The 288358-nt window shown below is 47.1% G+C and overlaps 1 protein-coding gene, 1 long non-coding RNA gene and 1 pseudogene across 2 annotated transcripts; 2 read left to right on the top strand and 1 right to left on the bottom strand.

Moving 5' to 3' along the window:
- Window positions 1-6488: 6488 nt before the first annotated feature.
- Window positions 6489-25998, bottom strand: LOC140430101 (uncharacterized). Its single transcript, XR_011949329.1, has 3 exons — window positions 25517-25998; window positions 17421-17492; window positions 6489-6921 (listed from the first exon to the last, which is right to left on the bottom strand). It is a non-coding gene; the product is annotated as an uncharacterized lncRNA (long non-coding RNA).
- On the top strand, window positions 13231-13614 carry LOC140430100 (large ribosomal subunit protein eL14 pseudogene; annotated as a pseudogene).
- Window positions 25999-159248: 133250 nt separating the features above from the next.
- On the top strand, window positions 159249-275148 carry ecpas (Ecm29 proteasome adaptor and scaffold). The gene is made up of 49 exons (XM_072517326.1): window positions 159249-159325; window positions 170036-170166; window positions 172063-172179; window positions 173616-173734; window positions 178196-178345; window positions 180135-180288; window positions 184934-185073; window positions 186670-186751; window positions 188398-188517; window positions 190535-190620; window positions 193141-193219; window positions 194134-194183; window positions 195990-196056; window positions 196150-196272; window positions 197136-197239; window positions 198236-198362; window positions 199035-199115; window positions 208310-208529; window positions 211269-211360; window positions 212656-212787; window positions 215797-215959; window positions 217322-217494; window positions 219331-219432; window positions 222336-222459; window positions 225443-225588; window positions 226003-226057; window positions 226717-226831; window positions 227631-227699; window positions 230323-230440; window positions 230621-230788; window positions 231472-231551; window positions 236147-236252; window positions 236791-236838; window positions 238873-238994; window positions 240717-240867; window positions 240965-241030; window positions 244806-244895; window positions 247653-247719; window positions 248969-249060; window positions 253560-253626; window positions 256212-256403; window positions 264753-264964; window positions 266730-266773; window positions 267632-267824; window positions 268620-268752; window positions 269595-269700; window positions 269821-269909; window positions 270008-270079; window positions 271969-275148. Exons 1-49 carry the CDS (start codon window positions 159304-159306, stop codon window positions 272106-272108), a joined length of 5499 nt encoding a protein of 1832 aa, XP_072373427.1. The 5' UTR covers window positions 159249-159303; the 3' UTR covers window positions 272109-275148.
- The last annotated feature ends 13210 nt before the right edge of the window (window positions 275149-288358 follow it).

Below are 288358 nucleotides of genomic sequence, written 5' to 3'. Positions count from 1 at the left end.
CAAGGCTGTGGGCGAGACTTTCCAGTCCTGCCCGTGGTGGGCATCGCCGCGGGGTGGGTTGGGAAAATTTGGAGAGCAGCCATTTTCCCATCCCGCCCGTTCCTGCCAGGACCAGCACTGGAAGATCCCATAATTCTACATATCACTCTGACCAGATTAGGCAATACTGGAGGTCATCCCAAGAACAGTATCCAACCGTTACAAGTTAGAACACCTGTCGGGAGATTTAGGAGAGGTTTAACACAGGCGTTCAAAGCCATGAAGGGTTTTCATAAGACATCACTGCAAGAGTTCCTCAGGTTGGTGTCCAAGACCCAACCATCTTCAGCTGCTTCCTCAATAACCTTCCTCAATAACCTTCCCGACTGTTGAGGGAACCTTGGTGAGTTGCTGAAGTGCATCTTGTAGATGGTAAACTGTTATCTGTTGTAACCAATGTCCTTCTGTATCGTATGTCACGTAATACGTGGCAACGTCACCAGAGGCACCTGGAGATTTCCTCTCTTTCACCTCGGACTGTAATGAAGCAACACCCGTGCAATAAACTCTGACAGCCGGTTGAGTTAAATACGGTGTGGCAACCTAGTTATCCTTTATCTTCTACTGTGAAGTAAAAGCGAAACCCTTAAAACAGAAGATCCACACTTCTGCCACTGTGTCGATAGTAGGGGGAGTGAATGTTTAAGGTGGTGGATAGGGTGCCGGTCATGTTAGAGGTGAGTAAGTTTACTGATGATCGCACAATGTTCAGCACGATTTGCGACTCCTCAGATAATGAAGCAGTTTGTGTCCATATATTCAGCAAGACCTGGTGTGGGGTGGCCACAATGGGAAACCCCATTGGCCGGCTGCAGGAATGGAGAATCCCGCTGTCGGCGGGGCGCACCGAGCTGGAAAACGGGGCCGGCGGCACAGAGAATCCCTCCAGGGAGTAACATTCACGCTACATGAGTGCCAGGTAATGACCACCCAGGAAGAGATAATCTAACCACCTCCCTTGACATTCAATGTCATTACCATCACTGACACTCCCACTATCAACATCCTGGGCGGCAACCATTAACCATGAGTGGACATAAATACTGGGCGGGATTCTCCGAGTCCGCGCCGGGTCGGAGAATCTCCGGGGATGCGGGAAATTCCCGCCACGTCGCTCCGACGCCGGGACGCGATTCTCCAGCGACCGGAGACTCGGTGCCAATCGCGCCCACGCGGTCGCCGCGGCACGGTCGGGGGCCGCTGAAAGAGGCCCTCACGGCGATTCTCCGCGGGAGACCGGCCGAACTCCCTTCGAGTCTCACCGGCGTGGTTCCAACCTGGTACCCACCCGGCGGGAGCTCGGACCCGCGGCCGCTGTGGGCGTCCTGGTTGGGGGGGGGGGGATCACAATCCGGGGGGGGGGGGGCCTCCACGGCATCCAGGCCCGTGATCAGGGGCTACCGATCAGTGGGCGCCCGTGATCTGGAGGGGGCCTACCTCCTTCCGCGCAGGCCCGCTGTAGGTCTCCGACATGTTGCTCCGCGCAGTGCGGAGACGGCCACCACGCGCATGCGCCGGCGTAGAAACGGCGACCAGGCGGACCCGCGTCAGCCATGCAGGGCCGCCTTTCAGCGCCGGAGCAGGGTGCAGCATTCCGGCACCGTGCCAGCCCCTAGTGCCGCTGAATCACTGGGCCAGGAGACCCATTGATGCCGGCGTACACCACTCCGGTGTTTACGCCAGCATCAACACGTGGCCGGGATTTCGGAGGATCACGGCCACTGCCTCCACAAGAGAATGCCGCATACTGGGAATTCTGTTGTGAGTATCTCACTTTTGGCCTCCCCAAAGCTTATCCACCATCTATAAGGAGTGTTATGGAACAATCTCCACTTGCCTGGTTGAGTGCAGCTCCAAAAAGGTTCAAGAAGCTTGACATCATCCAGGACAAAGCAGCCCGCTTTATTGGCACCCCATCCATCATTGATTCCCTCCACCACCGACTCACAGTAGACCAAGGCAGGCGAGCAGCACGGTTCAATTCCTGTACCAGCCTCCCCGAACAGGCGCCGGAATGTGGCGACTAGGGGCTTTTCACAGTAACTTCATTTGAAGCCTGCTTGTGACAATAAGCGATTTTCATTTCTTTCATTTCATTTCAGTAGCAGCCGTGTGTACCGTCTACAACAATGTTTTTCAAGCTTCATTTCCCGGGACCCATTTTAACCAACTGGTCGACCTTCAGAACCCAACCGAGCTTTGTGACCCACGCCGGCTGACCCTCATAACCCACCATCTTTGCTTACCTTCAATGCAACTTGATTGAATTATTCAAAGAGGTGGCTGGGTGAATAGATGAGGGAAATGCATCTGATGTGGTCTACTTGGACTTCAGCAAGGCTTTTGATAAGGTCCCACATGGGAGACTGAGGACGAAAGTAAGAGCCCACGGGGTCCAAGGAAATTTGGCAAATTGGATGCAGAATTGGCTGAGTGTCAGGAAGCAGAGGCTGATGGTCGAGGGGTGTTTTTCTGACTGGAAGCCTGTGTCCAGTGGGGTCCCGCGGGGATCAGTGTTGGGGCCCTTGCTGTTTGTGGTTCATATAAATGATTCAGATTTGAATGTCGGAGGGTTGATCAGTAAGTTTGCTAATTATTCGAAAATTTGTGGGGTGGTAAATAGTGAGGAGGATAGCCTTCGATTACAGGAGGATAGAGCCCGGTGGTCAGAGGGGCTGATCAGTGGCAAATGGAATCCGGATAAGTGTGAGGTGATGCACTTGGGCAGGACAAACAAGGCAAGGGAATACATGATAAACCTTAGGACACTGGGAAGCTTTGACGATCAGAGGCACCTTGGCGTGTATGTCCACCCATCCCTTAAGGTAGCAGAGCAGGGTGGATATAGTGGTTAAGAAAGCATATTGTATATTTGTCTTTATTAGCCGAGGCATAAAGTTTAAGGGCAGGGAGGTTATGCTGGAAGTGTATAAAACGTTGGTTAGGCCACAGCTCGAGTATTGTGTGCAGTTCTGGAATCCACATTGTAGGAGGGATGTGATCGCACTGGAAAGGGTGCAGAGGAGATTTACCAGGACGTTGCCTGGGCTGGAGAGTTTTAGCTATGAAGAGAGATTGGATAGACTGGGGTTGTTTTCCTTGGAGCAGAGGAGACTGAGGGGGGACATGATTGAGATGGGTAAAATTATGAGGGGCACAGATAGAGTAGACAGGAAGAAACCTTTCCCCTTGGCGGTGAGATCAATGGCCGGGGGGGGGGGGGGGCGGGCACAGATTTAAGGTGTGGGGCAGGAGGTTTAGAGGGGATGTGAGGAAAAACCTTTTCACCCAGAGGGGGGTGGGAGTCTGGAACTCGCTGCCTGAAAGGGTGATGGAGGCAGAGACCCTCGTAACATTTAAGAAGTATTTAGATGTGCACTTGCGGTGCTAAGGCAGCCAAGGCGATGGGCCAAGTGCTGGAAAAAGGGATTAGAATAGTTAGGTTGTTTTTGACCGGCGCAGACTCAATGGACCGAAGGTCCTTTTGTGTGCTGTAGGACCCGATGACACTATGACTCTATGACAGGTGAGCCTCCTCACGATCTCATTTGCTTTGTCATTCAGTGGTACAGGACTTCCGGTTGTGATTTAGGTTCTCACTGCACCTTTGAAAAAAATCAAGTGGTTTGACCTCAAACTCGCCATTTGTCTTCAAATGCCTTTGAAGTTTTGAGGGCTTTAATTTCTCACTTGCCAGTCTGCACGACCCTCTGAAAGAGCACCCCTACCTGGGCCCACTCCCCCACCCTATCTCCCAACCCTACCGAACCTCCACATCTTTGTACACTAAGGGGCAACTTTATCATGGCCAATCCACCTAACCTGCACACCCCTGGACTGTGGGTGGAAACTGGAGCACCCGGAGGAAACCCACGCACACACGGGGAGAACGTGCAGACTCCGCACAGACACCCAAGGCCGGAATTGAACCTGGGTCTCTGGCGCTCTGGGTGAGGCAGCAGTGCTAACCACCACCACTCTGCCGCCCCTGGTCTATAACATACATGGGCTTTGCATCCTGATTTGCAATGGCACAATAAACAAAGCCATACGTCAAGAGATCTTCTTTATACTGCGTGGTTCCCGATTTCATTTTTTCCTTAGGCTGTCCACCAGAGGCCCTGGAGCTCTGGATACAGCTCACACCAGCACTGCTTTGTCCTGTTGGGACTCTCCTGGGAAGCTCACACCAGCACTGCTTTGTCCTGTTGGGACTCTCCTGGGAAGCTCACACCAGCGCTGCTTTGTCCTGTCGTGGACTCTCCTGCGCAGCTCTCTCCAGCAGATTCAGTTGTGAGACCCTGGCCTGTTTGTGTCTCTGGCCCTTTCTTCCTTACAACAAAACGAGCCATCATCAACTCTTCACAGTCTTGTTGCCTTGCCTGCTCACAGCTAGGAAATGGAGGATTCCCTTCTCTGTGATTTTGCGCCAAAAGCACGGACATTCAGGGCGCGCACTTGTGATGTCAGTGTACGTGCTGGGCACGTGACCTGCTCTCTGCCGCCGCTTCTGGCAGAAAGATTGCACAGTTTGTATTTAAAAGCTGGTTGTGGCCGGCATTCTCAATTTCAAATCCGGTCAGGGCCATTGGGCACTTCTCCCATGATCGGGAATGGCGGAACCAATCGCTCTGTGACTCTCCCGACACCCGCCTGCGACCAACCCCCGGGTTGTGACCCGTAGTTTTAAAAACCCAATCTACAAGATGCACTGCACAAACTCACCAACGCTCCTTAGACAGCGCCTTCCAACCCTGTGAACTCCACCAGCTAGAAGGACAAGGGCAGCAGACACATGGGGCGGGGTTCTTCCCTACCCGGCGGGGCGGGGGGCCCCGGCAGAATGGAGTGGCGGGAACCACTCCGGCGTCGGGCCGCCCCAGAGGTGCGGATTTCTCCGCGCCTTTAGGGGCCAAACCTTCACCGTGAGGGGCTAGGCGTGCGCCGGAGTGGTTGGCACGGCGTCGACCGGCGGGAGAGGCCTCTGGCACCACGCCAGCCGGGGCTGAAAGGACTTCGCCAGGTGGCGGAAGTCCACGCACACGCGGGAGCGTCAGCGGCTGCTGACGTCATCCCCGCGCATGCGCAGGGGAGGGGGTGTCTCTTCCGCGTCGGCCATGGTGAAGACTGTGCCCCCACGGCACAGGCCCGCCCGCGGATCGGTGGGCCCCGATCGCGGGCCAGGCGACCGTGGGGGCACCCCCCGGGGACAGAGCGCCCCACGCACCCCCCCCCCCCAGGACCCCGGAGCCCGCCCACGCCACCTAGTCTCGCCGGTAAGAGAGGTGGTTTGATCTTCGCCGGCGGGACAGGCATTCCAGCAGCGGGATTTCGGCCCATCGCAGGCCGGAGAATCGCGGGGGGGGGGGTGGGGGGGGCTCGCCGACCGGCGCGGCGCGATATATACCGGCGCGCCGCCGAATATCCGGTGCCGGCGAATTCGGCAACCGGCGGGGGCGGGATTCAGGCCAGCCCCCGGCGATTCTCCGACCTGGCGGGGGGGTCGGAGAATCCCGCCCATGGGAACACCACCGCCTGCAAGTTCCCCTCCAAGCCACACAATCCTGACGTTATATATCGCTTGTCCTTCACTGTTGCTGGGTCAAAATTCTGGAGTTGCCATCCTAACAGCATCTGTGGACGCTGAACAGGAACACACTGAAACAGAATGTGTACGATTTGCTCTGTAATACAGGTACTATTAATCACTGAGCTAAGTAAGTGAGTTTACTATAGAAGGTAAAGGAAGTCCAGCTTGAATGACACAAGAGCTTCATTGATACTCCTAATCCCCAAAGAGATGACATGGACTTTGGGTCAAAGTAGCCTAAAATGAATCCAATTACAGCCCTTCTCCCTCCCCCTGTGTTTGCGCTGTACAGAGAGCTGCCCTCAGTCAGTTCCCCCGCGTAAGCAGCTAATTAATTACTGTTATCGAGTTACTTGCCTGATGCAGGTCTTAGTGCTTAATCCAGAGCTCATACCTGCGGGTAAGTCCTTGCCTGGGAGTCGAACAGCTTCGCTGCACTCAACAATTTCAGTATTGTCGCGCACAACACACAAGGAGGCCTCTGAGCCCATCATTCAGGGGCTGGTTTAGCACACTGGGCTAAATCGCTGGCTTTGAAAGCAGACCAAGGCAGGCCAGCAGGGCGGTTCAATTCCCGCACCAGCCTCCCCGAACAGGCGCCGGAATGCGGCGACTAGGGGCTTCTCACAGTAACTTCATTTGAAGCCGACTTGTGACAATAAGCGATTTTCATTTTTCATGTCTGGTTTTGCAGTGTAGACTGGTCAAATCTGCTCACTTCTCACTCAGGGACACTTTCAAAAGCAAAAACAAAAGGTTCATCAGTCCATATTGGTTGGGCCTGGCCAGTCCCTGCTCTGGCAATGACGTCTTTATTACATTCAAATGGCACAGGGAGCGGCGTTGCCAACTAGGATTACATGTATTCCTGGAGATTCCATCACATGACTTGCTCCCATGCTCCAGCCATTAGTTGACCAACACATCCATCCAGGTGTCCCCCTTCACCAATAGGAAGGCTCGTTACTCAATTGGATGATGCCTAACTGTCAGCCAAACAGCCTTTTTTTTGCCATTTTCAATGTTTTTATACCTGGTAAAGAGAATGATGAAAAATTACAACAAAAAAAAAGTATTTCTTAATGTCCCTCCAATTTTTCTTCAGTGTTACTGGAGTAGGGTGCTGGAGATTAATCCTCAATTCCTGGAGATTCCAGGCCAAACCTGGTAGGTTGACAACCCCAAGGGTGGGATTTTCCGTCCCCATCCCGTCAGCGACGCAGGAAGATCTTATCGACAGGAAGGTCCACAAAATCCCAGCCTAGGAGTCAGAAGTGTGGTGATATGCAGCACTGTAAATACACAAGGGGTTAATGTAAATACACTACAACTAAGTAAACACTAGAGGGAGCACCAGAGACATCATGACATGCAGACATACAGCTAATGAACACATTAAGGGTTAACGGAACTGCTGAAGACAATATAATATTAACACAACCGATTACATTTCTTCCTCTCTTTAGCTCTGCAGAGGAATCATACGGACTCGAAGCGCTGGGTGAGGTCGGCTCGGCCCCGCCTACTGTGCACCCCCACCGCGGGTTCCCATTGACAGCGGTGGGACCAAACTATCCCATCAGAGCCAATGGCGTGCCTCCTCCCGCTGCCACAAAACACTCGGCGGCAAGGCCAGAGAACCTCGCCCGTTAACTCTGTATCTCTCTCCAGAGATGCTGCCTGACCTGCTGAGTTTTTCCAGCGTTTTCTGTTTCAATTTCAGGTTTCCAGTGCCTGCAGTATTTTGCTTTTCTTCTCGAACATTAACCTTACCAAGCACCGAATACCCTGAGCAGTTAGGTAAATCAGTAGGACGTAACTCATCTCCGTTATCTTTCAGTGTCTGAATATCCCTCCAATTAGCAAGCTATCAAAATCAGGGGGCGGGAATCTCCCATCGGGCGGCTCTGTGTCGACGCCGGCGTAAAAACAGGAGTGTTTTACTCTGGTGTCAGCGCCCGTTCCGGGACCCCATCCTCCGGCCCACAGGGGACAGCACGGCGCTGGAGTGGCCCAAGCCGCTCCAGCTGCCGATCACAGCATGAACCCGGCGCCGCGGGGTCCGCGCACGCGCAGTTGGGCCGGCGCAAACTAACGCATGTGCAGTGGCCTCCCTCCCCTCGCCGGCCCCGACGCCAAATGGGCTACAGGAGCCGGCGCGGAGGAAGGGAGGCCCCCAGCCAGAAAGGCCGGCCCGCCGACTGGTGGGCCCCGATCGCAGGCCCGGCCACTATGGAGGCCCCCCCGCGGGGTCGGAACCCCCCCCCCCCCCCCCACCAACCCCCCCCCACAGGCCGCCCCCCGATCCTTCCACGGCGAGGTCCCGCCAGCTCAGAGGATGTTGGAACGGCGCCGGTTGGACCGGATTTTCTGCGACGGCCGCTCGGCCCATGCGGGCCGGAGAATCAGCGCGCTGGCTTGTGCCAGCCGGGCCGGAGAGTCGGTGCATACCCCAACCGGCGCAGCGCCGACCATGCCGGTGCCGATGGCGCCGATTCTCCGCTCTGCGGATAATCGCGTCCATGCGTCGGGGCGGCGTGACGCGATTCGCGCGACGCCTCACCAATTCTCCGACCCGGCGGGGAGTCGGAGAATTCCGCCCCGGATTTTCTCCCCCCTGTATTCATTCAGGGGATGTGGCCATCTCTGGCTGGGCCAACATATAGTGCCCATCATTAGTTGCCCTTGGACTGAGTTGCGTACGAGGCCATTTAAGAGCCAACCACATTGGTGGGGCAGACTAGGTAAAGAAGGAAGATTATCTTCCCGATAGGACATGAAAGAACCAGATGGGTTGTTAATGATAATTGATTTGTGGTCTTATTAGACCTTTCATTCCAGATGTTTTATTGAATTCAAATTTCACCATCTGCCGTGGTGGGATTTGAACCCTGATCCCCAGAGAATAACCATGTTTCTCTGGGTTACCACCTCCCCTAGTTTATGTGAACAATTCTCCCAAATGCGCGCGCAGTGCTTTTCATCGAATCACACAGCACTGGGCGAGGCCATTCTGCCCATCCTGCCTCTGCTGGGTCTTTGACAGAGTTACCCAATGAGCTCCTCTTCTCATTCCCCACCGCAGTGTAGATTTCCCCTTTCCAAGTATTTATCGAATTCCCTGTTGAAAATTCCTGTTGAATCTGCTTCCATCAAACCTGTCGGTCAAAACAGCAGGCAACCGTCAAAAGCATTCTCCTCATTTCTGCCCCGGATATTTTACAATGAATTTCCCTCCCCAGGTTAGGCAAGTTCCTCACACTGGCAGCAGTTTTCGCACTCTTCAGAATTCCATATCAGGATAGGTGGAGATCGACCGCGTGGCCTGTGGTAGTCACCACTGATGTGTATATTAGGTGATTTGTGGTAAGGCCCTGTACTACAGGTACGGGGGTAGTTCCCTGCCTGCTGGCTCCGCCCAGTAGGCGAAGTATAAATATGTGTGCTCCCCGTACAGCAGCCATTTTGCCAGCTGCTGTAGGAGGCCACACATCTTAGTGTAATAAAGCCTCAGTTGCATTCAACTCTCGTCTTTGTGTAATTGATCGTGCATCAATTTATTACACTAAAGTTTTCAGAAGATGGACCTCCGCATCAAGCCGGATCGCCTCCAGCTGGATCCGCAATCAGGCAACGCCAAAAAGGACTTTGAACATTGGCTAGCCTGTTTCGAAGCTTACATCAGGTCTGCACCAGACCCAATTCCGGAAGCTCAGGAGATTCAGATTCTCTACATGCGGCTGAGCTCCAACGTCTTTCCGCTTATCCAGGACTCGTCGAACTACGACGAAGCCATGGTGCTACTGAAAGAAAACTACGCTCAGCGGACTAACACACTCTACGCCAGACACATCCTCTCCACGCGCATTCAACTCCCAGGTGAGTCAGTAGAAGACTTCTGGCGTGCCCTAGTCAGAGAGTGTGACTGTCAGGCCTTCACGGCCACAGAACACTCAAACTTGCTTATGAGGGACACTTTTGTTACGGGGATGGGGTCAGATTACATCTTTGAGAAGGGGCCACGCTCGACCTCGAGGCAACCAAAAAGCTTGCGCTCTTGCTGACGGTCGCCTCGCGCAACATCCAGGCCTACGCCCCCAGCCTCGTGGCCCACCCCTCCTACGCATCGTGGACTCTGCAGATGGTCGCCCCATCGGGGACCCCACTCAGCCAACCCCACGCCTGTGCCGCGCAGCAGCCAACCAACCCCGGGGGCCCCAAATGTTACTTCTGTGGGCAACCAAAACACCCCCGACAACGCTGCCCGGCCCGGAGCGCCCTTTGCAAGGCCTGCAGCAAGAAGGTTCACTTCGCTTCAGTGTGCCAGGCCCATTCAGTCGCCGCTATTGTTCCAACCCCCCCCCCCCCCCCCCCCCCCCCCCCGGTACGGCCCGTGGGCACCGCCATCTTGTCTCCCCACGGCATGTGCAGCCTGTGGGCGCCGCCATCTTACCAGGACTCTTATCCCCCGGGCACCCCATCGTCTGCCACCGTCGACGATCAGCCGCATCTCGCCTCGGTCACGATTGACCAGTCTCGCCCACACAACCTAGCAACCGCCTCTACAAACGTGAAAATCGATGGGCACGAGAACTCCTGCCTGCTGGACTCCGGGAGCACCGAGAGCTTCATTCATCCCGATACGGTAAGGTGCTGCTCCTTCGCGGTACACCCCGCTAACCAGAGAATCTCCCTGGCCTCCAAGTCCCACTCCATGGCGATCCGGGGGTACTGCATAGCCACTCTCACTGTCCATTACGTGGAGTTTACCGGCTTCCGCCTCTACGTCCTCCTCAACCTCTGCGCTGCCTTACTACTCGGCCTGGACTTCCAGTGCAACCTCCAGAGCCTAACATTGAAATTCGGCGGGCCCCTACCACCCCTTACTGTGTGCGGCCTTGCTACCCTAAAGGTCGACCCACCTTCCCTATTTGCAAACTTAACCCCGGATTGCAAACCCGCTGCCACCAGGAGCAGACAGTACAGTGCCCAGGACAGGACCTTCATCAGGTCCGAAGTCCAGCGACTGCTTCGGGAAGGCATCATCGAGGCCAACAACAGCCCCTGGAGAGCCCAAATGGTAGTGGTGAAAACTGGGGAGAAACACAGGATGGTCGTGGACTACAGCCAGACCATCAATCGGTACACGCAGCTCGGCGCGTACCCCCTCCCACGCACATCTGATATGGTCAATCAGATTGCACAGTACCGGTTATTCTCAACTGTGGACCTTAAATCCGCCTACCACCAGCTCCCGATCCGCAAGGCGGATCGCCCATACACTGCTTTCGAGGCAGACGGCCGCCTTTACCACTTTCTCAGGGTTCCTTTCGGCGTCACCAACGGGGTCTCAGTTCTCCAACGGGAAATGGACCGAATGGTCGACCGGTACGGGCTGCGGGCCACTTTCCCGTACCTTGACAATGTCACCATCTGCGGCCACGATCAGCAGGACCACGACGCCAACCTTGTCAAATTTCTCTGCACCGCCACTCTCCTCAACCTCACTTACAACAAGGAGAAGTGTGTGTTCAGCACGAACCGCTTAGCCATCCTCGGCTACGTGGTCCAGAACGGAGTTCTGGGGCCCGATCCCGACCGCATGCGCCCCCTCATGGAACTCCCACTGCCCCAAGGCCCTCAAACGTTGCCTGTGGTTCTTTTCTTACTACGCCCAGTGGGTCCCAAATTATGCGGACAAGGCCCGCCCACTCATCCAATCCACTCTTCTTCCCCTAACGGCCGAGGCTCACCCGGCCTTCAACCTTCAACCGCACGCAGTCGACGAGACGCTCCCCTTCCCAGTCAAGAGCGATGCATCAGACATCGCTCTGGCCGCCACCCACAACCAGGCAGGCAAGCCCGTGGCATTCTTTTCACGAACCCTTCATGCCTCCGAAATTCGGCATTCCTCCGTCGAAAAAGAGGCCCAAGCCATCGTTGAAGCTGTGCGGCATTGGAGGCATTACCTGGCCAGCAGGACAGTCACTCTCCTCACTGACCAACAGTCGGTAGCCTTCATGTTTAACAACACACAGCGGGGCAAGATCAAAAACGATAAAATCTTGAGGTGGTGGATCGAACTCTCCACCTACAACTACGAGATTTTGTATCGCCCCGGTAAGCTTAACGAGCCCCCCGATGCCCTATACCGAGGTACATGTGCCAGCGCACAGGTGGACCGACTCCGGACTCTGCACGACAACCTTTGTCACCCGGGAGTCACACGTTTGTACCACTTCATCAAGGCCCGCAATCTGCCCTACTCCGTCGAGGAAGTCAGGGCTGTCACCAGAGACTGCCAGGTCTGTGCAGAGTGCAAACCACACTTCTACCAGCCAGGCCGTGCGCGCCTGGTGAAGGCCGCCCGCCCCCTTTGAACGCCTCTGCGTGGACTTCAAAGGGCCCCTCCCCTCCACCGACTGTAATACGTACTTCCATAGTGTGGTCGATGAGTACTCCAGATTCCCCTTCGCCATCCCATGCCCTGATTATGACGTCTACCACCGTCATCAAAGCCCTCAACACCATCTTCGCTCTGTTCGGCTTCCCCGCCTACGTCCACAGCGACAGGGGATCCTCATTCATGAGCGATGAGCTGCGCCAGTTCCTGCTCAACAAGGGTATCGCCTCAGGCAGGACGACCAGCTATAACCCCCGGGGAAACGGGCAGGTGGAGAGGGAGAATGGGACGGTCTGGAGGGCTGACCAGCTGGCCCTACGGTCCAGAAATCTCCCGGCCTCCCGCTGACAGGAGGTCCTCCCCGACGCACTGCACTCCATTTGGTCGCTCCTACGCAATGCGACGAATGACACACCCCACGAACAGCTCTTTGCCTTCCCCAGGAGGTCCACCTCCGGGGTGTCGCTCCCGACCTGGCTTGCAGCTCCAGGACCCGCACTCCTCCGTAAGCACGTACAACGCCACAAGGCGGACCCGTTGGTTGAAAGGGTACCTCTACTCCCGCCAACCCGCAGTACGCCTACGTAGCGTACCCCAACGGCCGCCAAGATACCGTCTCCCTATGGGACCTGGCACCAGCTGGTTCCCCACACACACACCCCTCCGACCCAGCGCCACCCTCCCCTTCCCCGGCAGGTCCCACCGCAGCCCCCGCCCCAGGACAATCCGTCCTCCCCCTGTCCACGCCCGAGGATGACGAGGATTTCGGCATGCTCCCGGTGTCACCGAGGACCAGACCGACACCGGAATCGCCGCCACCACTGCGGCGCTCCCAACGGCAGATCAAGGCTGCAGATCGACTGAACCTGTAACTTGATTGGGACTCAATTTTTTTCTCTATAGTTAAAACATGTACTTGTATATAGTTCACCACCACCCCCGCCGGACTCAATTTTAACAGGGGGTGAATGTGGTAGTCACCACTGATGTATATATTAGGTGATTTGTGGTAAGGCCCTGTACTACAGGTACGGGGGTAATTCCCTGCCTGCTGGCTCCGCCCAGTAGGCAGAGTATAAATGTGTGTGCTCCCCATACAGCAGCCATTTCGCCAGCTGTTGTAGGAGGCCACACATCTCAGTGTAATAAAGCCTCGATTGCATTCAACTCTCGTCTTTGTGTAATTGATCGTGCATCAATGGCCAACGTCGCCTTTGGCCACCACGCGGGCAAGCTGGTGGTGACCGTGGATGTGATTGACCAGAACCGGGCATTGGTGGATGGCCCTTGCAGTGGAGTGCGGAGACAAGCAATGCCATTTAAATGTATGCAGCTCACTGATTTCAAGATTCAAATACCCCACAGTGACCGCCACAGGTCTGTGAAAGCTGCTGGGGAAAAGGAGAAAATCAACGAGAAATGGGAAGCCACTCACTGGGCAAAGAAAATTGAAGCCCGCGCAAAGGCAGCCAAAATGACAGACATTGATCGCTACAAGGTCATGAGGGCCAAGCAATTGAGAAACAAAATCATCAAGCACGAGTTGTCAGAGCGGAAGAAGGAAGCCAGCAAGAAAGCGTAAATGTTTATTGCGTAAACAGAGAAAAAAATAAACTTCACAACAGAAAAAGAAAAGAATTCCATGTCAGATTTCTATTTCCGAATTGCATCATCAGGGAAATAGAGAGGTGAGTCACTTCAAATATTTTGTGTTGACCCAAGTTTATTTCCCTTTGCGAAGGGAAAGTCAAGCTGATTGTAAATATGGTAACGCAAATAACCTTCTCCTTTGAATGTTGCCACGTCCGGCGGTCTTTCTGGTGAAAGTGAAGGGGGAAGGCTTGCCTGAGCTGAGCAGCGAGTGGAACAGCCTGTGACAGCACGGGCCAGCGTGGATTCATCACACGACCTTTACAGATCCCAGCACAACCCCCCCCCCCCCCCCCCCGAGATACCCTTCCCCAGGAAACCAGCCTTTTCCCCTCTCTCTCCAACATTTTCTATCGTTAATAGATGGAAGTGATTCAAAGACGTGATTTGAGGGCCTGGGGGACAGAATGATCTACCCCTGTTCCTATGTGTGATGCTGATGACCTGAAGCACACTCTTAATGTTGCAGTGTGTTGCGATAAAAGGAGCCTGTAAGTTTTAAATATATTTTTGGGGCGGCACAGTGGTTGGCACTGTTGGTTCACAGCTCCAGGGTCCCAGGTTCGATTCCTGGCTTGGGTCACTGTCTGTGCGGAGTCTGTGTGCTCTCCCCGTGTCTGCGTGGGTTTCCTCCGGGTGCTCCGGTTTCCTCCCACAGTCCAAAGATGTGCAGGTTAGGTGGATTGGCCATGATAAATTGCCCTTAGTGTCCAAAAAAGATTAGGTAGGGTTACTGAGTTATGGGGATAGGTGGAGGCGTGGGCTTAAGTAGGGTGCTCTTTCCAAGGGCCGGTGCAGACTCAATGGGCTGAATGGCCTCCTTCTGCACTGTAGATTTGAGGATTCTATGATCCTTCAGATGGTGGTGGAGTTCCCATGTGTTTGCTGCCTTTGTCCATCTGGTTGCCAGCGGTCATGGGTTTGGTAGGTGCTGTCTCTGGACTCTTGGTGAGTTGCTGCAGTGCACCTTGCAGATGGTACACACGGCTGCCACTGTGCGTCGGCGATGGAGGGAGAGAATGTTGAAGGTGTTAGATGGGCTGCTTTGTCCTGAATGGTGTCGGGCTTCTGGAGTGTTGTTGGAGTTGCGCTCATCCAGGCAAGTGGAGAGCATTCCATCACACTCCTGACCTGTGCCTTGTAGATGGTGGACAGGCTTTGGGGAGTCAGGAGGTGCGTTATCCATCACAGAATTCCCAGCCTCCGAGCTGCTCTTCTTACCTTGTATTTATGTGGCTTGTCCAGTTCCATTTCCCAAGCAACATATGGCAACAGTTGGTGCGAGCAGTTATTGTACCCTTAACGACTCGTTTGCTTTCTGGATGGGAGGCTGGCACTTTCAAGGGTAAGTCTCTTTTCTGGGGATTGCCCCTGTGCCAGGTGAGCACATGGCCAACCAGTTCTCAGTCCGCTGCCAAGACACCTCCAAAATCAGCCCCAAAGAAACCAAAAGGAAAAGGAAGTCACAAGGAGGCCGGAATTCTCCGTGCATTGGCATTCTCTCTTGCCGCCGGCAGTGCATCCTCTTCCCGTGGGTTTCCCGACGGTGTGGGGGTGGCTTCAATGGGAAATCCCTTTGACAGATGACGGGCGGGAGGAGAACATCTCGCCGCCTGCGTACGGCGCGTGAGGAACACGCGGCTGCGAGCCCGGACAGTCCACCTCAAGGCACGTCTGATGCGTGACCGAGCCAGCACCACCCGTTTTTCACTGCATTTCTAAAGTTAAAATTACCCTCAAAACTGACAATATGGAGAAGGTGTTTGTGTGTCTCGGCTCGCCCCTTTGCTGAGTCGTGTGTATCTGCATTCATGAACCTCGAGCACAGATAGTCATTTCACAGGGGGATAAATCTGTCAATGCTCTATTGAAGCCCCCACGATGCCGGAGAATGGGCTCAATACTCTGCCTTGGCAGAAGTCCACAGCTACACACAAGTGGGCCTGTTTATAAAGTTCGCCTTTAAGTGTGACCTTATGGCAAATACCAGATGTGAATGTGACTCTCAGTGGTCTCTTCTGAGGAATGCACCACTTTATATCGAACCAGCGAAAATGACCAACACAAGCATCAGGGCCAGCTCTCCTCATTTTGAGTTTTATTGTCTTAAGGTTTATTTGCGACTTTTTAACAACACGCCTGTAGTGTTTGGTTGATAGATGCCCTTCCTCCCAAATGTAGGAGTGAATTTTCATAACTTTCTAAAATTCCTTTCTGTGGCTTTAACAGTACCCTTCACTGTGACTGCTTCTATCTGGTCCTGTGGGAAGGGTACAGTTCTTCAGAGGGACAGACACCGGCTCAGCCCAAATTCTGCCGACTGACCTTTCACCTGTCTGCCCCTCCCCCTCCCCGCCCTCAATGTAAAAGGGCAAGGCCTCAGTTGCTGCTTATTACGTAGAATGTGGAGCCCACAAATCCACCATTCAGCCCAAATGGTTTCTATCATCATTCGCGTAACACCAGCCTCCTCCCGCCTCGCTTCACCTATTGCTATCGAGTGAGAAATGCCTTCGCTATGACAAAGTGAATGCGCATTAAACGCTCTCGAGTAAGTGAGAGTACAAAAGGAACTCTCTGCTGCTTTATGAAGCAGGCCCTTCCATTGGAAGAGAGAATATTCGCTCATCGAACTAATGTCTGAAACTGGTGTCTGTGGGAGCTTGCCGTGCAGAATTACAGTTTGTGGGGCCCCGGGTCACCTTCATTTTTGACCCCCCCCCCCCCCCATAAACTCATGCCCCTCCCAGCCCCACCCACTCTCGTCCCACAGAACACAAAGGCAGAAGCTGCACAAATACACATATTGACCACTGCTTCTTAACTTGTAAAAGCACGCCTGCATCACACACTCTCCCTCCCTGCAAGTCCGCAACCCTGACTAACCCCCTTCTCCCCCCACACCTACACATTCTCTCCCTCCCCACCACCCCGCCGCAAAACCCCATCCCCTCACAGTCTCCCCCCACCCCTCACATTCTCCCACTCTCACAATCTGCCTCAGGAAGGCAGACAGCATTATCAGAGACCCCTCCCACCCGGGCATTGCCTTCTCCCAGACCCTTCCACCAGGCAGAAAGTACAGAAGTCTGAAGACCCGCACACGCAGACATAGGAACAACTTCTTCCCCACAGCTACAAGACTCCTCAACGACTCCCCCCTCGGACTGATCGGTTCCCTGCAAGAACACTATTCACGACGCCCTATGCTGCTCTTGCTCATGTATTTGCTTTGTTTCGCCCCTTGTTCCGCACTATAACCAATCACTGTTTGTCGGTGGACCATTGTCAATGTACTCTGTCGGTTAGCACAGTTGCTCACAGCTTCAGGGTCCCAGGTTTGATTCCCGGCTTGGGTCACTGTCTGTGAGGAGTCAACACGTTCTCCCCGTGTCTGCGTGGGTTTCCTCCGGGTGCTCCGGTTTCCTCCCACATTCCAAAGATGTGAAGGTTAGGCGTATTGGCCATTCTAAATTTCCCTTAGTGACCAAAAAGGTTAGGTGGGGTTACAGTGTTAAAGGGGATAGGGTGGAGGCATGGGGCTTAAGTAGGGTGCTATTTCCAAAGGCCGGTGCAGACTTGATGGGCCGAATGGCCTCCTTCTGCACTGTTAATTGTATGATTCTATGATTATTCTTTTGTCTACTATGTACGTACTGTGTACGTTCCCTCGGCCGCAGAAAAATACTTTTCACTGTACTTCGGTACACGTGACAATAAATATCAATCTCCACTCACCTCGCTCGCCTGGGGTCTTCAAGGCAGCATCTTGCCTCACCCGTTGTCTCCTCGTTGTTAGCTTTCTTGCTGCTGTTGAGTAAAGAGTCAAGAGGTCTGCTCCTTTTCACAAACACCTTTACTTTCCTTGAGCACACTCTGTACAAAACTCTATCACCACACCACACCAAACAAGTGCCACCTGTAGCCCCTTTACATATCAGTGTCAATTATTGGACACTTAACATCGATGAGACATCTAATTGGAATGTCTCTTAACCCATTCCTTAACACTCGTGGCTGAGCCTTGATTCGGGGCTCGAGTCGCAACCCTGCTTGCCTCGCCTGCCGTGCTCAGCACCCGACCTCGCCTCGTGGTGGTTTTCGGCGCCTCGCTCTTTGCTGTTGCCCTGGCTCGAGTCACAAACTGTTATGGGCCAGGGAATAGAGAACCCCAAAGTGTATCATGGAGTTCACCTGACCCACAACTTTTAATAGATTGTGGTATGGGGAGCACACGGCCCACTCTACAGGTGTGGTACAGCAGAAATGGAAAAGTATTTTTTAAAGCAAAACAATGTTTATTCTATGAACTCAAGTTAACGTTTTGAAAACATACAGTGGACATCTTAGCAACCATCAATTCAAATACAACCCCCAAAGAATGCAATACTAAGTAATCCTTAATAACTTCCCAAACAACATCCAGAAGATAAAACAAACACCTTTTAACAGAAGCACATTGGGATTACATTCACTACTGAGAACATTTATAATTCTGAATTCACCAAATGATCAAGAGATAGTCTTTTGATGGCAGAGAGAACAGCAGTACACCTGCTTGTCTGGCTTCAGCTCCAACACTGAAAATGAAACTAGAACACACCCTGCAGCCTGCTCAAAAACGAAAGTAAAAAGCTGACAGACAGCCCAGCTCCACCCACTCTCTGACATCACTGCAGTAATAAGCACCCATTTCTTAAAGGTATTCTCACTACAGATATTTATAAACACACCATTTATGAACACCCATTTCTTAAAGGTACTCTCACATGACAAAACCCACTCACATTGCTTGGACCAGCATTTTCCGTTCTTTTAGACTCACCAATCAGAGGCTTATTTTGCTCTGCATTGCCTGCTGATAGGCTCAACAAATACAAATTGAGCCTATCAGCAAATGCAGAGTAATCAGCCTCTGATTGGACGACCACTGCACCAGCCGGCACCGGGCCCTCCCATTGGTCGGTGGCCCACACTTAGGCACAATGTGTTTCGTTGTAAATCCGCCTCTGGCGATGCGCAAATTAGAATAATTGATTCTCTACAGTGCAGAAGGAGGCCATTCGGCCCATCGAGTCTACACCGACCCTCCAAAAGAACACACTACCTAGGACCACGTCCCCACCCTATCCCCGTAACCCCACTAACCTTTTGGACACTAAGGGACAATTTATCACGGCCAGTCCACCTAACCTGCACATCTTTGGACGGTGGGAGGAAACCGGAGCACCCGGAGGAAACCCGCGCACATACTGGGAGAACGAGCAAACTCCACACAGACAGTGACCCAAGGCAGAAATCGAACCTGGTTCCCTTGTGCTGTGAGGCAGCAGTGCTAACCACTGTGCCACTGTGCTGCCACATTGGTGTCACGTTCCTTACGTTCGAACAATCAAAAAATATTTAACTCACTTTGAAGTGCTTAGTGACACCCTGAGGTCTGAAAGACGCTGTAAGTGAAAGAGTTATTTTTCTTTTCACAGTGAGTGTCGTCTCAAATAATAAACACCACAGCTGACCCTCAATGATGTTAATGAACGGGTGGCACGGTGGCGCAGTGGGTTAGCACTGCTGCCTCACGGCGCCGAGGTCCCAGGTTCCATCCCGGCTCTGGGTCACTGTCCGTGTGGAGTTTGCACATTCTCCCCGTGTCTGCGTGGGTTTCACCCCCACAACCCAAAGATGTGCAGGGTAGGTGGATTGGCCACGATAAATTGCCCCTTAATTGGGAAAAAATAATTGAGTACTCTAAATTCTTTTTTCAAGTGATGTTAGTAAACATTGTCCAAGTGAGTGAAAGAGAGTTTTACACATTCTGTTTTGATACTCAATGCATGTAATTAAAGTGGAGTACCTTCAAAAGAAATGTCATCACCATCTCACGTCAGCGTCTCTGCATTTCACAATGCTTTTGCTCGCATGTTACGCCAAATCAGACAGATTGTTTTGTTTGCTTCCGCTGACCCCACCACCACTTATTTCCACCCCTTTATTCAGTTTTGGAGATGTCAGGGTTGACAGGAGCTACTGAAGCCACCTAAGGGATTCCACAGGAGGAAAAAGCAAACCTTGTGTACTGCTTACAAGCTCCAGGATAGTCCGGATTATGCCTCTGATATTACAAGAAATGACAAAGGATTGACAGCACAGAAACAGATCATTCAGCCCAATGTTTAACCTCCACACGAGCCTCCACCCACCTGACTTCAACTCTCCATCAGCATAAACCGTTCCCCCCTCATGTACTCAATACAGCTCCCCCGCTCCTGCCCAAAATGCACCTACTCTATTCCCCTCAATCATTCTCTGAGGGATTGAGCTCCACATTCCAACCACTCTCCAGGTAAAGATGTTTCTCCTGAATTTCTGATCGTTTTTATTAGTTTGGGATTTCCCGTCAAGCCCCTTCATAATTCTGGAGACCTCTACCAGACCTCTATCAGGTCACTCTGCATAAATGTTGATACTCGTCAGAAGACTGATGGATGGAATTAGAAAGTCTCTCCTTCAGGAACCACTCAGAGGGCAGCAGTTTTCCCCCATGTTTAGCTTCACGGATAAACCATGACACAAGAGTTGGCCAGTGTAAATATCACCTCTTCCGCAGCAGTCCCCGCCTACCCTAACCATCCTCTGCCTGGCTAAACCATTGGACACTTTCCCACTCTGTTCCTTCAGGAATCACTGGAGGTGCACACGTTCATCCAAACTATTCCTTACGTACGGTTGGACAAGAGGTTATCGATATCGTAATCGGCGATCAGTGGGGGATTCCTTCCAACGCCCAAATTGGGTTGACGCTGGTTTTCGAGTCTCCGCCCCCCTCCAAAATGGCGTCAACGCGTCGCGCGCCGCACACCGTTGCAAGCCGTTGGTGCATCATCGTCAGGCATTCCCATGAAGCTCTGCCTCCGATGGGTCGAGTTCTTGACCGCGCGGTTGACGTGTGGTCTGAGCGGTCAGGAACCCGGCAAGGCGGTCGCAGCCTATGTCCAGCATTGCCACACTCAGCCAGGATTCTTGCCACTGGCTGGGGGACATCCGCAAGGCCTGGGGCGGCAGGGGGGGGGGGTGGCCAGAGGGTGGCCTGCGAGGTCATATTTGGCGGGTCGGGTCCGCGCATGGCCGGCGCCATGCTGTACGGCGCAACCGCTGCAGGTCATCGCCATGCATATGCACGGCCACGGACCCGGCCATTCTCTGGCCGTTTTCGTCACGGGAGCCGGGAATTTTACCTGGTGCCGCTGCTAGCCCCTCACCGATCCCGGAATCGGTGAAGGGTCGGCGCTGATTCAGGCGTCATAAAACGCCGGCGAATTCTTCGTTTCAGCCGGCACTTCACCGCTGAAACAGAGAATCCTGCCCCGTAACTTTTCAAAGTTTGAATGAGGTGTGGAAAGATTGATTCATTCCAGGAGTGAAAATATAAGAAATATAGCTTGGTTATTTTATAACCAAGCTTTATTGGAACAAAAGAAAAGAAAACAATATTTAAACTTTTACTTCAGATTACGTGCAGTTTCTTAACCTTAACACACGAGTTCCCATGAAACCATACTGTACATGGACATGCAGCTCTTATTCCACTTACTGAAACAGGCAAAGGCAATACTTGCATTTATGGAGCACATTTCTTCTGTTAGAGACATTTATTCAGAACCTTTTTCCAAAATTTGCCTCAGTGGCAACTTTCATGACTTCCCTACTCAGTTTTCCCAGCCTTCTCTCTCTGTAACTGTCCAAAATGGCCTTTCAGGTCTCTCATTCTATAATCTCCGCCCAGCTCCTCAAACAAAGGTTCTCCCCTGAGATTTGAACCCATTCTCGTTATCTTGGCTGATTGCCCACTCCCATTTACACAAAAGAACAGAGCTATGCCATTTATATGCAACTAACCTTCCATTGACCAACAAATAGATCATTCGACTCTGTGATGGGCTGATGGCTGGTCAAACAAGGCTGTCCCAAATGACAATGGATCTTGAGTGAATCATCCTGGCTGAACGTATCCTGTGCATTCCCACTGACGAGATTAAGTCCGAATGGGACAAGGTAACTCAGGTTGTGAGCGTATCCCTCTGACTCTGCTGCTAGCAGTCTTTTTAACCCCTAAATTGCCTGCTACATCTTGCACCCCATTTCTGGACCCAAGTTCCTAACTTCTCCCTGTCATGGGCGGTGGGTGGGGGGCTTGGGCAGTGGCTGGCCTGACAAGTGCTCAGGGGCCTGAGCGCTACTTGACGTGGTGGGCCTTCTTCATAAGAGGGGGTCTCACTGGGTTTCCAGCTGCTGGCCAAGATTCCCATTCCCCATCCTCTCCACAAGATTCTGCCAATTCAGGGCATCAATTGACAGCAGGTGGGTAGACCACCCTTGGGCCTTCCTGTTCCGGACTTAATCAGGGTGGAGGTGCCCACTGGAAGGTCATTTAACTGCCTCCCTAATAATGTGCACATCACGCGGACTGCAGCGGTTCAAGGAGGCACCCCAACCCCACCTTCTCAACGGCAATCAGGGTTGGGCGAGGAATGCTGGACTAGCCAGCTACGTCCACATAAAAGGAAACTCACCGGGGAAGGATCCCGGCCTATCTCTTGCTTTCTTGTGTTTAAAAAAAAATTGTTCAAAAGTCCAGATCGTTTCACGAGATGGGGCCCTATTAGACCGTCCCACTTCCAGGGCCATGGCATGTAACGCTCAGGCACTTCTGCACTTGACAGGCCAGCTGCTGCCCCGCTACACCTCAGTGCACCAAACCTCTGCGATCCACTGCATTCTTACGAACAGTTGGACATAATAACTAGAGAAAGTCGCTTTGGTCAATCCAGCCTGACCCATGTATAGCTGGGATGGCTAGTGTATTGTCTCACAGACTTTCCCTGCCCTTTGCCTTGTGACCTCCAACTCAGCCAAACTGGCAAGTTCTCCAGCCTCGGCAGTCTTCACCAATTTCAAGAAGATTCCACCGGTTTTCTGCTGGAGTTACGAGAAAGAGCGGTGGAACTCCAAGAGGAGATTTGCACCCAACACTGCCAGGAAGACCAAGAGGGACCTAGTTGGGTCTAGAGGGATATTAACTCATTGGCTATATTAGTGATGCTGCTACCAAATGAGTCGACCATCAGCTCTTTCCTCTCTCAGTGACAGATCCGACACTAAAGAGATCATTGCTTCTTTGACAGCACCTCCCAAATCTCCGATCACTACCATTAGGAATGAGAAAGGCAGCAGGTGGATTGAGACACCAGCGCTTGCTTCTTTTCTTCAGGTTGCACAGCGCCCTGTCTTGGGACTATGTGGTGAAACGAAACAACATTCAGCAAGATACAGAGTAAGTATGTACCCCTGGGTTGCAAAAGGCTCTGCTTCACAAACAACAAAACAGCCATGGACAACTAAAGAGGTGAGGGACAGTGTAAAACTAAAAGAAAGGGCTTACAAAAATGCAGAACACAACACAGATCTGGATGAATGGGACCAACAAAGGGTCACAAAACAGGTTACATAGATACATAGAACAAACAGTGCAGAAGGAGGCCATTCGGCCCATCGAGTCTGCTCCGACCCACTTAAGACCTCACTTCCACCCTATCCCCATAATCCAGTAACCCCTCCGAAACCTTTTGGACACTAAGGGCAATTTTAGCACGGCCAATCCACCTAACCTGCACGTCTTTGGACTGTGGGAGGAAACCGGAGCACCCGGAGGCAGCCCGCGCAGACACGGGGAGAACGTGCAGACTCCGCACAGACAGTGACCCAAGCCGGGAATCGAACCTGAGACCCTGGCGCTGTGAAGCCACAGTGCTAGCCACGTGTCTCACCGTGCTGCCCACGTTTATAAGAGCTACCAAAAGGGATTATGAGAGGAAACATGCAAGGGACATCAAAAGCAAGAAGAGGAAATGTTATAGTTATACAAAGGGAAAGTGGGTGGTGAAGAGCAATGTAGGCCCAGTAAAAGCTGAAAATTGAGATATTGTCAGTGATAGTAGGGAAATGGCAGACAAATTTAACAATTACTTTGCCTCAGTATTATAGTGGAAAAGGAGGATAACTTGCCGGAAATCCCCAAAAGTTAATAGTCGACAGAGGACAGGCACAGCATCAGTAACTAGGTAATTAATGGAACTAAAGAGTGAGAAATCTCCAGAACCTGACGGTTTCCATCAGAGTGTGTTAAAGGAAGTAGGGGAGCACATTGTAGATGTGCTAACTATAATCTTCCAGAGTTCCCTAGATTAAGGAGTAGATCCTCTGGATTGGAAAACTGCACACACGTCACTCCACTTTTTAAAGAAGGGGGAAAGGGTGAAACCAGGGAATTACAGACCAGTTAGCCTAACGTCTGTGGTGGGGAAATTGCTGGAGTCTAGACTGAGGAAGGGGGTAACTGAACTTCTCGAAAATTGTTGATCAATCAGGGAGAGCCAGCATGGATTCGTGAAGGGAAGGTCATGCCTGACTAATCTTTTTGAAGTTTTTTGAAGAGGTGACTAAGGTAGTGGACAGGGGAATGTGTGTGGATGTTATTTATATGGACTTCTAGAAGGCATTTGATAAAGTTCCACACAAAAGGCTGTTCACTAAGATGGAATCCCACAGAGCTGAGGCCAAATTATTGACATGGCTGGGAAATTGGTTGAGTGGCAGGTGACAGAGAATGGGGATAATGAGTAATTACTCTATTGGCACAAGATGACTAGTGGTGAACCACAGGGAACTGTGTTGGGGCCTCAATTATTCGCTATTCATTAATGACTTGGATGATGGCATAGAAAGTCATATATCCAAATTTGCGGATGATACAAAGTTAGGTGGCATTGTAGACAGCCTAGATGATAGCATAAAATTACAAGGAGATATTGACAGACTAAGTGAATTGGCAAAATTGTGCCAGATGGAATTCAATGTAAGCAAGTATGAGGTTATCCATTTTGGACCCAACAAGGATATAGTAGAGTACTTTCTAAATGGAAAGAAGTTAGGTACAGTGGATGTCCAAAGAGACTTGGAGGTTCAGATGTAAAGGTCCTTAAAATGCCAGGAACAAGTGCAGAAAATAATCAGAAAGGCTAATGGAATGCTAGCATTTATATCTAGAGGATTGGAATATAAAGACACAGGGATTATGCTGCAGTTATACAAAACCCTGGTTAGATTCCACTTGGAGCCACTGTGAGCCGTTCTGGGCACCACACCTTAGGATGGATATTTTGGCCTTGGAGCGAGTGCAAGGTATGTTTACAAAATGATACCTTGGCTACAGGGCTTGACTTACGAGGAGAGATTACATAAATTAGACCTGTTTTCGCCAGAATTTAAAAGGTTAAGGGGTGTGTAGTGATCTGCATATCTGTATATACACAAGGGATTAATGTAAAGACATGAGAACTAAGTAATCACTAGAGGGCAGCACTAGAGATGTATAAATAGACAGACTGAAGCCAGGATCAGTCTCTTCACAGGAACAGGGTCTTGTGACCATAAGCATACAGAGACTGCTCAGCACAGGTGTAGATAGTCATAAGTACTCCTTAGTTAATCTTGTTCATGTAACATGTAATTTAAGCATTGGAGAGAGAATGAATTCACAGTTAATTCATCAATGTTACTCAATTAAGTAATTGCTCTAATTGGAAGACTACGAGTGTCAATCAATGTCGAGTTAAGGATCATTCTGGAAGATGCAAATGAGTAACTTATATTGCACAAAGCAATACATTACTATCAGAAATAGCAATATAATATGGTACCAGGAGTGACTTCAAGAAAACTTACCAGATAGATTACATTAAAAACAGAAAGAGAAAATGAAAAAAGAAAATTCGTACCAGACATTCGACTCTGGAAGGCTTCGCAGCACTCGGATCCCTCGAAGAACAATCGGCTCAATGGACCAAGTTCAAGCTCCACGTCCACTCAAAACTAACGGTAATCTTAAATCTAATTGGAAACTTTTTACACAGCAATTCCATATCTTTATGGAAGCACATAGTTTGAACACCGCTTCTGGAGCTAGGAAAATAGCTCTGTTTTTATCCTTTGCAGGACAGCAGGCTGTAGAAATATACAATTCTTTCACTTACTCTGAAAGAGAGGACAAAACCAAACAAATTTAAAAGGTTAAGGGGTGATCTGATTGAAATATTCAAGGTGGGGTGAGGTACAGCGGGAGAATGTTAAAATGCAGCGATGGAGATGAGGGCAAAGGTGGAGAGTTGGGAAAAGGAAGGGATCTTGTCCGCTGCCAAACAGAGTCCATCTGTAAATCTTAATGATTCACAAAGTGCTGGACTCACACAGCGAGTGTCCACTGATCGTGTCACATCCTGTTGTAAATCACACTTGAAGAGGTTTCTGTGTTAATATCCAGTCTCTGTCTGTCAGCAGCCTGCACTAATCTAAGAATGAGGTAGATCCGCATTATCTTTCAAATGTTTGCAAAGACGCAGATGCCCCTAAAGGCCCGGAATGCAAAAAGGTGTCTCCGCCGGAATCCAGTCTTTGAGCTGGGCTCCATTTTAGAGGTTAAAAGCGACTCTCGGAACTCCAGTCGGGGTCTGGGCAGAATCAAATTCAATTGTGAAGCAAAAAACGCAGGGTCTCTATAAAAGAAGGCCTGATGCCGGCCATGAGGTCGGCCTTGGAAGCCGCTCTGGCCCCCATTACAGAGGCTATGGGGGGGACGGAGAAGAGACTGGAGACCCAGGAAGCGGCGGTGCGGGACCTGGAGAAGGTGGACGAGAGCGAGCGGATCACCTCGCTCGAGGCCGAGGTGGCAATGTTGGCAACAACCCAGAAAATGCTCAAGGGGAATGTTGACAATCAGGAGAACAGGTCCTGCCACCAAAACCAGCGAGAGTTTGGGTAAACTACAACAACACAGGACTTTATTCTAACACGCCGGAGGAAGCGAATGTGTTAATCTGGACAAATGGGACAATCGAGAACACATAAACCAAACAGGCTGAAGGCAAAAAGTGTCACCATGCTGGCAAGTATACTCGTGCGTGAGGGTACGAGCAGGGGAGGGGGGGCTGCGGTGCAGCTCCCAAAAGGAGCTGTAAAATTATCCTGCAAAGAAGGAGGAATATGGGAGTCTGGCCCTTCCAAACCTCCTATTCTACCACTGGGAGAGCAATTCAGAAAGGGTATGGGGGGGGGATCAAAGAACCTGAGCGGAATGGGGGTGATCTCCTGCATGGGGACATCCCACTGGCCACGGCCCCACTCCCATTTCCCCCACTCAAATGCTCAAGAAACCCGGTGGTTGTGGCCACGCTGAGGATGTGGAATCAGCTCAGGCACCATTTGAACCTTGGTGCAACGTCCACCATGGGCCCCCATTTGCAGAAACCATAAATTCAGCCCCGCATCAATGGGCCCCTCCTTCAAAAGGTGGAGACAGGATGAAGGGGTACTGACAGTAGGGGACCTATATGAAGATGGCAGAGTAGCGACACTGGGGGAACTAACAGACAAACTCCAGCCCCCCAACGATTCCCTGGCCCGGCGGGGGGGTCATAGGATCCCACCCAAGACGTCACAGTGGTGGAAATGGGTGGTCTTCGTCACGGCACAAATCTGAAGTTGGAAGCTCATCGCGGGTTCATGTGTGACACCAGGGTTGCAAACGGACATGTGTGACACCAGGGTTGCAAACGGACATGTGTGACACCAGGGTTGCAAACGGACTGGCTTAACCTGGCTGCTGCCAGGGAGAGGGATAAAATTGGTAGCTGGGGAGTGGAGCGAGGAACGGAAACAGTGATGCTCCTTAAAGCCTGCCTCTTCGATCACCTGACCTACCACCTACCATGGTGTGGCTTGGCGTCACATTTGTTGTCCGATAATGCTCCTGTGAAGTGCCTTGGGCACATTTCCCTTTGTTGCTGGTGCGATGTCAATGGAATGGCATTGTTGTTGAAACACGGGGCAGAGAACTGAGCAAATATCGCGATCAAAAGGTATCTTGACAAACGCATGGAGAGGTATGGGTATAGAGGGACACGGCACAAGGAAGTGCTGAGGATTTTGGCTAAGGGTGGTATCATGACCGGCACAGGCTTGGAGGGCCGAAGGGCCTGTTCCTGCGCTGTATTGTTCTTCGTTCTTTGATGCCGCGAGCGGACCTCAAATGCAAAAAGACTCCGTTCCAGGAAAGTAAGCGAAATACTGTGGAACAGACTGAATGAACAGACAGGAATGAAGTTTCCTCAGCTACGAATCTTAAATAAAAAATAGTTAATTGATATGGGTTTTTTTTTTTTGTAATGAAGATCTCGTGATAGATGGCAACGCGAGTGAATTTTTCATCACTCTTTTCAACGCTGGGCCAAGATTACAGGATCAAAGTTTAACTGTGGAACTTATTATAAGTGGACGTTCAGGGCCGCAGTACATGATTAATATCAACAAGGTTTATTTTTATAAGCTGACACTTAAAGATCAGTGATGCTGACAGACGTTTGTGTATAAAGTTTCTCCTGCTGCACCTATGGTTAAGCAGTTGTCCTGAACATAAGAGAAGCAGACTGCGTGTTCTTTGAGAAAGAAAACAGCTGTGCTTAACCTTCTCAATCCAGACAGCAGCTTTAAACTAAATGGCTGCTTATGAGGGGACAGAATTGAAGGCTAACTTTACCATGGGATGTGGTGGGGGTTGTTATCGTTCATGGGTTTGTTACCCATCACAAGTGGCCAATGGATATTGGGATCAAGTTATAAGGATGCTTAATTAACTTGTTCCGGAATAATTTACGGTTTTGTGCGAGGGGGGGTGCGGAACGAATGTGCAAAGCAGCTTAGAGAGCTAAATGTTCCCAAAACACCCAGGGGTTGTCAGTATATGGGACAGCTGCAGTATTCCAATGATCACTCCTCTCATTCACCCCAGCAAGCATTCCCAATTACTCAGTTTAAAAAGGATGGATGAATCCAGAATTGTTCGGGTGCAGAAGGCGGCCGTTTGGCCCATCCCGACTGCGCCAGCTCTCCAAACGAGCATCGTGACTCAGTACCATTCCCCTGCCTTCCCCCCATACCCCCGCCTATTGTTGCCATTCAAATAACCACCTCATGCCCTCTTGGACGCCTCGATTGAACCTGCCTCTCTACCACACTCCCAGGCAGTGCATTCCAGACCCCAAACACCGGCTGGGTGAAAAGGTTTATTCTCACATCGCATTTGCTTTTTTGCAAATCGCTTTAAATCTGTGCCCCTCTCGTTTCTCGATCCTTTTACGAGTGGGAACAGCTCCCCGTTGGGAATAAATTATGAGAATAAGTTGTTAGCAGAGCGTCATACCCCAACCCAGCAGGGCTTGTTGGGGGGGGGGGGGGGGGGGGGAGTGATTTGCATTTCAAAGACGCTCTTACCTCATTCGCCTATTATTTCCCTGCAGCCTGCACTGCCTATCTCTCCCAGGAGCAAGTCATTTAATCTTCCTGCCAAACTGTTAGTAAGGAAACGAGTTGCATTTATACAGCCTGTGTCACAACCAAAGGGTATTCTTTTGAAGCATAGTCACAGTTGTAAGGTAGGAAACACGGCAGCCAATTTGCACACAGCAAGCTCCCACAAACAGCAGTGTGATATTGACCAGATTATCAACTTTTAGTAATGTTCAGTAAGAAGTCTTACAACACCAGGTTAAAGTCCAACAGGTTTGTTTCAAATCACTAGCTTTCGGAGCACTGCTCCTTCCTCAGGTGAATTTAGTAACGTTGGTTGAGGGATGAATATTGGCCCGGAATATTGTAGAGATATATATTCCCACTCATTTTGTTATATATAAATTTAGAGTACCCAATTCATTTTTTCCAATTAAGGGGCAATTTAGTGCGGCCAATCCACCTACCCTGCACATGTTTGGGTTGTGGGGGCGAAACCCACACAAACACGGGGAGAATGTGCAAACTCCACACGGACAGTGACCCAGAGCCGGGATCGAACGTTGGACCTCGGCGCCGTGAGGCAGCAGTGCGAACCACTGACCCAATGTGCTGCCCTATATTCCCACTCTTCTTTGAAATAGTGGCGACGAGATGTTTTCCGTGTAAGTCAGCACGCTCAGGAAAGTGCAACATTTGTTCAGGGCTGTACTAGGGTGTCAACCAAGTCCTTGCACTCCGGTTTCTAGAATGTTCTTAAGTACTTGCGAGTTCAGCCCTGAGCCACGGCTATCCACAATCTGCCTTCAGAACACAGCAGGCTAGTATTTCACCCTGCACCCCACTGCCGGGGTGTGAATAGGTTTCACAATGGCCTGTGGCGCGCATTCCGACCCGCCATGACAGGTGGTAGCAGAAGACCCTGCCATCATTTTACATCGGAAAGAAACCCATGTTTGCACCTCCCATCGGATTCTCCCCTTTGGCCGCCATTAAACTCACCACAGGGTGGGGGGGAGGGGTGCATGGAGAATTCTGCCCAGTACCCCGCTACCCCTCATGATTTTGAACATCTCCATCAAATCTCCTCTCAACCTCCTCCTCCCTCAGGAAAACAACCCCAGCTTCTCCAATATACCACTTGACTGAACCCTTCTCCTGAATCTTTTCTGCGCCCTCCCTAAATCCTTCACATCCTCCCTAAAGCGTGGTGCCTGGAACACGATACTCCAGCTGAAGCTGAATCGGTGTTTTATACACGTTTTACATAAACCTCTTTGCTTTTGTACTGTGTTACGAAGAAGTGGTATTTGGAATATTAATTTGTAATTTCATCAGCTGGTCATATGTATAGTGAGCCGTTTTTAAGGAAGAAAAGGCACTTTTGCTAAACAGAGGACACTGATTTGAGGTAGCTGTTCATTCCTATAAAGTCACATTCCATTCCATGAAGACGTAAGGGTCTTCAGAGACCCTGACAGAGACGGTGGCTCCAGTTGAGTTGTGGACAGCTCCTTCCTATCTCATTAGAGATGGAGGATAGGCCATGAAGCAATGCTAGGCAAGAGCGAGACATGAGCTAGTTCTTTGGAACATACAAATCAATGTGGGGAGTGGTCATGTGACGCAACTCTCTGTGTGGATACCCGAATTGGAATCTATCACAGTTGACCACAGGGAGCAAGGACGCCTCCCTCTCTGCATTGTGTTTTTGCTGCGAGAAATGTTTACTTCCCCGCGGTAAACAGAGACTCTAATAAAAAGCTGTTGGTTTTTCGACAACAGTGGGGAAAATCGTCAAACCAGCCAAAACGGCGAAGGACCAACATCTCTGGGTACGCTCAGTGAATTTTTATTGACTTGCCTTTTTTGGTAACATCAACATGGCAGTCTGCTATGGTAACCCGAATGTGAAATGCAAAAGTTTTTTTAAAAATCCATTTAAAGTACCCAATTCTTTTTTTCCCAATTAGGGGGCAAATTAGCGTGGCCAATCCACCTAGCCTGCACATCTTTGGGTTGTGGGGGCGAGACCCACGCAAACACGGGGAGAATATGCAAACTCAACACGGACAGTGACCCGGGGCCGGGATCGAACCTGGGACCTCGGCGCCATGAGGCAGCAGTGCTAACCACTGCGCCACCTTGCTGCCTTCAATGCAAAAGTAACCTGGCCAGAGTTGTCAACATTGCGAGTAAAATTACTGGTGGACAGCAGACACAGCTCGATAATTTATTCAACAAGGCAGTTAGGAGGCCATCATCGGTGATCTCTCTCAGTCTTTAGGTCATCAATTTGAAAGGCCCCCTTTGGGCCGGCACTTTAGAATGCCTGTTGCCAGGAAAAATCTGTTCAAGACGTCTTTTGTTCCCAGTGTCGTAAGCTGACTAATTAACGTCATGTAAATTTAAGTTGCTGTTTTTATATATTGTAACTGCAGTATGTGCTTTAATGGCAGAGTGAGATGTTTGTTTGTATGGGATGGATGTATATTATATAGGCACAAATGCATGAATGTGGGCAAATATTAAATATTTACAATTTTTAACTCATGACTGCATGATGATTATATGTTACACTGGAGGTGAAGCAAAAGGCAAATTTCCACTTTTACATGGACAATAAAGCTCTATTCTCCATAATTCTATCTTCACTTTAACTCGGCCAAGTCGAACATCTCATACTCTATGAAGCTGTATGTTTTCTGCATGTTTGAAGTTTGGGTGCTTGTTTGCTTGCGTTAGTGGAAAGTGAGACATATGTTTACATACCAACATATGAATTAGGAGCAGGAGTAGGCCACTCGGCCCCTCGAGCCTGTTCTGCCATTCAATAAGATCACAGCTGAGCTGATTGTAACCTCAACCCCACATTCCCACCTACCCCCGATAAACTTTCAGCCCCCCACCCTTGTTGATCAAGAATCGATCGTCCTCGGCCTTAAAAATATTGAAAGATTCTTTTGGAGGAAGAGAGTTGCAGAGACTCACGCCCCTCTGAGAGAAACAAATTCTCTTCATCTCCATCTTAAATGGACTAACCTTTGTTTTTGAACAGTGACCCCTGGTTCTGGGTTCTTCCACATGAGGAAACCTCCTCTCCACACCCACCCTGTGAAGACCCTTCAGGATCATAAAGGTTGCGATCAAGTCGCCTCTTACTCTCCCAAACCCGAGTGAATTCGAACCCAATGTCTGAAATCTTCCACCCTCGCCCGCGGCTGGGGATTTCCGGCTTCGCGGAGAGTTTGTACTGGAACGCCAAGTTATCCGTTCTCGCTCACAGCGGGTCCCGCCCCGGAAAAGACCGGAGAATCCCGCCCAATCTATCCATCCTTTCCTCATGACACAATCATTTTCCTCACAAGACATCGGGATGGGCTTCAGTGCACGGTAGCACAGTGGTTAGCACTGTTGCTTCACAGCGCCAGGGTGCCAGGCTCGATTCCCGGCTTGGGTCACTGTCTGTGCGGAGCCTGCACGTTCTCCCCGTGTCTGCGTGGGTTTCCTCCGGGCGCTCCGGTTTCCCCCCACAAGTCCCGAAAGACGTGCTTGTTAGGTGAATTGGACATTCTGTGTACCCGAACAGGCGCCGGAATGTGGCGACTAGGGTATTTTCACAGTAACTTCATTGCAGTGTTAACGTAAGTCGACTTGTGACACTAATAAATATTATTATTATTATTAATCCTTTCTGTGTGTTTAACTCAACATTACCTGGCTGACTTCATTCTTACAGACAGCAAAGTACACACTAAGTGGGCAATGTCACAACCTTTTTAAATTCAAACCTCTGGTAGAATCAACCGGGGGAGGGGGGTGGGGACTGGAATCAACTGATGGGTAACAACTGTCTGCCTCTCTAAGCCAGTATGTATTCTGAATGACTTTCTCAGCCTGTGCTGCTATACACCCCCCCGGTCTCCACTCCTGCACCCCCTTTAGGATCGCACCTCACAAAATCTCACATCATTGCAGGTAAGCTTTGAATTGAGGCCGACATGGGAGAAAAAATAGAAGGTGACGCAGAGGATAGCTCACAACGTTAAGCTATCAGCTTTAGCTCAACGTTGTTACTGTTACCTTTGAGTCAGATGGTTGAGTGTTCGATTCTTACAGCGCCTTGTTCCCCCTTGAAAATGTGCAGCCTGTTGCACGTTTGCTCTTATAAATATTAATTAAACATTCACATATGTGTTTTTCATTGAGATTTTATTTCACCCGTCAGTCTGACTTTTCACTTTTCAATTGCAAAACAAGGACAACGGACGTGTTGCACAGGGGCAGGAGGTTTCTATTCCCTCCCTAACAGCAGTGTGGGTGTACCTACACCACACGGACAGCAGCGGTTCAAGGTGGCGACTCACCACCACCACCTTCTCAAGGGCAATTAGGGATGGGTAGCAAATGCTGGCCTAGCCAGCGACATCCACATCCCATCAACGAATCAAAAAGGTATCAGGCCCTCGGTCGTGTTCCACAATTCAGTTAGATCGTGGCTTGATCTATATCTTAATCTGCAGAAAGTGCACCCAACTGGAGCTCCTCGCAGACCGCATGGTTCGGTTGGAGCAGCAGTTGGATGCACTTAGGAGCATGCAGGTGGCGGAAAGCGTCATAGATCGCAGTTATGTAAATGTGGTCACACCCAAGGTGCAGGCAGAGAAATGGGTGACCACCAGAAAGGGCAGGCAGTCAGTGCAGGAATCCCCTGTGGTTGTCTCCCTCTCGAACAGATATACCCCTTTGGATACTGTCGGGGGGGATAGCCTATCAGGGGAAAACAGCAGCAGCCAGAGCAGTGGCACCACGGCTGGCTCTGATGTTCAGAAGGGAGGGTCAAAGCGCAGAAGAGCAATAGTCATAGGGGACTCTATAGTCAAGGGCACAGATAGGTGCTTCTGTGGACATGAAAAAGACTCCAGGATGGGATGTTGCCTCCCTGGTGCCAGGGTCCAGGATGTCTCTGAACGGGTAGCAGGCATCCTGAAGGGGGAGGGCAAACAGGCAGAGGTCATTGTACATATTGGTACTAACGACATATGCAGGAAGAGGCATGAGTCCTGCAGCAGGAGTTCAGAGAGCTAGGCAGAAAGTTAAAAGACAGGACCTCTAGGGTTGTAATCTCGGGATTACTCCATGTGCCACGTGCCAGTGAGGCTAGAAATAGGAAGATAGAGCAGCTATACACGTGGCTAAACAGCTGGTGTAGGAGGGAGGGTTTCCGTTATCTGGACCACTGGGAGCTCTTCCGGGGCAGGTGTGACCTATATAAGAAGGACGGGTTGCATCTAAACTGGAGAGGCATAAATATCCTGGCCACAAGGTTTGCTAGTGTCACATGGGAGGGTTTAAACTAGTATGGCAGGGGGGGTGGGCACGGGAGCAATAGGTCAGAAGGTGAGAGCATTGAGGGAGAACTAGGGAATAGGGCCAGTATGGCTCTGAGGCAGAGCAGACAGGGAGAAGTTGCTGAACACAGCGGGTCTGGTGGCCTGAAGTGCATATGTTTTAATGCAAGAAGTATTACAGGTAAGGCAGATGAACTTAGAGCTTGGATTAGTACTTGGAACTATGATGTTGTTGCCATTACAGAGACCTGGTTGAGGTAAGGGCAGGATTGGCAGCTAAACGTTCCAGGATTTAGATGTTTCAGGCGGGATAGAGGGGGATGTAAAAGGGGTGGCGGAGTTGCGCTACTGGTTAGGGAGAATATCACAGCTGTACGACGGGAGGACACCTCAGAGGGCAGTGATGCTATATGGGTAGAGATCAGGAATAAGATGGGTGCAGTCACAATGTTGGGGGTTTACTACAGGCCTCCCAACAGCCAGCGGGAGATAAGGAGCAGATAGGTAGACAGATTTTGGAAAAGAGTAAAAGCAACAGGGATGTTGTGATGGGAGACTTCAACTTCCCCAATATTGACTGGGACTCACTTAGTGCCAGGGGCTTAGATGGGGCAGAGTTTGTAAGGAGCATCCAGGAGGGCTTCTTAAAACAATATGTAGACAGTCCAATTAGGGAAGGGGCTGTACTGGACCTGATATTGGGGAATGAGCCCGGCCAGGTGGTAGAAGTTTCAGTAGGGGAGCATTTCGGGAACAGTGACCACAATTCAGTAAGTTTTAAAGTGTTGGTGGACAAGGATAAGAGTGGTCCTAGGGTGAATGTGTTAAATTAGGGGAAGGCTAATTATAACAATATTAGGCAGGAACTGAAGAACCTAGATTGGGGACGGATGTTTGAGGGTAAATCAACATCTGACATGTGGGAGGCTTTCAAGTGTCAGTTGAAAGGAATTCAGGACTGGCATGTTCCTGTGAGGAAGAAGGATAAATATGGCAATTTTCAGGAACCTTGGATAATGAGAGATATTGTAGGCCTCGTCAAAAAGAAAAAGGAGGCATTTGTCAGGGCTAAAAGGCTGGGAACAGACGAAGCCTGTGTGGAATATAAGGAAAGTATGAAGGAACTTAAGCAAGGAGTCAGGAGGGCTAGAAGGGGTCACGAAAAGTAATTGGCAAATAGGGTTAAGGAAAATCCCAAGGCTTTTTACACGTACATAAAAAGCAAAAGGGTAGCCAGGGAAAGGGTTGGCCCACTGAAGGATAGGCAAGGGAATCTATGTGTGGAGCCAGAGGAAATTGGGAGGCCTGTAGTAAATTAATACTTTGCGTCAGTATTCACCAAAGAGAAGGAATTGGTGGATGTTGAGTCTGGAGAAGGGTGTGTAGATAGCCTGGGTCACATTGACATCCAAAAAGACGAGGTGTTGGGCGGCTTGAAAAATATTAAGGTAGATAAGTCCCAAGGGCCTGATGGGATCTACCCCAGAATACTGAAGGAGGCTAGAGAAGAAATTGCTGAGGCCTTGACAGAAATCTTTGGATCCTCACTGTCTTCAGGTGATGTCCCGGAGGACTGGAGAATAGCCAATGTTGTTCCTTTGTTTAAGAAGGGTAGCAAGGATAATCCAGGGAACTACAGGCCGGTGAGCCTTACGTCAGTGGTAGGGAAATTACTGGAGAGAATTCTCCATCGACCCTATCAATTCCTTCTCTCCATCGACCCTATCAGCTCGTTCTCTCTATCGACCCTATCACCTCGTTCTCTCCATCGACCCCATCAGCTCGTTCTCTCCATCGACCCTATCAGCTTGTTCTCTCCATCGACTCTATCAGCTCCTTCTCTCTATCGACCCGATCAGCTCCTTCACTCAATCATTTTGAAACACTTCAATCAGATGATCACCCCTCAAATCATCTAGACTTGAAATTCAGTGGTTTTACGGAGCTTGATTCTCCGGCCTCCCAGTTTCTCGGCAGCGGGAAGCGGCACGGCGTTCCCTAACAACGGGATTCTCTGTTCCCGCCACTGTCAATGGGAATTCCCCAGGCTGCCAGGAACCCTGTGCCTGCAATGCCGGGGAAAACAGAGAACCCCGTCGCCAGTGAACAGCTGGCGAATTCCGGCCATGGTCAACAGATTTACCCTTGGTTCAGATAGAGATAGAGAAGCTCGTAGAGTTTGCAAACGAGGGGAGAACAGTTCAAACGCCACACTGGCTCGACAGAGTGGAGTTGCATTCACGGCCTGGATCATCGCAAAGACCCTCCTGCTTTGTCTAACCAGCAGGTTGAGCTCCATCCCAGTTGTTGGTGTAGTGGGTGCTATGTGCGAATGAGTGCCAAATTCTAACTGAAATCCACTCCCCGTTTCAAATCGGCGATTAATGCAGCAACACTACACTGGGGCAAGGATAGACCTGCTTAACGTAAAGATTTGTGGTTAGTTTATTATTCCCATTGATGGGGCCAGAATCGCAGGAGGAAATGATTTTGACTGAATTAAATCAGCCAAACACATGTGGATTATATTAATGCTCGGCCCTGCCAAACACTGTCATTATTCGACAGTGTCTAGAAGAGCAGCTCACTTCATTCACAGTTAATCATTACTCACACAACTCTAACCTTCTTTAAAACAGGTTGACATTCTCTGTAAACTATCCTCGTCTCCGATAAAACCTGAACCTGGATGCAGCTGAGGCCTTGTGATATTGGGACCCTGTCTCAGTCTGGGGCCAAAGATCTGGGATCGAATCCCACTCAAGGACTTGATGTCCGTGTTTGTATCACAGCCAAACAGGTTGACTATCAACCTGCAGCTTTGTCCTATGAACCCATGGTAGGAGGTAAGAGTGGGAGAGCCTCCTGGTCGGTCATGTTTGCAGTAGTCCCCCTCAAACCATAGCCCCTGACAACAAGCTAGTAACCTGTTTCTGGAAAATCTAGCTAAGGAAACAGATGTAAGTGTGACCTGTGCGTGCCTCATGGACTCTAGGCATGGGAAGGGGGAAGAAAATGTATTTCATCTGCCTCATATATCATTTGATGTGGGAAGCTTCTGAGTTTATACTCGCTTGGCCTCTGTGTTGCTTTGCAAGTTTACAAGAATGTGGTTGCTTTCACTTTGCACCATTCCACCCCCCCCCCCCCCCCCCACCCCCCGCACCCTGATAGGGGCACCGAAGACAGGCCACCTGGTATTGTGCCCATGTCGGCTTCATTCATGGCTCAACCGTGGGGGGGGGGGGGGATAGTTCATTACAGATCATTCCCGATGCTGTTTTCCTGCATCACCCACACAGGAATCTTCAGTAAGGTGTGCTGATTAGTAATCAGGTGCAGCAACCTTGATGCATTTTGCTTCCCTTCTCAATCCACGTGACGCGGTCCAGTCATAGTGGCTCCTGCATTTCAAAAGTGCTCCTTGTCGTTTTGGAGATGTAGTGAAAGGCGGTTTATAAATGCAAGACATTTTTAATTTTGCTTTGGAACTCAAAGTGAGATAAAAACAATAGAGAAAGACCCATATACTTAAATTTACATCATATTTATTTTACAATATTGATATGTTAATGTTCTTTGTCAATGTCATGTCAATTCCATTGTTAAGATACGCAGGGGAAGGCATCAGTTAATTACGTACGGAGAGCACTTACAAAGAGGGAATTCTGGGACACTGGGCTGGTAGTAGGGTAGGAAATACCTACCTACGGTAGCATAGTGGTTAGCACAGTAGCATAGTGGTTAGCACAGTAGCACGGTGGTTAGCACAGTTGCTTCATAGCTCCAGGGTCCCAGGTTCGATTCCCGGCTAGGTCACTATCTGTGCGGAGTCTGCACGTTCTCCCCGTGTCTGCGTGGGTTTCCTCCGGGTGCTCCAGTTTCCTCACACAGTCCAAAGTGTGCGGGTTAGGTGGACTGACCATGCTAAATTGCCCTTAGTGTCCAAAAATGCTAAGTGGGGGTTACTGGGTTATGGGGATAGGGTAGATAGGTACTGGGTTACGGGGATAGGGTAGATAGGTACTGGGTTACGGGGATAAGGCTTCAGTGGGTGCTCTTTGTAAGGGCCGGTGCAGACTCGATGGGCTGAATGGCCTCCTGCTGCACTGTAAGTTCTATGATTCTATGAATAGATACAGGTTGAGCTGAAATGCTTGGGACCGAGTGTGTATCAGATTCCGGAATTTTTCTGATCTTGGAATATTATTTTCGAGGGGACGAACTGCGCACGTGCAGGACTTGCGCATGTGCGGTGCGTTGGGACCTGCACATGTTTGGTGCGTTGTAACCTGAGCATCGCCTGGGAACCATTCCAGAGCTTTGTGGGATTTCCCACTCGTGACATCACATTGGCGCTCGAAAAAAGGTCCGGATTTTGGAATTTTTCGGTTTTCGGAATTTCAGATAAGGGATGTTCAACCTGCATATGTGATGCCATATTCCGCCAATAAACCAACTGTATAGTTTCATACTTCGCCATCAGGTTTGGAATCCACTTAGCATTCTTGTGATATTCAGCTTCTTAATTTAGTAATGCATCATTTTTCAAATTGCTGAAAAATGACACATGTTGTCAAAGCTTTTCATCATGCACTGATCAAGAAAATCTGTCAGAATCTCGGAGAGACCATGCCTCTACCAACCAGAGTCCACTTGCAACCCAATCAGCATTCTCTTTTCATGCAGTATAGATTGTTGTTCCATTTCTATTCCTGTGAATTGTCCTGGTGAGTGCAAGATGAAAAGCTTCGACAACGTGACTGTTTTCAACAATACTCAAGTTCTATACTACCAAATGACTATTTTTAAAATATATTCATCATTATTTTCAAATCTCTTCAGGGCCTTACCTCTCTCTATCTCATGATCTCCTCCAGCCCTCCAAACGTCTGAGATCTCCGCGCTTCTTCAGTTCAGGCTACGTAGCTCAGAGGGGTCATTGGTGCCCATTCAAAGCAAGGAGGTGGCTGGACAATGCATCTGATTCAGCCCATAGCACATCGGCAAAGTTTTGGCCCCACCCCCATCTTCACAAATTCCTCATATTAATCTGCCAGTGGACGGCCCATCGAGTTTCAGACCTCGAATATCCATTTGAACTCGCTGGATTCATGCTAGAAAGTAAAAGGGCTGAGTCGGCCCACAGTCGTCCGTCGCTACCCCTCCCTCATTCCTTGCGATATTAGTCAGGCTTTGTGGATCCTGTTGGTTGGTGCTGCTGTGCAAGCATCAAATAAGGTTGGACTCATCTGCAATGTCTTTACCCTCTCAATATCCTGCTGCACTTCACTGGGCGAAGGGTATATAACTTGTACAAATAGGCATTGGGGGAGGCTGCTTTTGCCATTGGAATCATTCCTGGCCATGAATCAGGACATGGTGGGGGCAGGTTCGAGGATGAAAGCATTCAGAATCGGAACCACAGAATTGTTACAGTGCAGAAGGAGGCCATTCAGCTCCCCGTGTCTGTACTGGCTGCCCGAATGGGCAATGCAGCAAAAGCCATTCCCCTGCCTTCTCCCGTAACCCCGCACACTCTTCCTTTACGGATAGTGATACAATTCCCTCCTGAAAACCTCGAGTGAAGCTGCCTCCGCCACACTCTCAGACAGTGCATTCCCGACCCTAACCGCTCGCTGTGTGAAACGGTTTCTCCTCGTGTCTCCATCGCTCCTTTTGTCAATTTCCTTAAATCTGTGGCCTCTCGTTCGGATTGTGGGTTCACCCTTTCAATTCCTGCAATGCGTAGACATCTAGCGCCTGCTTAACTCTCGTCCAGTCTGAAGCGTCAAAGTACTTCCCAAATCTTGGTCAATCCTTCCGTTTCAAACAACAAGAAAAGAAAACCAAGATTCCACCATTAATTCTAAATAGGTTTTTGTGTTGGTAAGATTTTATTGGATGGTCGCCGAGCCCAGATCATAACAAAAGACCATCTCTGCTTCCTACCCTGAGAAACAGGATTAAAAAACAAAACGCCAGCCCGCTTCACAAAGCCACTTTTGTCCTGCCGGAGAGGGAAAGGGGATAGATTTATTTTCACAGAGGGATCGAGAGGAGAGTGAGCTCTCCGAGGGGCCGCAGGGTTTGTGGGATGCTGCTGCCTGTGGATAGAGAGGAGGGAGCTCAAGGTTTTAAACGAGGGGAGAGAAAATAAGCTATTCGGAGAAAGGGAATCGGAAATGGAACAAAAACAACCGCTGCGAAGTAACTCAGAGTTCTGAGCTGCCCTAACTTGGCTGAGAATGCTACAGTTGCCCCAACGGGACTTTCACCAAACCCCTAGTCATGTAAGTGGAGTGGGATCAACTCCGAGCAAATTGCTTGATTATTTGACCTAAGAAAGAAAAGAAGTAAAAGCTTGCATTTATATAGCGCCGTCCATAGCCTCAGGATGTCCCGAAGCTCCACTGCCAATCAGGTATTTTGTATTGAAGTGTAATAATCGGTGTTGTAGTGTAGGACACCAGAAGGCCGTAAGATGTTATAGCAGAAATGGGCCACTCGGCCCATCGAGTCTGCTCCGCCATTCAATGAGATCGTGGCTGATCTGATATGATAATCCTCACTTCCCCACCTTATCACCATAACCCTTGATTCCTTTACTGATTAAAAATCTGTCTGTCTCAGCCTTCAACATACTTAATGACCCAGCCTCTGCAGCCCTCTGTGGTAAAGAATTCCACAGATTTACTACCCACTGGGAGAAGAAATTCCTCATCTCTGCCTTAAATGGGTGACTCCTTATTCTGAGGTTCTGCCCTCTGGTCCTAGACTCTCCCACAAGGGGAAACAACCTCTCAGCATCTACCCTGTCAAGCCCCCTGGAGTGCTCTTTCGGAGGGTCGGTGCAAACTTTATTGACTGACTGGCCTCCTTTGTACTGTAGGGATTCTATGGTTCCTTATTTGTATACTCCATTCCTTTTGAAATAAAGGCCAACATTCAATTTGTGATGACCTGCTAACCTTGCATGCTAGTTTTTGTGATTTATGCATGAGGACCCCCAGATCCCTCTGTGCTGCAGCTTTCGGCAGTCTCTCTCCATTTAAATAATATTCAGCCCCTTTATTCTTCCTACCAAAGTGCATAATTCACATTTTCCTGCATTATATTCCATCTGCCACGGTTTTGCCCACTCAACCTGTCTATATCGCTCTGTCGACTCTTTGTGTCATCCTCACCATTTGCCTTCCCATCTATTTTTGTGTCAAACTTGGCAATAGTACATTCACTTCCCATGTCCAAATCATTGATATATATTGGGAATAATTGTGGCCCCAGCACTAATCCCTGTGACACTCCACGGGTTGCCATCCTGAAAATGCCCCTCTTATTCCACAGCAGCCAATTTGCTCACAGAGAGCTCCCACAGGCAGCAATGAGCTAATAAGCAGATAATCTGCTTTGTTGTGATGTTGCTTGAAGGGTCAATGTTGGTCAGTGAATCAGGGATAACTATTTTTCTGTGTCAATGTGGAGTGATGGTGAGGGAATGAAGGACTTACCCAGAGGCTTTCCCTGGTCAGAGAGGTGCCATCACATGAGAACACCACCCAGCACCCACCAGGTACGTGGTACATACTCGTGCGACTCGGCCAACGTTGCCTAACTCATACACTGGATGTCCCGAAGCGTGGTACATTGGCGAGACAATGAAGATGCTGCGACAACAGATGAACGGACATTGCGTGACAATCTCCAGGCAGGAATGTTCCCTTCCAGTCAGGGAACACTTCAGCAGTCAAGGGCATTCAGCCTCTGATCTTTGGGTAAACGTTCTCCAAGGCGGCCTTCAGGACGCGCGACAATGCAGAATCGCCGAGCAGAAACGTAGAGCCAAGTTCCGCACACATGAATAGGGCCTCAACCAGGACCTTGGATTTATGTCGCATTACATTCACCCCCCACCATCTGGCCTGGGCTTGCAAAATCCTACCAACTGTCCTGGCTTGAGACAATTCACACCTCTTTAACCTGTGATTATCCCTCTCTCCAGTCGCACCATCTGGACCTGTAAAGACTTAATTACCTGCAAAGACTAGCCTTCAAAATATCGTCTTGCATCATTGACTTTGTCGATATATATGTTTCTGGAATCCACCTCTACATTCACCTGAGGAAGGAGCTGCGCTCCGAAAGCTAGTGATTCGAAACAAACCTGTTGTACTTTAACCTGGTGTTGTAAGACTTCTTACTGTGCTCACCCCAGTCCAACGCCGGCATCTCCACATTATTATTAAGAATTGCAGCTCCAGCCTGCTTGCCTGCCTGCCTCACTCACTGATGTAAACATCGAGTAAATTATAGAATGATACATCACAAAAAGGAGGCCGTGTGACCCATCGTCCCTCTGCCAGCCCTTTGGAAGAATTTTCTAATTGAGCTTACACACTGCTAAAGATTCAAAAATGCAAAATATTCCTCTTCCACTGTTTTATTTTGAAAGTTGCTATTGAACCTGCACTTCAGGCTGTGCTTTCCAGATCAGCGTAACTCGCTGTGTAAAGAACATTGTGAAATAGGAATGGGAGTAGGCCATTCAGCCCTTCAAGCCCATTCTGCCATTTAATGAGTTCACGGCCGGCCTTCTACTTCAACACTATTCCCTGCACTATCCCCATATCACTTGATGGTTTTCACACGTTGAGCTTCTATCAATCTCAGGCCTGATCAGACTCGATGACTGAGCTTCCGCAGGCCCCTGGGGAGAGGATTCCAAAGATTCACAACCCTCTGAGTGAAGAAATCCCTCCTCATCTCAGTCCTAAACGATCAGCTGGTTCTAGCCCTTGCCCCCCCACGCCCCAGACAGAGGATACATCTTCACTCCATCTACCATGTCGAGCCCCGTAAGAAGAGTTTTGTATGTTTGAACCTCTCATTCTTCTAAACTCCAAAGAATAAAGGCCCAGCTTATTTAAACTTTCCTCATCGGACAAACCCTCCATCCCAGGAATTAATTCAGTAAACTTTCATTGCATTCCCTCTATGGCAAGTGCATCTTTCCTCAGGTAAGGAGATGTCACAAAAATAGACGACAGCTTCACTAACTACCTGCGGGTGTAGAGAGATCTGAGTTATTTTAAAGAAATACAAGGAAATTTTCTGATCAAAAGATGGGCGGTATTGTAAAGTGACCACTTTTTGGAAAATTCCTCTGTGGATTATACTGAGACCCGTCTGAGGGGACATGGAGTTTCACACCTGAAGGGGTGGCCAAGACCCACTTCAACCAGAAACCTTTGAAAGGAAGGTAAGGAAAATGCAAAATGCTGGCCTTTAATCTCCTGTGTTTGTGAAGACAGTGGGAACTGTTTCCTACATCTCATCGACATCCAAAAACCCGTCTCCTGAGGATTTATACCTCAGAACGTGTTACGAAAAAAATTAAGAGATGAAAGCAACATGGAAAGTGGATGCAAGACATGCTTAGCATCCCCCCCCCCCCTCCCCCCCCCCACCCCCGCACCCCCGGAATACACGGAGGCAGTTGGATAAAACTGGATGAAGACCAATGTAAGGTGTGACAGAGGCTAAAGCCACGAAGAAACGTCAGTCTTCAATCACCCTGCAGAGACACAGAGACAGACTGGTAACATCTCTCTCTTCCTCTTGCTGGAAGCAAGTTGTTTAGCAGGCGGGCAACAGGAAGAAACAGGGCAACCTCTTTAGTTATCCCTGCAGAGACAGCGAGGGTCATCTCTCCCTGTGGGGAAAAGCCAGCAAGTGTCTCCAACAGGCTGCAAAGCCAACAAAGCCAGCTCCAAGGTTCTACTGGAATCACCTAACTTAATGGCTGCAACATGTCACCATCTGCACCTCACGGACAAGCCAAGGACTGATTTCTATCTTCTTTTGAACTTTATTTGGACTCATAACTTTCTAATTTCGGACGTGTGAGTATGTACACGTGTTTCTGTGTGTGTGTGTGTCTCTGACGTGTAAGTATGCACGTGTGTTTCTGTGTGTGTGTGTTTCTGAAGTGTGACTGTGTTTCTGTGTGTGTGTTTGTTGAACCTTTTATTATTTTTCTTGGCTTTTAGTCATTAATAAACTTAATCTTTCATTGACTCAAGAAAACCTAGTTAAATTGGTTCCTTACTCAACAAAATAAATATATTTGGATTAGGAAAAGGTATCCACAGCAAAGAGTTTTAAATAAAACTTTATTGCAACAAGTGGGAGGTGCAGTGGGGTTGAATAAAAAGGGGAGTCAATTCATTCCTGCTCAACTGATCAAAACAGAGACCAAAATGATTTCTCCTCAGTTCCCGCTGACTGACTGCCTAATTTTCCCACCGGATCTTTTGCCGACTACCTTAAATCTCTGCCTTTCCATTCATGAACCTCCAGCCAATGGAAACAGTTTCTCCTTATTTACTCCTTCGAGACCTCTCATGGTTTTGAACACCTCTATTAAATCGCCCCTTAACCTTTCCGACTCTAAGGAGAACAATCCCAGCTTCTTGAGGTCCTCAACAAAAGATGAATTTCCCTCCTTTAGCTGCATGTGCATAATGTGAACTGAAATCTTCATGCCACCAATGAACAATTTATTCAATGCACTTTTTCGCTCCCGAACTTTTATTCCCATTGCCTTATCACGTTGGATAGATCATTGGTTTATTGAAAAAAATCATCAGAATCTTTTTTAAATAAATTTAGGCGACCCAATTCTTTTTCTTTCCAATTAAGGGGCAATTTAGCGTGGCCAATCCACCTACCCTGTACATCTTTGAGTTGTAGGGGTGAGACCCACTGTTATGGGTCAGGGTTTAGAGAATCCCAAAGTGTATCATGGAGTTCACCTGACCCACAACTTTTAATAGATTGTTTTATGGGGAGCACATGGCCCACTCTACAGGAGTGGGACAGCAGAAATGGAAAAGTATTTTTTTAAAACAAAACAATGTTTATTCTATGAACTCAAGTTAACCTTTTTAAAACAATCAGTGAATACCTTAGCAACCATTAACCCCCAAAGAATACAACACTAAGTAATCCTTTAAGCTGTCCTTTTAACATCCAAAAGACTTAACAAACCTTTAAACAGGAGCACATTAGGTTCACATTCACTATTGAGAACATTTATAATTCTGAATTCACCAAATGATCCAGAGATAGTCTTTGGATGCCAGAGATCAACAGGACAGCTCTTTGTTTAACTTCAGCTGCAGCTCACTGGAAAACCCAGGCACACCCAAGCTTTTTCTCAGAGCGAAACTAAAAAGCAGAGCCAGAGCTCAGCTCCGCCCACACTCTGACATCACTGCAGTAACATGAGCAGCTAACCATTTCTTAAAGCGACATTCTCATGACACCACGCAGACGGGGAGAATGCGCAAACTCCACGCGGACAGTGACCCGGGGCTGGGATCGAACCCAGGTACTCGGCGCCGTGAGGCAGCAGTGCTGCCACCGTGCTGTCCAAAAACCATCATAATCAGTAGTTAATCAATCAATGCACTTCTATCACCACAGTGGATATTCATGCTGGGTACAATTAGTTATGTAGAATCAAAATCAAATGGAGAATTACATCAGCAATACCACAAATCCCAAATGCTACGCCAACATCACAGCCAAAAATTAAAACAGACATGAAAATGGAGGAAGGTTCGAAGGTCGTTGTGCTCCCTCCTGGCACAGATGCCCCAATGAACATGAAAATGGATATGTCCAGCCGTCTCCTGGACTAGTTGTGGGTGGCGTGTTGGGAGTGGAGATGAGGCAGTTCGCAGAGTGTTGGCGAACTCTCTGATCCCGGGTAAATACTGTCTATCTGCAGACTCTCGGCCATCTTGAAGTCCCGTTATCCCTCTGCTCCCGAAAAGCTCCTGACCGAGAAGGCCGCCTGCTTTTGTTGGCCCAGCCCCAACCGCGTTCTGAGGTATTGCCCTGTTGAGTGGCACTGTCTCCAGCACAGCGACGCTCATCGGCCAAGCCACGGGATCTCGAGCGCCCGTGCCGACCGAAGAAGCGATCCATTGGAGTGAAGGGGGGGGGGGGATTGACCAATGCACTGGAAAGCCCCAACTTACAGCTGATATCGCCACACTGAGCCAGGCCACTCCCACGAGGCCAATTGCCGCTTCGAAGGCTTCATCTCCCTCATCACACGGAGCCCTGTCTCAAACCACCGCCATCTTAAAAACATTACAGAACTAAATAGATGTAGAAGTCAAAACGTGATGGCAATAGAAGTCTGTAGAGGTCAAATCACTGAGTGTCTATAAGACAGAGATAGATAGGTTCTTGATTAATAAGGGGATCAGGGGTTATGGGGAGAAGGCAGGAGAATGCGGATGAGAAAAATATCAGCTATGATTGAATGTCGGAGCAGACTCGATGGGCCGAGTGGCCTAATTCTGCTCCTACGTCTTATGGTCTTAAGACGCCCCTTAAACGTCACTATTGTCCCTGCTTCCACCACCTCCTCCGGCAGTGAGTTCCAGGCATCCACTACCCTCTGTGTAAAAATGTGGCCAAACAGGTTGATTATCGCTTTGTCAATCCTTCTAGCATGCCCACAGCAGGCAGGAAGATCAGGTGAGCTCCCTGGCCAGTTGTGCTGGATGTGAAGTGAAACCCCACAAACCGGGAGAAAAAGCAAATGTGCTTCATCTACCTCATGCATCACCAAGGAGGTGCAATGGACAACAATTTGCATTTGCTTGGTGCCTTTGACATAGTCCCAGTGTGTGCAGTTCCTGGGGGGAAAAAATACCCCAAATTAGATGCCAAGGCACATGAGGAAATATTTGAGCAGTGAGAGTTTAAAGGAAGAGAGAGAGGTCGAGAGATTAATGGAGAAAGTTGCAGGGATTAAGGTTTAGGCACTGAAAGCACAATCATCAGAGGTAGAACCATGACGTTCAGGGAATCGCAAGAGGCTAGAATGGGAGGAGGGCAGAGGGTTGTAGAGATGGAGGGGTTTATATAGATAGGGAGGGCTTCCGGGTGCGGCGATGACCAGCTGAGTCGCACGTTTCGGCAGCTCCCTGTGAAACGGACTTTTGGGCTCTTGATAGGAGCCCCAACGGCAATTTTAACGGCTGAAAACACCGTGCGGTAAACCAGAAGGGTGTTCCCCCTGGACACGGATGGAAAAAGGAGAGGAAAGTGGCCGGATTGCAGCGGATCCTTTGGAACAACGGCAAGGAAGGCAAGCAGAAACCAAGATGGCGTCGGAAGGTGGCAGTTTCATATGGGGCCCTGAACAACAAGAGTTTTTGAAACGCTGTGTGGAGGAGATAAAAAAGGAAATGAAGAAAGAGTTGTTGGCCCCGATATTACAGGCGATTGAAGGGCTGAAAGAGGAACAAAAGACCCAGGAGCAGGAGCTTCGGGTCGTGAAGGCGAAAGCAGCAGAGAATGAAAACGACATACAGGGCCTGGTGGTGAAGTCGGAGATACAGGAGGCACACCAGAAACGATCTGTGGAGAGGTTGGAGGCACTGGAAAATAACACAAGGAGGAACAACTTGAGGATTCTTGGCCTTCCTGAAGGTGTGGAGGGGGCGGACGTCGGGGCATATGTGAGCACGATGCTGCACTCGTTAATGGGAGTGGAGGCCCCGACGGGTCCGTTGGAGGTGGAGGGAGCATACCGAGTTATGGTGCGAGGATCGAGAGCAGGAGAAGCTCCCAGAGCCATAGTGGTGAGATTTCTCCGTTTTAAGGATAGAGAAATGGTCCTTAGATGGGCGAAGAAAACTCGGTGTAGTAAATGGGAGAACGCGGTGATCCGCGTCTATCAAGATTGGAGTGCGGAGGTGGCGAGAAGGAGGGCGAGCTTGAATCGGGCCAAAGCGGTACTTCACAAAAAAAAGATAAAGTTTGGAATGCTGCAACCGGCAAGACTGTGGGTCACATATCAAGGGAGGCACCACTACTTTGAGACGGCGGATGAAGCGTGGACTTTTATTGTAGAAGAAAAATTGGAATGATTGGACTACGAAAATGAACGTTTGGACAAAGTGGCGGGACGAGTGGGGGGGGGGGCGAAGAGGGATTGTATGATTAATCCTGCGGTATGGTAACTTTTCTTTCTCCCACAGGTGGTGATGGGGGGAGGTGGGGAAGGAGAGGAGATGGGGCGTTGGCCATGGGAGGCGGGGCCGAGGGAGAGGCGCGGGCTTGGTTCCCGCGCTATGATAATTATGGCGGGAATAGAGAAGCAGGAAGGAGGGGGCGCCGCACGGGGCGAGCCGTGATCACGGGGGGAAGCCGAGGTCAGCCAGAGTTTGCTGACTTCTGGGAGCAACATGGGGGGAGTAATTACGCTAGCGGGGGGTCTAGCGGGGGGGGGGGGGGGAGGGGGGAATTACTGGGTTGCTGCTGCTGGGGAAAGGGGGGAGTGGGTGCGGGAAAGGATGGGCGGGGGGGCACCGTCTGGGAGAAATACAGCCGCGTGGGAACTGGGCGAGAAGCTGGAAAAAGATGATGGCTAACCGGCAAGGGGGGGGGGTGGGAAGCCCCCCAACTCGGCTGATCACGTGGAACGTGAGGGGGCTTAACGGGCCGATAAAGAGGGCACGAGTACTCGCACACCTTAAGAAACTTAAAGCAGATGTGGTCATGTTACAGGAAACGCACCTGAAACTGATAGATCAGGTTAGGTTGCGCAAAGGATGGGTAGGGCAGGTGTTCCATTCGGGGCTGGATGCGAAAAACAGGGGGGTGGCTATATTAGTGGGGAAGCGGGTAATGTTCGAGGCAAAGACTATAGTGGCGGATAACGGGGGCAGATACGTGATGGTGAGTGGCAAATTGCAGGGAGAGATGGTGGTGTTGGTAAACGTGTATGCCCCGAATTGGGACGATGCCAATTTTATGAGGCGAATGCTAGGACGCATCCCAGACCTAGAGACCGGAAAGCTGATAATGGGGGGAGACTTTAACACGGTGTTGGAACCAAGGCTGGATAGGTCGAAGTCCAGGACTGGTAGGAGGCCGGCAGCAGCCAAGGTGCTTAAGGATTTTATGGAGCAGATGGGAGGGGTGGACCCGTGGAGATTCAGTAGACCTAGGAGTAAGGAGTTCTCGTTTTTCTCCTATGTCCATAAAGTCTATTCACGCATAGACTTTTTTGTGTTGGGTAGGGCATTGATCCCGAGGGTGAGGGGAACGGAATATACGGCTATAGCCATTTCGGATCATGCCCCACACTGGGTAGACTTGGAGATAGGGGAGGAAACAAGAGGGCGTCCACCCTGGAGAATGGACATGGGACTAATGGCGGATGAGGGGGTGTGCTTAAGGGTGAGGGGATGCATTGAAAAGTACTTGGAACTCAATGACAATGGGGAGGTTCAGGTGGGAGTGGTCTGGGAGGCGTTGAAGGCGGTGGTTAGGGGGGAGCTGATATCAATAAGGACACATAAAGGGAAGCAGGAGAGTAAGGAACGGGAGCGGTTGTTGCAAGAACTTTTGAGGGTGGACAGACAGTATGCGGAAGCACCGGAGGAGGGACTGTATAGGGAAAGGCAAAGGCTGCATGTGGAATTTGACTTGCTGACCACAGGCACTGCAGAGGCACAATGGAGGAAGGCGCAGGGTGTACAGTATGAATATGGAGAGAAGGCGAGCAGATTGCTGGCACACCAATTGAGGAAAAGGGGAGCAGCGAGGGAAATAGGGGGGGTGAGAGACGAAGATGGAGAGACGCAGCGGGGAGCGGAGAGAGTGAATGAAGTGTTTAAGACATTTTATAAAAAATTGTATGAAGCTCAACCCCCGGATGGGAGGGAGAGAATGATGGAGTTTTTGGATCGGCTGGAAATTCCCAAGGTGGAAGAGCAGGAAAGGATGGGATTGGGAGCACAGATCACGGTAGAAGAAGTGGTGAAAGGAATTAGGAACATGCAGACGGGAAAGGCCCCGGGACCGGACGGATTCCCAGTTGAATTTTACAGAAAATATTTGGACTTGCTCGCCCCGCTACTGACGAGGACCTTCAACGAGGCAAAGGAAAGGGGACAACTGCCCCCGACTATGTCAGAAGCAACGATATCGCTTCTTTTAAAGAAGGAAAAGGATCCGCTACAATGCGGGTCCTACAGACCAATCTCCCTCCTCAATGTAGATGCCAAGGTCTTGGCCAAGGTAATGGCAATGAGAATAGAGGAATGTGTCCCGGGGGTGGTTCATGAGGACCAAACTGGGTTTGTGAAGGGGAGACAGCTGAACACGAACATACGGAGGTTGTTAGGGGTAATGATGATGGCCCCACCAGAGGGTGAAACGGAGATAGTAGTGGCGATGGATGCCGAGAAAGCATTTGATAGAGTGGAGTGGGATTATCTGTGGGAGGTGTTGAGGAGATTTGGGTTCGGAGAGGGGTATGTTAGATGGGTGCAGCTGTTGTATAGGGCCCCAGTGGCGAGTGTGGTCACGAATGGACGGGGATCGGCATATTTTCGGCTCCATAGAGGGACAAGGCAGGGATGTCCTCTGTCCCCATTACTGTTTGTACTGGCGATTGAGCCCCTGGCGATAGCGCTGAGAGGTTCCAAGGGATGGAGGGGAATACTTAGGGGAGGAGAAGAACACCGGGTATCTTTATATGCGGATGATCTGCTACTATATGTGGCGGATCCAGCGGAGGGGATGCCAGAAATAATGCGGATACTTGGGGAGTTTGGGGATTTTTCAGGGTATAAATTGAACATGGGAAAGAGTGAGCTGTTTGTGGTGCATCCAGGGGAGCAGAGTAGAGAAATAGAAGACCTACCGTTGAGGAAGGTAACAAGAGACTTTCGTTACCTGGGGATCCAGATAGCTAAGAATTGGGGCACATTGCACAGGCTAAATTTGACGCGGTTGGTGGAACAGATGGAGGAAGATTTCAAGAGATGGGATATGGTAGCATTGTCAATGGCAGGGAGGGTGCAGGCGGTTAAGATGGTGGTCCTCCCGAGATTCCTTTTTGTGTTTCAGTGTCTCCCGGTGGTGATCACGAAGGCTTTTTTCAAAAGGATAGAAAAGAGTATCATGGGTTTTGTTTGGGCCGGGAAGACTCCGAGAGTGAGGAGGGGATTCTTACAGCGTAGTAGGGATAGGGGGGGGGCTGGCACTACCGAGCCTAAGTGAGTATTATTGGGCCGCTAATATTTCAATGGTGAGTAAGTGGATGGGAGAGGAGGAAGGAGCGGCGTGGAAGAGATTAGAGAGGGCGTCCTGTAGGGGGACCAGCCTGCAGGCTATGGTGACAGCCCCATTGCCGTTCTCACCAAGGAACTATACCACGAGTCCGGTGGTGGTAGCTACACTGAAGATTTGGGGACAGTGGAGACGACATAGGGGAAAGACCGGAGCACTGGGGGGGTCCCCGATAAGAAACAACCATAGGTTTGCCCCGGGGGGAATGGATGGGGGATATGGAATGTGGCAAAGAGCAGGTATAACGCAACTGAAAGATCTATTTGTGGATGGGAAGTTTGCGAGTCTGGGAGCGCTGACCGAGAAATATGGGTTGCCCCAAGGGAATGCATTCAGGTACATGCAATTGAGGGCTTTTGCGAGGCAACAGGTGAGGGAATTCCCGCAGCTCCCGACACAAGAGGTGCAGGACAGAGTCATCACAAAGAAATGGGTGGGGGACGGTAAGGTGTCGGATATATATAGGGAAATGAGAGACGAAGGGGAGACTATGATGGACGAACTAAAAGGGAAATGGGAAGAAGAGCTAGGGGAGGAGATTGAGGAGGGGATGTGGGCAGATGCCCTAAACAGGGTAAAGTCGTCGTCCTCGTGCGCCAGGCTAAGCCTGATTCAGTTTAAGGTATTACACAGGGCACATATGACTGGAACACGGCTCAGTAAATTTTTTGGGGTGGAGGATAGGTGTGCGAGGTGCTCGAGAAGCCCAGCGAATCATACCCATATGTTTTGGTCATGCCCGGCACTACAGGGGTTTTGGATGGGGGTGACAAAGGTGCTTTCGAAAGTAGTAGGAGTCCGGGTCGAACCAAGCTGGGGGTTGGCTATATTTGGGGTTGCACAAGAGCCGGGAGTGCAGGAGGCGAAAGAGGCCGATGTTTTGGCCTTTGCGTCCCTAGTAGCCCGGCGCAGAATATTGCTAATGTGGAAAGAAGCCAAGCCCCCGGGGGTGGAGACCTGGATAAATGATATGGCGGGGTTCATAAAGTTAGAGCGGATTAAGTTCGTCCTAAGGGGGTCGGCTCAAGGGTTTACTAGGCGGTGGCAACCGTTCGTCGAATATCTTGCGGAAAGATAGATAGGGGAGAACAAAGAAGGCAGCAGCAGCGGCCCAGGACTTCGGGGGGGGGGGGGGGATTGGGGGGGGGGTGTGGCCTGAGACAAGGCAGTTGCCAATTAGGGCTCGTTTTTTTTTTTTTTTTTTTTTTTGTTATTTAATATTTATTTATTTGTTGTTGTTTTTGTTTAAATTTAAAAAAGGTCATTATTATCTGTATTGTTACAATGTTGTGTAAAGGATGCACAATGTACTGTGTTGGTTGACCAAAAATTTTCAATAAAATATTATTTTTTAAAAAAATATATAGATAGGGAGGCCAAGGCGGAATTGGAAACAATCCAGGGAATTTTTAAATTGAGGCATTGCCAGACAAGGAATCTAACTAGATACAAAGTAGGAAATAGGAGCAGGAGAAGGCCATTCAGCCCCTCGAGCCTGATCCGCCATTCAATATAATCATGGCTGACCTGTTTGTGTTTCGACTTCCAAAATCCCATCTATCCCCGATAACGTTTGATTTCCTTGCTTAACAAGAATCTATCTCCCTATGCTGTAAAAATATTCAGTGACCCCTGCCTCGACCGATTTCTGAGGCAGAGACTTCCAAAGTCGCACAACCCTCGGAGAGAAAAACATTCTCAACTCTTCCCGGAAATGGGCGACCCCTATTTTGAAAAGTGCCCCCTGGTTCTGGACTCACCCACTAGAGGAAACATCCTTTCCGCATCCAGCTTGTCGAGACTGTTGCATTGCAATGATTGAGTCAATGCACCAGAGAACGTCTAGTTTGTGACTCGTTAAAGATTTATTAAATCACAATAACGTGGGAAGGCAAATAATACTAATACTACTAAACTATGAACAGTTAATAACTAGAATATGAGAGCTGACACTAAACACGACAATCCACAACGACTTCTAACCCCAGATTCCTTGAGGCTGCAAAATCCTGTGGTAGGTACATCTGCACTGCCACCTGCTGGCTGGAGGTCTGACATGTTAACATACAGAATTGCGTATGCATATCATTACAGAGGCCGTCCAGGCTCTTATACACTTAGATCAAGCCACCCTTGAACCGTCTAAACTCCAGTGGAAACAAGCCCAACCATGTCCAACCTCTCCTCATAAGGCAACTCCCTCATTCCAGGCGTCAGTCTAGTGAACCCTCTCTGAAGATGTAGGTGCTGATGAGAGAGTGAGAAGGCTGTAGTGTGGGGGAAGTGCCTGCACCACTTCAAATTGCTAATTCAATCGCCGAGCTAGTGAATGATGGAGCCACACAGTTGACTCGTGCCCTGCCCTGGGATCCTTACTCGAAAGGGTCACTGTTGCCGATACCTTGCAGAGTGTTTCATTCTGGCAGCGGAAGTGTAGAAACATCCAATCATTTATTGCCAGGAGGATTTTAAAGGAATCTGTGTTTGCCAATTCACACACACACGGCCTGGCATGAAGGACACAGCCTCTCCATCTCCGCGGTAAAATTGCCGTTCAATTAGCACGTCAAGCAAGGTTTTATATAGCCGTGTCTGGTGTAATTTCAGCATTCAGCTCTTGAAGCAGGGACAGGAAGCAATTCACAGAGCACTCGATTCCCACATCTGGAAACAACATGTCTCCAATCCTTTTCCAGACTGAAGAGGAAAGCGAGTCGGTGGGGGGAGGGGAGGGGGTGGGGGGGAGGAGCGAGGGTAGGGGGGATGGGAGGGTGGGGGGGAGGAGCGAGGATAGGGGGGAGGGGAGGAGAGAGAGACGGGGAAAACCGAGGGTCACTTTCACCAGTTGGTGTTGCATTTCTCTCCCTCCAATACGGCAGCTGGCAGGAGGACCCGTGTGCCCCCCCCCCCCCCCACCCCCACCCCCAGTATCCTGGTCATAAGCCCGCCTTTCACAGTTACAGAAAGAGTTGGCAGCACAGCCCCTATCGTGCAGCTCAATCCTCCGCACAGTCCTGCGCAAGACAAGTGTAGTTCCGTCGCAGCACCATCTTGTGCAGGATTCTCCCTCACTGGAAGCACTTCAGTTTGTTAAGACGTTCATTTGGGAGTGGTGCGCAATAAGTGGAAAAGCATGTGTGCCGTCCACTGAGATTCCTGTCAAATGGGCTGGTGAACTCAATCGCTTCATCAGCTGGAGCCCCTCTACAGAGGCCAAAGGATCTGTCACAGATCTGTCACAGGGGAACAGTTTACTGTCAACCGGTCTGCTCTTGCACAAGTTTGGCGACTGGTCACAAATGTACGGCATTGAGCGAAGCCTGGGTCCTAACCACTTGCCGGGCTTCATTCACCCAATTGCCATTCATGGGATCTTGCAGTGTACAAGATGGCTGCCACGTTTGCCTGCATAGCAGGAGCTGGGATAGTTTCTCCCCACCGATTAGGGTAGCGTTCAGATTCATTCTGGACTCTTGTGTCCCTTAGCTCTGAGTTCAGCAATTCAGAGTAATAGAGAATCAGTCCGAGGTCACGGGCCTACACGGACACAACTGCTGCTAAATGCCGCCGCAGCAGGCCTCAGGGCGGACGGCATGGTTATCGATGCAGTTCCTGGTCACGGTTGTTATGTCGGCAGACACAGCAGCCATCTTAGAAACTGCAAATCCCAAGGTTTGCTACTGATTGAGTGATGTAGATGGAAATCAGGTGAATGGACTTCCAGTTGTGACCATGGAGTGAGTGGTCACGTACAGGGCTGCTCCTGCTTAAAGTCACAGAAAAGGGCTCCTTTCACACAGATCCAGGTGGAGTTTTGATGAAGAGGCGTAGGCGAATGTTAGAGGAGTAGTTTACCCCTGGAATGGTATATCTCCTGATCGCCAGGCCCGGCAGAAAACAGTGAGAGGTTTGGCTGGAAAGCTGATAGAATCTAGTGCTGCAGCAACAGCCTCTTCCAGCATGCAGGCGGGAGAGGGGCAAGCTGGAAAGCCCCAGATACAGCAACTGATGACTTTTATCAAGGAGGAATTCCATAAACAGAGGAAAGAAATGCATGAGGACCATGCAAAGGCCATTGCAGAAGCTGCGGCACCCCTGAAGAGTACTTTGGGGCTGATGGAGAGATGTTTGGAGGTGCAGGGGTCACAGATTCGGGAGATTGAAGGAGTGATCCCGGACCACAGCGATCGTGTGGTGGCTCTGGAGGCGGAGGTGGGGCTCCTAGGGGACCTTTGTAAAACGTTGAGAGCAAAGGTTGAGGAGCAGGAGAATGCCTCGAGAAGACAGAACATGCGAATAGTGGGCCTGCCTGAAGGAGTGGACGGTGTGAGTGTCACGAGGTACGTCTCGAAGATGCTGGAGGGGCTGGTGGCAGAAGGGACAGCAGCCCGCTCCTCGGAGAATCGACTGCCGGCGTCGGACCGACGCCGCGGAGAAAAATGGCGCGAGCGCCAATTCTCCCATACGGCGCGGCATGGGAGAATTGCGCCCAAAGTATGAGTTAAGGGGCTCAACAGGGGAGTTTGAGAAACGGTGGCGGATGTTTGTGACCGTGTTTGAGGAGCTGTTCGTCGCAAGGGGGGGGGGAGAGGGGGGGGGGGCGTGAAAAAGGAGGAAAATCTGTACAAACTGTATAGTTGATTGTTGGGAAGAATGTTTCCCAAGATGTTTATTTGCTGGAACCTACTTTGATACAAGTTTGAATAAAATGCGTTTTAAAAAAAAAAGGAAATCAGGTGAGTGAGGGAGAGCTCGCCTGATGATGGAGCGGAGATGCGCCTCGCTGCTCACATTGAGGCCTGGGTTTTCAAACTGGGGGCAAGAAACGGATTGCGGGACAATTAATGGACCCTGATCCCGTGAAGTATCTGTGTCGTAAATGTAAAGGCCCTAATTCAGCAGGCAGCGAGCTCAGCTCTTAATAGTGGCATTGAGAATGTAACGTTCAATGGTTCAAGCATTCTGGGTTCAATTTGGTGTGTCTGTTAACTGTTCTATCAACTGTGCTTGATTGGTGAAGCCTGGGTGTGGACTCGGAGCTAAAGTAAACAGGAAAACCTGGAAGCTGAGCTGTCAGCATGAATAAAGACATTTTGTGACTGCAGAGATGTTTTAAAAATCTTGTAAATAAGCCTGTGGCACATTTGAAACCAGTGTCACCTCTGCATTGATTTTGGGCGTGATTTTTCAAGGCGTGCCCATTCCTATTGGGTGATTGAAATTCCTGACCCAAGTGTCTGGGGTGGGAGTTGTTCCATTCTCCTGCCTAACACAAGCTTCCCCAAAAAATAGAAATGGCCAAAAAAGACGACCGCCATTTCATTCGCTGTGAGGTGCTTTGAGACCTTTCCCGAGAACGGTAGCACACGTGGCTAGCTCTCTGGCTTCACAGCGCCAGGGACCCAGGTTCGATTCCCCACTGGGCCACTGTCTGTGCAGAGTCTGCACGTCCTCCCCGTGTCTGCGCGGGTTTCCTCCGGGTGCTCCGGTTTCCTCCCACAGTCCAAAGGCGTGCAGGTTAGGTGGATTGACCATGATAAATTGCCCTTAGTGTCCAAAAAGGTTAGGAGGGGTTATTGGGTTACGGGGATAGGGTGGACGTGAGGGCTTAAATGGGCCGGTGCAGACTCGATGGGCCGAATGGCCTCCTTCAGCACTATATGTTCTATGTAATGGTCGGTACGCATGGCAGTGATTCGATACAGGATACTGGCTGACATTAAACGGCGATGTTCGCGCACAAATCTGAAAGACGTTTTTCACTGCTGGAGAATGGAAGCATTTTCCAATCCAGGCAAGGCAGTATCGGCAGCAAGGAATCTGAGGCCTAACATCAGTCAGACGAGCTCCCCTGACCCAGACCAGCGTGCCCTTTTGCTCTCTCATTTCTATGCCAACCATGCTGAGGCCTGTCTCAATGGCATTGCCAAATTGTGTTCTTTAAGCCTGTGTCCCGGACTGAGTAATTACATCCAGTACATCCAGGGCAGCATGGTAGCATTGTGGATAGCACAATTGCTTCACAGCTCCAGGGTCCCAGGTTCGATTCCGGCTTGGGTCACTGTCTGTGTGGAGTCTGCACATCCTCCCCGTGTGTGCGTGGGTTTCCTCCGGGTGCCCCGGTTTCCTCCCACAGTCCAAAGATGTGCAGGTTAGGTGGATTGGCCATGCTAAAATTGCCCTTAGTGTCCAAAATTGCCCTTAGTGTTGGGTGGGGTTAGTGGGTTATGGGGATAGGGTGGAAGTGTGGACCTTGGGTAGGGAGCTCTTTCCAAGAACCGGTGCAGACTCAATGGGCCGAATGGCCTCCTTCTGCACTGTAAATTCTATGATGTTCAGTGAGGGTTTACCAACTCCCAGCATGGAAAGAGTACAAACAATGCTTTGTTCTTGGGAATGGGGACCTATGTCAAAAATAATGGCCCATGAACACCTTGGCTTCATACAAACAGAGGAGCAGTAATAGGCCATTTGGCCCATCGAGTCCAACACCATTTGTCCCACTCCCGCATTCCTTAATGTCATTCGCATCCCCCAGAGATCTATCGATTTCTTTTTTTTTTAAATTTCCAATTAAGGAGCAATTTAGCGTGGCCAATCCACCTACCCTGCACATCTTTTGATTGTGGGGGTGAGACCCCCGCAGACACAGGGACAATGTGCAAACTCCACACCGACAGTGACCGGGGATTGAACCCGGGTCCTCGGCGCCATGAGGCAGCAGTGCTAACCACCGTGCCCCCCTATTGATTTCTATTTTGGACTGAGCTTCCCTCGGGTGGAAAATTCCAAAGATTTCCCACCTTCTGAGTGAAGAAATTCCTCCTCCTCTCTGTCTTAAACGGCCTGCCCCTTATCCTGACTCTGTGTGCCCCCTGGTTCTGGACCCACCCGCCAGGGGAGATCAGTCCTATCGACACCTACCCCCTCGAGCCCTGCAGATACCTTGTAGCTTTCCATGAAATCACCTCTCAATCTTCAAAATGCTAAAGAATACAGGCCCAGTCTCCTCAATTTCTCCTCACAAGACAATCCCGCCGCCCCAGGGATTAGTCTGGTGAACCGCCGTTACGCTCCCTCTACGGCAAACATGTCTACCCTTCCTTAGCTGAGCAGATTGTACACAACAGTGCAACAAGTGCCCGAGCCTGTCTACGAGGGCCTTATTGCCCCGTTAATACCAGCTGTCGGGCAGGTAAAACCAATCCCCCCCCCCCCCCCCACGCCAATGTGGTCTGCAGGAAATAAGAACGTTGTGGAAAGGTTTAGATCAAGAGTCACTTTTAACAATTGCACAAATCATAGAACAGCTGCACCACATTTAAAAGTTAAAGGAGAAAAGGAGCGGGGGGGTGGGGGGGGAATCCTAGCCATCATTAACCTCAAAGGGTTCAGGGAACACATGTGAGACTGAAAGGCAATGCGGAAGAAAAGGGCTTTTTTTTTAAACCGGTGAATGCTTTTCCAATCCCATCCCATCAGTTAGGATGTGCTTTGAAAAAAGTAACGAGGCCAGGTGGATTAAAAGTTATCCAGCCTGGAGTGCTGCTGGGGACACGATACCGAGCGCCTCCAGACTGATAGTTACCAGAGTTGCTCATTGCTTCCACAGAGGCCCAGTGGAGTAGACAAGGGCCTCCTTTCTTCCAAAGGGCAGCCGTTCTCCTCTGGGCCTGTTGCAGCGTGGCGGGGGAAGTGCTCGCATGCCAAGGATCCCTGCAGTACTTGTACAGTTCAAAACTGTAAACTGAGTCGCTCCCCCCACAGCGGCCCAATAATAAATCAAAATCAAACAAAGCGCTCAGGCTGGATAGGTAGGGGGTGGTGGTGGGGGCGGGGGGGGGGGGCGGTGGGGGGGGGGGGGGGGGGGGGGGGGGGGGGGGGGGGGGGGGGGGGGGGGGGGGGGAGAAGAAAGAACGCAAACAGGCCAAAAGGTTAGGTGGAGGGGGAGGCGGGTGTGCTCGATAGAATATATGGCCGAGACTGGAAACAGTAAAGGCGCAATTCGACCGGCCACTGACTCTGTGGTTTGTCGTCTTTTCTCTCGAGCTAATATTTGTTTCTGTGCGGCCTCAAGCTGCCAGTTGCATCCACACCTTTTTTCAAAAGGAACAGATCTTTCATTTAAAGCCCCCAAACGTATTGGCAGACTTGTGGCGTTAACACTTTCGCCGGCCATACATCTGAGCAGGAGGCCTCCCGGAAAGCACTGACTCACACACACACACACACACACGGCCAGACAGTAACCCCCACCCCCACGCTGCCTGCTTTCCCCCTTCTCTGCATCTGCAGTCACTTCATGGTTTTTGTTGCTCGCGTTCGGCTGCAGGGAGCCAGGGACACAAAAAGACGGAGCATTGCAAAAAGAGACCCGCTTAAATTCACAGTGCAAGCCAGACCCGGGCTCAGCAGGATCCAGTGGCGAGGGTTGCCCCGTTAACGGCCAGTTGTTGGGGAGTTAAAACTGTCGGGGCTGCTGCCTTTCAGATGAAACTTCAACCCCAACCCGTCCCCGTCCCCCATCCCCGTCCCCTGTCCCCCGTATCCCCCGTATCCCCGTTTGTGGGATCTTGCCATGCACAGGTCGGCTGCCAACATTTTCTGCGTTACAACAGTAAATAAACTCCTAAAAGGACTCCATTGACTGTGCAGCCATTTGGAGGTGCCCTGAGAACATAAATGCAAAAAGAAACATTTTCCATGGAAGGGCAACTGTTGACCCCCCCCCCCCCACCACCCCCCCCCCCCCACCCCCCCCCACCACCCCCCACCCCCCGCCAATTCGGACAGGGTCAAGGCAACCAAGTTCCCTTTAACCTCCTTTCTCGTAACGTGTGACCGAGTGTAACATTTTCGGAGTCTCCTGTACCAGACTTTGTGCAAGGGAAACAGTACAACATTTGGTTTTGTATCAAGCTGTCTCGTGCAATCTTTCATCCTGTGAAATAGGGCATAAAACCTTCACAGCGCAGGATCATGATGAAGTGGGCCTCAATCAGGCATGGGAACAGGAACTACCTCCCCCAGTCTCCTTCATAGGTTATATTTCATAGGAGCATTGAGCACAGAAGGAGGCCATTCGCTCATTGTGCTGGCTTTTTGATAGAGCTATCTGACTGATCTCACTCCTCTTTGCTCTTTCCCCACTGCCCTGAAAATTTGTCCCTTTCAAGTATTTTTACATCCGTTCCTTATGACTGGAGAAAATAAAACATTTATTGTTGCGAGGTTAGTTGGGCTATTACCTTGCCATTGGCAGGAATGCAGGCAGACGCACTCGGTGCATGAGGCATAGGAACAGGAAGAGGCCCTTCAGCCTTCTTCCATCAATCAGTGAGGCCCTGGCTGTAACTTGCCTCCACCTCCTCACTTTGGCTCCCTTGCCTAGATCTCCCTAAATCTATTGATGTCAGGTTTAAAATTATTATTATTTTTTTAATTTAGAGTGTCCAATTCATTTTTCCAATTAAGGGGCAATTTAGCGTGGCCAATCCACCTAGCCTGCAGATATTTTGGGTTGTGGGGGCGAAACCCACGCAGACACGGGGAGAATGTGCAAACTCCACACGGACAGTGACCTAGAGCCGGGATCGAACCTGGGACCTCGGCGCCGTGAGACAGTTGTGCTAACCCACTGCGTCACCGTGCCGCCCATAGGTTTAAAAATTATTAACTGAGCTAGTATCTGTTACTTGGGAGGTCTTGTGATGCAGTGGGTAGTGTCCCTAGCTCTGGGCCAGACAATTCGGGTTGACTCCCACTTTAGGACTTGATGCAAAGGCAAGGTGTGTTCATAACATGGCCAAACATGTCGATTGTCAGCCTGTTAATCCTTCCAGTCCGCCTGAATGCCCGTGGTCGGGGCAGGAGATATTCTTGATCTACCACACTGCAGAAGGTGATGGGTGTACCACTGCCATACTTGGCCAAGGATAACCACGGACCAATCCAATGGATGTCCATGGTTACCAATGCCCTCTTAGGGCTTGCGAGGGAGGGAGGGGTCGGGAGGAGGAGAGGGTTAGGAAGGGAATTCCAGAGTTTGGGACCCAGGCAGCTCGAGGCACAACCGTCCAACGGCGGAGCGATTGGAAGTTGTGAATGTCCAAAAGGTCGGGCCTGGAGGTGTGCGGAGATCTCGGAAGGCCGTGGAGTGGGAGGGGATTTTTGAGATAGGGAGGTGCGAGGTCACGGAAGGATTTGAGAACAAGGAGGAGAATTTTAAAATCGAGGAGCCAAAATCTGTCGGTGAGCACTGAGGTGATAGGTAACAGAAACTTAGTGCGAGTGAGGAAACGTTGTGATGATATGCATAATAAGCTTGTACGTGATGTTATGCACGGCCTCCAACCACCATGTGGCATTGTGAAATGAAAATGAATGAAAATCGCTTCTTGTCACAAGTAGGCTTCAAATGAAGTTACTGTGAAAAGCCCCTGGTCGCCACATTCCGGCGCCTGTTCGGGGAGGCTGGTACCGGAAACCCATCACATCACCATGTGATCTGGGAGTTGGGAGTTGGTCGTGCTGGGATTTAGACGTATTTACAGTAGTTCCAAGAAAGTTGTTTCATGTTAGTTGTTTGTTAGTTAATTTATCCCAGTATTCTTACCCACAGTTTGTTGTATAATAAATTATTTCAAACTACATGTTCTGTAGTTCATCATTCACTTTGGACAGTCTACAGAACAACACAAACGTGCCATAAACCAACAAGCTTTATTTATGCAGCATCCTCAATGTGATGAATGCATTTACATAGCACCTTTAATTGTCAAACATCCCAAGCTGCTTCACAGGAGTGTTATCAAACAAAATGTGACACCGGGCCATATACGGACATCTTCGGACAGGTGAGATTGGTTGTGGATGTCGGTTCTTTTTAATTTTTTGTTAAAGAATCTTTATTGTCACAAGTAGACTTACATTAACACTGCAATGACGTTACTGTGAAGAGACCCTAGTCGCCACATTCCGGCGCCTGTTCGGGTACACAGAGGGAGAATTCAGAATGTCCAATTCACCTAACAAGCACGACTTTCGGGGCCTGTGGGAGGAAACCGGAGCACCCGGAGGAAACCCGCGCAGACACGGGGGAGAACGTGCAGACTCCGCACAGACAGTGACCCAAGCCAGGAATCGAACCCGGGACCCTGGAGTTGTGAAGCCACAGTGCTAGTGCTACTGTTCGAAGGGATATTTTGAAAGAGGAGGGGTGGGGAGAGGGGGGTGGGGTAGGAGGGTTAGGGAGGTATTTTCAGAGTTTAGGGCCCAGCCAGTTAAAAGCATCGCCACGTCAATCATGTCACGACTATAAAGAAAATTCTGACACCTGACCCCAAACCAGAAACATGTACAAGAACTCACTGGCCATATTTTAGATCACTGACACACGTTTTTGGAAGGCAGCTAATGATCTGTGGAAAACCACAATTTAAAAATAGCAAAACGGAATTAGAAACAGAGAAAAGTCACCATGTCTGCCTCAGCCAAAAAAGAACTGTCCAACGCAATCCCAGTTTTCAGTTCTTGGTCAATGGCCGAATAGGTTACCATAACTCAAACGGCAAGTGTTTGTTTTTTAAATGCAAAGGGGATTTCAGCCTCTTTCAAGCTGTGGGTTCCAGGCCCCACAAACACATGGTTGAAATAAAGTCTCCTCAACGTCCCTCTAACTCTTCTCACAGTTACTTTAAGTCACTGCCCCTCCCTTATTGTCCTCTCTGCCCAATCCACTCTACCCAGGCCCCTCGTAATTTTATATACCTCAACCTGTTCCAGGTAAAACAATCCTGGCCAATCCAATCTTTCCTCACCGCTAAAATTCGCCAGTCCAGTCAACATCCTCTGTAAATCTCGACCCCCCCCTCCCATGCCAGTGCAATATCAACCTTCCTGAAATGTGGTGACCAGTACTCTTAACACAGTTCCAGCATAACCTCCTTGCTCATCGATTCTATGGCTCAGCTAATCAATTCGAGGAATCTTTTATCCCTGTTAGCTTAACCATCTCATCTCTCTGCCCCTTTGAGACTTATGGACATACACGCCAAGGTCCTGTGGTGATGTGCATCAATGTAAATACATGTAGGCTAGCTAGACACGAGAGGGAGCACTAGAAACATCACACACACACTCAACCAATAGATCAAGTCGATAGGACACGACCAATAGACATTCACGATACACAAGGAGGTAACACGACCTCAGGGGGGCATTACACCAACCCACATATAAAGGACACCACACACATGATCTGCCTCTTTCCAGTGAAGACAGTCAGTGAGTACAGACACAGGGTTGATTCAATATTACACCCACCACGTGGATTGCAGCAACTGGTTAGTCAGTCTGGGTAGCTACAGTAGGATTAGCAGTAGTGTCGAACTCGAGTAATAGAAGTGTAAATAGTTTAATAGCGTGTTGAAGTTATCTCCACGTCTAAACCTTCCTTTGTCAAGTGCACCACAAGGAAGCCGCTTATGTTACACCTACAACATAACAAATCATGGTACCAGGAGTGGGGTGTTTCAATCCACATAGCCATACCTCAGCGTACAGTGACAACCAGCAACAATACCAGGCAAGATGTTCGAGATCCGGGTTCCGCAGCAGCTCCAATGCCAAGGCGACCTCCGCGAAAACTGGCGGGCATTCTGGCAAAGATTTGAAATCTTCCTGGTGGCAGCCGAACTAGAAGAAGTGGCCGATCCTGAAAAAACAGAGCCTCTCCTCACCATCGCCGGTGCCAGAGCAGAAGAAATCTTTCAAAAATTCATGTTCTCCAAGGGGCAAAACAGGAGCGACTTCCAGGCAGTCCTGGACAAATTCGGCAAATACTGTGAGGAAAACACACTCCAACCAGCAAGAAAAGGTAAGAGAAACGCCAGTAGTCACCACGAGGCCGAGATCCCGGAGCAGAGAACAGTTTGGATCGGCGGCCATCTTTCGAAAGGTACTGCACTTGCGCAGTTGCGCAATGCGCAAATGAGAACAAGGCCCAAAGTAAAGAAACAGTGATCTGCACATGATGTCAGAGGCCCCGGATCACGCCCATTTAAAGGGGAAACGTCCCAAATCAAAGAAAAAATATTTTAAAGCTGTAAAACAACCTTCCTTCACCTGGAATGACAGCACAATGCCTCAAATTGAACCAGGAAATGAAATTAACCTCCGAAGAACCCTGCAACAAGCAGTTACCTACGCCCAAACCGATGATTCCGACCTTGAATACTTCGATACCGACCTTTACATTTTCTCTGGACCTCGCGAGCCCAATGCCAGCTCCGACGCAAACAGTGATGATACGGTCCTAGAAGACGACGACTTGGACGAACCTTTCACCTTGGGAGGCTACCCCAGTACCAAATCCGAACCGCAACTAGACGTGTTGCACATTGGCGACCCCCGGATTGAATCCGACGCAGCCGCGGATTCGTTCTTCAGATTTGAGGATCTTCAGCCCAGCAGATATGACATCCCAACTCGTGAGTGCAGGATGATGCTGCAGCCTGAAACCAAGAGACAGAGAGCGGTACACGCCCACAGAGAGCGGCCTGCTGCCACACAGAGCGTGGTCCACGCACCGCTCAGATTTCCCGACTCTACGAAAGAAGACACGCAAGACTCCACACCGCAGTCCTTGCATGAACAAGATGTGACTCCAGTGTCACAAGCCTCCACAGCGAGCTCGTGGACAGACTCCACAATTGCAGAAACGCAAGACTCCAGAGCGCAGTCCTTGCACGAGCAAGAAGTGACTCCAGTGTCACAAGCCTCCACAGCGAGCTCGTGGACAGACTCCACGATAGAAGAAACGCAAGACTCCAGAGCGCAGTCCTTGCAGGTACAAGACCATGAGGGTCTAGCAACCTCCTCTGACCAACTAGCGGCAGACGATGCAAGTCTGCCGTGCTCAAGTAAACAGCAAGAAAACTATGACAGTCTACCACGCTCCAGTGCACAGCAGGACAACCATGACGGTCTATCATGCTACAGTGAAGAACAAAGCGACGATGACAGTCCAAGCCCAAATGAAGGACAACAGCAAGACAATGACAGTCCACCCACATTGTTTGCGTCACCAGATGAAGACTCTGACAATTTACCCAACCCAAATGAACAACAAGCAGCTACTGAGGCTCTACCCACGGTATGTGAGACAAACAAAGAACAAAGAACAAAGAAATGTACAGCACAGGAACAGGCCCTTCGGCCCTCCAAGCCCGTGCCGACCATACTGCCCGACTAAGCTACAATCTTCTACACTTCCTGGGTCCGTATCCTTCTATTCCCATCCTATTCATATATTTGTCAATATGCCCCTTAAATGTCCCTATCGTCCCTGCTTCCACTACCTCCTCCGGTAGTGAGTTCCAGGCACCCACTACCCTCTGCGTAAAAAACTTGCCTCGTACATCTACTCTAAACCTTGCCCCTCTCACCTTAAACCTATGCCCCCTAGTAATTGACCCCTCTACCCTGGGGAAAAGCCTCTGACTATCCACTCTGTCTATGCCCCTCATAATTTTGTATACCTCTATCAGGTCGCCCCTCAACCTCCTTCGTTCCAGTGAGAACAAACCGAGTTTATTCAATCGCTCCTCATAGCTTATGCCCTCCATACCAGGCAACATTCTGGTAAATCTCTTCTGCACCCTCTCTAAAGCCTCCACATCCTTCTGGTAGTGTGGCGACCAGAATTGAACACTATACTCCAAGTGTGGCCTAACTAAGGTTCTATACAGCTGCAACATGACTTGCCAATTCTTATACTCAATGCCCCGGCCAATGAAGGCAAGCATGTCGTATGCCTTCTTGACTACCTTCTCCACCTGTGTTGCCCCTTTCAATGACCTGTGGACCTGTACTCCTAGATCTCTTTGACTTTCAATACTCTTGAGGGTTCTACCATTCACTGTATATTCCCTACCTGCATTAGCCCTTCCAAAATGCATTACCTCACATTTGTCCGGATTAAACTCCATCTGCCATCTCTCCGCCCAAGTCTCCAAACAATCTAAATCCTGCTGTATGCTCCGACAGTCCTCATCGCTATCCGCAATTCCACCAACCTTTGTGTCGTCTGCAAACTTACTAATCAGACCAGTTACATTTTCCTCCAAATCATTTATATATACTACAAAGAGCAAAAGATCCCTGTGGAACACCACTGGTCACAGCCCTCCAATGAGAAAAGCATCCTTCCATTGCTACTCTCTGCCTTCTATGGCCTAGCCAGTTCTGTATCCACCTTGCCAGCTCACCCCTGATCCCGTGTGACTTCACCTTTTGTACTAGTCTACCATGAGGGACCTTGTCAAAGGCCTTACTGAAGTCCATATAGACAACATCCACTGCCCTACCTGCATCAATCATCTTAGTGACCTCCTCGAAAAACTCTATCAAGTTAGTGAGACACGACCTCCCCTTCACAAAACCGTGCTGCCTCTCACTAATACGTCCATTTGCTTCCAAATGGGAGTAGATCCTGTCTCGAAGAATTCTCTCCAGTAATTTCCCTACCACTGAAGTAAGGCTCACCGGCCTGTAGTTCCCGGGATTATCCTTGCTACCCTTCTTAAACAGAGGAACAACATTGGCTATTCTCCAGTCCTCCGGGACATCCCCTGAAGACAGCGAGGATCCAAAGATTTCTGTCAAGGCCTCAGCAATTTCCTCTCCAGCCTCCTTCAGTATTCTGGGGTAGATCCCATCAGGCCCTGGGGACTTATCTACCTTAATATTTTTTAAGACACCCAACACCTCGTCTTTTTGGATCACAATGTGACCCAGGCTATCTACACCCCCTTCTCCAGACTCAACATCTACCAATTCCTTCTCTTTGGTGAATACTGATGCAAAGTATTCATTCAGTACCTCGCCCATTTCCTCTGGCTCCACACATAGATTCCCTTGCCTATCCTTCAGTGGGCCAACCCTTTCCCTGGCTACCCTCTTGCTTTTTATGTACGTGTAAAAAGCCTTGGGATTTTCCTTAACCCTATTTGCCAATGACTTTTCATGATCCCTTCTAGCCCTCCTGACACCTTGCTTAAGTTCCTTCCTACTTTCCTTATATGCCACACAGGCTTCGTCTGTTCCCAGCCTTTTAGCCCTGACAAATGCCTCCTTTTTCTTTTTGACGAGGCCTACAATATCACTCGTCATCCAAGGTTCCCGAAAATTGCCGTATTTATCTTTCTTCCTCACAGGAACATGCCTGTCCTGTATTCCTTTCAACTGACACTTGAAAGCCTCCCACATGTCAGATGTTGATTTGCCCTCAAACATCCGAGACGAGTGACGACAGCATCCCACTTCCCATGCAAGATGTGCAAAGTGACAGACCTCAGCTAGTGTGTACAGAGGCACTCGACGATCACTGTGAGACCACTGGTGACTCCGGTGACACCATGATACTTCCACCCTCATTCGCTCGAACCTCTCCACAAGTCAATGCATTCCTGTATGTTCCAACTCCAGACGTGCAGCTTCAAGAAATCTCAGCTGACTCCAGTGAACCTGCTAAGACTCCGGACGGGGAGCATCAACAAACCAACACCGACTCAGTTAAAACAGACCAGACTCCAGATGGGGAGCAACCAAACACCGACTCTGATTCATGTAAGCCGGACTTTACTCCAGACAGGGAGTGCCGCAACCTCAGTGATGGCACGCTCAGGGTGACAGCAGATGCCACAACGACAGGAGATGGATCACTTAACAATTACACTGGGTCAGTAATAACAAGCAGCGGCTACAATCCAAGAGGAATACATCAATATTCACCACAGCTATATCCACACATTTTTTCCACACCGGTAGTGCAGCCAATGACAGCTCATGCTGGACAAACCCAGTATTCAGGCATGCAGCAGCCAGCAGTCTATGCAGCATATTCTCAAACAGGCCAGCACTACGGATTGCCCACTAATGGAATCAAGACCGAAGGAGGACTACCGCCAGCGCAATCTGCACTACAGACTGGATGCCTTAGTTACAGCCCAGGATTTGCTGCACCCCAGCCTGGCCAGATGGCATATTCCTATCAGATGCAAGGTTCTAGTTTCACACCATCACCAGGTATTTATGCGAGCAGCTATTCTGTCTCCAATTCGACAAGCTGCAGCGGTTCTCAGCAGAATCACCCTTCCAGCACAGCATGTGGCCAGAACCAGTATGCACAGTCTTATCCAACTTCAATATATGGCACATCCATGACCTCGAATGATACTGTTGAGGGTACCTCTTCAACATCAACATCTTATCAGCTACAAGATGCCATCCGACAGCATCATCGCAAACATCGGAAAAAGCAAGGGACTCCAAATCAGACAGCGAAGTGATTTGACCACTTCTTGGTTCCTGTGGCACAGGGACGTTGATGGCGTTCATAACCAAGAGAGACATTTGACCATGATGATTGATGGTTTATGGACTCACACAAATGATTTGGACTTATTGTTTAATCACTGTTCCCATGACTTGTATATACCTTACCTTATCTACCTGTTCTTTGTTCAATTTTCTTAAAGTGTACAGAAAATATGAACACATAAAAAAGGGGGGGATGTGGTGATGTGTAACAATGTAAATGCATGTAGGCTATCTAGACACTAGAGGGAGCACTAGAAACATCACACACACACACTCAAGCAATAAATCAAGTAGATAGGACACGACCAATAGACATTCACGATACACAAGGAGGTAACACGACCACAGGGGAGCATTACACCAACTCATATATAAAGGACACCACACACATGATCTGCCTCTTTCCAGTGGAGACAGTCAGTAAGTACAGACACAGGGTTGATTCAATATTACACCCACCACGTGGATTGCAGCAACTGATTAGTCAGTTTGGGTAACGAGAGTAGGACTAGCAGTAGTGTCGAACCCGAGTAATAGAAGTGTAAATAGTTTAATGAACGTGTTGAAGTTATCTCCACGTCTGAACCTTCCTTTGTCAAGTGCGGAGCACCCAGAGGAAACCCACGCACAGACGGGGAGAACATGCAGACTCCGCACAGACAGTGACCCAAGCCGGAATCGAACCTGGGACCCTGGTGCTGTGAAGCAATTGTGCTATCCACAATGCTACCGTGCTGACCCAAAATGTTACCAGATGCTGCAGTGGGATTTGAACCCACATTCCCAGAATATTACTCTGCACTCTGAAGAACTGTTCCAGCGACATTCCCACTATGCCACCACCTCCCCATTCCTGCAGTCTACAGCAATCCTCCTCCCTATCAACCAGAGGGCTAATTTTTATATAATCTGCAAACTTCCTAGTCATGCCCCCTGCATTGAAGTCTAAATCACTGATAAAAATATATTAAAAAACAAGGTGTCGAGGACTGAGCCTTGTGGAACCCCACTGGGTACAGCCTTCCACTCATAAAAACACCCATCAAACCCATTGCTTCCAGCCACTGAGCCAATGTTGGTTCCAATTGTCACTTGCCCTGGGATCCTCTGGGTTCTTAGTTTTACCACCAGTCTGCAACAGTCCAATAATGCGATCGCACTATCCAGTACATAGCTGAATGAGCAGTGTGTTGTAACTGGCCTTAACCCAGCTCCAATTGTAACCTAGAACCGGAATCTAGTGCAGGACGGAGATGTGTTGTCAGGGCTGTCGGGGAGATGGGCAAGAGCTGGGACGTGCAACACAAAAAAAACCACTGAAACCGATTGTTGGAACGTAGCATGTTGACAGGCTAGTAACACGCAATAGCCATGTCCCCAAGCATGCAATGCATGTGAAACGTTGGAGGCAGGCACACACATTACATGAATAGATGTATCTACCAGCATAGAATCCCTACAGTGCAGAAAGAGGCCATTCGGCCCATCGAGTCTGCACCGACTCTTTGAGAGAGCACCTTATCTAGGTCCACTCACCCACCCTATCCCAGTAACCCCACCAGACTTGTGCATCTTTGGACACTAAGGGGCAATTTGGCACGGCCAATCCACTTAACCTGCACATATTTGGATTGTGGGAGGGGAACGGAGCACCCGGAGGAAACCCACCCAGACACGGGGAGAAAGGGCAAACTCCACCCAGACAGTCACCCAAGGTCAGAATCAAGCCCAGGTCCCAGGTGCTGTGAGGTAACAATGCTAACCACCGCCACCATGCCACCCAGTATAAACCTGCTGGGCCGAATGGTCTGTTTCAGTGCTGTCAACGGTGTTCTCAGTCAATACTGGCCATGCGTGCAAACAATGAAACAATCAAAGCCGTCTAATGGGGAGAGCTTTCTTAATTAATTTCCCTGCTTCTGTGGGATCGCTGTCAATCATCAGCTGGCACTGGGATCTGCTTGGGACAGCAGTGTTCCTTCCAGGAAATTGTACCCAATGTCCCGGGAAATCTAACCAGGCTGACTTTAATCTTTTCTCTTTTCTGCAAACAGGCCAGAGTACAAATGTAACAGTTGCAGCCTTTTCAATGACACACCATGTATCATTTGGCAAGGATTAAAAGTGCTGAAGCTCGCAGCAGAAGCACAGAGAAACCGTTCCCAAAAAGCAGCAGAACTTTCATTGCGGAAGCAACAAGTCGAAAAATCCACATCCTGCCAAATGTACAGATCGTTTGATCCATTTGAGATGCGCTGGTTGCTCAGGGATCCTGTTGGGCATTCGCGTTGATGTACATCTTTTCTTTATTTATTCTTGGCGTGCAGACATCGCTGTCTCGGCCAGCATTTACTGCCCATCCTTAATTGCCCTTGAGAACGTGGTGGTGAGCCGCCTTCTTGCACCCGCTGCAGTCCATGTGGTGTAGGTACGTCCACAGTGCAGTTAGGGTGGGATTTGCAGGATGTGACTCAGCGGCAGTGAGGGGGGGGGGGCAGGCCGACACGCCATAGCAGGGCCTGATGACCATCAATTCAGTCGAGACAGCTTGTACCAAAGAACAGTGCCTTTAATCAACTAGATGTGTGCCAACCTGTAGCTTCTCCAGCACTGAGAGCCTGTCTCCGATCGGCCGGTTATATACCTCCTCAGAGGGGCGGAGCCAACAACAGCATCAACACAACAATTCAGCAGTAACAGCAACAGTATGTATATGCAATAGCGGATGTCGATGACAATAGCAATAATAGAACAACAGTGAGTATATACAATAGCCATACGTGGCTCGTCAAATTCATGGAATTATAAAGCTACTCTCACGTGAAACTATCGTCGATTGTCATAAAAATCCGTCCAATTGGCTAATGCCCGGGGGAAGGAAATCTGCCATCCTTACTTGACCTGGCCTGTTTATCACAGAATCACATCATTGCTACAGTGCAGAAGGAGGCCATTCGGCCCATCGTGTCTGCACTCGACCTCCAAACAAGGATTAAGACACGGTGCTGTTCCCCTGCCTTTTCCATGTACATTGTTTCAATTCAAACAATCATCTCACGCCCCTCTAGAACTCCTCGATTGAACCTGCCTCCACCACCCTTCCAGGCCGTGCAGCCCAGACCCCAACCACTCTCTGTGTGATTCGCTTCTTTTGAAAATCACTTCAAATCTGTGCCCCTCTCGTTCCCGATTCTTTTACGAGGGGGAACAGTTTCTCCCTGTCTATTCTGTCCATCCCCCTCATGATTTTGAGCACCCCTACCAAATCTCCTCTAAGCCTTCTTCGCTCCAAGCAGAACAGTCCCAACCTGGCCTCAGAACTGAAGTCTCTCGCTCCTGCGACCATTCTTGTAAATCTCCACTGCACCCTTTCCAATGAATTTGCATCCTTCCTACGGTGTGGATTCCTGAACTGTACACACTATTCCAGCTGAGGTCTAACTAGTGTCTTCAATAAGTTCAGCATAACCTCCTCGCTCTTGTACTCTGTACCCCTGTAATAAAGCCCAGAATTCCATACGCTTCATTGACTGCTCTCTCCACCTGTCCTGCCACCTTCAATGATCTCTGCACAGGTACACCCAGGTCCCTCTGCTCTTGTACCCCCCCTTAAGAATTGCACCCCATATTTTATATTGTCCCTCCACGTTCTTCCTACCAAACTGCATTACCTCACACTTCTCCACATTGACCTTCATCTGTCAACTATCTGCCCACTCCATCTACTTATCTATGTCCATTTGAGGTTCTGCGCTGTCCTCCTTGAAGTTTGCAATACTTCCAAGGTTTGTGTCATCTGCAAACTTTGAAATTGTCTCCAGGCCCATATATGTGATTGATTCTTAACTACCCTCTGAAATGATCAAGCAAACCGCTCGGTTCAAAGGGAATTAGGGACGGGTAACAAACGCTGGCCTTGCTAGAGGTGCCCACGTCCCAAGAAAGACTTTTAAAAGTTCCAAGTCAGGGTGGTGTGTAACTTCAAGGGGAACTCAAGAGTTGGTGGTGTTCCCCTGAACCTACTGCCCTTGTTCTTCTGAACGTTTATTGGTCGCGGGTTTGGAAGGTGTTGTCGAAGGAGCTTTTGAAAGTTACTGCAATGCATCTTGGGGATGGTACGCACTGCTGACACAGTGTGAAGGGTGTCTTGTTTTTATGATGCAACGTGGCCAACAACATTGCTGTAAACTAATTCTATTGCTAACTTTTGTGAGGGCCAAGAAGAATCCAGCATGAGTTGAAGGATAGAAAGAAATAACATTTATTTACAATAACGTATCTATATGCAACAGCAGCAGCAACTCCCTTGCTGCTCACTCTCCTCTAGCCGGTTCCAAACTGGCCAGCTTTATTTATGCAGGGAATCTGCTAATGATTTCTCCGCCCCCCCCCCCCTCATTGGGGAAGCTCATACTCCCAAAGGATTGTGGGATTGCCATTAATCCCCAGCCAGTGGTAAGAAGGCAGGTTATAATACTAACACATTTTCAGAACATGAACACACAACTGCAAGGCAACCTTGCTACAACCTACACTTACACGTGCTGTCTGCCCTCGACCCCCAGGTCAGGTGGCCTCATGAAATACAAAGTGTACCGTATTGTATCCAATACTGGAGTCCACTACCGCAATCGCCCTATTATCATTGCCAGAGAGAGCGAATGTTTAAGGTAATGGTGGGGGGGGGGGGGGTGGGGGGAGGAAAGGGGGGTTGGAGAAATGGGGCAGACAGGATTACTCCCTCGATCTCCCACATCTGCGACCCCTGTGATGTGCTATATGAGTTGGTTTAACACTGACTGCAACTGTATGCAGTAAGACGAGAAACAGGCTTCCGACACAGGAGATGGTTCAACACTGTTTTATTGAACTTGCTGGTTGCTGTACATAACCTGCTGTGGGTTGACACTCTATTAATCTAAACTGATAACCTCTGTCTGTCTTGACCAGACTGGCTCTCTGTCACATGGAGACGGTGCTCACTGCACTGTGCACCCTGACTATCTCTGTAGCTGTATCCAGTGAGAAGAGGCAGAGTCTTGATGCCTCATGTGTTTTATAGTGGTGGTGTCCCCTGCAGTGTCCTAACTGGTGATTGGTTGTTCTGTGTCCTGTGTGTTTATTGGTTATTCTGTGTGTCAGTCACTGCCTGTCTGTACCTCATTATATACATGAGTGGATATTATGACACCCTGCACCTCCAAACACGTCTCCACCCGTTCCAACGAACTACAGTTAGCAGCAAGGGGTAGACCACTCGGCCCCTCGAGACTGCTCCGCTATTCAACAAGATCACGGCAGATCAGATTTTAACCTCAGCTCCAATAATATGAAAAAGGAAATTGAAACCGTAACAAATTTGATGACCAGAGAACTGTATTGAAGAACATCTAGAAAACTACACTGCAACAAAGTTTTCTCCATCAGTCGCTGAATTATTTTCCCCTTTTCCTCTGGCCTGTCAGAATTCATGCACACGTAGACTTTTGGTGGGAGGGACTTCATAACTTTTCAAACCTTAAGCAACATTTAGATCAAAAATGAACCATGAGCCATGCCCTAAAAATGTGACATTGCAACATTCCCGGCGGGAGTGTGTAACGCAAACCAGGTGTTGGGAGGTTTTGTTGTTGAGCCAAAATGATATAGAATTCCTGCTTTGCTCTTATTCATCCTTCCCGATTGAAGCTGCCATCACCTAGAGTTCATTGTGTTAAATTTCAACTGCGAAGTGTTCGAAATGACTAATTAATCCAATTGGAGCATGAACAGGTCTGCTGGGTGTATTATTGGTGTGGAAGAGGTGCTTGTGGCTCTGGACGTGAGAAGCTCTTGTTTCCTGTTGGCCAATGCGGCTCTGATCCATCCATTGAGGCCTTGCTGATGAGGCTACACCATGTGAAGAGCGATCCTGTGGCAGGAGGCAGTGTTGAAATTCTTCAGCCTTCCTTCGGCCTCTACGTAATCTTCAATTAGGAAGGAGCTTTTTTGGGGCAATCACTTATCAGGCATTCCGGCAACATGTCCCGCCCACCTTAGCTCTCTTCAGCAGAGTGTCGACGTATCAAGTCAGGGAGAGAATCTCAGTATTAGAAACCTTGTGTCTTGCCACCTGATCTTGAGGAAGGCTCTGCAAGCAGGCCATGTGTAGGTAGTGCAGCTTGTTTGTGTCCCTGGAGCAAACTGTCCACATTTCACAAGAGGGAGGGACAACCATTCTGTACAGCTTCACTTCTTTGTGAGAATAGAGCAGCACGGTAGCACGGTGGTTAGCACAATTGATTCACAGCTCCAGGGTCCCAGGTTCGATTCCCGGCTTGGTTCAATGTCTGTGCGGAGTCTGCACGTTCTCCCCATGTGTGCGTGGGTTTCCTCCGGGTGCTCCGGTTTCCTCCCACAGTCCAAAGATGTGCAGGTTAGGTGGATTGGCCATGCTAAATTGCCCTTAGTGTCCAAAATTGTCCTTAGTGTTGGGTGGGGTTACTGGGTTATGGGGGTCGGATAGAGGTATGGGCTTGGGTAGGGTGCTCTTTCAAAGAGCCGGTGCAGACTCGATGGGCCGAATGGCCTCCTTCTGCACTGTAAATTCTATGATTCTATGAATAATTCCTCTTTAGTAGCTCGTCAAAGGCAAGGCAACCTTAGTTATTCTGCATTTGGCTTTGTTGTCAATGTGGACTGCTCTGGAGAATGTACTGCTGAGGTAAGCAAATTTGTCGAATTTACAGGACCTAAACAGGCCATTCGGCCCCACTGATCAATGCCAGTGTATTTGCTTCACACGAGCCTCCTCTCACCCTATTTCCCCTCACTCTGTCATCACACCCTTCTATTCCCTTCCTCATCAAGCATTGATCTAGATTCCTCTTACATACATCTATACTATTCCCCACAACTACTCACTCTGGTGGCGACTTCCACTATCTAACCGCTCTCTGGGTAAAGAAGTTTCTCCTGAATTATTTATTCGATTTGTTAGAGACCATCTTATACTTATGACTTATGGTTTTGGACTTCTCTACACGAGGAAACATTCTCTCTGTGTCTGACAGTGAGGTAAACTTGCCAATTATGAGAACGGTGTGTACAGTTCTGATGGTCACAATACAGAAAGGACAGTCCAACTATTGAAAGGATACAATCGAGAGCAATCAAAATGTTTGAGGAGTTGGAAGAATTAGATTATGAGGAACAACAATATAGATTGACCCTGCTCTCATTGGTAATGAGGAGGCGCGCAAGTGAAGTATTTGGTGGGTTTTTTTAGGATTCCAAGGGGATCAGGTAATGTCCAACTTTTTCACCTTGTCCATCATTTGCACTTTGTCAGGAACAGTAGAATCAGTGGACGTGGGGTACCGATTCAAAACAGTGAACGGGTGAACACGGGGCAGCGCGGTAGCACAAGTGGATAGCACTGTGGCTTCACAGTGCCAGGGTCCCAGGTTCGATTCCCCGCTGGGTCACTGTCTGTGCAGAGTCTGCACGTTCTCCCCGTGTCTGCGTGGGTTTCCTCCGGGTGCTCCGGTTTCCTCCCACAGTCCAAAGACGTGCAGGTTAGGTGGGTTGACCATGCTAAATTGCCCATGGTGACCAAAAAAGGTTAGGAGGGGTTATTGGGTTACGGGGATAAGGTGGAAGTGAGGGCTTAAGTGGGTCGGCGCCGACTCGATGGGCCGAATGGCCTCCTTCCGCACTGTATGTTCTATGTTCTATTTGTGGACCTGACTGCCTTGGGAAATGGTGGAAGCAGATTGTAGTTAGCTCGGAGAGCTATGGTACCCTGGGGGATGGTATCTGTGGTTGCAGTGCGAGATAGCGCCTCGGCAAGCCAATGTTGGATCAGGGATCTCAAGCAAGTTTTAGACCACTTCTTTGCAGAGAAAATAAATAAATAAAACACTTATATTTTCGTCACCTCTGAATGTTTTAAAGTGTTTTACAACCAACAAAATAGGTTTGGAAGTGCAGTCACTATGTGTAGTCAAATTGGGCACAATAAACTCCTCTCGACAGCAATGGCCAGGTGATTTGTTTTTGGTTTTTGTGATGTTGACTCAGGGATGAATATTGTCGAGGACACAGCGGGCGAATGCCCTGACCCCTTCTTCGAAATTGTGCCATAGTCTTTCTTCTATTTTCACCCGCGGAGGCAAGACCTCAATTTAGCATCTCATCCACAAGCCAGCACCTCAGGCAGTGCAGTCCTCCCTCAGCACTGCACTGGAGTGGCAGCCTAGACATTGACGCTCAAGCCTCTGCAGTGGCACTGAAACCCGCCATCTTGTGTGAGTGAGACCCACCGAGCTTTGGCTGTCAGCGATGAAGGAATCCATTTTGATAGATTTGGGCAAATGAAGAGAAAAGAGCTAATGTAGAAAACCTAGATCAACACACCTTTGGAAAAAAATGCCTTTGGGGTTCACCTGACCCACAACTTTTAATAGATTGTGGTATGGGGAGCACACAGCCCACTCTACAGGTGTGGTACAGCAGAAATGAAAATGTATTTTTTAAAGCAAAACAATGTTTATTCTATGAACTCAAGTTAACCTTTTTAAAACATACAGTGAACATCTTAGCAACCATTAATTCAAGTACAACCCCCAAAGAATACAACACTAAATAATCCTTAAGCTGTCCTTTTAACATCCATGAGACTTAAAAAAGAACTTTTAACAGAAGCACTTCAGGTTAAAGTCACTACTGAGAGCAGTTATTAGTTTTAAATCACCAAAGGATCGATTTACAGTTTTTAGATTACAGAGAGAGAGACTAATACCCCTTCTGGTTGTGACTGCAGCTGTGCAGCTCTGAAAACGAAACTAAAACACACCCTGCAGCAAACAGCCTAAAACGAAAGTAAAAAGCTGACAGACAGCCCAGCTCCACCCACACTCTGACATCACTGATAAACACCCATTTCTTAAAGGTACATTTCTTAAACACCCATTTCTTAAAGGTACATTTCTTAAACACCCATTTCTTAAAGGTACTCTCACATGACAATGGGTGACGTACCAGAATCCATTTAACGAGGTGTTCAAGACTTCACTAGGAGCTGCACGATGATAGAATTTCTCAGCAACAGTGACCCATGACTGAACATATTATACATGGTCGTTGGAGGAGTAGCCGTAATAAGCTCAATGATATATTTTGATGTTGCACACTTCCTTAAATTAGTGTTACTGGATATGTCGGAGCTGTGGAAGTGCTGTCACCCATCCTAGCTGTTGAGATAGCCTATATTCCTGCTAACAATATTTGCAAATGAAGGCTCAATGTGCTTGTACAACATTCCTGCCAATTATAATTTTTTTTAAAAATCAGGCAGCAGAGTATCACGTATGTATTAAGCACTTTGCCCACCGATATCTCTGTTAATAATTTCTATCCTTGTGGCTTCAAGAAAAAGACACACCTGCATTTATATAGCGCCTTTCACTACCTCAGGATGTCCCAAGCTGCTTCACAACTAGGAAAGTGTTTCCTGAAATGTAGTCCCTGTTGTCTAGAAAGAATCCTGGAATCATCGAGTGGTGGCAGTGCACGAGGCCATTCAGCCCAATTAGTCCATGCCAGCTCTCTGCGAAAACAACTCAGCCGGTTCCATTCATCAGCAACCATCTCTCACCCCACCTCACCCCACCCCGCCCCGTGACCCAGCCCTCGCTTTAATAGAACACATGACGTGAATCCTCGTTCTATTCTTTTCACTGCCTTTGTCTAAGATTTTCTTCATACTGGAAATGTAGAGGGAAAAACTGGATTTCAGAAACCTCTTATTTAGCTTCCAGAATTTGTTTTTTGATATAAATTTAAAGTACCCAATTTTTGTTTCCAATTAAGGGGCAATTTGGCGTGGCCAATCCACCTACCCTGCACGTCTTTGGGTTGTGGGGGTCCCAGCTCTGGGTCACTGTCCGTGTGGAGTTTGCACATTCTCCCCGTGTTCGCGTGGGTTTTGTCCCCACAACCCAAAGATGTGCAGGCTAGGTGGATTGGCCACGCTAAATTACCCCTTAATTGGACAAAATGAATTGGGTACTCTAAATTTATTAAAAAACATTTCTGATTGATGGACATTTTGTCAGAACTCATAGAACTCATCGACCGGAAACATTTAACACGGTTTCTGTCTGGCCTCTCCCTTATTTTGAAATTGGGCCCTTGGTTCTAGACTCTCCAATGAATGGAAACATCTCACCTGCATCTACCCTGTCCATTCCTTTCAATATTTTGTAGATTTCAATGAGACCACCTCTCATTCTTCAAACCTCTAGAGAATACTGGCCCAGTTTGCCCAGTCTCTCTTCATAAGACAGTCCCACCATTCTTGGAACAAGTCTAGTGAACCTTTGTTGCACTCCCTCAATGGCAATGATACCCTTCCTGAGGTAAGGGGACCAAACTGCATGCAGTACTGTAGACAGTATCTCCACCTCCATAGCTTCGCCCAACATCAGCCTTGTCTTCGCCTATCCGTTGCTGTGACCCTCATTCATGCCTTCATTACCTCCAGACCTGACTTGTACCAACTTCCCCTGGCTGATCTGCTCACAGTAAATCTGAGCTCATCTAAAACTCTGCTGCCCATGTGTTAACCCACAGCAAGCCCCACTCCCCTATCATGCTGGCTGGCTGGCTCTGCACGGTGGCATAGTGGTTAGCACAGCGCCAAGGATCCAGGTTCGCTTCTGATCTCGGGCGACTGTCTGTGTGGAGTTTGCACTTTATTCCCGTGGGTTTTCTCCGGGTGCTCCGGTTTCCTCCCACCGTCCAAAGATGTGCAGGTTGGGTGGATTGGCCTTGCTAAATTGCCCCAAAGATTGGGTGGGGTTAGGCGGGGATAGGTCGGGGGATTGGGCCTAGGTGGGGTGTTCTTCCGGAGGGTCAATGCAAACTCAATGGGCCACCTTCTACACTGTAGGGATTCCATAACCTCATCCTTGCTTTCAAATCCCTCCATGGCCTCGTCCTTCAGGCCCACCACCCTCTGAGATCTCTGCACTCCTCCAATTTTGACCCCTTGAACATTCCTAATTTTAAATTTAGTCGCTCGGTCCCTCAGCTCTGAAATGCCCTTCCCAAATCTCTCTACCTCACTGTCTTCCTTTAGGACAGACATTAAAGCTGCCTCTTTGACAAAGCTTTTGGTCATCTGTGTTAGATAACTCACTGCTCCTTCACTGAACAAAGAGGAATTTGGAGCCTATCTTTACTTAAAATAGGTTTATCCACACAACACACCCAACACAGGGAGAGACTCCCTTTTTCCTTTCCCATTCCCCCACTCCTCCTGGTGAAAAATGGATCTTATATTACTTACAAATAATACCCTATCCTTTCCCCAGTTGGCAACAGTTGCTCAGATTTACAACGAGAGCCTGCGCTTCATTCTGGGAGGATTACAACAGTAACAATCGCCCTAAAGTGAGGTTCGGTGTCATATTTTGTTTTATAAAGCACCTTAGAGTGTTTTATTACATTACAGGTGCAATATAAATAAATATTGCTGTCATTAAAACCCATCTCTTTCATCAATATTTTTGGTTATGACCCAAATATATTATTGTTTGGGCTGGCACAGGGCTAAATCGCTGGCTTTGAAAGCAGACCAAGGCAGGCCAGCAGCACGGTTCAATTCCCGTACCAGCCTCCCCGAACAGGCGCCGGAATGTGGCAACTAGGGGCTTTTCACAGTAACTTCATTTGAAGCCTACTTGTGACAATAAGCGATTTTCATTTCATTTCATTTTTTTTCAGTATCAAGTTGTGATTAATTAGTTTTCCAAAGTCCTTGGGTTTTCTACTCTGTTAAAGGTGCTATATAAATGCATGTTTGTGTTGTTGGGGTCAGTGGAATCCTGGACGAATGTTTATTATTTTGGGCTCTTGCCGTACATCGACGACCCTGGAGATGGAGTGACAAGAATTGCTGGAAGTGAGCAAGTCACAGTCTTGTGTTTAGTGAGCAGTCAGTACCTTTGCGTGTGATCTGAATCGCCAACCTTTGAGGACCTCCGTCTTCAGGATGGTCATCGGTCTGGTAACTATGTCAGTGACCCGCTTACTGGCCTTGCTCAACGCCTAAACGGGCGACACAGTAGCACAGTGGTTAGCACTGTTGCTTCATAGCGGCAGGATCCTGGGTTCTATTCCCGGCTTGGGTCACTGTCTGTGCGGAGTCTGCACGTTCTCCCCGCGTCTGCGTGAGTTTCCTCCGGGTGCTCCGGTTTCCTCCCACAAGTCCCGAAAGACGTGCTGTGAGGTGAATTGGACATTCTGAATTCTCCCTCTGTGTACCCGAACAGGCACCGGAGTGTGGCGACGAGGGGATTTTCACAGTAACTTCATTGCAGTGTAATGTAAGCCTACCTGTGACACGAATAAAGATTATTCTAAATGGGGTGAAGGCCACCATGTAAGGCATACTGACCTCAGAACAGGATCTGAGGACAATCCAAGACCACTGAGATAAAAAGAACAAATTGTACAGCCTGTGTTTCTATTCTTGCTGTTGATCAAATCCAAACACGCACAGGCAATGAGTCAAGAATCTTAGTATGGCATGCAGAACTGCAAGCACTGCATTTATGTAGCGCCTTTAATGTAGTGAGATGTTCCTTGGCACTTCACATGTGTGTTATCAATCAGTATTTCATACCAAGCCTCATATTTGGATTGGATTTTGTTTATTGTCACGTGTACCGAGGTACAGCGAAAAGTATTTTTCTGCGAGCAGCACAAACAGATCATTAAGTACATGAAAAGAAAATGAAAATACATAATAGGGCAACACAAGGTACACAATGTAAATACCTAAACACCGGCATCGGGTGAAGCATACAGGAGTGTGGTATTAATCAGGTCAGTCAGGAGGGTCGTTTAGGTGTCTGGTGACGGTGGGGAAGAAGCTGTTTCTGAGCCTGTTCGTGCGTGTTCTCAGACGTCTGTATCTCCTGCCCGATGGAAGAAGTTGGAAGAGTGGGTAAGCCGGGTGGGAGGGGTCTTTGATTATGCTGCCCCACTTTCCCCAGGCAGCGGGAGGTGTGGATGGAGTCAATGGATGGGAGGCAGAGTTCGCGTGATGGACTGGGTGGTGTTCACGACTCTCTGAAGTTTCTTGCGCTCTTGCGCAGTTGCCATACCAGGCTGTGATGCAGCCCGATAGGATTCTTTCTATGGGGCCCCTGTAAAAGTTGGTAAGCGTCAGTGTGGACATGCTGAATTTCCTTAGTTTCCTGAGGACGTATAGGCGTTTTCTTGGTGGTAGCGTTGACGTGGGTGGACCAGGACAGATTTTTGGTGATGTGCACACCGAGGAATTTGAAGCTGTCAACCATCTTCACCTCGGCCCCGTTGATGCAGATAGGGGTTGTAAGGCCAAAAAGCTGGTCAAAAAAGTAGCTTTAAGGAACGTCACAAAATAAGAGAGAGGGAGAAAGATGCAGCGAAGGTTCACCAGACTGATTCCTGGGACGGCAGGATTGTTGTATGAGGAGAAATTGGGACGACTGGGCCTGCATTCACTGGAGTTTAGAAGCCTGAAAGGGGATCTCATTGAATTTCTTTTTGAAGAATATTTTTATTCAACATTTTAAACATTTTAACACCTTTAAATAAACAAAACAAAACTCACCGCCCCGTCTCCCACACCCCTAACTCCCCCCCACCCGTCCCTTGGTAGCAACTAGGTCTCCAAAGTGAAAAATGAACAACCCCCATCTCTGGTGGAACTCACCCATCCGCCGCTCTCAGAGCAAATTTCCCCTTTTCCAAGGCCAAAAACACCAGCAGGTCCCCTGAGGCACTGGGGGGAGAAGCTGACCTCCACCCCTAATAGGACCCGCCTCAAGGCATCTGGCCCCCGCTCCCGCCTGCAACTCCGACATGTTCGACACCCCGAATATGGGCCTCCAGGGGACCCGACTGCAATTCCATATGCAGAACCTTGGACATGGTGGGGAACTCTGACCCCCACAATACCTGCCCGATGCACGATCAATGACTACTAAAGCGAGGTTGTAGTCCAACTGAAGGCTTTAATAAGCTAGATGTTTCCCCCAGCAGCTCAGGTACAGAAAGAAAGCTGCTGGGGCGGCACGGGCTCTTATACCCCACCTTGCAGGGCGGAGCTACCATACAGCTTGACCAATGGGAAACATACATTGTCTACCAATGGTGTTCCAGCATTACTAGGTACCGTAATACTTCTACACAGACTACCACACTGCCCAACCTTGGGCAGGACCAGAACATAGGGACATGATTTGCTGGGCCCCTCTCACACCTATTCTCCACCCCCTCAAACAGCCGGCTCATCCTCGCCCTTGTTAAGTGTGCACTATACACCACTTTTAGCTAAATCAGCCCCAGCCTCACACACGGGGTCGAGGCATTGACCCTTCGCAGCACTTCACACCATAATCCTTCCTCCAGCCCCATCGACGACTCTTCCTCCCACTTAGCCTTAATCCCCTCCACCGACAGCACCTCTGCCCACAACGAGGAGGGTGGCGCCACCGGGAAACTTAAAAAGGTCTTTCTCTCGAAATTCCGCGCCTGCATAAACCTGCAGCCTTCCTCGCGTTGCTGCCCACACCTCACCCCCCAACTCCCCCAAACTTCGAATCTCCCCTTCAGAAACAGGTCCTCCATCTCTTTCACCCCTTTCTCTTCCCATCCCCGGAACCTGGCATCCATCGTCCCTGGCTCAAACCCGTGACTCCCCCTAAATGGCATCATCCTTAACCCTGGCCGCAACTTGAAGTGCTGTCGGAATTGCCCCCAAATCCTCAGCGTGGTTACCACTACCGGATTCCCGGAATACTTCCCTGGGGCTAGCGGCAGCGACACCATTGCCAGCTCCGGCAATCCTGACCCCTTAAAGGCCCCGCCTCGATCTGCACCCACTTTCTCCCTATTCGCCGCCCAATACTAATGCAACAGATTCGGGAGAGCCAAGCCCCCCCCCCCCCATTCTTTATCTTTGCAACCTTCCCTGCCCACACAAACGACAAGGTCAGCCTATCCAGCCACCAGCACCTTCGCCAATATCTTGGCATCCACTCTCAGCAGCGAAATGGGCCTATGCGGCCCACACTCTACCGGGTCCTTCTCCTTTTTCAGTAACAATGAAATAGATGCCTGCCTCAGTCTCCAGCAGCCCTCCTTCACCATCGCATCCTCAAACATTTCCACCATCAGCGGCACCAACTTGTCCTTGATCTTTTTATAAAACTCCACTGGGAACCGTTCCGGCCCCCGTGCCTTACCTGACTACATCTACCCTTCTCCAACCCTAACGGTTCCTCTAACCCAGCCCTCTCCTCCTCTCCCAGCTCCAGCCACTCCAAAATCTCCCTGATCCCCGACTCATCGTCTGGTGGCTCCGACTTATGTAACCCCCTGTAAAAGTCCTCAAACACCCTGTTCACCTGCTCCGGAGCCGTCACCACCCCTCCTGTCTCATCCCGAATCCACACAATCTCCCTTGCCGCTGCCTGCTGGCGGAGCTGGTGCTAACAACCGACCGGTCTTCTCGCCATACTCATTCATAACCCCTCGCGCTCGCCTCAGCTGCCGAACCACCCAACCTCAGACAGAAGGTCAAACTTCACCTGCAACTTCTTCCTCCTCACCAATAGCCCCAGCTCCAGATCCTGTGCGTATCTTCCATCCACCGCCAAGATCTCCTCTATCAGCTGCTGTCGCTCCTCCCTATCCACCTTCGCCTTCAATGCGATGACCTCGCCCCTCTCTACCGCCTTCAATGCCTGCCAAGCCACCGATGACGAGACCTCCCCATTTCGGCTCAATTCCACATACTCCTCCAACACTCACCTCATCGGTCAACGAGCCCACATCCAGCCTCCGTGCCGGCCTCCGACCCAAACCCTTCTCCAAGACCACATCCACCCAGTGCTGCGCATGATCCGATGTCACGATCGCCAAGTCCTCTGCCTCCTTCACCCCAGCGAGCAGTGCCTTCCCTCCCACAAAAAAGTTGATCCTCAAATGCATCTTGTGTACCGGGGGGAAGAACAAATACTCCCTCCCTGTCACATGGGTGCAGAAACCTCCATGGATCCACCCCTCCCAAATCCTTCATAAAACCCCCTAACACCTTCAACCCCCCCCCCCCCTCCCGCCGAGGGGGCCAGCGAGGTGGCCTTGACCTGTCCACCCTCAGGTCCAGCACCAAATTCCAATCCCCCCCCCATTATCAGCTGGTGGGTGTCCAGGTCTGGAATGGCCGCTAAAGTCTTCCTCACAAACCCAGCATCGTCACAATTCGGGGTATGCACGCAAACCAACACCACTAACCTCCCCTCCAACTCACCCGTCACTATCTCGTACCTGCCCCTCTGATCCACCACCACCTTCTCCCTTTGGAACCTCACCCATTTACCCACCAGTGCAGCCACCCCCCGCGCCCTGCTATCGAAGTCAGAATGGAACACCTGGCTCACGCAGCCCTTCCTCAGCCTCATCTGGTCCTTTACCCTCAGATGGGTGTCCTGTAACCACGTCCCGCTCTCAGGCCCTTTAGATGAGGGAAAACCCGCATCGCTTCACCGGATCCCCCTAATCCTCGCACGCTGCACGCCATCACACTGACCGGGCCTCTTCACAAACGCCTCTGCCTCCACCGCTGTCTCGATGTGATAATCTCTGCCATTGTACGTGACCCTCAACCTCGCTGGGCCGACCACACCAAACCGCACGTTGCGTTTCTACAACGCCGCCTTAGCCCGTCCGAAGGCCGCTCGACTCCTTGGCAACTCCGTCGCCAAGCCCTGGTATATAAGTATACCCTTGCCTTCCCACTCCACCTCGTGCCTCTGCTTCGCCCATCCCAGCACACTCTCCTTCACCTGGAAATTGTGGAAGCAGACAATCACTGCCGTCGGTGACTCATTCATCCCTGGCTTCGGCCAGAGCGACCGGTGGGGCCCTGTCCAACTCGTACTGGAAGGGCTCCTCTCCCTCCCCCATCAGCTTCGCTGCCATAGCAACGAGATATTCAGTAGGCCTCTGACCCTCCACCTCAGGTTGTGCCTTCGCGACTTGCTCTCCTGGTCGTCAACCTTGGCTCTCAGCCCTCAGTTCACCTCCGCCGGCCCTCATCCATCAAGGTGAAATGGTCACTATGCCGTGACAAGGCCTCCTCCATCCCTTTCATTTCCTCCCGCTGCTCCCGCACCGTTGAAGTCCTCACCAACTCCTCTCTCACCGGGGGCAAGGGTCTCTCCCACCCACGCCTTAAGCGAGGCCATCATCCCCATCTGATGCTTCAAGAACAGCCTTTTGAACTCACCAGCCATCACCTCCGCCACCTTCTCCACCGTAATTGGCACGGCCCCAACCGACGGGCTCTCTCCCGCCATCTTTCCTCCCGCTGCATCCCTCGACACTGTCGGTGACGGACTCTCGCTCGCTGTCTTCTCCCCGATATTCTTCTTGCCGGCTTTTGCCAATCTATAAGTGCCCTAAGACACCCCACAACTCCTCACGAGCAAACCTTCACCGAAAACTGGGCTAATTGAAACATTTAAATTCTGACAGGACCGGACGTACTGGATTCAGGGATGTTGTTTCCTCTGGCTGGGGTGGGGGGGTCTAGAACAAGGGGTCACAGTCTCAGGATACGAGGTGGGCTATTTAAGATTGAGGTGAGGAGAAGTTTCTTTACTTCAGAGGGTGGTGAACCTGTAGAATTCTCTACCGCAGAAGTCCGTGGAGGTCAAGTCATTGAATATATTTAAGCAGGAAATAGATTTCTAGACTCTAAAGGTGTCGAGGGGTATGAGGAGAGTGCGGGAATAAAGTGTTGAGACAGAGGGTTGGCTACGATCATATTAAATAGTGGAGCAGGCTCGACAATCTGAAAGGCCTACTCCTGCTCCTGGTTTTTATGCAAAGGTTTACGGAGTGAATTTCAGAGCCCAAGGCCAATAGCATGGCCAGCAATGATAAAAATCAGGGATGTACAGGAGACCACGACTGAGAGAGCAGGGATTTGTCTTGCTGACGGGAGTAACAGGCCTGGGGAGATCGAGCATGCAATGTGCGTGTTGAACTCACGGATGTGATTTCCAGACATCTTCGAACCTCATTTGCGGTAACGTTCGAGATAATTTCCTCCATGTCAGGAGGGAATCGTTTTTTTTTTAAATTTTCCCAAAAAAATCAAATCCCAAGAATTTATCCGGAAAAATCAGCAGAGAAAATGATTCGATCAGTCCCTGAAGGTATGTTAGCATTTAGGATGTGAACTATTAAAACACAGTAACCATCTCAAGAAGCTGAGGCTGAACAAAATAAAAGCAGAACGTTCTGGAAACACTCAGCAGGTTTGGCAGTGTCCATGAGAGAGAAACGGAGCTCACACTAAAACTCTGTGACCTTATCAACCACAGGTCGAAAACCATAACAATGGCTCGTAAGTTGGTGGTTCCCCAGCATCATATTTGGGGGGTACTCCAAAGGTGCCTTGGGGAATGCCTCCCGGAGCTTCCCAGGCCAGGGTAATTTCCCTGGACAATCGTGCTGGGTAACTCAACATAAATCGCTAACTTCAAATGGTTCTGCCAATCTTGCTCTGATAGAATTAAACTAAAATAAATAAAACCACTTCTAACTTTAGCGCGACTCTTTAAACACCAGGGCCACTCCCTGAATGGATGCCCCCCCCACGCACCCCCCAGAGCACCTCATATACACCCCCCGAAATAAGCATCCCACCCACCATGTTATGTCCTACCTCCCATCCCCTCCACCCGCACGGAATTACCCACCCCCTTGGCCTGACCCCCTGACCGGACACGACCCCCACACCCCCGATCCGACCTGACCCCAAACTCCCCGGGCCAACCCAGCCCAACTCTCCACCAACCCCTAACCCCCCCCCCCCCGACCCGACCCGCCCCAACTCCCCCCTGACCCCCACCCCTCCTGACCCGACCTGACTCACCCCAGCCCCACTGACCCAAACCGCACACACACACCTCCGATGTCCAAACCCCCCCGGCCCGCCAAGTCTGAACCCTAACCCCATCCACTTACCTTAGACACTTACCTTATCCATGGCCTCGTAGTTTCATTGGGACCTTTAAACTCAGCTGCTTAAGATAATAATAATGATCTCAGGTCCCGTTGTGAGGTCAGTATGCCTTCCACCACGGCCTTCCTCCCATTTATAACAATCTTTATTATTCTCACAAGTAGGCTTACATTAACACTGCAGTGAAGTTGCTGTGAAAAGCCCCTAGTCGCCACACTCCGGCGCCTGTTCGGGTACACAGAGGGAGAATTCAGAATGTCCAATTCACCTAACCAGCACTTCTTTCTGGACTTGTAGGAGGAAACCGGAGCACCCGGAGGAAAGCCACGCAGACACGGGGAGAACGTGCAGACGCCGCACAGACAGTGACCCAAGCCGGGAATCGAACCTGGGTCCCTGGAGCTGTAAAGCAACTGTGCTAACCACTGTGCTGCCGTGCCGCCCACAACTGGTGCCCTCCTTCGCTCCACTTCCTTTACACTTTGGCCCTGGACCCAGGGACCGACTGCGTTGCCTGAATCTTACCCGGCCTGAGTCAGGAAGTTCATGGGAGACAGGCGCTTAAGAATGTTAGTGCAGGTAAGTGGGCACGAGCTGATGACCATTCCAAAGAAGTTCTAGCCCAATGCCTTCCACCTTTTGTGTCATCCACGGATTTTGAAATTGTGCCCAAGTCATTAATATGCGTCGGAAGAGCAAGGGTCCTAACACCAATTCCCCTGGGAAGTCCTTCCTCCTGCCCGAAAAATGACCGTTCACCACCACTCCCCGTTTCCTGTCAGTCAGCCAACTTTGTATCCATCCCTCTTATTCTGTGAACACTAACTTTGCTCCCGAGTCTCAGATCGGCAGTATTTCGCTTATCTTTTTGCTCGCGCTTAACGCGACAGATGGTTTCTTTCCGAGCATCAGTGTTTTCGAAGTAAGTGTCCCTTGCTGTTCAAGTTGGCAATTAAATCTCCTTTCAAACTGGACTAAATGGGCCCTGATTGCAAGGTTGGTCCTTCATTTTGTTACAGAGAGACATGTTTGCGAGAGGTTTAAACAGCAATGTCTTTGTAGAGTGGCCTTGCAACATCAGCACAGCTGAGAAAGGTTTCACAATGATCATGAAAACAAGGCTGTTAGAACGCAGCAAATGCATGGTAATTATCAGCATTTCCTACCAAGCATCATTGTGTGATTTTTCACCTATTAGTTTAGTGCTGATGGAAGTTAAATGACCCATTAAAGCAATTGACAAAATCCTGCAAATTCGGTTATTTAACCAGATGCAAAGAAATTGGATCACTGCATCTGTATAATGAGGGCCAAGGGCAGGATTATGGGAAATCGTTCCGCCACGGGCGGCACAGTGGTTAGCACAGTTTCTTCACAGCTCCAGGGTCCCAGGTTCGATTCCCAGCTTGGGTCACTATCTGTGTGGAGACTGCACGTTCTCCCCGTGTCTGCGTGGGTTTCCTCCGGGCGCTCCGGTTTCCTCCCCCAGTCCAAAGATGTACAGGTCAGGAGGATTGGTCATGCTAAATTGCCCCTTGCTAAAGTGTCCACAAATGTTAGGCGAGGTTACTGGGCTACGGGTATAGGGTGGAGGTGTGGGCATAGGTAGGGTGAACGTTCCACGGGCCGGTGCAGACTCGATGGGCCGAATGGCCTCCTTCTGCACTGTAAATTCTATGACCTATGATCTAATCTCATTGGCTGACTACCAATAAACTGGTCCTGGAGTGGTACTGTCACTAGAATCATAATCCAGGGGCCTAGGCTAATACTCCGGGAACATTAGTACAAAACCCACATTGTTTGTTGGCGGAATTTAAATTCTGTCGAAAAATCTGGACTATAATCCCAGTCATGGTGACCATTGATTGTTGTAGAAGCCCATCTGGTTCACCAATGCCCTTTAGAAATGGAAATCTGCCGTCATTACCTGTGACGCCAGACCCGCAGCCGCATGGTCGACCTTTAACTGACCTCAGCCTAGCAAGCCATTCCGTTTCTCGGGTCTCAAAGACGGGCGACAAATTCCGGCCTTGTCATTGGTGCCCATCTTTCCAAAAAAGGAGGCAGAAAATAAAAAGCGATCAAGGTCTCCCTCTGCACTGTAAATTCTATGATTCTCTGATAAGGTCCCAAAGGCGGTTAAGGTTAAAAACTGGCCTGTTTCTAAAGCGGGGCGAGGGGAGGGGCTGCAAGTGGTGACCGCACCCGTGAGTAAACTTAACATGGAGTTGGGAGGGGTGTTCCTGGAGTTGAGCTCACTTAACTCAGCCCGATTTCACACTGGAAAGCTCTACCTCGCTGGGTAGCACTCTCTCCTCATAGTCAGGTGATTTTGGGTTCAAGACCCCCTCCCTTAATGCCACGAGCTCCTAATTCCAAGCCCAACAAGCTTGCGCTGTCGGAGCTGCTGCTGACGGTTGGATGCAACATCTAAAACGGGATCCTTCCGGCAGATGCAAGACATTCCGTGGCACGATTCCGTGGACTCCTTGCGCACTTGTTTCTGATTTTATCCTTGGTTCAATTGCTCTGTTTTATTACCTATGCTCTCGAGTCACCAGGTATCTTTATGATACCGCCACGAGGTTCAAGTCCGAGTAATGATCAATAATCCAATACACCGATTAGTAAGATTTAAATCAAAGCACATTTATTATACACAGTAATCGCTACTCGTGCACAAATTCTACGTCTAAGCTACTTCTACAACTAACAGGCCTATGCTTAACTTCGGACTTGCCCTCCAGGTCAGGGGAACAAATGGCCTTTCGTTCGGGTTCTGAGCCGGCGGGATTCGAAGTTGGTACGGATTGGTAGCTAGGAGCGCCTATCTCGTAGCGAGCGTTGAATTAAGACTTACGATTGTCAGTCTTCACTGCACCGGTCACGGTCAATGCTGGTTCGTGCTGCTGGGTGACCCGGGCAGGAAGAAGAGCTGAAGAGGAGCTGCTGAAGAGTGAAGAGAGAGCGATTTGAACTTGGCGCTCAACACTTATAGTCCCCAGGAGCTTCCCGCCTTTCGGGGCGGACCCTGTACCTGGTCCCAAGTGATTGGACTTTGTCCCAATCGCTTGGTTCGATTTTCTCCAATACTGGAGCGGTTCCCTGATCGATGGGCGGTCTTGAGGTGCTCGTTCACCCCCTTTGTGTAGGCTCCTGCTGGCGCCGAGGAGTCTGGCTTTGCTTTGTGTGTCCAAAATGTTACTTATTGTTCCCGGGGATTGCTCATCAGTATTCAGATGGCTGTTACTTTGTTATGCTGATGGTTGCTGGTATCGATGTTGTCTGGTTTTTTGCAGAGGTAAATACACGGCAAACCTGCAGCCGCTGGTTTCTGTCTTGTTGGCTGACTTTCCCATCAGCCTTTGCCGTTCGCCTTTTTAAATCGGGAGTTGGCCAATTTAGGTGGCTACACACTGTAGGGATTCTATTTTGGGAATGGGTAGGGGAGCTCACGCCTGTGTCCTGGACCAATATTAATCTCCTAGCCAACATCACTGAAGCAGAAGACCTGGCCTTGATCTCATGGCTGCTTCTGGGACCTTGCTGTGCACAAATCTGCTGCTGTCTTTCCTACAATACAAAGGGACATAACATCATTGGCTGTGAAGAGCTTTGGGACATTATGGGGGAGTGAACGAAGATAACAGCATAAGAGATAGGGATAGTGGGCCATTCGGCCCCCTCAAGCTTGCTCCCCCATTCAATAAGATCATGGCTGATCTGGTTGTGGATTCAACTCCACTTTCCTATCTGCCCCGCATAACCCCCGACTCCCTTGTCAATAAAAATCAGCCTGGAATAAATCCAATGACCCAGCTCCCACTGTTCACTGAGGAAGAGAATGCCAAAGCCTAACGGCCCTCTGGGAGAAAAGAATGCTCCTCCTTTTCATTTAAGATGCATACTACTGTCAACTCAGCAATGGCAATGGGGCAGAATTATGAATTAAATCCATTGTTGTTGGACCTGAACTGGGCCTGGCCACTTGCAGCATCTGAACCGCTTTCTGTGCCAAATTACTCTTCACATTGTCTATCAAAAGGTTCAATGGCCTTCCTCAGTTTCTTGTCCCATGTGTAATCTATGTACAGGGCCGTACCAGCTCGCCCCATTAAGGGGGCATATAGTGGAAGGGTCATGTGACCCGATCGGCCAATGGGAAACGAGCTTGGGGATCTTGGTGCAGAGCGCGGGCTTTTGTAGACAATAGTGATGCTCGTGCTGAGAATGAAGACGTTGTCTATTGTACTCTGCACATGGTTTCTTGTTCATTAACCACCTGGTGGTGGTCAAACATTGTATTTACTACAAGGGCCATGGCAGATAGTCCAGCTGTTCCCAAACTTGAACGGTGCTTCAAACCATTGCAATCTTCTGTCTTGGATCTTCAACGTAAGAATTTCTCATCCAAGCCATGTCCTAATTGTATGCGGGTAACTGCTATTAATTTGCACTCTCACCACACATCTTCCCCCATTGGTTCCATTCACCATTGTCATTAGGTTTGTTCTGTTTTTTCTTTGGAGTAGTTAGTCTTAGAATCATAGAATTTACAGTGCAGAAGGAGGCCATTCGGCCCAGCGAGTCTGCACCAGCCCTTGGAAAGAGCACCCCACATCTCCACCCTATTCCCGTTACCCAGTAACCCCACCTAACCTTTTTTGGACACTAAGGGGCAATTTAGCAAGGCCAATCCACCTAACCGGCACATCTTTGGACTGTGGGAATAAGCCGGAGCACCCGGAGGAAACCCACGCGCACACGGGGGGGAGAACGTGCAGTCTCCGCACAGACAGTCACCCAAGCCGGGAATCGAACCTGGGACCCTGGAGCTGTGAAGCAACTGTGCTAACCACTGCGCTACCGGGCTGCCCACGTGTCTTGGTTACAAAGGACAGCCTTAGTCTCCCAGAAGTGATGCATTCAAACTGTCTGTACTTTCGTGCAAGGCAGGCTCCATGGACTGACCCAGAGTGAAAGCATCATCAGCATTGCCTGGGTAATCGGCATTTATTGGCATCACACCGATGCTGCGGTTAACCACCGGCTGGGCATTAATGGAATGGACGTCGATATGTGGAGCCCTGATGGATTCATAGATGCCATGTAGCTGAACTCTAGGCTTGACAGTAACCCCAAAACAAAGTGGCCTGTCTAGCCTATTCCTCTTTTACGCAGGAGAGGTAATGGAAGGAGGGCCTGTTGCTCTGATCTGCTTGTGAAAGCTGGTCTGTGCCTCTGCCGTCTGAATGGAATCAGCAATCAGAGAAATCTCATACCACAGAGAGAGCTGTCCCTCTGTTAGACATTGGCTGGTGGTCAGCCTGAAGCATTTGTTATTCTGCGCTTCAAGAGAAGTCAAGCTCGTGGGTCACTGTCCGTGCGGAGTCTGCACGTTCTCCCCGTGTCTGCGTGGGTTTCCTCCGGGTGCTCCGGTTTCCTCCCACAGTCCAAAGACGTGCAGCTTAGGTGGATTGGCCGTGATAAATTCCCCTTCGTGACCAAAAAGGTTGGGAGGGGTTATTGGGTTATGGGGATAGGGTGGAAGTGAGGGCTTAAGTGGGTCGGTGCAGACTGGATGGGCCGAATGGCCTCCTTCTGCACTGTATGTTCCAGTGAGGCCAAGCTGGCGAAGACGCACCAGCCACATCTTTTTTTTTTGTGGTGTGTGCAGTAATCGACAAGCCAGAGCATAGCTTCCGCAGCGGGTAAATGAAGCTCTGAGCCCTCCCCTGAATATTGTCAGGGGGCAGTCTTCTGTGATGTGAATCATCTAAACGCTCGTGACACCAGCCACATAAACACCCATGACTACAAGGGCAGGTCAGAGGCTGGGAATTCTGCAGCAAGTAACTCACCCTCCTGAACCCCCCCCCCCCGCCCCCCTAAAGCTTGTCCGCCATCTATGAGGCATAGGTCAGGAGTGTAATGGAATATTCTTCACTTGCCCAAATAACGGCTGCTCAGACAACACTTAGGAAGCTCGACGCTGTCCAGATCAATGCGGCCCGCTTGATTAGCACCCCATCAGACACCTCAAACGTTCACTCCCTCCACCACCGACGCACAGTGGCAGCCGTGTGTGCCATTGATGCACTGCAGCAACTCGCCAAGGCTCCTTCGACAGCACCTTCCAAAACAGAAGGACAAGGGCAACAAGATTCATGGGAACACCCCCTCGCTTCCAAGTTGCCCTGCAAATCACAAAACATTCTAGCTCGGGGGCTACATCAGAGTTCTTCCACAAGTGTGTCCGCTTCGTTCAAACTGTGCAAAGCTGTGCCAGTGAATCGGTAAGGGAATTCCAATTCAGACCTAGGTGACCCAGTCATCTTTGCTGTAAGTCCGTAAGGCGTGGGAGCAGGAGTGGGCCACTCGGCCCATCGAGTCTGTTCCGCCATTCAATGAGATCATGGCTGATCTGATATAATCCTCAACTCCACTTTCCCGCCTTATCCCCATACCCCTTGATTCCCACACTGAATAAAAATCTGTCTTTCTCAGCTTTGAACATACTTAGTGACCCAGCCTCTACAGCTCTCTGCGGTAAAGAATTCTACCGATTCACCACCCTCTGAGAGAACAAATTCCTCCTCTTCTCGGTCTTAAGTGGGCCGCCCCTTACTCTGCGGCCAATACAGGTCATCGGAGAATTAGTGCTGCTCATGTCTTTATTTTCAGTAATCTTGCTTTCTACCACAACAATGTCGAGGATAAAGTTGATTAATGATTTGTGGTGTGGTATCAGGTAAATTCCTATACTGCAGAATGCAAAACCCGAATCATTCATCAGATCGCCGTGTGCAACTTAACCTAAAAACACTCTGTGGTTTATTTTAAGGTAAACCTCAGTTTAACGTTTATGCTACACACTCTGACACACACACGCACACAGACACAGGCACACACAGACAAACACACACACGCACACACACAGACACAGGCACACACAGACAAACACACACACACAGACACAGGCACACACAGACAAACACACACACACAGACACAGGCACACACAGACAAACACACACACAGACACAGGCACACACAGACAAACACACACAGACACACACACACACACAGGCACACACAGACACACACACAGACACAGGCACACACAGACAAACAGACACAGGCAAGCACAGACACAGGCACACACAGACAAACACACACACACACAGACACAGGCACACACAGACAAACACACACACAGACACAGGCACACACAGACTAACACACACACACACAGACATACACACACACATACACACCCTGTACCTTCTGGGGATTTGCTTTTTGGTAAATGGCTGCTCATGAAGCTGTAGATCACAAATAATTATTTTAAATCACTGTCACATAGCCCGCCAAAACCAAACCCAGTGACTGAGCCTAGGAGACATTATCAGGACCAATTTCCCACACGTCACAAGTGAACCCGAAACCACTTTCGCACACAGACCAGGAGCTTCATGGGCCCTGAGGATGCTACTGACTGTGAGCTGAACTCTATCCCGACGGTCGTGGGCCTCAACTCCACCCTGGGCCCAGCCAGAGACATGAGCATAAAAAGTCTGATGCTCCCAATGTAATACAGGGGGAGTGCTGCACTCTTACCAATACTGGGCTGAATTACACAGCAGGGCGCGGGGGGGGGGGGGGGGTATTGCTCACACGACCCCACACCCCTCGGCAGTCTAACTACACAGTGGGACTTCCACCCCTCATTGGGAGGAAATTCCACCCTCAAGAGCTGCCAGCCAATCTGATTGGCCTACAGCTCCAGCAGTCCCAGCAGCACCAGGACTGAGTAGTGGACACAGCTGGGACTGCAGGTAGGCCCCAGGAGGATGAAGGCCGCCATGGCACCGGGGCCATGTGACTTCTGGGTCTTGGTTGGGATGGGATGGGGGAGCTGAGGGAGTGGGAAAGGGGGGGGGGGGTTTGGAGGCAACCGGAGCACCCGGAGGAAACCCACGCACACACGGGGAGAACGTGCAGACTCCGCACAGACAGCGACCCAAGCCGGGAATCGAACCTGGGACCCTGGAGCTGTGAAACAATTGTGCTAACCACCATACTTCACTTGTGGTTAGCACAAATGCTTCACAGCTCCAGGGTCCCAGGTTCGATTCCGGCTTGGGTCACTGTCTGTGCGGAGTCTGCACATCCTCCCCGTGTGTGCGTGGGTTTCCTCCGGGTGCTCCGGTTTCCTCCCACAGTCCAAAGATGTGCAGGTTAGGTGGATTGGCCATGATAAACTGCCCATAGTGTCCAAAATTGCCCTTAGTGTAGGGTGGGGTTACTGGGTTATGGGGATAGGGTGGAGGTGTGGACCTTGGGTAGGGTGCTCTTTCCAAGAGCTGGTGCAGACTCGATGGGCCGAATGGCCTCCTTCTGCACTGTAAATTCTGTTCTGTAAAAATACTACCATGCTGCCCCTGCAACTTCATTGCAGTAAGCCTACTTGTGACAATAAAAGATTATTTTTTTATTTTAGTTTATGTAATTCGGGGGGGTGCTTGACATCACTGTGGGCAGGGGCTTGATGTCATAGGGGTGGGGATCGACACCACTGGGGACGGGACCCGATGCCATTGGGGGCGAGCCAGCACATCACCAGGAGTGGGGCGAGATGTGGTGCCCCCACATCGAGGGGAAGGGCGGGGCCCCTGAAAGTGTAAGAGCTCTTCTGCTTGACTCGATGGGCCGAGTGGCCTCCATCTGTGTCGTATTATTCTATGGTAAGAAGTCTTACAACACCAGGTTTAAGTCCAAAAGGTTTGTTTCAAATCACTAGCTTTCGGAGCGCAGCTCCTTCCCCAGGTGGTTTTACTCTATTATTATTCTATATCTCTATGCTGCCGTGAAGTTTGAATTCTATAGTGTACCCAGAATAACCAGCCCATTAGTATTTACAGATATACATGCACAGGCTGCCTTTCTAAGAGTTTCTCATTTCCTGTCTCATACTTTACTGTCTGACGTTACAGGTAGGGGGGAAGTAAAGCCCTTGCTTTTATTGACAGCACTGATGGACCATTGGCTAACGTTCGAGTGGCATTTACCAATCCTCCATGCGGAATTAGCCTGCAGTCTCCAGGAATCGTAGGTCAGTCTCCAAGGTCCAGAGCACTGAAGTGGGCGACCCTGGAGAAATATCATTGGGATCCGAAAATGAAAATAGCTTTTCTGTTGTCGCTTTCTTTGAGCTTTTCTCTTCACCAGATCTTAAAAGGGTGGAAGAAAAGGCTGTTTGGCGGAGAGGCAAGGCATCATCCAACAGGGCAATGAGCCTTTTTCTTTCCAACTGGCGTAGGAAAGCAACACCTCACACGCATGGATGTGTTGGCTGGCGTGTGGAGGCAAGTCATGTGACAGAAGCTCCAGGCAGACATTCAATCACAGCTGCCAACCGTCGCTGACAATCAGGTTTATTTTCCATGAACTTACCGTGTATCACCCCGAATCAAACCCTTCCTTCAGCTCCCGTGGCCATTGTCCCAGTCGGGGAAACTCAACAGGAAAGGGCCACCTGGCTTGGGTGACCAATTGGGACTCAGAGTGGGGTACTCACCCCAGTGGGTGGAGTCCCCTCTTGGGCAGAGAGACATGTCTGGACCTCGGTGCAGTCATGGGGCTGTGGGACCCTGCTGAGCAATTAGTGTTATCATAGATCATAGAATTTACAGTGCAGAAGGAGGCCATTCAGCCCATCGAGTCTGCATCGGCTCTTGGAAAGGGCACCCTACCAAAGCCCACACCTCCACCCAATCCCCATAAACCAGTAACCCCACCCAACACTAATGGCAATTTTGGACACTAAGGGCAATTTAGCATGGCCAATCCACCTAACCTGCACATCTTTGGACTGTGGGAGGAAACCGGAGCACCCGGAGGAAACCCATGCACACACGGGGAGGATGTGCAGACTCCGCACAGACAGTGACCCAAGCCGGGAATCGAACCTGGGACCCTGGAGCTGTGAAGCAATTGTGCTAACCACCATGCTACCGTGCTGCCCTGTTAATAAATCCTTCCTGTGTTCACTGAAATCTGTGAAAGTGCATCTCTACATCTCATAAAGACCAGGAACAGGCAGTTGGTCAGAAAATGCACCGCATTGACAGGCGGCTCTCGGCTCCCCCCGGTGGTTTATTGGTTCAACAAGGGAAATGAATATCGACAAGGGCAGGGTTGATAAGCGTCACCTCGTCATATCAAGAAGGGCCCCCCAATCACATCGAGAGGGACCTGGTCACATCGAAATGGACCACATCACATCGAGAGAGACCTGGTCACATCGAGGGGACCTTGTGACATTATGGGGGGGCCTCAATCGCACTGAGGGGGCCCTCAATCACATCAAGTGTGCACCCCATCTGATACTGAAGTCAACTGAAGGGAATAATGAGTGAGGAGGATAATGGCGGCCAACAATCTTTTATATAGCGCCTTTAACGTAATAAAGTGCTCCAAGGTGATTTGCAGGAGCATCACTAAGCAAGATCTGACACGTAGGAAAATATTGGCACAAATGACCAAAAGCATTGGTCAAATAGATAGTTTTTAAGGAGCATCTTAAGGGAAGAGGAAGCAGCAGTGAGGCTTGTGGGGCGGAGGGGGGTGGGGGGGCGGCGTCGGGGCAGTTCCAGAGCTCAGGGAATTGGCAACTGACGGCACGGCCCCCAATGCTGGAACGAAAAAAATCAGCGATATTCCACTGGCCAGAATTAGACGTGGCCGAATATTTCTGAGGGGGCCGGAGGAGGTTACAGGGACAGGGAGGGGTGAGACCTTGGAGGCATTTGATGGCAAAGTTGAGAATTTTAAAATCAAGGCATTGCTTAACCGGGAGCCAATGACGGCCTGTGAGGACAGGAGGGCAATGGGATATGGTGTGAGGGAGGACATGGACAACAGAAATTTGGACAATACAGAGGATAGAAAGTGTGAGGTCAGTCGGGAGTGTGCTGGGATACGGTCAAGCGTAGAAGTGGCAGAGCCAATGGTGTGAGTTTCAGCATCAGATGACTTGAGACAAAGTTGGAGAGGGGCAATGTCACGAAGGTGGACAAGTACGATCCCGCCTGTTTCCTCCTATTCTTCGGTGGATATTCCGATCCCTTGATGTGGTGCTGACCATTGGAGCTCGATAGTCCCATCTTTGAATCCTGGGCTAGATTAGGTTTGAGATGCAGCCAAGGGCAGCAACTGTGCGTTCCAGTTTTCCTGAGAATTTGAACAAGGGTGCCTCAATGCCCAGAATTAGCAGCTGCAAGCTGCCTTACACATATGTGTGTTCCTCCTTTGGTGTTTATTCATTCTCGGGATATGGGTGGGATTCATTGCTCATCCCTGCTGGCCCTTGAGAATGTTGTTACATCATTATTCTGTGCAGTGCTGTAAAACAACTGGGAGTCTTACAGACCAAACTACATTGTAGTGGGTCTGGAGTCACATGTAGGCCAGACCAGGTAAGCACGGCAGATTTCCTTCACCAAAGGACATTAGTGAACAAGGTGGACCTTTACAACAATCAATGATGGTTGCCATGGCATCCATGACTGAGACTGGTCCGGATTTAGTCATCAGTTGAAGATATCTACTGAATTTAATAATGAATCAAATTCCAGCTCCCATGATGGAATGATGCAGTCCACTGCACCCACCCACCCCCATGTTCAAAGGAGCTGCCCGCTGTAGTGATATGTACATATAGAGACATATAAAGGGTTAATGACTGCATCATAGTGTAAGACAACCACTAGATGGCGGCACTATAAATATGTGAACTCAAAGGATCTCTCTCTCTTAGAACCAGGAGTGACTAGACTGCAGAGTGTTAGAGAGATAGAGCATAGTTAGCACGTGTAGTTAAATCTAGTTAATACTCATTCTGAATTACTTTATTACCAGTGATAGTTCTGTAAGAGTGAACAAACTCATTTCATGATTAGTATTTAATTTGTTATTCATTAAATCTATTTTGCTTTGAATTGAAGATTGGTAGTTTCTTTGAAATCTAACCTTCAGACCATTCTGGCAGTATAGCAAAGAGTACAAACAAGTAATATAACATGGTACCAGGATTTGGCTTCAGTAAACTAGCTGGAGTAATGTAAGCTCAGAAAAAGAAGAAAACCTCAGCAGCTATTCGACTCGAGAAGCATCGCAGCAAACAAAATCTTCGAAGACAAATAACTCGAAGGACAGAGCTGAAGCTCCCCTGGTTGGCTAGCAGCTCTCAGCGGGCAGGACATCTTTCCCCGGGGAATGGCCCACTGCTGGCGGCTTAAGGGTCTGAGTGGCACTTATACCAACGTTCCGATGGTCCCTTGCTGGCTCCTCAGTCGGCAGGCAGGACTCCCAATGCCTCCATGGAATTCTGTCCATTGCCGCGACATCACCATCTCCCACCATCGTAAGTAATATCGGTGAACCAATTGGGGTTCTAACCATGACTTCACGGCCACTTTTAATGTTGCCGCCCTGTCGTTCCCAGGCTTATTAAAGTTATTTTTTGAGAAGCTGGATTGGAGTTGTCGAACTGCTCCGTCGATTCAATCTGCCAGGGCTCGCGCACGGAAAAGGGACCGTTTCGGGTCATCCCCAATAGTTCTGCCGCAGCCTGTTGGACTGGATGCTCAGGAAAGTGAGGAAGTAGAGAGGGAAAAAGAGAGGGAAATAGAACATTAAACCAAGAAAGGAACTGGGCTCTAAAGACCCAAACTGTGACGAGGTTTATCCCCGGATGAATTACAGAGCTTCCTTTCCTCCAGAGAGTTTCTCCCATTCTAATTCCTGACCTCGTTCGGTGAAGAAATGCAATTTGTGATTTTTTTTTTTTGCGGATAATTTGAAAGCTGGAAAGGTGGTCCGTTGAGAGAAGGAGGCCCGCATTTGTATAGCGCCAGAGACCGCTGGACGTCCCTTTGCAGCCAAGGGAGTCCTTTTTGAAGTGCAGTCACTGTTGTAACGTAGGAAACACGGCAGCCAAGCTGTGCACAGCAAGATCCCAGGAATGGCAACGTGATAGTGAGCAGACTGTCCGTTTTTGGGATGTCGATTGAGAGGAGATCTTGAAGATCCCCCCCACCCCCCCCACCCCGCTCTTCCTCATAATAGTGCCCTGAGATCTTTTACCTCCACCTGAAAGGTCTCAGTTTACCGTCTTGTCTGACTGCTCCTCCGACAGGGCGGCACTTCCTCGGGCCTGCTCAGTTCCTGGAGTGGAGATTGAACCCACAACCTTGTGATTCAGCAGCAAAGCTGCTATCCGTAATATAAAACACCCCTCCGTAATGACCAGATAAAACAATGACTCTTTTGTGGCCTTCACCGAGCGATCAGGTTTCTTAAATTCAGCCAACTCACACAGCACCGGGACTGGTTCCTAGTGTGTCCGTCAAATGAGAGATGATTTTATTGCTCTTTAATTAAGACTGCTAGCTGAGGGGGTGGGCTAATGGGATCCAGACCTCCAACACAAACTCTGATTACACCACACGGGTGCCTGAGGCCTGCAGCAGTTAAGCAGCTGTGTGATCTCTTACCCCAAATCTGCTGTGTTCTTTCAGTCTTTTCAAACACCGTCCTCTGTGCTGACAGAAACTAAACACAACCTTCGAGAGGTTACAAGCATTGGCACCTTAATAACGTTTTGTTAAACAACGAACAGTCGTAGAGTTATTGGAAAATCAGTGGGGGGGGGGGGGGGGGGGGGGGGGGGGTGCTGGACCCCTAAGCCAGGGTGCTGTGCGTAGTCCTGGTGTAAAGGTTATCGTGGCTTCGGAGAAGGAAGTGCAGGAAAGATTTACAAGAATGAGACCAGAAATTAGAGGATATAGATCTCAGGAAATGTTTGACAGACTGCGTGTATGTTCTCTGGGAAATAGAGGGTTGAGGGTAACCTAATAGAGATCTTTAAAATTATGTAAGGTTTTTGTCTCGTGGATATAGATGATTCGAGGCTTTGGGGTCCCGAGAGCACGGTGGGGGGGGGGGGGGGGGGGGGGGGGGGGTCACGAGACAGGGGCCCCATTTAAAAATGCCGCCCCGATCTCTTCCTGCGCTGGCGAGTAGAGCTCGTTAGTGCTGGAAATGGGACGGAGTGCGGCCTCCACGGGTCGTCCCTCGCCGAGGCCCCAAAATGAAGTCCCGTTCGATGGCGGAGTCGCTCTTGGCGCTGCCGGGAACCACCCGGCTAAACGCACTCGGCAAGGGGCTATGTTTCATTTCCGTTAAATTGCGCCCAATGTTTCCAACCTTGAATGTCAGGAAACACGGCCATCGCGGGTGGGGCTGGGGGGGGGGGGGTTTCGCAAACATTCGGCCCACGCGTTTACCTCGACCTACTTAAAACAGGACTTTCCACTTCTCGCCATATTTTCCGATCCCGTCGCTGAAGCCCGTCCCACACAAACGGGAGCAGAAAATCCCGGCAGGAAGTCTGTGACATTTACCGGAGAGAGCAGGGGCAGGGGCCGCAGGCCATATCGTATCTGAAAGGCGGTACCATACGACACCGCAGCACTCCCTCAGTGCTGCGCCGGGAGCAGCAGCCTGGATTGTGCGCCCGGGGAGGGAGTCTTGAACCCTCAACCTTCTGGGGAGAATGCTGCCCGCTGCACTATGGCTGACAATGTTACTTGACGAACGAGCCCCCGCAGATCGATTCAGGAATGCACGTCACAGGGTCATATGAAGCCTGGGGTGGCACAGTGGGTAGCACTGCTGCCTCACAACGCCAGGGACCCGGGTTCAATTCCAGCCGCGGGTGACTGTCTGTGCGGAGTCTGCACGTTCTCCCCGTGTCTGTGTGGGTTTCCTCCGGGTACTCCCGTTTCCTCCCACAGTCCAAAGTTGTGCCGGTTAGGTGAATTGCCTGTGCTAAATTGTCCTTCGTGTCCTAAAGGGCTGGGTGGGGTTATGGGGTTATGGGGATAGAATGGGGAGGTGGGCCCAGGTAGAGTGCTGTTTAGTAAGGGCGGTGCGGACTTGATGGGCCGAATGGCCTCCTTCGGCACTGTAGGGATTGTGGTGATATGCATCACTGTAAATACACAAGGGGTTAATGTAGATACACTAAGACTAAATAAACACTAGAGGAAGCACCAGAGACATCATGACACACAGACATTCAACCAATAGGTCAGTAAGATAGGACACGACCAATGGGCAGTCAAGACACACCCAGAGGTGACACTACCACAAGGGGGCTTCCCATATAAAAGGACAGGGCACACATGCTCTTTCTCTTTCCATAGGCGACACTCAGAGAGACAGGGGCAGATCAGGAAGCATCACACCCACCGCATGGATTAGAGCAGACTGGTTAGTTAGATCGAGTTACGATAGTAAGATTAGCAGGAGAGTCGAACTCAAGTAGGAGAATTGTTAACTGTTCAATAAATGTGTTAAACCTATCTCCAAGCCTGAACCTTCCTTTGTCAGAGTATACATCAAGGAAGCAGCTTCTGCTACATGAAGAAGCATAACACAACAGGGATTCTATTCTAGTCTATGGAACGAAAGAAAACCTGCAAGCAGCAGGAATATGTCCCAATTCACTTCAGATGTAACTTCCTTTGTCTGAAGCTCCCATATATAAACCTCAGTATGTGCAGCACACATGTGCTTTGGGAAATTTATGGAATTGTTTAGCAGAGAGGCGCTGCCTCGCAGGCTCCGAGTGCAGGCAGCGGCCAAACGCAACCTCAGCAAAGTCCCGGGTCAACCATCAATTACAGAGGCAGCTCCAAGCGGAGGAGCTTTGATGGAGCAGCGTACGGATCTGAAGCATTTCAGCTGGACCTGTTTAGAGGAACAGTGAACGAAAGCATGTATAGAAGGATTTCAGGCCAGCCAACTTGCGTGCAACATGCTCTTCCGCTGTGGTGTTTCTCCAGCCCTGAATAACTTTCTTGTTTGGCTCTTTTCCAATTGTGAAATGTAAGTTGTGAAAGGGAGCAGGGCCCTTTTTTGTGTGTGTGTGTGACAGAGGCCAGGTTTAGTTGCTTCATTCTAAACACCTTATAAAATAATTTAACTGCCATTTGTTTGTTTTTTAATTAAGTACCTGTGACCCATTCGTAAACCAAAAGAAAATCTTTACTTCTTAACACTGCATTCAGGAAAATGCACTTTTTAAAAACACGTCTGTCACCAGATTCGGCCACTCTCCTTCCCGATAACATTGCATATTTCCAAGTCGGAGATAACAGGATTCAGCGCTCTCCCTCCTACAGCATTCCGAGAGTTTGGGCTTGAACCCAGGCTCGGACTCGCACCCCCCCCCCCCCCCCCCCCACTTAACAAATCTGACATTTATGGTCTGTGTAAGCAGTCGCCTAACTCACTGAATGAAGCGGATTGTTCAAAGGGTTTTTAATTACAAATAAGCCCGGTTCATTGTCCTCAGACCCACCGACCAGCAGAAAGGAGACAATTATTAATCAGAGAGGGAATAACTTTCATTTGGGCGGCACGGGAGCTCAGTGGTTAGCACAGTTGCTTCACAGCTCCAGGCTCCCGAATTCGATTCCCAGCTTGGGTCCCCGTCTGTGCGGAGTCTGCACGTTCTCCCCGTGTGTGCGTGGGTTTCCTCCGGGTGCTCCGGTTTCCTCCCACAGTCCAAAGATGTGCAGGTTAGGTGGACTGGCCGTGCTAAATTGCCCCCTTAGTGTCCAGTTAGGATTGGGTTACTGGGTTAGGGGTGGAGGTGTGGGCTTGGGTGGGGTGCTCTTTCCAAGGGCCAGTGCAGACTCGATGGGCTGAATGGCCTCCTTCTACACTGTAAATTCTATGATTCTATGATATCACACCCCCTACAACCTCAGGGTGTCCGAAATCCATTGCAACCAATAAAGTACTTTTGGAATATAGTCACTGTTTAGAAAACAAGCAGCCAATTTTCTCACAGGAAGCTCCTACAAACAGCAATGTGATAATAACAAGATCAGCATTTTTCCCTGTTGGTTAATGGATAGATATGTATATCATATATCTATCTCTATACTGTATTGGATAAGGGATTATAATATATATTTAAGCAGGACATCAGAGGAGAACTCCGCTTGCTTTTCTCTGGAACACTGCCAAGGATCTTTTAGATCCCCCGAGAGGGCCTCAGTTTAACATCACCTCACATCCGCAAGACGGTACCTCCGACACTGCAGCACTCCCCAAGGTGTGGGCAGAGTCCATTTTTGATTCCACCCGACGTGACTGTGCTTTGTGAGTTGGGTCACTGGATGATGATCAGAGGCGGGCGTATAAATGCCCTATAAATTGAAAATAAGCCTTTTAACCCTAAGGCAACTGGCTTTTCCCACCAGTTGCTCTGTTACTCGGAAGCACAATTCTTATTGTCGATGGTCAGTGGCTAAACAGCGCCATCTTCTGCTTGCTCTAGAGTATTGCACATTTTGTGGTTTCAGATTTGTCATTTGTTTTATTTGAAAGGCTTGACTTCAAAACAACTGGCTTCTTGGCTGCTTTCGATGGGCGAGGAACTCCCTGAACTATTGTCTCATTTGTGCTTTGTGTTTTCGGTGGGCCTGTGTCCAACCAGCTCGCTCTGTTGGCAATGCAGCTGCAAACCCGCAAGGGGCTGCTTTGCAGAGAGGGCGGAGCCCTTGTGTTCTGAAAAAGTATGTCACTTCTAAACAATAAAACTAATCAGCAGGGGTTACACATTTCAGGCAAAACAAAATTATAACTGGGACAGGATTGCACCCTGTCCCGCAGCACAGCTCGAAGGGTTAACAAGGTGTAGCCATGTAAAATGGCTGACTCCCGATTAGAATGGCCAAACCCCGATTTAAAATGGCGAACGGAAGAGGCTGATGGGAAAATCAGCCAACAGGACTCAAACAGGCAGCTGCAGGTAAAACAGTGTATTCGCCTCTGGGGAGGCCAGACAGAATCGATACCCGCAGCCATCAACATCACAACACCCCAGCCATCTGCATATAAAGTAGCAATTCCGGGAACAATATGCTACAAATTAGTAACACAAAGCCGCCCCAGACCTTTCGGCGCCAGCAGGAGCTTACACAAAGAAAGGTAAACGACCACCCCTCGATCAAAGAATCGCTCCAGCATCGGAGAATATCGAACCAAGTGATTGGGACCAAGTCCAATCACTTGGAACCAGGTACAAGGTCCGCCCCGAGAGGCGGGAAGCCCCTGGGGACTATAAGAATAGGGGCCAAGTTCAACTCGACCCTTCTTCTCCGCTCCGCACCCTTCGAGACCCTTCTGCAAAAGTACGTAAGTTTTACTCCAACGATCGCTACCAGATAGACACTCCTGACTATCGACCTGTACCAGCTTTTGAATCCCGCAGGCTCAGAACCCATTTGAAAGGCCATTCGTTTCCCTGACCTGGTGGGCCAATTCCAAAGTTAAGTATTGGCCTGTTAGTTGTAGGAAGTAGCTTAGAAGTAGAATTAATGTATAAGTATTGATTGCTGTATATAATAAATGAGCGTTGATTTAACTCTTACTAAGCGGTGTGTTGGATTATTAATCAGTACTCGGACTTGAACCACGTGGCGGTATCAGAAAGATACCTGGCGACTCAAGAGCAAAGGTAACAGAATTAGAGCAAATAAACTAAGGCTAAAACGAGGAACAAAGGATAGCCAATTAGAAAGCACGTACCTTGCTCCACATTGCTGGAGGAGGTGCTGACGACAGGGGGACTGGAGAAGGGGGTAGTATCGGCGGTTTACGGGGCTATTTTGGAGGAGAAGGCGCCGCTGGAAGAGATCAAGGCAAAGTGGGAGGAAGAGTTGGGAGAGGATATGGAGGAGGGGTTCTGGTGTGAGGTGCTCCGGAGGGTGAACGCCTCCACCTCGTGTGCGAGGTTGGGGCTGATCCAGCTGAAGGTAGTGTATAGAGCGCACCTTACAAGGGCGAGGATGAGCCGGCTCTTTGAGGGGGTAGAAGATGTGTGTGAACGTTGCGGGGCCGTTCATATGTTTTGGTCCTGTCCAAAGCTGGAGGATTACTGGAAGGAAGTGTTCAGGGTAATCTCTAAAGTGGTGCACGTGAAACTGGACCCGGGCCCCCGGGAGGCCATATTCGGGGTGTCGGACCAGCCGGGGTTGGAAATGGGCGCGGAGGCAGATGTTGTAGCCTCCGCCTCGTTGATCGCCCAAAGGCAAATCCTGTTAGGGTGGAGATTAACCTCTCCACCCTGTGCCCAGGCATGGTGGGGGGGACCTGCTGGAATTCTTGACGCTTGAAAAGGTCAAATTTGAACTGAGGGGAAGGATGGAGGGGTTCTACAATACACGGGCGTTAATCCTTATGCACTTTCGAGAATTGGATCACATCAAACATTAGGGGGGCGGGGGGGGGGGGGACGACTGTATGTGTTAATGGTGACTATCAGTGATTCCTGATTCCTTTTTGTCATTTGTTTATGTTAACATGCGGGCCAATGTTTGGGGGTTTAGTGGGAGGGTGAGATCGTTGTTGATATGGGGATTGACATTACATTCGTTACTGATTATTGTTTATTGTTGGGTGTAAATTTGGGAGAAAATGTGAAAAAGGAGGAGAATAAAAAAATATTTTTTTAAAAAGGAAGCACTTACCTTGGGCAGAATATTACGGCCCCCCTCCAGTGGATTTGCAGGTGAGGGACCCCCAGCATATCTTCCGGGGTATGTGCAGGGTACGATCATCCGGAGACCTCTGCATGCCTGTCCATTGCAATAGAGACATGAGAGTCTGCCAGATATATGAACAAAGAGCAAACAGCAGCAGCGCAGGCCCTTCGGCCCTCCAAGCCTGTACTGGCCATGATACCAACCTTTGCCAAAACCCTCAGCACTTCCTTCTATGCCCATCCTATCCATGTGTTTGTCGAGATGCCTTTTGAACGCCGTTAATGTATCTACTTCCACAACCTCCCCTAGCAACGCGTTCCAGGCACTCACCACCCTCTGCGTAAAAAACCTGCCTCGCACATCTCCTCTAAACTTTGCCCCACTGACCTTAAACCTATGCCCCCTGGTGACTTACCCCTCCGCCCTGGGAAAGAGTGCCTGCCCATCCACTCTATCCATGCCCCTGATAATCTTGTAGACCTCTATTAGGTCACCCCCTCAACCTCCGTCTTTCTAATGACATGGTGACATGACTATGGTGGCAGAATTAACAATCACACATCTGGGGGAGATGGTGGGAGATGGTGAATGTCACTGGTAAGTGACATTACCAGTCACTTCTGGTAATGTGACTGAAGTACTATTCCAGGGGCCAGTACTCTCGGGATATAGCCTCGGAGAGCTCCCTGTGACGCCATTTAGCACTGGTCTCCACAACTGTGGGCCAGGCGGAACAACACTTAAGGGAGGTCTCCCAGGCGATCGGGGACCCCTGGGTGGTCGAGCTACAGGTACGGTGGTACCCTGGCACACCTGATGCCATCCAGGCACCATGGCAGTACCAGCCTTGCGCATGAGCAGTGCTATCCGGAACCCCAACAGTGCCATCCGGTTGCCACCCTGGCAATGCCAGGGTGCCCAGGTGGCACTGCCAGGCTGGCAGGGTCAAGGTGCCCAGGTGGCATCTTGCCCGTGCCAGGGATCGGGCCCGGGGGGGTGCCCTGCCCTTACGAGATGGGGTGCGGGGGGCTCAAGGACTCCCTAATTATTAAATTGGGACATTGGGATGGTCCAGAGATCACACAGATGAGCTCGTCAGTGCAGGAAATGAATCTAAATGTGGCCTTGGCGGGGCGTTCCTGGGGTGAGTGGATGTTGTGGTGTTGGGGGTCGGGGCAGCACGGGTTGAACAGTGGGTTCAGAATTGGCACGCCAGCTGGCTTCACTGGCCCAGGGTAATTGAAGCCTGCCTGAACTAGGCCGTCCCAAGCATTCCTGCAGCTAAGTGAGCAGCTACTGATACCCTTGCTACATCAAGCTCCTCCTTCTCCGAGGATGTTGAGTGGTCCTCTCTGGCCTCCTCCTGCGGCTCCAGGCCTCTCTGCATCATTGTGCAAGACATACAGCATAACGCTGTCAATCTGGTCACCCTTACTGGTGCTTCCTAAAGGGCAGCCCCCCCAGGTCCACCCAGAGACATGGATCACATCTTCCTCACCCCAATAGCTTGCTCAATGAGCACTCTTGGGCTCATGCAGCTTCAGTTCTACAAGCAGTCCATGTCCAAGTGCAGCAAGACCTGGACAATATCCAGGCTTGGGCCGACAAGTGGCACGTTACATTCGCGCCACACAAGTGCCAGGCAATGACCATCTCCAACGTGAAAGAATCTAACCACTGCCCCTTGACATTCAATAGCATTACCATCACTGAATCCCCCACAATCAACATCCTGGGGGGAATTACCATTGATCAGAAACGGAACTGGACCAGCAACATAATACAGGTCAAAGGCTAGGAATTCGCCAGCAAGTAACTCACCTCCTGACTCCCCAAAGCTTGTCCACCATCTACAAGGCACAAGTCAGGAGTGTGATGGAATACTCCCCACTTGCCTGGGTGAGTGCAGCTCCAACAACACCCAAGAATCTCAACGCTACCCAGGACAAAGCAGCAAGGCAGCTCCTTCCAAACCCGCGACCACTACTATCTGGGATGAAACCCATGACCACTACTATCTGGGATACATGGGAACACCGCTAGCTTGAAGTTCTTCTCCAAGTCACTTACCAACCCAACTTGTTGTTCCTTCACCGTCGCTGGGTCAAAACCCTGGAATCCCCTCCCTAACAGCACTGGAGGTGTATGTACATCATATGGACTGATCAATGGTTCAAGAAGGCAACTCATCACCACCCCCTTCTCAAGGACAGTTTGGGATGGGCAATATATAATGACCAAGCCAGCAAAGCCCACATCACATGAAGAAATAAAATTTAAAATTTTAAGTCATTTCCTTGGCATCACTGGCATCATCGGCCACACCCTCAGTGAGTAGCCCTTGTCTCCATTGAGACACTCCCGAGTTTACATGAAGATACAAACCTCTGTCGGAGGCCTGACTGGCACAGGGCAAACGCACAAATTCAGCTCCCAGGATACCTTGCACGAAGACACGTTCTGATCTTTGGGTGGCACAGCACCTGAACATCGATGGAGCGGAATCACTTTGCACTGATGAGTCCTGCCACGCAGATGCAATCGGCATCTCCCTCAGCTAATGGGTATCCACCGGAGCATCAAATCCACCCAATCAGGCTGGACCTAGCAGTGGTGGGGAGCTGGCCATATGCGTCAGGCCCGGCAAACGTAACCTGGATCGCCTGGGAGTTTTCCTGGCGTAAAAGACCACAGTTTTCCTGACGGCGTGGGGACTTGAAATGAAATGAAATGAAAATCGCTTATTGTCATAAGTAGGCTTCAAATGAAGTTACTGTGAAAAGCCCCTAGTCTCCACATTCCGGCGCCTGTTCGGGGAGGCTGGTACGGGAATTGAACCGTGCTGCTGGCCTGCCTTGGTCTGCTTTCAAAGCCAGCGATTTAGCCCTGTGCTAAACCAGCCCTAGTCCCAAAAACGGAGAATCCAGCCCCAGGTTTATACAGGTCACATGATTTGAACGTTGGCTACAGTTCTGGAAACCTCCAACATTAATTCGAGGACTATCATCCTTTCAGAATCTCACACATACCATTGCGTCGACCCATTTCAATCAATAAAACAAGGGAGCTGTCTCCCCAGCCTGAAAATATAACAAAGAGAGACGTTTGAAACACATTATACCTGCAGATGTAATAATAGCCACCATCTATCTCCCAAGGTGAATGATGGATTTTGACCAGAGACATAGAAACTGATTGTTTGCCTGAAACTGACTCACCAATGGACAACACCACATGACCTGGTGTCCTTTAGAAGTCGGGGAGGGTTTAAACTAATATGCCAGGAGGAGAGTGGGAACCTATGCAAAGAGTCAGAGAAAGAGGGAGCAAGAACAAAAACAAAAGGTAGAAAAGTGAATAAGAAAAGTGATAGGTGGAGAAACCAAGGGTAAAATTCAAACAGGGCAGTAGAGGAAAATATTGGGAGCAAGACAAGCATTGTGAAAAAGACAAACTTAAAGGCTCTGTGCCTTAATGCATGGAGCATTTGCAATAAAGTGGATGAATTAATCGCGCAGATTGATATCAATGGGTATGATATAATTGGGATTACGGAGACATGGCTGCAGGGTGACCAGGGATGGGAACTGAATGTCCCAGGGTTTTCAGTATTTAAGAAGGACAGGTATAAAAGAAAAAGGTGGTGGCGTGGCACTGCTGGTTAAAGAGGAAATTAACACAATAGTGAGAAAGGATATTAGCTCTGACAATGTGGAATCTGTATGGGTAGAGTTAAGAAATACCAAGGGGTAAAAAACATTAGTGGGTGTCATATATAGACACCGAAACTGCAGTGGTGAGGTTGGGAATGGCATTAAACAAGAAATTAGTGATGCATGTAATAAGGGAATATCGGTGATCATGGGTGATATTAATCTTGACATATATTGGGCAAATCAAATTAACCATAATGCCGTAGAGGGGGAATTCCTGGAGTGTATATGGGATGGTTTTCTTGACCAATAAGTGGAGAAACCAACTGGAGAGCAGGCCATCTTAGACTGGGTAATGAGAAGGGAATCATTGCCAATCTGGCTGCACGAGACGCCTTGGGGATGAGCGACCATAACATAGAATTTTTTATCAAGATGGAGAGTGAAGTAGTTGATTTGGAGACTAGGGTGCTGAATCTTAAAAAAGGAAACTATGAAGATATGAGGCATGAGTTGGCCTTGATAGTTTGGGACGAGTTATTTAAAGGGATGACAGTGGATAGTCAATGACAAACATTTAAGGAACGCTTGGGGGAACTACAGCAACTGTTCATTCCTGTCTGGCAGAAACGCAAAGGGGGTAAGAGGGCCAATCCATGGCTTATAAAGGAAATTAGAAATAGTATCCGATCCAAGGAAGAAGATTGGCCAAGAAAAATAATAGGTTTGAGGATTGGGAGCAGTTTGAATTCAGCAAAGAAGGACAAAGGGATTGATTAAGATGGGGAAAGTACAGTACGAAAGAAAGCTTGCAGGGAACATAAAGACTGACACTAAGGGCGGGATTCTCTGAAAATGGGGCTATGTCCCCACTCCGGCGGGAAAACCGGTGGCAACGACTCCGGCGGCAACATCCCCCCCAAAGTGAGAAATTCTCACCTTTCTGGGGGGCTAGGTTGCCGCCGAGGTCGGTTCCGCTGCTCCAACCGGCACCAAAGGGTTTGCGCGGAACGGCCGGCGTATTTCCACGCATGCGCGGGGGTTCCCTTCTCCGTGCCGGCCCCCGGGCAATATGGCGGAGCCCTACAGGGGCCCGCCGCGGAGGAAAGAAGGCCCCCACGGAACCAGCCCGCTCGCCGATCAGTAGGCCCCGATCGTGGGCCAGGCCACCATGGGACCCCCTCCCAGGGTCGGATACCCCTGCGCCCCCCCCACCTCCCCCCCAGGACCGCCCCCGCACACTTACCTGCCAGGTCCCGCCATGCGTGAGGTGAGTAATTCATGTTGGCGGGACTGGCCAAAACTTTACGGCCACTCAGCCCATCGGGGCCCGGAGAACCGCCGGGGGGGGGGCACTGTCAACGGCCCCCAACCGGCGTGGCGGGAATCCCGCCGGCCCCCAAAAAGTGGCGCCAGAGAATAGGGCGGGCGGCGGGGCGGGATTCGCGCCTCCCCCCGGGATTCTCCAACCCGGCGCAGGGTCGTAGAATCCCGGCCGAAGAGTTTCTATAGATATGTGAAGAGAAAGAGATTGGTAAAGAGAAATGTAGGCCCCCTGCAGACAGAAACAGGGGAATGCATAATAAGGGACAAAGAAATGGCTGAGCAATTGAATCCATACTTTGGTTCTGTCTTCACAAAAGAGGACACAAATCAGATACCAGGAATGTTGGAGAATGAAAGGTTTTGTGAGAGGGAAGAACTGAGGGTGCTGGGAAAATTGATGGGATTGAAGACGGATAAATCCCCAGGGCCTGAGAATTTGCATCCCAGAGTGCTTAACGAGGTGGCTCTGGAGATAGTGGATGCATTGGCGGTCACCTTCCAGGATTCTATAGACTCTGGAACTGTCCCTGCAGATTGGAGGGTAGCTCACGTTACTCCAATATTCAAAAAGGGAGGTAGAGAGAAAGCAGAAAACGATAGACCAGTAAACCTAACATCGGTAGTGGGGAAAATGCTTGAATCCATTATCAAGGACTTTACAGCGGAACATTTAGAAAGCAGTGGCAGGATAAGTCAGAGTTAGCATTGATTTATGAAGGGAAAATCATGCTTGACAAATCTGTTGGAATTCTTTGAAGATGTAACCAGTTCAGTTGACAAGGGGGAGCCAGTCGATGTGGTATATTTGGACTTTCAGAAGGCGTTTGACAAAGTCCCGCATAAGAGATTATTGTGCAAAATTAAAGGCATGGGATTGGGGGAAATGTATTGTGGTGGATAGAAAACTGGTTGGCAGAGAGGAAACAAAGAGTAGTGATTAATGGGTCTTTTCAAATTGGCAGGCAGTAACTAATGGGGTACATAGGGATCAGTGCTGGGACCCCAGCTATTCACAATATATATTAATGATTTGGATGAGGGAACAAAATGTAACATCTCAAAATTTGCAGATGATACCAAGTTGGGTGGGAGGGCGAACTGTGATGAGGATGCAGGGATCCTACAGCATGATCTGGAAAGGTTGGGCGAGTGGGCAAATCAATGGCAGATATAATATAGCTTGGATAAGTGTGAGGTTATTCACTTTGGAAGCAAAAACAGGAAGGCGGCATACTACCTGAACGGTTGTAAATTGGGAGAGGGGAGTGTGCAGCGGGACCTGGGTGTCCTTGTGCACCAGTCGCTGAAGGTAAGCATGCAGGTGCAGCAGGCGGTAAAGAAGGCTAATGGTATGTTGGCCTTCATTGCAAGAGGTTTCGAGTATAGAAGCAGGGATGTGTTGCTGCAATTGGACAGGGCCTTGGTGAGGCCACACCTGGAGTAGTGTGTGCAGTTTTGGTCTCCTTCTCTGGGGAAGGATGTTCTTGCTCTCGAGGGAGTGCAGCGAAGGTTTACCAGACTGATTCCAGGGATGGTGGGACAGTCATATGAGGAGAGATTGACTAGGTTGGGATTGTTCTCGATGGAGTTCAGAAGAATGAGGGGGGATCTCGTAGAGACTTATAAAATTCTAACGGGACTAGACAGGGTAGATGCAGGAAAGATGTTACCAATGATCCTATCTTCTATGTATATGTATCTATATGTATATATTTCCTTTGGCTTTTGAAATGTTTTAATTTTGCACTCCTGGGCTCCCTGACTGTCTACTGTTAACGTCCAGCCTGTCAACACCAAAGCAGAACTTCAGGCTGACAAACAAAAGCCTGCCTCGAGTCTAAACCTCCTCAAAGCCTGGTTCTCTGGAGAATTCCGGCCATCACCTGTAGAGCGAACCAAGTCTCTGTACATCAATCTCATCCTGCGGTGTCATCAGCAACATTCAAGGAATTCGGGAACCCCTGCTTTCAGCTAGCTGAATCCAGCAGAAGGTTCACTCCTCCACAAAGAAACATTCTCTGGATTCTGACATCCTGGACTCTAACATTCACATGAATTAATAGCCCTATATTTTATTTTATTTTCAATTCTAGCTGTAAAACTCTTCTTTCCTATCTTCTTCGTGTATGCTTATGTGTGTAGTGTGTAGTTGCAAAGACCATCTCCCGGGTTTGAATGTGTGAATAAACTAAACTTCTGATTTAACCTGAAGGAGAGTTTGATGTGAGTCACTTTAAAAATTGACTTCACAAATAGAGGGTTTGGGGAAATTCACCACAATCTATTTCAAACATTCAAACACCTCTGTTTACAGATAGACAGTGAGAAAGTAAATGAGATTGGTTTGTCTCCCTCCCCTGACTGTAACCTTTCACACCATTCCCATACAGCAGGGAACTATTTACAATTCTCACAAATAACTGTGGTTCAAATGGTAGTGAAAGGTAAAGTGGCATGTCGGATTTAGAACGGCACGTGAATGTTTCATACTCGTTCCTTGTTTCAGCTTTCCCTCCTGTATTGTAAGTGGCCCCCAAAGTCTGTACTCAATGCATTAAATTGTAGCCTGGACCGTAAGTTAATAATCGTGGATTAAACTACAACTTAGTGCACGAAATGAATAACTGTGAATCTAAAACACTAAATACTTAAATTGCATATCTCCTGTGGTTTCATCTTCCTGTATTAATATGTGCAAGATAATCTGCTCCAACTTAGAATCATGGAATGATACAGGACAGAAGGATGCCTTTCAGCCCATCAAGCTCCTGCTGGCTCTTGGAATGAAGTATCCAATTAGTCTGATTTCCCAGTTTTTTTCCAGTGGCCTTGCAAATGTTCCCCCTTTCAAGTATATATCCAACTCCCTTTTGAAAGTTACCACAGAATCAGGCGCCCTTTCAGGCAGTGCATTCCGGATCGTAACAACGCGCTGTGCGAAAACGTCAGTACCATGACCTAAGCCTTCACTTAATAGGTCCGTTTCACAATTTTAAAAGTTGGGACCACGTCCCTCTCTCATCAGATTTCCAATGGGATAAATCTGACACTCTTTTCACAGCTCATGATTTAGGGCCTAGTGTTGGCCTTCGGCGGACTATTTCAAATGCCCGAATGTCTTTCTGAAAATACAGAGTACAAAAAAAAAATCCACACAGGAAGTGACCCAGAATATCAACAAGGGCAGGATCTTGGCAGCTGCACTGGGGTCAAAGGCCTAGAGAGAAACCGTGTCATTGACCTAACTGCAGGCCTAGGAAGAGGGGCCTACAAGAACTTAGGTTCCCCAGGGACACCTAATAAACAGCAATGCGGGCAGAATCCATCCAGTTCTGGGAGTCCGAACCAAGTCAGATTCCCTCCAATAACCCCAGCCCCACCATTGGTCACCAGACATATCTGTCTGAATTTTACCGCAAAGTGTCAAGACCCCGGCTTGGAGGCGAAAAGTGGGCCCCGAGCCCACACTTGGCAACAGCGGGGCCGGCTCACCAATTTTACCACAGGCAGCCTCCTCATTTCCCGCCTGCCGTCCCACCATCCAATTAAATATGGAAGGCAGGCCCTCGCAATACCTCCAGCCCAGCAGCTCTGAAGCCTCAACAGTGCCATCCGGAGAGTCGGTCACTGCTGAGGTAGGTCGGAGTTCTCAGGCAGGTAAGCTTTTTAAAAAAATAATTCAAGGATTTGGGGCAACCAATTATTAATAATAATAATCATTAGCATCATTTTCCCCGCAGTATAAATTGTTGGGGTTGTTTGAAATTTGGCATTCTTGTGTTTGTCCTGATGAGTGCAAGGTAAAAAGTTTCGGCAGCAGGTCTCTTATTTCAGCACAGTTCAAATTTAGGCGGTTGAGGGTCAGGGTTCATGGGGAATTCTCTCTGGAGAATTCACTGGGTCTGTGGAGCTACCTTACACTTTATTTTCCCATTATGCTGGCGGCCTCCCAACGGTTGCCCTGTTGTTGACAAAATGCCAATGGCCACAAAAAGCAGCACTTGTTTGTTATCTTCACATACACTATTTTCCCTTTGGGAAATAGTGGAGAAATGTTGGAAGGCTGATTATCAATCTGTCGAACCACGTTATGATCACTCTTTCCCTGACCGACAACTCGTGGGGTGGGACTTGAACCCGGAGCTTGTGGTTCAGCGGCAGCCGGGCTACCCACTAAGACGCAAGACCCCCAGGTAATTGTCCCATAATATCATCCCCTCAAAGTGGGCAACCTCTCCGCGCCAGGACCCATCGCTGGGAAAATGCCCCGGTGGCAGGACTACATGGGGTCCCGACCGTAACCGGCTCCCCAAGAAAATACCGACCCCCTCCCTGCCTCTGAGCCTACCTCCCAATAGTGGGGTGGGGGGGGGGGCGTGCGGTGGTCAGTATAATGATGCCCATTCATCCATATTCCCACAGCCAATCGTAAAGCAAGAAGACTCGTCCCCACTCGATTGGATACTTTTCTTTAAAAATTGGATACTTTTAAAAATGATTTGGGGTTTTTACAAAATTTATCCCCTGCCCCAAATTCCTCGAAACTCTTGCCCCAGTCAAGGCCACAGGAATCTCCCTTGCGAGCCTGGGATCCAACATATCTGGTTCCCTGCGGAGCTCGTGTCCATCTCTCATCCTTCCCAACCCCAGCAGAAGGTTTCCATTTGGGCCCAAGGGTCTGAGCTTGGTCTTTTCCCAGAGTTCCCAGAGGCCAGGAATTCCCCACTCTAGGGAATTGAACAGAAATTCCAGGCTGACACTCCCAGGCTACGTACTTAGCCCCCTACACTACTCCCTGTGCACACACGATTGCGTGGCAAAACTTGGTTCCAACTCCATCTACAAGTTTGCTGACGTTACGACCATAGTGGGCTGGATCTCGAATAACGACGAGTCCGAATACAGGAGGGAGATAGAGAACCTAGTGGAGTGGTGTAGCGACAACAATCTCTCCCTCAATGCCAGCAACACTAAAGAGCTGGTCATTGACTTCAGGAAGCAAAGTACTGTACACACCCCTGTCAGCATCAACGGGACCGTGGTGGAGATGGTTAGCAGTTTCAAATTCCTAGGGGCGCTCATCTCCAAAAATCTGTCCTGGTCCACCCACGTCGACGCTACCACCAAGAAAACACAACTGGTTGACAGTTTTAAATTGCTAGGTGTGCAACAATCTGTCCTAGTCCACCCACATTGACTCTATGATCAAGAAAACACAACAGTGCCTATACTTCCTCAGGAAACTAAGGAAATTCGGCATGTCCACATTAACTCTGACCAACTTTTACAGATGCACCATAGAAAGCATCCTATCGGCTGCATCACAGCCAGGTATGGCAACTGCTCGGCCCAGGACCGCAAGAAACATCAGAGAGTCGTGAACACTGCCCAGTCCATCATACGAACCTGCCTCCCATCCATTGACTCCATCTACACCTCCCGCTGCCTGGGGAAAGCGGGCAGCATAATCAAAGATCCCTCCCACCTGGCTTACTCACTCTTCCAACTTCTTCCATCGGGCAGGGGATACAGAAGTCTGAGAACACGCACGAACAGACTCAAAAACAGCTTCTTCCCCACTGTCACCAGACTCCTAAATGACCCTCTTATGGACTGACCTCATTAACACTACACCCTGTATGCTTCATCCGGTGCCAGTGCTTATGTAGTTACATTGTATATGTTGTGTTGCCCTATTGTGTATTTTCTTTTATTCTCTTTTCTTCTCATGTACTTAATGATCTGTTGTGCTGCTCGCAGAAAAATACTTTTCACTGTACCTCGGTACACGTGACAATGAACAAATCCAATCCAATCCAGTGCAGTACTGAGGGAGTGCTGCGCTGTCGGAGGTGTCACCATTCGGGTAAACCGAGGCCCCTGTCTGCTCTCAAGGGTGTGGTGTTGGGTGCTCTGGTGCACAGATGAGCCAACACAGTTGTATGTGGTACAACTCTATTTTATTTTAACTCTTATAATACAGTTCGTTCTGGATACTCTGCACGTGCTGTCTCCCTGAGTGTGTCTGGTAGTAGGTCTGTCCTGGTCTTTCTCTCCAGCTAATACTGACCACCGGGGGTCGTGTCTGTGCTTTTATATCTTTCTGTCATTGGTTGTGGTGTTGTGTGTTCTGATTTGTCTGTTGGTGTGTCTATCATGATGTGTGTGTTTGAATATCATGACATCCCCCCTTTTTACAAAGATATGTGCCTACGTGGTTATAAATACAATCGTGTCGTGAGTGCATCTAAGAGTGTGTGCGTGTGTTGTGTACAGCGTGTGTATATGACGTAACTATTTACATGGGGCGATGTCGGGTGCGTCACACTAACAAGGTTGTACCATAACAAAACATGGATGCGAGAGAAAAAAAAACTTGAACAGCGGTCCGGTCAGACGATATCTGGAACAATAAACAACAACCGGTTATAATACAGAAGTGTTTGACTTTTTGAACGTATGAACAGCGTTATAAGTCCAGTCTAATGGGTGACCGCCTCAAGAATGGCCTGGTCCTCAAGCCGGTTCAGCTGTGGAGATTTGTGGTCACACTGGTTCACCTTGGACTGTTGGAGGTGATGCTGTTGCCGAAGTCTCTACTTTACCATTTGTTGTACTTCGTGCAGTGCTTGGTTTTTCATTCGTGCAAATATAACATTCAACATCTTTGTTAGTGTTGCCTTGGCTGTGGTTTGGTTCTGGTGGCGATGGAAGGGGCATGATCCGTGGCACCTCCACAAAGTCATCCTTGGGAACCAGTGGAGGATCCGGCGTGTGCGTACGGTTCAGTTGCGAGCGTGGAAGGCGGCGCAAAGCTCACTGATTGCGCCTACGCACCAATCCATCCGCCCTGCATGCCCGGAACAAGGTGGAGTCTTTTTTCTTTTTATGTTTGTGGTGGACGGCATCTTGTAGACGATGGGTCGTTGCCATCGAAGTAGCACCATCACTAATATCATGCAAGGCGATGACTGTGCCAGATGTGGAAGTTGGCCGAGACCGTGCACGCTGGTTCCGGCCACCTGCTGTGCCGGAAGGGCGACTCCGCAGAGAAACGTCGAAGCATGTCGCCTTGGAGAGAGAATTGTTGCTCGCATCCACGTCTGGCGATGGCGCGAATTGGTGTGTCCATCTTGGACCGCCGGTGCTGGTTGCCACTGCCGACCCAGTGGGACTGCCACGCGATCCATTCCCTGTCGCCGTGGCATCCGCCGTCACCCTGAGCGTGCCATCACCGAGGCCGCGACACCGCCCGTCCGGAGCAAGGTCTGGCGTGCGCGAATCAGAGTCGGCGCTTGGCTGCTCCCCATCTGGAGTCTGGTCTGCCTTCCGTCGATGCCCCCCGTCCGGAGTCCCTACAGGTTCACTGGAGGCAGCCGAGATTCCCTGAAGCTGCACTTCTGGAGTCGGAACATGCAGGAATGCACCGACCAGTGGAGAGGCTCGAGCCATCGAGGGTGGAAGCGGTGCGCCGCCACCGCAGTCGTCAGTGGTCCCACCGTGATCGTCGAGTGCCTCGGTACGCACTAGGCGAGGTCTGTCACCTTGCACCTTTTGCATGGGAAGTGGGATGCTGTCGTCACTCGTCTCACATCCCGTGGATAGATCCTCATTAGCAGCTTGCTGTTCACTAGGGTTGGGTAAATTGTCAGAGTTTTCATCTGGTGGTGCACACCATGTCGGTGGACTGTCATTGTCTTGCCGTTGTCCTTCATTTGGGCTTTTCTTCTTTGGAATTTTAAATCTTCCCCCAGACATTGCAGAACCTTGTTTATTACCCCCAAATCCTCCCATATGTATGGTCTCGAATATAGGATCCAATGTTTCTATCGACATTGTACTATTTTCCAAAGAACATTCCGTTTCACTTTTCTTCTCAGGTGCCTCATATGTATCTTTGTCTAATGTACATGCCTTCATGGTCTCTGGGTCTGATTTTGCTGGGACTGGCATGGTCACAGTCTCTCTTTTACTGTTCTCAATTGCCCACATTATACTCCCCATACATAACTGCTTAATCACTGGGGTTAGTGTGGTACAATGGATAATCGGGTCGACCTTATCTGCATCTTCACCATTAGTGGAAAGCACACTTGGTTCACTTGAAACTGCTGTGGGTTTTAAATTCGTTATCTGGCTACTCGATGTCGGTGTCCTCAGGATTCTTGCTCCAATGTTCTGCTCATTTATCAGTGGAGTGTGTATAGGTTCAATGCAATTAATGTTCCCCTCAAGGTTTGAAGAGTCATTACTGACTAACTGCTGGTCTCCGAAGTTGGGACTTTGCGGCGTTGTGTTGAAGGGAGACATTTGTCCCTGCTGTAGATATGATTCAGGTTGTGTTATTTCCATTACCTGAGGATCAATGTCTTGTCCATTTTTTCGATCCGTACTAAAACACTGGCAATTCTCAGTCTGCTCCTTGCAAGTTAAACATTCAATTAATTTCTTTAGCAAATCCTCAGCATCCTTCTGTGGCCGTGCAGCATTATTAATCTCTGTTCGGCTATAATGATCCTGAAGGTCAGCGCATAAACCTTTTTTCTTCAGGCTTGGACGAGGCGATTCCTTTGGCTTGTCTTCAGTTGGGCTTGAACAGTCTTCAGCGCTGTGCCCTTCATTGTAGCATGAGAGACCGTCATGGTCATGCTGCTGTGTAGTGGAGCATGGTAGGCTGTTATAGCCTTCTTGCTGTTCACGTGAGCATGGCAGACTTGCATCGGCTGCCGCTGGTTGGTCAGGAGAGGTTGCTAGACCCTCAAGGTCTTGTTCCTGCAAGGACTGCACATTGGAGTCTTGCGTTGCTTCTATCGTGGAGGCTGTCCACGAGCTCTCTGTGGAGGCTTGTGACACTGGAGTCACTTCTTGTTCGTGCAAGGACTGCGCTCTGGAGTCTTGCGTTTCTGCAATTGTGGAGTCTGTCCACGAGCTTGCTGTGGAGGCTTGTGACACTGGAGTCACTTCTGGTTCATGCGAGGACTGCGCTCTGGAGTCTTGCATGTCTTCTTTCATAGAGTCGGGAACGTTGAGCGGGACGTGGACCACGCTCTGTGTGGCAGCAGGGCGCTCTCCGTGTGCTTGCAGCGCTCCCTGTCTGTTAATGTCAGGCTGCAGCATCATCCGGTACTGATAAGTTGGGACGTCATATCTGCTGGATTGAAGATCCTCAAATCCGAAAAATGAATCCGCATCTGCGTCGGATTCAATGTGGGGGCCGCCAATGTGCAACACGAAAGGTTCGTCCGAGTCATAGTCGTATAGGACCACGGAGCTATCATTGGGCTCGCGAGGTCCGGAAACACTGTAAAGATCGTCATCGAAGTATTCGAGGTCGGAATCATCGGCTTGTGCGTAGGTAACTGCTTGTCGGAGGGTTCTTCGGAGGTCAAATTCATCTCCTGGGTCAATTTTCGGCAATGTGCTGTCATTCCAGGTGAGGGAAGGTTGTTTTACAGCTTTAACAGATATTTGTTTTTTTGATTTGGGACGTTTCCCTTTTAAATTGGATTTGGGACATTTCCCCTTTACATTGGTGCAGTCTGGGGCCTCTGACATCCTGACACTCGGTATGTAGCACGTAGGAAGCGACTGCGCATGCTCAGATCGCTGTTCCTATTACCGATGGCCGTTTTCTTGACTGCGCATGCGCAGCATCTCGCGCATGCGCAAACAAAACTTCCCGTTCTGCGCACTGCTCGCGCAACTGTGCTAGCATGATACCTTTAGCAAGATGGCCGCCGACCTCGACCCAGCCCTCTCTCAGGCCCGGGATTTCGGCCTCTGGGAATTCGGGCTCCGGGATCCCAGCCACGAGGTGAGTACTGCAGCTTTTCTTACCTTTACTTGCCTATTGGATTGCGTTTTCTTCACAGTACTTGGAGAATTTGTCCAGGACTGCCTGGTAATCGTACCTTTGCTGCCTCCTGAAGATACTGAACCTTGTGAATATTTCTCTTGCCCTTGCACCGGCGATGGTGAGGAGAAATTCAATTTTTTCGCTATCATCCAGGTCTTGGAGTTCAGCTGCCACCAGGAACAATTCGAACACTTGCCGGAATCGCCGCCAGTTTTCGTGGAGATCGCTGTGGCACTGGAGCGGCTGCGGAACCGGGAGCTTTATCATTTTGCCTGGGCACTGCTGGTTGTCTCTGTACACTGAGGTATGTCGGCAGGTATCGATCCACTCCTGTACCATGTGGTGTTGGGTTCTCTGGTGCACAGATGAGCCAACACAGTTGTATGTGGTACAACTCTATTTTATTTTAACTCTTATAATACAGTTCGTTCTGGATACTCTGCACGTGCTGTCTCCCTGAGTGTGTCTGGTAGCAGGTCTGTCCTGGTCTTTCTCTCCAGCTAATACTGACCACCGGGGGTCGTGTCTGTGCTTTTATATCTTTCTGTCATTGGTTGTGGTGGTGTGTGTTCTGATTTGTCTGTTGGTGTGTCTATCATGATGTGTGTGTTTGAATATCATGACAAAGGGGATGTGAAAGATCCCATGGCCGCCATTCCGAAAAAGAGCCGTGGGTCCTCCCTGGTGTCCCGACCAAGGTTGATCCTGCAGCCAACGTCACAAGCAAATCGAATTGTCTTGCTATTGCCACATTGCTGTTTGTGGGACCTTACTGTGCGTGACTTGGCTGTCAAATTCCCGACATTGCCGTAAGTGACTGCACCTCAAAAGTATTCCACTGGTTGTAAAGTACTTTGGGAAGTCACAACATTGTGAAAGGCGTTATATAAATTCAGATCTGCCTTTTTATCAATTTGTTGTTAAAATAGTCTGCTTAGATTTTTGCTCACTAGGTGCACCTTGCATTAATTTCCAAGCTTGATCGTCCTGGCACAGTTATCACACTATTGGTTTAATTTCCGTTAGGCCCCTGACGAGAACAACAGCAAAACCCCTACCACCCTTTGGGTGAAAAGTCTACTGCTCAACGCTCCTCTGACCCTTTCAACAATGACTTTAACTCTCTACGGTCTGGTTTACGACCTTGCTGTGAATGGAAGTTGCTCCTTCCAATCTACTCAACCAAGGCTCCTCCGCCTTTTCTGGCTCCGAAGAAAAGAATCTCAGCCGATCCAATCTTTCCTCATTGATAAGATTCTACATTCCTGGCAATGTCCTTGTAAACTTCTTCTGTAATACACAGTACTCCTTGCATGTTATGGCTTTTCAATTGCTCATCTAAACGCTTCTCTAATGTTGTGAGGGTTCCCGCCTCTACCACCCTTTCAGGCAGCGAGTTCCAGGTTCCACTGCCCTCTGGGCGAAAAACATTTCCCTCAAATCCCCATTAATCTCCTCCCCATTACCTTAAATCAATGATCCCTGGTTATTGACCCCCCCCCCCCCCACCTTACTAAGGGGAATGTTTCTTCCTATCCACCCTATTTATGTCCTTCATGACTTTGTATACCCTAATAAAAAATAAAATAAAATAAATAAAATCCTACCAAATAATGGTCTATTCCCTTGCCATGTTTGTCCTCCCCCAACTGCATTATATTCTGGGTAAATATCTTGATCAAAGACAGATATCAGAGCAGTTATGCTCCCGAGACCAACTCCTGGGGATTATATTGCCCAGCTATTGCTATTCCTGATGGCGGACAGGCTGTTGGCCATTAATTAGGCAATCAACAGAATGGTTTAAAATTTGCTTAGCTTTCCTCAAAGTATCCCCTTATCCATAAATCTCCTTCGGGTAACCTTTTGAATGTTTTTTCTTGAAGGCAAGACGTACAAGAATGTATTCTCCAGCGTAAACACTGAATGTGGTTCCCATCAAACTAAGCAAGAGGGAACTGACCCTGCAATTCCCCAGTGATTGTCCGATGTAAAATTTACAGTTTGTTTAGGGCGTGACATAAATCTCCTGCTGGAAGTTACTAATTCCAGGGTTGGTACACAGCGGGGCTACTGTAAAGTCCTGCGCAATGTTGTTCCTCCACTAGCCCCCTTGATCTGGTCAATGTTCTCCATGCCTAGAACTACTGCAACTGTGTACACCAGACGCACCCATCCACAAGATATAACTGCGTGGTGCATGTCCATTTGATCGCGCCCACTATGGAATGAAGCGGGTTTGAGGGTGGGCAAGGGGGTGCATGAGTGGGGAGTGAGTGTGTGAAGGGGTGCATTAGGGGCAGCACGGTAGCACAGTGGTTAGCATTGTGGCTTCACAGCGCCAGGGACCCGGGTTCGATTCCCGTCTTGGGTCACTATCTGTGCGGAGTCTGCACGTTCTCCCCGTGTCTGCGTGGGTTTCCTCCGGGTGCTCCGGTTTCCTCCCATAAGTCCCAAAAGACGTGCTTGTTAGGTGATTGGACATTCTGAATTGTGCTGTTAGGTGAATTGGACATTCTGAATTCTCCCTCAGTGTACCCGAACAGGTGCTGGAATGTGGGGACTAGGGGATTTTCACAGTAACTTCATTGCAGTGTAATGTAAGCCTACCTGTGACACTAATAAAGATTCTTATAATCCAAAACAATGGAACACAAATGTAAGTTGATGACAAATAAATCCATCCAGGGGTTCCAGAGGAAATGCCTCTTTACAGAGAATGGTTAGAAAATGGATCTCACTGTTACATGGAGTCGCTGGGATAAGTGGCATAAGAGGAAGCTGGATAAGCACATGAGAGAGATTAAAATAGAAGAATATATTGGTAGACTGACATGAAGTAAAGAGGGAGAAAGCTCATGTTTTATACAAACAGCAAACAAAACAAGGTCAGCAATTTTAGACAGCCCATCTCCATTTACTGGGACATAGGCCCAGTCCTGTGGATGACTGTTAGCCCCCCTTGTCCTTTCACACCTCACAACCAATTCCACCACTCGGGCCCTCTCCATACTTCCAAGCCCCAATGTCCCTTTAATACCCCAATATCTCCTGTGCCCTGTCCTCAACCCTCGTGCTACCCAGTCCACCTAATACCTCTAATTCCCCTCCACACGGCCCAAGGTGACCAGCCATCTACCTGTCCACCTCTTTTTCAAAGCCTCAAAGATGGCAGACATCTGCTCAGTTATTTTAAAAGCTCAGTGGATCTCTAGACTTCAACTCACTGCAAAAATTAAAATACAGTGCTCAGATGACACACTAATTATCCGATTTGTAATGCTGTTGGGTGCAGGAGAGCACTTTATCCTGTGGATAAAGTACTTTAATACATGTGAACACTTACATAATGCTGATCAAATTAAGGACCACTTACCTCTTATGGGCAGAGTCCTATAATCAATCACTGCATTAAAACATACATATCGCATTATAAACTATCTAATCATGGCATTTTGAAATTGCTAAGTCCTTTCTACCTATCCAAATGGTTTCTCAGTCCACAAAATGGTTCCCTAGAAGGGCTATGAGTTGATTGACCTGACGTGTTTCACACACACTTCAGGAACCCATGGACCTCCCTGATGATACCAATCTTTGAGAGGGCTGAACCTCGTCACTGAGTGAGCGGCGGGTCGCACCTCCCTGCACAATTCCCGCACTGGTCAAAATGACAGCCATGAGGAATCGGGTGGAATGTTTAAATTTAAGACCCGCCCACCTCCATTTTTGGTCACCCAACGTGGTCTTTCCCAGTGTTTGGATGGTATAATCTGACTCTATGTCGCTATTTATAAAAACCAGGGCTCCATACGCCTTTCAACCACATCCTCAACCTGCCCTGCTATCGACAATTGTTTGTGCGCATATGGTCCCAGGACTCTCCTGTACCCCTTTTAAAATTGCACATTTAATTTATATTGCATATGCATATTCTTCCTACCAAAATATATGAATATATGAAAGTGAATCTGTGGAAAGAATCTGTGGCACCTCAATCCTCCGCTCTGAGGTGCCCACCTCCTTCAAGAAGACCACCATAATACCAGTACCAAAGAAGAACAAGGTAGCCTGCCTCAACGACTACCGACCGGTGGCCCTGTCTTCGGTTATCATGAAATGCTTTGAGCTGCTAGTCATGAGACAGATCACTGCCAGCCTCCCAGACGGTCTCGATCCACTGCAGTTTGCCTATCACTGCAACGGGTCCACAGCAGATGCTATCTCTCTGGCTCTACAATCAACACTCGAACACCTTGACAACAAGGACACCTACGTGAGACTGCTGTTCAGCAACTACAGTTCCACTTTCACCACCATTGTCCCGACAAGACTAACAACCAAACACTGCAATCTTGGACTTGACCCCTCCCTGTGCAGCTGGATCCTTGACTTCCTCACCAACAGATCGCAATCTGTCAGGATCGGCAACAGCACCTCCTCCACAATAGTCCTAAACACTGGAGCACCGCAAGGATGTGTGCTCAGTCCTCTACTGTATTCCCTCCACACCCATGACTGTGTGGCAAGATTTAACTCCAACTCAATCTATAAGTTTGCGGATGATACGACTGTGGTGGGCCGCATCTCAAACAACGATGAATCAGACTACAGGAGGGAGATAAATCATTTGTTTGCATGGTGTACCGAAAACAGCCTCTCTCTAAATGTCGGAAAGACCAAGGAACAGATCATTGATTTCAGGAAGTGTAGCACGAAACACACTCCCGTCTGCATCAATGGCTCCGAAGTGGAGATGATCGATAGCTTTAAGTTCCTGGAAGTCACCATCACCAACAGCCTGTCCTGGTCCACTCACGTTGATGCAACAGACAAGAAAGCCCAACAACGTCTCTACTTGCTACGGAAGCTAAAGAAATTTGGCATGTCTGCATCGACCCTCACAAACTTCTACAAATGAAGCATATGGAGTATCGTGCTACACTGTAGAGAAGATGCGTAGAGAGATCAGTTCAGTCTATAAGAAGGCCATTCAAGAGTCTGGCAACAGCAGGGAAGAAGCTGTTTTTAAATCTGTTAGTGCGTGTTCTCAGACTTTTGTATCCGCTGCCCGATGGAAGAGGTTGGAAGAGAGAATAATCCGGGTGGGAGGGGTCTTTGATTATGCAACCCGCTTTCCCACGGCAGCAGGAGGTGTAGCCAGAGTCAATGGATGGGAGGCGGGTTCACGTGATGTACTGGGCGGTGTTCACAACTCTCTGTAGGCCTTTGGACGAGCAATTGCCACACCAGACTGTGATGCAGCCAGATAGGATGCTTTCTATGGTGCATCTGTAAAAATCGGTAAGAGTCAATGTGGATAAGCCGAATTTCCTTAGTTTCCTGGGTAAGTATAGGCGCTGTTGTGTTTTCTTGATCATAGAGTCAATATGGGTGGACCAGGACAGATTGTTGGTGATGTGCACACCTAGCAATTTAAAACTGTCAACCATCCCCAACTCGGCACCATTGATGCAGACAGGGGTGTGTACTGCACTTCGCTTCCACATCACTTTGGTTCAAGAAGTGGATGTGCAACATGATCTGCAAACCTTTGGGCATAGACTGGAGGTCCTGTGACGCATTGGGTGGCATCCTTGCCTCGGAGCCAGAAGCTCCGAGTTCCAGTTGCCACCTCAAGGCATTGATGGCCAAGGAAGGTACATTCATAACACGGCTAAACAGGTCGATTATCAACCTGTAAATCCTTCCAACACCTGCCAAGGGCAGGTGGTAAGAGTGGGGGGGATTCCTTGTCAGCCACGCCATGGAAGGAATGTTGGAGCCTCTGCCATCACAATCCATCGCTCCACACCACAATGTGCATGTCGCCGCAGTGACTTGGACTCCCTGAATAAACTAACGCACCACCAAGCATAGATTAGATGTACTGTATCAAACAAACCGTCTGACCTGCCCCGAGGAGTTTACTTGAACTGGATATCCCCACCCGAGACCAAATCCACTTTTACCCAGACTCATTAAAACTATATAATTACATTTCCTTTTAAAGATGCGGCATGTAATTCAGTGGGCTCTCCAAGTCCTTATTATTCTGCTACCGAAAGTATAGCGATTCATCATAATTTTCCACAGACTTTCACAAAATGTGTTACTTATTTGAGAATGCAGCAGATAGCTGGTTCAAACCCAACCCATGTTTGTTATTGTTCCAACTCCTAATTTCTTCCCCTGTTGTCTCAAGCTTGAGAAAATGCAGGATCCTATCCTCTCCCGTATACTAAACTAGAATCAGGACTTCCAAGAGTGCAGTTGGACAACTTTTATTGAGCTTCTTTTGATGGGTTTGATCACATCCCAGAACATTGTCCCTGGACATTTCAGGTCTAGTCTAGGAGTTCAGCGGGAGGCAGAGAAAAGGTCACTTTAAGCATCGGACCAGGTTTAGCAGAAAGTAATGCAAGCAATGGGAGGAAACTGTTGACATGGCAATTAAGATTAATTACAAACAGAGATGTCTTTCAGGGCCTCAGTCCTACAGTTTTACGGCAAACATGTTTCATTTGCCAAAACGCTGGTGAGGTTTTCAGAAACCTTTTTTTCTTCACAGTTATTTGAACTTTGGATGAGACGGTGCTCAAATAAGTGGCGAATCAAAGGTCAGAATTTGGGTGAAATAGATGTTTTCGTTTCCAGAAACTATTGCATCGTGCAAGTAACTGTGGCAGCAGGGATTTACGAAAAATTCTCCAATGCTTTTCCACAGACATTCTTCTTCCAAGATGATTCTGAAAGCAGGTCTCTGCAGCATATGGAAAACTATTACAGAACTTTTAAGTTGCATTTAAGTTTTGAGAAAGAAAACGGAGCAGTTTTTCCTCAAGAGTGGAGCTTTTAAACTGACTTTGACAGTGACCGAGGAAAAAGTCCGGCATTGATCGCAGATTGACGTCAATTAAAGTTCCACTGCATTAATTTTAAATCCTGTAGTCTTTATCTGTGCTCAGATATGTGACAACAGCACAATTTGCAGTTACACATTGGCCAAATCTTGCCCCCTTTACGTTTATTTAATGTTCACTCTCCTTTATCTTCCTGAGGAACCGCCATAAACAACCACTAGGATTCTGGAGACTGTGCCACTGTGACATTCAATTCTGCCCATCGCCCCACCCCGCATACCCCTCACCATTGGAAGCTGGTTTCACCCATGGCCCTTCCCATTATGGCATGGGTGAGGTCGGTCATTTTACGCATGGTGAATTGCACAAACCCCATTCACTAAAAAATAAATGGGACACTTCATAGAATTTGCAGTGCAGAACTTAATTAAAAAGTGCTAAGTTGGGGGCGGCATGTGACGCAGTGGTTAGCACTGGGACTGTTGGCGCTGAGGACCCGGGTTCGAATCCCGCCTCTGGGTCACTGTCCGTGTGGAGTTTGCACATTCTCCCTGTGTCTGCGTGGGTCTCGCCCCCACAACCCAAAGATGTGCAGGTTAGGTGGATTGGCCACGCTAAATTGCCCCTTAATTGGAAAAAAATAATTGGGTACACTAAATATATAAAAAAAGAGTTCCAAGTTGTTAGGGTGGTCTAAAAATAAAATTAGAAGAGGGACTTGCATTTATATAGCGCCTTTCACAACCTCAGGACATCTCGAAATGAAGTGCAGTTACAATAGGAAAGAATTAATGTACCAACTCATGTGTGAATACATAATGTCAAAAGTCAGCGCGTACCTGACCCAAATGGCCATTGTACCCCCCCCCCCCCCAATAAATCTGGGCACTGTGAAAAATTGTAGCACTTTAACTGTACTCGGGACACTGAACTCAGTACTACAGCCCCAGGTCGATAGTCAGCTTGAGACCAGCCGAGACAAAGCAGGAACTCAAAGAATTAATTTATCCGAGGAATACGTCACAATTTCAATGGCCATCACAGTTAGCTATTTAACCTTTAACCAGAGGAGTAAGTGTGCTTTTTAGTTTCAAATACCCTTGACCAAGATATTGATTAATTACATAATTCAGTTGGGGGCCGCTCAGCTCAGTTGGTTAGATGGTTAACATGAGTAATGGTGTCGTGGTAATGTCACCGGACTGGTAACCCAGAGGCCCAGGCTAATGCTCTGGGGACATGGTTTCAAATCCCACCACGGCAGCTGGTGGAATTTAAATTCAATTAATGAATCTGGAATGGTGACCATGAAACTATCATCGATTGTCCTAAAAACCCACTTGGTTCACTAATGTCCTTTAGGGAGGGAAATCTGCCACCCTTACCTGGTCTGGCCTACATGTGACTCCAGACCCACAGCAATGTGGCTGATTGTTAGTTGCTCTCTGCAATGGCCTAGGTTAACAAGGGATGGGCAACCAATTGCTGGCCTTGGAAGACTTGTTGCCTTCCGGAAAGCATCATATTTTCTTCTTCAAAGCATGTGAATTACAAACAGGGGATTGAGAGGGCCAGAGTGCAAAGGAAGGAGGCAATTATAATTAACAACCTACCAGAATATGTCAAACCCAAATTGGTTTCAAAAGGGAAGTAAAAACATTTTTTTTCTTGTAAGTTATGGTTTGGTTGTTTAGTCTCCAAGACCGAAAATAAACTAGCCACAACCAAAAGCAGGCTGTGTTCGGATGTCGTGGATAACAGCCAGCTGTTACATACCATTGTTAAACCTTTACGCCAAAAGCTAGAGATTCAGCACTAACCGTGTCAAACACCAAGATTTACATCCACTGCAAACGCAGAGAATGGTCATCGGGGACCATGTGAGGCAGCCCAGAGGAACCAACATCAAACCGCATCAAATGACGGACGCACCTTCTTCTCATGCATGGTATTGAATTCCAGAATCCACCACAGCTTACTGGGTAGAAGGTCTGGCCATCACAAGTTGGAATTTTGTGTTGCGGTGGAAATCTATCAAATCCATTCTAGGTAGAGTGGTCCTGGAGAGAATACTGAGGAGGTTTACTAGCATTGTACCAGGGATGGTGGAATTCAGTTGCTGGGGGGGGGGAGTGAGTTGGGGGTGGGGGGTGGGTGGGGGGTGGTGGTTGGACTGGAGAGTCTGGGATTGTCCTCCCTAAGGTAGAGGAGGTCAAGGGGATATTTGATGGTGGCGTTCAAAATTATGGAGGTTTATTTGAGCAAGTTGTCAGGAAGGTCGGTGACCATTCCAAGACAAAGAACTACGCTATGGCACGGGCTTAAGATTGTTATATTCTCAATGTGCCGGGAAGATAAAGGTTATGGGGGAGTCACACACCTGGGTTTCTTCCAAACACGATGCGAGGTTTATTTAGATGTTGCTCATACAAAACCAAGATGGAGGATTATAAGCCCATGCAAACACACTCTGTTAACGTCTCTACAGATCACGTGACGTTCCTCCAGCAGAGGTGTATTACTTAACTACATAACACCCCTCCCCCTTTACTTCTTGAGTAGAAACAATAACTTTTCTTAACGCTTCAACAACTGAGCCAATTATACATGAGATACATTACTTTGCACAGTCATCTTTTTGCAGAAATACAACTTGATAATAGTCTCCCAGGTGGATATCTATTTCTTTTGCGTTTAACTCGACATTCTGGAACCTGGCTAATCAAGACCTTTGACGTATCTTATTTTTCTTCTGTTGGTCATACCTCCTGTGAAGTTACTTCAATGTCCGTCCCCATTGGTGTTGAAGATTCCTCTGCATTTGTCTCTTGCGCTTAGTCTCAATTCAGAAGTATTATTGCTTAGATTTTCTGATGGAAATACTTCTTGGGAGGTTTCAATGATTTCACTTCATGAAGCTAGTTGGTCAGTATGGTGTCGCCAAGCTCTCTCATGTTCTGTCTGTACAGTGTATGATATTAGACCTGATTAACCTGGGAAAACTGCAGGTACACATTTCTCATTTGTAGTGTAGCACTCGCTCTCCTCGAGTGGATACTCTCTTTTGAAGAGTTTTGTTCGCTCCTATCATCTGGGCTTGGTGGTGTCGTTTGACAATCTCTGAAGTATCAGGTGGTATCAAAAGGTCAAACTATGTTCTTAGCTCCCTTTTGAAAAGCAGCATTTCTGGTGAACTTTTGTTGTTGTGTGTGCGGTGTTTCAGTATGACGTCAAGAAGTTATTCACTGGTCTTGACAATGTACCTCGATCATTCAATGCCTTGACTGACTGTATGAATTGCTCGGCCAATCCATTTCTTGATGGGTGGCACAAAACCGACTTTATGTGCTCGAAAACGTTTCCTTTTAAGTAAGTCTTCAAACTCCTTGGCAGTGAACTGAGTTCCATTGTCACTTACGACCTGCACCAGTCTACCAAGCCTTGCAGAGGTAGAGTGTTTATTAGTTTTGCACAGGACTATCATTGTCCCACTTTCTCTTCAATTTGAGCATCTAACCATGGCCGCCAAAAGTAACCGTGTGCCAGTCCCTTCGCCACGGCAGGATGTCCCTCATGCAGTTGGTCAATGACTCTACTACGCAAGCACAGAGGAATAATCACTCCGATTTCCCCCAGTAAAACTCCACTCTGGACTGTCAACTCAAGTCTTCTTATGGTTTAGGGCTTGAGATCTGGATATCAACGATATCCAGTTTGGATGGGGTGGTGTTTGTGCAGTGTGTCCAGGAAGCTTTTCTAACGCAGTATGTAGATTGTCCGACCAGAGGAGGGGCAATATTGGATTTAGTACTGGGTAATGAGCCAGGGCAAGTGATAGATTTGTTAGTGGGGGAGCATTTTGGAGATAGTGACCACAATTCTGTGACTTTCACTTTAGTAATGGAGAGGGATAGGTACGTGCAACAGGGCAAGGTTTACAATTGGGGGAAGGGTAAATACGATGTTGTCAGACAAGAATTGAAGTGCATAAGTTGGGAACATAGGCTGGCAGGGAAGGACACAAGTGAAATGTGGAACTTGTTCAAGGAACAGGTGCTACATGTCATTGATATGTATGTCCCTGTCAGGCAGGGAAGAGATGGTCGAGTGAGAGAACCATGGTTGACAAGAGAGGTTGAATGTCTTGTTAAGAGGAAAAAGGTGACTTATGTAAGGCTGAGGAAACAAGGTTCAGACAGGGCATTGGAGGGATACAAGATAGCCAGGAGGGAACTGAAGAAAGGGATTCGGAGAGCTAAGAGAGGGCATGAACAATCTTTGGCGGGTAGGATCAAGGAAAACCCCAAGGCCTTTTACACATATGTGAGAAATATGAGAATGACTAGAGCGAGGGTAGGTCCGATCAAGGACAGTAGCGGGAGATTGTGTATTGAGTCTGAAGAGAAAGGAGAGGTCTTGAACGAGTACTTTTCTTCTTTATTTACAAATGAGAGGGGCGATATTGTTGGAGAGGACAGTGTGAAACAGATTGGTAAGCTCGAGGAAATACTTGTTAGGAAGGAAGATGTGTTGGGCATTTTGAAAAACTTGAGGATAGACAAGTCCCCCGGGCCTGACGGGATATATCCAAGGATTCTATGGGAAGCAAGAGATGAAATTGCAGAGCCGTTGGCAATGATCTTTTCGTCCTCACTGTCAACAGGGGTGGTACCAGGGGATTGGAGAGTGGCGAATGTCGTGCCCCAGTTCAAAAAAGGGACTAGGGATAGCCCTGGGAATTACAGGCCAGTTAGTCTTACTTCGGTGGTAGGCAAAGTAATGGAAAGTGTACTGAAGGATAGGATTTCTGAGCATCTGGAAAGACACTGCTTGATTAGGGATAGTCAGCACGGATTTGTGAGGGGTAGGTCTTGCCTTACAAATCTTATTGAATTCTTTGAGGAGGTGACCAAGCATGTGGATGAAGGTAAAGCAGTGGATGTAGTGTACATGGATTTTAGTAAGGCATTTGATAAAGTTCCCCATGGTAGGCTTATGCAGAAAGTAAGGAGGCATGGGATAGTGGGAAATTTGGCCAGTTGGATAACGAACTGGCTAACCGATAGAAGTCAGAGAGTGGTGGTGGATGGCAAATATTCAGCCTGGATCCCAGTTACCAGTGGCGTACCGCAGGGATCAGTTCTGGGTCCTCTGCTGTTTGTGATTTTCATTAATGACTTGGATGAGGGAGTTGAAGGGTGGGTCAGTAAATTTGCAGACGATACGAAGATTGGTGGAGTTGTGGATAGTAAGGAGGGCTGTTGTCGGCTGCAAAGAGACATAGATAGGGCTGGGCTGAGAAGTGGCAGATGGAGTTTAACCCTGAAAAGTGAGAGGTTGTCCATTTTGGAAGGACAAATATGAATGCGGAATACAGGGTTAACGGTAGAGTTCTTGGCAATGTGGAGGAGCAGAGAGATCTTGGGGTCTATGTTCATACATCTTTGAAAGTTGCCACTCAAGTGGATAGAGCTGTGAAGAAGGCCTATGGTGTGCTCGCGTTCATTAACAGAGGGATTGAATTTAAGAGCCGTGAGGTGATGTTGCAGCTGTACAAAACTTTGGTAAGGCCACATTTGGAGTACTGTGTACAGTTCTGGTCGCCTCATTTTAGGAAGGATGTGGAAGCTTTGGAAAAGGTGCAAAGAAGATTTACCAGGATGTTGCCTGGAATGGAGAGTAGGTCTTACGAGGAAAGGTTGAGGGTGCTAGGCCTTTTCTCATTAAAACGGAGAAGGATGAGGGGCGACTTGATAGAGGTTTATAAGATGATCAGGGGAATAGATAGAGTAGACAGTCAGAGACATTTTCCCCGGGTGGAACAAACCATTACAAGGGGACATAAATTTAAGGTGAAAGGTGGAAGATATAGGAGGGATATCAGAGGTAGGTTCTTTACCCAGAGAGTAGTGGGGGCATGGAATGCACTGCCTGTGGAAGTAGTTGAGTCGGAAACATTAGGGACCTTCAAGCAGCTATTGGATAGGTACATATATTACGGTTAAATGATATAGTGTAGATTTATTTGTTCTCAAGGGCAGCACGGTAGCATTGTGGATAGCACAATTGCTTCACAGCTCCAGGGTCCCAGGTTCGATTCCGGCTTGGGTCACTGTCTGTGCGGAGTCTGCACGTCCTCCCCGTGTCTGCGTGGGTTTCCTCCGGGTGCTCCGGTTTCCTCCCACAATCCAAAGATGTGCGGGTTAGGTGAATTAGCCAATGATAAATTGCCCTTAATGTCCAAATTGCCCTTGGTGTTGGGTGGAGGTGTTGAGTTTGGGTAGGGTGCTCTTTCCAAGAGCCGGTGCAGACTCAAAGGGCCGAATGGCCTCCTTCTGCACTGTAAATTCAATGATAATCTATGATTAATCTAGGACAAAGGTTCGGCACAACATCGTGGGCCGAAGGGCCTGTTCTGTGCTGTATTTTCTATGTTCTATGTTCTATGATGTACATCTATGATCGTTCCTTTTTGGACCATGTCCATAACCTTCTCCATCATTGGATCGGTTCTTGTATACTACTGTACTTGAGATGAAGTCACAGATGCATTATCCATGTGTGAGAAATATAGAATGTTGACAAAATTTTCTTCAGATTCTTGCTAGATTTGTAATGGTAATTCTTACAAAGCATCTGCATTTGCATGTTGCTCTGGTTTACAATATGGAATATCGTAAGTGTGTGCTGATAATATCAAGGACCACCTCTGTGACCTACTAGCTGCTAAAGGATGAATACCTTTATACAGCCCGAAAATTGTCGTCAAGGGTGGGTGATTTGTCAAGAGTTTAAAATAAGGTCCATAGAGGTAGTGGTGAAACATTCATATTCTGAAAATGATGCTTTTGCTAGCTGAGCATAATTTGTTTCTAGAAAGAGTTTGTGAAGTGAAGGCTTTCTGAAGGTATAATGTGCGAGACAACTGCGCCAACCCCATAGGGTGATGCATCGCAAGGAAGTTGTAACTTCAGCTTGGGATTGTCGCGAACCAATAGCTCTGACTTCTTTTGCCTCTTTACACGTACTTTTGCATTCTTCCGTCCAGTGCCATACTCATTTGCCACATAGCAAAGTTTATAAAGGCTTTCTGAAGGTATAATGTGCGAGACAACTGCGCCAACCCCATAGGGTGACGCATCGCAAGGAAGTTGTAACTTCAGCTTGGGATTGTCGCGAACCAATAGCTCTGACTTCTTTTGCCTCTTTACACGTACTTTCGCATTCTTCCGTCCAGTGCCATACTCATTTGCCACATAGCAAAGTTTATAAAGGCTTAAATTTGGGATGAATTTACCGTAATAATTTATTAATCCCAGGAACGACCTCAGTTGTGTCACATTTTCAAGCTGGTGCTTCTCAGATTTCTATCATCTTTTTCCCTCCTTATGCCAGCCACCTTTGTCACTCTGAGATTATGGTTTTGTAGACGTTCCAGTGTAGCTTCCAAATTCTTCAAGTGCTCTTGCTCGCTTGTGCGGGTGATGAGGATGTCATCCAGATAACATTGCGCCCCATTTAGCTCACTCAGAATTTGATCCATGGACCTCCGAAAAATAGCAGGAGCAGATATTATCTCAAATAGAAATCTCCTGTAATGGAACAGACCTTTGTGCGTCACGATAGTGAGTAGCGGCTGTGCGTTTGCAGCCACATTCATTTGTAAATATGCATATGAAAGATCTATCTTACTGAATTGCTAACCTCCAGAAAGTCCAGCAAAATGTCTTCAGTCAGCGGCAGTGGACTGTGATCTGTGCACAATACCGGGTTTGTAGTTGTCTTAATATCGCCACATATTCTTACTGAGCCATCTTGTTTTAGTACAGGAACGATTGGTGTAGCCCAATCACTTGTGAACTTTCAATCACCTTTTTCTACTTTTCCAGAAGTTGCTGTAGGTCATTCTTTGAATCAACCAGTTGAGTCACCGCTCCCAGTTGAGTTTAATTTTTCCCAACCATGCTCTACCAAATAAAGCAGGAAAGTCTCCATGGACAAGGTGGAGAGGCAACTCTGCTGTTTGTCCATTTTTACCATAATGTAACCTTTTGGGCATACAACCCCTTCTGTGTACATCTGCAGGGTAGCAGTTGATGATTTCAATAGCAGATGCTTTAACTTCTCATTACAGATTGTCTCTGGTGTCAATGATGCAGCTGCACCTGTATCCACTTCTGTTTTAACTTGGTTACCGTCAAGTTTTGGGAATGCCCAGAAACGTTGTTGATTGACAAGGTGCCTTGTCTCAGCTCTTGAAGTTGTTCAGGGACATTGTCTCCCGAAGGGTCTTGAACTTTACCTATCTTCTTGTAGAGTCGACAAATAGGCTCATATTATTTTCTTCCTCTTACACATCATAGTTGTTTCCAAAGTTTGCCGTGGCCAGCGTACTTTGGCAATATGTTCCTTTTTGCCACAGTTCTTGCACTTAATTTCTCTAATTCCCCCACTGAGTGTCCAACTTCTGCACATTAATGAACATGGTTGTACTCTTGGCAGAATTACTTTTGGTGGTCTCTATCTTGTGGATCTTCATTCCAGCTGCTTCCTGTAAAGCCTCTTTTGCTGCTAGATCCATTGACGTGGCAATTTTAGCTAAATTAAGAGTTAAGTCGCTTACAGTAAGTTGCTTCCTCTGAATAGTTTTGTAGCGGAATCCACATGCCAGCCCATCACAAAGGGTATCGTCTAGTGTTGCACCAAACTCGCAGTATTTTGCTAACCTTCTTAAGGGCACCATGAATAGTAAGATGCCCTCACCTTCTTGCTGACTATGGTGGTGGAACCGAACCCTTTCTGCAATTATAGGTGGCCTTGATGAAAAATGCCATACTAGAATCATTATCAATTGATTGTAGGTCTTAACTCCTGACTTCGCTGGATGGACTATATTTTGCAGTAGCATAAAAGTTATGTCCTACCCAACTGAGAAATGTTGCAAACTTTAGGTCCTCTGGTGTTTGATTGGCTATGAGATAAAGTTGAAATCTATCTTCATACGAGTTCCAAGTCTCACCATCTTCATCAAATGCATCCATGGCACCACCTTTGCCCTCCATTTTGTTTGTTTTTTTTAAAATATATTTTATTGAAAGTTTTTTCCAAACAACAATTTTTTCCCTTTTACAAAGCAAACGTAACTGTAAAGAAATTTTAACAATACACAAATAACTAAACCCCATAATCGTTTGACATAAACTAAACTAACCCCCCCCCCCCCACTCCCCCCTCCCCCCTGGGTTGCTGCTGCTGATCATCTGTCTTCCCTCTAACGTTCCCCTAGGTAGTCGAGAAATGGCTGCCACCACCTGGTGAACCCTTGAGCCGATCCTCTCAGGGCAAACTTTATCTGCTCCAGTTTAATGAACCCCGCCATATCATTTACCCAGGCCTCCAGTCCGGGGGGTTTCGCCTCCTTCCACATGAGTAGGATCCTACGCCGGGCTACTAGGGACGCAAAGGCCACAACGTCGGCCTCTTTCGCCTCCTGCACTCCCGGCTCATCCGCAACTCCAAATAGAGCTAGCCCCCAGCCTGGTTTGACCCGGGCCTTCACCACCTTTGAAATCACTCCCATCACTCCCTTCCAATACCCCTCCAGTGCCGGGCACGCCCAAAACATGTGCGTGGTTTGCCGGGCTCCCGCCACACCTCCCACATTTGTCCTCCACTCCAAAGAACCTGCTCAATCTTGCTCCCGTTATGTGTGCTCTATGTAGCACCTTGAATTGAATCAGGCTAAGCCTGGCGCATGAGGAAGAAGAGTTTACCCTGCTTAGGGCATCAGCCCACATACTTTCCTCAATCTCCTCCCCTAGCTCCTCTTCCCACTTTCCTTTTAGTTCGCCCACCGACTCCTCCCCTTCTTCCCTCATCTCTCGGTATATCTCTGACATCTTGCCCTCTCCGACCCACACCCCTGAAAGCCCTCTGTCCTGAGTCCCCTGTGTCGGGAGCAGCGGAAATTCCCTCACCTGTTGTCTAGTAAACGCCCTCACCTGCATATATCTCAGGAAGTTTCCCCAGGGCAACTTATACTTTTCCTCCAATGCTCCCAAGTTCGCAAAAGTCCCATCTATAAATAAATCTCCCACCCTCCTAATTCCCAACTGGTGCCAGCTCTGAAATCCTCCATCCATTCTTCCTGGGGCGAACCTATGGTTGTTCCTGATTGGGGACCCCACCAGGGCTCCCCGCACCCCTCTCTGTCGCCTCCACTGTCCCCAGATATTCAATGTTGCCACCACCACCGGGTTCGTGGTAAACTTTTTTGGTGAGAACGGTATCGGCGCCGTCACCAGCGCCTTTAAACTCGTCCCTTTACAGGACTTTCTCTCCAGTCTTTTCCACGCCGCTCCCTCACCCTCCATCATCCATTTACGTATCATTGCCACATTGGCGGCCCAATAGTAATCGCCCAAGTTCGGTAGTGCCAATCCTCCTCTGTCCCTGCTACGCTGAAGGAACCCCCTCCTTACTCTCGGAACTTTCCCTGCCCACACGAAGCTCATGATGCTCCTGTCTATTTTATTGAAAAAGGTCTTAGTGATTAGTATAGGGAGACATTGAAATACAAATAAGAACCTCGGGAGGACCATCATCTTAATTGCCTGCACCCTGCCCGCCAGCGACAGAGGCTGCATGTCCCACCTCTTGAAGTCCTCCTCCATTTGTTCTACCAGCCGTGTCAGATTAAGTCTGTGCAAGGTTCCCCAGCTCCTAGCGATCTGAATCCCCAGGTATCGGAAGTTTCTTTCCACTTTCCTTAGAGGCAGGCCTTCTATCTCTCTACTCTGGTCACCTGGATGTATCACAAATAATTCACTCTTCCCCATGTTTAGCCTATACCCCGAGAAATCCCCGAACTCCCTCAACATTCGCATAACCTCTATCATCCCCCCCGCTGGGTCCGACACGTATAACAATAGGTCATCTGCGTATAGCAAGACTCGGTGTTCCTCTCCCCCTCTAATCACCCCTCTCCATTTCCTGGAGTCTCTCAACGCCATGGCCAGAGGTTCAATTGCCAACGCGAACAACAATGGAGACAGCGGGCATCCCTGTCTTGTTCCCCTATATAGTCGGAAATACTCCGATCTTTGTCGACCCGTGACTACACTTGCCGTTGGGGCCCCATAAAGAAGTTTGACCCAGCTAATAAACCCGTTCCCGAACCCAAACCTTCTTAACACTTCCCATAAATACTCCCACTCCACCCTGTCAAATGCCTTCTCTGCATCCATTGCCGCCACCTCCACTGGGGGCATCGTAACCCCTAATAGTCGTCGCACGTTCACATTCAGTTGTCTCCCTTTTACGAACCCTGCCTGGTCTTCGTGCACCACCCCCGGGACACAGTCCTCTATCCTCGATGCCAGTACCTTTGCCAGCAATTTGGCGTCCACGTTCAATAATGAAATAGGTCTATAGGACCCGCACTGCAACGGATCTTTATCCCTCTTCAAAATTAGCGATATCGTCGCCTCCGACATTGTCGGGGGTAAAGTCCCTCCTTCCCTGGCCTCATTGAACGTCCTCACCATCAACGGGGCCAACAGGTCCACATATTTTCTGTAAAATTCCACCGGGAACCCGTCTGGTCCCGGAGCCTTCCCTGCTTGCATGCTTCCCAGTCCCTTAATAACCTCGTCCGCCCCAATCGGTGCCCCCAGGCCTACCACCTCCTGCTCCTCCACCCTCGGGAACCTCAATTGATCCAGGAACTGCCTCATCCCCTCCTCTCCCTCTGGGGGTTGAGACCTATACAGTTCCTCATAAAAGGTCTTGAACACCTCATTTATCTTTCCTGCTCTTCGCACCGTGTCTCCCTTTTTGTCTCTAATTCCTCCTATCTCCCTCGCTGCTGTCCTCTTTCGCAATTGATGAGCCAGCAGGCGACTAGCCTTTTCCCCATATTCATACCTCCTCCCCTGTGCCTTCCTCCACAGCACCTCCGCCTTTCTGGTGGTCAGAAGGTCAAACTCGGTCTGGAGTCGTCTCCTCTCCCTGTACAGTCCCTCCTCCGGGGTCTCTGCAAATTCCCTATCCACCCTTAAAATCTCTCCCAGTAATCTTTCCCTTTCTTTGGCCTCTGTTTTCCTTTTGTGGGCCCCCATGGAGATCAGCACTCCTCTGACCACCGCTTTTAGTGCTTCCCATACCACTCCCACAGGGACCTCGCCGTCGTCATTGACCTCCAGGTATCTCTCGATACACCCCCGCGCTCTTGCACACACTCCCTCATCCGCCATCAATCCCACATCTAATCGCCAGAGTGCTCTGCTCCCTTTCCTCTCCTAATTCCAGGTCCACCCAATATGGGGCATGGTCCGAAACCGCTATGGCTGAATACTCAGCTTCCTCCACCCTAGAGATCAACGACCTTCCCAAAACAAAAAAATCTATCCGGGATTACACTTTATGGACATGGGAGAAGAAGAACTCCCTAGCCCTAGGTCTAAGAAATCGCCATGGATCCACTCCCCCCATTTGGTCCATAAACCCCTTAGGCACCTTGGCCGCTGCCGGCCTTCTTCCGGTCTTTGAGCTGGATCTATCTAGCCCCGGGTCCAGCACCGTATTAAAGTCCCCTCCTAAAATCCTACCTCCAGGTCCGGTATACGCCCCAGCATCCGTCTCATAAATCCCGCATCGTCCCAGTTCGGGGCATTTACATTAACCAACACGACCTCCATTCCCTCCAGCCTGCCACTCACCATTACATATCTACCTCCGCTATCTGCTACGATGTTCTTTGCTTCAAATGCTACCCGTTTCCCCACCAATATGGCCACCCCTCTGTTCTTTGCGTCTAGTCCTGAGTGGAACACCTGTCCCACCCATCCTTTCCTTAACCTAACTTGGTCCGCCACCTTTAGGTGCATCTCTTGGAGCATAACCACGTCTGCCCTTAGTCCTTTCAAATGCGCGAGCACTCGGGCCCTTTTTATCGGTCCGTTCAGGCCTCTCACGTTCCACGTGATCAGCCTCACTAGGGGGCTACCTGCCCCCCTCCCGTGTCGACTAGCCATTACCTTCTCTAGGCCAGTCCCATATCCCACCTCCGCGCTCCCACTCGCTCCCCCAGCGTCGCACACCATCCCCGTCCACCCACTCTTTAGCCATTTCCTTTTGGATTTCCGCAGCAGCAACTGCAGCCGCCGCCGCCGGTATTTTCCTCCTTCGTTGGGGGGGGGGGGGGGGGGGGGGGGGGGACTCCCTTCTCACTCACCCCACACCGGGTTGCGTCGCCCAAAAATTTCCCGTTGGGGCTCTTAAAAGAGCCCGAAGGTCCGTCGGAGCTGGAGCCACCGAAACGTGCGGCTAGCAAGGCATCACCGCAACCGGAAGCGCCTTGCCCGCCATTTTGGATATCTGCTTCCAGGATCTATAATTCTTCCAACCTTCCTCCCTTCTGTTTCTGTCTCCTAATCCACAATGCGAAGTAAAAAAAAATGTGTTCTTTTGCCTGAACTGTTGTTTGCCTCATCCGAGCAGTAGCTTGCACGGAATCGGAAAGACATTTGAATCCCCGTTCCCGCAGCCCATTTCACTTTGCCACGCGCACAGTCCCAGCATCAACCCACTTCCAACGGCAAGCAAGGTTTTGAAACTTTTGTTCTGCTTACAGACAGTTGTGCCCCCCCTTTTTTTTCTCAAACCTTTCTTTTTAAAAAAAATATATATTTATTAAAGTTTTTTAACACAATTTTTCTCCCTTACAAACAATAACACCCCCCCCTCGTAACAACAAAAATGAGAAATCGCGCAGAGCAAGATATATACATGGCAAAATGATATATTTACACAGCTTTGTACACTGGCCCTCACCCGTACGTGCCAGTTTCCCCAACCCTTCATGTTATCTCTTGCTCACCCACCCTCCCAGGCAGTCCCCCCTTTCCCTCCCCCTCCCCCCCCCTCCCAGGACGTCCCCTCCACCCCACCCCCCCCCCCCCCCAGGTTGCTGCTGCTGACCGACCTTCCTCTAACGCTCCGCGAGATAGTCTAGGAACGGTTGCCACCGCCTGTAAAACCCCTGCGCAGACCCTCTCAAGGCAAACTTAATCCTCTCCAACTTTATGAACCCAGCCATATCATTTATCCAGGCCTCCAGGCTGGGGGGCTTCGCCTCCTTCCACATTAGCAAGATCCTTCGCCGGGCTACTAGGGAAGCAAAGGCCAGAATGCCGGCCTCTTTCACCTCCTGCACTCCTGGTTCGTCCACTACTCCAAATATTGCTAGCCCCCAGCTTGGCTTGACCCGGACTTTCACCACCTGAGATATTGCTCCCGCCACTCCTCTCCAGAACCCCTCCAGTGCCGGGCATGACCAAAACATATGGACATGGTTCGCCGGGCTCCCTGAGCACCTTCCACATCTGTCCTCTACCCCAAAGAACCTACTCAACCTCGCCCCCGTCAAAGTGCGCTCTGTGGACCACCTTAAATTGTATCAGGTTGAGCCTGGCACACGAGGAGGAGGAATTAACCCTACCTAGGGCATCAGCCCACAGACCTTCCTTGATCTCCTCCCCCATTTACCCTTCAACTCTTCTACCAGCACTTCCCCCTCTTCTTTCAACTCCTGGTGTATTTCCGACACCTTGCCCTCCCCAACCCATACACCCGAGATCACCCTATCTTGAACTTCTTGTGCCGGGAGCAACGGGAATTCCCTCACCTGTCGCCTCACAAAAGCCCTCACCTGCACATATCTAAAGGCATTTCCCGGGGGTAACTCGAACTTCTCCTCCAGTGCCCCTAGGCTCGCAAACGTCCCGTCGATGAACATGTCCCCCATTCTTCCAATCCCCGCCCGATGCCAGCTCTGGAACCCCCCGTCCATCTTCCCCGGGACAAACCGGTGGTTACCCCTGATCGGGGACCACACCGATGCTCCCATTGCACCCCGGTGCTGTCTCCACTGGCCCCAGATCCTTAGCGTTGCCGCCACCACCGGGCTCGTGGTATACTTTGTCGGCGAGAGCGGCAGCGGTGCCGTCACCAACGCCCCTTGGCTCGTTCCTTTACAGGACGCCATCTCCATCCTCTTCCATGCCGCCCCCTCTCCCTCCATTACCCACTTGCGGATCATCGCCACATTTGCTGGCCAGTAGTAGCTCCCCAGGTTTGGCAGCGCCAACCCTCCTCGGTCCGTACTGCGTTCCAGGAACCCTCTCCTTACTCTTGGGGTCTTATTCGCCCACACAAACCCCATTTCTCAAACCTTTCTACATCGCCGCTTTTGCTTCAATCAACATTTGAATCCGACCCCAAGAATCTTCTCCTCCGCTCTAGTCGCTGTTTCCACTTTTACTACCTCACCAGTTTCCTCTTGCCTCAATCCTCGTCGCCAGTGTATTTTCTTTTGTTATGTTCCAGATGTGCCGCAAAGAGGAAAGATATGGAACACACTTGGGTTTCTTCCAAACACGATGCAAGGTTTATTCAGGAGATGTTGCTCGTTCAATACTAAGAGGGAGAACTACAGCCCGCACAAACACTCTGCTGGCATCACCACAGAACACGTGACTTTCCACCGGCAGGGATGTATTACTTAAATACATGAGAAAGGTCATCAGCAAAAGGAATCAAAGAGGCAACATGGAGAAAATGGCCTCCTTCTGTGCTGTATGATTTCATATAGCAGGCAGTCTTCATCATCCACTCTTCTTTTACAAGTACCACTATAATCAAGCTTAAAAATTGCAAAATAAACTCAAGTCGCACCGAAAATAAACACAACCAGGGTCCAGAAATAAATAAATTACGTTGTCATTTTAGTAGGTTTTCAATGATGGCCCAGTGTTAACCCCACTCTCGCCTCCTCAGCTAGGGTGGACTTGAGAACTGTTGTCTATTTGGTCAGTGGAAAGGTATCTGCTCTTCACAAGCTCAGTGGGCATTCTTGCCACAGTGGGTTATATCTCAGGTGTACTGTGCGCCAAGGATCTCTACCCATCTCCTCCCATCAACAACCACCGCCTTGGAGACTTGATTCTGAGGTGCAGCCAGCCCTCTGTGAAAAGGGACAAATAGTCTTTTATTGTCTAATTGCCTATTTCCAGGGGGTCTAACAATGGCTTAACCTTCCTTGGATTGCACCCTCCAACTCTCCCCCTCTCCCCGACCCTCCTCCTGTAGCGGGACCATATTCCACAACAGAGATTCCTCCACCACCCCAAAGAACAGGGTAGCACGTGCATGGGAGCCACCATCGCCTCCAAGTCACACTTGGAATATATCAGCCATCCCTAGAGGTAATAACGGCACAGGTGAGAATTTCAGCAGCAGAGGAGCGAGGTAAGAGAGGAGTCAGGCACTCTAACGGTTGAAAAGAGGCGGTCTCAGTGATGACGCAGGTGTGTGGTCAAAAGCTGAGGTGAAAAAATATGGCATCAAGGCTGTGAACAGTCTAGTTCAATATCAGACAGCTGCCAGGGAACTAGATGGAGTCAATGGCTAGAGAACAGAACTTGTGGTAGAGCCCAATGCTTACTTCCCAGTATTTCATCAACATCTGCTTAATAACATATTGACATGACTAATATCATAGTTATCGCCAAATCGCTGGAGTAACCGGTACATGTGTCAAAAGAACAAAGAACAAAGAAATGTACGGCACAGGAACAGGCCCTTCGGCCCTCCAAGCCCGTGCCGACCATGCTGCCCGACTAAACTACAATCTTCTACACTTCCTGGGTCCGTATCCTTCTATTCCCATCCTATTCATATATTTGTCAAGATGCCCCTTAAATGTCACTATCGTCCCTGCTTCCACTACCTCCTCCGGTAGCGAGTTCCAGGCACCCACTACCCTCTGCGTAAAAAACTTGCCTCGTACTCTACTCTAAACCTTGCCCCTCTCACCTTAAACCTATGCCCCCTAGTAATTGACCCCTCTACCCTGGGGAAAAGCCTCGGACTATCCACTCTGTCTATGCCCCTCATAATTTTGTATACCTCTATCAGGTCTCCCCTCAACCTCCTTCGTTCCAGTGAGAACAAACCGAGTTTATTCAACCGCTCCTCATAGCTAATGCCCTCCATACCAGGCAACATCCTGGTAAATCTCTTCTGCGCCCTCTCTAAAGCTTCCACATCCTTCTGGTAGTGTGGCGACCAGAATTGAACACTATACTCCCAGTGTGGCCTAACTAAGGTTCTATACAGCTGCATAACGTAACTTGTATTTTTCCGACATTTGTTTCCCACAGCGACCACTCTTCAAAGGGACTTCATTGGCTGTCTCAGTGCTTTGGGAAAACCTGAGGCGGCGAAAGGCGCTACAGAAATGCAAGTTCTTTCTTTCTCGGGTGAAGCAGTCCAGACTTTATCCCAGGCGGCGTGCAATTCTGGGAACGGATTGACCTGAAAGCCAGATGGAGGTTGCTTCATTCCAGCAACTGAGTTTGGCTTTTATTCATGTCTGTAACATAAAGCCAATTGGAAAATCTGAATTCAGTTATTTTCCCCTTACCTCAAATCTCCGCTGAGATGCAATGTTCTAACCGGTACAGTTTGGGAACAATAAATTTCAAGTACTTTGAAGGCGAATGTCAATAATAATGTAAAGGGAAACAGCTGATGCATAAAGCAGGCATCCCGTCAGACTAGAAGATATCGCACCCGAAATATTTCTGTCTTGGTACATAGTTACTTTAGGTTTCAGGAGTTGTGGGCTCGAGCGAGGAAATATGGAATTTATTGGAACCAGTGGAGAGGCAAATTATACTTGGCAGGTCCACGTTGCAGACTCCCTCACAAAGAGGTCAGCAACGTGGCTTAAGGATTTTATAACAGGTCCCGTTAATTTGTTGCAGTGGATTAACTTGATAGTTATGGAATATTATCGCGTTCGTAAGTTAAAGCTGGCATTTTAGCCTGTTGGAATGCATATGCTTGGTTGTCACGGCAACGGAATGGAATTGAATTCTTCACTGGTAATGCAAAGAAGGAAGCCATACCTGCATTTGTGCATTTATATAGCGCCTTTCACAGTCTCAGAAAGTGCTTTATCGTCAAAGGAGTAGCGTCACGCTTGTAATGCAAGCAATGGGCAGCCAATTTGCAAGCAGCAAGTTCCCACAAGCCACAACATAATAATAAGGTAGTTTGCTTTTGTGATGATGGTTGAGGGGCCAATATTGGCCAGGGCATCAAGGGGAACTCCTTTGCTCGTCTTTGAAATCATGACATGCGATCTTTTGCTTCCACCTGAGAGGACAGTCAGGGTCGTGGTTTAACATAGAATCATAGAACCTCTACAGTGCAGAAGGCCATTCAGACCATTGAAGTCTGCACCTGCCCTTGGAAAGAGCACCCCACTTAAGCCTACGCTTCCACCCTATCCCAGTCACCCGACCTAACCTTTTGGACACTAAGGGGCAATCCACCCAGACACTTGTACAGGCATAGAAATTTAAAAAGTTCAAGATGCAGGTAAAAGCAAGGGAAAGAGAGGGAAGAGAAAGGGAGAGCACATTTGAACGGGAATGGGAGAGTTTTGGGAGGGCCATGAAGAATCCAGCATGAGTTTTAAGGATACAAAGTAACAACATTTATTTACAATAACATATATATATATATAACAGCAGCAGCAACTTCCCTTGCTGCACACTCCTTCCTGCTGTTTCCAAACTGGCCAGCTTTATTTATACTTGGAGTTTACTAATGGTTTCTCCGCCCCCCTCATTGGGGAAGCTCATACTCCCACAGGATTGTGGAATTGTCATTAGTCCCCAGCCAATGGTAAGCAGGCAGGTTATAGCATCCCTCGCCCCCAAAGTCCAAGGAATCCACCGAAGACCCTGGCGAAGGAGGGCGTCGGACTCGTTTTGCCGCAGGCCGGACACCACTTGCACGCGGCGCTGGATCAGGCGGCATGTAACGAGACGGATACCGGCGCTTCCATGATGAATGGCGCAACGGTTGTACATCCACGGCCCGTGGACCCAAGGATTCCCCCTCTGATGCATCCTGTGTCTCCATCTCGGAGTCAGAGTCTGCTGCCTCCGTCATGTCAGCGTCTCTATCCCCATTCGGTTCTGTAACGACCTGCGCAGGCTTCGAGTGAGGCACCAGTGGAGGATTGTGAGGACTACCTTCCCTTGTCTCTGGTCTCTGCGGCTGTTGAAATGAGCTCCGGGGGGAGGAATCTTTTGAGGGGATAGTCTTCTGGACCGAACGTGGTCTACATGTTTGCGCTGGAGACAACCCTGGGCTTACACCTGGTAAGATATAGGGCCCGTTTGGCGAAAGATTGCACCAGGAACCCACTGGGCACCACCAGCAAAATTCCGAACGAACACTGGGTCACCGGGCGCAAACTGCCGAATCGGCCGATGCCGAGAAAATCCCTGTCCCTGCCATTCTTGTGTGCGGCGTACTTTTGCGCCAATGTCCGGGAAAACCATACTAAGGCGGGTGCGAAGTCTCCAGCCCATTAGGAGTTCTGCGGGAGCTACCCCAGTCACCGCATGGGGGGTGGTCCTATGCGTAAACAAAAAGCGAGCCAGTCTCGTGTCCATTGATCCGGAAGACTGCTTCTTTAGGCCTCTTTTGAATGTCTGCACTGCGCGCTCTGCCAACCCATTTGAAGCCGGGTGGTAAGGGGCAGTGCGGATATGGCATATGCCGTTCATCTTCGTGAACCTCGCAAACTCCTCACTCGTGAATGGAGTGCCGTTATCCGTGACCAGCACCTCAGGGAGGCCATGCGTACTAAACGACAAACGCATCTTTTCAATTGTTGCGCAGGACGTTGTCCCCTGCATCTTATGCACCTCTAGCCATTTAGACTGGGCGTCAATTAATAGGAGGAACATGGACCCTTGAAAAGGGCCTGCAAAATCTGCATGCAAGCGTGCCCAAGGCCGCCCTGGCCATTCCCAGTGATGTAGGGGCGCGGCCGACGGAAGCTTCTGATGCTCCTGGCAAATGGAGCAGTTTTGGGCCACCTTCGCAATCTCGGTGTCGAGGCCTGGCCACCAGACATAACTCCGGGCCAACATTTTCATTTTGGTCACGCCCGGATGCCCATTGTGCAAGTCTGTTAGTATCAGCTCCTGGCCTTTTTCCGGGACAATCACACGCGTCCCCCACAAGAGGATGCTGTCTTCCACGCTGAATTCTGACAGCTTGGAAGAAAATACCCGCAACTCGCCTGGGAGCTGTCTATGCTGCCCACCATACAGGACTATGTGCCGAACCTTTGACAGGACTGGCTCCGTCTGGGTCCACTCACGGATCTGTGATGCCGTGACAGGCAAGGTGTCCATAATATTTAGGGTTGCAACACCTCACAGGTCGTGGGGGTCGACATGGGGACGGTCGATAAAGGCAATCGGCTCAGTGCGTCGGCATTTGCTATCTGCGTACCTGGTTTGTGCTCCAGAGAATACTCGTATGCAGCAAGCAACACAGCCCAGCGCTGGATCCGTGCGGAAGCAATGGGCGGTATTGGCTTATCCTCTCTGAAGAGTCCCAGCAGAGGCTTATGATCAGTCACGATAGTGAAATGGCGGCCATACACGTACTGGTGAAAGCGTTTCACTGCAAAAACCACTGCCAGGCCCTCCTTCTCGATCTGCGCGTACTTTTTCTCCGCTGCAGTCAATGTGCGGGAGGCGAAAGCTGGCGGTCGCTCGGCCCCGTTCTCCATCTTGTGGGACAGGACGGCCCCAATACCATACGGGGATGCATCACATGTGACGAGCAAAGGCTTATAAGGATCATAGTGGGTTAGTAACCCAGACGACGACAATTGTTGCTTTACCTGCCGGAAAGCATTTTCTTGCGGCTGACCCCAAACCCAGGTGTGATGTTTCTTTAGCAGAAGGTGCAAAGGGGCCAGCGTAGTTGCCAGATTGGGGAGGAACTTCCCATAATAGTTTACGAGACCGAGAAAAGAACGAAGATGCGAAGTGTCAGTCGGGGCGGGGGCCTGTTGAATTGCACGCACCTTCTCTGCGACGGGGTGCAAACCTTCGCGGTCCACCCGATAACCTAGGTAGACTACTTCTTTTGCCTGAAATACGCACTTTGTGCGACATAAACGGACTCCAGCCTCCGAAAAGCGTCTAAGGACAGCCTCCAGATTTTCCAAATGTTCCTACTCCGACGTCCCTGTAATCAAAACGTCATCTAAGTAGACAGCAACACGTGGTAAACCTCTCAAAATGCCCTCCATAACACGTTGAAAAATTGTGCAGGCAGAGGATACTCCAAAGGGCATCCGTGTATATTCATACAGGCCCCGGTGTGTATTAATCGTTACATATGGTCGGGAGGCAGGGTCCAGCTCCAACTGCAGGTAGGCGTGACTCATATCTAATTTTGTGAACGAGAGTCCACCTGCAAGCTTCGCGTAGAGATTCTCTATGCGAGGCATTGGATATCGGTCGAGTCGGGAAGCCGTATTCACTGTAGGTTTATAGTCGGCACACAAACGAACTGTGGCATCTGGCTTCATTACAGGTACAATTGGTGCTGCCCAGTCAGCAAAACGGACGGGCCTGATAATACCCAAACTCTCCAAACGAGTGAGCTCCCCTTCTACCTTCTCGAGCAAGGCGTAAGGCACCGGGCGCGCCCGGAAATAGCGCGGCATGGCTCCTGGTTCAACTTGGATACGGGCTACCCCCCAAACCAGGCTGGAATACATCTGGGTACCGTCCTAGCACCTCAGTCAACCCTTCAGAAACTGTTTGGAGGATGTGCTGCCATTGCAACCGCAAATGGCGCAACAGTCCCGACCCAACAGGCTGGGCCCATGGCCGCGCACCACGATAAGTGGGAAACGCCCCTCCTGGCGTCCATAAACAACAGGGGTCATTGTAGTTCCTGCAATGTCCAGTGGTTCGCCCGTGTAGGTGGTCAACCTAGCCTGTGAGTCGGTTAATGTAAGTGTCTGTATACCCTGCTTGATGCAGTCAAATGTCCTCTGGGCGATCACGGAGACCGCTGCGCCAGTGTCCAACTCCATCTCAAGTGGGTGGCCATTGACCCGTACTGTCACCTTAATGGGGGACACACGGGGAGCTGCCACACAATGCAGCTGCAGGCAGTCGTCCTCCGTCTCCACGTCCTCGGGAGTAGTCGCCGCAGGTTCATCCACATGGAAGGTACGACCCCTGGGCTGGTCCCAGTTATGGCCCCTGGGCTGGTCCCAGTTTCGGTCCTGGTGCTCCCAGGACCTCCGTCCGCGACGGGGTCGGCGCCTACAAGTCTGACACGGACATGGCTCCTCACCCATTGGTTCTGGAGAAGGCTCCCTTCGGGGAGGAATGTCCGACGGCCACTGGCGTCGGTCCGGACGTTGCCTCGCACAAGGTACCGCAGGAGTGCGGGGGGACGTTTTCGGACGGAAGGGGTTGCGCCCCAAGGCATGCACTTCCATTCCCTGTAGCTCCTGCACTCCTCGTTCTGCGCTCTCTCGGGACAATACTATTTGAATGGCCTATTTAAAAGTCAATGTTGGCTCAGCTAACAACTTTCTCTGGGTGGCCGCATTGTTAATACCGCAAACCAAACGGTCGCGTAACATTTCTGACAAGGTCTCACCATAGTCACAGTACTCCGCAATCCTGCGTAGCCTGGATAGAAAATCGGCAAGGGATTCTCCAGGGGACCTCTCAGCAGTATTAAACCAGTAACGCTGGACTATCGTGGGCGGGGTTGGGTTAAAATGTTGCCCCACTATATTCACAAGTTCATCAAACGTTTTGGTGTCCGGCGCAGCTGGGTACGTAAGGCTCCTAATCACCCCAAATGTATGCGGGCCGCAGGCAGTGAGCAATATGACCACCTGGCGCTCGTTTTCGATGATATTGTTTGCCCGGAAATAGTAACGCATCCGTTGTGTGTACTGGTTCCAGCTTTCCAGCGCAGCATCAAAAACATCCAAACGTCCGTACAGAGGCATGGTATAATAGAAAACAACTTCCAACCTGTATCCAACAAAAATCCAGGGAGGTGGCTTCAGCAGTGTAGACAGCTATTCACTTTAACCCTCGTCGCCAGTTTTGTGAGGGCCACGAAAAATCCAGCACGAGTTCCTGCTGTTTCCAAACTGGCCAGCTTTATTTATACTTGGAGTTTACTAATGGTTTCTCCGCCCACCTCATTGGGGAAGCTCATACTCCCACAGGATTGTGGGATTGTCATTAGTCCCCAACCAATGGCAAGCAGTCAGGTTATAACAGAGAGGAAGTTTAAAAGGGAAATGGAGCAAGCGGCACAGGAAGAAAGAGAGAGAGGGAGAGCATGGTAGCATAGTGGTTAGCACAATTGTTTCACAGCTCCAGGGTCCCAGGTTCAATTCCCGGCTTGGGTCACTGTCTGTGCGGAGTCTGCACATTCTCCCCGTGTGTGGGTGGGTTTCCTCCGGGTGCTCCGGTTTCCTCCCACAGTCGAAAGATGTGCAGGTTAGGTGGACTGGACATGTTAAATTGCCCTTAGTGTCCAAAATTGCCCTTAGTGTTCAATGGGGTTATTGGGTTATGGGGATAGGGTGGAGGTGTGGGCTTGGGTAGGGTGCTCTTTCCAAGAGCCAGTGCAGACTCGATGGGCCGAATGGCATCCTTCTGCACTGTAAATTCTATGAAACTTCCAACTTTGCACACATGCAGCAGCACCGAAAGGTTAGAGCAGACGACGGAGGGAGGTGGTTCTAGACAGGAAACTAGTGGGGAGACGTTCAGATATGTACAAACTCCACCAAAATTTGGTGAGAGAGGTGCTGCGACTTTTTTTGAGCTTTTGATAAAATAGCTAAACAGATGAGATGTCCAGAAGATACTTGGAGCCTACTCTTCCAGACAAAACATGTGGGTAGGGCTAGTGAAGTCTATGCGTCGTTATCAGAGGAAAGGTCTGGAGACTATGAGACAGTGAAGAAAGCTATATTGAGGGTACATGAGTTAGTACCAGAGGTGTACAGACAGAAACTTAGAGCTGTTAGAAACAGGCTGGTCAGACTTGCATTGAATTCAAAAGGGTTAAGCAAAGTCATTTTGATAGGTGGGTACGAGCTTTGAAAAAAGAAGAGTCCTATAAAGCTCTTAGAGAGACAATTCTGTTGGAGGAATTTAAAGATTTGTTGCCTGCAATTGACGAATGTAATATAAAATAGTTAGTTTAAATATATTAGTTACAGTAGTGTAGATGTAGGCCGGTCTAATTCTAGTGAGTTCACAGACAAAGGATTTCAGAAAGCACGGCAAGGAAGGGGGAGGGGTGTCTGGTAGAGGAGGAGAAAAGGATGCTGGGTAACACGAGGCTCAGGGTTAAGGAATGAGAAGTGAGCCAATTAGGATGTATGGCCAGGTCAGGAGGGGGTATAGGATGACCTATGGGAATCGTGTATGTGAGACTTGATGCCATTTGAATGTATTTGTAGAGATTCCTTTGTCTCCAATAGCACACGATTCGGAAGACCCCAGGAGGCAGCTTGTGTTCTGGGTTTTTGTGAAGCGAGCCAAACTTGCAAGTTGGGTAAAAATAAATAATGCTATGCCGACAAATCCATCTCAAGTTTTATTGAGGCCAGACTGACGGGTAAAGAATTCAACATTTGTCACAAAATGATTAGAACTCATGTTGAGGAACAGAAAGTTGGTACTGCCGGACTGGGACCTCGTATCAGCCTTGGCTTTTGCTCCATGCTGAGCTGTCAAGCCATGGAACTTGTGGACGACTATGAGCTGGTTCATAGACCAAAGCCTTTCTTTAGGCCCACTTTTAAATCGGAGAAAGCTAGAAATCGGGAACGTTGCGAGAGAGGGCAGGCCAGCCAGCGAGGTAGTGGTCGGAAACTCAAAGCAGGTTTCACCTCAAAATAGAACAGAGTCTGCTGGAGGGGTGAGAGATATGAAAAGGGTCATATGAAATCACTATGCTGGAGATTAAACATTTGGCCGGTTGGGGGTTATGAACCTTAAAATGGGAAATAGGAAGCCAGAGGCTGGAGAACAGGAAAAGCTGATAGGATTTGTATACAGAGTAAAGGAACAGACAATAGGAGGGAACATGTGTGCACAAGGGCAGAATGACCAGCAAGTGGTGGACATGGTTAAAGAATTTGTGTGCCAGGGGTAAAATATTTCCATGTGGACAGGATAAATCGGGAAAAGATATTAAAATCCTCTGGGATATAGACACAAGTCAATCGCTAATGTTATGGGATAAAGATATTTGTTGTCCAACAGAGATATTAAAGGAAAAAGGTTATGGTCAGCAGCATTCTCAGAGGAAATAGAGTAATTCCTTTAGTAAAAATAAACTTACAAAGTAGCGTGAAGACAAGGGAAGTAGCGATAGGTGTGGTAGAAATGTTGCCCATTGCTGGCATTCAATTCATTTGGGAATGATGTTGCAGGATCCCAGATGGTAGTGATGCCTACTACATTCGAACAGCCGATAGAGAATCCTGCCAGAGAGAAATTACAAACAGACCCCATGGAATATTTTGGGATTGCGCGGTGATGCCATCAGGGGCTCATAAGCAAAGACAAAAGAGGGAGGAGTTGCAAGCCCAGCATGAGGCCAGTGAGATCAGGTTGTCTGTTACAATTTTTAGCAAGCAAAATGAGAATGAGACAGACACAGAGGCCGAAGCAAATGCTTTCAATTCAAAGAGGTCGATTGAATTGCAGCAGAGTAACTCAAAAGTAAACATTAAAAGACAGCCCAGCAGGGAGTAAGAGCCAAGGTTGATAGGAAGGCCCAGATTCAGAGATTTATAACTTGGGAGAGAGAATACTCAGGTTGTTACCTGTGTCAGGCAAAACCCTGAAAGCTAGATTCAGTGGGCCACATGTCATTGAAAGGAAATTGAGTGAGGTAAACTATCTGGTACACACCCCAGACAGACACAAATCAGAGTATGTCATGTCAACATGTCAAAAAAGTCTTGGGTTAAGGGAGGTGAGAACGAGCAGGAGAAGCCGAGGGATTAAATTCTGATAGAATTCTGATTATATCCCGATAATTCATTTGGACCATTTAAACCAGTGGTTAAGACATCTCCCAGATAAGAACTGGAGTGAAGTGACAGAGTTACTGCAGACCTATAAATGTATTTGTGGGAATAAACTAGGTAGAACAGGGTTAGCAACACATGGCATAGAAGTGGTTCCAATCAAACAACATCCATAACGGTTAAATCCAGCTAAGGTATCGTAGGTGCAGAAGAAAATTGAGTAACTGCTCCAGAATGACCTTAATGAATTGAGTTCAAGTGATTGGAGCTCCCCTATCGTCATGGTGCCCGAACCAGATGGAACCCAGAGACTGTGCGTCAATTACAGGCAGGCGAATGCTGTAGCCTAGAGGGATTAATTTCACATTCCACATTTGGAAGACTGTACCAAAAGCGTTGGACAGCCGCAATTCATCACGCACATAGACTTGCTAAAGGGCTATGGGCAAGTACCTCTTACTGTATTTTCTTCCTTTTTTTAAAATTTAGAGTACTCAATTCATTTTTTCCAATTAAGGGGCAATTTAGCGAGGCCAATCCACCTAGCCTGCACATTTTTTTGGGTTGTAGGGGTGAAACCCACGCAGGCACGGGGAGAATGTGCAAAACTCCACACGGACAGTGTCCCAGAGCCGGGATCGAACCTGGGACCTCGGCACCGTGGGGCAGCAGTGCAAACCCACCATGCCACCGTGCTGCCCTTAGTACCTCTTACTGAGAGGGAAAATGAGATCGTCGTTGGTGTGTCTGCCCAAGGACCAAGATTAGGTGGATTGGCCATGATAAATTGCCCTTAGTGTCCAAAAAGGTGAGGTGAGGTGGGTTTACTGGGTTACAGGGATAGGGTGGAGGTGTGGGCTTAAGTAGGGTGTTCTTTCCAAGAGCCGGTGCAGACTCAATGGGCTGAATGGCCTCCTTCTGCACTGTAAATTCTATGACTCTATGACTTTATCAATTCAAAGTTAAGACATTGGGGGTGAAGAAAACCTCCACAACTATTCAAAGGTGCACAGAGTGATTTGACGATTGAATCACCGTGCCGTATACATTAATGACTTAGTGGTGTTCAGTCAGAGTTGGGAAGAGCATCTAGACCACACAAAGAAACTGTTGGACCACTTAGAACAAGCAAGCTTGGGATAATCCTTATAAAAAAATTTTAAAGTAAAGTCACATGGGCAAATCTGTATTTGTTAAGGGTAAACCATGTTTAACCAACTGGCTTGGATTTTATGATGGGGGTCACACAGAGATGGTGAGATTAGTGCTGCTGATGTGGAGCACACGGACTTTCAGATGGAATTTGATAAAGTGTCGCACAGCAGATCTCTCATCAAAAGGAAATAAAGGGAGGCAGTAAAAACATGGATTCAAAATTAACCGAGTAAAAGGAAACAGAATAGAGTTGTTTTTCAGTCTGCACGATGACACAAAATTTGTAACTATTGCGAACTGTATGGAGAGTAGTGTTAAACTTTGCAAAGACGTAGACAAGTTGGTAGAATGGGCTGACAAGTGATCATTGAAAGTGACAGAGCTATTCATCAAACAGCAACTTCGCCTGTGGCTATAAATTAGCTACTTAAGAGTTATGTAAAACATTTAGTTTTTCTATAATCCAGCCATTTATACAATTGTGTTAATTAATTATTTTTCAATTAATTAGTTTGAATTAATAAACCACACACTCCCAGCAAGCTTTATTACTGCTATTTCAAAAACTTTACAAATAAAACCTTACAGTTACCAATAAATTGCACCAATTCTTCAAAGATAAATGAGAAAATCAAGCAAAACAGTCACCAACCAAGCACTTGTCTGGTTCCCTGTGACATCACACATAGCTTTCCCTGAATCTGGGTGATCCACAGATTGAAAGCCACTACCAGCGTCTCTGGTTCCACTGAAATTCTCACCCCGTCTCATGTTCTTCAAAGCCCCTGCGTCTCTTCTTTTAATTCATTGATGGGATGTGTGCATCACAGGCTGGGCCAGCATTGTTGCCCTTGAGGAGGTGGTGATGAGTTCCCTTCCTAAACCAATGAAGTCTTTGTCATGTAAGAACACCCACAGTGCTGTTAGCGAGGGTGTTCCAGGATCTTGACCCAGTGACAGTGAAGAAAAAGTGATATATTTCCAAGTCAGGGTGGTGAGTGGTATGGAGGGGAACCTCCAGGTGGTGGGGTTCCCGGGTATTTGCTGCTCTTGTCCTTCTGGATAGTAACGGTTGTGGGTTAGAAAGGCGCTGTCTAATGAGCCTTGGTGAGTTCCTGTAGTGCACCTTGTAGATGGTACACATGGCTGCCACCGTGTGTCAGTGGGTGGACAGTGATTTTTTTTGTAGATGGTGTACCAATCAAGCGGGCTGGAAATCTTACCCTCTCTATTTGAATCCTCCAGGTCTACTGTAACCTTATAAATAGGGGTATAGAGTATAAAAGCATGGAAGTCATAGTAAATCTGTATAGAACTTTCTCCCGAACCGCACTGTGGATATACCCAAACCATGTGGACCACAGCAGTTCAAAAAGGTGGCTCACTAGCACCTTTTTCCAGAGGAATTAGAGATGGGCCATACAGCCAGTCCTCAGACTTATAACACAAGTAGCTCCTTTTAAAACCACATTGTAAGGCGAGAAGTCGTAAGTGGGAACCAATTTTCTCACTGGAACAATGGTACAATGGATTGGGTCCTGAACTAAGGCCAGAAATCGCTCATGGGGTGCCCAGCCGTGTTGAATGTTCTCACCTCTTGCCCTGTCGTCACCGAGGCAGCGATTGATGTCTGCACGCCTTAGCACGACTTCCTTGATCAGTGTGGGGAATAATCAAGCCGCCGCTCCCTGTCAGTTGCCTGTTTAATCTTGAACTTCTGTGACTCTGAGTGCAAAACACATACAATATAAGCATACAAATGGATTGAAATCGGGACAGCTGTGCCACAAATAAAACGCTTGTTTCCAACCTCATTAAGATTCAACCTGCCCAGTCACACCGACGGGCGGCGCAGAACATATATGATTGTGCTGGCGTGACATCACAAAGTCAAAACTGACATTGCAAAGTCAAAACAGGGTGGCAATTTTATAAGTGTTGGCAAGCGCCATTCGTCATAACTGGAACATCGTAAAGTCGAGGACTGCTTGCGAAGGCCAGTTTAGCTCACTTGGCTAGACAGCTGTCTCATGATTCAGAGCGAGGCCAGCAGCGTGGGTTCAATTCCCGTACTGGCTGAAGTTATTCTTGAAGGCCCCGCCTTCTCAGCCTTGCCCCTTGCCTGAGGTGTGGATCCTCAGGTTAAATCGCCGCCAGTCAGCTCTCCCCTCAGCCTATAGTCATCTGAGACTATGGTGACTTTATCTTACCTTACTGCTGATGTGCATATGATATTGAATCCCTATAGTGCAGAAGGAGGCCATTTGGCCCATCAGGCACTCATCTGAAAGAGTGCCTGACCCAAGTCCACTCTCCCCCCTCCTCCCCCCCATATCCCTCGTAACCGTTGCACAGTAAGGGGCAATTTAGCATGGCCAAACCACTGAACATGCACATGAACAACTGAAACCATTGTCACATTGCTATTTGTGCCGCAAAGATGCAAGCTGTGTGGAGCAATTTTGCAAACGAATTGCAAGAGCAATGCAGTGCACTGCCCAGACATCACCCAGCCACACACACACACATTGCTCAGTGACATCAACACGTGCCTGCCGGCGGCCGGCGGCCGGCGGTGATGCGCGTGCGCAGAAAGCTGAGGCCAGGCCGGGCGGGACGGGACGGGAGAGTGAGTGCGCAGGCGCGCCGAACCTCCGTGCTCGCGCTCCGCCCGCCAACCCCTGTCTCTCGCGGCCCCGGCGGCGGCGCGCGCACGCTGCGTGAGTGGGGCGTGGCCGGAAGACGGGCTCGAGCACGCCGAGTGGGCGCTGCTGCTGCAAGATGGCCGCTCAGGACGAGCTGAGTAAGTTTACAGCGAGAGTTAATGGAGGAGGAGGGGGAATGAAGAAGCTTTTTAATATAATATAAAAAAAATAAACCCCTTACAGATTCTGACACCTCACAGGGGGAGTGGGAGAAAGACCATGGGTGTGACTGGAGGGAGTTAACACCCTTATAATCTTTTTAAGCCCCTCCCCATTAGTCAGCCTGAGGAGGCTTTAATTTTTTTGGTTGCTTAAGTTTAATTTTTAATATAAAACTTCACTTTTTGACATCTCCTGTCACACCTTTTGGAGAAAGAAAGTGTGGGCCCTACAGTAGCAGCCCCTGCCTGAGCTGCCTCAGCCCCAGCTGTCTCTCTGTGAAGCACACTTCCCAGCACCACTCACAGGGATTATTCCATCTACCTTTCCTCTCTTGTGTGTTTTTATTTTGTCTTTTGTTTGCCATTCCCAGTGCAAGTTGCAAACTGTTGAGATGGCAGGCCTGCATTCGGAGATGCTTTTATTTAAAATAACTGGTGGGAGTTTTACTGTGAAACCAAAAGTGAAAATCTTAAAGGAGCACGGAAACCGGTGTACAAACTCTTTTTTTTTTTTTTAAATTATCATTTGCATCTGCTTTAACTTGCTAGCTTGTCGTCTTGATCTTAATGCAGGTCTGTAAACCTCCCATGTTGCTCCCTCTTAAAGCTCATTTCACGCTTGTGAAATTGAAACTAGATGGTTGAGGCCTTATGAATCATTTAGACTACTTAAAGATTTGGTGCAAGCCCACTGCATCAGTTTTATTTTTAAAAAAGACCTTCAGACCAACCCTTAAACTTGTACGCCTCACCTGGTACTGTGCCCTGCAAACCAGCTGCCTATGCCTGTCGCAGTTTATAACAGGTTAGCTGTTCTTGATTATATAATTGAGAACCCTAAATTTGAGAGCCAGTAAGGGAGGGGGTGGGGGAAAATACTTCCTAGGGTTTTCCAGCCTTGATTGCTGTTTAGTGACTACTGCTGGAATCTCAGGACCAGGGTGGGCCCATGCTTTTTAAGTTGACCCTTCATCAACTCTCATGGCACTGCCTTCCGCAAGAAGAAACTTCGCTTGGATGAGGCTGCAGACGCTTGTCAGCACCTGTGATCCTCAGTAAAGTTATAATTGAGTGGACGGACGAGAATAGTGACAGGATGGGGACCTCTGGATAATTTCTCATTTATTTAGAAAGTGTGTGAAGGTGCATAGTGGAGTGTGTGCCAGGTTTTATAAATGTTGAATTGTACTTTAGCCCAGATAGCGTTTTACTTCAATTTTTACCGGTTTTATTGGAGCAATTGGTGGAAGACGTCATCGCGACCACGTGAAACAGAGCAAAGGGCAAGGACACATCTAAGGGGAGGCTTGATGCACACATGAGGGAGAATTAAGTGGTTAGAACATGAATAGAATTTACAGTGCAGAAGGAGGCCATTTGGCCCACTTAAGCCCACACTTCCACCCTATCCCCGTAACCCGGTAACCTCTCCTAACCTTTTTGGACACTAAGGGCAATTTAGCATGGCCAATCCACTTAACCTGCACATCTTTGGACTGTGGGAGGAAACCGGAGCACCCGGAGGAAACCCACGCAGACACGGGGAGAACGTGCAGATTCCGCACAGACAGTGGCCCAAGCCGGGAATCGAACCTGGGACACTGGAGCTGTGAAGCCATAGTGCTAACCCACTGTGCTACTGTGCTGCCCCCTGGAAACTTGTGTGGAGTAAATACACCCTCAGACAAGTTGGACTGAATGGTCCATTTCTCTGCAGTAAAGTCTGTACAAAATGTGATCAGTGGAATCAAATGTGATAACCCACGAGAAGAAATCATGCATGTGTACAGTCATCACCTGATCAGCAAAATTCAATTTCTAACATTCGTCCAGTTCTGAGCATCGATAGAGGTGTACTGTGCAACGTCATGGTTCTTTTTGAAGTTTTATTAAACTCTGAGTCAATTAATGTGCTCATATTGGCAGCTAGTGCTTACATGACTAACACTATCATTGCTTCATAAATGGAAGCAATATTAATATTTTTTGACACTGAACCTTTTGAACCTTTGCAGCAATGACTAAATTTATTTCGTAATTGGAGTCCATGATGTAAATTGAAATATAAAGTTCTGATCAGCCATCTTGAAAGTATTGGAAGATCAATGCTCTCTTCAATTGCTGTGAAGAAAAGTGAGGCTTTGAGGTAGATTAATGTATTTTACTTTGCATAAATAGTCCAGTTTTCTTTACAAAGTTACCACTATCTGGGCCCTGCATCAAGGATTCTTGACAGGCAGAATCAAATGCATGTTACTATATGGAAACCAAATCTGACTTGGAGTGAACAAATTTGGCATAATCCTGGGGGGGCAAAAGCCACGGGTTAGCAAATTTGTTTGATGCACACTGGAGTTGAACACCTAATCTTACCTTCGGCTAAACTAACTAACTCAGTTGCAGAATCTCAGAAGGATGTGTTGGAGCGAGAAAACTCTGCCTGTGTTTCACAGTCGCAGAGTTGCAGCGGGCGCTCGCTACTGACTTCAAAAAGAGCTATCCCCAGACATCCAGCAATCTTTTTGGTGCGGATTTCCCCTCTCCTCAACATCGGTTTGGGTCTGGCACCAGGTTACGGGAATACCCAGGCAACCAGCAACAGTGATGCCATGAGACAGCATAAGCAGCCAATCGCATTGCGGTATTCTTACAGACAGCAAACCAGGAAGTAAACTTCTACAGGCAGTGAGATAAAATGGTTGGAGCGCACAAATGGGATTCAGCTAGAATCTGAAATGTAACCAAACATTGGTTTGGGGGAGTAGGAAACAGTACAACCCGAGACCTGACCCAACACGGGACAGAAACCCCAATATTTTATTTTGTAAGACTGTGAGGAAAGGATACCTCGCTCCAGGAGTGATTTCATGAAGAAATAGGGGTATGGTATATTAAAATAAACGTTATTACTAACACAGTATTAAAATATCTTTAATATCACACCAGAAAATAGCTTACAATTACCCCTTGAACAACGCTAATCAATACAGTGAATACAGTATACCTCAACTGCTATCTTTATTCCCACTCAAACAACACAAAAATCTCAGCTCTCAATTCACTGTTAAAATACATCTACCACCCGAATACCTGCTTTACAGAGATGTTCTCTAAGACTGAATCCTGTCGGAACCATGCAGAAACCCTAGCTGCATTTCTTAAAAAATGCTTCTCAGCTTGTTTCAGCTCACCTTCTAACCAGGCCATTCCGAACTGCTTGGAAAGACTGACAATCTGCCGACAGACATATCTTTAACTGAACTGCAGTGAGAGCAAATGCTGATGATCTGCTCACAGCTTCATCTAAAATTCAACTGACCTTTTCTGCAAAATTCCTGATATCTTAGCTCCACCCAGCAACTACATCACCTTACCAAAGTTAAATATAATTAACGCCACAAGGAACCCCCCTTAATCCAAACAAAACTGCATTAGCCCACACGTTTTATGATGCCTTAATTGCACCCATGGCTCCCAACCTTTCAAACCAGGATTCTTTTAATTCTTTTCAAACATGACCGCAGCAGTCACACACACTCTAACTCAGGCTTTTAAACCTTACTGAACCAAATACCTAGAATACAATATATCTGAAATTCCTGCATTCATCACACATCTATTCATGCTTCAGGCATCTTGAGTCTGGGATCAGCTTGTCTTCTCCTGACCGTTGTTAGGATACCAGACCAGACCCCAACTTTTGTTAGGATACCGGACGAGAAAGCGCAAACAATTTTTCAATTTGTAAAACTGTAAGGAAAGGATACTTCACCCCAGGAGTGTTGATTCCAATCAATAGGCATCTTTTATGCTAATTCTTTTAAAATTTAAACACAGAATTAACAACATTAACATAAAAGAAATAGTTTTATAATTATTAGTTAATCAGTTCTTAAATAAAATGGAAAAACATTAACTTACTATTTACACCTGCCACTAATTCCACTTAAGCAACCCAATACAGTTCAAATGTCACTTAGAAATAAAGTTATTGGGGCTAGTCAAGTTGGGGAGGGGGTTGACTGCATAGGGATTAGCAGGGCCGGCAATCACCAATATGGGGGGGGGGGGGGGGGGGGGGGCATCTCTGTTGGACTAAATCAGGAGGGACTCAGCCCCCCTAAGTCTGTAGCCAATCTGCCAGGGTTTACCTGGCTATTACACCACGTAAAATACCAATAGCAGGAGGAGAAGGCCCTTAAGTAGCCATTAATTGGTTACTTTTGGGCCTCAGTTGGCCCATGGTTTGACGGGCCTGTAACTAAAGAGAGCGGGTCAAATAAAGAATCAGAAATGGGATAAAAGCAACAGCAAAAATGAAAATTGCTGAACCAAAGGACAAATACAGAATCCAAGAAACAGTACTTGATTTAACATCATAAAATCATTAGGTAACAGCAAATGTGGCTGCCGCTGGGCTAAGGCTGGCGACAAAATGTTCCTAATTAGTACATTTGAAGGAAAAAAGGGAGGAGTGGGTAGAGGAAATTAATTTGAGGCATTCATGAAATTGGGAATGTGAGAATGCGAGTAGAGAAGTGGGTTGAGTTGAATAATAGCACCAGATTAATTGCATGACGAGAGGCATATTGCAAGTTGCGGATTAGTTGTAAGGAAGTCATGGATGAAGTTTGTAGACAAATTGAAGCGGTATGGATAACCAAGGTTGGTAATTAAAAGAGAATTTAGTTAGCCAAAAATATAGTGGAAAAATTATCGTTAAATGGGTTCTTTTTGCAAAGTGTTTAAGAATGTCTTCGCTTAAATTGCTATTCTGTAAGGGAAGGGAAGATGGAGTTAATCTGGTTTTGAGCAATCCAGCAGTGACTGGGTGCTAGTAAAGTACAGTATTATAGTTTGACAAGGCAGTTTTATTTTGTTTGGTTGGAGCAGGAGAGTGGGATTAGTTTAACTGGGGCATATTGAAAAAACTACCAATGCAAAACAGGTGAGCCGAATGACCTGTATCTGCCCTGGTTCTATAATACTGTACCGAACCATTCCCTTTGAGACCCGATCGTGAACTTATACCTTCTGGACCAGTTATGCTGTGCTGTCAGTGAAGCTCCATGGATGCCCGCAGTGGTGAAAATAAGTGGCGAGTTTGAGAGATCAACTCTCCCTTGCCCAGAACAAAGACCAGATATTTAATGCACGTGCTGGTGTGGTGCTCTTGTTGGGCCAGTTGTTCTGCAAAGTTACCCTGAGGGCATATTTGCGGTTGAAGATGTTTTTCTGCATCAAACATCTTTTAAATTCTGGCAAGTTTCTCTATAAGGATCATTGTCAGTTCAGGCATGGGGTAAATGCAGTATTAATAATAATAATCTTTATTAGTGCCACAAGTAGGCTTACATTAACACTGCAATGAAGTTACTGTGAAAATCCCCTAGTCGCCACATTCCAGCGCCTGTTTGGGTACACAGGGAGAATTCTGAATGTCCAATTCATCTAATGGCACGTCTTTCGGGACTTGTGGGAGGAAACCGGAGCACCCGGAGGAAACCCAGGCAGAAACGGGGAGAACGTGCAGACTCCGCAGACAGTGACCCAAACCGGGATACGAACCTGGGACCCTGATGCTGTGAAGCAACCGTGCTAACCATTGTGCTACCCTGTGCCGCCCATAGTGAGTGGGTATGGCAGATTATTAGTTTTCTGTTTTCTTATTCCTTTGTAATATTCCTTTTTCATAATGTTCAGACGCATCAAGTTTATGGCTTCTCTCCCTAAGCTTGCCCTGTGTCGATTGGCTGGCAGAATGTATCCGAATCCAGAAGTCTAACTGGCACAAATATACCACACATTGCCCTGTACTGTTAAGGCAACATGTTTTAAAATAGCTTCTAAACCTACAAAACCATTTGTTATTTCAGTATTCTGGATATGTTGCAGAAATTAGCCTGTTAAAATGTTTAGACATCTAATATCAAATTATTCATGTGATCTTCCCTTTCCACTCCATAGCTGGGCAGAGATATTAACATTTCTTCATTGTCCAAGGTTACAACGTTGATTATATTTTCATTAGGTGGTTGGGCCCTCCCAAGTGCTGTTCCAAACAGCAGAAAACCTCATTTTCAATAAAGGTTTTTCCTTGCATCAATATTGTGTTTCTAACTTTAATCTCGAGGGAGGCTGTTGCAAGCACGTTGTCAGCTAGCTGAATTAACTCTCATTCCTAAGATGGCTGCTCTGCCTCTGAAGGAGACAGGAAGGGAGAAAATGTTCACCTTTTTCAAAAGGCTAGGGCAGCAACGGCGGTGCAGTGGTTAGCACTGCTGCCTCATGGCGCTGATGACCCGGGTTCGATCCCGGCTCTGGGTTACTGTCCGTGTGGAGTTTGCACATTCTCCCCGTGCCTGCGTGAGTCTCACCCCCACAACCCAAAGATGTGTAAGGTAGGTGGATTGGGCATGCTAAATTGCCCCTTAATTGGGAAAAAAAATAATTGAATACTCTTTATTTTTTTTTAAATTTAAAAATTCAATTTCAATAGGCTAAACTGAAAACATAGAACAAACAATCTCATAGCCCGCTTGTTAATACTACATGTTGTTCCCCACTGGATCTTCAACATGAGCTGTGAATTGAGAAATCTTCGCAAACAGATTTTCTTTTGCTTTTGAATTTATTTGGGATCTGGAGGAGGATAGTGCCTTGATGTTTCTGACTATAAGTGATTCTGTTAGGTTTTCCTCCACAGATGAATCAGTTAACTCCCAAACAGATTGATTACAGTCTTGGTTAGAGGAAACCTTCTCTGAGCCCCTAATAAATCCATCTTACATGTTCATATTTATTGCCGGGGTGATGTGGATTCCGTATGCTCTGCTTGACTACTTGGGGGTTGATCCTCGTATTTCCCAGTAGCTATTTTGATTGACTGTGGGGCATTCTCGTATCCCCACCCCCATCCCATCCCCTCCCCCAAATCCCAATCGGACACCTGAAGGGTCATTTGGAAGGAAGTGTATGGGATGGCTAAGTTTGACCAGCTTCATTAGCTCTTCTGACCCCTCTTGAAGTTGGTAATTGAAGATGGAAGAGGTGGACTTACAAACAACGATGGGCATGACCCTCTGGCCCATCCAACTTGTTCCGCAAGGAAGGACCTGTGAGGACGATAGTAGTTTACAGAAGAAATGGTTCACATGAAGATATCCTTTAGTAATATTCAGTGAGCAAAGATTCTCACGTAAACGAATTTCCCAAATTCTAGCTGTAATCGAGGTAGCCAAGTTGCTTGTCTGGGGATCATCTCTTTAATTGGTCACCACAGCAGCAGGCTGTCACCAGTATACTGGTGCCATTTTTGGGCAGTTGAAAGTTCTGTTTGCAATTCCATTGGTAAAATCTCGAAGCGTTTTAACAGGTGTAACATCTTGCGGTAATTCGAAACTGTCTGGGGCGGCACAGTGCTTGCCCGAAAAGGCGCAGTGGTTAGCGCTGCTGCCTCGCGGCGCCGAGGATCCAGGTTCGATCCCGGCCCCAGGTAACTGTCCGTGTGGAGTTTGCACATTCTCCCCGTGTCTGCGTGGGTCTCACCCCCACAACCCAAAGGTGTGCAGGGTAGGTGGATTGGCCACACTAAATTGCCCCTTAATTGGAATTTAAAACATTTTGTTTTAAGTAATTCTGAACTGTAGACCTCATCCCATCCTGACCGAGTTTGCAAGAATTTTCCTCTCTTTCAACCAATATCACTAACAGAATATTTTGTCTTTTTCCTCATTTGCTATTTACGGGCTTTCACGGTTTGCAAATTGACTGCCAGTTTGTCTTATCCGTACCTGTGCTCAAAACTCTTCATTCGTTTATGAATCGTGTTGGGAAATTCGGAGAACCCCCGATGAACTATATAAATGTTAAACCTTGGGAGGGTTTTTTTTTAGCAATGGTTTCAAATTCCAGAAGGATTGATCCACTCTTCAAGTCCGAAAGGAGGCTTTGGGTAAAAGTCCTGAACCTAAAAAGTCTTTAAGCTGAAAACTTCAGCCAAAATCAAGTGTAGTTGCAGCGAGATTTGGGAAAGAAGACACAAAATTAATTTAACTTTTCACAAGTTGTATTTATCTTGTCCGCCCGCCACCCCTTAAAAAGGAAAGAGATCAGACAGTCTGTGCAATTGATATTCTAGCTCAACAGCTGTTCTCTTCAACTGCCCTCCCCCGCCTGGTACTTGCCCATATTTATTTATGTAACTCAAATGTCCTGCAGGAGGGAAGCAGATTTATTTCTATGCCAGGAGTGAATAAGCAAACATTATTTTCCCCTTTGCTAACAGGAGAATGTATTTAATATTACGTAGTATAACATGATGCTTATAAAAGGGTATTAATAGACTTAATGTGATCAATACTGCAAAGGATTCACTGGTCGCATATATTAAAATATGTTCACTGTGCACAGACAGCGAAATGCACATATTTCGCTCTTCTCTTATATTGCTGGTTCATTCTGACCTGCACATGGTCCAAGTGTTTAGAAATTGTAGTCTTAATGAGACCAGTTCTGTCTTGGTCACAAAAAAATTTGTCCACGAAAATGTAATTTATTTTCATTAATGTGACGTGGGGGTCGCAGGCTGTGCCAGCATTTATTGTCCAGCCCTAATTGCCCTCGAGAGGGCAGTTAAGAGTCAACCACATTGCTGTGGGTCTGGAGTCACATGTAGGCCAGACCAGGTAAGGACGGCAGATTTCCTTCCCTAAAGGACATTAGTGAACCCGATGGGTTTTCCCGACAATCGACAATAGTTTCATGGACATCATTAGACTTTTAATTCCACATTATTACTGAATTCAGATGTCACCATCACAGAGGCGGGATTTGAACCTGGGCTCCCAGAACACTTCTCTGGGTCTCTGGTTTACTAGTCCAGTGACAATACCACTACGCCACGGCCTCCCCTTCAGTTGAACTTGGCACCACCTGACTTAACATGGGAAATCAGCAAATAAGCATAATACTCTGTAACTTCACCTGTCTGGAACTCTGAAATCCGGAAATACCGGCCCTCACGCAACTCTCAGACACGCCACTCGCTGCAGCAGCCCAGGACCCATGGCTGGATATGGTCTGCCAAACAGTGAGGGGTGGAATGCGAGCCCAAAGCACCCTTTAAACTTTGAAAACGATTCCAGCAGTGAGTACTCAGTGAGCCAGGATATTTGTGCTTATTTATGGCGCAGGCAGCAGCAGGCAAGCGTACCTCCTTCGGCAGTCCTTTGGGATCAAGGATGACTTGTTTCCACTCCAGTTCAATGGATTCGGAGATGGCTATTGAGTCCAGAATGCAGACCCTGCCACACGCAGGGAAGTTGGAGCTTGCTGTCACTGTAAGAGTTCTCCATGAAAGTCTGGACTTTTTTGAATAGTGCAAGATGCCCGTGCGTGATTTTCTTGTAACATTGGGTTGATAATAGCACGCTGACTACCAGGCTGTCTTGGCAGAGCGGGACCTTGGTCCAGTGCAAAGGGGGTTCCAAGGCGATTGGAGGCCAGGCTCTGCATTGAGACATCAGTGGGGTCTGTACATTATCATAGGCAAGTGTAACTCAGTGCCTGACTTACTGGTGTGACTGCAGTGTAGGGAGTGGCGGTTTCAGAGTCTTGTGTTTCTGCTGCTTACCCCAGGCTGGTCACTGCTCTGCAGGTACTGGCAATGAGACGGAAAGGTAGTGCGTGGGGGAGGAGGTAGTGGAGAGAGGGGCTATTGTGTATGTTAAAATGGGGTCCCATTGGAAAATAGTTTGTGAAGCAGTGGTGTAGTGGATACAGATTAGGTAAGAATTTGAAAGAACTGCAAGTGTCATCATATGTATACTAGGAGTGCATTGGGATTTACAAGCCTAAAGGAGTGTATTGTTTAACTGTTAATTATACTCAATTTTATTCTGGATTCCTGTGCTTCAATGCATCAACCCATATTTTCAAATGAATGGATTTGAAAATAGGCAGTTTCATGTCTTAACACTAGTTTTGGCACATTTTATGTTTCTGGTATATATCTGTATCTGATTCACACACTTGTGGTTCGGCACTCCAATGTTATTTTATAATTCAAAACATTCCAAAGTCCAGAAATGCCTTGAACCCCCCCCCAAGCTTTCTGGAGTGCAGAGGTCACAGTGTAGTGTATGTAAATTAGGGTGATATCTAAATGGAGTCCAGTTATCACTTGTCTGTGTCAAAGCCCCTGTAATCCTTGGATCGGAACTTAATCAAATGATAAATTATTTGGGAGGACAAAGAATTTTTCACGATAATGAAAGTGGGTCTCAACCGATCAGCAGACTCCTATTTGGGGAGTATTGACACCACCTCGCTCTTAAAACTATGGGTTGTCTGTTTGTCGACAGTAATCCAGGACCATTGGCCTAAATCACGTGTTCAACCTGGTTCTGTATGAAGGATTATATAACATTTTGAGTTCTGAGAATTGCAATTTAGGCAAAAGGCTCTGACAGAACCGTATGTCCACACGTGCCTGATATCGTGAATGGTCAGGGAAAACATGCCGATCACCTCCAAATGATATAAACCTTGTGAATACACATCACCTAATATGCAGCACATCTAATCAATGGCATATTTGGGATTTGTTTTGTACAAAGCACTGAATTTTTGTTTCGTACATTGTAGATCAACTCGAACGTGTCTTTATGCGCCTCGGCCTTGCTGAAACAGATGAACAGCTGCAAAGTATTATCTCAAAGTTTCTCCCGCCTGTTCTGCTGAAGCTGTCCAGCGTTCAGGAAGGAGTGCGTAAAAAAGTAAGTTTATGTTGCATTCTCCTTTTGCTATAAGCCATGGCCCAGCTTTTTATGACTGAAGGCTGTTACACATCTGGACGTTGTACAGGTTTATTGCTGGTGAACAGAGCTGGAACAGATTGCAGTGGCAGATCAGGGGATCAGGCTGTGGACAGACATGCGGATGGGGATTTGGAATTTGGAGCCTTGGGGAATCGAGAACTAATGGAGGTTGACCAAGACAGAAGTGTGGGATAGGACGCCAAAAGTGACGCTTTAAATGCATAGTGGGGCACAACAGATGAACTCAAGCCCTCGGAAATGACCAAGTCAGAGAGGAGAAAGTCAGTGATGGCGTGTGATAGGACTGGGGGTGCACACAGGTAGTCTGCGGGCAAATGGATAATTATAGCGGTGGCTAGGATATCGGGTTTAAAGGCTCCCATTAGTGATTGGGCTCGGGATACAGATACAAATCACCGGAATGGCAATTCCAAATCAGGGAGGAGTACTAGGCGGAGATGATCTGTTCAATTGGATCAAAGTTGAATTGAGTTCAAAGGTATGAATTCTGAGAGTCGTAATTCCTGCCTTTGCCCAATGACCAAGACTGCAAGGCATTTTCAATAGTCTCAGAGTCATTAAAGATGAACGTTTTCAATTGCAGAACAGATTTTGGTCCATCTGAGGCTTTGCCAAAGATGAACGTCGCAACTTTTAGGAAAAACATGCCTTCTAAAATTATCATTGACTTTAATTTAGAGAAGATTACCTATCTACAATGAGTAATTAATGAAATACTGATTGATTATAAATGACATTTAGCCTCACTCCCTGGAAAGAAACCACGTGACCATCACACAGAGATTTCTTTGTGCCTGGGCATTTCTTCAGTCTGAAGCCTTTCTCTCAATTAATTAATTTTCCTTCAACAAGAAGGTAAGTACAGCATTAGGATAAGAAAGTCAGTGACATGGACAGCATTTTTTAAAAAAAATTAGAGTACCCAATTCATTTTTTCCAATTAAGGGGCAATTTAGCGTGGCCAATCCATCTACACTGCACACCTTTGGGATGGGGGGGTAAAACCCACGCAAACACGGGGAGAATGTGCAAACTCCGCACGGGCAGTGACCCAGAGCCGGGATCGAACCTGGGACCTCGGCGCCGTGAGGCAGCAGTGCTAACTACTGCTCCACCGTGCCGCCCTGTGACATGGACACATTGACGATCGCCCAGTCCTTATTGTCCTAAGGTGGGTTTCAGCTCGAACTGCTTCAGCTCCTGGGGTAATGCTCTTTGAGGCAGTTGTTTTATGTAGCTGAGTGCGTAGGCCACTTCAGAGGGCAGTTCAGACCGCTCTGGTATGGGACTGGAGTCCTCTACTGGCCAGATCAGATAAGAATGTCTGTTTTCCTTTTCCGAAGGGTGTTGAGAACCTGTCGGGTTTTCAGCGACAAGCCGACAGGTTCATGGTCCCTTGTACTGCCGATACCAACTTATTCTTTCCAGATATTTTCGACAGAGTCAAAATTCAAACATTCATGGTGGAACCCAGACCTCCAGATCGCTGGCCTAGCCATGTAGCAACCATGTTACCCATTGGCTCTGTCGCTTGACCCGGAGTTATTGTACATTTGACGGACGCCATTTAGTTAATGTTTGAACCCTGTTACCACTAAGCAGACTTAAATTCAATTAGTTCAAAAAAACAACGACCATCTTTTTCTCTTGAACATCGCAGGTCGGTTTATTGATGTTTCAGACTGCGGTGACATCTAGTCCCAGGCCAACAAGTGATGGTATTGCTTGAAAAAGTATGATTTGCACTGTCAATCCTGCGTGCAGCAATGGTTCTCGGTAAATGCAAGTGGTTGTTACAGCAAAGTAAGCAGCTGTTCCTGTGTTCAAATTTAGGTCATGGAACTGCTCGTTCATCTCAACAAGCGCATCAAGAGTCGACCTAAAATCCAATTACCGGTGGAAACACTACTGGTTCAGTATCAGGATCCTGCTGCCGTTTCCTTTGTCACAGTGAGTACCTGTCTGATTTCTCTTTCGTGGAGTTTCATTTTTAGATTTATTGTTCCTGACAGCATAAGGAACTAAAATGACCTGGGCGATGTGTCGGCTAGGCGATGGGAAGCGGATCCGTGTTAATGTGAATTGGCTGTGGTTTAATCACGTGCCTCCAGAATGGGAGTTGCTCGTGGAGTGATCTTTCTTCACTATTTGGGGACGTAAATGGCGACGTTATTTCAGACCTAAATTGTGGGGTCAATGGCAAATCAACACGGCTGTCCAGAGGAATTGGGAAAAGCTTTTCCAGGGTTGTGATTTGAAAATAAGAATTTGAATCGTCGTTAAACAGGCGTAGGAATTTTTAAAATTAATTTGTTTCTCTCTATATCCTCGAAATCTGAACCTATTTAGCATGATTCACACCCTACACGTGGACTGGGCATTTAACTCTCGTTCTATGTTCTATGTGATAGATTGTGTAGAAATTTCATTTAATTCATTAGTGTTAGTAAATCATTTACTATGCTCTCTTATAAAACTATTAGAAATCATAATTTAAGCAGGGTTAATATTTATCGACACTAACTCTTATTCGATATGGCTACATTTAATGACTCATCTACTTTCCGCTCACAGTGAGTCTGATTAGGGCTTTATATAACACAGTGGTATGTACGTTATTAGATAGGAAACTGGTCAAGTCACACTCACAACTGTGCACAGTTCTGGTCTCCCTATGTATGTGATGAGAACAGGAGGAAGTCATTCCGCCTACCAGCCTGTTCTGCAGTTACTGTCTTTAGTTTCTTTCTCGACCCACGTGTTCTGTTAAGTTGTTGACGATTGTAAAAATGTTGTACAAGGTTAAATGCAGAAATGTAGTACTTGGTAATGCCAAGTTTGATCTACCTGCAGATGTGGTCCCGGGGGATTCTGGTGCCAGTGGGACGATGCCCAGAGAAAAGTCAGCACCTTTAGTAGTAAACACGAACATTGATAAATGATGCTCATGTCCTGTGAATTAATTTTTAAAAGAGGAAAGAAAATCTGAGAGGTGGGAAGGGGGAGAATTGGGTGATTAACACTGACCCAAGCAATGATCTTTTGGGATTGGGATTGATGCCTGTGATATCCCAGACTTGGGAATACTTGGATACTGCCCTTGTGTGTCAAACAAGTCAAATATTTGTTTTCCTAATATTGGATCTTTCTGAAAGTGAGATTACTTGGATTTGATCTGGAATAGGGCAAATGCTCTGTTCTCCTCATTCGCATATGACTCTCTTGATCCTCACATCAGTGAGGTTACTGTGACATTTACTCATTAAAACAAAGTTTGGGAATCTCTGATCTTGTCAACCAGGAGGAATTTGACAAAATGATATCTCGCACCTCATAAGATGCATCCCTTTAACAAGCTCCGTAATTTTTTTTTTTTTACACCCCAGAATTTTACTATAATATATATCAAGATGGGCTTTCCCCGTTTATCTGTGGAGAAACAATGTGAATTAGCACCTTCTTTGGTTACAGCGATGGAAAGCAAGCCTCAGCCACAGCTAGACAGGTACAGAATTCTTTTTTGCACATGGTGTGGTGTTGAAATACTGATGGAAATCTGACCGTCCGAAAGAATCCCAGTTGGCAAAAGTTTGATATCTGCACCAGTCCCACTTAACGTTGTTTCACTTTAGCATTGATATCGTGCCGATATATCAGTTTGGCGTTGCCAGTTTCCCTTTAAGGTCGATTGGCCTGTCTACTATCGGGGCGTTTCCCTCGGCCCTTCCACCCTCGCCCCTCCACCTGCCGGTCCCCGGCCCTGTTCTTATCTCCACCCTCGGGCTCTGTTCTTCAGCAGCTCCTGAATTCTGACTACCCTGCTGCCTTCACTCCTGGCTTCTTCACTGCTGAACCCGCACTGAAGCCTTGGCCTCCATCTAGTGGCAGCAGTTGGTCAGTGCAGGTAGTGCTGGGACGTTAGCTGCTACCCACACTAAACAACGTCTCCCACTAGATGGTGCCTGGTCCTGTGTTATAAGGTGAGCGCTGTCATTTTAAAAAACAGTTTATATCGTATTTCTATTATATTTGGTGATTTGTTTTATCTTACAAGTATCTGCAGCTAGGAATGCACAGTTGCAGTATTTCAACTTGTACATAGGTTCCTTCAGACATTTGTCGCCTGGAAAAACAAACCTGTGACTTTAACATTGCTTCCTCTGGCAATGAACCATTTCAGGTCCTTTCACTTAAAAGTCACGATTCTCAGGAACACAACCACAACTTTGAGGACTGACTGTACATTTTAAGTCATTTTGCTTAACATGGAGGGGAAGAAGGTGTGTCTGTATATCTCTTCTCTGTTGGTTTGAGAGGGAGGATGAGAAGATAGTGAAGGAGAAGCTCTTTGACTATCTTCCACCAAATCTTAAGTAAAATATTTTTATCTTAAATTGTTTGCAAATCCAATTCCTCCAACGTGCTGCAGATTGCTAGCAAAACCTCAACTTATAGTTAACAGGAAAATTGTGACGAGGCAATGCATTTAATTCAGGATCAGAAAAATGGTACGGAATTATATGGAAGAATTATTTCTTTTTTTTATTACAAATTTAGAGTACCCAATTAATTTTTTTTTCCAATTAAGGGGCAATTTAGCGTGGCCAATCCACCTAACCACATCTTTTGGGTTGTGGGGGTGAAACCCACGCAGACACGGGGAGAATGTGCAAACTCCGCACGGACAATGACCCAGGGCCGGGATCGAACCCGGTTCCTCAGCGTCGTAGTCCCAGTGCTATCCACTGCGCCACCGTGCTGCCCAGAGAATTATTTCTTCACAATTTCTCTTTCCGCCCACTCAAAAAAAAACTTTTCAAAGCCCATTTTTTAAACTGAGGTTTCAGATTTCCTAACTTTCCATCCTGCACCCTCCGCCACTATACAGCTGGAAATGCCAGCTTGGTTTAACTGATAGTTAAATTTAAAAGTTTCCACTCTGCGATTGTGGTCACCCAGGACAAACCATGGAACTTTTGACAACTCATTGTCCAGTTCACATTGATGAAGGGGGCATCACGTTGATACACTGACTAACCCTCGGGTAATTATCTGGCCGAACCAGTTGAATGTAAAATTACAGTTGTTGCTGTATCTCAGTCTTAAGAAAGAAGTAGTTGACAGTACTTCTGCGTGGTTACACATAACCTTGGCTGACACGTTGGTGCAGTACTGAGAGGATGCTGCATTGTCAGTGATGCTGTCTATCTGATCACATATTATGTATCAACGCGCTGAGGACCCGGGTTCGATCCCAGCTCTGGATCACTGTCCGTGTGGAGTTTGCGCATTCTCCCCGTGTCTGCGTGGGTTTCACCCCCACAACCCAAATATGTGCAGGGTAGGTGGATTGGCCACGCTAAATTGTATATTCTATATCAACGTCCTGTATTAGAATCCCAGACCACGCTCCCAACATTTGCTAGGATATTGGATAGAAACCCCAATCGCTTTTTTAAATTTGTAAAACTTAGTAAAGGATACCTCGCTCGAGGAGTTATTCCACGCACAAATAGGGATATGATGTATGAAAACAAACTTTATTATTAGGATCTTAATTGCACCTTTTGCAGCAACAAACTCTGTCTGCCCTTTAAAACAGAATTTTTCAAATATATAATATATATACCAATTTCTTATATTCATCACCCCTGGAGGTTACCATTGACCAGAAACAACTGGACAAGCCATATAAATACTGTGGCTATTAGAGCAGGTCAGAGGCTCAGAGCCCTGTGGCAAGTAACTCGCTTTCTGACTTCCCAAAACCTGCCCACAATGTACAAGGCACAAGCCAGGAGTGTAATGGAATACTCCTCACTTGCCTGGATGAGTGCAGCTCCAAACATACTCAAAAAGCTCAACACCATCCAAGACAAAGCCCGCTTGATTGGCACCCCTTCCACAAACATTAACTCCCTCCACCATTGACACACAGTCGCAGCCGTGTGTACCATCTACAAGATGCACTGCAGGAACTCACAAAGGCCCCTTTGGCAGCACCTTGCAATCTCACAGCCACTACCATCTAGAAAGACATGGGCAGCAGATACATGGCGGTTCTCCTCCAATCCGCTCACCATCCTGACTTGCAAATATATTTGCCGTTCCTTCACTGTCACTGGGTCAAAATCCTGGAACTCCTTCCCTAACAGCACTGTGGGTGTACCCACACCACATGGACTGCAACAATTCAAGAAGGCGGCTCACCACCACCTTCTCAAGGGCAATTAAGGATGGACAGTAAATGCTGGTCTCGCCAGCGAAGTCCACATCCCTTGAATGAATTTTTAAAAACTTAAATTAAGTTTTCGTCTCCTTGTTCAGCTTGCGTCTGTTGCAATTCTGTTGCGTCATTCAAATAAATAACATGGCCTATCCAAAGCCCCCCCTCAATGGCACCATTTGCTGATTGTGATCGCTCCTCTGCACAAAATCTGTTTCTACATTTGCCTACATGACTATATCTGCATTCCAAATGTAACCCATCAGATGTAAAGTGCTTTTAGATTTCGAGGCCACAATAGGACACTGCATAAATGCAGCTTTTTCTTCTTTTCTAACGAAAACTAAGAAAATATGAAATGGCCTATCCTTCCTTACTTCAAATACTTTAATTTACTGTCTTTAGTTTCTTTCTCGACCCACATGTTAAGTTGTTGCTGATTGTAAAAACGTTGTACAAGGTTAAATGCAAAAATGTAGTACTTGGCAATGCCAAGTTTGATCTACCTGTAGATCCCATGAGGTGAAGATAGTGGTGCACCCTGACATGATAGTGAAGAGTGTGGAACATACAGTGTAGATATAGGCTGAACAGCATGATTAGCCTGCCCTGGTGTTAGTATTCCATACAAATCTCCTCTTGTTCTGTCTAACTCATCTCAGTCACTGTTCCCTCCATTCCTTTTTCCCTTATGTTCTCGACTTGTTTCCTTTTGAAAGCTTTAGGGTCAGAGCTGTTTGCCTCAACTTGTTCCAGCCGTAACAAATTTCACATTCGCTGAGTTAAGGAATGTCTCCTCATTTCCACAATGAATTTATTTGTAACTATCTTGTATTTATGATCTAAAATAAAAACAGAAAATGCTGAAAACACTCAGAAGGTCTCTGGCAGCAGGCTCTGTGGAGAGAATAACAGAGTTAGTGTGTCAGATTGCTGACTTTTCGTCAGAACTCGAGCAATTTGTGCTTTTATTTATGGCCCCTAAGTTTTGGATTCGACCATATGTGCTCTCCACATTGACCTATGCAACCAATTCATAATTTTAAAGACCTGTGCCACACCCCCCCCTAAAGTTTCCCTTTCCAAAGATTTGGTTCAACCTTTCCTGCTAGCTGTAACATCCCATTTCTGCTACAGTCCTGTTTTACACTTTCACCAGTGCATCTATGTCCTTTTTATAGATTATTAATAGATGTCAATACCAATATTATGGACATAGTTTGTCTTAATTTATCACAAGCTAAATTTGTATTTGTCATTTGTAGATTAAAAAGATTAGTTTTACCAGAGTCAAGAGGTTACAAAATTCCAAAACATCAACTCCCTAATGTCTCTTCTGAGCTGCCATTTATAGAACAGTGTAGTCTACTGAATTCTGATGGTATCTTTGCCTGATAAAGTGCAGGCAGTTCACCAAGAATATAATTCCCTGCAATTTTACTTTTGGTAGTTACAGTTCCATAATGATGCACATTAATTCAAAATCTCAGCTGTCCACGACCCATGTGATAGTCCATTAACCTACAACAGGTTTAACTGGTGCAACTTACAGGTTTCTAAGTTTTGAGCAACTTCTAAACATAAAGTCCATTTCTCAAAGGAGCTTACAAAATAGTTTTGAAAAGTTTTACGATGAGTGTGCAGTTTTAAATGTATTTGCGACACTTCGAAAGAAAACTTTTACCAAGTATCTTTTTTCATAATTGCAAATCAGATGAAAATCTTTGCTCTGTCTTCCAGCCTAATGCAGTTGCTAATTCCAGCATTGTACCACATGAAATACCCACCAGAGAAAAACAAAGGAATATCGATTTTCAACTTGGCAGAGAAACCAAAGATTGTTCAGCAGTTGTTAGACTTTATGTTGGACGTTCTGTTGATGCCTTACGGGTACGTATACAAAGGATCGCCTTCCCATCCAAGTGAAGTCTGTTTACTCCCTGGAAATTATAAACTGGTTCATTAGTACGATGCTGATACCTCCAGAAAACAAAGCATTCTTCTCTACGTAGTTTCTATTTCCCACTTTGAGCAATTCTAGTGTTTCAACATTGCGATTACGTTGAATTTGTAGGACAGAATTAGGCCATTCGGCCCAACTGGTCCACAGGAGCCAGTTCATTGACTGAAACAAGATAGAACTATCTCAGTACTAATGACACTGTTGAACATGTCTATCTTTTTTTTTCTCAGTTCTCCCACCACAATTGTATTGGAAAAATAAACAATGTAAAACACGCTATCAAATGTTAGAATGCTGCTGTTGGAGATTGACGTCTTCTTAATGTTGGGCGGTGCAGGGTCAGGGATCTTTGTGATGAGGATCAATTTCTCACTGAATTGGTCTATCACTAGAAAGGCTTGCAGAAACCTTTGGATAAAATGGCTGTCAAATTTACCACAACCTACCTGGTGCTTCAGCATTCCTTTGCACCAAGCGATGGTTTCAATTTCAAGTGGCAATGGTCGCTGTCGGACAATCCAACCAACGGAGCTGGTGCGTGAATCTTCACAGCTGGCTCACTGTGAAGGTTGCTGAGTTGACACAGAATCTTGAGGTGCAGCTGTGTTATCACTGGCTAGGCCTCAGCTGGGGTATTGTGGAAATCTGTGGACACCACACTTCTGGCAAGATGTAAAGGCCTTGGATGGGATGCAGAGGAGGTTAACCAGAATGTTAGCGAAGAGATTGAGGAGAGGTTGGGGAAGTTGGCACTGCTCGCCTTGGAATGGAGACGGTTGCGAGATGACCTATTAGAGGTCTTTAAGCTTTTGATGGAGCAGATAAAGAAAAACGCATTCCACCTGATATCATATTTTCAGAATCATTGGCAAAATGAGAAATGTTTTCACTCAAATCGTCACGCAAGCTGGTTCCACAATCACTCACGGCGACTTGAGGTTGAGGGCCTTACAGGGCTACAAAAAGCAGGGTCGCGAGGCTAAGTCCAACTGTTCTTTCAAAGAGCATGCACAGACACATTGGGCTGAATGGCCTCCTGTGTTAAGTTCCTACGATTTGTCCCTTCTATTCCTGTTATAACTAAAAGCTCTGTTAGCGCAAGAAAAAATATCTAGTTGTGCTCTCCGCTAGTGTAGCAACAGATCGACAACCGTTCCTGTGTGTGACCTTGTACTATTAAAATATATTATATATATGTAATGTATATTATATATCTGTGTGGTGCATTTACCTATGGAGACATCCGTGAAATGGGTATTTTGTTCAGGTTATTGCAATCCAATGGTCACCTGTCATCAGTATCTTGTTAGTTTCAGTGGCTTCCATTGTGAGGCCAGACCCCCCAACCCCACCCAAAAACTTTGTAGCTATAATTGTGCAAAGCCATGCTTTGTGAAATGTATAGTGGGGGAATTAGAGGGACGTTTTTTAAACAATCAAAGTGCGATTCAACTTTGTTGAACATTTCACTAACGTTGATCACAGTGGGTGCTGATGTAAGGCTTTAGGAAAAATCAAGCTGTCTTTGAAATCTGTCAGTAAAAGTTATTTTTCGGAGTCGATGAACACCTTCGCATCCTGTAAAGTGGCCTTTGCTGAATCTAAGTGGCCCCACCATGGCTTTTCTGTACCGATGGCTTCGGCTAGAAATGTTGTAACAAACGCTACGAGAAACAAGTAGGTTTTGTTTCATCTCACAACTGGTTCTCATTTTAGGTTTGTCTTGAGCGAGCCCCCAAACCGTCCGGGTCAGGGCCCACAACAAGGTGCCAGCACTGTTGGTCTTGTTCAGCCGCCACCGGGCATGAGTTCGTATGCAGCCAAGCGTGTTGTTGGTGATAACCCCTGGACGCCTGAACAGCTGGAACAGGTACAGAATTTGTACCGGTGATGGTGCGCTGATAGATTGCAATGGGCAACTGGAAATATGAAGTGGTAGTAATTAATGGGGTTGCACGTCGCAACCAATCTTTCAACATTGCTAATTAATGATTTGAAATTGGGTAGGACCAGCTATAATTAGAAAACAAATCGATTCCTGTCCCCACTCTAGAACTGCTCACTCTGCCAAAAGAAATAAAATGCCTCCGCTTGTCATTGTGTAGCTTGTCCTTACAAAACGGGTGTAATCTGTGCTGCTGAATAACTGAGTTATGAAGCATGCTTTGGTGGAACTGAACCAGTCTTATTAGTTTCACCTTCCTTTTCTTCCTGACACCCACCCACCACACTGGAGCAATCTGCCTGCAATGCAATGCAATTCTCCGACCATTAAAACTTTGAATATATTCATTAAAACTTTGAATATATTCAAGAGGCGGCTGGATATAGCACTTGGGGAGAATGGGATCAAAGGCTATGGGGAGAAAGCAGGATTAGGCTATTGATTGGATGATCAGCCATGATCGTGATGAATGGCGGAGCAGGCTCGAAGGGCCAAAAGGCCTCCCCCTGCTCCTATCTTCTATGTATCTATGAAAGCACCTCCCAGAACTGCCCCATGAGAAAAGACAAGTTCTAAAACCTGTACATGATTTTAAAGGAGACCAACTGCATACAAATGTGCCACAAGTACAAAACCTGCTTTCAGGCTGTCGGCACTTTCGCCTTGTGCGGTTAAAATTTGAAGGAAAGTCTGAGGCATTTTCTGACCATGTTTTTTGAAAAGAGACTTTGACTCTTTAAGTGTGGACGTTCTTCAAAGTGGCATTCTTATACTGCGCAACATTAGACAAACACGCAGGCATAATATTTGTGAAAGTCAGTTCCAAAACTTAAAGCGCAACTCTTGCAGCTGCTCAACTCACAGTGTGGCCATTTACCTCTCGTCGAGCTGGGGATAGGTCTGTGAAGTCTGGCAATGCTAAAAAGGACATTGCTGGTTGCTTACAGACGGGATAAGGTGCAGCCAGCATCAAATCGCTTTCCTACTGCTGTTGATATTTATGGCAGGTGACGCACAGCAGTCAACTACCAGCCGACCTTTTTGCCAATGGGAACCGTTGTTCCTCTGACGGTATTCGCTTGCCCCTCATCCTGCAGCTGGGTGGCAAACCACTAGGCAGTATCAATGATGACAACTGATTTGAAGACCAAGTCTTCAGGTAAAGTGGAATTAGGAGGCAGACCAAAATGCAGAGATGCAGTTCAGTCTCCATTTTAAAGTCAGTCTATCGGTTTTAAATTTCCCTTATAAATTCCCCTGTCCACAGTCGTAGTGGAAGGTATAGATTTGTTGCTTCGCAATTAGGCACCACCCCCACAAACGCTGAAATATGTCCAATTCTGGCCCTTTTCATCTTTTTCCTCATCCATCATGGGATGATGGGCGTCATGGTTGAGGCCAGCATTAATTGCCCACTAGGTGATACTGAATTGCCTTTTTTCATTCAATTGAGTAGCTTGTTGGGTGTTTTCAGAGGGAAATTAAGAGTCAACCACATTGCTGAGGTCTGGAGTCACGTGTAGGTCAGACCGGGTAAGGACGGCAGATTTCCTTCTCTAAAGGGAATTTGTGAATGAACTGGGTTTTTAAAAACAATTCAGTAATTATATGGTGACCGTTACTCGTTTTTAATAAATTGAATATAGATTCCACAGCTGCTGTGGTGGGATTTGAACCCATGCCCCCGATCATCAGTGCAGGTTTCTGGATTACTAGTTGAGTAACATAACCACTAGGCCACCATAATTACAAATGGCGCATTGCTTATGAGTGTTGTGTGCAAACATTGGTCGCAGTATTGAGGGGCCAGGCCTGCTGAATTGAGAAGTTGCGCCGCAATCAACCAGCACCAACATGAGGCATTGAAGCCGCCAGCGCGGCCAACCTGGAAGCCAGGGAGACCTAGTTTGGCTGTCATTTCCAGATGACACTTTGAAACAGGACGGAAGTAAAGGACAGAGAGACTTCCTGGTGCCAGAGCTAACAGGGGGAACAAAAAAGCAGTAAATGCTGCATAAGCTCAGCAGGTCTGGCAGCATCTGTGGAAAGAGAAACACAAGTTAATGTTTCACATGACCCACCTAAAGAATTAAAGATTCCCCCCTCACTGTCCCGAGGGTCCAAACACTCCTTTCAGGTGATGCCGCATTTTGCCTGCACCTCCTCCAATTTGGTCTACTGTACTCGCTGCTCCCGATGCTTTCCCCTCTACATTGGGAAAACTAAATGCAGACTGGGTGACTGCCTTTCAGAACATTTTCACTCTGTCTGCAAGCGTGACCTCAAACTTCCAGTCGCATGCCGTTTCAAGTCGGTATCCTGCTCTCATGCCCACGTGTCCATGCTCATTCTGTTGCAATGCCCCAGTGATGCCCAATGCAGAACAACAACTCATCTTCCAATTAGGCACATTATAATAATCTTTTTAGTGTCACATTAGGCTTACATTAGCACTGCAATGAGGTTACTGTAAAAATCCCGAGTCGCCACATTCCGGCGCCTGTAGTCTCCTGGACTCAACATCGAGTTCAACAACTTTAGATTGTGAACTTTTCCCTCCATCTTGACTCTCCCCCACCCCCATTTTGTTTCCTGTTATTCGGTTCCCCCGGCTTGTCCCAACACAACCCCTGGCCACTGTCCCTTGTTCAGTTTTGCTCCCACTTCGGGCTGACCTTTGTTTTCCTACTACACACTCTGCTATCTTACCTTTGCCACTATTAATACACTTCAGTCCCGAATGGCAGCGTTAACAGCCCCTTTGTCAGGTGCCGCAGTGGTCACGGCACCAAGGACCCGGGTTTGATCATGGCCCCAGGTCACTGTCCGTGTGGAGTTTCACATTCTCCCCGTGTCTGCACGGGTCTGACCCCCACAATGCAAAGATGTGCAGGTCGGTGGATTGGCCTCGCTAAATTGCCCCTCAATTGGGAAAAAAAGAATTGGAGAATCTAAATTTATTTTAAAAACAGCCCCTTTGTCTCCTATCCGTGACACCTTTGCCAATCTCTCATTAGCTCCAACCTATCACTGACTTTCCATTCTGCCCCAACCCCCCCCTCCAAGTATATAATTCATCACATTTCTATCCCTTTTCAGCTCTTTGAAGGGTCGTATGGACTCAAAACATTATCTCTGTTTCTCTGTCCACAGACGCTGCCAGATCTGCTAGCCAGCATTTCCTGTTTTTATTTCAGATTTCTAGCATTCACAGTATTTTGCTTCTGTTATTGAATATTCATTTATGAATTTCGAATAATTCATGAACACATGCGGCGGGATTCTCCGAACCCCCGCCGGGTCAGAGAGTCCCTTGGGGCGGTGTGAATCCCACTCCGGCTGCCGTATTCGCCGGCGCCGGTTTTCGGGCGGGGGCGGGGATCATGCCACGCCGGCCGGGAGCCATTGGCAGCGCCCCCCCCGGCAATTCTCAGGGCCCCGATGGGCCGAGCGGCCATCGGTTTCTGGCCAGTCCCGCAGGCGTGAATTGGACATGGTCCCACACGGCGGGACCTGGCTGGGAGTCCGGCTGGTGCGGTCCTCGGGAGGGCGGGGGGATCCGGCCCGGAGCAGCCCCCACAGTGGCCTGTCCTGCGATCGGGGCCCACCGATCTGCGGGCGGGCCTGTGCCGTGGGGGCACTCCATCCTTCTGCGCCATCCCCTGTAGGGCTCCGCCATGGCCGGCGCAGAGTAGACCCCCCCTGCGTATGCGCTAGAATACGCCAGCCGGTCTGCGAATGCCCGGAACCACGCCGGCGGTTCTGCGCATGCGCTAACTTGCGGCGGTCCTTCGGCGCCAACCCCTCCGCCGCCGGCCTAGCCCCCGGGAGTGCGGAGGGTTCCACAACTTTCAGTCGGCCTCACGCGAGAATGGTTCGTGCCGTTTTTAACTTCGGCGTCGGGCCATCGCGGGGATTTGGGAGAATCCCGCCCCTGTAGTTGCGCAGGATATGATTATTATCATAATGTAATTATAGGTAAGAGTAGATGTGATTACATCTGAGACGATCATTATAATGGTGGAGATGAAGGAGGAGGGAGAATTGACACCATGTGTGACAGAGATATAGGTGACAGAGACAGGAACTTTGTGCAGGCATCAGACATTTAATATTATAGAATATTCAAATATTATTTTCGGACATGTGCAGGCTTTCACCACAGTACAGATTATATCTGTATATTTATTTAACTATTACAATTAGGCCATTGAGCCAGAGGAGAGGTCCCACACAGGAGTAGGTGGGGAAGAGAAAGTAACCAGATTTATTTTTAATCGTCAGATGGAGAGAGAGCAGGCACAAGAGTGCCTGGTTGATGGGGACTGGTGGGTGTATAAATCTATCTAAAGTTATAAAAGATGGACTCTGCACTTGGGCGTGCTGAAAGTTGCGAATGAGGTCTTTAAATGCGTAACTTTGATTATAAGATATGAAACAGCAGCTTATAATCAGTACAGATTGTCAGCACATCCTGCTAAAATTGATACCCTGGTCGTTTTAACAATTGTTTTTGGGGATGGGAAGAGCAACTATTTGAATATTGATCCTAATTAATATCTGAAAATAGTGCAAATTAGGAATTGTGAAATTCATTGAAGCGGAGCATATCCCAGAAAATGAAGCAATTGTCCATCTGGTGGTAGCCTCGAGTGACACTCGGCACGGTGTGGCAACGGCTGCTGATATGGAGGTGAAGAGCACGCAAAGGTAAGAATTAATTAAGACTTTAACTTTCTAAAAACTTTTAGACTCTCTACTTCGTATCAACCAATTTGAGTACTTTATATTTCTGTAACTTATTTCGATAGTAATGAAACATTTTAGTTAAGTCTGAAAGTCTTTATTTTAGAATGGGCTGCAAAAGTACACCTAGCTTTTTCCCCCCCTTCTGTCTAGAGCCGTCGCAGGCGATTCTGCTTCAAGGGAGTGTTCAGCTGGTGCACTGTCGTGACTTACTATACACTCTACCCCAATCTCAGGGAAGCCAGGCTGTGCTCTCGTGCCCTCTACAAACAGAACAGCTTGTGTTTACATATCACCTTTAATATAATAAAACCTTCCAAGTTACCTCACAGGAGTGTTATCAAACAACATTTGACACTGTCATATAAGGAGATACAAGGACAGGGGACCAAAAACCAGGTCAAAGAGGGATTTTAAGGAGCATTGTGAAGAAGGAGAGAAGTAGAACGGTGGGGAGATTTATGGAGGGAATTCCAGAGGTCAGGGCCTAGATAACCTGAGGCATGACTGCCAGTAACAGAGAGGTGGAAATCAGAGGTGCTCAGTAGGCTAGAATTGAACGAACGCCCAAACAGTTGTGTTAAGTAATTCAGCATGTGGGGAACCGTCTTTTGGTTTGTTGCTCAGTGAGGCAGTGTGTCATATTCAAATCTGCTGTCAATTTGTGCATACAATTTTAGGGTGGTTCCCACTGCTGCCTATGGCGCGAGGACCCGCGTTCGATCCCGGCCCCGGGTCACAGTCCGTGTGGAGTTTGCACATTCTCCCCGTGTCTGCGTGGGTCTCACGCCCACAACCCAAAGATGTGCAGGGTAGATGAATTGGCTGCGTTAAATTGCACCTTGATTGGAAAAAAATAATTGGGTACTCTAAAAGCACGATAAGCACTGTGGCTAGCGCTATTGCTTCACAGCACCAGGGACCCAGGTTCGATTCCCGTTTTGGGTCACTGTCTATGCGGAGTCTGCACGTTCTCCCTGTGTCTGCTCCGGTTTCTTCCCCCAAGTCCCGAAAGACGTGCTGTTAGGTGAATTGGACATTCTGAATTCTCCCTCTGTACCCGAACAGGCGCCGGAGTGTGGCGACTAGGGGATTTTCACAGTAACTTCATTGCAGTGTAAATGTAAGTCTACTTGTGACACTAATAAAGATTATTTTTTTAAAAATTAAACTTGTGCATACAATTTACAAATGTGTCAGCAGTGTGCAACAATATAAACCATAGCTCAGATGTGAACTTCTTGTAGCTGCAACTGCAATGTGGTCTTAATGGTGTTTAATTTTGTGCCATTACCTTTTTTAACTGCAAGTTAGAAGCAGTTACTTTAAAATGGAAAGCATTGTTTTTTTAATAATATCAAGGCATACTTTCCTGTTCACTGCAATCATTGTATTAATTCACAGAGGTTTAGCCAATAACGATTTTATTTTATTTTAGTTCTTTTAACATTCTGCACTGACAGCTGGGTGGATGGCCATGATTTTTTTAATGCAGTCTTAGAAATTACTGAGAAGAAGTTTGTGCAGATTGAAAAATTAATATTTTTAATGCTTTCACAGTATGATTGACTGGAACAATCCCATTATTGTCAATAAACTCTACAAGATTTACCTGGGAGACATACCACTAAAAACAAAAGAGGTACGTTTGTTTAGTTTTGGCTGCTTTATCTTTCCCGAGTACCACGCATTCTGAGAGGCTGAAAACGCTTTATACTGAGCTTTCAATTTTTTATAAAAATAATTTTAAAGCCCATTTAAGTGAAAACTTGAAAAGTGAGTGGTGTTCAAACTAATGAAGCATCACTGCAACTTTGATTTCTTGCGTTTTACAGTGAATTCAATATTTGCTGCACGGTCTGATTAAGCGAATTTGCTAACCTGGCTGATGAGCGTCTGGAATTAAATCTTGGAATTAAATAGACAGTTTAAAGTATAACCAGTTACAAAACTTGACATCCCTAATGCCTAACTGGGACTTGGAGACTAACAGTCTTCCCACCAAACTTCCCACAGTTGCTCCGGCCATTTTTGTACAGGTGTAAATACCTTGCACCTTCTTCCCAGTAAAACAACCAGGGACCCCCTCGAACAACCAAGACACCCAGGTTTGATGTTGGGCAGAATTCAGAACAAATCACATGATCCCCTTCATTCTTCCATTTTGCCTTAAATTACACAGACAATTCCAAAACAGCTAATTCGCATTGGTATAGCCAGCTTGTGCTCTGTTCACCCCATCGAAGCGCCACCCTGCACTTACCCTGACCACCCAGAGGTCTCCGTTGGCCCGGGAGACCCCCTGGGTGTCGTTCCGCTTGGTTCAGCCGCCTGAGCACACCGCAAGAGAATCGCGCCGCTAGTGTCAATTTTGATTCTGATGGCAGTAATTTATGGAGCAGTAATTTCATTCACTCCATCTACACCACCTGTGGCATAAAAACTTGAGGCTTGCTTTTGTTGGTTTGATGTTTCTGAACAGGAAATGTAGACGATCCTAGGAACCTCTTAAATATAGGGTCTAATTGTTGCTTGTAAGTGTTTTACTTTTTTTAAACGTATGCAAAGTATGGGATGGGAAAAGTAGTGCCCCAAAAGTATAAAATATTGTTTTCATCTCTCTAAGTGGGTCCTGGTGATTTCAGAATGACTTTCGCACCCAAATTTTGAAACGTTTTCCAAAGTAAATGGCTGCAAACGTATGCGAAATGTGATGCACCTTGATTGGATTGGATTTGATTCCCGTTCCAGCCTCCCCGAACAGGCGCCGGAATGTGGCGACTAGGGACTTTTCACAGTAACTTCATTTGAAGCCGACTTGTGACAATAAGCGAATTTCATTTATTGTCACATATACCGAGGTACAGTGAAGAGTATTGTTCTTCATGCAGCCCAGACAGATCATTCCATACATGTAAAAAAAAGGACATGCATAAATACACAATGTAAATGCATAGACACATTGGGTGAAGCATTAGGAGTGTAGGACTACTCAGTTGAGAAGATGTGTGAAGGGATCAGTTCAGTCCATAAGGCTCATTCAGGAGTCTGGTAACAGCGGGGAAGAAGCTGTTTTTGAACCTTTCCCACTGCTTTAGAGAACCTTTAGTGCTGTTACATATTTCTCCAACATTTGGTAAGAAATTTCTTGTTTTAGGGCCCAGGTGTCAGAATAAATGTTAAAACTTACTGATGGAAGCTGCTTTTCCCCGTTACAAGATCTGTTGGTGCTTGTTTGATTTTACAGCTCTTCTTGCCTTAACCAAAATGCGTGCTGATCTTTTGCAGGGAGCTGCGCTGAAGCCTGAGCTAAAACGGGAGCCAGTTAGCACCAGAGTTAAACTGAAAATTCTCCCTCACTTATTACGGTCCAGGCAAGCTGCAGAGACATTCCCAGCCAGCATACAGGTACGGACTAATTACTACCGTCAAACTGGACAACTTCTGTTGTGGGGGGGAAAGTACAGCTATTCGGCTTTAGTGTACTTCACTCTCCCACTCACGAGAAACCAGACAAAGACTCTTGGAGTTAGAAGCGAGGCCTTTGATACAATGCTATAGCACAGGTTGATAACCATTCCAAGTAGGCAATTCAGAGAGCCCTGATTAAAGAATTGTACCAGGCAGTTATACTCTAGATTTGGTTACAATAAATTTGCATATACCAATCAGTTGCTACTATTTATCTATGTCCAGTCATAACTATCGATTAGCTTTAAACCATGCATAGTATATGAGACCAATTAGCCAATTGCAAGTGCATGTTTTCTTAATTATAATACCCAGTCAGTGCAAAGACATGTACATGCTGCATCCTAATATTTATCACCGGTTCTCATTATCAGCCCTGTGGGTATCATTCACCTGCTTGTCTGACTTCTCTAACTTATAATGACCGTTTCCCAAGGTAAAAATGTTGCAGCAATAAACAATTCTCTATGTGTCTCCCTTTCCAGAGAACCTGGCACCAGTACAAATGGTGAAAAGATCCCATATCATTGTCATCCTTGACAGTGGCCATCTTTCCTGGGATCCCATCATCAGCAAGATGTGTCCTTGGGCTGGTTTCCTACAGCGAACATCTTCAGTACAGATCGATACAGAAGAATTCTAACCTCTTCACTTAGTGGATAGCTAGAGTTTTAAAACTAATTCTGATATAATGTCGAAAACTGCACCCTTTCAACTTCCAAACAAATTGCACCTGTCCTTTGTGGAGGTTTAATAAGTTCAGTCTTGGACATATGCTGAACACTAATACCATTGAATCCAAACATGAATTCCTTCAGATTCATTATTTGTGATTGCTGTTTTATCTTTAAGCTGATTGTGCCACCCTAGAGTTTACAATTTCTCTTCTGCGAGACTTTATTCAGGGGTATATACGATTAATCAGTTTTTGTTGGATACCCACCCCATCACCCCTCATACTAAATTTAAACACTGCTTTGTCTTTATTTATTGAGTGCCACTGTCCAGGGAGTGACACTAGCAGTGGTACAGGAACAGACAACTCCATCCTCTCCGACAGAGCAGCCTGGCTCATGGAACGACAAAGGGAGAAAACATCCACGTGCGTTCTCTTTCTTGCGACGAATAACTATTAACTTGAAAAGAGATCCTCCGTTTGCAGACTCGATGGGTCATTTGGCCTAATTATGTGCAGGGTTCTTTGATGGAGCTCTGTAAGCAAAAGCAAATGAGTGATTGGACTGGCACAGCTCTGACCTGGGGCATCCCGATGCAGCACATACATTAAAACCGTTCTTGCTGATGTTGTTGCCTGCTTACAGAGAATCGCAAATTAAAATTTTCGTTTTTAAAGTTTTGATGCTCAGTGTGGAGGGGCGGAAACAAGCTAAATAAAGGTAATCTTTGCTCCCCTTTTTTTAAAAATCCGAACACAGGGATGTTGGTTCTGAGCAGATTTACTGTGAAGTGATTTGCATTGGAGGACATAATGACTCTGTACTGCTAACCATTAGCAAGGCTACAGTGTCAGAACCTTGAAAATTTCTTATTTAAAAATTAAAACCAGTGAAGTCCACTGTGAGTATTATTCACAGTGCTAACCCCTTTGAGTTAAGGTCTAAATGTTTGAAACCAGCAACATGGCATATTACGTAGAACTTCTTTTACTGGGAAATTACAGACCCGATGCCTACTCTTTTCACTCCATTAATGTGCAGTGCACCTCTTATATTCCAGAATGCACAGCTGGACTGCAAGGACCCTTGGTAGCAGTGCAAACATGGAAAATTACACTGTAACTTCACAAACTTTTGAAACCAAAATAAATGTTCTATAGCCGGAGAGGGGGGGGGAGGGGGCGTAATTTGACCTGTAAATAATCTGAACAGTTAATTGTTTATGTGAGGTTATAGATCTATTAATATAGTGATGATCCACAGTCTTGTTTTCACAGGTGGTGTATGATGGACTGTTTGGTGCCAACACAAATGCAAAGTTAAGAGGACTCGCCCTACAATTTGTGCACCATATATGCTCAGTGTAAGTTCGAATGTAGATTTTATATATGTTTATTTATAGACCTGTGTGTGTGTATGTGTTGTTATGGGCCAGGGTTTAGAGAACCCCAAAGTGTATCATGGAGTTCACCTGACCCACAACTTTTAATAGATTGTGGTATGGGGAGCACACGGCCCACTCTACAGGCGTGGCACAGCAGAAATGGAAAAGTTTTTTTTTTTAAACAAAACAATGTTTATTCTATGAACTCAACCTTTTTAAAACATACAGTGAACATCTTAGCAACCATCAATTCAAATACAACCCCCAAAGAATACAACACTAAGTAATCCTTAAGAACTTCCCAAACAACATCCAGAAGACAAAAGAAACACCTTTTAACAGAAGCACATTAGGTTTACATTCACTACTGAGAATATTTATTATTCCTTATTCATCAAATGATCAAGAGATAGTCTTTTGATGGCAGAGAGAACAGCAGTACACCTGCTCTGTCTGAGTTCAGCTCCAACACTGAAAACAAAACTAAAACACACCCAAACAGCCTAAAACAAAAGTAAAAAGCTGACAGACAGCCCAGCTCCACCCACTCTCTGACATCACTTCTTAAAGGTACTTTCACTACAGATATTTATATACACACCCATTTCTTAAAGGTACTCTCACATGACTGTGAATATGTAAGCACATTTTTAATGAATCATAAGGGGAAAATAAGCTATAAATTGCTCATGATATCTTCTTCGAAGCATCTCTTGTGTGAAACACAGCTTGACTGGAAGCATAGTGCTGGGTGAATTCAATGTTTAGTATTCAGAAAACTGAGTGAATCTGTCAATGGGATAAAAATTGCTCAGTGCTAATAGGCAGGCTAAGGTCCATGATTTCCCATGCGATTAATTTTTATTAGCCCGTCGCCGCACTGTTTAATCCAGGCTGCACAGCAGCCCAAGGGTTCTCACACACGGCCATGCAAAAAAAATTTTCAGGGGCCACACACTTGAACATATCACCCAGACATTAAAACTAAAAATTAAAGGGTGCTTTGGTCCATCGGAAGTCGAACGGAAGGAGGGGGCAGCGATATGCACAGCAAGGGAGAAATGAGTGTCACAAATCATTGGTTCAGGCACAGCGTTATTGAATGCTTGGAAATAAGTCAGTTAGTGGGAGGACAGATGAGGCAGCCCACAGAAGGATAATTTGAAGTGAGGGGGAGCAATGCAATATATATTGCTGTTTAAAATATTTTGAGTTGCATTGATTTGAATGGCTGCTCTTAAGTAGCTATCTAACCAGCTATGATTCAGCTCGTAAGTAAGTTACTTTTTCTTGTTACCAAGCTTTAACGTAAGTGCAGCATTGCGGGCTGCAAAGCTTGGCAACAATGCCAGATTCACCAACAGTGTGTCGAATTGACCAACAAACCAAAAGTACGTAGGGCAACATGGTTGCACGGTGGTTAGCACAGTTGCTTCACAGCTCCATGATCCCAGATTTGATTCCCGGCTTGGGTCACTGTCTGTGCGGACTCTCCGTGGGTTTCCTCCGGGTGCTCCGGTTTCCTCACACAGTCCAAAAATGTGCAGGTTAGGTGGATTAGCCATGCTAAATTGCCCTTAGTGTCCAAAAAGGTTAGGTGGGTTACTGGGATAGGGTGGAGGCATGAGCTTAAGTAGGGTGCTCTTTCCAAAGCCCGGTGCAGACTCGATGGGCCGAATGGTCTCCTTATGCACGGTAAATTTTATGATTCTATGAAGTACAGCCCATGGTTTTGTGGGGGGCCGGTTGTAGTATTGATTTTCTGCCATTAGAGGTTGCTGATGCACCAGACAGTTGGCATCATTCATTCTGGGCAGGATTCTCGGCCCCGACGCGCCACATTTCCGCCCCGGCCGGCCGGCGGGACTCTCCGTTACGCCGGCCAGTCAATGGAGTTTCCCATTGTGGGGCAGCCCCACGCCGTCGGGAAACCCCCGGGCGCCGGCAAAACGGAGAATCCCACCGGCGGAGAATCCCGGCCTCGTGTTTATTTTTATTTGAGTACGTGGATATCTAGTTAGATTTACCCAACCTATTAGGGTTATCAGGTTTTTTAACCTTGGATGAAGTATAAAACTAAATCTTTCATTTTTCCCCTTATTTGAATTCTCTTTATCTTCGGTATGTAAAAAAAAAAAGTCATGCTCTCAATATCAATGCTGTGGCAGTGACTCCAATTGGGAGAGTTGACGGATCTGAACAAGCTGTATTTTTGAGTCAGCATTCAATATCTCTGCCAGTGTTGCACCAGAACAGGCACAAGACTGCCGTCGTGAAGTCTTGCAAGGAAGATCAATTTGCTGCAAGGTCAAACTCTTTGGGGCATATTTATTGAACACAAGTAGTGGAGCATTTTCATTTAGTTCTATTTTAAAAAGTCATTTGCTGCTTTGCTTGGCAATTTAAAATTTGAGGCAATTTAAAATTTGAGGTAATTTAAGTCGAACATTCAAAAGAAACATTCTCTCTCAGGATTGTAATCTTCTTTATTGTTCACAGATGTCCTGATAATAAAATTAAACCTTTGGGGCCAATGCTTCTAAATGGACTTACTAAATTGATCAATGAATATAAAGAGGTAAGGCTTCTCAAATCTATTTGATCCACAGCCGGGTATTTTGCTGAATCCTATTCTCTCGTCTTTTCCCACTATGAAAATGCTACAATTTAAACTGGGCTGGAGTTTCCTAATTGCCAACAGTCCCCTGGTACCTTGCCCAAGTAACCATCCTTCATTCGTGAGACGGTGCTTTGTCAGGAAACTATCGGTCTGTGGGCATCATTGAAACCAAGTCCATTCTTGTCCTCACCTAGAGGTACCACTGCTGCAATTGAGAGTAGAAACCTCAGGCAGAACATTGAATGTTTTATCATTCCTACAGCTAAGAACCAGCTCTTTCCCAGAGCAAGGATCAAATCTGGTATTTGAAGTATCTTTTGTTCTTTCCATTTTCTCCGCAATCCCCGACTCATTCTTTGCCAGAAGATGATTCACTGGCTGTCCTCTGCCACCTCAGCCAAATTATTACTCTTCTGTGATGTGAAAGTAGACAGCGGAGGCCAGCGGGCTATTCAACTTTGTGCATTGCTGCCAAAGCTAATTCTGTCCATGCCCAACCTGTGCACATGCAGTTCCATTAGGGGATTCTAGCTAACTATCCACAAACCCAGCTGGTTTTGACCCCCTAAATAAGTAACACTTGCACTGCTCACCCAGCACAGAACTGAGATTGCATGTAGAGCCTTTCGCCTTCATGTGGCTGAGGCACTCACTACCTGGCATTTGTAAGTATTTACAGATGTATTCCGTAAGAATATGTCATTAGCTTTTTTGTACTGTAAGCAAGTTGATTTTGTTTTTTTCATTCTATTCAAGTCTTTCTGATATTTGACCTGCTAAGCTCGTCAACATCTTAGTCACTGTTTTTTGCCTCTAGAACCTGTCAGATATTGCATTTTATGTTAAATTATTCTTACTTTATCTTGCCCAAGGATCCAAAAGCCCTTTCCATGGCATATTCAGCAGTTGGGAAATTATCCAGGTGAATATTTCTAATTTTATTTGACTTTTCCAAGCGTTGACATACAGTTTTGATTCTGTGCATCTTTTTTTTGCATAACGTGAATTGCCTCATGGTATGGTGTGTCTTGTTGAACAAATAGCTCAGTGACGTTTATCATATTTGGGACTTATTTTCGAAATGGGTCTTCTGGATTTGTGGACATGCAAGCCCCCAGTAACGTATGCTACCTCCAATTGCAAAATACCATGTTTAACGCTGTTATTAATTAGTGAGCCCTTTCCACACTCCCATTTCGTAGAACGTTCCAGGCATCCAACATTTCTTAAGACAAAATTGATGAACGGTCTTAATAGAAATTGTTCCCACTGGCAGGAGAGTTGGTAACCAGAGGACATAAGTTTAAGGTGATTGGCAAAAGAGCCAGAGGGGATATGAGGCTTTTTTTTTTGCGCTATGCTTAATGATCTGGACTGGACTGTCTGAAAGGGTGGTGGAGGCAGATCCCTTTGAAAAGGGAATTGGGCCAGTACTTGAAGGGGAAAATATTTACAACTCTGGGGGAATATAGAGTGGGAGAGGGACTAATTGGATGACTCTTTGAAAGAGGCACAACGGGCTGAACGGTGCCCTCCTGGGTGTTACGGCTTTATGAAAAGTACAACCGTGCATGTTCATATGAGCGGCATGGACAAGCTGGGCCGAAGGGCCTGTTTCCATGCTGTAAACATCTATGAACCTACATTTCACAATTAAACTTGTAGTTGAAGAGAATTGAAAATTAATTGAGATACACTAAATTTCAAAAGGGTCATGGCATCCAGTGGAATAGTAAATTGGGGTTCCCAATCATAGAACTTACAGTGCAGAAGGAGGCTATTCGGCCCATCGAGCCTGCACCAGCCCTTGGAAAGAGCACCCTACTTACGCCCACGCCTCCACCCTATCCCTTTAACCCAGTAACCCCACCTAACCTTTTTGGACACTTAAGGGCAATTTAGCATGGCCAATGAACCTAACCCGCACATCTTTGGACTATGGAAGGAAACCGGAGCAGACACGGGGAGAATGTGCAGACTCCACACAGACAGTGACCCAAGCCGGGAATCAAACCTGGGACCCTGGAGCTGTGATGCAACTGTGCTACCGTGCCACCCACTTAAACTTAATTGCTAAAAGAAATATCTTCCACTTACCTGCCCAAGTCACTAGAGAATGTATTCTCTCATCTGTAGCAGGAATACTTTGCATTTTCCACATGTAAAGTCTTTTGAGGAGCAAAATTTTAGGTCCTTTATTGCTTTGTATGCAGAAGTCAAAATGCACAGTTAGCCATCAGATGGCTGAGTCACATTTTCTAGAGCAGAGACTATGCTGTTGTTGGAAGACTATGCTGGTGTTGGCACAGAACAATTTCTCTAAGTTAGCAGCAATCATGGTCAAACTTTGGACACTTACCTATGTAACTGGTTCTATTCAGCCATGATCTTATCGAATGGCTAGCAGGCTAGGGGACCTGTATGGCATACTCCTGTTCCTATTTCTGGTGTCCTTGTCTGCACCGTACCAAGGATGGGGCAGGCATGTGACACAGGGGAGGCTTAAGTGGGGTAAGAATTAATACAAGCAATTTAAACAAACAAAAAAACATTCTGGATATTTCTTGCACCATCTGAAGTATCGTCCCCAATCAAAATTAGTAATTAAATCTTCATTTATTAACTGCAAATCTTCCAGAGCCATAAACATGGAAGACTTAGACATCTGTACATATTGTGCAACCATTATGTTATCAGTGAAATATGTTTTTGTGCCCATCACATTTAGCCGTTTACCACAACTTTTCACGAAAGATCTAGCACTTGTGCAACAGTTTTTTGAAGCAATGTGCAAGGTATGTGGAAATTCTCTGAAATGTTCCTTTTACATTACAATGTCTGGTTGTGTTTCTAACAAGGGATTTATTTTAAATCTGTTTTATTAATAGGAAGGTCCTGACATCAGGCTCTCCATTCAGGAAGCTTTGGCCATGATGGTAGGAGCCTATTGCTCCTTGCAAGGAGCTTCTCTTACACTCATGGAAGCTCTGGTTGCTGCATATCTGGAGAAGGTATGTCCAAACTTATAACCAAATGCTATTAGACTGATATAAAGAATGTCCTTCATGTCATGATCACCTTAAACAATCTCTTACATTTATATTGCACCTTTAATGTAATAATATGTCCGAAGGCACTTTGCAAGAGTTAGCAAACCATATTTCATACCAAGCCAAGTAAGGAGATATCATGTTCGAACAGAGCATATTAATCTGAAAATGAATATATTTTTCATTGAGGAATATGTGGCAAGAAGTCTTAACGTTAGTTGCAATATCAGTTGCACTGACTTAATGCATTATGACTTTTCTATGATAACAAGTGCAGGAGATTAATTCAAAATGTTAATTAGGAAAGGATAGGCACAAATCTGGTGTTCGTGATTAATAAGGTGATTACTTGATTAATAAGGGGTTATGGGGAGAAGGCGGGAGAATGGGGATGAGGAACACATCAGCCACGATCGAATGGCGGAGCAGACCCGAAGGGCCGATTGGCTCAATTCTGCTCCTATATCTTATGGACTGGCATTTAAAGGCATGGCATTTATGACTGATCCCTTCCGACTCCAAACAAAAGCATTAAACCTGCAATGAATGTTTGCAGCAATGGTTTATAGTGTAGGAGTTAAGCTCAACATTTTGTTGTTTTACTGTTTGCTGCTGCGTTTTTCTGAAAACATGATGTAGTGTTGTGGGAAACTGAATAGCAACAACTGCTCTGCAGGCAGTAGATTGACTTTACAATTTGGTTTTGGAACAGCCCAATTCAACTGGCTGTTATAAAATGAGATGGGGAGGCGGCGAAGAAAAGTGAATTACTTTTCACTGTACATATCGAATCACTGAATCACATTCTCTCGTTATTTTTGCAGCCTGAAGTGCAGGTCCGGCAAGTTGCTGTGAAATTTGCCAGCAAAGTGTTTGCCTCAGACCACATTCCATCCAGATACATGCTGTTACTTGCTGCAGGAGACCCGTAAGTTTTCTCTCATAAAAATAATAAGAGTGCAACATACTTGCATTTTAGGATGGGGAGGCGTGGTCAAAGAGGTAGATTTTAGGGAGCACCTTAAAGGAGGAAAGAGGGGAGAGGTTTATTTTGAAGTTCAGGGCACAGACAGGCTGAAGGCTCAGCAGCCAACAGTGGAGTAATGAGAATCAGAAATTGCCAAGAGAGCAGAATTGGGGGAACACTGAGATCTTGGGAGTTGTGAAGCTGGAGGACGTTACAGAGACATGGAGGAGTGAAGCCACGGGAGAGTTTGAAAACAAGAGTGTAAATTTTAAAATCAATATCTTACTGGACCGGGAGCAACTCGGTAGCACAGTGGTGAGCACTTTGCTTCACAGCACCAGGGTCCCAGGTTCGAATTCCGGCTTGGGTCACTGTCTGTGCGGAGTCTGCATGTTCTCCCCGTGTCTGCGTGGGTTTCCTCCGGGTGCTCCGGTTTCCTCCCACAAGCCCCGAAAGACGTGCTTGTTAGGTGAATTAGACATTCTGAATTCTCCCTCAGTGTACCCGAACAGGTACCAGAGTGGCGACTAGGGGATTTTCACAGTAACTTCATTGCAGTGTTAATGTAAGCCTACTTGTGATACTAATAAAGATTATTATTATTAGAACTATATGGATCAGCGAACGCAGGGGGAGACTTGGTGCGCATTAAGATACAGGCAGTAGTTTTGGATATAGGGGGATTAAATCCACTGAGGAAATTATTGCTTAACCCTTTTTGTCAGAGCACTTTTTACTTTTAAACATTTACTTCTATTCACCATCTATTCACTTCCTGTTCGGAAGTAAACCATGTCATTGGGAACTATTTAGTAAAGTAAGAGCAAATTAATCAGCCCGAGTCAGTTTGCACGTTTGTAAAATTAGCACTGATTCTAAACATTATGGAACAAATAGCAAAGCGCATGTTTAACCAGAGTGAAATATTTGGTCATCTAACTCTGTGTTTAATATTAGGAGAGAGGAGGTATATGGGGAAGCACGACATGTTCTGAGGGCTCTACCAAATCAAACAACAGAGAAGGAAAGCACGTCTAAGATCATGCCACCATTTCCTGAAATGGTTCATTACATTCAGGACAAGGTAATATTTTGTCTTCTCAAAGGTTTTGCTCTGAGGCTTCAATAGTGATTCAAGCTTACCACCTTTGGCAAAGTAAACAGTTCGAGTTAGGAATGTGTGGTAGTTTACCGTTCCGATAACTCTGCTCCACGGTGCGAAGTTGTTTAATTCAAATTTAATTAATTACAAAAGTTGAATCAGATAATCTACAGTTCACTCCTACGTTGCTGGCATTCAAATTCTGAACATTTTGTTTCGGCATGTGGCTTTTTATACTCAGGTCTCTTCCTCTTTCATAAAATGTAATTATTCAATGTTTATAACAATTCAATTAATTGTTGGAGCGAAACGTGTTAAAAAGTGACTATAAAACTATTCTACAATAATCTATACACTGTCTACCTGAAGGTGTCTTTAATGTGGTTAACCTCTATAATAGGATTGGTCTTTAGTTTTCCATTGTCATGGTCAAGGCCTGACAGAACAAGAAATAAGACCTTGATTAAGTTTTTGGTCCCTCGAGCCTGCTGTGCAATTCATTAAAATCACGACTGACACTCCCTTAATTTAATAATAAGACATCAACGAGGTGGTTTCATGCACTGTCCCCTTAAAAACAACTCGGCCATCTCATTCTATCCTCCAATTGACGGTGATAACTGGTATCCTAATTTTGATTTTCCTTCTCAACAGGCCTCTCAGAGGATAAAAACATCAGCAAAGTATACCGTTGGAACATACATTCTGCCGTTTAACCCTGCTACATACAGTGAGGTAAGGACTAGTAAGTTGAAGGAGATCAGGTGGTGTAGAAGCTAGTTTGATGCCTATCTATAATCCATTGCTGGAACTTTCAGATTACATGCAGTATTATCCCCTAATCATGGCATGTAAATTGAAAATAATAAAGTTGAGGGTAATGCAAATTGATTAGCGAAAGCAGAAAGGTTTAGTTGACGTAATAACTGGCCTAGGAAGAATACATAAACCTGAGCAACCATAAAGAATATCCGAATGGAAATTCAGTTGCCTCCAAAAGTTTTGACGACACACGCAACATAGAACAAACAAAGAACAAAGAAATGTACAGCACAGGAACAGGCCCTTCGGCCCTCCAGGCCCGTGCCGACCATGCTGCCCGACTAAACTACAATCTTCTACACTTCCTGGGTCCGTATCCCTCTATTACCATCCTATTCATGTATTTGTCAAGATGCCCCTTAAATGTCACTATTGTCCCTGCTTCCACCACCTCCTCCGGTAGCGCGTTCCAGGCACCCACTACCCTCTGCGTAAAAAACTTGCCTCGTACATCTACTCTAAACCTTGCCCCTCTCACCTTAAACCTATGCCCCCTAGTAATTGACCCCTCTACCCTGGGGAAAAGCCTCTGACTATCCACTCTGTCTATGCCCCTCATAATTTTGTATACCTCTATCAGGTCTCCCCTCAACCTCCTTCGTTCCAGTGAGAACAAACCGAGTTTATTCAACCGCTCCTCATAGCTAATGCCCTCCATACCAGGCAACATTCTGGTAAATCTCTTCTGCGCCCTCTCTAAAGCCTCCACATCCTTCTGGTAGTGTGGCGACCAGAATTGAACACTATACTCCAAGTGTGGCCTAACTAAGGTTCTATACAGCTGCAACATGACTTGCCAATTCTTATACTCAATGCCCCGGCCAATGAAGGCAAGCATGCCGTATGCCTTCTTGACTACCTTCTCCACCTGTGTTGCCCCTTTCAATGACCTGTGGACCTGTACTCCTAGATCTCTTTGACTTTCAATACTCTTGAGGGTTCTACCATTCACTGTATATTCCCTACCTGCATTAGACCTTCCAAAATGCATTACCTCACATTTGTCCGGATTAAACTCCATCTGCCATCTCTCCGCCCAAGTCTCCAAACAATCTAAATCCTGCTGTATCCTCCGACAGTCCTCATCGCTATCCGCAATTCCACCAACCTTTGTGTCGTCTGCAAACTTACTAATCAGACCAGTTACATTTTCCTCCAAATCATTTATATATACTACAAAGAGCAAAAGTCCCAGCACTGATCCCTGTGGAACACCACTGGTCACAGCCCTCCAATGAGAAAAGCATCCTTCCATTGCTACTCTCTGCCTTCTATGGCCTAGCCAGTTCTGTATCCACCTTGCCAGCTCACCCCTGATCCCGTGTGACTTCACCTTTTGTACTAGTCTACCATGAGGGACCTTGTCAAAGGCCTTACTGAAGTCCATATAGACAACATCCACTGCCCTACCTGCATCAATCATCTTAGTGACCTCCTCGAAAAACTCTATCAAGTTAGTGAGACACGACCTCCCCTTCACAAAACCGTGCTGCCTCTCACTAATACGTCCATTTGCTTCCAAATGGGAGTAGATCCTGTCTCGAAGAATTCTCTCCAGTAATTTCCCTACCACTGAAGTAAGGCTCACCGGCCTGTAGTTCCCGGGATTATCCTTGCTACCCTTCTTAAACAGAGGAACAACATTGGCTATTCTCCAGTCCTCCGGGACATCCCCTGAAGACAGCGAGGATCCAAAGATTTCTGTCAAGGCCTCAGCAATTTCCTCTCCAGCCTCCTTCAGTATTCTGGGGTAGATCCCATCAGGCCCTGGGGACTTATCTACCTTAATATTTTTTAAGACACCCAACACCTCGTCTTTTTGGATCTCAATGTGACCCAGGCTATCTACACACCCTTCTCCAGACTCAACATCTACCAATTTCTTCTCTTTGGTGAATACTGATGCAAAGTATTCATTTAGTACCTCGCCCATTTCCTCTGGCTCCACACATAGATTCCCTTGCCTATCCTTCAGTGGGCCAACCCTTTCCCTGGCTACCCTCTTGCTTTTTATGTACGTGTAAAATGCTTTGGGATTTTCCTTAACCCTATTTGCCAGTGACTTTTCGTGACCCCTTCTCGCCCTCCTGACTCCTTGCTTAAGTTCCTTCCTACTTTCCTTATATTCCACGCAGGCTTCGTCTGTTCCCAGCCTTTTAGCCCTGACAAATGCCTACCTTTTTCTTTTTGACGAGGCCTACAATATCTCTCGTCATCCAAGGTTCCCGAAAATTGCCGTATTTATCCTTCTTCCTCACAGGAACATGCCGGTCCTGAATTCCTTTCAACTGACACTTTAAAGCCTCCCACATGTCAGATGTTGATTTGCCCTCAAACATCCGCCCCCAATCTATGTTCTTCAGTTCCCGCCTAATATTGTTATAATTAGCCTTCTTCCAATTTAGCACATTCATCCTAGGACCACTCTTATCCTTGTCCACCAGTACTTTAAAACTTACTGAATTGTGGTCACTGTTACCGAAATGCTCCCCTACTGAAACATCTACCACCTGGCCAGGCTCATTCCCCAATACCAGGTCCAATACCGCCCCTTCCCTAGTTGGACTGTCTACATATTGTTTTAAGAAGCCCTCCTGGATGCTCCTTACAAACTCTGCCCCGTCTAAGCCCCTGGCACTAAGTGAGTCCCAGTCAATATTGGGGAAGTTGAAGTCTCCCATCACCACAACCCTGTTGTTTTTACTCTTTTCCAAAATCTGTCTACCTATCTGCTCCTCTATCTCCCGCTGGCTGTTGGGAGGCCTGTAGTAAACCCCCAACATTGTGACTGCACCCTTCTTATTCCTGATCTCTACCCATATAGCCTCACTGCCCTCTGAGGTGTCCTCTCGCAGTACAGCTGTGATATTCTCCCTAACCAGTAGCGCAACTCTGCCTCCCCTTTTACATCCCCCTCTATCCCGCCTGAAACATCTAAATCCTGGAACGTTTAGCTGCCAATCCTGCCCTTCCCTCAACCAGGTCTCTGTAATGGCAACAACATCATAGTTCCAAGTACTAATCCAAGCTCTAAGTTCATCTGCCTTACCCGTAATACTTCTTGCATTAAAACATATGCACTTCAGGCCACCAGACCCGCTGTGTTCAGCAACATCTCCCTGTCTGCTCTGCCTCAGAGCCACACTGTCCCTATTCCCTAGTTCTCCCTCAATGCTCTCACCTTCTGACCTATTGCTCCCGTGCCCACCCCCCTGCCATACTAGTTTAAACCCTCCTGTGTGACACTAGCAAACCTCGCGGCCAGGATATTTATGCCTCTCCGGTTTAGATGCAACCCGTCCTTCTTATACAGGTCACACCTGCCCCGGAAGAGCTCCCAGTGGTCCAGATAATGGAAACCCTCCCTCCTACACCAGCTGTTTAGCCACGTGTTTAGCTGCTCTATCTTCCTATTTCTAGCCTCACTGGCACGTGGCACAGGGAGTAATCCCGAGATTACAACCCTCGAGGTCCTGTCTTTTAACTTTCTGCCTAGCTCCCTGAACTCCTGCTGCAGGACCTCATGCCCCTTCCTGCCTATGTCGTTAGTACCAATATGTACAACGACCTCTGCCTGTTTGCCCTCCCCTTCAGGATGCCCTCTACCCGTTCGGAGACATCCTGGACCCTGGCACCAGGGAGGCAACATACCATCCTGGAGTCTCTTTCACGTCCACAGAAGCGCCTATCTGTGCCCCTGACTATAGAGTCCCCTATTACGATTACTCTTCTGCACTTTGACCCTCCCTTCTGAACATCAGAGCCAGCCGTGGTGCCACTGCTCTGGCTGCTGCTGTTTTCCCCTATAGGCTATCCCCCCCGACAGTATCCAAAGGGGTATATCTGTTCGAGAGGGGGACAACCACAGGGGATTCCTGCACTGACTGCCTGCCCTTTCTGGTGGTCACCCATTTCTCTGCCTGCACCTTGGGTGTGACCACATTTACATAACTGCGATCTATGACGCTTTCCGCCACCTGCATGCTCCTAAGTGCATCCAATTGCTGCTCCAACCGAACCATGCGGTCTGTGAGGAGCTCCAGTTGGGTGCACTTTCTGCAGATGAAGCCATCCGGGACGCTGGAAGCCTCCCGGACTGGCCACATCTCACAGTCAGAGCACAGCACCCCTCTAACTGACATTGCGTCAATTAATTAAAATTTTTAAAAAAATTTAAAATTTTGAATATTTTTTTTTTTTAATTCTAAGTTACTGTTAACTATCTGTTTCCTAGCACTAGATTTCTAATAGAAATGCGAAAGCTAAATATAGTACTCTCCGATCTCTGGCTTAGATATCCCTCTAAATTATAATTAAGTAATTATGTTTAATTAGTTACCAATGCTCAATTTCTTTTTAATTTAGTGTAGAATCCCAACCAGCCACTCAGGCCACAGCTTTTCTGTGATGTCACTTCAGTTTCCCCCCGACACACACACAATTTGAAAAGGTACAAAAGTAAAAATGAGTAAAAATCACTTACTTACCTTCTTAGTGTTAATAATAAAATATGGTACTTACCTCACACCAATGGGTTTTATTATTAGGTTAGAGGAGGAGGGTGGGTGGGAGGCACTACACGTGTAGTGTCTCGGGTTTCCTCTCCACCAGAATTTATTGGTTGGGGGGGGGGGGGGGCCTTCCCAGAAGTCCGCGGGTCGAACTTCCGGTTCCCGCCTTATATGAAAAAAAACAGAAAAGAAGAACAGACACGGGACCAGGTAAGGGTTTTTAAAGTAAATACTCACCACCTCCCAGAAGGCCCCTGCGCACCGCTCCCGCCGAAATTCAAAGGGCTGCTCCTGCAAAGGTAAGGGTTTTTAAAGTAAATACTCACCACCTCCCAGAAGGCCCCTGCGCACCGCTCCCGCCGAAATTCACATGGAATGGAAGCATTATCCTTTCGTAAGATGACTCATTTCATTTAATTCAGACAAATGCGTGTGATGCAAGGGTGATTGATGATCTGCAATGGAAGTTGCGCTGTTGCTAATGCCACAGAGTTTAAGCTGAGTATTTTAACATGTATGATGGGACCTCACGTGAGGACTATTTTCATGATCTGGGGAGGATTAGAAATTGTACCATTAAAATCTAAAGTTGACTTAATCACCAGTACTCAGTGTCACAGTGGTTTTCACAATTAGGGACGGTTTCAGAAGAGTGCTTCATTGTGAAAAACAGTCTTGTTGGATTTATTTGAAAACCATTAATTTCTTGGAAAAAGTTTGGCCATTTTTGTTTTTAAATTTAGCGTATCCAATTCATTATCTTCCAATTAAGGGGCAATTTAGTGTGTTCAATCCACCTACCTTGCACATCTTTGGGTTGTGGGCCGCAAACACAGGGAGAATGTGCAAACTTCACTCGGACAGTGACCCAGAGCCGGGATCGAACCTGGGACCTCGGCGCCGTGAGAGAGCAGAGCTAACCCACTGCGCCACCGTGCTGCCTAATATTTGACCATATTAATCTTGCGTTGACAAATGACTTTTCCTCTTGCGTTTCTGTCCAAATTAAACAGTAACTATTCTTTTCTGTCCATCTCAGGTTCAAGCATAATTCTCCTTCATCTAAGTAATCAAACATTTTTTGCCAACATTTGTTTTTATTACAGTCAGCTTTGTTCAATAGCTTCTTATGGTAATGCTTTGCAAAAGTATGATGAAAATCTTCCCTACGGCTGATCATGCTGGTCGATTGGGGTACACCTTTCTGCATCACACTAATGTAAAGCTGCAGTACAAATGTGGATCCTGGCCTGGCCTGGTATTACGATCCTGGACCAGTTATTAAGATACCAGATAAGGGCACCAAACACTTTTTTTTAAAGCTTTTAAAACTGTGAGGAAAGGATTCTTCGCTCCAGGTGTGATTCCACTGACCAATCGGTATCTTTTATATTCAAGCAAACTTTATTCTTCAACACAGGATTAAACGCATTAACAATACAAAACATGGCTTTTCATTTAACAATGAAACAATTCTTAAAATAAAAGGAAACCATTTTTGCTACTAACTTATACCTGCTGTGTCTCCAATTACGCAAAGCCCATCACAGGTCAAAAGCCACTTATAACTAAAGTTATTAAACACAGGGTTACTTACTGTACACTTGTACAGAGATTTCTTGGAAAGACTGCTTGATGGGAGAGAAAACAGCATGCAGATCTTTCTGTCTGTGCCAGACTACTGTTTAACCTAGAAGCTCCCAGCAGACTGCCCAACCTATATCAAACTGCAAAACTACAGACAGACCTGGCTCTTCCCATTAATTACATCATCTTTATCCCACTCAAATCCTCCAACCTGCTTAACTAAGTCTAAATACAGTGTCTCAAATTATCTACTTTCCAGGAACTCTCCAGCAATCGTAACAAAACGCCATCAGGCCTCTCTCTGTAAACACATGCATGGTTTTAATGAATGATGATCTCACTTTTCCGACATCTTAATTGCACATTTTTCAGACAAACTGCCTGCTTGCAGGTTAAACCAGGATTTAAAAATATCTTAAAATGTATACCTTAACTCAGGCTTTTAATAACATTACTCTTACAGATATTTGTAATACAATCAATATACAAAATTTCCTACATTCATCACACTGGCCTGACTCCCAGGCGTACCAGACTGCGATGTCTTGCAAGGGGTTAATCACACATCACCTTGGATTGATAGTGTGGAATCGAATCTGGAGGGTCGCCGAGACAGATGCTAGGACCCCAAGGAATCTCATACCTCAGCGAAGCGCAGGAGAATTAAAGTGACTTCCAGAGAGCTGTGACACCCCATAGTTTAGTTCCACGAGAAATGAACAACCCTCAAGATCCTGTAAAGTTTAGGGGAATTGATTGGGGAAAATAAAATTAGAACAGAAGTGTTCTGTTGAGATTGTGTTCAAAGAGAAAGTGTGCAAAATGTAGTTACGTTAATGGTATTTGCCTTGTGTACATTAAAGCTTTTTAAGACATGATATCTTGTGACATAATTCTTTCAGTTAATAATTGAGAGTTTGAATTTCTTTTAAAAGGCTACTGGCCTCCACTGAGATCAATAATCTCCAATTTAAATGTTTAGAAAACAGAGATTCTCCTGTTCCCATTCTCTAAACAATCTCATTTGCAGCTGTAACTGCCTGTGTATCTATCCAAAAGCATGTCGAACACTCCTTAACAAAATATAAGAGCCAAGTTGTGTAAGCAGGGTTCTGCTTGGCTGAAACACAAACTCCCACCATATTGATATTTAACACTCCCCTAATTTATCAAGACTACTACAAAATTAGGTGCACTTAAAACAAGTACCCTTGTCTCCAAGTCAGAGTCATATTCTGTTCCTGGCCAATATTTGTCCCTGAAATGAATGTCCCTAAACACATCATCTGGTCATTCTCTCAACCATACTTGCTGTGTGCAACATGGCAATTGAATTTCCTACTTTTACAACAAATAATAAAAATAATTGCTTATTGTCACAAGTAGGCTTCAATGAAGTTACTGTGAAAAGCCTATGCTTCAAAAGTACTGCATTGGCGAGAAAGTGCTTTGAGAAATCTCGCGGTCTCGAGAGGTGCTATATCCAAACAGTATTTTTTTTTAAGGCAATTGTAGGTTTGAATTTACAGTTTTTGCTCAAAAGCATTCTTGCCATCAAGGTAGAGGGTGCAATTTTTTTTTTAAATCTCTTTACGCATGGTCTCCCAAAGGTGGCAAATCAAGCCGAGATGCGTAGGCAGCAGTGTTTGGTGCCTTGTTCAAGTAGAACATGGTCCATTCTTCCCAGACATTGTTCTGACGAAAGGTCATCACCTGAAGCATTAACCCTGTTTCTCTTCCAGCTTGACCTGCCGAGTGTTTCCAGCATCAGTCTTATTCTCATCTCAGCTGATAATCCCTCAAGCAATGGTTGCTAGATAGAGATTGTAAATGGGGATGCCAAGCAATTTCTACCTTCTCCACTCCAGGCAAGGGATACTGAGGGTATCTGTCCAAGCTTTGACCTTTACAAATGATAATCAGATTATTCAATACTGATAGGATCCAAAACCCATCATATCGTGCAGCACATTTTCCCCACTGAATCTTTTAACTGGAACTCCGTAGATTATTCTAAAATGCCTCTATTTGGAATTTGGGAATGCGAGGAAAAGAAATGGGACTTCTTTGCCCAGTGGAAAGATAAGTGGAGTGCATTAATCCTTAAATCTGTCTGAAAGACTGCCCGGTAGTAACTGCATTAATTTAGGCTGTTGTGGTAATGAAACTTTCTTTGTACTTTCTGTGTGATAGATGTGTTAAGTTATTTTGCACAATTACAGAACTCCTATCAGTGTGTCAAAATCACATTTATGTTTGTTGGAATATGCGTGCTTGGTATTATCTAAAATAAAAGTTGGCATTTAAAAAGAAAGGAAACTATATTGTGTTTGATGTTTTAAATCTAAAATAGTGCTTGAAGGAGCAATGTACTTGATAGTTAATACTGTGACGTGACTTAAATGCGCTATTTTTCAGTCACCATATAGCACTCTAGAACATAGAGCATACAGTGCAGAAGGAGGTCATTCGGCCCATCGAGTCTGCACCGACCCACTTAAGCCCTCAGTTCCACCCTATCTCCGTAACCGAATAACCCCTCCTCACCTTTTTGGACAATAAGGGCAATTTAGCATGGCCAATTCACCTAACCTGCACGCCTTTGGACTGTGGGAGGAAACCGGAGCACCTGGAGGAAACCCACGCAGACACTGGGAGAACGTGCAGACTCCGCACAGACAGTGACCCAGTGGGGAATCGAACCTGGGACACTGGCGCTGTGAAGCCACAGTGCTATCCACTTGTGCTACCGTGCTGGCGCTCTACTTCGCTTCAGGATCCTCTCCCTACTTAATAGAGAAAACACCAAACTAATGATATATCCTCAAAGCTGTGCAAACAGGAAACCTGTTGTTACCTGCAACAATGGAGAGTTCTGTAGTGAGTTGAATCCTGAGCCAGGGATTTGACGGCACCTCGAGTGATTGCCCCGCTCCTGCAAACTTTGAAAAGCAAATAATCCTTTTGGTTGAAAAAAATAATAACTGAGCAATTTGGTTGTGTCTGCAGATTATCCTGTATCTGCGGATGTGCCTGGCGCAGAGTGCAGGCGTGGTGCCCATCTCTCACAGTTTCGTTGACATGCAGGACCAAGCTCCCGCTGTTGGTCGTTATGTCAGAAGTCTGGCTTCTGACGCCTTCATTTCACAGTCGTCCTCGAAGAATGGAGAAACAAATCCAGTGCAAGTGTACATTGATCTTCTCGAGCGGTTGCTATCAGCCATAGGAGGTAAAACCATTCAAAATATCAACGGAACATAACTACCTGATTGTAAACCTAATGTCATGCTGGCTTTTGAAACATGCACCTGCACAGTTTGGCAATTTACATTGTTCACAAGATTTTTTTGTGGCGCACAGCCTGTTCACTTCAAGGCATCACTTAAATTATTTTGCACAGGATAAACGAGGCAACTAGAATGGCAGGCGTGATACCTTCAGGGGTGCCTTGCAACTGTGTGCGCTCATATCTTAGAGGGAACACTGGTCATTGGCACCTACCAGAATCCCATCTCTCACTGACAATGTTTTTGTTGACAATGGGGAAACAGCTTATTCTGTGTCCTCGTATACAAACTAAACAAATGCATGCTTTAATACATGTTGACTTGCTGAAATGTACCAGGTGTTGCCAAGTGATTATTCTTGTCTTGAGCAGCGGGTTGAATATTTTTTTTTAAAAATAATTTTTATTAAAGGTTTTCATAAAATATCAATAACAAAATGAGAAAGAAAAAAGAACCCAACAGGGTTAAGTACAAAACACAATCTAAAAAAGCAACCCCCCAAACCCCCCCCCCCCCCCCCCGTACCTAAATAATAAATTAACATTAACACCCCGACTTAACACAACACGGTATACAGACCCTCCAGTGTAAATAACATAAACAAAATACAGTGAAACCCCCCCCCCCCCCCCAACCCCCGGAGCTGCTGCTGCCATTGACCAATGTCTATCGTTCTGCCAGAAACTCTAAGAACGGTTGCCACCGCCTAAAGAACCCTTGTACCGACCCTCTCAAGGCGAATTTCACCCTCTCCAATTTAATGAACCCTGCCATATCGCTGATCCAGGATTTCACGCTTGGGGGCCTCGTATCTTTCCACTGAAGGAGAATCCTTCGCCGGGCTACCAGGGACGCAAAGGCCAGAATTCCGGCCTCTTTCGCCTCCTGCACTCCCGGCTCCTCTGCCACCCCAAATATTGCGAACCCCCAGCCCGGTTTGACCCTGGATCCTACCACCCTCGACACCGTCCTCGCTACGCCCTTCCAAAATTCCTCCAGCGCTGGGCATGCCCAGAACATATGGATGTGATTTGCTGGGCTCCCTGAGCACCTAACACACCTGTCCTCATCCCCCAAAAACCGACTCATTTTGTCCCGGTCATGTGTGCCCTGTGCAGCACCTTAAACTGTATGAGGCTGAGCCTTGCGTGGTTGAATGTATTTTTTAATGTACCACGGGGAGGGCTGCTTTAGCACAGTGCTAAAGAGCTGGCTTTTAAAGCAGACCAAGGCAGGCCAGCAGCACGGTTCAATTCCCGCACCAGCCTGCCCGAACAGGCGCTGGAATGTGGCGACTAGGGGCTTTTCACAGTAACTTCATTGAAGCCTACTTGTGCCAATAAGCGATTTTCATTTCATTTCATGATTTAACATGTTGGTCACAATTCTGTAATAGTCACAAGCACAGTGACTATGCAATGGCCATGGCACTAACTGAGGAGCCCTTATAAATTAAACGTTTCTGGACAAAATAGAAAATAAAAATTAAGAATGCATTCCAAAATGTCACTTTATAACATGTAACGAGAATAGGCCATTTGATAAAAATCCCCAAACCATTCCAGGTAACCAGGTGCTGGGTTTGTGCCACACCATTGATAATGGGTGCATTAATATTGGATCCCCATTGTGTAACATTTGTCAGTGGAATGAGTGATTCAGGAGTGAGTTGCCTGCTGGTGGAAGCAAGCAGTAGATTGGGAAACTGGTAACCTGTTGGAGTTCTAGAACTTGGGTTTGTGGACATGTGATGCTATACGTCGACTGACTTCCCGGTTACTGTGTGGGGGGACATACCAGTTTCAGGGCCGTGTTCAGGTTTTTTGGAAGGTGCACCTGCCTTGTGGATGAACTTCCTGATTTTCTGATCTGCAAGATGGGTGAAATGTGCTTTTTGAATCATAAATAAAATGCTCAGAATTAAAAGGTTTGGGATTTAATGTAAACAAAAGAATATATGTGAAATAAACACTTAGATCTCACTTCATAAAATGTAAATCCTAAAGGATGTGACTTGTGTGGTTGACTGCACCCTCAATGCCTTGTCTCTCATGGAGAGCCTTGTTCAGAGCTCTTTCTCCGTGTACGAGTGACTGAGGTTGGATGCTCCTCACTGCTGTGCATTAGTGAAGGGACAAATTGGAACTTGCATTAAGCCAGGAAAGTTGTGTCTCGCCACGACTGCAGTTTGTCAACACAATTCTGGATTTTATCGAGTTTTGTTTGGAATTCATTTTTTGAAGACGAGTGGGTTTTGGGATTAACCCTGAAATTCCTGACACGGAAATGTGCCTGCGGTTAATTTGATCTTGATCCTTGAATTGGAGCATGCACAAACTTGGCACGTGATTGCGCCTCGTTTTGTGTTCAGAGCTGCATATTCAAACTTGCCATGTGTTTGTGAACTGGAAAACACTGCCACAGAAGCCCGTATGATGCTTTTAACTCAGGCAAACTATAGTTTTGATTTTGACAAAAGATGCCAGCTGGGTGACAGCACAATAACGTTTTCATGTTAAAAATAACAGAACCAATCCAACAATAATGGGTTGGGAAGTAATGACGCTCATTTGCGATTGATTTTGGTGACTGTGGGATGAAATATTGTGCCTCATGAGACCAAATATTTCTGCTGTAATTCGGTTCCTCCCCCTTTCTGTCCTCCTCTTTGGAAATATTAGGGATGCCTGTGATGTACTGTCTATTGGAAGTAGTTTCGATCTATCCACAGAAGTTGGCTGCACAGTTCACGGACAAAATAGATTGGATTAAGGTACGCTGATCTGCTTAAATAGCAGATTCCTTTGTCGAGGAAAATAAAATGGAAGTACTGAATACAATCTTTTGAGCATTATAACTATTGAGCTTATACTTTTTTCCATATCGTGAACAAAAATACATTGATGCAGCGTGGCTCAGTTGGTGGCACACTTGTGTCTGGTTTCACTGTTGTAGATTGCAATCCTTTGGTTGAGATATTAAATTGAGGCCCTATCTGCCCCAATTTAAGTAGGCGTCAAAGGTACCATGGAAGGGTTTAAGGAAAACCATTGAGTTCTCCTGGCCAATATTTGTCCCTTAGCTAACCAGAAGTAGATTAGTTCGGCAGTCATGCCATTAGTCTTTGCGGGATGTTTCTTTTTTTCAATTTTTTTTATCCCATCCTTAAAGTTACAAAGCCAATGCGCAGAGTGAACAGGGCAAACCCTTAATCCATCTCATCGCTTGCTCCAAAAACCAATTCAAATTCAAATTGATGCCATTCATGGTCTCCACATGAGAGACGTACAAGATCCAAGCTGACAAGAAAAGGCATTGCATCTCATCTTGGGCTTGATCTGACGTTTGATCTTGAGGCCAAGAAATGATCTTTGTGGGGTGTTGCTGCTCAAAGATGGGTTATTGCATTTCCCCACGTGGTAATGATCGTAGTTCTAGACATTTCCAGAAAATGCTTTATAAAAATGCACACAAAAATTTACCTGCCTGGGCCGCACGGTGGCACAGTGGTTAGCACTGCTGCCTCACAGCATTGAGGTCCTGGGTTCGATCCCGGCTCTGGGTCACTGTCTGTGTGGAGTTTGCACATTCTCCCCGTGTTTGCGTGGGTTTCGCCCCCACAACCCAAAGATGTGCAGGGTAGGTGGATTGGCCATGCTAAATTGCCCTTTAATTGGAAAAAAAATTATTGGGCACTCCAAATTTTAAAAAAAATTAACCTGTCTTTTGAGACCCTTTCAACGAAGCTCCTTTGATTTGGCTAATATAAAATTTAATCCGCTGTAAATCTAGAAGCACTTGAGTGTCAAACATTGTTGAATTTGGGTGGAAACAAAAGTTGATTCTTTCCTCCCCGGTGGCAATTTATAGTCCGAAACTAAGCTGACTATATTTTTCCAGAGTTGTTTCCTGACTATCTTGAGCACTGTCTTTATTTTGGACTTTTAAAAATTGTCATTAAGGTATGTCTTCTGGAGAAAACAATTCTAGAATAAACGTTTTTTGTAATAAGAGTTATGATCGATAAATGTTCCTCCTATCTCTCTCGCATTCCCCATCTTTCAACAGGGCCTAATGAGCACAAACAAAGATGAGATCCGTGAGCTGGCGGCAGAACTTTATGCAGTGGTGTTGTCTACTATGTCTGGGAATGACCTACACTTGGCTGTTCAAAATCTCATTAAGAGCACTAAAGACGGTGTAAGTGCTTACTTTAATTAGTTAAGTGTCAATATTGTTGGTGAATGTTGCCAAATAAACTTACACTACTATTGGGCAGCACGGTAGCATTGTGGATAGCACAGTTGCTTCACAGCTCCAGGGTCCCAGGTTCGATTCCCGGCTGGGTCACTGTCTGTGCGGAGTCTGCACATTCTCCCCGTGTGTGTGTGGGTTTCCTCCGGGTGCTCCGGTTTCCTCCCACAGTCCAAAGATGTGCGGGTTAGGTGGATTGGCCATGCTAAATTGCCCATGGTGTCCTAAATTGCCCTTAGTGTTGGGTGGGGTTACTGGGTTATGGGGATAGGGTGGAGGTGTGGACCTTGGGGGTAGGGTGCTCTTTCCAAGAGCCGGTGCAGACCCGATGGACCGAATGGCCCCCTTCTGCACTGTAAATTCTATGATCTATGATCTTTCCTTCTTTACTCGTTTTCTTCACTTTCCGCAGGCTACGCTCCCCGATTGCCAAATCCAAATTGATTACACCCTCAAAATACAAGCAAAATATTGTGGATGCTGGAAATCTGAAGTAAAAACAGAAGATGCTGGGTAAACACAGCAGGTCTGGCAGCATCTATCATTTAGACTCAAAATACTACTCTGTTTCTCTCCACAGATGCTGTCAGGCCTGCTGAGTTTATCCAACATTTCACAGTGACCTTGAGTCACTTAATTTTTTTTCAGTTCGTGGAATAATACATTTTCCTTTTGGTAATTCTTTTGAGATGTTTGTGCTGTTGTCAAGTCCAGCATTTATTGCCCATACCCCATTGAGAATGTGGTGGTGGGGCTACCGTGAGCCTTTGCAGTCCATGTGGTGAAAAAGCTCGGTCTATGCTTTTAAGTGGAGTGGCCAAGGAATCCCAGGATTTTGGCCCAGTCGCAATGAAGGAACCGCGGAAAAATTTCCATGTCTGCATGTCACGTGACTTGGAGGTGGTGGTGTTCCCATGTACCTGCTGTCCTACTCCTTCTCGGCATTGAAGGTCACAGCTCTGGGCGATTGCAGCCCAAATAATTCTTTGCTTGTGGCAATACTGCATCTTGTAGTATTCATTGGAACTGTGGTTTGTTGGTGTGAGTATTTAAGCAAATTGATGGGGGCTGCTAATCAAGTAGTCTGTTTTATCCTGGATGGTGCTCAGGTTTTCATCCATCCTCAGAAGTAGAGAATTTTCCGTCACACTTTTGACTTCTGAGATGACCAACTCACTGCAGACCACCCAGCATCTGACCATGAGACATAAGAGCAAAATTAGGCCACTCGGCCCATCGAGTCTGCTCCGCCATTCAATCATGGCTGATATTTTTCTCATCCCCATTCTCCTTCCTACTGACCATAACCCCTGATCCTCTTATTGATCAAGAATCTATCTATCTCTGTCTTAAAGACACAAGGGCTGTTTAGCACAGGACTAAATCGCTGTCTTTGAAAGCAGACCAAGGCAGGCCAGCAGCACGGTTCAATTCCCGTAACAGCCTCCCCGAACAGGTGCCGGAATGTGGCGACTAGGGGCCTTTCACAGTAACTTCATTTGACGCCTACTTGTGACAATAAGCGGTTTTCATTTTCATTTCATTCACTCAGTGATTTGGCCTCCACAGCCTTCTGCGGCCAAGAGTTCCACAGATTCACCACCCTCTGGCTGAAAAATTCCTCCTCGTTTCAGTTTTAAAGGATCGTCCCTTCAGTCTGAGATTGTGTCCTCTGCTTCTAGTTTTCCAGCTAGTGGAAACATCCTCTCCACGTCCACCCTATCCAGGCCTCGCAGTATCCCGTAAGTTTCAATAAGATCCCTCCTTAAACTCCAGCGAGTACAGACCCAGAGTCCTCAATCGCTCCTCATATGACAAGCTCTTCATTCCAGGGATCGTTCTTGTGAACCTCCTGTGGACCCTTTCCAAGGGCAGTACATCCTTCCTTAGATACGGGGCCCACAATTGCTCACAATACTCCAAATGGGGTCTGACCAGAGCCTTACACAACCACAGAGGTACATCCCGGGTCTTGTATTCTAGCTCTCTCTCTAATTGCTCAATATTGACGTGATTAGTCCAGCTCTGTCTTTGGTGAATGGTAACCTCAGAATATTGATAAGGAGGTACTCGGTTAATCATTGAATATCATGGGAATTGGTTAGTTGGTAGAAATGGCCATTGCTTGAAACGTTTGTGACCCAAATGTTACTCATCATCGATCGGCCGAAGTCTGGATGTTGTCCAGGACTTGCTGAGTATGGGCACGGATTGCTACATGGGACATGGGCGTCACAGGCTGTGTCAGCATTTATTGCCCAAGCCTATTTGCCCTTGAGGGGGGCAGTTCAGAGTCAACCACATAGCTGTGGGTCTGGAGTCACATGTAGGTTAGACCAGGTAAGAACAGCAAATTTCCTTCCATAAAGGACATGAGTGAACAGATGGGTTTTTACGACAATCGACAATGGTTTCATTAGACTCTTAATTCCAGATTTTTTTACATTGAACTCAAATTTAACCATCTGCAGTGGTGGGATTTGAACCTGGGTCCCCAGTGTGTTACGCTGGGCCTCTGGTTTACCAGTCCAGTGACAATACCACAAGCCACCGCCTCCTCATTGTTTTGCATCACTTTGCTGATGTCTGGGAGTAGGTCTATTGGGTGGTAGTTGGTTTGGTTGGATTTATCCTGCCTTTTGGGACACATATACATACTCAATGGGCCAAATGGCCTCCTTCTGCACTGTAGGGATTCTGTGGATGTTAAGAGGCTTGTATGGATATACCTGGTAATTTTTCCACCTTGTTGGGCAGGTGCCGGCATTGTAATTATGCTGGAACATCTTTGCAAGGGGTGCGGCTTGTTCTTCACTACAGCCAGGATGTTGTTGGTCCCTGGAGTCTTGACTGTATATGTGTCCCAAAAGGCAGGATACTATCATTCCTTGATGTTGCATGTGGTTGAGCCAAGGGAAGTAAAATAACAGACCTTTCACATTCTATTCTCTGCAGAGCCTTGAAACACAGCACGGAGCGTTGTTGGCTCTCGGATATATGATAGGACGGTACCTGGCCATAAAGAAGAGAAACGATTTAGATATCCAAGATATGGAACAGTCGGATACTGAAGAGCCACTGGAAGGCCAGCTAATCCAGTCCACCACAGAAACTATTAGTAATTAACTTGAAATATAACTCTGCATTGTGTTCTCATAGTTTCTTCATGAATGCACCTGATATTAATGCATCTGACCAAACTATTAAGCTTTTCTAGTTGTGAACTTTACTACCTTCAAATGTTTTTTTTATCGCTCCTTTAAGTGCCATTTTAGCTACTTTTTTTTGTCAATATATATTTTTGAAAGGTTGAGGAGGTTTGGATTTCGACCAGATTAGAAAAGCTCTTAACCATGGCATTGTTTGGCAGTGCATGGGGGCACTTAACCAGAACGGTTTTGAAATGCCTAATGTTCAGAGAATCATAGGATTTACAGTGCAGAAGGAGGCCATTCGGCCCATCGAGTCTGCACCGGCCCTTGGAAAGAGCACCCTACACAAGCCCACACCTCCACCCTATCCCTGTAACCCAGTAACCCCACCTAACCTTTTTGGACACGAAGGGCAATTTAGCATGGCCAATCCACCTAACCTGCACATCTTTGGACTATGGGAGGAAACCGGAGCCCCCGGAGGAAACCCACGCAGAGACTGGGAGAACGTGCAGACTCTGCATAGGCAATGACCCAAGCCGGGAATCGAACCTGGACCCTGGAGCTGTGAAGCAACTATGCGAACCACTGTGCTACCGTGCTGCCCATACAAGGGCAATTCTGTTGGTTGCCATTTGAAGGCTGGCCTGGAAGACACAATGCAAAATGAACCTTCTAAATGAGTAAAATCAGAGGGGGTTCCACCGTGGGTGATATTCCCAGATCTGTTCATAAGTAGGAGGAGCTTCCTACTCTTACTTTTCCCACTTTTGGTGCATTTACTCCTGTGGTGGTGAGAGTTGGAGCACAGCATGCAGACCAGACCTCTGTGTTTGCTTTTAACAGTGGTGAGAGATCTGTCTCGCTTTGCAGACATGCGCTCAAAATTGTCCCACATGTGTAACTTCCAGTCGCACTACCTATGTCGCAGACCCCAACTTTGAGCTCAACAGCCAGCATTGAACTGCTCGAAGAATGAAATTGTGCTGCAGATGTATATTCGAAGTACCCTGTTGTTAAGCATTTTTTTGTAGGTTGAAAGTTGTCCTCCAGGCCGAATATAAAGGAGCAGTTTCACTGCAATGAGTGCAACTGCTAAGGACACATGCAGTCCCTCTGTGTAAAATATGCTACTGAGGTTCCCAATGAAGGAAACCCAGCATTGCAATTTGCTCAAGTGCAGCCTTTTACTAAATAGTAACATGTAGTGTACTTATTTTTGTATTTGTAGACTGATAGTTTTATCCTCTCCTTTTAAGTATAGTATATATTTGCTAAAACATGTTATTGTATGTGTGTGTACACTGTTTTAAACAAAAATATTTCAGCTTCATTTTTAGGTGATGCATCCCCATCACTGGCCATGGCTGCTTGTGTCGCAGTCGGTGAAATTGGGAGGAATGGTGCTTTACCCATCATAAATGAAGGCCCTGGGTTCACAAAGCTGCGCTTGGTGGAGAGCTTACTAGCTAAGATCCGTTCAGGCAAGGAGAGTAACAAGGTGCGGGTCAATCTTTTATACCAGAAGTCTTTATGTTAGCTTTTTATTTGGAGCAGGAATACTCGGACATCATTTGGGCAGCACGGTAGCCCAGTGGTTAGCATTGTGTCTTCACAACGCCAGGGTCCCAGGTTCGATTCCCCGCTGGGTCACTGTCTGTGCGGAGTCTGCACGTTCTTCCCGTGTCTGCGTGGGTTTCCTCTGGGTGCTCCGGTTTCCTCCTACAGTCCAAAGACATGCAGATTAAATGGATTGGCCATGATAAATTGCCCTTAGTGTCCAAAAAGGTTAGGTGGGGTTATGGGGATAGGGTGGAAGTGAGGGCTTAAGTGGGTCGGTGCAGACTCGATGGACCGAATGGCCTCCTCCTGCACTGTATGTTCTATTTCTACCCATAGCACAGCAATCAGTCATTAACTGAATCTTCCCTGTTATTAATTTGGTTAATTTCTGCGCAGGAAGAATGAGGCCTTGATGCACAATTTAAACATATCAAATATGTCCATGTAATGATGTTGGGTCCCTATTTTAATTTGCAATGTTAACTGTAATTTGTGGTCCTTCTCATCGATGTTTACCGGGTTCCTTGGAATTTGATGTATCATCAAAGCCCAATTCTTAAGACGTTTTCTCCCTCCCCATGGTGTTGCCTCTAGATTGAGCACACTAACCTTACAGACTGCTAATTTCAGGAATGATGCCAAGCAGAATGTCGTTTCCCTCTAATTAACTCCTGAAGATGCAGTTTCCCTTATCAGTGGGAATAGATTGGGAAGCAAGCACATTTGTAGACAAGTTCTCATAATCTTGTTTTTGCTGAGACACTGTGGCTTTGAAATTGCATAACGAGATCTCAGCAAATTAGCACTTAAATGTGTTCTTTGCTGTACTAAACAAAGTGTTATCCATTTGGTTAATGTCTTGTTTAGATGGGAATTTAAGAACGTGTAAAGTGTTTGAGTGCCATTATGCAGTTGCACACTTGCTAGGTTTTTTAATGAGAAATTTGCACATTCTTCGATTCAGTGGCTGCGATTCAAAAGTTAAAGTCTTTTGGGCGCGTTTGGTGGAGTTTTTCTCAGCGGCTGTAGCCCCTGAGAATTTACCCGGCTGTTCACTGCACTTTCTCCCCACCGAGGCCACACTCGAGAGATTTCCTGCTGACGAGCTGATCTCGCCTAAAGGCTCTTTTAATTATTGCAGATCTGGGACGAGATTCAGATCTCACCGGGCGGAGCGTGCTAGGTGACTCCCAATCGACCAGTTGCAGAGGCGGATGTGGGGCTCTCCCACGGTACACCTGGATGTGCACCGGGAGCAAAGCAGTCGCTGTATCGCTCCCAGTATTTCTAAATTAATTTGTTAAATCTCACCCTAAATTATAACATAATATAAAACTTTATATTATAATCTAATTAGCTCACCAAGTAATGATAATTACAATTTTGCAACTGGCTGCACGACCTTATGGAATCCATAGAATAGTACAGAACTGAAGGAGGCCATTCAGCCCATCGAGTCCATGTGAGGGGTTATTACTTCAACTCTAAACTGGTGCGTAATGGAGAAGTTCAAACTATGCAGAGAATAGACACGAGTCTGATTCCTGGAGTTAGGAGTCTGAATTGTGATGAAGCATTGAAAAGACCTGGGCCTTTTAATTGTGTTCTTAATCCTCAAGACCATCTCCTGCTCTGATGTTAGATGTGTTTTGTGGTCAATAGATTGGAAATGGAAAATATCACCCCTAACTGTTCACGCTTGAATTAATCAAATCTAGTTGTTAATTAAAACCGCTGTGCAATTATTGAATATGATACTTTTGTATTTCTGTAGATGAAGGAGCGAGCAGTGCAGGCACTGGGCTATTTGCCTGTTGGAGATGGGGATTTTCCGCATCAAAAGATACTCCTGCAAGGATTGATGAACTCAGTTGAGGTAAACATTTACCTCAACACACATTGAAAAGCAATATTAAGAGCTCAAAACTGTACCATGCAATATGATTGTGAATTCATGTTTGGATACATCCGGCAGCACCAATACAGGCATCTGTTGGCCAGCCTGAGTTGCTCTTGTGATGGGGAGCCTTCTCTTGAGGTCCTGCAGTCTATGTGGTGATGTTACTCTCACATTGCTGTTAGGTTAGGGAATAGACGTGAAAAATAAATTCTTGGGCTACGGGCGTCAAAACCAAGACCAGCATTTATTGCTCATTCCTCGGCACCCTGAGGAGGAGATGGTGAGGACGGTCATGGTGACCTTGAACTGCTTCAATCCTTGTGGTGAAGGCGCTCCTGCAATGTACAGGGTTTTGACCCAGTGGTGAGAAAGGAACAGTGGTATATTTCCATGTCAGGATTGGGTGTGACTTGGGAGGTCATGATGTTCCCATGGGCCTGTTGTTCTTGCCCATTTCGGTGATGGAGGTTGTCCACTTGTTTGGTGCTCTCAAAGACCTTGACGAGCTGCTGGTGAGCATCATGTATACTGCCAGCTTCAAGTTAAAAGCAGAATATTTTGAATGTCGATATGTTAAAAGGTGGGGATCTGTATTATAATTTCAAAACGTGCTGATCAAAATGGAGCTGCTTCCTGGGACTGGAGCATCTGTTTTAAACCCTCAGTACCTTCTCCACGTCAACAGCACAGAAAACCCAGCCATGTTCCCTGGAGCACAATTTGATTTCACAGTGGTTCATCTGTCCACTGCGGGAAAATTAGGTTCTTTCTGATTTTTCCTTCATATTTTCAATTTAGTTTTCACTCAATATACCTGCTGGAATCTCAATAAGATCACAGTCCCATTGCTAACAGGACCAGAGCATAGCCTAAGAATCAGAGAAGAAAGAAAAGTCTAAATTACGAGAGTACTTGTGTGCATATTGCAGTCTGTGGTTTAAATGTAAGCCAGATGTTGGACCATTCTGTCCATGTTCCTCCTACAAGAGTTAGTTAGTAAGCCAACAATAAGAGAAAAACACAGCTTCAGCAGCCAGTTCACCAACTCTCATAACTATTACCTGGCTCTGAATCAATGTTCAACTGCTTGCCAGGTGCAAGTTTAAACAGGGCAGTCTGTATCGTGTTAGTCTCAGCTCAGTGGAAGCGCTCTCACTGCTGACTCAGAAGATCATAGATTTCCGCAGCACCAACTCCAGAGACTTGAGCACAACATCCAGGCTGACACTCCAGTGCAGCACTGGAGGAGTGCTACACTGGAGGAGGTACTGACTTTCAGATGAGGCATTCCAATTTGATTGTATCAAAAAGTGGCTGAAGACACTGGGTGCCCTGACAACATTCCAGCAGTAATACTGAAGACTTGTGTTCCAGAACTAATTGCACCTTTATTCAAGCTGTTCCAGTGCAGCTACAACACTGGCATCTACCCCAGAATATGGAGGATTGCTCAGGTATGTCAACTCCACAAAAAGCAGGACAAATCTATCCTAACCAATATAATCCCATCAGTCTACTGTTGATCTTCAGCAAAGTGAAAGGAAGTGCCATTGACAGTGCTGTCAAGTGGCACTAACTCAGCAATAACCTGCTCAAGGATGCTCAGTTTGGATTCCGTCAGGGCCACACATAACCTGATGTCACTACGACCTTGGTCCAAACATGGGCAAAAGAGCGGAACTCAAAAGATGGGATGAGAGTGGCTGTCTTTGATAACAAGGCAGCATTTGACTGAGTGTAGCATCAAGGAGCCCTGGCAAACTGAAGTCAGTGGGGCTCACAGGAAAACGTTCTGCTGTTTGGAGACTTACCAGACGTCCACCATCTACCAGGCACAAATCAGGAGTGTGCTTACTCTGCACTTTCACAGATGAGTGCAGCTCCAACAAAACTTAAGAGGCTGGACACCATCCAGGACAGAGCAGCCCACTTGATTGTCAGCCCTTCATCATTCACACCCTTCGCCACCACCGCACAGTGGCAGCAGTGTGTACCATCTACAAAGATGCTCTGCAGCAACCAAGGCTCCTTCGCAGCACCTTGCAAACCCGCAACCTCTACCACCTAGAGGGACAAGGGCAGCAGATGCATGGGAACACCAGCAAGTTCCCCCTGCAAGCCACTCACCACCCTGACTTGGAGCTGCGTCGCCATTCCTTCACTGTCGCTGGGTCAAAAACCTGGAACTCTCTCCCTAACGGCACTGTGGGTGTACCTACACCACATGGACTACAGCGGTTCAAGAAGTCAACTCATCACCACCTTCGCAAAGGCAATAAATGCCAGCCCAGCCCAACCAGTGACACCCATATCCCATAAACAAATTTTAAAAATTGAGGCCCCATCCGCCTTCCCAGGTGACCATGAAAGATTCCATAGCCACTGGTTCTAAGACAAGCAGAGGAGATCTGCCCCTGTAGCCTGGCCAGTATTGATCTAAAGCAAATGATCTGATGATTATCACGTCACTGATTGTGGGAGTTAATGCTATCGGTTGCGCTTCCTACACGACAACAGTGACTACACATCTGAAAATTTCCTTTCTGGAGAAGGCGCTATCAAAGTGCGAATCTGTCTGTCTCGGTCTCTCGGTTCTGCTGAAAATTGCTAATTGAGCGGCCAAATGAATGGCTGTAGGCAAGCTCAAACGTGCCTTTAGTGCAAGTGCACACCTGGGTTTACGACCGGTACAGAGGATGCCATCTGTCACAAGCGTATGGGAAAGTTGTAGAGTTATCCGTTGACCAGTTGATTTTTTCCAACAGGACGAATCAAAAAAAAAAATAATGCTGGCAGCCTCGAATGTCACGGGCTTCCAGTTAGAGTTAGAAATCGAAATCACCGGCATTGGATCTAAACTTTCATCCTTTTTCCCCCAGGCAAAACAAATAGAGCTGCAGTTTACGGTTGGAGAATCCATCACCAGTGCGGCTATAGGAACGGGTTCGCTGGCAGCTCGCGATCTGTGGATGGTTGCTGAGGAGGAATACACCCCTCCGGTTGGTAAGTTGCAGACGGTATGTGTGTTTTAACCTGTTGCTAACTCAAAAAAACCTGAAAATATAGGGTGCTATTTAGCGGCCTCGTCACGCCCGACTTGGTGTGGGGCAAGGCCGCTGAATCGCCCGAGTGGCCTCTCACGGGATTCGCAACGCTTGAAATGTCTCGCGAGATTTAACAAAATCTTGTGAGAGGCCGCAATCTGGATCCCGTCCTCACTGGGTGTGGTCCAGACCCTGCATATTTAAATGAACTATGGCACCTGGGAGGGTCTCCCAGGCCATTAGAGACCTCCAGGTGATCGGGGACAGGGGAGGATGGCACTCGCTCTGGCATCCGGGCTCCTTGGCACTGCCAGCCTGGCACTCAGATAGCACCACCTAGTGATCGGGCCCAAGCGGCCTTGAGGTGAAGGGGTGTTCCCGGGGCCTCCCTGAGGTTGGGGGAGGCGGGGGGCAGAAAGGGCAGGGGAAAGATAGGGACAGCCAGACAAAATGGCGTCCTGATCCTCAAAGAGCCTTTCCTGCTAGGCCAGTCAGCAGGAAATGACTCAAGGATGGACTCAGCGGAGAGAAAGCTCCCTGAGGCCAAAGAAGACAGCACAATGCCCTGAATAGCCCTCGACGCTGCAGCTGCCCAGAAATACTCTGCTAAATGCGTCCAAAACGGTCAAAGACTTTTTTTTTCAGTTGAATCGAACCCATAATCTCTGCGGTGAATTTGTGTAGTTTTTGAGGGAACAGTGAAGAATCGTGATGGTGATGATGGAGGTTTCACACAAAGATGGTTTAGTAAGAGAGAGATTTGAAATTAACAGCTTTGTATAATTCGAAGTGTGCAGTAGATTTTGATCAGGTTGCCCAGGAGTTATACAAACACTGTGCCTGATTTAAGTATGATGTGGAGATGCCAGCGTTGGTGTTCACCTGAGGAAGGAGCAGTGCTCCGAAAGCTAATGTTTGAAACAAACCTGTTGGACTTTAACCTGGTATTGTAAGACTTCTTACTGATTTAAGTATAAAATTGGTTGGGTGTGCATTTGTGTGACATGTTTGTCAGTGAACAGTGATGAGGACAATTCACTACTAGCACCATAAGAGCACCCAATTTTGAAAGTACTGAATGGTGGGCATTTCGTAGTTAATTGCCAAAAGCTTCATTCACAATCCCCACATTCATCAGCCGCAATTTTATTTCAAATTGTTAAGCAATTTGGTGGGCAATAGGATTGGCCACTTTATGCCGTACTTCATTGCAGAAATATTCACAGCACAGCATGTGGTAACATTACGTTCTGCTTCCAATTTTAAACATACTTTCCAAGAACAGTTTGTTCTTCCCGTTCTGTAAACGAGGGAGGAGGCTAAGTGGGGAAGTTGTAAGAGGTGGGACTGTTGGAAGAGGCGAAACCATCAATTGTTTTCCTTGTGTTCTGGTATGAGGTTAATGTTGATCTCTTCTTCCAGCTGATCTCTTTGCCTAGTTCAGCCAACCAGTGTAGCTAACAAACTGCTTACTCTATAAGTAATAACGGGAACATAATGTCTGTGGGAGGAATGGTGGAGGTCCGCTCTGGATGGGCCTACGGGGCAAAAGAGCGGAGAGAGAGCACTAAAAGCAGGTCTGTGAAAGATTGGAGACCAGCTACCAGGGGTAGTTTGATCCTGCCCCCACCCCTAATCCTACTGTAGTCTCAAATTTAGCACTGACTCGTAAGCATCGTTATAATTGGTGCATTGCCACAAGGTTTCTAATAGAATCACAGAATTTACAGTGCAGAAGGAGACCATTCGGACCATCGAGCCTGCACCGGCTCTTGGAAAGAGCACCCTACTTAAGCCCACGCCTTTGTCCTATCCCCGTAATCCAGTAACCCCCAGCTAACCTTTTGGGACACTAAGGGCAATTTAGCATGGCCAATCCACCTAACCTGCTCATCTTTGGACTGTGGGAGGAAACTGGAGCACCCGGGGAAACTCACGCACACACGGGGAGAACGTGCAAACTCCACACAGACAGTGACCCAAGCCGGGAATCGAACCTGGGACCCTAGAGCTGTGAAGCAACAGTGCTATCCATTGTACCACCGTGCCGCCCATAATAACGCTCGGTGCACAGGCTAAATTCTGAACCGGGAAGTCCACTTGGCTATCTAATGCAATAATTATTGGTTGGCCTCAATAGCAATATTGCGGAATCGTTGGACTGTGGTTGTCATGCAGAAAACACATTGGTGGCACAGAACTGGAATGGTACTTCAAAAATGGCAGTGGGAAATGTGACGTCGCACTTGAGAGAGCATTTACTTTAATGTTTCAATAGAAAAGGAAGCTTGTTACTGAGTTTTGCAATCACAGGCAACATGTCAGTCACAATTCCTGAAATAATAATGCAAATGCGCTCTGCCTCAGTTATGCTTTTTACAGCTCTCGGGGTTTGACCATCCATTAACATTTTGGGTTATTGTCATTATTCTCCTCTGAATATCACAGAATCGGAAATTGTTACATAGAATTTACAGTGCAGAAGGAGGCCATTCGGCCCATCGAGTCTGCACCGGCTCTTGGAAAGAGCACCCCACCCAAGGTCAACACCTCCACACTATCCCCACAACCCAGTAACCCCACCCAACACTAAGGGCAATTTTGGACACTAAGGGCAATTTATCATGGCCAATCCACCTAACCTCCCCATCTTTGGACTGTGGGAGGAAACCGGAGCACCCGGAGGAAACCCACGCACACACGGGGAGTATGTGCAGACTCCGCACAGACAGTGACCCAAGCCGGAATCGAACCTGGGACCCTGAAGCTGTGAAGCAATTGTGCTATCCACAATGCTGCCGTGTTGCCGTTCAGCACAGAAGGAGACCATTCAACCGTTCCCCTACCATTTCCCCTTAAAGAAGAATGTATTCATGTAGTTTGGATACAGTGCACTGGCTCACCTGCAAATTTCAATGTCCTTTTTGTTTTCAAATCCTCAGCTGTGAAAGTAAATGATGTTGTCCCATGGGTTCTGGATGAAATCCTAAAGAAATACATCATTAGTTCTAATCCCCATGTCCGCCAGGCTTCCTGCATCTGGCTTCTGTCACTGGTGAAAAAGCTAAGCCAACACAAGGAGATCAAGGTAAGTTGTGTTTGCATTGATGTTTTTCAAAATGTCCAGAATTACTGAATACTTGTGGAGATCCATTAGTGATTAATGTTGTGACGTTATGAACAGGTTATTTTTTTAACCTATGCTGGGAGGTGGGCAATCCCATCGGAATGGTCAGAATTTACTTTGTATTTCCTTCTTTAGAAATATGTTTTTCCAGAGTGTATTCATTAAAAGATGTTTAGCCAGTCTTGATAAGTAGAAATCATGTTTCCAGATGACAAAATTGGCAAGTTATCATTGATATTATTTTTTTTAAATGGTTAGAAATTTACTTATTTTAGAATTCACTTTTTAGCAGTGCAGTTTGTTGTAGATAATGGATTTTTTTTCCAATCCTCGAACAATCTGATGGGTTGCACATGTGTAATCTATCCTTTACAGTGTCATCTGAAGGAAATTCAGAGTGCGTTCATTTCGATTTTATCCGAGAATGATGGTAAGTTTACTGTAACTTTAATCTAAACTGTACAGCGATTCTCTTTCCAAGCTACTTTTCACTCTGGCACTTTAGCGTGAGTTATATTGAACTGTCTGTTACTCGTTAACTTTCTCACCAGCAGCGTGTAGATTTTTATTGAATCAGTCCAATTTGTACCGCTGCCTGCACCCGCAAACCATTAATGTACAGTAAAGTTCTAAAACTTAGTAATGCAGGACGTAGAAATCCATTTGTTTGTGGTTACAATTGAGCAAGGTTTTTGAATAATTGTGATTTATTTTTTTTGTAATCTAATTAGTTCATTTTATTAAATAAAAGCAAATTACTGCAGATGCTGGAATCTGAAACCATTTTATTCACAGATGATGGAAACACTCGAGTACATCCCCTTCCGATCAGGACAAAAAAGTCATCTTAACGTATGAGACAGCACGTGTATTTTAGTTGCCAGAATAGTTAACAGTCAGTGTACCTGACATTACACAAAGAACTGGCACCTGAACAATATCACCCAGTGAAGAAAACTGGTAGTTCAGATATTAGCACGAGGGGAACTACTACACTGTATTGCAATCCTTTCAGAAAACTAATTATTTAGTAGATAGCTGTGCAGGTTGATGCATTGTGCTGATTTATTTGTTTGCTTAACATTATAGAGCTTAGCCAGGATGTGGCATCTAAAGGTCTTGGATTGGTGTATGAACTAGGCAGTGAACAGGATCAACAGGAGCTAGTTTCAATTCTCGTGGAAACATTAATGACAGGGAAACGGTAAGAGCGTATCTATCCGTTGACAGGAATTTTAAGAAGCTATATAATCTGGCAACGACACTTTTTAAAAAAGTTTTTAGAGTGCCCAATTATTTTTTCTTCCAATTAAGGGGCAATTTAGCGTGGCCAATCCACCTAACCTGCACATCTTTGGGTTGTGGGGGTAAAACCCACGCGGACACGGGGAGAATGTGCAAACTCCACACGGACAGTGACCTAGGGCTGGAATTCGAACCCGGGTCCTCAGTGCCGTAGTCCCAGTGCTAACCGCCGCGCCACGTGACGCCCTCTCTGGCAACTTGATACCAAAGCTTTAAACAAGAAAGTGTCAAAATGTCCTTCTCCATAGCCATCAGAATCTGCATTGATTTAAATGGTCAAACCAAAGAATTAACTATCAATTCGTTTTATCAAAGCAATGACCGCTTGTCCTCCCAAAGGTTATTTTTTCTTTCACTGTAGCCCTACCAGGAAGGAGAGTATGTTGCTGTACACAAATTTGCTCCTTTAATTATTGGAGTATTAACAAGTTAACAGTAATCAGAGGAAGTATGAGCTCTGAATGAAAGTGTAACACAATCATAGATCCCGGACCACGCGACAGCTCATGAATTGGGCATTTTGTTTCAAAATACATTTCACTTTAATAATTGCGTTTTTGCAACACTTGACTTCTGTGGTTCGTCTTAATTTTCAGATAGTTATTTTGGAATATGTGACCTATTTTGAATATATTGAGGTCATTGGTCAGTGTTGTTGATTTGGCTCATTGACTGAAAAGCAATAATTCTTCTTACAGGATTAAGCAGGATCTGTCAGAAGACACGGAACTGTTTCAAGGGAATGCAATAGGCAAGACCCCTGATGGGTGAGAAGGACCAGGAATTCTGACTTACGAATGTTTTAAAGATGTGTTGAATGGAATGAGTATTCATGAAATTCTGTATTACTGATGGGTTGCATTAGTATTAATGAAGCAAATTTGAATATGTAATTCGGATTTGGATTAAATTTTGATGGTCATTTGTTTAAAAAAAAAAATGTTGCATAGAATTTACAGCACAGAAATAGGTCACTTGGCCCAACTGGCTTAGGGCAGTGTTTTTTGCTCTAGACCAGCCTTTCCCTGCCCCACCGCAGGAGAATTATTTATAGCATAAGACCATGAGCCATTGGAGCAGAATCAGACCACTTGGCCCATCAAGTCTGCTCCGACATTCAATCCTGGCTGATATGTTCCTCATTCCCATTCTCCTGCCTTCTCCCCATAATCCCTGATCCCCTTATTAATCAAGAGCCTATCTATCTCTCTTAAAGACACTCATTGATTTGGCCTCCACAGCCTTCTGTGGCAAAGAGTTCCACGCATTCATCGCCCACGATGGGCAAAATGGCCTAATTCTGCTCCTATATCTTATGAACTTAAACTTATGAAGAAATCCCTCCTCATCTCTGTTTTAAAGGATCATCCCTTCAGTCTGAGGCTGTGCTCTCGGGTTCTAGTTTTTCCTACTAGTGGAAACATCCTCTCCACGTCCACTCTATCCAGGCCTCGCAGTATCCTGTAAGTTTCACTAAGATCCTCTCTTATCCTTCTAAACTCCCAACGAGTACAGACCCAGAGCCCTTAACCGCTCTTCATTCCCGGAATCATTCTTGTGAACTTCCTCTGGACCCTTTCCAAGGCCAACACATCCTTCCTTAGATACGGGAGCCCCAAAATGCTCACGATACTCCAAATTTGCCCAGAGCCTTATTATACAGCCTCTGAAGTACATCCCCAGTCTTGCATTCTAGCCCTCTCGACATGAATGCTAAGAAGGGAGGCCTTTTGGCCCACTGAATCTATGCCAGCTCTTGCCCTGTCCGAATTTCCTTCCATCCCTTTCTCCCTCATGTAACTATCTAGCTTCCCCTTAACTGAATCCAAGATATTCGCCTCAAACTACTCTTCATGGTAGCAAGTTCATAAGAAATAGAGCAGGAATAGGTCCCTCGGGCCTGCCCTGCCATTCAATAAAATCATTGCCGCTCCGATTGTAGTTTAAGACCACTTTCCTGCATTCTCCACCCCCACCCTCAGAAAACAAACCCTTGACCTCTCTTGGCTGCTAAATCTCTGTCTAAATCAGAGTGAATATATTCATTGACCCAGCCCCCACTACTCTCTGGGAAAGGGAATTTCAAAGTCTAACTCGGTCTCCCCTCTAAGAGAAAACAAATCCTCATTTCCATCTTAAATAGAAGACCCCTTATTTTTGAACTGTGACTCCCAAGTTCTGGACTCGCCCACAATGGAAAACATCCAACCTGTCAACTCCCCTCAAGAGTCTTTTGTTTCAATAAAATCACCTCTAATTCTTGTAAAATCTAAAGAGTATAGGTCTAACCTGCTCAACTTTCCTTTATAAGACAACCACACTCTGGGTAAAGAGCATTCTCTTCAGTTGTCTATTGGATTTATCGGCGACCATCTTATATCTATGGTTGTCGGTAATAGTCTCCCCTGAAATTAGAAACAACTTCATGTAAATCTTAATTATTTCCAAAGCCATTAATAACTGTCTTGCAATGCATGCAATTCCTGTTCATTTTAGAATTTATTTTCCAAAATCATTTGTTAAATTTCCTGGCTAGAATTCTGAAATGCCTGATCAAACTGCCCCAGTTTCAAAACTTGTAGATCCCCTCTCTGCAGTTTTAAAAAGATAAACAGGTTTGCTCCCCTGATTATTATATATTTTGAGATCCTAACGTTAGCCGTACTATAGAGGAATTTTCCCACAGAGAGTAAAACTTTATGCATTAACTAGAGAAGGCTCGTGAGGAAGATTAGTAGGGGGTAAACAGAAAAACATGAACCTCAGAGTTCATCCATTTACTCCTTGAAAGATTTGAAGAACAAATTAAAATAGAAACAAAGCCACGATGAGCATCCATAGTGAGACCGCCAAAGGTTGCAAAGTGGAAAGATTAACGCTTTGGGTGGAAACCAACAGAGCTCAATCGGGAAGACAAGTGTGCCGAGTTAACAAGATCCACTTAAATAGAGGTTGTGAGTCAACATCAAGGAGTACAGGCATTTTCTGGGTTTGGTGAACTTAAATGATTTAAAAAATTAAGGAAGTTACAAATGCTCGATAAAGCTGGAGAAAGTTGCAAAGATAATGTGAAATAAGGCCGTTGATCGTTTTCAAATGTTGAGGGGCCAGAGAGCTTGCGTAGGTCACGAGTGGGCAATGGGAAAGGAAGACTTTGAGCAGCATTTTCTGTTTTTGTTTGAGATATCCAGAATATGCATTCTTTTTTTGTTTTTAAGCTCAATGATAAACTAAATAGTTTTGACGATATTTCTGGTCGGAACTAAACTCTCTCCCATTGCCAATTCCATATCGTGGTGAATAATTCTTTTCTGCTATACTCCTCTGCTAAAACTAGTGAGTGCGATTGCTTCACACTACCTCCTGACTTTTCTTTCAAACCTTCATCAGACAGGGACTGTCAACTTACAAAGAACTTTGCAGTCTCGCAAGCGACCTTAATCAACCTGACCTTGTTTACAAGTTCATGAACTTGGCCAATCACCATGCCATGTGGAACTCTCGGAAGGTAAATTATGTTTCGGGGAGTGTTCATAATGTACGTGAGTGGGAATTCATTGAATTCCCGGCGGAAGGAGTAAGCTCTGCCAATCAGGTCTGACCCTATGGGTCGCTGATGTTTCGCGTTAGCCACGAGGGTTGTGTGATGGTGATGCTGGTACGAAGTAACTGCTGCTTGTCCCTGCAGGGTGCGGCTTTTGGCTTTAACATCATAGCAACGAAGGCTGAAGAGCAACTGGCTCCTTATTTAGCTCAACTTATTCCGCGACTTTATCGCTACCGGTTTGATCCAAATTCTGGAATCCGGCAGGCAATGACCAGCATTTGGAATGCTCTCGTCACTGATAAGAATGCGGTAAGTCCGGCACTTCACTCCGATCCAAGACCTGATTGTTTTCACTTGAGCTATTTTAGCAATATAATTTGGAGTTATGTCACCTCCAAGCCAGTTAGTTTTTCTATCTGTTTGATGTAACTGGATGTGGTTACTTACATCAGAGTGCGCATACACAGGAGAAAATTACTTTTTTGAGCAACTTCCAGCGCAGCTGGCTGCTAGCACCAATAAATGGTGGTTTCCTGAGGGAACATTCCTCAGGATGATATCCCTTTAAGGATTCATCCTGCTCTTTTTTTCACCCTGCAAACGACACCCCACCTGTGCAGGATTGCTCCTGCTTTAACTTTCTATACAGACATTCATGAAGCACTTGATATTGTGTAATTGCCACACCATCCTGGTGATAACAGTTTTTTTGTCCTCTCCTGTAATTTTGTGTTCTAAATGTAAAATGTAAGAAATTAAAAACTTAGTGATGGGAGAGCTGATTGACACCTCCAGTGGATACAGCAACTTTATGAATCGCACTGATCTTTGTTTTTCTAAAATGCATCGTTCTCGCACTGATCCATGTATGAGCTTCCCCTTTTTATATAGGATGTACTCTAAGATGTATCTGGGCTACAAATCTGTTTCAAAGCTCATCCATTTTAGACAGTTTTCGAAAGAATTACCTAATTATATGTTTCTTTCAACAGATAGATACATATTTAAAGGAGATTCTTCAAGATCTAATAAACAATTTAACCAGCAATCTTTGGCGGGTCCGTGAATCCAGGTACGTACTACGGTCTTAGAAGTGTGGTATGGTCCTGTGAGACTGAATCGCAGTAACTCTAGACTTGTGTTACAGTTGTCTTCGACCTTCTTCGGGTAGGGAGGTGGAAATTGGGCTGGTTTCCAGCCTTTGGCCTGGATTCTCTGCCGCCGGTAATGGGGTCCCCAATGCAGAGGAGAACTTAAAAATCAGCGTCTGGCATCGGCAGGTGCCAATCCAATCGCGATGTTCTGACGCCCCCGCTGGCGGCGGGATCGGGGTTGACATCCCTGATGTTGCCAGGGATTACCACAGGTCTCACCAAGCGTGAGCCTGACGTCGTGGACCTCGAGGTGGACCCAGGGGGTAACTCATTAAGGGAATTTAGTTGCTCCCAGAAATATAGTAAAAACTCCCTGGAAGTTTTCGGATCAGTGGGTCCGTTGTTGCTGAGCATGTTCAGGGATTCTTTGACAAGGGGCACCCTCCCGGAGACATTACGGCAGTCGTCTATCTTTCTGCTCCTGATAAAGGATAAGTGTGGGTCGTATCGCCAATCTCCCTGTTAAATGTAGATGCCAAGCTAATGGCCACGATATTGGCATTAAGGCTGGAGAGTTGAATTCCGGAGGTAGCGGGGGGAGACCGGATAGGGTTTGTGAAGGGACGGAAGTTGTCGGCCACTGTGAGGCAGTTGTTCAATGTGGTGCTTACTCCTCCGGCCAGGCTTAAATTGAAGATAATCATATCGTTGGACGCGGAAAAGGCGTTCAACCGGATGGAGTGGGGGTACCTCTTTACAGTGTTGGAGAAGTTTGGGGTTTGTGCCGTGGGTACAGCTGCTATTTGCGGCCCCGTTTGCTTGTGTTTGTACCCACATCATGAGCTCAAGTCTTTCCGGTTGCATCGGGGTATGAGGTACGGGGGTCCGATGTTTCCCTCGTTGAACCGTTGGCCATTGCTTTGAGGGCCTCAAATGGGTGGAGTGGGATTGTTGGTGGGGAGGGGTGGAAAATACAATTATAAAATTTGTTCAGTGCAGAAGGTGACCACTCGGCCTGTTGAGTCCGCACAACCCTCTGAAAGAGCACCCTACCTCGGCCCACTCCCCACCCTATCAGGGGTTAAAGGTAACCCCACTTAACCGACACACACCTGTGGGAGGAAACCGCAGCACCCAGAGGAAATGCATGCAGGCATGGGAGAATGTGCAAACTCCACACAGGCAGTTGCCCAAGGCTGAAATTGAACCCAGGTTCCTGGTGCTGTGAGGCAGTATTGCTAACCACTGTGCCGTCATTATATCATTATATGCAGATGATTTGCTGCTGTACGTGAGTGTCCTGGGGTTGTCTATAGGGAATGTTTTGGGTATTTTGCATGAGCTTCGGTGCCTTCTCTGGTTGTAAGTTGAATATAGGGAACAGCGAATATTTTGTGGTCAGAGCATCATAGATTATCATAGAATTTACAGTACAGAAGGAGGCCATTCGGCCCATTGAGTCTGCGCCGGCTCTTGGAAAGAGCACCCTACCCAAGGTCAACACCTCCCCCCTATCCCCATAACCCAATAATCCCATCCAACACATCGGGGAGGGGAGCCAGATTTTGGGAGGGCGGGGATTGCCGTTTTGGTTTGCGGGGACCAGTTTTCGATACTTAGGGGTCCAGGTGGCTGAAGATTGGACGGGCTCCGAAGGTTGAATTACATGAGCCACAAACCAGCTGCAGCCTTGATTCATTCATCCCCCTTCACGGGTGAACATCTCTTTAAGTGGTGAAGCCGCAATGTTTACAAACATCAACCACAACAAAGAGTGGTAAGTGCATTGCAATCACATGCTTGAGTCAGGTCAGGTCACCCCTGTATTTGGGGGAAGGGGGAGCACACAGAAAAAACAGGGATGGGGGATCCGCTTTTGGGGGGGGTTTTGTGGGACTTTGCACTTTGCTCAAAATGGCGGCCCAAAAGTGGAATTCTCTCGTAATCCTCGCCATGCATAAATTTTCATGGCAAAGGATACTGAATTGCTTCCCGATTTGCGCTCCCAGGGGGAACATATTTACGGTAACAAATCTCCTCGCCGGGAGAACGTAAAGCTGGATTCTCCGATTCTGCAGCTAGGTCCGGAGGATGCGTCTGGTCTTACGACCAAAATGTTGGCGCCGCTCCTGCATCGCTTCTCCGTCCGGTGGGGGGCTAGCAGCCACGCCAAGTAAACCCTGCCGATAAGGACGTAGAATGGCCTGGTCCGTGGCCAAGCATGTACACGGCGGCAGCCTGCAGTGGCTTCGCCGTACAGCATTTTGCTGGCCACGCGTGGACCCGGCCTGCCAAAAACAGTCCCCCTGTAACCCCTCTCCCACCAGTCCCCCCAGCCCATGCCAAAGCCTCCCCTGCCAGCGGAAAGGCTCTCATCCCACCCCGACTGGCGGCGCTGGACACAGTCCGCAGCCGCCACACCAGGATTACAAAGATTTAGAGGACACGTGACCGACGCCATCGAGAAGTCGGCCCATCGGGGGAGGCCCTCGGGTAACGTCCTGAGGCCGCTCTAAGGCGTGAGGAGTACGCCGTTTTTGAGGGGCGGAGCATCGTAAAAAGGCACCTCCCCCGATTTCGCCGTAAAAAGGGATTCTCTGGCCGATCGCTGAATGTGATTTTGCCATCGGCAATCGGAGAATCCCGCCCATAGTCTCCCACGCGGAGAGTCTCGTCCTTTGACTGCAGTCCAATAACCAGTCCTAAATAGCTAGGCTGTCATGTCAAGGACTACCACTTGGATGACCACTAAACTTTATTCAGGCAAGATATCGGTTTTCTATTGAATGAGCGACAGAAAATCATTTTATTTTTTATTCCTTCATGGGATGTGGGTATCGCTGGCTAGGCCAACATCTATTGCCCATCCCTAATTGCCTTTGAGAAGGTGGTGGTGGTGAGCCATCTTTTCTTGAATCACTGCAGTCCATTTGCTGTAGGAACGTCCACAGTGCTGTTGGGAAGCAAATTCCAGGATTCTGACCCAGCAACTGAACAAATGGAGATATAGTCCCAAGTCAGGATTGTACATGATTTGGAGGGGAACTTGCAGTTGGTAGTTTCCCATGCATCTGCCCTTGTCCTCTCAGGTGGTAGAAGTCAGGGTTTGGAAGGTGTTAAGGAGCCTTGATGAGTTGCTGCAGTGAATCTTGTAGACGGTACACACGGCTGCCACTGTGTCGGTGGTGGAGGGAGTGAATGTTTGTGGATGGGGTGTCAATCAGGCGGGCTGCTTTGTCCTGGATGGTGTCAATCTACTTGAGTGTTGTTGGAGCTGCACTCATCTAGGCAAGTGGGACGTATTCCATCACACACCTGACTTGTGCCTTGTAGATGGTGGACAATCTTTGGGGGGGTTAGGAAGTGAATTATTCGCGGCAGGGTTCCTAGCCTTTGACCTGCCCTGGTAGCCACAGTATTTATATGGCTAGTCCAGTTCAGTTTCTGGTCAATGGTAACCCCCAATTCCCATTGACTATTCGGGGCTGGGGGCACTGTAGTGGGCGGTCCGGGGCGCGTGCGCGGCCGATTGGGGGCACTACTTTGTCGATCCAGGTCCGCAGGCTGAGACCGCCATGGAGCCGCCGCCGCCGCCATGCCCGGCCTCTGAACCAGAAGTACTGGGGGCCGTATCGGCAGCTAGAGCTGCTAACTCTACACTGCCTCTCTGCTAGACCCCAGTAAAACGGGGAACTGGTGGCCGTTTTACGCCAGTTTTTCTCGCGTAAAATACCACCGTTTTCACGCCGGCGTGTGGACATAGTCTCTAAAACGGAGAATCCACCCCTGGGAGTGACAGCCTCAATTTTGTGCTCACGTCTCCGGAGCAGGGCTTGAATGCACAACCTTCTGATTTTGGGAGGGACTGTGTCACCATTGAGCCACACAGAAAGGCTTGATCTTGCCCCAAGGTATTCATTTCAGCGTAACTCTTCCCTTTTGTGATGTACCTTGAATAGTAAATGCAAATGACATTCCAGCAATCTATCAAATATGTTTTGCTTGTCGTGTAACCGCAGTGTGATGTTTATATGAACAAAAAGGGGGCAGCACGGTTGTGCAGTGGTTAGCACTGCTGCCTCACGGCGCCGTGGTCCCAGGTTCGATCCCGGCTCTGGTTCACTGTCCGTGTGCAGTTTGCACATTCTCCCCGTGTTTGCGTGGGTTTTGCCCCCACAACCCAAAAGATGTGCAAGTTAGGTGGATTGACCACGCTAAATTGCCCTTTTATTGGAAGAAATGAATTGGGTACTCTAAATTAATTTTTTTTAAATATGAACAAAATGAAGTTTTAAAACATCTTTAATTCTCCAAGCATTTTTCAATCGCATTTGAGAATAGAAACCTACCATTTGTCTTGATCACATTTATTAGCCTTGTCCCTGTCACCTCCCAATAATTAAAAGCATTTCAGTAAACGTGTCCTTTTAACATTTCTGGAAATGTAGGTTGTAGACCCATTATAATTTCCCTTCCAGTGAGAATTACATCCACTTAATTGTATAAAGAACACAGAAGGCAGAGAATGTGGTTTTTCCCAACTGTATTCACTCACATACCTATTGTCTTACAGCTGTTTAGCAATTAGTGACCTACTGCAGGGAAGACAAGCAGATGATATAATTGACCGGCTCACTGAAATGTGGGAGACTCTCTTCAGAGTGCGTGACGATATAAAGGTACAGCATTTAACTTCAGGCACTCTTCCAACATGGGTTTTTGCACAGATTATGCTGCCATGTCGCTACGTTTGATGTTTGAATGTCACAACCAGTGTTCCCTCTCAGCTGTTTGGGTGGGAAATTGGGAATGTGTCGCTCAGGGAAAATACAGGCCGTGCATCAGCAGCATTCCCTTTAAGATGCCCGTGTCAATCTAAAAGGGACCAGGCAGTGCAACCGGCCGGCCATACATAGCAAATGGAAATTCGAGCGGGCATGTGGTCCCATCAGTTGTATGAAGGCAGGATTGTTTTGGGTCGCAATGCCGCTGAAGACTAACCTGCCAACATTGATTGCGTCAACTCGCAGACAGAAAATGGCCACTCGCCTGAGACGCTGGTGGGTGACCATCTCGCGCAAACATCTGCCGGCATGAGTAAGGAAGGGATTCCACTTGTACGTTTTGGGAGCGGTTGAAAATTAAGAGCATAGGATTAAATTATTGAAGATGCGAATACCTTGACTCTTGAACTAAGCAATCTTGTTTATTTAACAGGAGTCTGTTCGTAAGGCTGCAGACTCTGCACTTAAAACCTTGAGTAAGGTAAGAATATTACTTGTATATTGAATACATGAAATGAAATGAAAATCGCTTATTGTCACAAGTAGGCTTCAAATGAAGTTACTGTGAAAAGCCCCTAGTCGCCACATTCCGGCGCCTGTTCGGGGAGGCTGTTACGGGAATTGAACCGTGCTGCTGGCCTGCCTTGGTCTGTTTTCAAAGCCAGCGATTTAGCCCTGTGCTAAACCAGCCCCTTGGAATCGAGTTTAATTTATTTCATGTTGGCAGCGTGCTACTAAATGAGACGGACATTTAAGGTTCTGGTAATCTCATTCACGTTGACTAGCTGAAGCTTCTGGTCTTTCCCGCAATCTGTTCGCTCAATTACTTGGGCTTTCAGTCACCCAGACTCCAATAAGTGAGAGGGCACATCACTAGCTGAACCACCACATTAAACTGTTGTTTGTTTTACTGCTCTCCCTCGATTTTAAATTGCTGCTGTTGAGCATCTTATTAATGGCTTTAAGCCCAAAGGTCTTTATTTAAGCATCAAAACAAACAGGATGAACTCTTAATGTTTCAGCTAAACAAATTGGTAGTCAAACTCCCCTGTATTTCTACTACTATCACATCACATTGTGAAGTCCATCACGGCGAGTTAATTCTCATCTCCCACTGATTTGATTTTACTTTTTCTATAATTTTCATGAATGCATTAGTCTTTACATTTTGTATTGAGAAAAATCCCTGGAAGGTCCAACTCAATTAACAACAACAAAACTTGTATTTAAAAAGCACCTTTAACATAGTTGAAAAGTCCAAAGTGTTTCACAGGATGGCACGATGGCACAGTGGTTAGCACTGCTGCCTCACAGTGCCAGGAACCTGGGTTCAATTTTGGCCTCGGGTGACTGTGTGGAGTTTGCACTTTCTCCCCGTGTGTGCGTGGGTTTCCTCCGGGTGCTCCGTTTTACTCCCACCGCCCAAAGATGTGCAAGTTAGGTGGATTGGCCATGCTAAATTGCCCCTTCGTGTTCAACGGCTGGATGGAGTTGCGGGGATTGGGCCTAGGAAGGGTGCTCTTTCAGAGGGTTGGTGCAGACCCGATGGGCCGAATGGTCTCCTTCTGCATTGTAGGGACTCAGTGATTCTGTGACAATGTGACAGTGAACCACAGTAAAAGTTCCTTCACCCATGTACAAAGGAAGACAACAGCGAATGTGTGGGTTGATCCCTGAGAGGTGAGATTTGGGAATTAATAATGGGAAACAAATAAATGGCAGCAATTTTGATCAAGTATTTTGTACCTGTCTGCAAGCTACCCAAGAATAGTAGAAAAGCATAGAGCAAAAGAAAAGAAAGAACTTAAAATAATTGCAATCCCCGGAGAAAAAGTACAAGGAAAGGGATGACAAACCCCAGACCTGTTGGCCCGCATACTAGGGTCTTAAAAGACATGGCTCCAGGGATAGTGATGCATTGGTTGTAATCTTCCGGAGCTCCCTAGATTCTGGAACGGTCCCAGTGTATCGGAAAACTTCAAATGCCACACCTTTAGTCAAGAAAGGAGGAAGACAGAAAGCAGGAAACTATAGACCAGTTAGTTGAACATATGTCTTTGAGGAAAATGCTAGCATCTATTATTAAGGAGGCAATAGCAGGACATTTAGAAAATCACAATGCATTCAGGCCGAGTCAACATTGTTTTGTGAAATGTATGACAATTGTAATAGAACTCTTTGAGGATGTAACAAGCAGGGTGGATAAAGGGGATCCAGTAGATATTTGGATTTCCGAAAGGCACTCGATAAGGTGCCACGTAAAAGGTTACTGCACAAGATAAGAGCAATTTATCCCAGTTGGCCTCCACTATTTTTCCAATGAACCAAACTGGGGTGACGTGAAGTCATGGAGGGATTTGTCGACAAAGAATCGCGTGTTGACGATGGGGCGAGTCAGTGACTCAGGCTCTTGTACATATTGGCTGCTGTGAAATGCTTTCGAAATTTCAATTGTAAAGGAGTTAATGTTAACATGCTGTCTTTGTCAAACAGTTAAGTTTGTTTTCTTTTGTAGGTTTGTATACGTATATGTGAACCTGAGAACGGTGCTGCTGGTCAACGAGTTATTGCTGTCCTCTTACCTTGCTTATTGGACAAAGGCATTATGAGCCCTGTAGCAGAAGTTCAGTCTCTAAGGTACATATTTATATATCATTAAATCACTGGAGAAGGAAAAATAAATCCAAAATCTTCAATTGCTTACCCAAATCATAAATAAACTTAATACATAATTATGTATTGATTTAAAAATTTAAAATTATGAAACTTTTAAAGGAGGGTATCATCATTTATGTAGTGTGCTTTTAAAAAAGATTTCCTGTATCAGCACTATTTGTTCTTTTTTAATACACCATTCTGACATTGTTGCGCTCGACGTTCTGTGAGGTCAACAATTTTAAAAATAAAATCGGAACAGAATTTGTTAGAATTACTGAGCAGGTCAGCAGAGTCTCTCGAGAGAAACAGAATTAACATTTCAGGCCTCTGATCTTTCATCACGACTGGGACAAGTTAGAGATGTGATCGTGCTTCAAGCGAGTGAAAGGGGATGGGGAACAAAAAGAACGAGGAAACGTCTGTGATAGGGTGAAAGGCAGGAGGGATTAAATAACAAAATGGTTGGTAATGGAAATCCAAAGGGAGTGGCAATGGGGCAAGTAAAGGAACAAAGGTTGTCTCCAGGGGGTGTGAATGGCAGAACCCATGAACAAAAGAAGAGAAAAATGGGAAAGAAACCAAAACCAGCAAAGAGAAAGGAAACAAAATGGGGCAGAGATTGCAACTTTAAATTGTTGCGCTAAATGTTTAACAGTTTCTCCCAATCAAACCCTCTCAAATAGATACTAAATAAGCATTGTGTTAATGTTCACAAGTGAAAACATAGGTGAACTGGAAGAGTATGTAAAGCAATTATTAAAGATGACTAATTGTTATTGGACAAAATAAATTGATTCTGAAAGCTTTAACAGAGCACTGGATGAGTTAGACTATTCCGTGTAAAAACCTTTCTCCTAACGTTTCATCAGTCACTCAGTAACAATCAGCAATTCCTGACCCCTCCCTACCGACTACCCAATCGGACTCAATCATTTTTCCCTGTGCAACAAAAACCCACATAAAACTTGATTAAACCCCCTCTTAGCCTTCCAGGAGAAATAGTTCCAGTATCTCCCGCCAGTCCATTCTGCAAACCAGTCTACATTGTGCCAAATTATGGGATTGCTTCGCCTTTTTACTCTTTTGAAAATTTAGAGTACCCAATTTTTTTTTTTCCAATTAAGGGGCAATTTAGCGCGGCCAATCCATCTACCCTGCATATCTTTGGGTTGTGAGGGTGACACCCACGCAAACACAGGGAGAATGTGCAAATTCCACACGGACAATGATGCGGGACCGGGATCGAACCTAGGTCCTTGGCGCCGTGAGGCAGCAATGCTAACCACTACGCCACCGTGCCGCCCGGGGTTGCTTAGCTCTGTCTATACACATGGTGCTTTCATTGTCATACAATTAATCGTGTGTTGTAGCTTCACCAGATTGGTACCTTGTTTTTAGGAATGCCTGGTGCTGCTCCTGGCCTGTCCTCCTGCACTCTTCATTGAATCAGTTTGGTTTTTATATGACTTGGCACTGATAAATAGCTGGTATTATGCTCTCTCAGAATCTGACTTGAGAATTGTTTGCAATGTTGAAATCTGTCTACAGCATCTAGGGTTACATGAAGCATTGCTCATCACTTGTGAAAAGTCTCTCAGGGAAAATATGAAAAATGTGAAATCACATGAAGTGATTATAATTTTTCACAGATGCCTCAGCTTTATTAGATTTTAATTTGTAACATATCTCTTCTTTGCACAGTATCAACACCCTTGTGAAAATTAGCAAAAGTGCAGGGATGTTGTTAAAGCCACATGCAGCAAGACTTATCCCCACCTTGTTGGAATCACTGAGCGTTCTCGAGCCACAGGTCCTCAATTATTTGAGTCTACGCGCCACAGAGCAGGAGAAGGTGAAGTACGATATCTAACGTGTTTGTATTGTACAATCTGTTTTATAATTAACTTCTCTTTATGAACATTATGCCTATTTTCTTCTGTAAATACTAGGCTACCATGGACAGTGCCAGGCTTAGTGCAGCTAAATCTTCTCCAATGATGGAGACGATCAACATGGTAAGTGCCAAAAGGCTCAGCAAGCAACTGATGTTTTAATCTGAAAACCAAAAGAAACTGTTTTACTGGGGAATGAGGTAATGTTGCTTTCCAGCACAAACTACTGCTAATCTGGTGTTAGAATTACCCCTTTCACAAGACTACTCCTTTTCGCTTGATGGTAACTGTTTTATTTGGCAGCACAGAAGGGCGGGAAAAAGAGTGGCAGAGCTATAGTGATAGGGGATTCAATTGTAAGGGGAATAGACAGGTGTTTCTGTGGACGCAAACGAGAATCCAGGTTGGTATGTTGCCTCCCTGGTGCAAGGGTCAAGGATGTCTCGGAGCGGCTGCAGGGCATTCTGGAGGGAGAGGGTGAACAGCCAGCTGTCGTGGTGCATATAGGCACCAACGCTATATGTAAAAAACGGGATGAGGTCCTACAAGCTGAATTTAGGGAGTTAGGAGTTGAACTAAAAAGTAGGACCTCAAAGATAGTAATCTCAGGATTGCTACCAGTGCCACGTGATAGTCAGAGTAGGAATGACAGGATAGCTAGGATGAATACGTGGCTTGAGAGATGGTGCAAGAGGGAGGGTTTCAAATTCCTGGGACATTGGGACCGGTTCTGGGGGAGGTGGGACTTGTACAAATCGGACGGTCTGCATCTGAGTGGGACCGGAACCAATGTTCTCGGGGGTGTGTTTGCTAGTGCAGTTGGGGAGGGTTTAAACTAATGTGGCAGGGGGATGGGAACCGATGTAGGAAGTCAGTGGGGACGGAAAGGCAGGAAGGGAGAGTGTGTAAAGCATGACCAGAGAAAGCAGGGCAGAGAGCAAGGAAAGTCTACATTAAACTGCATTTATTTCAATGCAAGGGGCCTGACGGGCAAAGCGGATGAACTCAGGGCATGGATGGGCACATGGGACTGGGATATTATAGCTATGACTGAAACATGGCTAAGGGAGGGGCAGGACTGGCAGCTCAATGTTCCGGGGTACAGATGCTATAGAAAGGATAGAACAGGAGGTAAGAGAGGAGGGGGAGTGGCGTTTTTGATTAGGGAGAACAGCACGGCAGTACTTAGAGGGGATATATCCGAGGGTTCGCCCACTGAGTCTATATGGGTGGAACTGAAAAATAAGAAGGGAGAGATCACCTTGATAGGACTGTACTACAGGCCCCCAAATAGTCAGTGGGAAATTGAGGAGCAAATATGTCAGGAGATTACAGATAGCTGCAAGAAAAATAGGGTGGTAATAGTAGGGGACTTTAACTTTCCCAACATTGACTGGGACAGCCATAGCATTAGGGGCTTGGATGGAGGGAAATTTGTTGAATGTATTCAGGAGGAATTTCTCATTCAGTATGTGGATGGACCGACTAGAGAGGGGCAAAACTTGACCTCGTCTTGGCAAATAAGGAAGGGCAAGTGACAGAAGTGTTAGTGAGGGATCACTTTGGGACAAGTGACCATAACTCCATTAGTTTTAAGATAGCTATGGAGGATGATAGGTCTGGCCCAAGAGTTAAAATTCTTAATTGGGGCAAGGCCAATTTTGATGGTATCAGGCAGGAACTTTCAGAGGTAGATTGGGGAGACTGTTGGCAGGCAAAGGGACGGCTGGTAAATGGGAGGCTTTTAAAAATGTGTTAACCAGGGTTCAGGGTAAGCACATTCCCCTTAGAGTGAAGGGCAAGGCTGGTAGAAGTAGGGAACCCTGGATGACTCGAGATATTGAGACTCTGGTCAAAAAGAAGGAGGCATATGACATACATAAACAACTGGGATCAAGTGGATTCCTTAAAGAGTATAGAGATTGTCGAAATAGAGTTAAGAGGGAAATCAGGAGGGCAAAAAGGGGACATGAAATTGCTTTGGCAAATAATGCAAAGGAGAATCCAAAGAGCTTCTACAGATACATAAAGGGAAAAAGAGTAACTAGGGACAGAATAGGGCCTATTAAGGATCAACAAGGACAGCCACAAGAGTTGGGTGAGATCCTGAATGAATATTTCTCATCGGTATTCACGGTGGAGAAAGGCATGGATGTTAGGAAACTAAGGGAAATAAATAGTGATGTCTTGAGAAGTGTGCATATTACAGAGGAGGAGGTGCTGGAAGTCTTAAAGCGCATCAAGGTAGATAAATCCCCGGGACCTGATGAAATGTATCCCAGGATGTTGTGGGAAGCTAGGGAGGAAATTGCGGGTCCCCTAACAGAGATATTTGAATCATCGGCAGCCACAGGTGAGGTGCCTGAAGATTGGAGAGTATCGAATGTTGTGCCCTTGTTTAAGAAGGGCAGCAGGGAAAAGCCTGGGAACTACAGACCGGTGAGCCTAACGTCTGTAGTAGGTAAGTTGCTAGAAGGTATTCTGAGAGACAGGATCTACAAGCATTTAGAGAGGCAAGGACTGATTCGGGGCAGTCAGCATGGCTTTGTGCGTGGAAAATCATGTCTCACAAATTTGATTGAGTTTTTTGAGGGGGTGACCAAGAAGGTAGATGAGGGCAGTGCAGTAGACGTTGTCTACATGGACTTTAGCAAAGCCTTTGACAAGGTACCGCATGGTAGGTTGTTGCAGAAGGTTAAAGCTCACGGGATCCAGGGTGAGGTTGCCAATTGGATTCAAAATTGGCTGGACGACAGAAGGCAGAGGGTGGTTGTAGAGGGTTGTTTTTCAAACTGGAGGCCTGTGACCAGTGGTGTGCCTCAGGGATCGGTGCTGGGTCCACTGTTATTTGTGATTTATATTAATGATTTGGATGAGAATTTAGGAGGCATGGTTAGTAAGTTTGCAGATGACACCAAGATTGGTGGCACAGTGGATAGTGAAGAAGGTTATCTAGGATTGCAACGGGATCTTGATCAATTAGGCCAGTGGGCCGACGAATGGCAGATGGAGTTTAATTTAGATAAATGTGAGGTGATGCATTTTGGCAGATCAAATCAGGCCAGGACCTACTCAGTTAATGGTATGGTGTTGGGGAGAGTTATAGAACAAAGAGATCTAGGAGTACAGGTTCATAGCTCCTTGAAGGTGGAGTCGCAGGTGGACAGGGTGGTGAAGAAGTCATTCGGCATGCTTGGTTTCATTGGTCAGAACATTGAATGCAGGAGTTGGGACGTCTTGTTGAAGTTGTACAAGACATTGGTACGGCCACACTTGGAATACTGTGTGCAGTTGTGGTCACCCTATTATACAAAGGATATTATTAAACTAGAAAGAGTGCAGAAAAGATTTACTAGGATGTTACCGGGACTTGATGGTTTGAGTTATAAGGAGAGGCTGGATAGACTGGGACTTTTTTCCCTGGAGCGTAGGAGGCTTAGGGGTGATCTTATAGAGGTCTATAAAATAATGAGGGGCATAGATAAGGTAGATAGTCAACATCTTTTCCCAAAGGTAGGGGAGTCTAAAACTTGAGGGCATAGGTTTAAGGTGAGAGGGGAGAGATTCAGAAGGGCCCAGAGGGGCAATTTCTTCACTCAGAGGGTAGTGAGTGTCTCGAATGTGCTGCCAGAGGTAGTAGTAGAGGCGGGTACAGTTGTGTCTTTTAAAAAGCATTTAGATAGTTACATGGGTAAGATGGGTATAGAGGGTTATGGGCCAAGTGCGGGCAACTGGGACTAGCTTAATGGTAAAAACTGGGCGGCATGGACTGGTTGGGCCGAAGGGTCTGTTTCCATGCTGTAAACTTCTATGATTCTATGTTGGAGTAGCATTATTTACACTGCCTAAAAGGTTAATAAGTTAATTCTTGTCTGATTTTTTAAATTTGATTTTATAGTGTCTCCAACATCTAGATGCCTCTGTTCTGGGAGATCTAGTTCCAAAGTTGTGTGAACTGCTGAAGAGTGGAGTAGGACTTGGAACCAAAGTGAGTCATAAAATACCACAAAGGACTTATGCAACCGATGGGTTTTTAGAAATTCATTCATGGTTTTGTCTGTCACTGGCAAGGCCAGCATTTATTGCCCATCTCTAATTGCCCTTCAACTGAGTGGCTGAGGCCATTTCAGGGGCCATTTAAGAGTCAACCACACTGCTATGGGTCTGAAGTCACATATAGGCCAGGCCAAGTAAGGGAGGCAGATTTCCATCCCGGTATGTCTTTAGTGAACCAAATGGGACTTTATGACAATCGACAGTGGTTTCATGGCCGTCGTCAGACTTTTAATCCCAGGTTTGTAATGAATTCAAGTTTCACCATCTGCCATGGTGGGCTTCGAACGCGGGTCCCCAGAGCAGTACCCTGGATCTCTGGATTACTGATCCAGTGGCAATATCACTAGTCCAGTGACAATACCACTGTGCCATCGCACTTGTATGTTAATGGTAAACTCTCACTTTTGCACCATTGGAAGTTTCTCTTTCATAAACTAATATGGACTGCTCAGAAACAGCCAACCTGTTATTTAATGATCCACGATGTATGGGTTGTGGGGTATAGTGCCCTTAATTGCCCTTTGTGATAGGCCCATCAGCATTGTAACTGTGAATGTTTTTTTTATGTTATTGATTTACAGGATGTGGGCGTCGCTGGTTAGACCAGCATTTATTGCCCATCCCTAGTTGCCCTTCAGAAGGTGGAGGTGAGCTGCCTTCTTGAAACCGCTGCAGTCCCTGAGTCTGCACCGACTCACTTAAGCCCTCACTTCCACCCTATCCCCGTAACCCAATAACCCCTCCTACCCTTTTTGGACACTAAGGGCAATTTAACATGGCCAATCCACCTAACCTGCGCGTCTTTGGACTGTGGGAGGAAACCGGAGTACCCGGAGGAAACCCACGCAGACACGGGGAGGACGTGCAGACTCCGCACAGACCGTGTGACCCAGCGGGGAATCGTACCTGGGACCCTGGCGCTGTGAAGCCACAGTGCTACCCACTTGTGCTGCCGTACTCCCCTAGACAAGTGGAGAGTATTACATTACAGTCCTGATTTGTGCCTTGTATTTAGTGGACAGGCTTTGGTGGGTCAGGATGTGAGTTACTCGTCGTAGGATTCCTAGCCTTTGACTTGCTCAGGTAGCCACAGTATTAATGTGGTTAGTCCAGTTCAATTTCTGATCAATGGTAACTCCCAGCATGTTGATTGTGAGGGATTCAGCGATGGTAATGCCATTGAATGTCAAGGGGCGATGGTTAGATCCTCTCTTGTAGGAGATGGTCCTACAAGATTGGCACTTGTGTGGCACGAATGTAACTTGTCAGCCGAAGCCTGGATATTGTCCAGGTCTTGCTGCATTTGGACAGGGACTGCTTCATTATCTGGGGAGTCACGAATAGTGCTGAACATTGCGCAGTCATCCGCAAACACCCCCACTTCTGACCTTATGATGGAAGGGAGGTCATTGATGACGCAGCTGAAGATGGTTGGGCCGAGGACACTACCCTGAGGAACTCCTGCAATGATGTCCTGGAGCTGAGATAATTGACCTCCAACCACCACAACCATCTTCCTTTGTGCCAAGTATGACTACAACCAGCGGAGAGTTTTCCCCCTGATTCCCATTGACTCCAGAAATGGTGAATAATTTACCTAATAATTTAATGTGTTAATCCCCTTTGGTTTCTGAGAGTAAATCTTGCCACTCTGTGTGAAACCAAATCATCGACCAGCTTCTATCTTTAATTTGGATCGTAGGATCACATAGGACCTTTGTGCCTGTGCAGACTCTCTGTAAGATCTACTCAGCCATTCCCACTCTCTGCTTTTTCTCCATATCCTCGCAATTCTTTCCTCTTCAGATAATTATCCAATTCCCTTTTGAAACCACAGCTGAACATGTCTCCTTCACGCTGACCGGCAGTGCAATGCAGAGCGCTGTGTAAAAAAAAGTTTATACACCTGCTATCATTGCTCCTTTTGTCATTCACCTTAAGTCGGAGTCCTCTTTTTCTCAACTCGCTTGCCAATGGACAAAGGCTTCTCATCTACTCTGTCTAGACCCCTCTTGATTTTGAGCACCTCTATCAAATCTCCTCTCGTCCTTCTCTGAAGAGAACAGCCTCGTCTTCTCCAATCTCTCCTCGTAACTGAAGTCTCATCCCCAAAACCATTCGTGGAAATCTTTTCTATTCAATCTCCAATGTATTCACATCCTTCCTCAAGGATGCGCAGAGTTGGGCAGAGTACAGCAATTCTTGGTCTCTGGTGCATTGGCTGGTTTTAGTTGGCTTGATGTTGGTAGGAGCTCTGCAGTTGACTCCAGTATCCTCATAGTTCAGGAATTTGTGCTGGGAAAAACACATGGAATAAGATATTGCAATTCTTCTTTTTTCCCCTCCACCCTCCACAAATGATGTCACATTTTTCCAACGCCATAAGGTCCACACCATTAAATGAAGAATGCTCACATGAGTTAGATATTGGAGAATCATAAGCACTTAACAGAAGTTAACATCTTCAGCTTGAGACAGTGAGGAGCGTGAGAGAAATATTATTGATAACTTGCTGAATTAATTTGCCTACTTCCAAAAATAACTTTGAAACTGTTGCTTTGGTATTGTGATTATATCCCTATGGTGTTCTTCAATGTCATTGTTTAGTTAATTAAAACCATCATTGTATCACCATTGAAGCTCATCAAAATGCAAATCCCACTGGTTAATATGCTGCTCTAATTTACAGGGAGGCTGTGCCCATGTGGTAGTTTTTTTGACAACCAAATGTTCACAAGATTTAAATTCTTATGCAGGTTAGTATGCGGACTAATTACTGTTTGAAACTCTTTATTTTATTTCCGGGGGGGGGGGGGGGGGGAGACAGCTGTAGAAAGCCTATTGTCACACTCAGTTTAACTGTGATACCCGTTTTCCATCTTAAATTCGAAAAAGCAGAGATTCCATTCAGTCCATTGTGTGTCTGCCAATTATTTGGAAGAGTCGTCCAATTAATAATAAATAATAAGAATCTTTGTTATCACAGGTAGGCTGACATTAACATTGAAATGACGTTACTGTAAAAATCCCCTCGTCGCCACATTCCGGCACCTGTTCGGGTACACAGAGGGAGAATTAAGAATGTCCAATGAACCTGACAGCACGTCTTTCGGGACTTGTGGGAGGAAACCGGAGCACCCGGAGGAAACCCACGCAGACACGGGGAGAACGTGCAGACTCCACACAGACAGTGACCCAAGCCGGGAATCGAAAGTGGGACCCTGGAGCTGTGAAGCAACAGTGCTACCGGGCTGCCCCCTGAACTTTTCCCCCATTGTCCCTCCAAAGCTTTTCCCTTCAAGTTTTCTCTTTTTAAAATAAATTTAGAGTACCCAGTTATTTTCTTTTCCAATTAAGGAGCAATTTAGCGTGGCCAATCCACCTATCCTGCACATCTTTGGGTTGTGGGGATGAAACGCACGCAGACACGGGGAGAATGTGCAATCTCCGCACGGACTTGGACCTGGATCGAACCCGGGTCCTCGGCGCCGTGAGGCAGCAGTGCTAACCACTGCCCATTATCTAATTCTCTTTTTTTTTTAGTATATAAATTTAGAGTACCCAATTTTTTTTCCCAATTGAGGGGCAATTTAGTGTGGCCAATCCATCTGACCAGCAGATTTTTGGGTTGTGGGGGTGAAACCCACGCAGACATGGGGAGAATGTGCAAATTCCACATGGACAGTGATCCAGGGCCGGGATTCGAACCGCGCCCTCAGCGCCGCAGTCCCAGTGCTAACCACTGCGCCAAGTGCCTCACCTCAATTCCCTTTTTAAAGTTTCTATTGAATTTGTTTTCCCCAGGCAGTGAATTCCAAATTCTATATAGATGTCATTCTAAAGTCAACTGACTGCATTTGCTGCTATTATAAGTTGAAAACAAACCGTTACAGCAGTGAGAACGGAAGTTCGGCCGATACATCGGGTCAAAACTGTTGATTGAAACGGGAAATCATTGGCATTGTCTGATTCTGCTGTAACATTGTTCTCTCTTATTGATGGCAGGTAAATTGATGAGTGCCCTCCTGTCTGGGTTAAATGATCGTAGCAGTGTCATACGAAAAGCGTACGCAGTGGCATTGGGCCATTTGGTTCGGGTGAGTGCCTTTATCTGTATTTCAGGTGTTATGTGACTTGAGGTATGACGTGAGGGATAGGAAGAGATTTGGGTTTGTCACAGGATAAATCTTTGCACTGTAAAAGGCGAGGTCACAACGCTTGGGTATCTTTGGAATTTGTTATCAGCAAGTGGCAATTCTGGAAGTTGTTGCATCTGAGAGATGCAGACTAAAGTTCCTTTTCCTTTGCCTCAAAACGTACCTTAACTGCTTGTTTCAAAGCCTCATTGTAGCCGTGCGACTTTCGTTTCTCCCTTTTCCGAAACCAGCTTCCCCGAAGTCTCGATGAGAATCCCAGTTAAGGCTAAATTGGGTCATCTCATTCAGAGGGACTGTGCTGGATTTGTACCGAGGTCTCCGAGCCAAATTCAGGGTGGCTTTCATTGCCGCACCTTACTTTTCTCCTAAATGGTGATTCTTAATTGGAATGTAAGAAATAGGAGTAGGAGTGGGTCATTCAGCCCTTTGAACCCCCCTCCCCCATCTTCTTAACTCTTACTCCCTTGCTATTCTGAAGTTAAAAGCAAATTGCTGCGGATGCTGGAATCTGAAGCAAAAACAGAAAATACTGGACAATCACAACAGGTCTGACAGCATCTGTGGAGAGAAAAGGGAGCTAACATTTTGAGTCTGGATGCCTCTTTGTCAAAGCTAGAGTGAACGGGAAATCGGGTCAGATTTATACTGTTGTGGGGGGGGGGGGGGGGTGGCGGTGGTGGATGGGGCTGGATAGGGGGCCAGGGATAGGTAGAGATTGACAAAGATGCCAAGGACAGAAAGACAAAAGGAATGTAAATGGAGGAGATTAATGATGTGGAGATGCCGGCGTTGGACTGGGATGGGCACAATAAGAAGTCACAACACCAGGTTATAGTCCAACAGGTTTGTTTGGAATCACTAGCTTTCGGAGCGCAGCTCCTTCCTCAGTGTGACTCACCTGATGAAGGAGCTGCGCTCCGAAAGCTAGTGATTCCAAATCAACCTGTTGGACTTTAACCTGGTGTTGGACGACTTCTTACGGAGGGGATTAAGGCTTAAGAAGGGTGCTGATAGTGGCACATAAAGAGATTAGAATGCATGTTGATTAGCCATTGTTTATTGTTAAACTTTCTTTACTGTTATGTTTGTTCTGTAAGGGGGGAAAATTTTGATCGAAAAAATTTCAATAAAACATTTTTTTTTTTTTAAAGAGATTAGAATGTGTTAATGGCAGAACAAAGGTGAGCAGTGTGTCAAAGGGCAACTAGGAACAGGGAACAGAACCCAAGTGGGATTGGGGGAGGGGTGGGGGACAATGGTGAGGGAAAAACAGATCAATGGAAGAAATGAAAATAAATTGATGGAAGTAAAAATGGGGTGAAGATGGAAGGGGAGAGTTCACAGTCTGAAGTTGTTGAACGCAATGTTAAGTCCGGAAGGCTGTAACGTGCCTAATCGGAAGATGAGGTGCTGTTCCTCCACTTTGTGTTGGGCTTCACTGGAACATTGCAGCAGGCCAAGGACGGACATGTGGACGTGAGAGCAGGACGGTGAGTTGAAATGGCAGCGACAGGAAGGTCTGGGTCCTGCTTGCAGACAGACAGAAGGTGCTCTGCAAAGTGGTCACCCAGCCTACGTTTAGTGTCTCCAGTGTAGAATAGACCGCATTTGGAGCAGCAAATGCAATAGACCAGATTGAAGGAGGTGTACATGAAGCTCTGCCTCACCTGAAAAGACTGCTTAGGCCCTGGGATGGTGAGCAGGGAGGAGGTTAAAGGGACAGGTGTTACACCTGCTGCAGTTGCATGGCAAGGTGCTGTGGGAAGAGGGTGGGATGTTGGGGTGATGGAGGAGTGGATCAGGGTATCCCGGAGGGAACAGTCCCTGTGTAATACTGGCAGGGGGAGTGAGGGGAAGATGTGTTTTGTGGTTGCATCATACTGGAGTTGTCATAATTGATCTAAAGTTAGTTTGTATGTTGACAGCATTTATATTTCACAAGAGCAATGGTCACGGTAGAATGAATGTATAGTGAGAAAGATAGTACAAATACTGTACAATACGCATGCTACATCATGCAGAATTAAAATCAGTTGAGAGAGAAGGGGATCTTGACATTGTTGTTCTGAGCTCTCTAGGTTTAACAGGTCTGAGTCATTCAGAAAGGCTTAAAAGACGTTCATCTTAGAAATATTTTGGGGCTAATTTGATAATGGTGTGCAAATATGTTAACGGATTTCATTGTATTCCTGGTGACCAGTTCAGCTGCCAAATGTGTATGACTAATGGTGGCAAACAATGGTTTACTTACCAAAGCAAACAGGGCTTTAGGTTGCATAAATGGAACTATCACATTTGAAAAGCACAGCATCTTGTCTATATACAAGAGCCAGTTAATCACATTTGGAAAACTGTATCCAGTACCGGCCCCCTCCTATGTTGGATGATCTGGAAGCAAGTCCAAAAAAATTATCCCTTTGGATTCAATCCAATTTAAAAGATCTGAGCCATTCGGAAGGCTTAAAAGAATTCTATTCCCTTTAGAAATCCATTTAGAATTTGGAATGATTTAATAACAGTGTGCAAATATGTTGAAGGATTTGATTGTTTTCCTCATGACGAGCTCAGTGGGTGTAGGAAGGCCAGAGATCATACATATAAACAGCAGAAGGAAAAGACAGTCATGCAGGCATTCTGCGTACATGGACCAGTTGCTGGCTGGAACTGTAGATAAGTTACAAGGTGTGTGTACATTGGCCTGTGTGTTCCGATGTGTAGACAGGTTTTGGTTGCCTGTGACGGATTTTACCAGATTGTATCTTTTGGTGCCTTGATTGGCCTTGGCCTCTTCCAAGAGATCGTAGGACTGATGATGACAGGTGGGTGGAAATGCTTGTGGGGAAGGTGTGGTGGATATGCTTGTGGGGAAGGTGTGGTGGATATGCTTGTGGGGAAGGTGTGGTGGATATGCTTGTGGGAAAGGTGTGGTGGATATGCTTGTGGGGAAGGTGTGGTGGATATGCTTGTGGGGGAGGTGTGGTGGATATGCTTGTGGGGTAGGTGTGATGGATATGCTTGTGGGGAAGGTATGGTGGATATTCTTGTGGGGCGGATGTGGTGGATATGCTTGTGGGGAGGGTGTGGTGGATATGCTTGTGGGGAAGGTGTGGATATGCTTGTGGGGAGGGTGTGGTGGATATGCTTGTGGGGTAGGTGTGATGGATATGCTTGTGCGGAAGGTGTGGTGGATATTCTTGTGGGGAGGATGTGGTGGATATGCCTGTGGGGAAGGTGTGGTGGATATGCTTGTGGGGAAGGTGTGATGGATATGCTTGTGGGGAAGTTGTGGTGGATATGCTAGTGGGGAAGGTGAGGTGGATATGCTTGTGGGGAAGGTGTGGTGGATATGCTTGTGGGGGAGGTGTGGTGGATATGCTTGTGGGGTAGGTGTGATGGATATGCTTGTGGGGGAGGTGTGGTGGATATGCTTGTGGGGAAGGTGTGGATATGCTTGTGGGGTAGGTGTGGATATGGTTGTGGGGAAGGTGTGGATATGCTTGTGGGGAAGGTGTGGATATGCTTGTGGGGAAGGTGTGGATATGCTTGTGGGGAAGGTGTGGATATGCTTGTGGGGAAAGTGTAGTGGATATGCTTGTGGGGAAGGTGTGGTGGATATGCTTGTGGGGAAGGTGTGGTGGAAATGCTTGTGGGGTAGGTGTGGATATGCTTGTGGGGAAGGTGTGGTGGAGATGCTTGTGGGGAAGGTGTGGTGAATATGCTTGTGGGGTAGGTGTGGATATGCTTGTGGGGAAGGTGTGGTGGATATGCTTGTGGGGAAGGTGTGGTGGATATGCTTGTGGGGAAGGTGTGGTGGATATGCTTGTGGGGAAGGTGTGGATATGCTTGTGGGGTAGGTGTGGATATGGTTGTGGGGAAGGTGTGGTGGAGATGCTTGGGGAAGGTGTGGTGGATATACTTGTGGGGAAGGTGTGGATATGCTTGTGGGGTAGGTGTGGATATGCTTGTGGGGAAGGTGAGGTGGATATGCTTGTGGGGAAGGTGTGATTGATATGCTTGTGGGGATGGTGTGGTGGATATGCTTGTGGGGAACGTGTGGTGGATATGCTTGTGGGGAAGATGTGGATATGCTTGTGGGGAAGGTGTGGTGGATACGCTTGTGTAGAAGGTGTGTGGATATGCTTGTGGGGAAGGTGTGGATATGCTTGTGGGGAGGGTGTGGTGGATATGCTTGTGGGGGAAGGTGTGGTGGATATGCTTGTGGGGAAGGTGTGGTGGATATGCTTGTGGGGGAAGGTGTGGATATGCTTGTGGGGAAGGTGTGGTGGATATGCTTGTGGGGAAGGTAGTCTCATCGTGGCACACTAGGCATTCTCTGGGGCAGGCTGAATGAACCAACTTGTCTTTTCCTCCCTGTCAGTTGTGCGAGTTTGTATTTCTTGAATCTTGTAATAATCCAAAACGTAACTATTATCTTACAGACAGCACGGACCAGTAGCAGTGAAAAGTTGTTTCAGAAACTCAGCACTTGGTATCTCGAAAAAGATGGTAAATATTTTTTTAATTTATTCTTTGATGGGATACGGGCATCACTGGCAAGGCCAGCATTTATTGCTGATCCCGAATTGTCCTCGAACTGAAAGATTTGCCAGACCATTTCAGAGGGCAGTCAGGAATCAACCACAATATATCAGTGTATCAAAATCTGGATGTCCTATCACCTGCTGGTATTCTTCATGGAGATTCCGATGGAAATTATGTCCATGTTCAGCTACATTGACTATAAGATGATGGAGCAGAAATAGGCCATTCGGCCCATCAAGTCTGCACCACCATTCAGTGAGATCATGTATGATATAATCCTCAGCTCCACTTTCCCGCCTTATCCCCATAACACTTGATTCCTTTACTGATTAAAAATCTGTCAATTTCTGTCTTGAACATACTTGGTAATAACACCTGTTGCCAGCAAGTTGCGCTCTTTTAGGAGTATTCCATTTTAAGTCCTTCGTCATTTAGACCATTGACCATAAGATATAGGACCAGAATTAGGCCATTCGGCCCATCAAGCCTGCTCTGCCATTCTATCATGGCTGATACGTTTCTCATCCCCAGTTTCCTGCGTTCACCCTGTAACCCCTGATCCCTGTATTTGTCAGGTTTTTCAGTCATAAATACTGATGGCACCAATTTGGGGGCGAGGGTGCAATTTAGGTTAATAGGAAGACCTATTTAGGTTAATTGAAAGAAGATACAAAGAACTTGATGAATAGACATGTATGTGGCAAATTAACTTTAATGTCAATAACCGTGAGAGTACATCTTGCTGTGACGAATAAGGAGGACGCATTATCCTTGGGCAGTAAATGTCCAAATGGGGAAGAGCAAAGATAGAGCTGGGGGTGCAGATTCACAAATCGCCAGAAGTGGACTGTAAAAGGTATCGCATTTTTGCAAAGTGCTGAAGAAGGATAGAGATTTAAAAGGAGCCTCACAGGTAGAATGAAAACACAGAAAGGATAAGCATGGAAGGCAATATGAGGAACGAATCTGAAGAAATATTAAAGTGAACATTGAAGTTTACACAACGAGATCATGACAAATGGTTAAAGGTGAGCTTGAAAACTGGAGAGAAAAAGCATTTAGTTGTTATGACCAGAAATTAACGAAGATACTGAAGTACTTCCTATCAATCTTTATATTTTAACGCATTGGCGAGGAGGTAAAACTTGAATTGGTTTAACTCCTTTTAAAGGCTAAATGAAAAGCCATTATAATAAATAAAATGAAAATATAATCTCAGCTTCAGAACTTGAACATAAAGATGACATGTAATTCTATCTATGTAATTCTGCGTGCAAAATGGGTCAGCAGCAGCTGACTAAGGCTTTGTCGCTTTCACTCATTTTATGGTTGACCTTCATCGTTAGCATCTGCTGAAACCAGTGAAGCACGCCTTAGCAACAGGATGGTTGCTAGTTGGAGCTAAGCTGAAAAGAGCAGTCGGTTTTTTAAAAAACACAAGAATGGACTTGGGCAAAAGAACTTGTAGCTATGATGCACAATGTAATGGAGAGAGTTGATAAGGTGGTGCAGTTGATGTGTATATAGACTTTGAAAAGGCATTTTATGAAGTACCGCATCATAGACTTGTTTCAAAGCTTTAACAATTTAATGCAGCAAAGTGTTGCATTTTGGTAGAAAGAATGAGACGAGGATGTGTAATGTTACAATTGTAAAGAGGATACAAGAACAGGGTTGTGAGCCGGGGGTGTACGTACACAAGTCTCTAATGGTGCCAGGACAAATTGGGGGGGGGGAGAGTATTTTTTTAAAAACATACCAGATCCTTGGCTTTAAATCAGAGACATAGAGTGCGAAAGCAAGGATGTTAGCGAAACCTTGTAAATCACTGTTTAGGTGCCAAACATGAGTTTTGTACCCAATTCTAGACACCACACTTTAGCAAGGATATCATGCCCTTGGAGACGATTTACTAAGGATGCAAACTTCAGTCACGGAGAACTGGGATCATTCTGCTTACAGCAGCAAAGGTTAAGGAAAGAGTTAATAGAGGTGTTCAAAATCAAGAAGGGTTTTGATAAGAGTAAATAAGGACAGATTGTTTCCATTGGCTGAAGAGTCAGTAACCAGGTTTATGGAAGTGGAAAAAGAATCAAATCAGATGAGGAAAAATATTGACTTATGATCTGGACGAAGTGGCGGAAATTGATTTTTGAGTTACTTTTCAAAGGAAATTGGATAAATGCAGAAGCCTTCCCTATGCAAAGCTATGGGGAAAGAGCAGGCAAGCTGGACAAATTGGACAGCTCTTTCAAAAGAGCTAACCCAAAATGAGCTGAATTACCTCCTGCTTGTGCTTGTCTTTCTGTGTGGAGTTAGCCATTATATACCAGCACATTTCTGTTAATTCTTCAACAGCCCGGTACCTAAAACAAGATGCAGTTTGAAAATGAAAACTGTTGCCAGACACAGAAATGGATACAGTGATTATGAAGCAGCACCTGTATCTTGCTGCAATTTGTAAGAGTGCGTTATTGATTTTTAAACTAGATAAACTCTATGGTCTGTTTAACTGATTTGAGGAATCGGCCTATTTTGTGCCTTTTCAGAGCAAGTCTATCGATCGGCATGTGCACTGACAGTACATGCTATCGCGCGTCACAGCCCTGATGTCATCAAACACCATGCAGCGGTGGCCTTGCCCCTTGCTTTTCTTGGAATGCATGAAATCCCAGATGAAGATAAAGGAGAAACCAGTGAATCTGACCTCTGGACTGAAGTATGGCAAGAGAACGTACCTGGTAGGTAAAACTTACTTGTACAAATTTAAACCTGTTCAATGTACAGTATTTCCTTTTTAACACCATATTTAAAAGGTGGACCAAGCTCAGTAACGTTTTTTGAAATTAGAGTATCCAATTCATTTTTTTCCAATTAAGGGGCAATTTAGCGTGGCCAATCCACCTACCCTGCACATCTATGGGTTGTGGGGGCGAAACCCACGCAGACACGGGGAGAATGTGCAAACTCCGCACGGTCAGTGACCAAGGGCCGGGATCGAACCTGGGACCTCGGCGCCGTGAGGCAGCAGTGCTAAGCTCAGTACCTTGACTGATTTCTGGAATTGAGATCAGTGAACCATGCCAGAGTGTTTTCCTCCCACCATAAAATTGATTTAACTTCCCTTAAGTAGAATTCATATCTCTTGCTGTATTCATACTTGCAAGGTTCTGATCCTGTGTGAATTCAATTCTGATTTAAATTTGTTTTGCATTCACTGTGCAGGAAGTCATAATTTAAGAACGTTAGAAATAGGAGCAAAAGCTATGTAAATATACCATCTTGCCTTGTATATATCTTGCTCAGGGAGAATTTGCGTTATTTTGTTACGCGGGGGGGGGTTATTGTTTGTAAGGGGAAAAAATTGTGTTGTTAAAAAACCTTAATAAAATGTTTTAAAAAAAGAAATAGGAGCAAGATTGGACCACATAGCCCGTCGAGCCTTTCAATACGATCATCGCTGATATTGGGCTTCAGTTCCATTTTCCTGCCCAGTCCCCATAACCCTTAATTTCCCGAGAGACCAAAAACCTTTCCAACCCAGACTTAAATGTATTCCCAACACTCTGGGATCAAGAATTCCAAAGATCCACAACCCTTTGAGTGAATACCCTTCTCCTCATCTCAGTCCTAAATAATCAGCCCCATATCCCGAGACTGTGTATCCCGTGTTTTAGTTTCCCCGACCAGCGGAAACAATCTCTCTGTGTCCACCCTGTCGAGCTCCTTCAGAATTTTGTCTGTTTCATTGAGATCACCTCTCATTCTTCTAAACCCCCAGAGAATATAAGCCCAGTTTACTCAGCTTCTCATCCTAGGACAACGCCCTCATTTCCGGGACCAGTCTAGTGAACCTTCGCTGTACCACCTCCAGTACAAGTATATCCTTTCTTAAATGTGCGGACCAAAACTGCACACAGTCTCACCAAAACCCTGTACAATTGTAGAAAGACTTCGTATTCCTGTGCTCCAGTCCTCCTTTTAATTAAAGCCAACATGCAATTTGCCTTCCCCATTGCTTGCTGTCCCTGCATGCTAACTTTCTGCATTCATTCAGGCACACCCAAGTTTCTCTGAACATCAACACTTACAAGTTCCGCTCCTTTTAAGAAATAGTCTGCTTTTTTATTCTTACTACCAGAGTGAGTAACTTCACGCTGACTTCCCTATACTTTACTTCCATGATGTTGCCCGCTCATTTAACCTGTCTATCTCTTTGCAGCCTCTGTGTCCTCCCCAAAGCTCACCTTCCCACCTAGCTCGATATCATTATCAAACCCAGGCACGTTCCTCTCTGGCTCTTCATCTAAGTCACTAATGTAGATTGTGAATAGCTGAGGTCCCAGCATTGATCCTTGCGCACTCCACTATTCACTGCCTGCCAACTTGAAAATTCCCCGTTTATGCCCACCCTCAACTTGTGGAAGGACTAAAAATATTTGTTAGTTTCTTTTCAAGCTTTACATCTCGAACAAAAAAGGGCAGCTCACTAAAAAGAGAACAGTGGATACTCTGCAGTTATTAGCAAGATCATGACTCTGTTCCTTCATGTGATGTCTCAAACTGCAAGTGTTAAAGTTAAACATGGTGCGGCCATTGACTGAATCCACAAGTTTGATTACTACCTGATCCTTTGTGTTTATTATCGGATGCAACGACTTCATCCCCCGTGAGATATTGCTCATTGGAAAATCAGCATATGTTTCTCCCCATTCTCTAATTCACTTTCCTTCTCTCATTCAATGTCTTTTCTCACATTCTGCAAATTACTCCTTTCAGCTGTAATTCTCTCGTGTTGATATGCCTCTTTTGGTTACTCTATTTCTGTCCATGTCTTTCTGTATCTTCCTCTCCCTCATCCCCTCCCTCCTTCTGTCCCTCTCTCCCTCCTTCCAGTCCAGGTGGGAGGCAGTGAAGGAATTCTGGAACAAGCATGCTGATTCCAGGATCAGGCTGACACTGGCCAAATGTGTAAGGATGTGAATCGAATAGCATTTTGTTATTCATTGATGTGACATGGACAATGCTGAGATCAGCAATTATTGTGCATTCTCTTGAGGAGATGGTGGTGCGCTGCCTCCTTGAACCACTGTGGTCCACGTGGTGTCATTTCACCCACAGCGCTGTTAATAGGGGGATGGGCAGTTCCAGAGTTTTGACCCAGTGACCATGAAGGGCTCATGAAATAGTTCCAAGACTTGGAGGGAAACTTGTTCCCTTGGGTCTGCTGCAGGTGTTCTCCTGAGATGTGAGTTTGAAAGATGCTGGCAAAAGAAGCAAGTTGCTGAAGTGCATCGTCCAAATTGAGAGAGGAAATGTTTCTTGTTCAAGGGCCACTCGCACGCAGCCAAACTCAGTCGCGGCCACACTCGCAGAAAAATCAACTTCATTTCTTTCTTTTAAAGAGAGAGTACAAACATTCAACTCACTGATGCGATGGATGAGTTTACTTTTCATTAATGAGTAGCACAGCTTCTGGGCGGAATTCTCCCCCACGCCGGTGGGAGAATCGCCGGGGTGCCGCGCGAGTCCCGCCACGCCGCCCTGACATCCGCACGCGATTCTCCAACCCCCCGCCCCAAACCAGCGCCGCGAGAATCACGCCTGGCCGCTCGGTGAATCGCCGCTCGCCGTTTGCAAAAGGCCGAGCGGCCGTCCCAACACGACAGGTTCCCGCCGGCGCCGTCCACACCTGGTCACTGCCGGCGGGTACTCTTGGGGGGGGGCAGCCTGTAGGGTGGGGGAGAGGGGGGTTCCTGCACCGGGGGGGCCTCTGATGGGGTCTGGCCCGCGATGGGTGCCCACCGATGGGCGGGCCGGCCTCTCTAAAGGAGGACATCCTTTCCTCCGCCGCTTCGCAAGATCCATCTGCCATCTTCTTGTGGGGCGGCCTCGGGGAGGACGGCAACCGCGCATGCGCGGGTGATGTCATTTACGCGATGCCGGTCGCGTCATTGACACGGCGCCGCTTTTTGCGCGGCGCCAAGGCCCAGCGCACGTAAAATACGTGACGCCGTTCTTAGCCCCCCCCCCCTGGGGGCGGGAGAATAGGGAGCTGGGAGCGGGCTCCGACGCCGGAGTGAAACACTCCGATTTTCACTCCGGCGTCGGGACTTTGTCTCCATTTCGGAGAATCGCACCCTCTGTGTCTCAATCACTCCTAAAATTCAGCTCAACTTTTTACTTGCTTTCCTTTCCCATTCTCTTTGTCTGTTTCTCTTTCTCTCTCTTTTCCCACTCTGTCTCTCTCTCTATTTCCTTTCCCACTCTTTTTCTCTGGCTCCTTTCCCAATGTTTCTCCCCGCCCTAACCCCCCAAAACCAGCTCAGGCAGTGACTCAACAGCCCAAGGCTCTGGCTAACTCCCAGTCCGAGGCTGTACCTGGGTCTAGATCCAGGGCCTCTTGCTCAGTTTGCAGCGGCTCAGCATTGGGACACCAGTGGAGCTGAAAGGGGGAGGTGGGGTGAGCCGCCAATGGAGCTGGGTGTCCTGCCCCCAGCTACTCACTCTTCAGCACCCACTTGGCAGCTTCCGTCCCTGCCCTGCACTCCAGCTCCTGGATCTTGGGCCTCGCTCTCTCTCCATAACCTGGGCCTCTGGTGACCGTGGCCGAGGCTCAGACATCAGACCGTGGCAGCGGCTGGCCCAGAGTGCAGCATGAGGGGAGGTCAGGACCAATCTCCCACAGGCCGAATAAAGAAGTGCAATGGGCCAGATCTGGCCCCTCAGGTGGGGGTTCTCCATCCCTGTTATAAACGGTACACACTACTGCCGCTGAGCGTCGGTGGTGGAGGGAGTGAATGTTTATCCTGGTGGAATGGGCGCCAATCAAGCAGCACTACTTTGACTTGGATGGTTTCAAGCTTCTTGAGTGTTGTTGGAGCTGCACTCATCCAGTCAAGTGGGGAATATTCCATCGCACTCCTGATTTGTGCCTTCGAGATGGTGGACGGGCTTTGGGGAGTCAGGAGGGAAGTTACTTGCCACAGAATTCCCAGCCACTGACCTGCTCTTGTAGCACAGTATTTATGTGGTTAGTCCAGTTCAGCTTCTGGTCAATGGTAAAACCCAAGATGTTAATGATGACAGATTCAGTGATGGTAATCCTGTTGAATGTCAAGAGGAGATGTCTATACTCTCCTGTTAGAGCTTGTCATTGCCTGCCCTTGTGTGGCCTGAATGTTATTTGCTTATTTATCAGCCCAAGCCTGATTGTTGTCCAGGTCTTGCTGCATACAGGCAGTCACTGCTTCAGTATCTGAGAAGTTGCAAATCGAACTGAACGTTGTGCAGTCATCACTGAACATCCCCACTTCTGACATTTATGATGGAAGGAAGATCATTGATGAAGGAGCTTAAGGTGCTAGGACCTAGAACACTGCCCTGAAGAACTCCTGCAGCAATATCCATGACTGATATAATTGACCTCTAATAGCCGCAACTTTGTGGTAGATGTGACTCCAACCAGTGGGACGTTTTCCCCCGAATTCCTGCTGACTTCAATTATCCTCTGGCTCTTGGATGCCACACTTGGTGAAATGTTGTCTCGATGTCAAGGACCTCACCAGTGGAATTCACCTCATTTGTCTATTGTTTATAGCAAGGCTGTAATGAACCAACTGGTCCAAGCAGAATTCAAACTGGACATCATAACAAAGTGGTCACTGAGTAAGTGCTGCTTGATAGCACTGTTGATGATGCCTCCATCATATTGCTGTTGATTGAGGGTAGGGTAGACTGATGGGGTGATAATTGGCCAGATTAGATTTGTCCTGCCTTTTGTAGACGGGACATACTTGGGCAATTTTCCAGAATGTTGAGTAGGTGACAGCCTTTTGGCTGTACTTTAACAGCTTGGCTAGGGGCGAGCTTAGTTCTGGAGCACGAACCCTCAGCAGTGCAGACAAAATGTTGTCAGGCCTAAAGCTCAACCATTTGATAGGTAGAGTGAATCAAATTGGCTGGAGGCTGTCATCTGTGTTAGTGGCATCTCAGGAGGGAGGGAGGCCAAGAAGGATCATCCACTCAGCACTGAAGGTGGATACGAACACTCCAACCTTATCTTTCATACCGAGTCCCGCCATCATTGAGAATTTGTAAGGTGGGTTTACAGTGCTGTTTGCGCATGTGGTTTTGTTTAGTTTGAGCACCAGCCAGAGTTGGGGCAGACAGTAGCCATCCAGAAATATGTTGACGCAATTCTGCAACTCATCCGCTTCATTCTGGATCACAACGTCTTCACCTTCGACTACAAGTTCTTCATCCAGACGCACGGAACAGCCATGGGGACCAAATTCGCACCCCAATACGCCAACATCTTCATGCACAAGTTTGAACAGGACCTACTCACCGCACAGGACCTTCAACCGACGTTATACACCAGATACATCAATGACATTTTTTTCCTTTGGACCCACGGCGAAGAATCACTGAAACGACTACACGATGACATTAATAAGTTCCATCCAACCATCAGACTCACCATGGACTACTCTCCAAAATCAGTTGCATTCTTGGACACACTCGTCTCCATCAAGGATGGTCACCTCAGCACTTCGCTTTACCGCAAACCCACGGATAACCTCATGATGCTCCACTTCCCCAGCTTCCACCCTAAACACATTAAAGAAGCCATCCCCTATGGACAAGCGCTCAGTATACACAAGATCTGCTCAGACGAGGAGGAGCGTAACAGACATCTACAGACGTTGAAAGATGCCCTCGTACGAACGGGATATGGCACTCGACTCATCGGTCGACAGTTCCAACGCGCCACAGCGAAAAACCGCACCGACCTCCTCAGAAGACAAACATGGGACACAACCGACAGAATACCCTTCGTCGTCCAGTACTTCCCCGGAGCGGAGAAACTACGTCATCTTCTTCACAGCCTTCAACACGTCATTGATGACGATGAACATCTTGCCAAGGTCATCCCCACACCCCCACTACTTGCCTTCAAACAACCGCGCAACCTCAAACGAACCATTGTTTGCAGCAAACTACCCAGTCTTCAGAACAGTGACCACGACACCACACAACCCTGCCATGGCAATCTCTGCAAGACGTGCCAGATCATTGACATGGATACCACTATTACACGCGAGAACACCACCCACCAGGTACGTGGTACGTACTCGTGCGACTCGGCCAACGTTGTCTACCTCATACGCTGCAGGAAAGGATGTCCCGAAGCGTGGTACATTGGCGAGACCATGCAGACGCTGCGACAACGAATGAACGGACATCGCGCAACAATCACCAGGCAGGAATGTTCCCTTCCAGTCGGCGAACACTTCAGCAGTCAAGGGCATTCAGCCTCTGATCTCCGGGTAAGCGTTCTCCAAGGCGGCCTTCAGGACGCGCAACAACGCAGAATCGCCGAGCAGAAACTTATAGCCAAGTTCCGCACACATGAGTGCGGCCTCAACCGGGACCTGGAATTCATGTCACATTACATTCATCCCCCACCATCTGGCCTGCGAAATCCTACCAACTGTCCTGGCTTGATGCAATTCACACCTCTTTAACCTGGGGTTACCCCATCTCTGGATCTGTAAAGATTTAATCACCTGCTAATGCTCGCATTCCAAGCATTGTTTGGCATCTTTGAATTTGTCTATATATGTGTTTCTGGAACATACCTCTTCATTCACCTGAGGAAGGAGCAGCGCTCCGAAAGCTAGTGACATCAAAACAAACCTGTTGGACTTTAACCTGGTGTTGTAAGACTTCGTACTGTGCTCACCCTAGTCCAACGCCGGCATCTCCACATCAGAAATATGTTGACATCTTTGTAGGAATAATCAACTATGAGTTTATCTGCAGTTGACTGTCGGAACTAAAATGTGAATAACTGTATAAAATTATACTTGAGTGTAAATAAATAATCTCTTTTTTATTTACCCTTCTAAGCAATATATCCTATATTTGTAGACTGGGTGATCGCTTTGCTGAGCACCTTCGGTCTGTGCGCATTCAGGATCCTGACCTTCCTGTTGCTTGCCATTTTAACACAAGACCCTGCTCCCATGCCCACATGCCTGTCTTTAGTCTGCTGCAATGTTCCGGTGAAGCTCAACGCAAACTGGAGGAACAACATCTCATCGTCCGGTTAGGCAACATCTCATCTTCCGGCCTCAACATCGAATTCAACAACTTCAGCTGATTAGCTCTACCCCACCCCTTTGTTTTCATTCCATTTCATTTTTACTGTCTTTTGCCTTTTATTTCTTTCTTGTCTTTCTTTATATATATATATATATTCCCCCCCCTCTTCTTTCCCCCTATCTTATCCCCCCCCCCCCCTTTCCTTACTTTTTCTCTCCTTAGCTTCCCCCCTTTTTCTCATTTTACCTCTCCCCCACCCCTCACATCTACATCTGTCACAGCTTACCCTCTGATTTTAGTTTCTCTGCTGTTTGGCCCTACACACTTTTAATTCTCTCTGGGGACTGCCATTAGCACTCTTTCCCCTTGGTTTCTGTGGCAATTAGCTCTCTGTTCCCTTGGTTTCTGTGGCTATGACTCATCTTTCATTTCCTCAGCCTACAGTATAAATATCTCCCACTTTCTCTGCCTCTTAGCTTTGACAATGGGTCATCTGGACTCAAAACATTAGCTCTTTTCTCTCACAGATGCTACCAGACCTGCTGAGATTTTCCAGCATTTTCTCTTTTGGTTTCAGATTCCAGCATCGCAGTAATTTGCTTTTATCCTCTATTTGTGCTCAACTGATATACATTCAATGCTTGTCGACTAGATTTCACTACAGTTTGGAAAGGATGGGACACTACATCAGGGGATGTGACCAAGTTTAGTTCAAATCCAGCAAATCACTTTTAAAGATTGCCCAGGAATGAATCGACACTATGGGCCCAGTTCCCAAGTCCTAACAGAGGCTAGCCTGTGTTCCACACTTGCAAAGGATTTTGTAAACTTTCATTTGGAATGTTGGGAGAGATAATTCACTGATTCGTGGGTAACACAGAACTCCCGGCCAAAAGGCAAGATTTTAATGCAAATTAAAGCAGTCAGTTTTTCTCTGTGTAGCTTACATTGATAGGTTAATGGTTGTGCTTTTGTTCCAGGCAGTTTTGGTGGAATACGACTGTACATGCAAGAATTGATCATCATTACTCAAAAGGCGCTGCAGTCCCAATCATGGGCGATGAAAGCACAAGGGGCTGCTGCTATGGCATCCATTGCCAAACAGCAGGCGGGCTCGTTGGTCCCACCACACTTGGGGCTGATATTAAATGCACTATTACAAGGAATATCCGGCCGAACTTGGACTGGCAAGGTAGAGCGTCCCATTTAATGTTGCGTTACACAGATAACTAAATAGATGGACATTTGGAAAATGAACACTCGGGGAAACATGGTTAAAAAGGATTTTAGTAAGAAGTTAACATAGAACGTACAGTACAGAAGGAGGATATTCGACCCATTGAGTCTGCACCGACCCACTTAAGCCCTCACTTCCACCCTATTCCCGTAACCCAAATAACCCCTCCCAACCTTTTTGGTCACTGAGGACAATTTATCATGGCCAATCCACCTAACCTGCATGTCTTTGAACTGTGGGAGGAAACCGGAGCACCCGGAGGAAACCCACGCAGACACGGGGAGAACGTGCAGACTCCACACAAACAGTGACCCAGCGGGGAATCGAACCTGGGACCCTGGCGCTGTGAAGCCACAGTGCTATCCACTTGTGCTACCGTGTTGTTGTTAGTTACCTGCTTAAATCAATATGTTTAATGTTTAGAGGCCAGGTAAAAATGGGTGGGTTATAATGTGAGACAATGTGAACTTGTCCACTAATTTTAAAAAGCAGCAAATTATTTAAATGGAAAGGGATTACAGAACTCGGTGTTACAGAGGGATCTGGGTGTCCTGGTACATAAATCATAAAAAACGTTAGCATACAGGCACAGCAAGTGATTAGGAAGACAGATGGAATGTTGGTGTTTATTGCAAGCGGAATGGAATATAAAAGTAGAGAAGGTTTGCTACAGTTCTACCAGGTGTTGGTGAGACCACATCTGGAGCCCTGTGTGCGGTTTTGGTCTCTTCATTTAAGAAAGGACATATACGCTTTAGGAGCAGTTCAGAGAAGGTTCTCTCAACTGATACCTGGGATGGGGAGCGGTGGGCGGTGGGTATTGTCTGAGGAAAGATTGGTCAGGCTGGGCCTGTATCTAGTGCAGATTAGAAGATTGAGAGCTGATCTTGTTGAAACTGAAGGGATTTGACCTGCTGGAAGGATATTTCTCCTTGTGGAGGGAGACTAGAACTAGGGGACACCATTTAAAAATCGGGGGGGGGCTCCCATTTAAGTCGGAGATGAGAAATTGTTCCTTTCTCTGAATCATCAGCCTTTGGAACGCTCTTCCCCAGAGAGCGGTGGAGGCAGGGTCAATGAATACTTTTAAGGCAGGGGGAGATAGATTCTTGACTGAAAAGAGAGTCGAAACAATATTGGGGGTCGGCTGCCGTGACCTTCGCCCCTCCAATTGCCCGCTGGCGAATCTTACTATGATGGAGGTCAATGACGCCACCGAAGGTATCGCCGTGGTTGAGGGATATCGCGGAGTTTTAGAATGGAGAAGATTAAGTTTGTTGTTAGAGGGTCAGAAGAAGGATTCTACGCAAGATGGAGGCTCTTCCTGTCTCTGTTTGTCGGTGGGGGGTGGGTGTTCTGTTGAGGAGGGAAGTGTTGGGTTAGTTAAGGGGAGAGAAAGGGGAAAATGACAAACTGTTTGTAACTTGGTTGTGTTTACTTTGCGGATTGTTTGTGTTATTGATTGTGTTTGGAATAAAATATTTTTTAAATAGTAGTGGAGGCAAAATACCTGAAATCGCAAACAATTGGATCCTACAGTGGGGGGGGGGGGGGGGGGGGTGGATCAAGATGGGCTGAATGGCGTTCCTCCTCTGCCATTCAAAAGCTATCAACAATAGGATTGAGTCACTAGGGGATCTGTCATTGTTCGAGTAAGCATTACTGGCGGGAGAGGCAAGTGAGGCAGAATTCTGTGTAAGAAAATGTTCTCTTCTTTCAGGAGGAACTGTTGAAAGCCGTTGACAGTGTGGTAGCTGCATGCAGGTAAACGTTATCAGGAACACTGCGTTGTAATTCGGTTCATTCTTGTACGATTCTAGTAAGTCGGTCAATAATGTAATAAGCTATTTAACACCCATGAGAGATAGCATCATTATAATCGGCTTGAACCATTTCTCTTCAAAAAAAGATCTTGCCTCTATTCATGGGGAGGAGGGCCGACGCCCTTGCCTTAGCCTCCCTAATGGCCTCCCGAAGAATCCGGCTCGGCTAGCGATCGAAAACACCACCCAAAGAGCTACAGACTGGCTATCCGACCTATTGGAATTTCTCCAGATGGAGAAAGTCAAATTCGCCAACCGGGGGTCGGAAGAGGGCTTCCACAAAACGTGGGGACCATTTACTCGGTTGTTCCAACAACTAGTAAACCAGATGGAGCTGAAAGCCACAAGACAATAATGTATGCCAATGAAAAGGGCGGGGGGAGTGAACAATTAAACATAGAACCCAACCAAGATCAACAAGCAACCAACAAAATACACGGCGTCACGCCAATCACACAGGAACAAAATACAGGAGCTGAAGAGGAAAGAGAGCTAGAAGGAGAGGGGGATCATGAAGAAAGGGGGGAGGAAAGTGGGGTCCCGGTAGGGAATAAACACCTACTGGAGAACACAGAACACGAAGCCGCAACCGCTGTAAATAGCTAAAAGACACTGATGTATATACAATTCTTCTTTTTCGTTTTGTTTTCTTATTTTATTCCTGTTATTTTTCAATGTATGTCCACAATTGCCTTTGTCTTGTATAGCTTAAAAATGCTTAATAAAAACATCTATTAAAAAAAAATCTTGTCTATACTCGCCCTAATGTTCTGCTTTACCTTTTGAACTTTGTACCAAGTGCGGAGTTGCAGAAGACAGTGCCTGAGCAGCCCAGTATAGACGCCATCATTCAGGTCATGTTAAAAGAGTGTCACAAGGAAAACCTCCGATACAAGATGCTTGCTTTGAAGAGCACGGCCAACATATTGCAAGCCACAAAAGAAGATCGTTTCAACGTTTTGGTGGATATTCTGTTTCCTGTTATTAAAAAGGTGATTTAATTACTCATGTGAAAATGCAACTCTGGTAATAAAACGACCAGATTTGCAGTCATGGCAATAGGGATTTTGAAAGTTAGTAGATTTTGGTGGCCTGGAAGTATATTCCTGAAATGTTACTTCTGTCAGTAATTGTCGACCGTGGTAGGAGCTTGTTTTTTCTTTCTATGCCCCATGTGATTCACAAAATTAAATTGAGAAATATTGTCCCAAAGTTCTTAATATAGTTCAGTTATTGAAAGCAGCCGTGTCCTAACTGATAGATTTAATTGTTTTCATAATGAAAAAAAAAATCTACATTTATCAAATTCTTTAATAATTCATTGTTCACAGTCCTTCCTGCTGTAGCTGAAACTGTTTCTTCCTTGCTCAATGCACTCCAGGTGAAATACTTGTTTCGCGCAGTTCTTCATGAACAGTTGGGTTATCCTTCTGCGTCAATTCCAACCTTGGTTCTCCAACCATCCATCAGCAGACATTGCCTCACTACCTTTGACCTCAAAAGAAGCATTCTCACCACTTACGTTCTGTTTCCTCTTTCATGGAGAAGGCTTCCTTTCCTTTGAGGACTGAAGTCCCAAGGGATGTGGGGGCTGGGTCATTGAATATATTGAAGGCTGAGATATAGAGTTGGCAGGGGGGGGGGGGGGGGGGGGGGGGCGGGGGGGAGCAGAGTTGATGCCGTGATCAGAGCAGCCAGGATCTAATTGAATGGCGGGGAAGGATTGAGGTTGGGAATGGCCTGTTCCTGCTCCCTATGTTCCTCATGAGGAATTTTGCACTTTCCAGAGTATGACAACCGGATCGTCCAGGGAAGAGGATCATGAAGAGGAGGAGAGAGAGAAAGAGCTACGGATGGAATATCTGCTTTGTGCATTTGAAACTCTCGGGAAAGCATGGCCCAGCACTCCAGAAACACAAGGTACGACTTGACAATAAACCTCAGAATGCGCCTTTGTAAAATGTTTGTTCACTCAATCCTCCCTTTAAAAAAAAAAAAAATCTTCAAATGTTTTGAATTATCCAATCGATTGCACTTCGACAGTAGTCGAAGCAGCCACAGAACAGCGCACCTGGATTGTTGATTTTAGTATTGTGCGTTTTGACCTCGTATGGTACATATTTAAAAAATAACACGGAGCGGCACGGTGGTGCAGCGGTTAGCACTGCTGCCTCACGCCGCCGAGGACCCGGGTCACTGTCCGTGTGGAGTTTGCACATTCTCCCTCTGTCTGTGTGGGTCTCAACCCCACAACCCAAAAAGGTGTGCAGGGTAGATGGATTGGCCACACTAAGTTGCCTCTTAATTGGAAAAAAAGAATTGGATACTCAAAACACATTGAAATTACTTGTAATTTACTGAAAATCGTGGCCTGTGTGATACTGCCTTCCCACAACTTTGTCAATCTTTTGCCTCAACTTATTCTATTAAATTTCCGTTGTCCACCCATGTATATTGGTCCGACTATTTCCATCATCTGATTCCACGTAGCCTAAAGTTTATACTTGGCCTTCATCTCTGTATGGAATGCCATGGGGCAATCAACTGGTAAGTCAGTAATCTTTGTACATTTTAAAGGCTGCCATAGTAATATATTTTACAGACAGCTCATTGTGGGGTACTGAAGGTTTTCGGCCCATTGCCGTTACGGAAGCTACCGTTTTCCCTTGGCCTGTTTTACTGTTAAACAACACTAAATCTACTTTGGGCTGACATACCTGTTCAGCGATGTGATAACGGAAATATCTTTGTCTTTCCTGCAGCTCAGTACCGTTTAGAATTGTGCCACTTAATGTGTGAAAGGCTACAGTTGAGTACGTGGAGAGTTCAACTCGGAGTGCTTCAGGCCATGAACTGCTACTTCCAAGGGTAAAAGAAAAAAAAAATGCACCGTTTTGAACGGGCAATCTTTATCGGCCTATTTTTAAGAATCCCATTAGCAAACTAGTTCAAAAGAAAAATTCAGTAACGAAACAATTGTTCCCGCAGCTTATTACTTCTGGGCCAAGACAGCAAAAATGCAAGTGCATTAACTGAAATCCTGAAAGAGACTTGCTCGGCACTCACCTTCCCACTAGGTGAGTCAACATAAAGTAGAGAACCCACAAGGTTCAAGCAAAAGTTGAATCAAATTTTTCAGTGTTTCAAATGTTCTTTTTTTTTGACATATATAAAGAAAACAAGAGCTATTCGTCTGTGCGGGCTGAAGCTTTATCGATATTGGAACTACTATTTAAAAAACTGGATGGTAAGCATTTTAAAGTTATTTATCCTACACTGCAAGGAAGCTGTCGGCTGTTATCCATGACAGGCATCGGCACCAAGTTTAAGGTTTATGCGCTTCTTCCAAATTTTTCATGAAATGTGAGCGTCACTGGAAAGTGCGAGCATCATTTACTGCCCATCTGTAATTGTCCTTGAGAAGATGGTGACGAACCATTTCAGAGCGCGGCTAAGAGTCAACCAGATTGCTGTGGGTCTGGAGTCACATGTGAGCCAGACCAGGTAAGGACACAGATTTCCCTCCCTTCAGGGCATTCATGAACCAGATGGATTATCACAAAAATCCAGTAGCGTTACGGTCACCTTTTCTGACTGATACAAGCCTTTTATTGCAGATTTATTAAATAATTGAGTTTAAATTTCACCCGTAGCCCTGGACGGATTTGAACTTGTGGTTCTGGAGCATTGGTCCAGGTGTCTGCATTACTTGTTCAGCAACATTACCGCTAAGGAGGTCTTGTGACACAGAGGGCAGCATCCCTACCTCTGAGCTACAGGTTCCAGGTTCGAGTCCCACTCCAGGACTCAATGGCCAAGGTAGCTGCATCCATAACCCGGCCAAACAGGTTAATCCATCCAAACACAGCCAGTGTCCGGCGGTAAGAGCAGGAGAGACTCCTGGTCAGCATCGTAGAGTGGTGTCCCTTGAACTGTAAGCTTCTGGCGACAGACTAGCGACCTGTTCCGGGAATTGGCAGCTATGGAAACAGGCAGAAGTCTACCTTGGTGCACCATTTGGTGCAGGAAGAGAATTGGAATGGAACGTTTCCCCTACGCTACCATCCCCACCAATGCTGCAAATGTACCCAATGGAGCACACATACATTCGCAAGCTTGCATGGTCATGTAGCAGCCTGGAAATGACCATACGGCTTTGATCCATGTTAAATATTCAAGCACGGTAACGAGCATTCAGTAATCTGGCCTTGCACAACCATGACATTTTAACGGGTGATTCACATTTGGCAGACAATACAGGACATTATTTTCCAAAGTCAATTTATCTTGTCCCATCGCAAAATGGGACTGTGTATTACCAGAAGGAATTCTTCAGTGTGTGTGGGATCAGGGATACCAGTTTGTGAGATCCCAAATTAACAGTTACCAGATTCAGTGCTAACAAGCTCGCAACTGCTCCCATTGCATTGTCGGAACTTAACCTTGTAGCTCCAGATGCAATTCTCATCTCTGCCCACTGAAACCTGGCTGAACACCCCTCCTCTCTTTTCTCTGCCCAGTTTTTTAGTGTTCTGTCTCTTCCCCCTGGGAAAATAAAGCCAAGAATACTTACTATTTAAGTTCATGTGGGGACTTCATCCATTCAGCATTGAGAGAAAGAGTTGTATTTATATATAATTTTCACGACCATCAGATGTCTCCCAGTGCTTTTCTGCTAATTAGGTGTTTTTTAAAGTGTATTCACTGCCGTGGGAAAGGCAGCAGCCAATTTGCACACAGCAAGATCCCACAAATGTTAGCCATGTGATAATGACCTGATAATCTGTTTTTTGTAATGTTGAGCAATGAATGTTGGCCAGGTCACCCGGGATAACTCCATTGCGGTACTTTGAAATAGTACAACAGTTCTTTTACATCCGCTCAAACAGACAGAGTCCTTGGTTTAATTTATCATCCAAAAGACGCCACCTCCAACAATGCAGCACTCTCGTGGTACTGCACTGGAGTGTCTGTCTTCATTTTTGTGCTCAAGCCTTGGAGTGGGTCTTGAGGTCAGGACCCTGTGATTCAGACGCACTGAACCTAGGCTGACACCAACACCCCCTAGCTTTACTCTAATCGGCAATTACATACTCTGTTACAGTTTGCATGTTTAAAACCTGTTTATTTTTTCAGAGACAAATCAGTGGGCGACTTTGACATCTGAGCAGCGGGTCGTAATTCTTACATCCCTATCCAGCCTGGAATCGGACAAAAGGCCGGAACTGAAAGACAAGGCATTGGACCTTAAGAAGCACCTTGCAAATCTCCCATAATCCTGCTATGACCCATGTTCTGCAACGGAATAATTTCAGCTGAAGACTTGACAACCCAAAATCTGGCTCTCCTCTCTGCATATATCAAATCTAAAATGTTGCTTCATATGTTGTCAGGTCTGTTGGCCTGTTTAGAGTGTGGTAGCCATTGCTCAGAGGGGGCGGGAGTCTGGCGAATTCCTTTTTCGGATGTGGGCTTTGTGCGCGCGTTCAGTTAGGTCACGTTTTGCAGGTCCTCGTACCTGCGTATGATGCAAAATTACGGCCTCCGCATCTTGCCGTCTCCCAGTGAAGCACAGAAATGCAGCAGCTGATGAGGGGTTGCCGTCGTGGGGCATTTAGTTTTGGCGATTTGTCAAGCAGCGGTTCAGAATGAGGGAGACAATTTTCTCCCAACTGTACCAGAAAAAAAAAAATTTCTGTTGAAAATAGCTGGGTTTGTTTGGCCCCAGGTCTCGTAAAGTTAATTGTTAGGCTGATAAGTTACAACATAAAGACATGTAAATTATGTTAAATTCTAAACCATCTAGCACACTGCTGTCCAAAGCTGCACCGTGCATCCATTTTATATGTCATTGTAAACAGCCACTGAATTGGCGTTTCTAGCCTGTTAAATGGGTTAAAAGTTGTATATTTCTCCTCAGATGTGTGTACATTACATGCACTCCGAAATGCAATTCAGACATTAACTCTTAGTGGTGATTGTGGCATTTGTTGCCGCTTGCCAGTATTCTATCCCTGTTCAGCTGAGTAAAGGTTTAGCATTACCTATTTCATGCCTGCATTTCATTCGGCAGCGTTTTATTGAGTTTTGTTTCTGCACAATTTGAGCACCAGGAAGATATGAAGGAATGCCATGTTTTTGATTTTACAGTCATTACTGCCATGTTGAATCTGTCCGCCTCCGCCATTTACTTACAAACTGGAAGTGGCGTCACCTTGGAGTGATTCTGTGTTCGCCATAGGTTGAGTCAGGGACACAATGTGTGAAGCTTTTTGCAGTGCTTGTAATTGTAGCAAAGGCATATATCCTGAAAGCTCGGCCTTTACTCCCAAGTGTGTCACAAATTTGCCAATTATTTGGATCAGTTAAATCCAATTGGAGTTTGTTTATTTTATTATTTAGATATTGATACTTCTAATAAGGATTCTTATAGCTGCTTCCTTCAAATGTTTTTAATTGCTTGCCAAACAAAAACTTAAAATGCTGTAACTTATAAAGTCTTTCAAACTATAATTACATAGGACTGAATTCAAACGAAAAAGCTCAAAAGTATGTAAAACAGCCTGGCAGGACCCCACCTGATATTCTATACAACTAGTGCCCCCTCCTGACTGAGTAGTGCCCCATCAGAACTGAGTAATTAAGAATGACGATGCTCCCCTTTCCTGGGGCAAAAGTCCTGTTTAAATGTGCTAATGTAGATCAGAAGAAAATGTCGCGTAATCATTCCCATCAGTGAATTTTATTTAAACTATAAGATGTATTGAATGCTTCTTTGGATCACACACACTTTTACAGGAATTAAGGGAATTATGAAAAATTAACGGTTGGACGTTGCCTTTCTCTAAATTTTCCAATGTGTTTGTGTTTTGCCAAAAGGTAGAGCACTCCCAAACTGCCTCGGAGCTCAAGGGGTTTGGCATCCATGCCCATCGGTTACTCAGATCCTCCAGTCCCCCGTTGATTTTAGTTAGGTTCTGCTGAAGAGTTTTTGGTGTGGGGTATCACGTAGCGGAGACAAAAATTGTCCAGCCTCCTTGAATCGTGCCTCACAAGTCAGAGATAATATGTGATGGTGAGGGAACTCCACAGTGGGGAGCTTAAAACATTAAAAATCCAATGGCTAAAAGCTGGTCCTCGTTTGAAGTATGGTTATTGCTGTAACTGAATGAAAGTATAGACTTGTGATTGATACTGGGTCGTCCTTTATGTTGTATGGTACAGTACATGGCAATTTATTTACTGACTGAAATGTCACTTACAATGCTCTGCGTGTTAGAATTCTTGATTGTTTTGAACTAGACTTAATGTGAAAACAGTACGTGTGTGAGTGTGTATGTGTGCGTCTCATGTTGGTATGAACATGCCAGCCACAGTCAGAGAGAATGTGGCCTTCCTCGGGTTTTCTACAAAGAACAATTGCACTATTTTACTAACTTTGAACACTGTTACCTTGCCCCGTGTGGGCATTTACTTGCTGCTTCAACCATTCGCTGGTGAAAGCTTTGTATTAAAAATTAAATCTGCTTTTGTTCTGACTGTCAACACATGTTTTTGACATAATTGTTTTGTGCAAAAAGAGGAACTGGGACTTGAATTGGCCAGCACAGAAAACAAAAAGACTTTAGTTCTCAAAAGAAAAAACCCTCGTTAACAGCTGCAGGCTTGCAATATTAAAAATTAATTTTGAATTGAGCTGTGTTCCTGTGGCGCAGGTTATATTACTCAGGTCAGAGTTAGCAACTCCATCCTCCAGCGCCAGTATAAAATTCAGTGCAAAGCTAAAAGTGTTGGTCAGAATTGCGATTCCCGTGACGATCTCATTTGGCCATACAATCTCGCCACTGCAGTGAATGCTTAATTGGGCACAGTTGTAATGAACATTCTGGCCTATAAGAGGGGTTTGTATACATTAGATGTACATTGCGTCAGTAAACATGATTTGGAACAGGGTGGGATTAAGGATTGTTTGAGAATGCTTGTGGGCCCTTGAAGGAATGTCCATTTGAAGTGTGCTTGTATGATGTGCATAACAAAATTATGCTTGTTTTTTTTTTCGTGAGGTGTTGCTTAAGGGGCGAGGGAAAGTGAATACAGGCACTTTAACATTGCCACAATCAATAAATGCTCTTGTGCTGTTGTGCTACATACTTTCTGCTGTTTGAACCTTCAGTTGCCATGATGGTTAACTGTTTGTTATTCTGTAAATGATTATGCTGTCACTGACTAGACACATGCTAATTTAACTGGAGTTAAAATAAAAACTCAAATTGCGGCCATGTTATGCCAATCATCGTGTGCAGACCGCTCACTTTAGATGGGATGTGTTTGACTCTGTCTCCCCCTTCCCCAATAAAAAAAAAGGAAAAACACTGTGAAACTGCGCAAAGCCTAAATGTGTCGGTAACAGCAGCAAAGGAGCTGGTGAGCCACAAGACAGTGAAGATCGTGCCCAGGGTTAGAATTCTTCGTGGCTGCAATGCCGCCTCGCACGTTCTCCAGAAGACTGTTTGGAGGTCTGCAACCTGCAGGCATTGACAATAGACCAGAATAAAATACGAATAATAATAATAATAATCGCTTATTGTCACAAGTTGCTTCAAATTAAGTTACTGTGAAAAGCCCCTAGTCGCCGCATTCTGCCGTCTGTTCGGGGAGACCAGTACGGGAATTGAACCGACGCTGTTGGCCTTGTTCTGCATTACAAGCCAACTGTTTAGCCCACTGTGCTAAACCAAAGAGCAGTGCTGTGTTGGAACGTGCGTTCGGTTCCTGGTGTCACAAAAGACTGACCGAAGGAACCGGCTGAGACAGATTTATTTGAGAAATCAGAGCAAGTGTGAAAAATGTAATGAAATAAAGACAAAACTCAACAGGTGGAGAAAGAGGAACAGTTAACGTTTCAAGTCCAATATTCTTTGCAACTCACTTCACAGTGTTTGTCTTTACGCAAAATGTAATATTGCCTTCTAAGTTCCAGGGCTGTCTTCAGTGAAATAGTGACAGCCGTTGAAGGATAGAGGCACCATATATGCTATTCTAAAAATTATACAACTGACAAAAGGGTAGACTATATTACAACACACACACAGATACTACGCAGGCTGAAAATCTGAAATAATGGAAATTGCTCGAAACAGCAAGTCAGGCAGCATCTGTGGAGTGAAGCAGAGGTAAAGTTCCAGTTCTGTGACCTTCATAGGCTATTTTCTGGAAAGTATTTTACTTTAAAATATATATAGAAGCTGAAAATGCTGCATTTAACTTTATCCACACAACATCCAAATCTTAGAAAATACTACTGAGTATAATTATATAGATTTGCTTAAAGCTGTAGACCTGGCGCTGTAACAGCATATGTCTCCTAAAAGCCTACTTGTCCACATCCCTTCTAATGTCAAGCCTGTAAAAATGCTGTTGATTAATCATTTGATGGGTGACACAGTGGTTAGCACTGCTGCCTCATGGCGCCAAGGACCCTAGTTCGATCCCAGCCCTAGGTCACTGTCCGTGTGGAGTTTGCACATTCTCCCGGTGCGTACGTTTCATCCCCATATCCTAAAGATGTGCAGGGTAGGTGGATTGGCCACGCAAAACTGCCCCTTAATTGGAAAAAAATTAATTGGGCACTCTAAATTTATTTTTTAAAAAGATTAATCATTTGCTTTTGTCTACAAAAGGGATCTGTTAAACTTGCATTTAAATCTAGGTCAGATTACTGGTGAGTGTATGTATCTCGCCCAGCTGAATGCAAGGTTCTTATCTGAAATGAGTTTGGCTGTGTCAATCCACTTACTCACGAGCATGGGTCCAGAGTACAAAACGAATCCTACTCCAGCACTCATTGGCAGTCTCACGAAGAAAACAGGAAGCTGACTATTGCAAAAATGCTGCAAAATCTTGGACGTATTACAAAAGAACCAGCGACAACGCAAGCCTTTTTTACAGAGCACATGGTGATCTGTGGCACACTGATGAAAGTGTCAATTCAATGGTAGGTTTAAATCGGGTAAACACCTGTAGGACAAGGGAATCATCAAGATAAGACTTACTTCTAAGGTAGGTGTGTTTTTGCAGATGAAACATTAATTGTTAAACTATGATCTAAATCTTAATTATACTTCACCTGTTGGCACAGTGGATGATGCAAATCAGAGAGTATCACTTTTTCCATCAACCTATCCCACCTTCCCTTATTCCATTCAGTTCCTTATCTCTGCAAGTACTAATTCTGTTGATGGTACATTTTATCTACCTTTTCTTTGCCAGTTAATCAACAACACAAGCTATCACTGGTGGGCATATCTATTCTTGCATTTGAACAAAGAAAAATACATTTAATAATGATTTAAGGAAATGATGGACCAATTCGAAAATACATAGCCCAAAGTTAACATAACCGAGAAAAAAGCATAGTTATAACAAGAAAATAATTTACTGTTTTGCATTCATTATATGCAAGTGATTAAACACGAGTCCAAATCTGGAGTTGGAGAAAGAAGGAGCTCTCATTTAGATAGTGAATTTCACAACCTTAGCTTGTCCCAAAGTTCTCGACAGCTGAGTACTGCTGAAGTGTAGTCACTTTTGTAGAAAACACAGCAGCCAATTAGCGCAAGTAAGATCCCGCAATCAGCAACGTGATGATGACCTGACAATACCTATTTTTAATGATGTTGGTTGAGGGACAAATATTACAGCCCTTCTCTTCAAAATGATGTCACTAAAAAAAATTTAGAATACCCAATTCATTTTTCCAGTTAAGGGGCAACGTAGCGTGGCCAATCCACCTATCCTGCACATCTTTGGCTTGGGGCAAAACCCATGCAAACACGGGGAGAATGTGCAAACTCCACACGGCCAGTGAGCCAGAGTCGGGATTGAACCTGGGACCTCAGCGCCGTGAGGCAGCAATGCTAACCACTGCACCACCCTGCTCTCCCAATTATGTCACATTTTTTAATGTTCAATTCAAAAAAGCTTTGGTCAAACATCTTGTCCGAAAAACTTCACCTCCGACACCCTCTTTACACAGAGGGTAATGGTTGCCTGGAACTCGCTGCCGGAGGAGGTGGTGGAAGCAGGGACGATAGTGACATTTAAGGGGCATCTTGACAAATACATGAATAGGATGGGAATAGAGGGATACGGACCCAGGAAGTGTAGAAGATTGTAGATTAGTCGGGCAGCATGGTCGGCACGGGCTTGGAGGGCCGATGGGCCTGTTCCTGTGCTGTACTTTTCTTTGTTCTTTGACAGTGCAGCACACCCTCATTACTGATGTCTCCCGCCTACATTTTGTGCTGAAGTGGGCCTTGAACCCACAATTTTATTGGTGATCAATGTGATGAGTTCAGTTTCTGATGGTGCCTACATCAGTCACCTTCCCTAAAACACCTATGTACACTCGTTAACCCCAGTGTGCTTTTTGCATTTTGTTAGGAAAAGGATTTCGTCCAAATCCAGGTTGTCCTGAGCATTTGTAAGCATTTATCTTTGAACCGTCCATTATTGGCATTCAAACAAAGAACTGAAGTTGAGAATTTTATTGGTTGAATCTGTTGAAGCCTAAAGGCCCAACTAATGGTTGAGACTGCATTACAACCCATCTGGCCTTTGACAGCTGCACATGGGCCTCCTTTTATCCAACCCTGTCAATGCGACTCCTTCAAGTTTATCCAACTTTGCCATAAATGCATTGTTGCTTTTTGTCTCGAGCATGTGGCAACTTCCTGGCAAAGAGGTTTCTCCTGAATTCTTTATTAGAATCTCCCACCCTGATTTAACGCCTTCATAATTTGAACAGTCGTAATTTTCACAGCTGGGAGGCAGGGGCCCCAAGCAAGAGTGATAATCAGAAAATTGTTCCTTTCATTTCTGTTGGACTGCCCCCGCCCCCACCACCAAATATCGTCAGCATTTTAGGCTTAACAAGTGTCATGGAACGCAAGAATAGAATTCTCATCCCATTAACTCCAACTCATCATCCTCTGTATAGTTGTCACTTACTGTTCACGATTAGTGTGATTTTCCAAAGCAATAGACAAAATATGGCAACCGATATTATTCAGAATAAGAACTTTATCTCGGAAAGTAAATGTGTTGGGCAAGACAGGGTGATTGATTGTGTCGTCTAAATTATCTGCTTTTAAATTCAGCCCTCCTTAAGCAGATAAATGTGGCTAAGGGGGTGTTACTGACTCACACACACAACCATCGTAAACACTGCCAAAAAGTAATCCGTTGATGGCATCATCAAGCTAATGTGTTACACAGCTCTGCAAGCTCCTTAGTAAAATATTTAAATAGAACAGCCAGGTTTTACCCCCACAACCCAAAAATGTGCAGGCTAGGTGGATTGGCCATGCTAAATTGCCCCTTAATTGGAAAAGAATAATTGGGTACTCTAAATCTATTTTTTAAAATATGACAGCCGGAATTCTCCGCAGTTGGGATTCTCTTCTCACTGACCGCGCACACCCACCCGCAGGATTCGTGGCAGCGTTGGCTGGCTGTTAGGCACGGGAGATATTCGGAAATTGGGTCCAGAAATGATATTGAGGATGTAACAGGCAACTTTGGGTTAAACTGACCAAGGGAAAATACAGCTAGCAGGAGTCCGAGGTACACACCCATGCCTGACCGAGTTACATTGTCCCTGTCAGACTTAAACACGTCAGTGGGAATACACAGAATGCCCCCAGATCCATTGTTCTTTGGGACACTCTTGCCTCACCAACTATTACAGAGTCTGATGGCCTCTTTCTCCATCAATGCAAGGTTAGTTGCATATCAATAGCATGGCCCTGTTCTTTTGTGTAAACGGGAGTTGGTTAACAAACAGCCAAGATAACTATGATGGCTTCAAGGCTGGAAATCCCAGCAGAGAACCTTTGTTAGAGGGGCTGGGCGGAGCTTAGAGAGAGAACAGAGGGAAAGAATATTGTGTTCAACAGGTATAAGTAGAAGGCTTTTGAAATTGACCAAGAGAGGTCATGAAAGTTGCCACCGAGGCAGGCTTTGAAAAAGGGTTCAGAACAATTTTCCCTAACGGAAGAAAAATTGCTTCCTAAATGTGAGTATTGCCTTTGCCTTTCTGTGTAAGTGGAACAAGATCTGCATGTTTATTTAAAATGATGTTTAATGGGAACTAGTGTGTTAAGGTTAAGGAACTATATGTAAACTGTTAGCATTAGAGCTGAAGTTTAAATATTGTTTTGTTTTAATAAAGTTTGTTTATAAAATAACCACACCCTATTTCTTATATAATCACTCCTGGAACAAATCGACCTTTCCGCAGCATCCTAAAACTGATTTGGTCCCTTTGCCACTGTTGAGAGCTGTGACAAGCGGCGGGAACAGAGAGTCCCATCACCAGCGAGCACCGCGCCGCCGAGAAACCTGCGGCTGGGGGACCAGAGAATCCGGCCGGAAATTTCCTGTCTTTCTCTCATCACGTTGACGGTTTATTCAATTGCGTGTGGAACAAACTCCATTGAACTAAGGAACAAAAGACCTGGAAGGAATGTAATCTGACTCTCAGCCTATCCCGTCACCTCCGTCATTGACATTTCCATTCCCTATCGGAGACAAGCCAATTTAATTTCACATCTGAAGCCTCTGCTAATTGTGAGTTAATCGACCGTGTATTAGAGCTAGGGTGATGTCAGGAAGCACTTCTTCACTTAAAGGGTGACAGAAACCTGGAGTCTCTCACCCCCTTCATAGTGCGACTGGGCTGGGGGGGGGGGGGGGGGGGGGGGGGGGTCGATGAAACATTTCAAAATTAAAATAGATAGATTTTTGTCAGGACAAGGGGAGTAAGGGTCATAAAACCAAGGGAGTAAATCAACCAATGATTTAATTGAATGGTGGGTGGTTGGTCAGTGGTGGGTGACCTGCGTGGGTGGCCCATCAGGGTTCTGACTGAGGCCCGTCAGATATTTTGTTGAGGAAGTGAAAGGGGAAACAGGAGATAAGAGGTGCAGGAAAGGGTGAGATTGAGGGCAGAGTGGGAGGAGCGAGTCACCGGCAAAGTAGGCCAGGGCCCCTAGAGGATACCCACCAGGGGCATCAAAAACCACAGGGTGCGTAAAGCAGCAGGCTGCCTCCCCCTCTGATGGGCACCCTGGGGCACACCTAGACGTAGCAGCAGAAAATGGAGGATTCAGAAGGTTAAGGATTACTGGGTCACTGTGTGGAGTTTGCACGTTCTCCCCTGTGTCTGCGAGGGTTTCCTCCGGGTGCTCCGGTTTCCTCCCACAATCCAAAGATGTGCAGGTTAGGTGGATTGGCCGTGCTGAATTGCCCCTTAGTTTTCAAAAGGTTAGGTGGGGTTACTGGGTTACGGGGATAGGGTGGAGGCGTGGGCTTGGGTAGGGTGCTCTTTCCCAGGGCCGGTGCAGACTCAATGGGCCAAATGGCCTCCTTTTGCACTGTAAATTCTATGAGTGGGCACTGGGGGATGGGGGGGGGTGGGGGGGGGGGTAGGGGAGGGGGGGGTCACCATCGTTAGCTAGAGATTGTTGGGGTTTTGAATGTTCACAATTAAAACATGTTACATGTGAAAGCCTCTCATGTTGTTCCGCACAGCGGGCAGGGCCCCCCCCCGTTGCCCTCTGCTCTCCCTCAGCCCAGCCCCTGCCCCTGGGCACAGTGTTTATCATCATAGAATTTACAGTGCAGAAGGAGGCCATTCGGCCCATCGAGTCTGCACTGGCTCTTGGAAAGAGCACCCTACCCAAGGTCAACACCGCCACCCTATCCCCATAACCCAGTAACCCCACCCAACACTAAGGGCAATTTTGGACACTAAGGGCAATTTATCATGGCCAATCCACCTAACCTGCACATCTTTGGACTGTTCCTCAGGAACCCCTGAGGCAGACCACATGCAGCTGATTGGTGCATGCGCTGTCAGCAGACAGGAGTCAGACTATGGCATAGATTGAGGAGACTAACCTCACCGCGAGTTATTGTGCGGAGTATTGTGTCCAGTTTTGATCCCCTTATTTGGGGAAGGATGTGTTGGCATTGGAGGCAGTTCAGAGGAGGGTCACCAGATTGATTCCGGGGATGAAGGGGTTGACGTACGAGGAGAGATTAAACAGTTTGGGCTTATACTCGCTGGAGTTTAGAAGGATGAGAGGGGATCTGATCGAGGTAAATAAAAGGAATTGATCAAGTAAACATAGACCAAATGTTCCCCCTTGTGTGGCAATCTAGAACGAGAGGTCACAGATATAGGATGAGAGGCGGTAGATTTAAAACTGAGATGACGGACAAAGCCTCGCCCTATGAGAAGCGGGCGAGGAGGGGGTCCTTCCTCGGTCGGCACGCAGCGAGGTTGTGGAGGGCACAGCAGACCACCACACAGCGGGTGACCCTCAGGGGGGTGCACTGCAGGGCACCCTCAGAGCGATCCAGGTATCGGAACCGTATGCTGAGGCGTCCTTTGCACCGCTCAATGATAGTGTGGGTGACAACGTGGGCCTCATTATATCGGGTCTCCGCATCGGTCACCAGCCTCTGCACTGGCATCATTAGCTAGGCGGGTACCTCAGGATGTGGAAGCATTGGAAAGGGTGCAGAGGAGATTTACCAGAATGTTGCCTGGTATGGAGGGAAGAGCTTATGAGGGAAGGCTGAGGGACTTGAGGCTGTTTTCGTTGGAGAGAAGAAGGTTAAGAGGTGACTTAATTGAGGCATACAAGATGATCAGAGGATTGGATAGGGTGGACAGTGAGAACCTTTTTCCTCGTATGGTGATGTTTAGCATGAGGGGACATAGCTTTAAATTGAGGGGAGATAGATATAGGACAGATGTCAGAGGTAGGTTCTTTACTCAGAGAGTAGTAAGGGTGTGGAATGCCCTGCCTGCAACAGTAGTGGACTCGCCAACACTAAGGGTATTCAAATGGTCATTGGATAGACATATGGACGATAAGGGAAGTGTAAATGGGCTTTAGAGTGGTTTCACAGGTCGGCGCAACATCGAGGGCCGAAGGGCCTGTACTGCGCTGTAATGTTCTATGTTCTTATCCCCAAGAGCAAACCCGTTAACCCTGAGGTGGTCCTCAAAGACACCAGGGATCTCCGACTGCCCCAGGATGTAGCTGTCGTGCACACTCCCTGGGAAGCGTGCACACACGAGCATCAACAAGATGTGGTGGTTACACACGAGTTGAACATTCAGGGAGTGGAACCACTTCCTGTTGTTTTTTTAAAATAAATTTAGAGTACCCAATTCATTTTTTCCGATTAAGGAGCAATTTAGCGTGGCCAATCCACCTACCCTGCACATCTTTGGGTTGTGGGGGCGAAACCCACGCAGATATGGGGAGAATGTGCAAGCTCCACACGGACAGTGACCCGGGGCCGGGATCGAACCCGGGTCCTCGGCGCCGTGAGGCAGCAGTGCTAACCACTGCCCCACTGTGCTGCCCTCCCCTTCCTGTTGATGAAGAGCACTCCCTGTTGCCCCAGTGTGCGCAAGGCGACATGTGTCCCATCAATTACCCCCTGGACCTGGGGCATCCCGGCGATGGTGGAGAATCCTGCAACCCGGGCATCTTAAGAACATAAGAACTAGGAGCAGGAGTCGGCCATCTGACCCCTCGAGCCTGCTCCGCCATTCAATGAGATCCTGGCTGATCTTTTGTGGACTCAGCTCCACTTTCCGGCCCGAACACCATAACCCTTAATCCCTTTATTCTTCAAAAAACTATTTACCTTTATCTTAAAAACATTTAATGAAGGAGCCTCTACTGCTTCACTGGGCAAGGAATTCCATAAATTCACAACCCTTTGGGTGAAGAGGTTCCTCCTAAACTCAGTCCTAAATCTACTTCCCCTTATTTTGAGGCTATGCCCCATAGTTCTGCTTTCACCCGCCAGTGGAAACAACCTGCCCGCATCTATCCTATCTATTCCCTTCATAATTTTATATGTTTCTATAAGATCCCCCCTCATCCTTCTAAATTCCAACGAGTACAGTCCCAGTCTGCTCAACCTCCCCTCGTAATCCAACCCCTTCAGCTCTGGGATTAACCAAGTGAATCTCCTCTGCACACCCTCCAGTGCCAGTACATCCTTTCTCAAGTAAGGAGACCAAAACTGAACACAATACTCCAGGTGTGGCCTCACTAACACCCTATACAATTGCAGCATAACCTCCCTAGTCTTAAACTCCATCCCTCTAGCAATGAAGGACAAAATTCCATTTGCCTTCTTAATCACCTGTTGCACCTGTAAACCAACATTTTGCGACTCATGCACTAGCACACCCAGGTCTCTCTGCACAGCAGCATGTTTTAATATTTTATCATTTAAATAATAATCCCTTTTGCTGTTATTCCTACCAAAATGGATAACCTCACATTTGTCAACATTGTATTCCATCTGCCAGACCCTAGCCCATTCACTTAACCTATCCAAATCCCTCTGCAGACTTCCAGTATCCTCTGCACTTTCTGCTTTACCACTCATCTTACTGTTGTCTGCAAACTTGGACACATTGTCCTTGGTCCCCAACTCCAAATCATCTATGTAAATTGTGAACAGTTGTGGGCCCAACACTGATCCCTGAGGGACACCACTTATCTTATGCAGCAACCTTTTGTGTGGCACCTTGTCAAAGGCTTTCTGGAAATCCAGATATACCACATCTATTGGCTCCCCGTTATCTACCGCACTGATAATGTCCTCAAAAAATTCCACTAAATTAGTTAGACACGACCTGCCCTTTATGAACCCATGCTGTGTCTGCCCAATGGGACAATTTCCATCCAGATGCCTCGCTTGATGCTTCCTTGATGATAGATTCCAGCATCTTCCCTACTACTGAAGTTAAGCACACTGGCCTATAATTACCCACTTTCTGCCTCCCTCCTTTTTTAAACCTCCTTTTTTAAACAGTGGTGTCACGTTTGCTAATTTCCAATCCGCCAGGACCACGCCAGAGTCTAGTGAATTTTGGTAAATTATCACGAGTGCATTTGCAATTTCCCTAGCCATCTCTTTTAGCACTCTGGGATGCATTCCATCAGGGCCAGGAGACTTGTCTACCTTTAGCCCCATTAGCTTGCCCATCACTACCTCCTTAGTGATAACAATCATCTCAAGGTCCTCACCTGTCACAGCCTCATTTCCATCAGTCACTGGCATGTTATTTGTGTCTTCCACTGTGAAGACCGACCCAAAAAACCTGCTCAGTTCCTCAGCCATTTCCTCATCCCCCATTATTAAATCTCCCTTCTCATCCTCTAAAGGACCAATATTTACCTGAGCCACTCTTGATGGGCTTGGTCCAGGTCATAGTTTATAAAGCCAGCTGCCCAGGCAAGGGGGCATCTGTGACTTCATGGATGCACGTGTGGACTGTAGGTTGGGAAATGCCGCACAAATGCCTGCTCGAGCCCTAGAATTAACCAGTGGCAAAGAGGTTAAGGGGTGCGATGACCTTGATGGCCAACGGGAGCAGGCATCCTCCTCCTCCACGAGGTGTCAATTCCGCAAGGACATGGCACAGGTACTTCACAGCCCCCTTGTTTTGTTTTTCTTTCATAGAATTTACAGTGCAGAGGGAGGCCATTCGGCCCATCGAGTCTGCACCGGCTCTTGGAAAGAGCACCCTACCCAAGGTCAACACCTCCACCTATAACCCAGTAACCCCAGCCAACACTAAGGGCAATTTTGGACACTAAGGGCAATTTATCATGGCCAATCCACCTAACCTGCACATCTTTGGACTGTGGGAGGAAACCGGAGCACCCGGAGGAAACCCACACAGACACGGGGAGGATGTGCAGACTCCGCACAGACAGTGACCCAAGCCGGAATTGAACCTGGGACCCTGGAGCTGTGAAGCAATTGTGCTAACCACTGTGCTGCCATGCTGCCGCGGAGCCTCCCGCAGCACACGCTGTCCAACATTTCCTCAAGTGACCAGCGATGCCTGTACACTTTGGGCCATTGCTGGCCTCCCCTCTGGGTCCCTCTCAGGCCTGATCCTCAGGGTGTGGGGCTGATCCCTTCACACACCCTCCGACTGTGAGGATATCTGAAGCCCAGCTCCTGGGTGTCTGAATTTTGGCTTCTCAACCAAGGCTCTGGCTACCCCTCCTAATCTCTTCTCGAGCTAACCGATCAGACCCTTATCCATCTCCACTGCGATTTATTAATATGGAAAGACAGAATTCCTGTCATCATGTGATTCTCGTCATCTTCGAATAGTACATTGGCCTACACGTCCTATCAGACCTGGGCTGTAAACCAACAGACAATTTCTTGACTAGAAACTGAGCAATAATCAGTGAAAAAAAACACTGCAACAACTTTACAAGCTTTCTCTGATGGTTGGAATGGAAGAATAATCCCCAGGGCACCGCTGTGTGTAACCCTGCAGAAACATCATCGGGGTATTAATTTTAAAAAAATGTTTTGTTGTAATTTTCTTGTAACATTTCTCGACACAAGAAATAAAAAAATATTCAAAATGGGGAGGGTGGGGTGGAATCATAGAACCCCTACAGTCCAGTAGGAGGCCATTCGGCCCATCGGGCCTGCACCGACCCTCTGAAAGAGCCCCCTACCCGGGCCCACAACTCACCCTATCCCCATAACCCAATAACCCCACCTAACCTTTTGAGCACTAAGGGGTAATTTAGCACGGTCAATCCACCTAACTTGCACATCTTTGGACTGCGAGAGGAAACCGGAGCACCCGGAGGAAACCCACGCACACACGGGGAGAACGTGCAGTCTCCGCACCGACAGTCACCCAAGGCAGGAATCGAACCTGAGACCCCGGCGGTGTAAGACAGCAGTGCTAACCACTGTGCCGCTGATCGATTAACAGTCGACCATCATCCAATTGGGTAACGAGACTTTCTTGCTTTCCAATTGGTATAGAAAGGCCGTACATCACAAAGACGGATGTGTTGGCCGACTAATGGTGGGGAGGGGCAAGTCATGTGATGTGAACTCCAGGAATACATGTAATCACAGTTGGCAACCCTGATTGGCCATGAGAAGATGGGTGGTGGCATGAAGATGGACTTACTGCCTGACCACCTGATGAAAGGGGGTACGGCAATTGGAGGTGGACAGTAATGTGATCTAACCTCCGGGAATACGTCCAACTAGAGTTGGCAACACTACTTTCACAATATCTGGGGGGGGGGGGGGGGGGGGGGCTATTACGGATGTGCCATGCCCAATTAATACCCCTCCGGAAACCTAGGTCCAGAAATTTAATGAACTTGCCAGGATAAAGCTCTCAGTTTAAAGGTTCCAGTCACAGACGTCTGCGGACCCAAGTACCAACCCAAGCACTGAGCCAGTCCCCTAACAAATGCCCGAGACACATTTCCAAAGATTAAAAAACTTTAAAAGAAGGTGGTGTCATAATATACATCTATGTATACAATGGAGTGCAGACAGGCAGTGATTGACACACAGGATGACCAGTAAGCACACAGAACAGAGCAGCCAATCACCAGACAGGACACGACCACTATAAAGCCAGAGGACACCAGTTTTCCCGCTCTCTCGGGACCCAGCCTCTGGGACAGTCAGAGTTAGCGAGCTGGCCAGTGCAAACACCATGTGGTAGCTAATAACTCTGGTTAGGCTAGTATCAGGTCTCCAGTCAAGTCAGCATAGTGTCAACCCACAGTTGAACATGTACAATAGTTTAGATGTTAAATAAAATCGTGTTGCACCTTATCAAATGTTGGAGGTCTGTCTCTTGCTACACTGCATCAAGTGCAGTCCACATCGACCCAGCCTACCTAACACATCAGGTGGTACAATGGTGCAGTGGTTAGCACTGCTGCCTCATGGCGCTGAGGATCAGGGTTTGATCCCGGCCCTGGGTCACTGTCTGTGTAGCGTTTGCACGTTCTCCCCGGGTCTGCCTGGCTCTCACCCCCACAACCCAAAGATTATTTTTTTTTTAAAATATTTTTTATTCTCCTCCCTTTTCACATTTTCTGCCAAATTTACACCCACCAACAACAACCAATAATCAGTAACAAATATGTCAATCCCCGTATCAATAACAACGATCCCATCCTCCCACCAAACCCCAAGCATGTTCACATAAACAAATGACAAAAAGGAATCAGGAATCGCCCATAGTCACCATCAACACACACCGCCCCCCTCCCCCCCAACCCTCCCACCCACCCCTACTAATGTTCGATGTTGTCCAGTTCTTGAAAGTGCATGATGAATAATGCCGATGAATTGTAGAACCCCTCCGTCCTTCCCCTCAGTTCAAACTTAACCTTCTCAAGAGTCAGGAATTCCAACAGGTCCCCCCCGCCACGCCAGGGCACAGGGTGGAGAGGTTGCTCTCCGTCCCATCAGGATCCGCCTTCAGGCGATCAACGAGGCAAAGGCTACAACATCTGCCTCCGCACCCGTTTCCAACCCTGGCTGGTCCGACACCCCGAATATGGCCTCCTGAGGGCCAGGGGCCAGTTTCACATGCACCACTTTAGAAATTACCCTAAAATCCTCC

The sequence above is a fragment of the Scyliorhinus torazame genome, chromosome 9 (assembly GCF_047496885.1).
Source record: "Scyliorhinus torazame isolate Kashiwa2021f chromosome 9, sScyTor2.1, whole genome shotgun sequence".
Lineage (NCBI taxonomy): Eukaryota > Metazoa > Chordata > Chondrichthyes > Carcharhiniformes > Scyliorhinidae > Scyliorhinus > Scyliorhinus torazame.
This window is presented reverse-complemented; position numbering and strand designations above follow the sequence as displayed.

What these genes read in the sequence shown, in the direction of transcription:
- ecpas (XM_072517326.1), top strand. Translation starts at nt 159,304, where the DNA reads ATGGCCGCTCAGGACGAGCTGA. An exon ending in GATTTTATCCGAGAATGATG is followed by an intron (nt 226,058 to 226,716) that starts GTAAGTTTACTG and finishes TTAACATTATAG; the next exon opens with AGCTTAGCCAGGATGTGGCA. An exon ending in GAGTAGGACTTGGAACCAAA is followed by an intron (nt 244,896 to 247,652) that starts GTGAGTCATAAA and finishes TCTAATTTACAG; the next exon opens with GGAGGCTGTGCCCATGTGGT.